Source organism: Drosophila subobscura, chromosome O (genome assembly GCF_008121235.1).
Source record: "Drosophila subobscura isolate 14011-0131.10 chromosome O, UCBerk_Dsub_1.0, whole genome shotgun sequence".
Taxonomy (NCBI): domain Eukaryota; kingdom Metazoa; phylum Arthropoda; class Insecta; order Diptera; family Drosophilidae; genus Drosophila; species Drosophila subobscura.
In genome coordinates this window covers 19,496,088-19,768,496 of record NC_048533.1, presented here as the reverse complement: position 1 = coordinate 19,768,496, position 272,409 = coordinate 19,496,088, and the positions used below count along the sequence as shown (strand labels likewise).

The 272,409-nt window shown below is 45.9% G+C and overlaps 41 protein-coding genes and 1 long non-coding RNA gene across 91 annotated transcripts in view; 16 read left to right on the top strand and 26 right to left on the bottom strand.

Annotated features, from left to right (window-relative positions):
* Positions 1-15,536, top strand: part of LOC117898809 (dopamine D2-like receptor) — a 56,661-nt gene extending 41,125 nt beyond the window's left edge. Inside the window, exons 3-7 of the mRNA XM_034808461.1 lie at positions 7,704-7,936; positions 8,134-8,362; positions 9,781-9,919; positions 9,983-10,360; positions 13,601-15,536. Coding sequence (XP_034664352.1) covers positions 7,704-7,936; positions 8,134-8,362; positions 9,781-9,919; positions 9,983-10,360; positions 13,601-14,969 — 2,348 coding nt within the window. The 3' untranslated portion in view covers positions 14,970-15,536. The remainder of the gene's footprint in view (positions 1-7,703; positions 7,937-8,133; positions 8,363-9,780; positions 9,920-9,982; positions 10,361-13,600) is intronic.
* Positions 15,537-23,479: 7,943 nt separating this feature from the next.
* On the bottom strand, positions 23,480-25,006 carry LOC117899164 (putative odorant receptor 85e). The gene is made up of 3 exons (XM_034809022.1): positions 24,209-25,006; positions 23,608-24,154; positions 23,480-23,554 (listed from the first exon to the last, which is right to left on the bottom strand). Exons 1-3 carry the CDS (start codon positions 24,994-24,996, stop codon positions 23,480-23,482), a joined length of 1,410 nt encoding a protein of 469 aa, XP_034664913.1. The 5' UTR covers positions 24,997-25,006.
* Positions 25,007-31,745: 6,739 nt separating this feature from the next.
* Positions 31,746-33,262, top strand: LOC117899156 (putative odorant receptor 85e). Its single transcript, XM_034809005.1, has 3 exons — positions 31,746-32,533; positions 32,588-33,134; positions 33,188-33,262. The coding sequence occupies exons 1-3, from the start codon at positions 31,746-31,748 to the stop codon at positions 33,260-33,262; spliced, it is 1,410 nt and encodes a 469-aa protein (XP_034664896.1).
* Positions 33,263-34,445: 1,183 nt separating this feature from the next.
* On the bottom strand, positions 34,446-36,685 carry LOC117896438 (probable cytochrome P450 313b1). The gene is given in 7 exon segments (XM_034804766.1): positions 34,446-35,165; positions 35,219-35,392; positions 35,452-35,502; positions 35,504-35,579; positions 35,887-35,956; positions 36,016-36,405; positions 36,462-36,685. Coding segments are annotated over 7 exon segments (1,509 nt in total). The 5' UTR covers positions 36,622-36,685; the 3' UTR covers positions 34,446-34,577.
* Positions 36,686-38,743: 2,058 nt separating this feature from the next.
* On the bottom strand, positions 38,744-41,961 carry LOC117897093 (dual specificity mitogen-activated protein kinase kinase 4). Its single transcript, XM_034805737.1, has 5 exons — positions 41,636-41,961; positions 40,539-41,410; positions 40,337-40,477; positions 40,187-40,272; positions 38,744-40,125 (listed from the first exon to the last, which is right to left on the bottom strand). The coding sequence occupies exons 1-5, from the start codon at positions 41,664-41,666 to the stop codon at positions 39,951-39,953; spliced, it is 1,305 nt and encodes a 434-aa protein (XP_034661628.1). The 5' UTR covers positions 41,667-41,961; the 3' UTR covers positions 38,744-39,950.
* Positions 41,962-42,011: 50 nt separating this feature from the next.
* On the top strand, positions 42,012-42,378 carry LOC117897097 (SRA stem-loop-interacting RNA-binding protein, mitochondrial). The gene has a single exon (XM_034805741.1). The coding sequence runs from the start codon at positions 42,079-42,081 to the stop codon at positions 42,346-42,348; it is 270 nt and encodes an 89-aa protein (XP_034661632.1). The 5' UTR covers positions 42,012-42,078; the 3' UTR covers positions 42,349-42,378.
* Positions 42,356-43,832, bottom strand: LOC117897094 (dihydroorotate dehydrogenase (quinone), mitochondrial). The gene is made up of 2 exons (XM_034805738.1): positions 43,676-43,832; positions 42,356-43,618 (listed from the first exon to the last, which is right to left on the bottom strand). The coding sequence occupies exons 1-2, from the start codon at positions 43,694-43,696 to the stop codon at positions 42,449-42,451; spliced, it is 1,191 nt and encodes a 396-aa protein (XP_034661629.1). The 5' UTR covers positions 43,697-43,832; the 3' UTR covers positions 42,356-42,448.
* A 119-nt stretch (positions 43,833-43,951) lies between these two features.
* Positions 43,952-44,789, top strand: LOC117897096 (protein SYS1 homolog). Its single transcript, XM_034805740.1, has 3 exons — positions 43,952-44,219; positions 44,290-44,411; positions 44,471-44,789. Exons 1-3 carry the CDS (start codon positions 44,055-44,057, stop codon positions 44,664-44,666), a joined length of 483 nt encoding a protein of 160 aa, XP_034661631.1. The 5' UTR covers positions 43,952-44,054; the 3' UTR covers positions 44,667-44,789.
* Positions 44,720-45,615, bottom strand: LOC117897099. The gene has a single exon (XM_034805742.1). It carries the CDS (start codon positions 45,038-45,040, stop codon positions 44,804-44,806), a length of 237 nt encoding a protein of 78 aa, XP_034661633.1. The 5' UTR covers positions 45,041-45,615; the 3' UTR covers positions 44,720-44,803.
* A 1,100-nt stretch (positions 45,616-46,715) lies between these two features.
* Positions 46,716-51,653, bottom strand: LOC117897090 (ATP-dependent RNA helicase bel). Of its 4 annotated transcripts, none has more exons than XM_034805732.1 (5): positions 51,422-51,653; positions 51,181-51,312; positions 47,657-49,958; positions 47,378-47,582; positions 46,716-47,347 (listed from the first exon to the last, which is right to left on the bottom strand). In XM_034805732.1, exons 2-4 carry the CDS (start codon positions 51,223-51,225, stop codon positions 47,446-47,448), a joined length of 2,484 nt encoding a protein of 827 aa, XP_034661623.1. In that variant the 5' UTR covers positions 51,226-51,312; positions 51,422-51,653; the 3' UTR covers positions 46,716-47,347; positions 47,378-47,445. The 4 variants fall into 4 exon arrangements, with proteins under 4 accessions (XP_034661623.1, XP_034661624.1, XP_034661621.1 ...); XM_034805733.1 differs by having other exon boundaries at positions 47,657-49,525; positions 49,595-49,958; positions 51,181-51,652; XM_034805730.1 differs by having other exon boundaries at positions 51,181-51,653.
* A 929-nt stretch (positions 51,654-52,582) lies between these two features.
* On the bottom strand, positions 52,583-55,788 carry LOC117897089 (Hermansky-Pudlak syndrome 5 protein homolog). Its single transcript, XM_034805728.1, has 3 exons — positions 55,489-55,788; positions 54,934-55,434; positions 52,583-54,866 (listed from the first exon to the last, which is right to left on the bottom strand). Exons 1-3 carry the CDS (start codon positions 55,615-55,617, stop codon positions 52,947-52,949), a joined length of 2,550 nt encoding a protein of 849 aa, XP_034661619.1. The 5' UTR covers positions 55,618-55,788; the 3' UTR covers positions 52,583-52,946.
* Positions 55,789-56,403: 615 nt separating this feature from the next.
* Positions 56,404-59,274, top strand: LOC117897092 (peroxisomal N(1)-acetyl-spermine/spermidine oxidase). The gene is made up of 5 exons (XM_034805736.1): positions 56,404-57,005; positions 57,483-57,888; positions 57,951-58,734; positions 58,796-58,916; positions 58,979-59,274. The coding sequence occupies exons 1-5, from the start codon at positions 56,724-56,726 to the stop codon at positions 59,159-59,161; spliced, it is 1,776 nt and encodes a 591-aa protein (XP_034661627.1). The 5' UTR covers positions 56,404-56,723; the 3' UTR covers positions 59,162-59,274.
* A 1,476-nt stretch (positions 59,275-60,750) lies between these two features.
* On the top strand, positions 60,751-64,346 carry LOC117897091 (transketolase-like protein 2). The gene is made up of 3 exons (XM_034805735.1): positions 60,751-60,982; positions 62,375-63,973; positions 64,037-64,346. Exons 1-3 carry the CDS (start codon positions 60,879-60,881, stop codon positions 64,212-64,214), a joined length of 1,881 nt encoding a protein of 626 aa, XP_034661626.1. The 5' UTR covers positions 60,751-60,878; the 3' UTR covers positions 64,215-64,346.
* A 49-nt stretch (positions 64,347-64,395) lies between these two features.
* LOC117897088 (transcription termination factor 2) lies at positions 64,396-67,754 on the bottom strand. Its single transcript, XM_034805727.1, has 4 exons — positions 67,458-67,754; positions 66,993-67,390; positions 65,612-66,931; positions 64,396-65,555 (listed from the first exon to the last, which is right to left on the bottom strand). Exons 1-4 carry the CDS (start codon positions 67,591-67,593, stop codon positions 64,710-64,712), a joined length of 2,700 nt encoding a protein of 899 aa, XP_034661618.1. The 5' UTR covers positions 67,594-67,754; the 3' UTR covers positions 64,396-64,709.
* An 11,724-nt stretch (positions 67,755-79,478) lies between these two features.
* On the top strand, positions 79,479-82,240 carry LOC117897095 (histidine-rich protein PFHRP-II). Its single transcript, XM_034805739.1, has 2 exons — positions 79,479-79,667; positions 80,554-82,240. The coding sequence occupies exons 1-2, from the start codon at positions 79,656-79,658 to the stop codon at positions 81,682-81,684; spliced, it is 1,143 nt and encodes a 380-aa protein (XP_034661630.1). The 5' UTR covers positions 79,479-79,655; the 3' UTR covers positions 81,685-82,240.
* A 4,236-nt stretch (positions 82,241-86,476) lies between these two features.
* On the bottom strand, positions 86,477-87,673 carry LOC117898142 (PE-PGRS family protein PE_PGRS26). Of its 2 annotated transcripts, none has more exons than XM_034807339.1 (3): positions 87,567-87,673; positions 86,710-87,500; positions 86,477-86,646 (listed from the first exon to the last, which is right to left on the bottom strand). In XM_034807339.1, exons 1-2 carry the CDS (start codon positions 87,579-87,581, stop codon positions 86,712-86,714), a joined length of 804 nt encoding a protein of 267 aa, XP_034663230.1. In that variant the 5' UTR covers positions 87,582-87,673; the 3' UTR covers positions 86,477-86,646; positions 86,710-86,711. The 2 variants fall into 2 exon arrangements, with proteins under 2 accessions (XP_034663230.1, XP_034663229.1); XM_034807338.1 differs by having other exon boundaries at positions 86,716-87,500.
* An 11,396-nt stretch (positions 87,674-99,069) lies between these two features.
* LOC117897253 (octopamine receptor Oamb) lies at positions 99,070-117,657 on the bottom strand. Of its 2 annotated transcripts, none has more exons than XM_034805975.1 (5): positions 117,525-117,657; positions 111,304-111,595; positions 111,001-111,237; positions 109,112-109,628; positions 99,070-100,186 (listed from the first exon to the last, which is right to left on the bottom strand). In XM_034805975.1, exons 2-5 carry the CDS (start codon positions 111,553-111,555, stop codon positions 99,264-99,266), a joined length of 1,929 nt encoding a protein of 642 aa, XP_034661866.1. In that variant the 5' UTR covers positions 111,556-111,595; positions 117,525-117,657; the 3' UTR covers positions 99,070-99,263. The 2 variants fall into 2 exon arrangements, with proteins under 2 accessions (XP_034661866.1, XP_034661867.1); XM_034805976.1 differs by lacking the exon at positions 99,070-100,186 and adding an exon at positions 101,232-102,828.
* Positions 117,658-117,829: 172 nt separating this feature from the next.
* On the bottom strand, positions 117,830-126,597 carry LOC117897254. Its single transcript, XR_004649080.1, has 3 exons — positions 126,488-126,597; positions 125,124-125,551; positions 117,830-118,003 (listed from the first exon to the last, which is right to left on the bottom strand). It is a non-coding gene; the product is annotated as an uncharacterized LOC117897254 (long non-coding RNA).
* A 15,060-nt stretch (positions 126,598-141,657) lies between these two features.
* Positions 141,658-143,370, top strand: LOC117899151 (luciferin 4-monooxygenase-like). Its single transcript, XM_034808959.1, has 3 exons — positions 141,658-141,795; positions 141,846-142,357; positions 142,416-143,370. Exons 1-3 carry the CDS (start codon positions 141,658-141,660, stop codon positions 143,368-143,370), a joined length of 1,605 nt encoding a protein of 534 aa, XP_034664850.1.
* A 1,207-nt stretch (positions 143,371-144,577) lies between these two features.
* On the top strand, positions 144,578-145,421 carry LOC117899150 (phenoloxidase-activating factor 3-like). Its single transcript, XM_034808958.1, has 2 exons — positions 144,578-144,594; positions 144,653-145,421. Exons 1-2 carry the CDS (start codon positions 144,578-144,580, stop codon positions 145,419-145,421), a joined length of 786 nt encoding a protein of 261 aa, XP_034664849.1.
* Positions 145,422-146,439: 1,018 nt separating this feature from the next.
* Positions 146,440-147,159, top strand: LOC117897211. The gene is made up of 2 exons (XM_034805915.1): positions 146,440-146,522; positions 146,578-147,159. Exons 1-2 carry the CDS (start codon positions 146,477-146,479, stop codon positions 147,054-147,056), a joined length of 525 nt encoding a protein of 174 aa, XP_034661806.1. The 5' UTR covers positions 146,440-146,476; the 3' UTR covers positions 147,057-147,159.
* Positions 147,160-147,460: 301 nt separating this feature from the next.
* Positions 147,461-148,353, top strand: LOC117899126 (CLIP domain-containing serine protease 14D-like). Its single transcript, XM_034808918.1, has 2 exons — positions 147,461-147,509; positions 147,578-148,353. The coding sequence occupies exons 1-2, from the start codon at positions 147,461-147,463 to the stop codon at positions 148,351-148,353; spliced, it is 825 nt and encodes a 274-aa protein (XP_034664809.1).
* Positions 148,354-149,425: 1,072 nt separating this feature from the next.
* Positions 149,426-151,226, top strand: LOC117896203 (cyclin-dependent kinase 2). 3 transcript variants are annotated; one of them, XR_004649011.1, is made up of 7 exons: positions 149,426-149,595; positions 149,957-150,152; positions 150,209-150,319; positions 150,377-150,538; positions 150,594-150,791; positions 150,857-151,060; positions 151,150-151,226. XR_004649011.1 is itself a non-coding variant. In XM_034804331.1 (7 exons), the coding sequence occupies exons 1-6, from the start codon at positions 149,468-149,470 to the stop codon at positions 151,004-151,006; spliced, it is 945 nt and encodes a 314-aa protein (XP_034660222.1). In that variant the 5' UTR covers positions 149,426-149,467; the 3' UTR covers positions 151,007-151,051; positions 151,150-151,226. The 3 variants fall into 3 exon arrangements, 2 of the variants coding, with proteins under 2 accessions (XP_034660222.1, XP_034660221.1); XM_034804331.1 differs by having other exon boundaries at positions 150,857-151,051; XM_034804330.1 differs by lacking the exon at positions 151,150-151,226 and having other exon boundaries at positions 150,857-151,117.
* A 37-nt stretch (positions 151,227-151,263) lies between these two features.
* Positions 151,264-152,547, bottom strand: LOC117899124. Its single transcript, XM_034808917.1, has 2 exons — positions 152,262-152,547; positions 151,264-152,200 (listed from the first exon to the last, which is right to left on the bottom strand). Exons 1-2 carry the CDS (start codon positions 152,393-152,395, stop codon positions 151,264-151,266), a joined length of 1,071 nt encoding a protein of 356 aa, XP_034664808.1. The 5' UTR covers positions 152,396-152,547.
* Positions 152,548-153,416: 869 nt separating this feature from the next.
* Positions 153,417-167,692, top strand: LOC117896201. Of its 4 annotated transcripts, none has more exons than XM_034804325.1 (11): positions 153,417-153,670; positions 159,157-159,757; positions 159,829-160,237; positions 160,308-160,486; positions 160,543-160,671; positions 160,740-160,929; positions 161,006-161,095; positions 161,249-161,378; positions 161,781-161,850; positions 163,439-163,468; positions 166,126-167,692. In XM_034804325.1, exons 2-11 carry the CDS (start codon positions 159,212-159,214, stop codon positions 166,597-166,599), a joined length of 2,247 nt encoding a protein of 748 aa, XP_034660216.1. In that variant the 5' UTR covers positions 153,417-153,670; positions 159,157-159,211; the 3' UTR covers positions 166,600-167,692. The 4 variants fall into 4 exon arrangements, with proteins under 4 accessions (XP_034660216.1, XP_034660217.1, XP_034660218.1 ...); XM_034804326.1 differs by having other exon boundaries at positions 153,417-153,674; XM_034804327.1 differs by lacking the exons at positions 153,417-153,670; positions 163,439-163,468 and having other exon boundaries at positions 159,183-159,757.
* On the bottom strand, positions 155,690-156,691 carry LOC117896205 (phenoloxidase-activating factor 3). Its single transcript, XM_034804332.1, has 2 exons — positions 156,485-156,691; positions 155,690-156,425 (listed from the first exon to the last, which is right to left on the bottom strand). The coding sequence occupies exons 1-2, from the start codon at positions 156,657-156,659 to the stop codon at positions 155,725-155,727; spliced, it is 876 nt and encodes a 291-aa protein (XP_034660223.1). The 5' UTR covers positions 156,660-156,691; the 3' UTR covers positions 155,690-155,724.
* On the bottom strand, positions 156,850-158,101 carry LOC117896206 (phenoloxidase-activating factor 1). Of its 2 annotated transcripts, none has more exons than XM_034804333.1 (3): positions 157,951-158,101; positions 157,767-157,887; positions 156,850-157,704 (listed from the first exon to the last, which is right to left on the bottom strand). In XM_034804333.1, the coding sequence occupies exons 1-3, from the start codon at positions 158,000-158,002 to the stop codon at positions 157,017-157,019; spliced, it is 861 nt and encodes a 286-aa protein (XP_034660224.1). In that variant the 5' UTR covers positions 158,003-158,101; the 3' UTR covers positions 156,850-157,016. The 2 variants fall into 2 exon arrangements, with proteins under 2 accessions (XP_034660224.1, XP_034660225.1); XM_034804334.1 differs by having other exon boundaries at positions 156,850-157,708; positions 157,771-157,887.
* Positions 167,693-168,119: 427 nt separating the features above from the next.
* Positions 168,120-224,015, top strand: LOC117896198 (heterogeneous nuclear ribonucleoprotein R). 29 transcript variants are annotated; one of them, XM_034804295.1, is made up of 15 exons: positions 168,120-168,305; positions 183,558-183,641; positions 204,569-204,687; positions 204,752-205,073; positions 205,143-205,384; positions 208,314-208,449; positions 210,782-210,915; positions 210,980-211,108; positions 211,174-211,314; positions 211,373-211,479; positions 211,870-211,994; positions 213,731-214,002; positions 216,222-216,483; positions 216,553-216,703; positions 218,665-219,553. In XM_034804295.1, exons 1-15 carry the CDS (start codon positions 168,293-168,295, stop codon positions 218,909-218,911), a joined length of 2,484 nt encoding a protein of 827 aa, XP_034660186.1. In that variant the 5' UTR covers positions 168,120-168,292; the 3' UTR covers positions 218,912-219,553. The 29 variants fall into 29 exon arrangements, 27 of the variants coding, with proteins under 27 accessions (XP_034660186.1, XP_034660189.1, XP_034660185.1 ...); XM_034804298.1 differs by having other exon boundaries at positions 168,121-168,305; positions 211,894-211,994; XM_034804294.1 differs by lacking the exon at positions 208,314-208,449 and adding an exon at positions 206,700-206,835 and having other exon boundaries at positions 168,122-168,305.
* On the bottom strand, positions 168,610-173,643 carry LOC117896200. Its single transcript, XM_034804324.1, has 7 exons — positions 172,574-173,643; positions 172,221-172,516; positions 171,984-172,164; positions 171,806-171,923; positions 170,654-171,183; positions 170,206-170,323; positions 168,610-170,152 (listed from the first exon to the last, which is right to left on the bottom strand). Exons 1-7 carry the CDS (start codon positions 173,485-173,487, stop codon positions 169,886-169,888), a joined length of 2,424 nt encoding a protein of 807 aa, XP_034660215.1. The 5' UTR covers positions 173,488-173,643; the 3' UTR covers positions 168,610-169,885.
* On the bottom strand, positions 181,565-183,409 carry LOC117896202 (putative mitogen-activated protein kinase kinase kinase 7-like). The gene is made up of 6 exons (XM_034804329.1): positions 183,314-183,409; positions 182,960-183,256; positions 182,725-182,904; positions 182,531-182,672; positions 182,260-182,471; positions 181,565-182,193 (listed from the first exon to the last, which is right to left on the bottom strand). The coding sequence occupies exons 1-6, from the start codon at positions 183,353-183,355 to the stop codon at positions 181,612-181,614; spliced, it is 1,455 nt and encodes a 484-aa protein (XP_034660220.1). The 5' UTR covers positions 183,356-183,409; the 3' UTR covers positions 181,565-181,611.
* A 1,359-nt stretch (positions 224,016-225,374) lies between the features above and the next one.
* Positions 225,375-230,718, bottom strand: LOC117896197 (Fanconi anemia group D2 protein homolog). Its single transcript, XM_034804293.1, has 14 exons — positions 230,581-230,718; positions 229,757-230,523; positions 229,556-229,697; positions 229,430-229,498; positions 229,179-229,369; positions 229,045-229,117; positions 228,811-228,980; positions 228,249-228,742; positions 227,982-228,177; positions 227,807-227,929; positions 226,729-227,753; positions 226,431-226,667; positions 226,155-226,374; positions 225,375-226,097 (listed from the first exon to the last, which is right to left on the bottom strand). The coding sequence occupies exons 1-14, from the start codon at positions 230,653-230,655 to the stop codon at positions 225,419-225,421; spliced, it is 4,461 nt and encodes a 1,486-aa protein (XP_034660184.1). The 5' UTR covers positions 230,656-230,718; the 3' UTR covers positions 225,375-225,418.
* Positions 230,719-232,152: 1,434 nt separating this feature from the next.
* LOC117897272 lies at positions 232,153-233,706 on the bottom strand. The gene is made up of 5 exons (XM_034805998.1): positions 233,533-233,706; positions 232,813-232,970; positions 232,667-232,757; positions 232,483-232,601; positions 232,153-232,419 (listed from the first exon to the last, which is right to left on the bottom strand). Coding segments are annotated over exons 1-5 (507 nt in total). The 5' UTR covers positions 233,535-233,706; the 3' UTR covers positions 232,153-232,282.
* A 110-nt stretch (positions 233,707-233,816) lies between these two features.
* On the bottom strand, positions 233,817-236,320 carry LOC117897271 (GATA zinc finger domain-containing protein 10). Of its 2 annotated transcripts, none has more exons than XM_034805997.1 (5): positions 236,070-236,320; positions 235,901-236,002; positions 235,620-235,840; positions 235,383-235,531; positions 233,817-234,156 (listed from the first exon to the last, which is right to left on the bottom strand). In XM_034805997.1, exons 1-5 carry the CDS (start codon positions 236,163-236,165, stop codon positions 233,963-233,965), a joined length of 762 nt encoding a protein of 253 aa, XP_034661888.1. In that variant the 5' UTR covers positions 236,166-236,320; the 3' UTR covers positions 233,817-233,962. The 2 variants fall into 2 exon arrangements, with proteins under 2 accessions (XP_034661888.1, XP_034661887.1); XM_034805996.1 differs by lacking the exon at positions 233,817-234,156 and adding an exon at positions 234,428-235,142.
* Positions 236,321-236,746: 426 nt separating this feature from the next.
* On the top strand, positions 236,747-240,536 carry LOC117896427 (DNA polymerase iota). 3 transcript variants are annotated; one of them, XM_034804746.1, is made up of 3 exons: positions 236,747-236,814; positions 237,392-238,362; positions 238,422-240,536. In XM_034804746.1, the coding sequence occupies exons 2-3, from the start codon at positions 237,406-237,408 to the stop codon at positions 239,715-239,717; spliced, it is 2,253 nt and encodes a 750-aa protein (XP_034660637.1). In that variant the 5' UTR covers positions 236,747-236,814; positions 237,392-237,405; the 3' UTR covers positions 239,718-240,536. The 3 variants fall into 3 exon arrangements, with proteins under 3 accessions (XP_034660637.1, XP_034660639.1, XP_034660638.1); XM_034804748.1 differs by lacking the exon at positions 236,747-236,814 and adding an exon at positions 236,862-237,092; XM_034804747.1 differs by lacking the exon at positions 236,747-236,814 and having other exon boundaries at positions 237,334-238,362.
* On the bottom strand, positions 240,407-243,020 carry LOC117896428 (transcriptional adapter 2B). 3 transcript variants are annotated; one of them, XM_034804749.1, is made up of 4 exons: positions 242,860-243,020; positions 241,723-242,598; positions 241,304-241,383; positions 240,407-241,237 (listed from the first exon to the last, which is right to left on the bottom strand). In XM_034804749.1, exons 1-4 carry the CDS (start codon positions 242,971-242,973, stop codon positions 240,577-240,579), a joined length of 1,731 nt encoding a protein of 576 aa, XP_034660640.1. In that variant the 5' UTR covers positions 242,974-243,020; the 3' UTR covers positions 240,407-240,576. The 3 variants fall into 3 exon arrangements, with proteins under 3 accessions (XP_034660640.1, XP_034660641.1, XP_034660642.1); XM_034804750.1 differs by having other exon boundaries at positions 241,304-241,371; XM_034804751.1 differs by having other exon boundaries at positions 241,077-241,237; positions 241,304-241,453.
* A 1,845-nt stretch (positions 243,021-244,865) lies between these two features.
* Positions 244,866-247,700, bottom strand: LOC117897375 (CUE domain-containing protein 2). Its single transcript, XM_034806174.1, has 4 exons — positions 247,117-247,700; positions 246,806-247,049; positions 246,573-246,739; positions 244,866-246,515 (listed from the first exon to the last, which is right to left on the bottom strand). Exons 1-4 carry the CDS (start codon positions 247,428-247,430, stop codon positions 246,329-246,331), a joined length of 912 nt encoding a protein of 303 aa, XP_034662065.1. The 5' UTR covers positions 247,431-247,700; the 3' UTR covers positions 244,866-246,328.
* A 588-nt stretch (positions 247,701-248,288) lies between these two features.
* LOC117899479 (pro-corazonin) lies at positions 248,289-249,280 on the bottom strand. The gene is made up of 3 exons (XM_034809510.1): positions 248,993-249,280; positions 248,714-248,932; positions 248,289-248,652 (listed from the first exon to the last, which is right to left on the bottom strand). Exons 2-3 carry the CDS (start codon positions 248,926-248,928, stop codon positions 248,382-248,384), a joined length of 486 nt encoding a protein of 161 aa, XP_034665401.1. The 5' UTR covers positions 248,929-248,932; positions 248,993-249,280; the 3' UTR covers positions 248,289-248,381.
* Positions 249,281-249,475: 195 nt separating this feature from the next.
* Positions 249,476-252,694, bottom strand: LOC117899476. The gene is made up of 7 exons (XM_034809506.1): positions 252,132-252,694; positions 251,128-251,241; positions 250,818-251,066; positions 250,147-250,754; positions 249,965-250,082; positions 249,753-249,909; positions 249,476-249,687 (listed from the first exon to the last, which is right to left on the bottom strand). The coding sequence occupies exons 1-7, from the start codon at positions 252,550-252,552 to the stop codon at positions 249,570-249,572; spliced, it is 1,785 nt and encodes a 594-aa protein (XP_034665397.1). The 5' UTR covers positions 252,553-252,694; the 3' UTR covers positions 249,476-249,569.
* A 390-nt stretch (positions 252,695-253,084) lies between these two features.
* LOC117899480 (DNA-directed RNA polymerase II subunit RPB9) lies at positions 253,085-253,743 on the bottom strand. Its single transcript, XM_034809511.1, has 2 exons — positions 253,608-253,743; positions 253,085-253,549 (listed from the first exon to the last, which is right to left on the bottom strand). The coding sequence occupies exons 1-2, from the start codon at positions 253,615-253,617 to the stop codon at positions 253,155-253,157; spliced, it is 405 nt and encodes a 134-aa protein (XP_034665402.1). The 5' UTR covers positions 253,618-253,743; the 3' UTR covers positions 253,085-253,154.
* LOC117899474 (protein suppressor of hairy wing) lies at positions 253,717-257,628 on the top strand. Of its 3 annotated transcripts, none has more exons than XM_034809501.1 (7): positions 253,717-253,851; positions 254,475-255,332; positions 255,394-255,821; positions 255,888-256,020; positions 256,083-256,273; positions 256,333-256,457; positions 256,521-257,628. In XM_034809501.1, exons 2-7 carry the CDS (start codon positions 254,502-254,504, stop codon positions 257,498-257,500), a joined length of 2,688 nt encoding a protein of 895 aa, XP_034665392.1. In that variant the 5' UTR covers positions 253,717-253,851; positions 254,475-254,501; the 3' UTR covers positions 257,501-257,628. The 3 variants fall into 3 exon arrangements, with proteins under 3 accessions (XP_034665392.1, XP_034665393.1, XP_034665394.1); XM_034809502.1 differs by having other exon boundaries at positions 253,754-253,874; XM_034809503.1 differs by lacking the exon at positions 253,717-253,851 and adding an exon at positions 253,916-254,134.
* On the bottom strand, positions 257,537-259,990 carry LOC117899475 (TRAF3-interacting protein 1). Of its 2 annotated transcripts, XM_034809505.1 has the most exons (4): positions 259,712-259,990; positions 259,535-259,652; positions 258,883-259,476; positions 257,537-258,801 (listed from the first exon to the last, which is right to left on the bottom strand). In XM_034809505.1, the coding sequence occupies exons 1-4, from the start codon at positions 259,847-259,849 to the stop codon at positions 257,801-257,803; spliced, it is 1,851 nt and encodes a 616-aa protein (XP_034665396.1). In that variant the 5' UTR covers positions 259,850-259,990; the 3' UTR covers positions 257,537-257,800. The 2 variants fall into 2 exon arrangements, with proteins under 2 accessions (XP_034665396.1, XP_034665395.1); XM_034809504.1 differs by having other exon boundaries at positions 257,537-259,476.
* A 217-nt stretch (positions 259,991-260,207) lies between these two features.
* Positions 260,208-271,426, bottom strand: LOC117899477. 3 transcript variants are annotated; one of them, XM_034809507.1, is made up of 5 exons: positions 271,208-271,426; positions 270,145-270,254; positions 262,598-262,795; positions 261,302-261,873; positions 260,208-261,237 (listed from the first exon to the last, which is right to left on the bottom strand). In XM_034809507.1, the coding sequence occupies exons 2-5, from the start codon at positions 270,190-270,192 to the stop codon at positions 260,988-260,990; spliced, it is 1,068 nt and encodes a 355-aa protein (XP_034665398.1). In that variant the 5' UTR covers positions 270,193-270,254; positions 271,208-271,426; the 3' UTR covers positions 260,208-260,987. The 3 variants fall into 3 exon arrangements, with proteins under 3 accessions (XP_034665398.1, XP_034665399.1, XP_034665400.1); XM_034809508.1 differs by having other exon boundaries at positions 270,145-270,244; positions 271,208-271,220; XM_034809509.1 differs by lacking the exons at positions 270,145-270,254; positions 271,208-271,426 and adding an exon at positions 262,956-263,271.
* Positions 271,427-272,409: the final 983 nt, after the last annotated feature.

Below are 272,409 nucleotides of genomic sequence, written 5' to 3'. Positions count from 1 at the left end.
GTGACCGGTTCGGTCGGTTATGCAGTGTCGCGTGCCATTCTGGAGCGCCCCTCGGTCTGGAGGACATAACAATTCAACGTCGTAATATATGTACATATGTACTTGTGATTGACCTTGTTTAGTGTTCATTCTAAGTATAAATGTATTTTAATGGAGGAATGGTTGCATTTTTGTAAACTACTTCACAAAGATTCTATGCAGAAGTCGCTTCAGTTTGAACGCTTTGCGGCAAATCCAATAAAAAAGTTAGCCTCAAATTCAGTTCATAAAGAGCATTACAAAACTCTCTCTCTGCTCTGCCTTCCTTTTGTGCAAGTTTTTGTTATTTCTCTCCCACTTCCTCTCCTTCTGTCTTTATTTCTCTTCTTTTTTCTGACTATGGTTCTCAAATTTGCTGAAGTGTGAAAATAAAGGGGGAACCTAAAGGAGACCTAGAGGGTCTGTTGGGAATTTGCTGTGTGCCGCCGGCAGTCGGACCGTCGGTCGGTTGGTCGGTCCCAACATGGCTTCGGTTCTCCCTTTGGGTCTGATCTGACGAGGAATGGCAACTGTTTGCCGATTTGTGGGGGGGCTGGGGAGGCCAAGGCAAAAAAATACATATTAAATATTCAATGCGGGGAATCTATTAAAATAAAAAATGTGTTTATATAAAACTTGTCGGAAATTTAATTGAATTTCGTGTCCGCTGCTCTATCTGCCGGAGCTTGCCAAAGTACCAGGCGATTTCTGCGCAAACAACAGTTTATACATATTTGCTTTGGGACTCACACCAGGACAAAGGACATAGAGGACACGTACACCGCTTACAATATGTGTCTGTACATATCTATGTATGAGAATTCGTTGCTATTTTTGTTACTTCCCTGTTGCTTCCCTGCCCTGCTAAGCCGACAGCTGTCACTGGCGCGGGCTCTGGGGCGAAGCTGAACAAAGTGCTGAAGGTTTGCTTAGTCAGAGCCGCTGCCGAGTTGCGAATAATCTTAGGCATATGGATATAGTGTGGGTGCATCTTGATATGGCAAACGGAACTAAGTTGCCGGTGGAGAATGTTTGGTTAGCAGTTGATATGGCCCCAAATGGGATAAGTTTTTTGAAAGTTTTCTGTGCATAAGCAAGTCCATGAAAGGTTTCGCACGTTAGTTTTCGAATTATTTAAATTTTCATAGACCGTGCAGTATTATTGTATATTCACTTGGAACCTACTTATGTATATACATACATATATATGTACTTATATGGGCGTTTATGTTTATTGTTTATAAGTAATGGTTAATAAGTGATTAAATATGGCATAACGGTACAAGAATTAGATTTCTGCGTCGTTCGTCGTCAGGTCTAGCACACAACCTTTTACGTCGGAGGTTAAATCGAAAACCCCCTCGGCCCTCACTCGCGGATCGGTTGCCCGCTCTCGCTCTCCTTCGTTTTCTCTTTGCGTTTGCTCTCACGGTTGGAATTCGCAGTGACGCGAATTCGCCCTTGCTTGTTTTGGTGTTTTGTCTAGGGATCGCAATTGGCAAAACCCAACCCACATATGTATATACTTATGTATGTATATAAATATTTTACCACAAAAATGTATGCTAAAGCCATGAACTCTGCCAAAGTCCTCAGCAAGTAATGTAAAGATTTTCCGTGTATTGTTATTAAATTGACATCCTATTGAGCAGACTTCGCTCTTGGCAGTTGTCTGTAATTTCCGTATTCACTTTCCATTTTCTTGGAAGCCCTTGGAAAAATGTGTAATTTAAATGGCAGCTACTCGACTGTTCGTCTTGAATGAAGAGAGATTTCTATCAATCTCTTTCAAGGCAGACTGCATAAATAGATTTGATGTCAATGGAAGGAAATATTTACGCACACACACTGGCTGGGAAACCTTTTTCAAATGCAAATGAGTCCAATAAATCTCTTTGGACTGAGACGAACCAAATATGCAATGCACTCGCTCCCTGCTGTTCTCATTCATTTGGTTTCCTATCCTTTGCTCGAGCTCTTGGTGCGTCCATGCTGATCTGACCGGCATCAAAAGAAAATCAGGGAAAATGTGTCTCGGTGAGACACTAAATATAGAAGTGTCGGCGACACTAAAAAAACTGCCACACAAAGGAAAAGTAAAGGCCAAAGCCATAGGCGAGCACAAGCACCTGGCCGAGAGTAAGGATGTGCTTGTGGGTCACACGGAAGCCAAAGCCATTTGCATTATTACCAGCGACAGCTGGCGCTGCTGCCCCTTCAGAGCCCAGCCCTGTGCGGATAGATCTCTGCTGAGAATACTGAGAACTTGAAACGGAATCAAAAGTCAGAGGGGGAGGGCAGAGCCAAAGTAAAAACTGAAAATGAAGATGCCTCCTGCCAAGGCAAATTGCTTAAGGAAAATGATTTCGAAGAGGACGATAAGAAAGCAACCAGCAACCACCCCTAATCGACCCGCCCGGCCATCCTGCCTCCCTCTCGTGGAACCTCCAACGACGACGAGCAGCTTTCGATTTCCGTTGCGAGTGGTGGGCGGTTGAGGCGAACGCGTTTATGGCACATCGATAGAAATCGAAAGCCCATTAAATAGTTTGCTTTATGCATGGCTGGCAGATCTGCGCCAGCCCTGCGGCTATTGACTCTAGTCAGTTTACTCATCATGGAGATGATGAACCCGTCAGCCGGATAGAGCAAGTTAACAAAAGCCACTCCCTGCCTCCCTCACTCTTGCTTTTTTCCTACTTTTTCGGTCTAGGCCACAACTATCACGTATGGCTGGAGTGTGCTGGCCTGCACGTAGTCGCCACATGTTCCTCTTTGAGTTCCTTGCACCGCACCAACTCCTCTTCCGGCTGCTCAGCAAGTTGTGCGGAAGTGTCCATCATATGCATGTTAATAACTTCCACCCCCACACCCCCACAGCCCCGCAAGTCCTTTGAAAGTCCTTACCTGGGGCCAGCATTTCCAGCCCATGAAAAAGCACTTAAAGGGCTTCCATTCAGTGTCTGCAGTAACGAGGAATAGATGGAAATCAGTTGCGACTTGTAACTTTGAATGAAATCACAACAAAAAGTGAACTTTAAGGTTTTATTTAATGGCACAAACATATTGTAAAAGCTTTTGATACACCAACGACTGGATAATTGCAATATTCATAAGTATCTCGAATCGAAGAGCACGTCCCATTGGTTCATGAAGGAATAATAAATAAATTAATTCATAAATCCCTTTCAGCTATTGTACGAACTCCATGCCACAATAATTCCCATGGCACAGATCGATGCGCAGCAGTACACGCAAGTAAAGTGTGAATCCCATAATACAGAATTCCCTTTTTTTATGCGTCCAACACAGCGTACAAAATTTTCATTAAAGAAGAAGTGCATCTGCAATCCCATGGGGGGATTTTCCCATGCCACTACTTTTTTTTCTGCATGCTGTCAGCGCAAATATTTGACCACAGTGGCAAACACAGCTAGCAGCATCCATCGGTTACAAACAGAAGCAGAAACAGAAGCAACAGCTGCATCAACATTCGGTTGGACATCCCCAACAATATTTTTTGGCAACACTTTTTTTCTACATAAAATCCTTCAACGATGGGTCGAACTTTTGGTGTGCCTTAACAACGAAATGGAAAGAATCAAAACACATGAAGTGAAAACCAGTGTTCTATTTATTGGTGCATATACTCAGAGAAATACATATAAATATTACTTAAAATCAATAGTCATGCCATACACTCTTTGCTACCCTGTTTCTCGACACCGCCATAAAGAAAACAACCCAAATAAGTACATCTCGCGAGGGTCACAGGTTCATACAAATGAACATATCTGCATACATATGTACATGTGCACATTCATATGAATAAACATCTGCAGGAACCATGTGAATACATGTGTCAGCGGGATGCGAGAAATGCAAATGAAAATGATATGTATTTACATACAGACGGGCTAAAAGTCAAAAACTGCTGTCAGCTGGCAACAAAAAAAAAGCAGGAAAAGCCCGAGCGGACTCACGTGCCCTCTGCACCCCATAAATTTGGATGACAGCGGAGGTGACAACGTGTCAACAAGCGCCGCGGGTTGCTCGTACACCCACGCAGTCAAATCCAAGCACACTCAAACACACGAACACATCGTCCTGGCAAAAACAGCAGGCACAAAAAAGTGCGGCCAATTAGATGAAAATTTAAAGATGTTCGAGAGCGAACGAAGCGCTTTAAATGATTGATTATTCGGCTTCGCAGATCGAAAATAATGTAATGTCCTCCTGTCATCTATGTATCTATATAACTTAAGAGGATTCCTTCAAGACATCAACTCCTCCCTGCTCTGGGCCAATGTTGTTATCGCTGTTGTAAGTGTAAGTGCCTGTGGCTGACATATGCCAGGAGCCAGGAGCCAGGAGCCTCCGCAACACACACATTTGTGCCCTTCTCATTTCTGAGTTTTGCCATGGAAATTGTTATTGTTGCTGGCTTGTGGAGCAATATCCTCGCCAAGCAGCGAATCGGTTTGGGTTGGCTTATTTTATAATCACAGCAATTTTCGAGTCTTTGCCCAATGATTTTTTATTTTCTCATATTTGCATTTTATTACCGCGCGCCCTTTTTATTGACACAAATCATTTGGATTGTGTTCGAGTTATTTCTGGGTGCGCATTTATGTGAGGTTGAATGTTCGAATGTTTGTGTGAGTTTTATTTGGTGACAGGTATTTGATATTTCACTTTTGATTGGTTTGGGATTTATGCCGATGTTTATTTTGTTTGCTTGTTTGCCAAATAATTTCAAATCATAAAACAAATTGAATTTAAAGCCATGGAAAAACGTAGAAGTCTCGCATCGCTTTTCCATGGAATGTCTGTTGCCAAATATTTGATTTGAAATTATTTTTAATTTTTCAAAGCCGCAGGATTATACACATGTTTATGTATTCACTGGTAGGTGTTGCATTCAATCAATATTGTATGATACGCCTACATTTATACTTACATATTTATTTCTTTATTTTTATGTGAGTAAAATTCTTTTCTTGAATCGTTAAATGTTACTCTTAGTTTTCTGTTCTTTATTTCGTTTGACTTTTTTCTAAAAGCAACTCTCTCTATTTTCATGTTATTGCATTGTATTTTCCTGCCATTTCGGTGGCTTTTTAGCTGCAGAAAAGTAATAAACATTGGAAGGGAAACTTCACTTTTGGAATAAGAATTGTGGAAGGGAGACTTCACTTTTGGAATACGAATTGTGATCCATCTGTCACTTTAGATCATAAATCAGAGCTATTATTAATTTAATAATTGTATTATTTATAAGGTTGATCCCATTCATAAAATCCCTTTTCATTCAATTTCCCCCTTTTTCGCATTGTACTCCCAAGAACGCTTTTGATGGGGAAAATCTACTCAGATCATTCAGATAACCACACAAAAGCCCCGAATCCTTTTTGGCCAGCCCTTTCCCTTCTTGTTGTGCTCATTTAGTGGGCAAACATTAAAGATACATAAATGTTGATGCTTCTAATTGATGACGGATGCTATGCTGTGCCTTGAGTTGCATGCGAGTAAAAGGCAGAGCCGGAGCCACAACCGAAATCGATGCCCTGCAACAACAATGGCATCCACAAAGGATTACATGACACACACACAAGCAGAAAAACACACACACACAGGGAAGGGATCGGCTGTCCATTCATAAATCATATGTTCCCTCGATTTTCCTCCATTTTCTGACCCGATTTGACCGCTTGCGGCGCTCTGCGATAACTGTTTGCTTTAGTTCACCAACGTGGAAAAATGCTCAAATATTTGGCATGGCCCCGGCTCATACAAAAGCTGATGTTGTCAGGGGGGAAGTGGTCAGACAATAGTTACACTCACACCGACCCACGAAGCTTTGGTTGGTGGACATTCGTTTGTCATTCACTTCATTTGGAATGCTGACGAATCATTAGCGTGGCAGAAGCAGCAGCAGAAGCGGAAACAGATGCGGAATCCCTCTCGCTATCCACTTAAACTTACAACAAATTAAATAAGTTTCAACTCATTTACCAAGTCATTTTCCCGCCAACTTTGCTCGTCATCAGCCTCCACGGCTATTTGTGTTTCAGTTTAGTTTTATGAGGACTCGTTTGCCTCCCACACACACCCACACACCCACCCACCCACAGAACACCCACCACCATCGGGCATGCAAAAATGAAATCCACACAAAAGAAATCAGCTACAAATTTATTTACCCTGACTCCAGCACGGGGAACAGCAAAGTTGTGCGCTTTTGTTTGAAATTTGTTTCGCATTTGTAAGTTGAAATGTTTTTAGGAAGAAAAGCGCCCGAAAAAACACAAAAAGAAAGGCAACAAAAACTCAAATAAAAGCTTTGTCCTCGGTCAGACCTCAGCTTGTCCGTTGAGTCGGTGCAAAAGGGGGAAGGGCGGCGCATCCGGAAGAGAGCGGGGGGACGGACCGACCCGAATCTCAGGTTCCTGCAGAAAATGTTCTTTAGTTTCCCTTTTTTGTTGCCCGGCCAAAGCCAGATTTCATTTAATTTAACTTGCTCCCCTATTTCTTTTTGGACCGAGCAGGCTTTCAGCTTAAACAAATTTGCTCAATGCCAATGTTGGGTTCCCTTTTAAAGGCCCAGCCGTATGGTCTGCTCTCCAAATTGATCTTATTGACACTTTGCTTACGACACAAATCGTCTGGGACCGTCCCATTTTCAGCCAGGCCCAATGGCCGTGTCATTTGCAACATTTTCTTTTCGGTCTTCGGCACAGGAATCATTACTGCAATTTAAGCGCCTATGGAATCCGATTGTGGGTGGGGGTGTGGCCTAGGGCATGTGGCAAACGTTGCCTGGCCATAAACAAAGCTTTATGGATGCTAGTGAGGGGTGGTGCTAGGGGGTGGCATGCAACAGATACTGGTGCCCCGAGGCTTACCATTCGCAGTGAGCTGGGAAAATGGAAATTGAGAGAAATGGGTAAGTCCTCGATTACATTATTAACTCAATTTGTCAAAGCCGGCTATTACAAATTTCGAAATTGGTTAAATGGGAAGGAAGAAACACTCATTTTTGACCGATGGACAAGCGGAGCCTCAGTCCCCCTTTTGCTTTGGACACTTTTATCGATCCAGCCATGGCCAAGAGCTGCCTTAAGCCCGATTTTGGAGACAAATCCCGCTCACAACAGGGCAAACATTGAGTATCACTCACTCGATTCAGCTCACTGGCCGCAGCCCGGAACAGTTGTATTTTTATGGGTGGCACTGGCATACATGGCGAGCTGAGTTCGCTGAGTTATGGCGTCCAACAGCTGCGCAAAACGATGTCCACAACGGCCTCAGAGCTGGCCAGAAGCAGCAGGACCTCGACTATCGTCTCGCATGGGCGGCACAAATATGTTGCATAAGCCCGCTGGGGCACCAGGGCAATATCATTTGGCAGCATCCAATTGAAGAGGCAGGGGAGTAGTGAACAAAATATGAGCTGAAAAAGAACGAAGAAATATTAAATAAAAATGGCCAGGCGACAGTTGGAGCTGGTACCCTGGAGCTGGACTGCATTGCTGGCTGGGTTTCATATCGTCCCGCACAATAGACTGGTATGCCCATGGCTTATATGTAGTTGGAAAATATTGTAGCCACTTTATGGTGTCATAAGTCAGGGGCAAGTCCACCCAAATATACATATATGGTAAAGCGAACCTCTTTTTCCACAGGATACTTTCCGTTGGGATCCGAGCACTGCTTGACCTGGATCTGCCTGGATGTGCTCTTCTGCACGGCCAGCATAATGCATCTGTGCACCATCTCCGTGGACCGTTATTTATCGCTGCGTTACCCCATGCGATTTGGTCGGAACAAAACGCGTCGAAGAGTCACTCTGAAGATTGTTTTCGTGTGGCTTTTGAGCATTGCCATGAGTCTGCCTTTGAGCTTGATGTACTCCAAGGTGAGTGATGAATTTCCAGCCTTTAAAGTAATTAAAGTTCGCCTTTGATCCATTAAGAATGTTTAGTTGAATATGTTCGCGCTTCTAATTACTCGCAAATCTTTTGTACATCTTGTACTTTTCATTATGCTCACTCCGCTTTTCTCTTGTGCTCTTCTCTCCTCTCTGCTCTTGTGCCTTCTTTCATTTGATTCCAGAATCATGCCTCAGTGCTGGTGAATGGGACTTGCCAGATACCGGATCCAGTGTACAAGCTCGTCGGGTCCATTGTTTGCTTCTACATTCCGCTGGGCGTGATGCTGCTGACATATTGTCTGACCGTGCGATTGCTGGCCCGCCAGCGACAGAACTTGGGCGGTGGCCAACAGACGGCCGCCGCCACACCCGGCTGGGCCAGCGGCTGGCTGGGCCAAGCACCAGCCTTGGGTAAGCTTCCACACCCTTTTTTCCTCCTTTTTTTTGCCTTGGGTGGCTACAAAGCAAGCGCCACGAAGCGCCCTGGCAGGGTTGTAGGGTTGGGGCTTAATATGATTTTCAGTTTGCCTAAAATTTGCATTTCGTTTTTTGGTTGCACTTTTTTTGCTTGTTGTTCTTTGTGCCAATGCCAAGAACTTTGCAGGGCACTCGAAAAAGGGCTGGCAGCAGAGAAGGTGTCGTAGACAAACAATGCACAGCCCTGTGAGGATACTTCCAGTATCCGTATCCCATGAATTCGAAAAGGCGGACTGGGGCGGTGTGACGCAAAGTGGGGCTAAGCCGCAGCAATGCACACAGAATCGACATTGAACCGGGCGGACAAGGGCCACACCCACACACCCCCACAAGCAACCCTCTCACACACACTCGTACAAGTGAAATCCAGCCTATGCATACTCGTGCTCGTATGTGTAGATAGCTAATTTCGAGGTGCCCCAAATGGAAAGCCACCATAGCAAATGGCTCGTGCGAGAGTGTTGCAGAGGTGCTTGACTTGTTTTCACTTCGAAGTTTCAAGCTGCAAACTTTTTGATGTGGGTCGCATGGGGGCTACTCCCGTATCATCCTGTTCAATTGGAAATATTTCCAAGGGCGCAAGGGTTTTCCATATTTATTGATGACTTTCATGAGCTTTTGCGGAAGGAGATCCTACCTGCAATCGAACTTCCCACCCACAAAAAGGCATTTTCTGTGAGTTCAAATGTTTAGCAATTTCTCCCAGCTCGAAGTTAAATCAACTTAAAGCACACAGCACATTGAATTTTGGACTTTCTGCGCTATTAAGTGCGTTCCTAAGGGAAGGGCTGTCCACGCTTTAAATGGCTTTACTTCAGCTCCATTTTGTATCCCATCAGTTAGCACCTAAAGGACAGTAAGCACCCAGCCCATGGCCAACCACGGGTATTTGGGGCTGGACTAGGGGGCTTCGAGTGCCAGCAGCCAATGCGCAATAGGAATATTAAATGTACTCTCGATGCGGCCTGCAGCTGCAGCTGCAGCTGGAATCACATGCATTGGCAGGGCACTCGTGTTGGGGCCAAAACGAGCGTTTAAGGGCACGGCACGGGCAGCCTTTCGCTTGAGTGGAGCCTCTGTGTGTGTGTGTGTGTGTGTGTGTGTACACACATACTCGTGCTGTGTGGGGTGTGCGGGGAGCTGGCTTTTGGGCAGTTATTTTAAGCTAAATCCCTGCAGCAAAGAGCGGCTGGCACGGGCACAGGCACGTAGCGAGATTTTGTAGATTGTTCTTGGGAGTCGGGTGGGGGGGGGAGTACGAGTGTGTTGGTTTGTGTACTCGTGCGAATTTATTAGCGCATTTTGTGACTTTTGTGCATTTTGTGCTCTTGCCTCTCCCCCTTCCCCCCCAGAACGACGCTGCACTTGGCGCCGCCTGCTAAAGCCGGGCCCAGGTCACGCTTCGTCCGTGCTGCACGCCCACTCGGCCAACTCAACGGATACGGATCTGAGCACTTTGGACAACCACGAGCTCTGGCTGCCCGACTCCAGGTGAGCACTACCACACCCCTGCCGGCAGTCTGAATATATAGCATTTGTTATGACCTCACGCAGCATCAAAGAGCCCACGCCGACCACAATGACAGCATTGCATCAGTTCGGAGCCGAGATGCTGAAGCTCTCGAGAGGCCTCGAGTCGGTGGGCTCCTCATCCACCACGGGATCGCCCACCAAGTCCGAATTTTCCATATCAAACCACCTGCAGTTCCCCAGCAGCCCCCAGCGCTATGCAACCCATCAGCAGTCGCCGCAGCCGCAGCATCTGCAGGGAGGCGGAGGCGGAGGCGGAGGCGCCTACCACCAGCAGACCTCGCCCAAGGGTCGGCATGGAACCACAATTCTGGGACTGTCAACCACAACCCTGGGAATAGAGCGAGAGAGCACCCGGAACTCGCTGGCCAGCAGCCGCCTGGGAGGAGACCAGAGCGACGGGTAAGTAGCAAGGGAAAGCCCATTGAATTTTTAATTGCCTGGAATGGGATCTAGCAAAAGGCGCGACAAATTAAAGCAATGAAAATAAACAAGAGGCCATAAGATTATCGTCGAATTTGGAATACCCTGTACAGCTTTTGAGTCAGTTCTTTAATCACATCAATCTTTAATTATAAAAATGTACCACAGTTTGGCCAGCGTATTTTTGGAAGTGCTTTGGAAAACATAAAGTTTCCGTTTCCTCGCCTGTCAAAAGGACAAACAGCTGCCACCAGCAAACCGTTTTGTTCGAGTGATCCTTTCTGGTCACTGGGTTGTCCCAGTCCCAGTCCCCGGCCCATCTCCGTTCCAGTCCGAGTCCGTGAGTGGTGACCAAAAGGCAGGGCTGGCGCTCACCTCAAGTCCTTCTCGTTTTCGTTGCTTTGTGACTCGTTTACTTTTCGCCTTTCTTCTCTTAGTTTTGTGTGCTCCTTTTTGCGGCGTTGCCTTTTATTGTCCTTCCGCTTTTGACTTGTGCAATTTTTCGTAATAATTAATTTTTTTTCGTTTTTTCGTTTTTGTTTTCTCTTTGTTGATGCTTAGGGGGCGGGCCTCCAGTTTTATTTGGCATTTGAGCTGCTCAAGTGATTTCCCAGCCCAGTCCCAGCAGCAACTCCAAGGCTGAGGCCTTTTGCTTAAATGTGTTTCTCATTAATTTTCTAATTTTAGTTGACTGGCTTATGTTGGGATAAGAGATGCGCCGAAGAAATTCAATTACAAAATTGGAATCGCAGAGAGCAAGCATTTGATGCTGTTCCGGGGAATATCCCAACGGATCGAACGAAAGGGCAGTGGGCAGTGAAGTGTAAATGAGAGCAGCAATCGCTTATCATGGAAAATTCCTTGAGGCAAATGCGTTGATCTAAGTTACGCAGAATAAAATTAATAGAACCTCAGAAAGTAACGCACAAGCAGAGTCTTTAAAGCTGATTTTTGAAGTCCCAGATAGACCTTTAAGAAACCTTTGAAAAAAGAATATTTCTAATTTAAATATTAGCCATATCCCGACTTGAATCGAGTGCCAATAAATTTCCATCTGAGCGCATTAAATTTGGGTAAAATGTAGCCCCCAATCTGCTTCTTCTCCTTATATTCTCCTCTCCCCCGTGCGAATACGAATCATTCTGACTGTGCGCTTTTCTGCGGCAGTGTTAGTGGTTCTGTGGTGTTGGGGGGTACTCGTATTGTGCCTTCATATTTGCCAGTTTGCTTGACAGTTGAACGAGTTTGCGCTATCAATAAAATGGATTTTATTTCTGCTTTGCTCTTTGTGCGCTCCAGAGGCCCAAAGTGGATTTGCACTGCATTGAACAAGGAGACCAGACCAGACCAGAACGAGGTCGATGGCGCAGTTGGGTGACGGATTGGGTTGGGGGATGGGCGGGACCTCTTAATTGTTTGAAAATTTGTCGCCTCATGCACTTCTGACAGCCGCAAAGAAGTTAACAAATGATGTTGGCTTTGGTTTCTGTGGCTGCTTCGGCTGCTCAAGCTGCCAGGATTCTAATTTCGGCACTTTTTTCGCACAATGACAACGCCGGAAGTGACTTTGGGGGCGGCCGGAGACGAGGTCTCGGGCTGAGTGTGTGTGTTAAAGTTGGCATCGGCAGCCTCCGTCGGGAGCCTGCAGCAACGTCTTGATGAGCTTGGCAGCTGTTTAATTCCTTTGTGGCTGAAACAATATCAAAACTTGGCGTCAGCCGGCTTTGTTTCACTTGCATAATGGGAAGTTGGACCGCTCCTTCCTCCATGTCTCCATCGCCATCGTCCTCGCTTAGCCTTGTCTCAACGCATCTCAATTTATGCGCACGTCTTGTGCAAACAAATCAAAAACGCGAAGGCTGCATAATGAGCTGACATCTTTATCCTCCTCCACCATCTTCTTGGGGCCTGCCGCTCCCTGCACTTGCCCCTGTCGTTCCCTGTGTCTGCCTAACGCCTTCATTAGCAGCCTTAGTCTCCATCTCAGTATCCGTCTCCTGTCTGCCCTGTCTCCACCATTGCCAAATAAAGTTTCAGCGCATTTGCTGGCAAAGCAACATGGCAGCAAGACAAAAACCGCAACGTGGAAATTTATGCGCTCTATTAAAATGAATGCAAAATGAGCTCAGGCCGCAGCGCCTGCCAGGAGAGGCGAAGGCACCCCCTTCAGAACAGGAATGTGGCAACAGCAACAACAGACTCTGCACAGCCCAGCGGGAAACCACAAAGAACAAACATGAAAAAATGTTGCTTCATCCTCCGGCGTGAAACAACGCCAGATCGGGGAATGCAGACCCCCGGTGACCACAAAGCGCGCGGTTGAGTACGGGTTGGCTTACGGGTTGGGCTACGGCTTCTGCGTACCATTCCGAAGGAGTTTAGCCAATTGGTTCTGGACACATTTTAATTAAAATGTTCAGGCAGAACAAGCCAGCAGAGTCTAGGTAAAGAAATATATTTTAAAGGACTTTTCCGGTTGGTAGATTCAATTTTCAAATCTATTTGTCTCCGATCATCATTTGCATCGGTCCAAATTGTTGAAGTAAGATTTTTATACTAAGAAAGAGGGTCAAATATTAACTAGAATTGTGGTTAACATTTATACGACTCAGTCCGAAGCAGCTGTGCCAACTCCTTTCGTATTTATACTTCTCTCTCAAGTATGCTTTTAGTTGTTTGTATTAGAAGCTCTTCCTGCTGTTCGTTCTCTGATATTAAGGCTTTAATGTAATGTGGCATAATGCAGGTATGGGATTATATTTTAAGGGAAGTGATTATAGATAGATTTTAGCCAAGGAATAATTCCATCTTTCCCGTTTTCTACCAATTTCGAGAATCCATCAACGGAGGCATATCATTTCTGCTTTAGAGTTGCACCCAATTTGATTCATTTACGTTTCCGTGGATCCGAATGGAAATCGCTGACAAGCTTTTAGCGATAATTTCGAGTCAAGACTCTGCCATACCTTAAGCTCTAATCGATTGCCCGTTCCAGCGCCTTAGCTCTAATTAGAGATTTTTCTCACAGCTAATCGGCTTGGCTTTCAATTTTTAAGCAGCTTCTGCGTTAAAAGTATTACCACACTGCTGGCAGCTGCACCGAATTGAAAGTGATTCTTAGAGACTGTCTCGGAGCCACTTGGCACAATAATTACACTTTATTCTTGCCCATTTTGCATACCCTATCTGACAGCTCTATAACTCTTTTTGCTCTTGCAGCACTCTCTCTCAGCTTTCGCAACGTCTGCGAGCCTACAAGAATCGTCGTCGGGCCTCGTCAGCGGTACCAGGACGGGAGCGCCGCGCAGGCGTCGACGATGCGGATGAGGATCCGGACACACCAACGGCGACATTGAGGCGCCACAAGCGGCACAACAGCTTGCCCAAGAATGCGCTCTACACGAGACACACGACGGTGCAGGAGAGCATCGACGATGACGATGCCGGAGAGGAGGACAGCACGGCGCACAGTGAGCAGCAGTCGAGATCGACGTCGAAGGGCAAGAGCTGTCACTCGGACACGGAGCTGGATCCACCGCAGGCGAAGCAGTGCCACGTTGGAGGCACAAGCCACCAGTCGGACTACCTGCAGCTGCCCTCCGTGTGCACGTGTCCCTACTTCGGCGATCGACCGCTGCAGAATTGCGTGAAGACGGCCGAGGTGAAGATCATTTCATCAGCCTTCCGGGTGACCACGACCACAACGGCGGTGAGTAGCTCCCCAAGCGAAATGGAGCTGCTCCTCTGCAGTAGCGGCAACAAAAAGGCGCTGACCTCCAGCGTGAGTGCGGGCATAGCCGGGCCAGGGGCAGCTGCTGCAGCAGGTGGAGGAGGAGTAGGAGTCCCGCCCTCTGGTGGCTCAACCCTGAGTCCGCACTCTGCCTCTGCGCAGAACCAGAGCAGCTCCCTGACGGTCCAGAGCGATGGCAGCGGCTACCTGGCCGCTCCGGGCACGCCCTGCCCCGGCAGGCGTAAGCTGAGCATCTCGAAGACTGCCTCGGTGGTCACTTGGGATGCCAGTCGCCATCGCAGGCGGGGCAGCAGCTTCGGCGGGGTGCGAACCTCACTGCTGCTGACGCCGACCAAGACGGCCACAGCCTCCACCACATCCACGCCGCTGCGGCGCTCGGCCACCCTGCGCAGCCACCAGAACATGAACTACCAGGCTGGCACGGACTGCGGTGGAAAGACTCGGGCGACCACATCCTCACCCTGCATGCTGCAGCGGCAGCAGACGGTGCGCTCTCACCACTCCCGGAACTCCAGTGTGATCTCGAGGAACTCGTCGCGGCACGGCAGGATAATACGGCTGGAGCAGAAGGCCACCAAGGTCCTGGGCGTGGTGTTCTTCACGTTCGTCATTCTGTGGTCGCCCTTCTTCGTGCTCAACCTGCTGCCCACGGTGTGCGGCGAGTGTGAGGAGCGGATCAGCCATTGGGTCTTCGATGTGGTCACCTGGCTGGGCTATGCCAGCTCCATGGTCAATCCCATATTCTACACCATCTTCAACAAGGTCTTCCGGCAGGCATTCAAGAAGGTCCTGCTGTGCCGCTATTCCAGCACGAGCGCCTGGCGACCGAGCAGATAGCAGACGCCTGTCAAGCCGGGCAAACTCAAGACGAAGCCTCAGCAATGCCCCAGCGTGGACTTTCAGGAGTCCATTGCATTGCAGCCGCCAGAAGGCGCAGGTCTCGCAGGTCAACGACGCGGCCAGCGGCCAGCCCCTGCGGGCGTCCTCAAGAGAAAGGGGACGGGGCCATTGGGCAGCAGCAGATAAGCCCGTGCTGCAGATCCAGGGAAAGGCTTCCCAGTACGTTATGTCTGCGGTCCACCGCACAACGTGTCGTATACACAATTTGTTGTTCGCTCTCACACCCATTCACACCCATTCTTCGCACATACTTGCACACATCGGAGTCTGTTCTGCTTGAGTGTGTGTGCGTGCGTGTGTGTGTGTGTGTGTGTTGTGTGTTGTGTGTTGTGTGTGACTTAATGTCCTCGAGGCTTAGGCGCTTATGTGGCTCTAATTAATTTCAAATTCAATTTGCATGCCATTGAAGACACATGTCCGGCCAGCGGTGTAAGGAGCGGGGAAGATAGTTTCATCAATTGCAAATTCCAAGAGACTTTGGCATCCCGCAAACATAACCCTATCCCATTGCGGGTAACATGAACATTAAGTTTGGGCTGAATAATACGAGTGATGGGAGCAGCAGTATTTTGGTAGCAAAGGATTGCTCTTCTCTCTGTTCGCTTTTCGGACAGAAGTTCCATTACTTCTTTCGGATAAATGTAGCTGAAATCTGTTGGCAAATCTTCCATCTATTTCCTACAAAGTTTTTTGGCAGGAGCACATTTTATTATGACCTTAAAGCTTGCCTTAAAACGGGGCAAAAGGAACACTCAGAACGCTTCGTCCGTCCGTCATGTTTGTTGCCTAATTCTGAGAAACTTTAAGTGAAACATAACACAGAATTGAGTTGATTAATTATTTGCAAGAGGAACGGAATGTACTCGAAGAGAGTGCGCAATGGAAAGGCGAATACCTCTCCCCCATGCATAGATATTCATAAGTGCATATCATGATACTGAGTTCCATTCCACCTGGATGTATAGTACATATTTGTATTGAATATTCTCTTCATCTGAAAACTCTCTCTGCGGTCGGTTGATATTCGATGGAAATAGGCAATTATGCCGTGAATTTATGTGAAATGTTCTATCCGCAAATGTGCATGAAAATTGTATACGAAGTCATTTAGGGAACCCGACACGTACACAAATCCAGGGGAATTTGTGACTTTTGTTGTTTGTGCGTTCGTGTGTTTGCGTGTTGTTTGTTGTTGGCCAGGCAGATTGCTATTTTTATTTGAAAAGTTCATTCATTTTGTTTTATTTCTGTGGGCAAATGAAAAATTTCAGCTGGTCACGTAAGAGCTTGACCGGACCCTTGAGGCTCCGTGAATGAGAATGAGGAGTGGTAGCCGTAGCCGTAGCCGTAGCCATAGCCAGATGCTTAAAAGACATCAAACAACAACAGGAGAACAACAGCAGCAACAACAGCAATAATAAAAGCCATTGGGATGAAAGTTTTCAGCTCTCAGTTTTCAGTTCCCCCAAGTTTAAAGCGCCATCAGATCGTCAGGCGGCTACAAAGTACCCAAAGAGGCGCTGGGGCAGAGCCGAACAGCGAAGAGGCAGCGCCCGGTGATGGGAAGATGACGGGTAATGACGCCATTAGTGGCAGCCACTCAAAGAGCCTGTCGCGATGACACCTCACAGCACCAAAAAATTTGTACATTTTTTTTGCTGACAAATTTTTAGCGCCTGAACTTTTACTTTTACTCCTGCCCGTGCCCGCACTCTTACCCGTGCTTGTACGGCAGTAGGAGGCGCTCCTGGCTTGCCGAGAACAGACATGAGGAAGCCCTGGCGGCACTTTGAAATTTATAGCAATTTTATCGCCAGCGGAAATATTTTTTCCACTTCATTGAATCATTGGTGGAGCAGGTCCCCGTTGGGCTGGCAGTCGTTGGGTCTGTGGGTCGCAAAGTGTCACTCAAGGAACTTCATTGAACTTTAATGGCAGGCCGCAGGGCAAACAACAAAGACAGTTCCACACTTCCTTTTCCGCTTTCAGCCACATATGCTCGTTATATACTGTACATACATTTACATACATACATATAAGAACCCGCTGAATACCCTACAAAAGCACTGTGCATGAAATTGTGACATGAAATTTCTTTGCAATAAATCGTAATGGAAAGCTGCACCCGCTCCCATTTGCACTCTCGAAATAGGCTCACGAATTTCCATATCGATGTTACCTGCCAGCAAGACCTTTGTGCATTCATTATTTTGTGTTATTAAAAAGTTGGCAGCAAGACAGAAATATATTTAATGATAAAATACAAATACTCAGACATTGCAGCAAGCTACTCGTAAGCATTATGCAGCGCAAATATTTCACAGTAATTTTAGGTAAATACGAATTTAAAGCAAGACAGCAAATGGAAGTTTAATTTTAAGTACATGCAAAATATCGTTGATTGAAGGAATTTATTTTTCAGTATTGTCTGTTGTAGCCAACCGATAAATGATACGCTTGATCGTTGATCTGTGTATGTGCAATGTATGGTAATATTATTTATAAGTCAGAAAGGGGAGCATTGTGACAAAACGCTTTTACCAGTAGTCCTAGATTTAACGAGCAGCAACCGCAGAGGAAACTCTACGAGTATCTGTGCCTGTAATTGTAAACTGAGCTATGAGACAAGTCAACTACTCTGTACATAACATACTTCACCTGACAACAACACCCTAGGGCATAAAAGTTGTGTTTAATTCGTGTATAGCTTAAGTTTAAGTGTTTCAAATCGAAGAGCCCATCCAGCCTTGTCCAGACTAGATTAGATTGTAGCGAAGATTGAATGAGGTGATATGTGATTAAATGGTTGATGGATGTATCGGATGGAGCGCGCGGATATCAATGTGTGTTTAAGTGTATTCCCCCAATATTATACTGTACACCAGCAGCAGAACCAGGAGTAATAAATGCGAGCATTTCTGTTAAGGTTTCCACATCCCTGGAGCAAGTCTTGCTGCGATATTTTCGAACTTGCAAAGAATTTTAACGATAAGAAGAATGGCTCAAATTGCTACTACTTTTCCATAGATAGCCATAGCCATAGAAGACGGAATAATCAAACACCCCGAAGCGACATATCCCCCTCGCTCTTATAAATGTGTATTTTATGATAGCCATAGCGGAATCCTTCCTAAACTAAGTCAAAGACACTGAAACGTAGATAAATAAATATGTGAAACATATTAGCTATAGCGTGCTATGATTTATATGAATGTATTCCGATTGTTTTTGATTTTTTATTAAATGTGCATTACACCAGAGTGCAACGGAGTTTCATTCCCCCACGCAGCGAACAATGTTCACAGCTGCAGCCACAAATTGACACTCCCACGGGATCTGGCAATCGAATGGGACTCTGATGAAGACGTCAACAGACTGCTGTGGGTCTCCCCTTTCAGCCCCAACCTCGGAGGCAATCAGACTGTCTCTCTGTCTGTCTGGATCCCACCCACGCATTGACTTCCCTGTGAAATTCCACTCAATTAAGCATTGAGCGGGCAACGATGTCAGCAACGATGTCCTTTTCGAACCACAGCGGATAAGTATATAACCAAAGACTTTGCGGATGCTAAGATACCCTGGGATAGGGTCAATTTACAGAGCAAAATGATGAGAGTGCAATCAAGCTTACTGCCATATGGCATCTGCCACAATCAGCACGAAGGACACAGACTTAGGTTTACACTAATTACACTGTATGACAAATAGGAACTTTCTGAGAGTACTTTTGCAAGAGACACAAATTAAGTTGTAAGCCTCGATGAGTAAATCACTTCCTCATAATTGGAATTTGCAATAAGCCCCCAAAATATTTGCTGTTTGCACTCTACATTTTCTTACACAGAATCTGCAGCGCGGATATCCACAAAACAAATTGAGTTTGAAAGAAAATTGTACCATCTATCAGAGGATTTTTGCTTCTTGGTGATAGAATGGATATCCTTGGGGATATGGCGACTCAAAGATGAGGTTTTCTACCAATTTTAATGTCGCGGCTACTTTGACTACATTTTTATGTCGAGAAATATTTTAAATAAGTTCAGTAGCTAATTAAAGACATACATTTTAATCTACTCAAAGCTAGCTATGGTACGTATTTGTCGACAAAGACAGAAGTAGAAACTGCTCTTATTATTTCATTCAACAAGGACCTTCTCTACCGTTCATTCCAAGTTCCATTCCTTTCAGTTCACTTTCAATAATTGCAGAGAAAGGACAAAAATAGATTTCTTCCAAGCTGAAAAGTGGGTAAATAAAACTGCAATTGAAATGTCACCGCCCGCGTCCATGTCGGCAGCCAAGACTACAACAAACTTTGTCGTCCACTTCCGCCCACGAACTGGTGCCTGCCCCTCCCCTGAGAGCGCCTTGCAGCGTGGGTGCCCCGCCCCGCGGGAGGCCAATCAAAGCGGATTCGGGCCTGGTGCATTAACGTCACAAGTTAAATGCTAATTATTTCAGGGTACTTACCGGACTAGTGGCCGCTAATGCCGCGTAAATTTGTCTTTCAAGAGGCCTCGAAAAACGAAATGCGCTTAGAGAGGGGAAAAAAAGGCCCCAACAAAGTCGCGAACCCCGTAAAAAATGTGATCAGAGCCCAAATAGCGACTACTCAGCGTCTCTTAATTTTATTTGCAGCTTTAAGAGCTCGTAAAGTAGCACGGAATCCCCTGCCCGGAGTAGATTGTGGAGGCCGTTTTAATGGATTCCCTTTGGCCCCAGACCCCAGCTCCACTCCAGATCCAACCCTGTCCCTGCCCGTGTCCCTGTGCCTGCCTCCACCACTCGCGGCCACTCCACTCGAGAAAAAGTTACTGTAATAAACGCTTTTTGTGCGAAGCGACAACGCCGCCAACTTGAATTTTTCGCCCCGACAACGCCCCCAGGGGCAGTCAACAGAAGTGGAAACATCCCAGCAGCTGTAGTGCACTTTCAGGCGCTTTTAATCTCCAAACGAGTATGTGTGTGTGTGTGCAGCAGTGCAGGCGGACAGGGAGTGGAGAGTATAATAGTTTTTTTTCGGTAAATATTTCAGCGGTTCGCCATATGCAAAGGCACATTGGGGGCACGGTTGGGGGGACAGAGCTGAAAGGCACTCAAAAGTGCAGCGGTCCTACCTGAAAAAAAGAACCCATTCACATTTGTTTGTTCATTGGTCGGACATATCAGCGAAATAACAAAGAAAATAACAGCCGCAGTTGGCGTTAAAATGCTTTTGATATCGGAATGAAGCACATCCTGCAAGGGTGAAAGCGACGATGAAATGCCCTGTAAAGACTTTAACCAAGTAATTGTTGTACAAAAAAAAACAATGGAATCGTAAGTGAAGTAAAGTTCAAAAGAGGTTTTGCTGGAACTAAAAAAAACTACGCACCAAAGGAGTGAGTCAAAGCGGAAAGTTGTTAAAGGAAAAGCCCCAGAGCGAAACGAATTCTCGGAGAGAGAAAAAAACTGTGACATGGAAGGAAAATGATTACCATTTAACGCCAAAGATTGATTCGTATGTGAAGAGGGACTGAAAAGAAAGAGAATGTACGAGAGAATTTACTTCAATGGTTGCCAGTTTTTCATGGATGAACTGAGCACAGACAGAACCACAAACGCTCCTTACATATACATAAATGTCTGTATATCTGTGCTGAGAAAGGGTATGGAAGCCACCAGCACACCCGGAACTGGCCTTGGCTTTCAGCAAAAGGGACACACAAATGCACGTATAAAATATTTCCATGGCTGTGCATACGGAGAAGGGGAATGGAAATCGCGTGCATTGATTGCATTGATTTATGTTCCAGATGCTGCTGCTGGATGCAGCTTGTTGCGCATTTTATGGCCATTTCGATTGGCTGGCTCTCTGGCTGCCGCAAGCCGTGCAATTCCGCAACATTTTAAAGCAGCTTTAACGCGAAACCAGCACACAGACAGAAGGCATTCTGCAGCGGCAGCAAATAGAGCGTTTGAAATCAAATAGCCAGCTTTGTACTCAGTATATAAGGAGCAAATCAAAGAGCAGCCCCTCCCCGGGCGATCTATTGAATGCGCTTGACAAATTGTCGAGCAGGTGAAAGCTGCCTTTAGCACACGCGCACACACCTGACCCAGCGACTGCCCAGGCACATACAGGACACAGGACACTGGACACATATCGCTTTGATGCTAAATTATATGTGGCACTGTTTGGTTCCTGTGTCAGTCCTTTGTTCTGCTGCCAGCAGCCAGAAGCCAGAAGCTAGTCGAGCTGCTTGCCATTCGTATGACAGTTTCAGCCACACATAAAGCCCTGTGGGAGATTCCGACTCCGACTCTGACTCCGTTGTGTGTCCGTAACAATGCGTACATGACAGAATGCACTATCCGAAGGCAATTAAATTCCAATTCCAAAACTCACAAACGTAACCAAATGCAAATTTAATATCAGGGCAACAATCGAATTTGCCGGCAGGTACTCGATGGCCATGGCGAAGCCCTTTGACAGCCTTATTAGATTAAAGCCTTGTCGACAGACAGTCCCTGCCGAGGGTAGAACATTTTCACAGGTGCCATGGCCATGGTTTGGGGTGTGAACCGAATCAGGGCCTCATTTCATCATGACTCCAACTCTGTATCGCAGTCGAATGTCGCTGCACAGAGCATCAGCTACTCATTTGATTTGCAGAATGTTGAAAGGGAAACCATACTCCAGTGCCAAAAACACTTTAAAGTTTTCAGCAGCTGTCTGCCGTGGCTCCTTGTGAAGGATTTTCCTATGTATATTGATTGCTTTCAATTAAAATGCCGCCAGCTGACTGCCGAAAAAGTTGACACGGCACACGGCCTTTGTGTTAATTTAATTTCACGAGACAACTTCAAAGTTCGCCAAAAGGTCGTGGAGAATGGGTGGACGGGCTAGAGCTGGGGGGCATTGACAGCCATGCCTGTGGCTAACTCCTGTCAATGGAATGCTGGCATTACATAGAAAGTATTTGTTGGCCCAAAGGCAGGGAACCAGGGCTCAACCCGCTCAACTTTCTAGGGGCTCGGACTCAGTCAACTGTTTCTCGGTTTAAAACATAAATTAGTTTTGTGAACAAAATGGTATTAGCTCTGCGGATATTCGGGTTAAAGTTCAGCGAACTAGGAGAAACCATTACAAATATAAATAAATATTTATTATGCATATTATTCGCACTTCCCGTTCTGTTCAATTTATTCGCGGATTATGTTCAGATTGTTGCACTTGCCGTGATTTATTCGCGTTGTGTTCCGATCATTGGACAAGCTTAAGCATCCATTTGCGAGCTTTGGCTGGCCAGCAAATGCAACTGCCCATCTTCCCCTTGGAGTGCATTATTTTTGCCGTTTCCCTTTGGTCCCGGGAGCCTTTAAGTCTTGGCCATCTAAAGTTTCATTATGGGCATCGAAGGCCGATAAGCTGCTTGAATGTGGCGCAGGCAGGGAAATATGGCCAGTCATTTATCAAGGGGAATGGCGGCTCAAGTGTGCATTGCGCTTATCAAATACCATCATCGTGTAATATAAATGTGCTGCTGTTGGCCCCCAGCAGACACGCATAAAGGTAGTTAGCGTGGAGCGGAAGTAGGAAAGTGAAAGGAATTTCCGCAGCGCAACAAAGCCAAACGCAGGCACAAAAAACGCACAATACATCGCACAAAGAACACAGGACCAAAAAGGTAATCATCTAAGCGCGATGCCAGCAAAAACTGAAACAAATGAGTCTCTATAAATACGCACACACAAAGAGGGCAACTTTTTGCCATGTGGGTGCGTGCTTGTGTCTGTGACACAATGAAAAATCCACAGCGCAAATGAGTTGAAAACTTTGCCATAAGTTTATATGCGTACGGCGTGCAATCGCAGAATTAAATTCAACTCTTAGGCGACTTCCGAAATCCCCAGAACTTGGCCCAACAACAGATACGAGCAGACAGTCAAAGTGTCCCAGTTCGAGTGGGTAAGCACAATATTTCGAGAGGTTTGTCACATAACATTTGAATAGACCTAATATTAATACATCGAACATGGAGAAATGGCTAATAAAAAGGAAAGAAAAAACACCATAAACTATTTCCTGAACCGTCTCTTTTGTATCTTTGTTTGAATTCCCCAATTGCGGGACTAAGTGGTTCCTGCCAGCTGATTCTCCCCACTTTGATCACATTGTTTTGATCTAAAGAGTATCTTTACATCGACTTGCTGGCTGTTCCTATACATTTGAGCTGGGTGCCTTTCGAATTTGCCAAGAAAAGGGCTGTTTATCAGTGACAAGCCAAAGGCAAAACAGATATACAGTCAGTGGAGAAGGAAGTGGCAGGGAAAGGGAATGGAGCACATCTGTCGCTGTTCCAAAATGTTAAGCAAACAATGAACGCAAATATTTTTTAGCTTTCGCTCGACAAGGTTTTAATGTGAAAAATAAATACCAAAAATGCAAAAGCAACGCTTCCCGCTTAGGGCTCCGTGATGGCCTTCTTGGCGGCCAACTTCTGGAGTAGAGTCAGGAAGCTGAAGGCCTGCGTAACAACCTGAAAGCAGAAGGCACTCAGAAGGTTGCGTGATGGTCGCTGTAGCTTCTTACTGATCTCAGGCGATTCACATCCATCACATAGAACTTTCCAGCTGTGACATACACCGCCCGACGGCTGTTAACGAGAAAGATGAGGACATCCTGGCGCAGGAAGTGGGCGTGCTTCCACCATCCGCCTCTCCAAAAAGCCTCCCCGGATCGCACGCTGTGCCGACTGAGCAGCTCGCCGCAATACGTGAACATCAGCAGCTCGAAGAGGGTCAGGGCCAGGTACTGAATCTGGTTGACGATGCGCAGGATCTCCTGGGTTCCGGACACTCCCACGAAAACCAGCAGACAAAGCTGGATAGTAATCTGCATGGACTTGACCAGGCAGTACGGGCTGAATAGGTTCTCCAGCTCCGCGCCGCAGTACAAAATGAATCGATGCAGACGCACACACTCCACGAGAGCACCGTGAAAAGCTTTCACCTGCCCCAGACGATGGGATCCTGCTCCCGTGGAGATCCTTAACAGATCTGTGGGATGCTCCTGCAGCACGGCATATTGATTCAGTTCTCGTGTGGAGGGGCTCTGTAGCAGGTCTCGTTGCAGAATGCTAAACAGGACTCACTGGAGTTAGTTATCTCTAGATGGTTAGAGGGCCACTCACCCTAGGCCTCTGATGGTCTCGCCAGAGAGCAGCTTGGCGTGGGCATCCAAGTTCTTCAGGCTGCAGTAGAGCACATCGAACTGGGCCAGCAGCAGCAGGCAGAGGGTGACAAACAGGGATCCGCCAAAGCCGAACGTGACACCACACGAAATCTGCCCGAAGAGCTGAGTGGCGTACACTGCCGTATAAGTGCCTGGGGCGAGGGCATCAAAGGGATACCAGCAGGTCAGGGGAAGGGTTCGTATGCCCAGCATCAGGGGGGACACGCCCCAGGTGATCACACCCACCAGGCAGGACAGGATCCAGGTGGACGTGAAGCTGCGGGACCACCTGTGGGCCGTGTGGCTGCTCACAAAGGTCACGCCAGCGAGCGAGTGATGTCGATACTCCCTATTGATGTGCTCCATGAAGGCCAACAGTCGCTCCGACCGCACGCACCAGTAGATGTTCGCGTAGCCCGTGAAGAAGTAAATGATGGTCATGGTCAATGCATCCGTGATGGGCTGCAGCTCGCCCGTTGGCAACACGTCCAGCGTGGTCTTGGTGAACAGCAGACCCAAGTGGAGCGACGTCAAGATCACCATCGAGCAGTAGGCCTTGGCCAGCAGCCCGCCCACAGGCCGCAGCCAAAGGGGCCACCATCTGGGCCATTTCGGAGCTGGGTTCATGCCCATCCCCAGCTGCACGAACATCAGCAAGCCGAACAATTCCGACTCCCGCGCAGGATCCAACGACGCATCGTACCTGGTGTCCGCATCAACGTTGCCGTGGAACTGAAGACTCGCCATATGTCCAGCCTTGGACTCGGTTTCGAAGTGCGTATCTAGAGCATATCGGCTGCCTATTTAAGGGACTCTAAATGTATGCATTAATGAGTTTTTAAAAGTTTCCCTTCGGTGTCAAAGGTGCCGGCAGAGGCGTGGCTTATAATTAACATTTTTCACGATGTTGTTCTTGCTAACTCAATGCTTAATTGTCTTTCCAAATTACCAGCGAAAGAGAACCTTTAAAGTTTGTAAATAAGTGGAAGAGGATAAAGAGGTAGATAAAGGTTTAACAATCATATGTAAAAAGAAAGCAAAACAGGCATGGAGTGAACTTTGTGAAAATTGGGAACATAAATGAGACTTCAATATTTCTATACATAAATGAGCAAAAAAGATACCATTGCCTCAGTGTTATATTACTGGAAATTCGACTGCTCTAGGACGCGCTGCCTTCTGCCCATATCCATCCGCATTCACTTTGAGTGCCGGGTATAAAAATTATGCATAAAATATATCTACAACATATGCCTTTCAAGTGCTCGCGAGATTCAGCCAACTGCAAACTGAATACTTTCCAACTTGACCCAAACAAAAATCTCTTTGACTCGCTCGATACTTTTATGCAGCTTTTTACATGCGGGATAGGAAAATTCAATGGACATGGGAAATTGAATTGAATACGCCAACCTTTGACCGTCGAATGAGGGCAATTAGCGGGGGAATATATTCTTAGAAATAATTGCACCAAAATTTGCATTTATTGAATAGCAAAATGTATGCCACAAAGCGAATGTGTATACACATTCAAGTGCCCTTCGATGGAACTAAGCCTGGGAAGTGGCTCATAGAAAATGCTAATTACCACGTGAACTTTGCACACCTCACAGGTGGCGAAATTCACCGTGCGGAACACACCAGGATGGTCTGGTGTTTGCGTGTCGTGATCATGTAAATTTCTTGTACGTTTGCTTCTAATTCCCGGCGAGGCATTTAATTAGACCTCAGCCACATGCAATTAATTTAACAAAATATTTAAAGAGCCATTGAGGTTGACAGGGGAGGGGGAATGGAATACCAACGAAGGGGTCTCTCAGACCGCACCGAATGCTTCAAATGCTCCTCGTGGTACTCGTGTGCAAAAATGTGTGCAAGTTTTGGGGGGCGAACATCAAATATAAATGCACACTAATTTAATTCCCTCTGGGCTGGCCCGGCCGAGACTCGGGACCCGGGATTCGGTTTATTTCAAGAAATTCTTACACACTGTTGCCATAATGGGCATGAACTTCAGATTGTTGCCAGCCTGTAAACGAGAAAACTTTACACCAAAACGCTGAGCTTGGGCCCGGTCCTGGAGTGTAGTCTGGCTCTGGCTCTGGCTCTGTGCAATACAAAGTCAGTAACATTAAGTATGTGCAGACACACTCGCACTCGTCCTCGTATCTTTAGTATGCTCTTTAGTCAGCTCTTTAGTGTGTGTCAGTCTGTGCTCACGCATGTCGAGTCTTGTTCCAACTGAAAATTTACCTGCTGTGATTTATTCAATCAACTTGTGCGTCGCCCCAAAACAGCGCCAGCTCCCTTTATTATTTAGACATCTTTGTTGCCGCTGCGCCTTATGGGAGTTTAATGTCACTTGCCTGGCTAAGCAAACTTTGCTGCCACATTTAATCTGCATAATTTTTATGAAAATTACCAAAGAGAAAAGAAAATACAAACAGCGCAGCTGCCGGAATCAGATACATTTTGAGCCATAGACGTACAATTTACTCTCATAGATGAAGCTTCATTGAATATTTTTAGCATCTGATTTAGCTGCTTTAATTGCCTGGAGTGCCGTCACACGTGGCGTACACTAATGAAAAATGAAAATCAAATTCAATATTATTAAATTTCTACCTTTAACATTTTTATGGCAAAGGAAAATGTCAGTCCATAAATTGATTGCATAGAATTATTCCTTGCGGCCAGATCGGACATTTTTATGGTTCCAGCTCTGCTCACTTTAATCTGTATTCATAGCTATTTGAGAATATATATTTTACGAGTGGCGCCGTACCATTTCATGGCTATTCATGACACATATCCGTAATCCAATGCTTTATGTTTTGCTTTCCCAGCCACCTGGCGTACGAGTATGCGCAAATTTTAATTAAATTCACTCGGAACAAAAAAAAAAAAACAATTTAGCGCATTTTTCGACAGCTGGAAAAATGTTTTTAGAGCTTTGTCTGACGACCATTTCGTTTTATCCCATCCCATCCCATCCCGTCGCATTCCATGCAAGGCCACTCCCGACAGGCAAACGCCTTCCCGTGCTGAGTTCAGTCCAATTGCATTTTGCAGGAAACTTTTTAATTAATTGCGCTTGCCAATTTTTCGGGGAGAGTCAGTGCTTTTATTTCGCCAGCAAAGGTCCGACTGGAGCGGGAAGGAGCGCACAGGGCGGAGAATGGACCACATGAACATCGCTAATTTGCTGCAGCCAGACAAGAGGCCCTCTCCTATGGTTGGCACCACCACCACCACCAGCTCTCACGGGCTGAAGCATAGTCAATCAGTAAGCCATTTGACGTAGCACGGTGCCAGGCAGGCTCCTCCGCCGCAGGTCCGACAGTCACGCGCTCCACCCGCCTCATGTTTGCTAATTTATGCGCCAGTGCAGCCGCAGGGCGAGTGGCAAAAAGTTTGGTCGCTAACGGGACGCGGTAACTGGAGTGGAAGGGGGAACGAGCTGTAGTTGTTTTCGCTGCTCTTGTTCGCGATTTAAAGTCTGCTCTTACTTCAGTTCCGATTCCGATTCGTTCCCCATCCCCCGTTCATTACACATTGATGGCACCGCGCCGTCCACGTCTCCATTCTCTTTCGTTCTCTTTCATATCCCCATCTCCAATCTCCAACAGTGCCAACTCGATCCGCTTCTTGTTTTCAGTTGAATGTTGCCTTTTACTTCCTCCGGCGGCTGCACAAAACAATTTGTCAAACAACAAAACTTTCTCCAGTCACATAAAAGTATGAGGGCCGCGGAGTTGAAACACATTTCCACTTTCCGCAGCAGGGCACAAGGCCATTCAAGATCGCAGGCCGCCTCCTCAGGGGCCGGTCGTATACTTACTTCAAACTTTCAGTTGTGTCCGGTATCTGATATGAGATGTAACAAGCACAAAATGCTGACTTGGGGTATTCCAACTACTCCGAAATTGTAACAACTCGCAGCGATAATTATTTGGGGAGCTACTTATTGGCAGCAAAATCATAAACAAATTTAATTGAATTTAAAATTTAAACGTGTGCTTAATGCTTTATTATTAGTTTGCTTTTTTTATTATTATTTTAAGTCATTTTCTATTGAGATATTCAATTACTTCTCCTACTGATTCACTGAACTTTCATTTGCAACAAAAAGTTGTTAACTTTGGTCAGCCGCACTCAGATCCACAGGTTGTCTTCCGGTTGTTAGTACATAAAACACTCACTTTATCATTTAGATTTCGTTAACGCTTCATCAACAAGTTAGTTTTACTTAAAGATAATTCATAAAAGCTTAAAAGTGCATGCCATAAAAGCTTAAAGTTCCAATGAAAATGTTTAATTGTGATTATTTTCACGGAAATTTAGAACTGAAAACGACTCTAAAATATTTAAGCGCCTAATTACAGATATAATAACGAGTTGGAAGTACAATTTGATCGAATAAAATGCATTTTATATAAACATATTTATGTACATCTATGCATGAGTATATGTACATAGTATGTCTGCCCCTTCAACTAATGCCTCATGCCTCAACAATGTCTAAAATTTATTTCATTTTGTGATTTTGGTCGCTTTGTACAGCAATTTCGCAGTGCATGGGAGAAAAGTTGTTAATGCAATTTTGTTAACTATTTTCACTGTGATTTAGTTGGGCGACCCGAAAATAGTGAGCATTGAGCCTACACTGATAAAAATAGCACGGCGCACTAGTCAGGCCGACTGAGCTGCAGCGAGTTTTATTTTGTCAGTGTGCAGGAAACTTTGCGAGCTGCCAAATTGAGTTTGGAAGTTGCAAACTGTCTCAACTGACGACCACATATGAGTCTAATTCAATTTGAGGTAAGCGGACAGGCACTTTCGACTCCTCCACACACCGCCACGCCCCGCACCGCCCAGAATTTTAACTACAATAACAATTAGCATTAACATTGATGGGGTCTGGGGATGGCACTGGGGCTGGGGCTGGGGCTGGGTCTGGCTTCTCCCTGCCTGCGGTCGGCTTCTCTCAGCGTCGGCACTGGCATCGGGGCTTTCCCATATTGTGGTTTGTTTGCCAGGTTTTCCAGCTAAGATTTGTGTTTGGGTTCCCGCGTGGCTCGTGTCTCGTCAAATGAGAGTAAACTTAATTACGCCCAGGATCTGTGTGCTGCAGCAGCTGCTTGTTAATGCGGTTTTCCTGCTCCCATCCTGCCATCCCGCCAACCTCCCATCTGCCATTCCGGGCTTTTAGGAATGTGATGTTTATTAGCCAGCCAGCTCCTTCCCTTGGCCACATATTGTACATGCAGACACACGCGCATTCATGAGAGTGTCTATGTTTATCCGGGCAGGCGGCTTGCTAAATGTTTCACTGTAATTAACGCCCAAAAGCCACAGTGCAAGTGTTACCTGCTTTGTGGCTTAGCGGGAAATCGAGACAAAATGGTCGTGAGTCGAAAGAAGAATCGTATGGAATTGTAACAAAAATTATAGTCTGATTGGAACGCAATGGAAAGCCACCGGTCTGCTCTGCAAGTGTCATAAGTCCGAGAGCAGTGCCCTTCGAAATATAAACCTTGACTGCATCGGTTAACAGCTGGACTCGGTACAGCTTAAAGCCATCCTCGTTGCTGCTCCTCGTATTCAGGTGGCTGCCACCTTGATATTCAATTAATCACATTATGCAGGCTGTCGGGTTCAGTTAGAGAGCCCGGCGAGAGTGGAGCGGAGCCCGGGAGCCAAGCCGAGCAACATAATCAGCCGTAACCGCCCTGAATGGATTCAACGTCTCGGCTTGTTATACAAATAGCTGGTTGCTAGTCAATTAATGGGACTGGCCAGGGAAATCCAACTAAATATTTTATTATGAGCCAACGTTTGTCTTGATTATGCTACAGTCGGGCGAGAGGGCGTGAGAGGGGCGTTGCCGGCGGGCCACGGTGGACGGGCGCATAACTAATTGAAAACTTGCAAAACTTTTCCTCATTAATAATAAGCCAGACCAGAAACCCAGAGACCCGGAGAGCCTTGGCGACTATTTGCTTAAGAGCTTGAGTAGAAGTCGGAGTCGAAAAGGAGTGGAGTGGCCTTTGCTCTCCTTTTTGACTGCGTCATCTTCCCATCCGTCAGTTTGATTTGCTGTAAATGATTTAATTACTTATTGTAAAGCGCTGCGAAAGCTATTGTTAAGTTGGCCGCCCCTAAACACGCGTATTAGATTAATGTTGTGATTACAGAGCCATTCCAGACCGAAACCATCTGCAACAACGGCTTTTCCCTGTATTTCGAAGCGTTAACGAGTCACAATCACTTTTTGCATAATTCTCGTGCGGCGTTTGTCTGAGGTCGAGTCCACTATGGCAAGGACTTGCCTGCTATTGAATTATGTATTTTTCTGTTGCAACTTGCAACCAAGGGACCCTCAAGTAAAATGGAAGCTTAAGGCGTGGCTGTCGAGATACCAATCTATTTCTTTGACGGACGTTGGAAAATCACACAAATACAAATTACGGTGGCCAGGCTCGAGGGAGAACAAATGCGACTATTATTATTACTATAATTATTATTTATTTACATACATTTTCATTTTAGTTCAGTTTAGCATACAGATTAACTTTAAAGGGAACCATATGTACCCCGAGTTTATCATTAAAAGTCGCGTCATTTGCATTGGGTCAAATGAGAAATGAGTCATGAGAACCAATAAATAAGTTGGCCCGGGCAAAACTGTATTACGTACGGCACTTTATTGGAAAGTGTCGATAGGAATTGGCTTTCATTCCATCCTCAAAAATTTTGAGTATTTTGCACTCCACTCTAACATATTTAATATTACATTTTTCCCACGTGCTTCTTTTACAGTAATGGTAATAAACTTACTAACGACGAAACCATTTCAAATAGAATTGGGGCATTAAAATTGTTGAATGAACCATGGTGTTTTTTTCTATTCCAAATTTTTATACCCGTTACTCAAAGAGTAAATAGGGTATATTGTATTTGTGCGAATAACGCACAGAAGGAAACGTTTCCGACCCCATTAAGTATATATATTCTTGATCAGCTCCAATAGCCGAGTCGATTGAGCCATGTCTGTCTGTCGGGGGGCGAGCAAAAGGAGCGTTTTGGCGTGTAAAGTGTTGTAGATGTAGATGACAGATTAAGAATGTGAAATTTGATAAAAACTGAGTGGCGGGTATAAAAGTTGTGACGCCTAAGAAGCGTCTCACACGTCCCTTCTCGTTTTTATATATGATTGTTATACCTTTCTTTATTCATCCTCTACCACTTATTAATAAAGTTTAAAGGTTGTCTTTCGCAGGTAATTTGAAAAGATAATTAAGCATTTAGTTAGCAACAACAGCAGCGAGGACAAAATCATGAAAAATGTTAATTATAAGCCACGCCTTTGCCGGCACCTTTGACACCGAGGGGAAACTTTTAAAAACTCATTGATGCATACATTTAGAGTCCCTTAAATAGGCAGCCGATATGCTCTAGATACGCACTTCGAAACCGAGTCCAAGGCTGGACATATGGCGAGTCTTCAGTTCCACGGCAACGTTGATGCGGACACCAGGTATGATGCGTCGTTGGATCCTGCGCGTGAGTTGGAATTGTTCGGCTTGCTGATGTTCGTGCAGCTGGGGATGGGCATGAACCCAGCTCCGAGATTGCCTAGATGGTGGCCCCTTTGGCTGCGGCCTGTAGGCGGGCTGCTGGCGAAGGCCTACTGCTTGATAGTGATCTTGACGTCGCTCCACTTGGGTCTGCTGTTCACCAAGACCACGCTAGACGTGCTGCCAACGGGCGAGGTACAGCCCATCGCGGATGCCCTGATCATGACCATCATATACTTCTTCACGGGCTACGCGAACATCTACTGGTGCTTGCGGTCGGAGCGACTGTTGGCCTTCATGGAGCACATCAATAGGGAGTATCGCCATCACTCGCTCGCTGGCGTGACCTTTGTGAGCAGCCACACGGCCCACAGGTGGTCCCGCAGGTTCACGTCCGCCTGGGTCCTGTCCTGCGTAATGGGTGTGCTCACCTGGGGTGTGTCCCCCCTGATTCTGGGCATTAGAACGCTTCCCCTGACCTGCTGGTATCCCTTTGATGCCCTCGCCCCAGGCACTTATACGGCAGTGTACGCCACTCAGCTCATCGGGCAGATTTCGGTTGGTGTCACGTTCGGCTTTGGCGGATCCCTGTTTGTCACCCTCTGCCTGCTGCTGCTGGCCCAGTTCGATGTGCTCTACTGCAGCCTGAAGAACTTGGATGCCCACGCCAAGCTGCTCTCTGGCGAGACAATCAGACGCCTAGGGTGAGTGGCCCTCTAACCATCTAGAGATAACTAACTCCAGTGGTTCCTGTTTAGCATTCTGCAACGAGACCTACTACAGAGCCCCGCCACACGAGAACTGAATCAATATGCCGTGCTGCAGGAGCATCCCACAGATCTGCTAAGGCTCTCCGCAGAAGCGGGATCTCATCGTCTGGGGCAGGTGAAAGCTTTTCACAGTGCTCTCGTGGAGTGTGTGCGACTGCATCGCTTCATCCTGTACTGCGGCGCGGAGCTGGAGAACCTATTCAGCCCGTACTGCCTGGTCAAGTCCATGCAGATAACGATGCAGCTTTGCCTGCTGGCGTTCGTGGGTGTGTCCGGCACCGAGGAGTTCCTGCGCATCGTCAACCAGATTCAGTACCTTGTGCTGACCTTCTTCGAGCTGCTGATGTTTACCTATTGCGGCGAGCTGCTCAGTCGGCACAGCGTGCGATCCGGAGAGGCTTTTTGGAGAGGCGGATGGTGGAAGCACGCCCACTTCCTGCGCCAGGATGTTCTCATCTTTCTCGTTAATAGCCGCCGGGCCGTGTATGTCACAGCCGGAAAATTCTATGTGATGGATGTGAATCGCCTGAGATCAGTAAGAAGTTACAGCGACCATCACGTAACCTTCTGAGTGCCTTCTGCTTTCAGGTTGTTACGCAGGCCTTCAGCTTCCTGACTCTGCTCCAGAAGTTAGCCGCCAAGAAGGCCAACACGGAGTCCTAAGCGGGAAACGTAGCTTTTGCATTTTTATACCCGGCACTCGAAGAGTAAATGTATTGAATATTGTATTTGTGCACAAAGTGAATGTATGTAACGCACAGAAGGAAACGTTTCCGACCCCATAAAGTATATACATTCTTGATCAGCATCAAAAGCCGAGTCGATTGAGCCATGTCTGTCTGTCCGTCCGTCCGTCCGTCTTGTTGAGCGCCTGGATCTCAGAGACTATAAAAGCTAGAGCCACCAAATTGAGCCCCGCCCCCATCCGCCCCGAAAAGGGCGAAAACCTCCCAAATCTACAATTTTGAAGATAACAGAAAACTAAACGCCATTCTGTAGGGAATGACCATATCTATCAGATCACCAAATTGGGATCAGATTGGACCATTATTATAGCCAGAATGAATAAATAATTTGCAGTGGCTAAACCCACCCCGTCCCGCAGCTTATATTTGTTTTTTTCACATTCTCTCATTCACACTCTGCTTCTGCAGTGTGCGGCCTCTGCCTCTGCCGCGTCTCTGCCTCTGCCGTGACTCTGCAGTGTGAGGCTCTAGGGAAGGGTGGCCAGCTAAAAGAGTGTGTTGGCGTAAGAAGTGTTGTAGATGTACATAGATGACAGATGATGAACAAATTTGACAAGAAACCGCTAAGGTACAGATGTAGTACTGAGTGCCGGGTATACAAGTTGTGACGAAGAAGCGTCTTACACGTCCCTTCTCGTTTTGTTTTAGTTTACCGTCTGGGAAATATTAAGCTTTCAACTGCAGCAATGATCAGATCTTCGGATCATGTTACAAAAGATTAAAGAAAATATTTCTAATTAGTTTTCACCTTCCTTCCTATAGTTTCTCATGAGTAAAGTTTTACTTGAAGAAAGTCTAGTTCACCTGATAGCCATCGCTGTAAAGTTGAACACTGCAAAGTGCGCCAAAACGCCCAACAAAGTTACGCATATTTCTGGCCACTTTAGGGTAGAATGCTGACCCCCCGCTATCGGAGGCATTCCCATCAAGGAATTCAATCAATTATGTTGTGTGTACGCAACGTACACCGGGGACCTAGTGGCAGCAGAAGAGGTAACTGGAATCCATTAAAGCCATTTGCAAGCATGCAATTTACGCTGGAAGCGAAGCGTCAGCTAACGAACCCCCAGCAAAAGTGAAACAAATTCAATTTACAGCATGGAAAATGCAAAAAAAAATTGCATTTTTAATTGGAAAATTACAGCAACGAGACACTCGAGCTGAGGTGCAACGAGGGCAGGACAAGAGCTGGAGACATTGATGGAAGATGGAAGATGGAGCGTGGACCTTCGTTATCTTCGCTTCACCCGGCACAGGGGATAATTCCTCAATTTGAGAGATATATTGCCCTTGACCTGCAGCTGATCCAGCCGGGCCTCTGTGCTGATGCGATAGCTGCGAAATATCTTGGCCAGCAGCAGCTTCATCAGCATCTGGGCATACCGATAGCCGATGCACATGCGCAGACCCTTTGTAAATGGCACAAAAGCAAAGGCATGACGCGCAGGCGCCTCCCGTCCGAAGTGCGCCTCGGGATTGTATGTCCGAGCCAATGGCCCCCACACCCGCTCGTCCCGCTGCATATTGTAGATGTCGATGCCAATCTGTGTGCCGCTTGGGATCTGAAACTCGCTGTCATCGCGTCGGAGTTGGAAATCCTGCGCTGCAGAGCGAATGACCATGGGAACGGGTGCGAAGAGCCGCATGGCCTCGTTTATGGCCATTTCTGTGTAGGTGAGGCGCTCCAGCTGCTCCAGGGATATGTCCCCGTAGGGCGGCAGCTCCGCCATTAACTCCTCGTGAAGCTTCTCCTGGTAGGTCGGATGCATGGCCAGGCAGAGAATGGTGAAGTACAAAGCCGTCGAAGTGGTCTCGAAGGTCTGAAAGCAAATTCCACTTTAAGCTTGATCTAGAATCTCTTTGCCTTACTTACCGCTGCAATGGTGACATTGGCCTCATCTCTGACATCCTGCCAACTCAGTTGGCCTCGCTCAACATGCTCCCTCACCTGTTCGATGAAAATGGACTTGGATTTACTTCTCGGCTCCTGTTGCAAAGGCTCCTTGGGGGGCACAATATCCACAACCGAGACAATCGGCGCTAGCAGCTGTTCGAGGTCATAGATCATAAGTTATACGAATGGCGCGGCATGAGGCAACAATTTACCTGCTCCACAAATCCAAGAAGAATGCCAACAACCTTCTTCTGCTGGCCAAAAAAGCGCCGAGCGTCGATAAATGAACTCCGGATAGAGCCAAGGCGACAGCATACGCTTCACACACACCTGCGTCAATCTTTAAAGGGAAAAATTGTAAAAGCAAAAAATTTTAGACTGTGCAACGAGCTGGTTATCGATGCTGTGTCAAGGGAGCAAAGGGTAGACCTTGTCGCAATGCAAAGAAAAAGCCTTTCCGCCCGAGATGCAGCAAAGATTGTAATTAGCTAACAGCCAAGAAAAAAACTGGTAGGACATAGAGCATGACATGAGAGTGGAAAGTTTATTCAAACAAAGACAAAGAGTCTCCAAAGCGAAGATTAAACAGAAGGAGAACTACCATTAAAATGACAAAATAAATAATAAATTCTATTGCAATGACTCACCCATTGTAAGCTTCGAATATGACAGCGGAACCGTCGTGCTGGAAATTCATTTTTCTGCCCATAGTTGTCTCTGCATCAAAACAATTTTCCTTGAAAATGATAAGCAACAGAAATTTGCGTGCTACTCACGACATGCCGCTTCCAGGACAATCTTCTTCAAGATCTGATATATCTCCAATTCCTTGCCCTGCTGTACACCCTCCAGGTCAAGCTTCTGCAGCAAGACCTCCGCCTCGGCATTGAAAATGGGCAAAAAGTTGCACAGGATCTGACGCCCAAAGGCTGGGTTGATGAGGCGACGATGCTTGTGCCAGCGGGGAGCACTGGAGGTGAACAATCCGTCGCCTATTGCCGAACTCAGGAAGCGATAGAAGTGTCCCTTGTTTGTGCAGTGATTCGAGTTGAAGATTTGCTCCACGGTGTGTGGGTCGTTGACATAGAGGAAGCAGCTGGTGCCCATCCAGGAGACGAACGGGGCCTTGAAGTTGTGCGACAGTCCGTCCAAGTACTGCAGAAAGGCTGCAAAAGACAGTTAGCCCCAGCCTGGACTGACTTCCCTTCGTCTTCTCTCTTACTCTCGGGATTCATCATTTGCAGCCCCATGCCGATGAGGGGCCAGCCGATGGGTCCCCTCAGCTGCCAGGCGGCCTTGTAGTACCGTCGACGGGTCCACAAGAAGTACGTCCACACCAGCAGCAACCAGATGGCCAGAATGAGGCAGGTGCCCAGCAGCATGTCGTTGAACTTGAGGCTCCCGCTCCCCAAATCCGCGTCAGAAATTAATTGTTTATCGCGCAACGTTCGGGGCAACACTGAGTCTAGGCTGCCCCAGAGCAGGCATCCATTGAGGTTTCTATATGTACGAGCACAGGGATTACGCATTTGTGGCTCTAATGCGGAACTTTCCATGCCCGCCACGTTTCGGCCAGCCATTCGCATGCGAGTCGCGTGCCGCTCAAAATGATGCCAGTCAATACGCAAATATGCATTGGGCCACAAAAAGCTGTTGGGCCAGTTTGAGTTTACTCTTTTAATCTACAAAATATGCACCGTAGATTGGTTTTTTTGCCCTATTTTTCTTATTTATTGTGATAAAATTGATACACAAATTGATGCGAGTTCAAGCGGAATTCAAGCTTGATTTTTCCATTCTTCACTCGAGCGACAAGAACATTCAAAAAATCAATATACCCCACAGCGGCTGTACACCCAACTAGGCTCGACATATTGTTGGATGTTCTTGAACTTTGTTTTGATTTAGTAATTGGTTAATTATTGGGCCAACGTTGGATACGTCATTTAGGTGGGCGTGTCCAACCCTCCTCCATCAAGACTCATTAGACATTCATTTGGTTTTTTAATTATGCTTTTTATTCGCTATTAATATTTTTACAAATTGTTTTAGTTGTGGTTTTGTTTATTTCAATTTTGAATTCAGTTTTGTTCAACAATTTAATTTCTTTCTTTCTTTAATAATCCTCCTGCGGTGATTCCGGTTTCCATGTATTATTTTAGTTCTGTTGAGATAGAGAGACACAAGCGGGCATGGTACATACATTTTACATACATTTGTACATACATATGTACTGTATGTATGTACATTGATAGGCTACTTAGTAAAACTTAGTGCACTATGTGTTGAGTGAAGAATTTCCATGTCTGCTCATCAGGTGTTCCAATGGGTTCTACATTTTTAGGATCAGGATCCCATAGTTGGATCCCCTTACAAATTCGACACTCTCTCTTCTTCTTAAGTGTAAGCTAGGTTTAAAAAGTTTTGCGATATTTATTTTTTTGTGGACGTTGCGTTTCCAGTTTTGTCATTGGTAAGTTTTATAGTTTAGAGTTGTAAGTTGTGGTTTGCATCTGCATTATCCTAAGGGACCAGTGGAAGCCAATTGTTGGGGTTTGGTGTTACAATTTGTTGCAATGTGGTTTCTTTCGGAATTGATAGCTACTGCCTCGATTGCAGTTATTACATAGTTTTAGTATATAAATATATGCCAGTCATATTTCTTTAGTAGGTCTAGGTCTACCTTATATACACTTCCCTAGCCCTATGCCTAGCCGTATCTCCTCGAGGGGCCCTAGGGCTGCCCTGCTTTCTAAATAAATTATACACCTTTTTATTGTCAACAATATTGACGACTCGCGACGACTCCGATTGTGGGGGTTTTCCTGGCATTACAATTATTACTTCTACTTGTTGTTATTTATGGCAAGAACGTTATGCCCGTGCACATAGGTAATTGTTTTAAACTATACCGAGTTGTTAACTAGGCTCGACTCAATCTAATGGCACGTTAATGCGTGCTGTCTTTGCCACCTTGCACCTGGTTATCTTTAGAAACTTTTCGCACTTCGCAGATAAGATATCTACGCCCTGCCAACTGGAACAAGTATTTCAGAGATAGAAAACTGAACTAAATGTATCCATTTACACCATTTGCATCATTGACTCCAATAGCTAATGGCATCGGCTGTTCGAGCATTTTCCTTCTTGTACAAATTTATTGACTTATTATAAATATATTATATTTATATACTAATCTGTTGAACTCCTTTTGCTGCGTGTTGTAGGTGTTGTTTGCTTTGTTTTGCACATGAATTTCAAACACAAGAGAAAATCCTGCAGGCTCTGTTGATCTTATTCTATGTATAGGCAACTCATGCAAATATATAATGCATTGCGTGTACACATACACATGCACATACATATACGTATATATTTATACAAAATAAACTTTGCTTTCACATTGGCGCTTGCATAAAAATATTAATCAAAAAACACTGGCATGGTTCGTTTTGTGACTGTTTTTGAGACGGGGGCATAGACGGTGCGGTGCAGTTGCTCTTTTTGTTATTTTTTGGGTGGAGATGGGCTTGGAGGGGGGCTGAAGCTAGGCTAAGGAACCCAATGCGGTTCCAGATACTGATTAGTTATTTCGTGGCTTATGGCCTTTAATGGAATTTATGTGGTATTTCTCTGGTTAAATGTTCATCATATCAATCCTCTATACTTAGGCACAATACATTTAATTTGTTTTATTTTCATATTCACTTGACTTCCTCCTTGAAGCCGTAACTTTTTGCTAAATATTTTGCTTCGCTTAAAACTAAATACTACGCGTAAAAGCGTTTGTGTGTGTGTGTGTATGTGTGTGTGAGCGGTGTGGGGGATGTGTGTGTGTGTGTTTGTTGGTGTTCTGGCTAATTATTTCATATATTAAGCGATTATTTTTTGCATATTCCTGCAATTATTTCTACTAAAATTTAAACATTTAAGCCGCTGGCCAATCATTTAAAGCTTTTCACAATCATGTTCATATGCAAAATAAAAAATAAAAAAAAGTATATGTATAATAGGATTACAAAATCGACTCAATAAATAATGCATCATTTAATTGTATGGTTGAACTATTTCTATTGCACGCATTGGGTCGCGTGTTGGTGTTTCCATTATCTTATACTCGTATAGGTAGTGAACCATCATCGATTTTTGTTTATTTTATCCTTTTGTTCCTACCAAACCGTTCTCATTGCTTAGGTTTCTCTTCTTGTTCTTGTTTTGTTTTTGTTTTTTTCGTTTAATAACGCAGAATGTATCACTTATAGCGGATGTGCCATCGAGAATGATAAACGAATAGTTCGAATTTAAATAAAATGCTCGCTGGCTGAACGTAAAGGGACTCTACTCTGGGGGGATGTGTGTTGCCAGCTTTCGCTTCTACTTTCTGACAGTTTTCTAAACAATTACAATTTGGGAATTTATTTTTTCACACATTTTCAACGCACGAATACAAAAATTATTGCCGTACAATAGTTTCTTTCTCTTGCGGATTGGATTCACACATCTATTCTATGTACTTTCAGCTTACACACTTTTCCATTAGCTTAGTTTTGTTTTTGTCTTCAAAACAATATACGATACGCGCTACGTTTACTATGAATGCTACAGAGTAGACAACAACTTATGTTTTTATGTTTCTACTTCCGTGATTAGTTTGCATTTTGTTTGTTGTGTGTTTTTGTTGCTGGATCTTAGTTAATTTGCATCGAGGTGATTAACTCTCCGCCTGCTGGTTGGCCGTGAACTGTGTTATGCCATCGTTTTCCATTGACTCGAGGATATCTGCCACGTACACAGCCACATCGGTGTGGCTCGTCTCGCCGCGACGTATGAAGGGCATCTCCAGCAGTCGGCTGTACTTCGGCCTGTCACTCTCCTTTTTAATGAGGCTGCAACAAATGGCACAATGAAGAGCGACTAAATATGCAATTGGAATTTGTTTGTGCTTACCAAGTGTTGACGAATTCTACAAACTCTTTGGAGAACTCCATGCCATTGTATGAGGTCATTAGTCGCGGCGGTTCGCCTTGCACAACCTAAGGAACGGAACAACATAAGAAACATCGCTCAACGTGCTTACTTTCAAAGCATTCAGCTCACCTGGCACAGCTGCTCAAACACCGAGTCCCATTTGCGATATGGGAAATTACCTGTCGCCACCTCCATCAAAGTTATACCCAAGGACCAGACATCGCTTCGCACATCATAGCCCTTGGCACGCTCTGGATCGATGCGTTCCGGCTACAGACAAATAAGAACTATCAAAAATCAATGTAGTTTAGATATTTTTTCGTTTCGTTACCGCCATGTAGGGTCTGCAGCCCGCATCCTTGGTCTTGGCTATTGAATCCACAAGCTGTCCCGATATTCCAAAATCACACAGCTTGATGTCGCCTCTGCGGTGCAGTAAGATGTTGCTGGGCTTCACATCCCGGTGTATTATCTTGAGCTCCTCCTTCAAGTAGTTCAACGCGTTCACCGTGGCAACCGTGATTTTGGCGAGAATAGACTCTGGCAAGTGACGCTGCTGTTTCTCGAATATGTACTTGTAGAATTTGTCCAGCGACGTGTCCATCAGTTCCATGCATATCCAGCAATCGCCCTCCTTGAAGAGCGCTCCATAGAACTGCACAATGTAGATGCATTCATTGGACTTCATGACCACCTCGAGATCCATGAGCAATTGCTTTTGTTCCTTTTCGTCGACAGTGGAGCGAATGCGCTTCACTGCCATAACCTTGTCCAGCTTCTTGAATATCATCTTGTTGACGGCACCAAAGGCTCCGCGCCCTATCTCGCCCTCATCCTCGAGATCGTCTGATGTAAACTGATGTGCGTTGGCAGCACCCTCGCCAAACTGTAGCTTGCCACAGGCCTGCTGGCGTATGCGCTCCCGATGCCGGTCTGTAGCCGTGCTGCTGCTGCTGCTTGAAGCCGGCGCAGTGCCGCCTCCGCCGCAGGCACCGGCACCGGCAACTGCGCCACTGACACTGCTGGTGGCTATCGGGGGCTGTGCACTGAAACGCAGCGCCACATTGTTATGTTGAGATGAGGAACTTGAGCCCGACGATGTAGACCCGGACGAAGTCGACGAGGTTGACGAGGGCGGATGGCGAATGCTGAGGTTGTTCAGACTGAGCTGGTCGGGAGGGTTGCGCGAGCGACTGGGTCCAGCTGTAATTTGTAAATGTGTTTTTGCTTTCTTTATTAGTTTATCAACTTATCAACTTTGCAGTGCACCCCTCTTCCGACAAATATGCGACAGTAGTGGCGGCACTGATACGAGTGCGTATGTACATACGTGCATATTTATATGTATATGTGCACATATATCTGATTGTGGTGCTTGTATGTATGTCGAGTGCGTGGGCAGAGCCAGGAAAAACAAGCAATACTCACTTGCAAACAAATTTTTCGGTCGCTCGGCCATTGTGACTGACGGCTGCTTCGGGATACTGGCAGAACAAAAAGTATTGATATTGCTTTGTTGCCAAAGGACGTCTGTCGCTGGTCTTTTCAGAGGGCGCCGCGCCCCGAATACAACACGTCGCCTGAGACTTTGAAAGGGCCGAAGATTGCGTTATATTCTTCAGTCGCTTGGTTTTTCTGTGGGTCCAACTCAACACTTTTCTCTTCTACGGTTAAAGTGCACATTTATGCACTTTTTAAGTAATTTACATAAATACCCAACCAAAAGAGCTAGAGATGAAACATTGATTTATTCCGCGGTATCGATAGTAAGCACACCATCCGCCGATATGCGCCGATAGCTAACACGAAACCGTCCAAATATGGTCACACAGCTGTAACCAAAAAATTAAATAAACAAACATCGCATAATCATGTCCAGCGGATTCGCACGTAGCTCATACAAGTTGTTCGTGGGCAATCTCCCGTGGACCATCAGCAGCAAGGAGCTGAAAACCTACTTCTCCCGCTACGGGCACGTGGCCAATGCTGAAGTGGTGTTCGACAAGCAGCAGGGACTGTCAAAGTACTACGGATTCGTGGTCTTTAGCCAGCGGGATGCCTACAACAGCGCCAGCAACCAGAACACCCACTTCCTCGAGGGCAGAGTACTCAACGTGCAGCGTGCCAACGAAAGTCAATAAATTAATTTGAGGAATAGATTTCTTAGAGTTTTAATTGCATGTAGAAGAACCAAACGAATATTGCGATTGCTTCCTTCTTAGTTCCTAAAATTGTGCTTTTTTACTTGGGTAGGTAGGACTTTGACTTTGTCCCAACGACTGCCTGTACATTGGAATGTCCCCCTTCGGTGATTAGTTTCGAGAGCTCGTCCTTGATCTGCTCAACGAGATATGGTCCTTCGTAGACCAGAGCAGTGTAGATTTGGACGTACGAAGCGCCTGCCTCAATCTTCTGATAAGCGTCATGCCCGGATGAGATGCCGCCAACGCCAATTATGGGAACTTTTCCGTTGGTGAGCTGGTACATCTGGGCAATCATCTCTGTGGAGCGGGCTTTGAGTGGTTCTCCGCTCAGTCCGCCCGCCTCAGCGGTCCACTTTGCGTCATGCAAATTGTCACGCGTCACTGTCGTATTGGAGACAATGAGACCATCCACGCGACTCTTGTTTCGCTTAATGACGGCCACAATGTCGTTCAGGTCTGAGACCTCAAGGTCCGGCGACAGCTTGAGCAAGATCGGGACACTACGATTCTTTTCTAGACCCGACCGCGCCTCGTTCACTTGTTCGAGCAGCTCGGCCAGCTTCGCCTTACTCTGCATATCCCTAAGTCCTTTCGTGTTGGGGCTGCTCACATTGATTACTAGGTAATCAGCCACGGGGCCAAAGACCTTGACTCCCTGCACGTAGTCAGAGACTGGGGTCATGGTGTCTCGATTGCGTCCCAAATTTACGCCCACTACGGCATTAAAATCCTCCTGTTTTCGCGTCTCAGTTAGCCGCTGGAGAACAGCTTGGTGGCCATCACTGTTGAACCCATAACGATTTATAATGGCTTTGTCTTCAGACAGGCGGAACACTCGAGGCTTCGGATTTCCCTCCTGGGCGTTGGGCGTGACAGTTCCTACCTCAACAAAACCAAAGCCAAGATCTTTAAGGCCGGCAATGGCATCGGCATTTTTGTCAAATCCAGCGGCGATGCCAATTGGATTGCTCAGCAGACGACCAAAGAACTGGGTATTCAAATTGATGTCATCTTGGTAGTCGGAGACTGGATAAACGCGATATTTGCACGCCAACACAGCCAAGTTGTGGCTGGCCTCTGCCGGCAGCAGACGCACGGCCGGCATAACAAACGTGCGAAAGAACCGGTCCTTGTTGTTGTACGCCGTAATTCCCATCAGCACGGCGCTGGCCCCTGCCGTGACTATTCCCAGCGAGCGCATGCGACTCTAGATGGACATACATAAAACCTCATTATCTTTTAATCCATAATATAACAAACTTACAAATTTCTTAGCATTCTCCATCGCCCACAGTTTAATCGATCGTGACCAATCGAATTGTTAAAAGCTTAATAATCGATTCTGAACAGCGTGTGCACTTGTGTTAATATTGTTAATAAATCGGGCAGCGGAAAGGTCAAATGGACGTATTACTAAGAAAATATGTTAAATTTCAGTTTCGTTTGTGCACATTTTCTTTGAAGGGATATAATTACAAACATACTCTTTGAATGTATCGATAAACAGACTTTAAACGGCATACTGCCCATCTCTATGCTGAGTCAGATGTTTGTTATTGTTTTTGGACAGCTGAAACGGAATTTTATTAAATAAATAAATGTATGTCGCATGAACAGCCGCGAATTTGTCAACTTTCAAAATCATGAAAGGCGGAACTTTTCGCAACACGCAATGGGATCCGACGCTGCTAACCTCCCAAATAATATCGATGCAGTTCTGCGTGTACTTCACACTTGGCCTGCTTGTGTTTGTGGCCAACAAGTTGTCTGGCGACAACTACACTCTGGACCATTTATTCGAATATCGTGTATGCATTTTAAACACTATTCACTGTTAACCTTACCTTCATGGATTCTGTTTTCCCCCCAACCGTCTAGGAAATACACATATACGACCTGGGCGGCAGGCTGGTCATTTGCGCCTTTGTCGTAAATGCGTTTGTGGCTTCGCTGGCTTTGTGGTGTATAGTGAGACGGGCGAAGCTGTGTCTGGACTTCAGGTGATTATTTGCCGCACATGCACTTGCCATTGTTTTAATATGTCTCTTTTTCCGTGCAGCTGTACCTTCCATGTTCTGCATTTGCTGATCTGCTGGTGGTACAATCGTTCATTCCCCGCGAATGCCTCCTGGTGGCTGCTAAACGTCATAACAGGAACCATCATGTGCATAGGTGGGGAATTTCTCTGTCTTCAAACCGAAATGAAAGAGATTCCAGTGGGCTACGCTGCGCTCAACCAAAAGTCAGACGTTTGATGGTCGCCAATGGCATCCCACACCACTTGTGATGCTTGTTAGCTTTCCCCAAGCCACCCAATTCTCTAACGTACATGTAATTTATTGTTAAACTAGAATACGATTACATAGCATATACCCTGTTGTGTGTGTTTGGACTAATGTAATATCTGGTAAACGAAGGGTGGCCCGTGCTTCAGCTTGAGTCCCGCTGGCACCATGCCCGGTAGCATTCCCTTTTGTCCTGGCCCGCTGTAATTATGCGAAATCAGCGACCAGAAGTTCACCTCCCGTGGAACAAACATCCAGTAACTGAAGGCCAGCGTGAAGGTGAGGATCAGGGAGCCCAGCACAAGCAGCATCCAGCAGAGACCGCGTTGTTGTGCCTTCTGCATGTTGTCTCTCAAGCGAATTGACACACGAAAATGTACACAGCTGATCCGCAAAAAAACTCGGCAAATAAATGCACCAAAATAAGCGCGTAATTGAACAACTCCCGAGTCGATCGCGCGGGTGTGGTCGTGCGGCAGGTAGCTTCCACTTGGGTCACGCCTACTTCCTTTTTATCTATAATTTAGCCACAACGCAAAGCAAGTACGTTTCTCCGCAAGCTTCGAGCTTTACTCTCTACACAAATTTATCTGAGAAGACAAACAAAGAATCGACAGCACGAGCTCGCTCCCCTTCCCTAACCCGTCCATTCCCCCCACAATGCGACAGCGCACTAATCAGGTTTGTCTAATCTAATCTAATTAGTGTATGGGACCACGATCGTTGCTTCCGTCGTCGGGCAGAGCTGACTTCGCTGTACGAGTAATCAAATTTACTCTCGCCGCTGAATGCTATGCGCGCTTGGCCTTTCGAAACCTTTCCGGATCGCACGCTTTAAATTGCACTTTCAATTTGCTAAGCCGACTGTGGATCATCCATGCAGTGTGCATTCTAGTTAAAGCTTCGGATACACGTTGGGGGCCAAAGCTCTTGCCTAAAGCTCCAAAGGGTCACCAACCTCACAGCCATGAAATTCGTTTTAAATTTATGCACACCAGAGCATGAATGTAAACGGGCCAAGCCGCGAACAAGAGTAGATCTGTAACAAAAAGCCGGATTTTTGCCACAAACATTACTACTTACATTTACAAACACATGCACACACATACATATGTATGTGGGCTGCTGTAACAGTCAAAGCTGAAGGCTTTAAAATGCGTATGTAGTCCATTCATAGCCGTCAGTCTTTAGTTCCATAGCAATAAGCTTGGACACCATTCAGGACACAGTTCCATAGCACTCACCATGTAATATTTTAATTGATTCAAGCTCGAAAAAAAATCAAAATACACTTAAAATAAGTATATGTGTAAGTACATAACAAAAACTAATAGGTGTACGTATATACATACGTCTATGGAATATGTCCTATGCGTATATCCCTCCCATGCTGTGAGTACCGGTTGTAAATTTCAAAGCTCCAGTTTAAATTTATCAACTGCCTACCCCACCCATCGGTAGCCCTTCAAAAGGATTGGTGTACAATTTTCAGGCTGTAGATCCCTTCATTCAGTATGGATGCGTTGACGTATATTAAGTATTTGTACACTTACTGAGCTGATTAACTCTTCCAGTTACTGTTATGAAAACTTTACCAAATGGGTTCCAAGCCAAACCCCTATTTTTCGCACTTGTATAGAATGTAAATAGATTAAACACGTTTCCCCAAAAATAATGCTAAATAGTCTGTGGGATAAGATATCCATGAATGTATTCTATTGGGAACAGAGTACGAAGTATAATCTTTAAAATCAAATCAAAATCAGACATGTTTTTTTTCATTTGCTAAATTATTAAATTTATGTTTAGCAAACTTTGTTTTTTAATATTTTCTTTGTGTTGATTTCTCGTTTCATATAGTACAGTATATCTCGATTTATATATGTTAATATATACTATATATATTTCATTACTATTTATCGTTTCATGTTTAAAATCATCAATTGAAGTTCAAGTTTTGCGCATTCATTCATCATCTTGATCCGCTATCGACAGTATACATACATATACACTCGTCTGTGTGTATGTATATATATATATTGATTCATATATATTTGTATTTGAAAATTCCAAGAGAAATGATGTGTGAGAAGTATAACTTATGGACAAAAATTCAAAATTGTATCAGTTGCTTAAATATTTCTTATATTGTGGTGTTTATCATATTTGTAATATGTGTGTGTGTGTGTGTAAATCCTTCCTTCTTCGCTTCAATGAATTAGAAATTGTTGTTGGGGCATGGATGGGCCTGAGTGTACGCTCTCTCTCTCTCTCTCTCGTTACATGAATAACATACTTTATTTTTATTTGATTTGTTTACTATTTATTATTTTTGCTTCTATTGGGTATGGGTTTGGGTTTGGGTTATTGGTGTGATTGTGGTTGGACATGCTGGGATAGCTGATAAATGATATATGAGGATGGTCTAGATCTTATTTCTGTGTGTCCGTGTGTTTATGTGTGTGTTTTGCTGTTTTTCGTGTGTGTTGCGCTGCGCACAGACAGATCCTCTTCACATTTGCTGTTCCTATATAATATATGTATGTGTGTGTACATAATATATAGCTGCTATCGACTGACGACCAACTGATCTCTTCTCTTTAGTTCTCTTTAGTTAATTGCGAAAGTTGCTATGATGCGAGTGCGACTGCGACTGCTGTTGCTGCTGCGACTGCTGCTGCTGCTGCTGCTCCCTCGGCGTGGCGTACACAGCCCGTTGGTACCCCTGGCCCTGCGGATGAGGCCTTTCTCATTGAGCCCCCCACCAATCCGGACCGTTGCCTGAGTGCGAGGCAGCGGCGCCTCCTCCTCCGCTGTACGAGCCGCCATAGGATCCGCCACCACCGCCGCTGCTGCCGTAGTATCCGCCACCACCAGAGTTGCCTCCTACAATCGAAATAAGATAAATGTGAGCAAACGTCTAGGAACCGGAACCCACTGGTTCCACTCCCCAAACTTACCATACGAGTTTCCATTGCTGCGGAAGCTTCCGCCGCCGCCGGCACCTCCTGCGCCACTGCTGCGGGGAGGGGGGCCACTGCCGCCTCGACTGCCACCGCCGCCGCCAGAGCCCTGGCGGTAATCGCGAGAGCCAAAGCCAGAGCCGCCGTAGCGTGCGCCCGGACCTCCACGACGCTTAGCTCCGCCGTGTCCACGATCCGAACTCATCAGATCCTCCAGGAAGTTGGGAATCTCCTGCTTCGTCTCGATCAGCAGCTCCAGCAGATCCGAGCAAATGTTGCGATTCTTTTCGTTGAAGAAGGACGTGGCCACGCCGAGGTTGCCCATACGGCCGGTACGACCAATGCGATGGACATACTCCTCCACATCCGAGGGCAGATCAAAGTTGATGACATGCTTAACATGTGGAATGTCCAGACCACGAGCAGCCACAGCTGTGGCCACCAGAATCGGGCAATCGCCGGAGCGGAAGCAGCGCAAGGCCTCCTCGCGCTCCTTCTGGGTGCGGTCGCCATGGATGCTGGTCACCGGATGGCTGCACTGATAGAGGAACTCCTCCAGCGAGTCCGCTCCCTTCTTTGTCTCCACGAAAATGAGCGTCAGGTGTTCCTTGCTGTATTCGGGTCCATCGCGAATGGACGAGAGTAGATCGAGCAGATACGAGCGCTTGTCCTGCTCGTAGACCCAGAGAATGGTCTGAGTAATATTCTCGGACGTGGAGCCCACGCGGCCCACGGCGAGGAAAATGTAGTTGCTGAGAAAATCGCTCGCCAGTTCCTGAATCTGCTTTGGGAATGTGGCCGAGAACATAAGCGTCTGACGCTGGCCAGTGGGTGGCATATTTAGCTGCTCCACGATGCGACGAATCTGCGGCTCGAAGCCCATGTCCAACATGCGATCGGCCTCGTCCAGCACCAGGAAGCGAATGTTTTCCAGACCCACCTTGCCGCGCGTAATCATGTCCTCCAATCGGCCCGGAGTGGCCACAATCAAATGGCATCCCCGGTCCAGCTCGCGCATCTGCTCGCTGGTGTTGTTTCCGCCATAGAGTACGGCCGGACGCATACGAGAACGGTAGGCGAACTTCTTGGCCTCCTCAAAGATCTGGGTAGCCAGCTCGCGGGTCGGTGCCAGCACCAGACCCAACGGATACTGCTTGCGCCGGCTATACTGTCGATTGTTCTGCGGCGGCGCCGACATACCGTGCTCGTACATCTGGTTAAGGATGGGCACGAGGAAGGCGGCCGTCTTGCCGGACCCGGTCTGGGCACAGGCCATCAGATCACGTCCACTGATGATGATCGGTATGGCGTGCTTCTGCACCGGTGTCGGTTTGTCATAACGCGCAAGGCTCACGTTGTTGCGAATGATCTCCGTCAGCTGCACATCATCGAACGTTGTGATATTGGGTGGAACATTCTGGCCCGTCGCCTCCACGGGTATATCCTCGTATTTGTCAAAATTGATGCCCGTGTTGCCAACGCCGAACAGCTCCTGCTCCAAGCGCTCGTCCCTGGCTCCCAGTTTTGTGTAGTCGGTGTTGCCGCCTCCGCCTTCCTTCCAGCGACTGTTGTAGCCAGAGCCGCCTCCGCGTTCGCCGCGATTGTTAAACGATCTGTTTCCGCCGCCTCCCGGAGCTCCGCCTTCGACAGCGCCCTCGAAGCCACTTGGGCGCTCTGGCTCCTGCCAGCGGTCATTGCGTGGCTGCTGCGGCTGCTGTTGGCCCTCATCGGGCTGTTCGTCAAGGGCGGTACCACTGCCGCCTCCACCACCGCGATACGAGGGACCTCGCCGATCCCCACCGAAGCTTCGTCCGCCGCCGCCACCACTGCGATTCCAGTCGCCTCCACGGCGCGAATCGAAATCACCTGGGAGCAAAAGGGTGGGATCAAATGAGATGAGAAGCTGTTGCTGGAAGATTCGAGCTGCAGACTTACCGTTGTAGTTGTCCTCAAAGCGACCACCACTACCTCCTCCACGACGTCCTCCGCCGCCGCTGCCAAAACTTCCGTACTCGCCGCTCTGGCGATTGTAGCCACGACCACCGCCGCCGCCGCCTCTGCGATACTCACCGCTGCGATTCTGCTGCGGTTCCCTGCTGTCGGCGCGCGGATTAGCGGCTCTCGAATCGAAGCCCTGGCCTTGGCCCTGGCTGTCTACCTCCGCTGCGTTGTTGTTGCCACCACCACCACGAAGATGCGGGGGCACATAAACACCACCGGTGACCGAGTTAGTGGAAGTCTTGCTTGTTATGGGGCCGCTGTAGTCAGCTGAGCCGCCATTCAAGTCCAGACCAGCAACCTGAAACGAGAATCAATTCGTGCGTGACACGACCAAAACCGTGAGTGTTTGTTTATTTGTATGTGTAGATAGAATGGACGTCGAGTGTGCAAGCTCCTCAAGTTCAATGAATTGCAACCCAATCCGATGGCATAACAAGTTTTTTTCCTATGTATAACTCCATCCCATTTCTCTTTATTCTCTTCACCCGCCTGGCAACATGTGCGATTTATTTCTACTTTCCCACACACCGAACCGTCGTGCACACGGTGAAGCGTCCCGCACGTATACAGAGAAGCGCAACTAGTTTGAAGCCTCGATTTTCGGTCTTTGCCATTACACAGAGAGGGCGTCCGCCTAGCAACACAACAACAACAGGGCCACCCACAAACACACACATACACAAATCTCAGCCAAGCTTCATGGTGTTGGTTTGGTATGGGGTTTCATAGCGGCGAATAATAAGCCCAGATGTGGATCGAGAATCAGTGGCAAGTGTGGAACGCGTGTTGTAAAAACAAATAAAAAACAGGGTGTCCGTTCATTTCTAACTTGATAAAGTACATTTAACAAAAACTGAAAAATTGGTATAGCGCAAAGCCATCTCTTTAAAAAAAATAAATGGAGTATTTGTGAGCTGTTATATTTTACATAATTGATAATCACCCTATAAATTTTCCGTTCGCAAACTAAGTGCCCCTGACAACCCTATTTACAACACTCAGCTTCCACATGTGCGCGCAAGCGAGAGAAAAAGAGAAGAACACTGAAACTCGCACACACACAGCAACGCACTGGTTTAGAATTGCGGCGCTGCTCACACACCAACACTAAGGCACCAAAAGACGGGCACTTTCACACACACACATGTCATATTGGAGGCAACGAGCAAAAATTATACAAAAGAAATTACAAATGTGAATAACGAAGAAGAACTTGGACACATATACACACAAGACCAGTGCACGTACACAATTCACCGTTGTAAAAGCGCGATACGCTTGACAGCCAAAGACATTTGTGTGTTATGAAATCAATAAATTTTTAGCCGAACATTGTCCAATAACCGCATGAGCCTCGTCATACACACTCTCGCACACACACACACTCGCACAGTTAACACACAATATACACATATATGTACCACATACATATAATACTTTTTCCCTAGAATATATATTTCACCCAGGATTCCCCCACCACTCGACCAACCAACAGACGACATTTCATATGCTTTACTTACTTGCTGCTCTAGACCTGTGCCATTTTGGTTAATAGCATTACTCATATTATCCTCCAATCAGTTGCTTGTTTTTTCTTGCTTTCCGTTTAGGAAAATTTCGCAGTTGTTACGCTTTGTTCGGGTGCACACTTGCTATTTGCGACAAAAAAAGATATGGGAAAACTGTTTCTCTCTTTCTTTAGTATTTGTGTTGCACTTTGTGTCTATACGTTTTTCATTAGTTTTTCCGACAACTTCTTACGTTCCACAAGCTACTACGTTCTTATGTGAAATTTCAAATGAGGTCTGTACTTCTCACAGAGTTTCTTTGTTTAAGTTTTAAATCGATTCACTTCGAACTTATATGGCCTGCTTGTGCCACGACAATTACAAGCGGTTTGTAATTGTGCTACGCTTGAAAATTAACTTTTCGCGTTTTTTATGCTCAGACGCGTGTCTAAATCACACAATGGCGAAAATTAGAGAATTAGTGCGTTGCAAAACCATCGATGACCCTATCGATAATATCGATGGTTCTAGAATTGTGCCAACCAGACATTGCTTATGGAGCTATGACATTAGGCATTGCTAGCTGACTAGTTTAAAATATGGAGATACCTTTAAAATGCATGCAATAGCAGAAATGTATTTTGGAAAAGATAAGTTTATCTCAAGTGGTGCCTCAGTTGTTTGACTAAGCGCCAGTAGGCTCAGGTAGAGTCTAGTGTCATAGCACCATCAGAATGAACGATGTTTTTTCTTCCATCGATATATCGATTAAAAAAAAATAAAATTCTTACAAATTGCATCAATAATAACAACTACAATTACGAAAAGGATCGCAGAATACAAGTTCGCTTCACCGGCGGTGAAGCGCAAAAACATAAAGTTTATTTAATTTTCGATGGGTATTCGACATATCGATGGTTGTGCAGGTGGTGGTAAACTTGCCGATTACGCGCAGCTTGAGACAGCAATGGTTTTGTTATGGTGATTCCGGACTGCGCGAGTATCGAAGACGATAGTTGGACTATTTTAGAACGGAATGTTGTGTAGCAGACTTAATTTTGTATAACTTTTGCCTAAAATTGTTGTGTTGGAATTTGTTTTGAAGCGTACGACGCCTTCTTATTTATGAGATTTGACACAAAACGCACATGCGGAAAAACAATTTTATCTCAAAACTAGATTGAAAATATTTAAAATGATTTGGGGGTGCTGTTAAGACTTGTAATATTCTTTGGACTTTATTAAACGTTCATCCAGCTTTCCAAATGGTCGTCGCACAGATCAAGGGTTCTCTCCTCTTAATTTGACAGAAATCATTCGAGGAACCTTTTTTAGATTTCGAGACAGACAAGAGTGTTGGACTAGTCCCCGGGTTTATGGCGGGTTCCAAGTCATTATATTTTCCCATACAAAATTGCACTAACCAACAAAATGACAATTTGTTTTTATATTGGGCCAATGGTTTACCAGCCAGCCCTATTTATGTATTATATATAGATGTATGGATGTATGTATGGATGTGTACATGTTTATATAGAATAAATGCTTTTGGTATTGGCTATAGCTTCTGTTCTAGCTTGAGATTACATAGTGGAAACATTTGAACATTAAATACGGCCATATAATGCTATATATGTAGAATGTATGTAGTTAGCTGTGTGTAAATATATGCTACATATGCGAATGTATGTTTATATGTAAATAACAACTAAACCCTGTGCAGTATATCTCGTATGCAGGTCGCATCGTCGCTCCACTTGGACTAGAACTTGGATTAGCTAGCCCTTGAGCAGGCATCTGGAATAGAACTCTCTGTCAATGGCATCGTTCGGAATGTACGAGCTCCACTTGAAGATGAGGGCCAACGTGTCGCTGGCCGTCAGGTGGTCGAGCGCGATGTTCAGGAAGCAGTTCCAAGTGTAAAAGAAATGTCGCGTCAGCTGATCCTGCTCCACGCTCGACACGCACTCACAGTTGACGCAGACCAGGCGTCCACGCTGCAGCTCCGCAAACTGCTCGAAGCAGCGGGCCCAGGCAGCCACGTTGAGCTGTCGGCCCACGTCCAAGAGCAACTCCGGCTGCCCATAGTTGAGTACAATGGGCAGCACCTTGTCGAGATTCTGCTCGGCCAAATAGAACTTGGCCAGCACATCGAGCAGCGCGGGAACGGCTTGAACCACATCGAAGCACTTGAGCTGCTCGTTGCGGGACCAGAAGTAGCGCAGCAAAACGGCGCCCAGTTCGTGGTACTGGCAGGCGTTGTCGAATCGCAGTGGGAACTGGCAGTGGTCGCATCTGACTATCTCCATGCACTGCGGCGCATTGAGCAGCACAAATCCACTGGCAATGTAGTCCCGTGTGCCGTCATCCACCTCCCAGATGAGCTCGGGATTCAAATAGTTGAAGTACATCTCGTAGCAGTTGCGCTCCGCTTGCTCCTGCCCATCGCCGTGCTCCACCATCAGTTGGGCCAACTTGCCCAGCAGCGCCACCAGCTCTCCGGCTGCGTACTCATCGAAGACGGCCCGATAGCGCTCCACGCAGTGTGTGCGACTGAACTTGGCGCTCTTGCAGATCAGATAGAGATTGTAGATGGTCTTCTCCTCGGGGCTGATGTGCGGCGCTTGTGGTGTGGGTCGCTTGCAGCGGCTCACGATCTCCTCCTCGCCGCCCGAGCCCGAGCCCGACTCGTAGCGGGCCTTGATGTCCTTGAATGGCAGAGACCGCTCACTGGCTGGTATCAGCTCCCGCACCAGCTGCTGCTGCTGCTCTTCCGCGAATATGTTGAACTTGTATTTGATGATGTTCTTCCCAAACTTGCCGGTGACGGTTAGCAGGGCATCCTTGAAGTGTCCGGACTTCGGCTGTTGCTTGAGGTTATCGCAGAAGGCATTCTCCAGGACATACACGCCCTTCGGCGGGCCCTTGGGGGCGCCTGCTCCGCCACCGCTCATGCTGCCGCTGCGCTCGGTGGCGGCTGAACTGCCGCCAGAGCTTTGGGTGTCCAGCGCACTGCCTGTGCACTGGGCTATGGCATCGAAGATCACCGAAATGTCGTTCAGCAGCTCGTACTCCTGTCTCTCGATCAGCAGCTGCTTCAGCTGATTGAGCAGCTTCAGCTCGTAGTTCTCCCTGGCCTTGTCCGCAAAGTACTTCACATGCTGCCGCAGCAGATTCGCGCACTGCAGCAGCTTCGACTGTTGCACCAGCGAGATGGAATACCCCTGGAGCGTCTGCAGCTGCACGCTGTACAGTGAGCCCGTCTGCGTGAACACGAAGATCTCCATGCCGCACACACGGCAATCCACAATCCGCTCGAACTGGTTGCACCACAGGACGACGGACGAGTTGCGCACGTCGAAGATGTAGAGCCCCAGCTCGGTGAAGGCCAACAGAAAGTCCTGGCTAAGCCGCTGCACCCTGGCGAACTGCAACTGCTGCGGCTGGTAGTCCAGCAACTCATCGTTGGAGTCCAGCTCGTCCGCGTTGTTGTCCCCGCTGCTGGTTTTCTGTATCTTGGCGGGCGCCATGGCCAGGGCAGCCTTGAACTGATGCGTCTGGATGACCTCGCCCTCAAAGTCCACCTCCCAGATTCGGGTGCCGGGACGCGCGCAGTAAATGCGCGACGGCTGCACGGACTCGTGTGGCGAGATGAAAAAGCAGGCGCCATAGGCCCCATCCCGAGGACGGTTGCCGATCTACAAAGGATACAAATTAAGAGCTTTACAGCGGAACTTGGACGGACTGCGATCAAGCATTAGTCACCTGCTTGTACTCCTCGTACTCGGTATTGCACAAAATGCATTTGGTGCAGTTGGACACCAAGAGCAGGGACTCAAAGTCATCGATCTGGACAATGGGCGAGTCGAGATAGAGCAGCGGGTGCACAGTCATGTTGAGCAGCAGATTGTGGCCAATGAAGGAAGAGAGCAGCACAAGGTTGACCTGGCCCCGAGAGTCGCCATAGTAGAACTGCTTCTCGTCCTGCGTCCAGTGGATGCAGCTGACCTGAACGGACTGATCCAGATGCGTGACAATCACCTGCGGCGTGGCCTGGGCGGACAGGTTCACAGCGTACACGCAGATCAGGGAGCGCTGAGTGGAGAAGGCGACATACTTGTTGTTCGCCGAAATGCTCAGGTAGGTGATGGCTCCATGTTTGTTCGGGATGAGATGCAGAAATTTTCCGTTGCGATTGAACAGATAGAGGGAGCCGGAGGATGCCCCAAAGATAATGTAGCTGTCGGAGATGTCGAAGCATGTGTACTGCGTAAATAGAAGAGGTTTAGCAACAGCGATTGGAGATTGCAGATGAGTTACCTTGATTCGATTGTGCTTCAGTGGCAACGACAAAGACAGCGAAAAATCAATAAAGTTTGTCAGGCAATACTCATCCGCCATCGTGCAACTTTGGATTTCTAACAACTGATCCTTGTTAGCATAGCGCATCGGGTTAATAGATTATCATTTAGTGAGTGTATTCCCAACAATTAAGCAAAATTTTACTTAATTATTTTGTTATTTTATTGGACGAGGCTCGCAGTTTGCGTTACTTGGAGCGAAATTAGACACTTAGTCACTAGCTTTTCACCAACTGCGATATGGCGGTATTCCCCCAATGTCCGACACACACACAATGATGTTTTACTGTAATTTATTTATTATTTTTATAAACTAAAATTAATAGCTGCTCGTCGCCAGTGTGACCGCGGTTCTATCGATAAAATGTACCACACGTCCCTCAATAATATACTTTGTCATTTTAAAAATATACCGTTAATCTTAGATCATTTACATATTTTTGAGATTCTATTTAAAATCACCAGTTAGTTGGCACTCTCAGCTAGAATTCTATAATTTTATCCGATTGATGAATAAATTTTGCACAAAAGTGGCTAGTTTTTGCGACATCTTTTTATTGGAATGATTCAAAACTAGGTTTAAAAGTTAAAAGTACAAATTTTCGAAATGTCACGTTTTGCTCTCAAACATTAATTATCTAGATTGACATGCTTTGTCCTTTTCATATGTGTTCTATGGTAAAAGATATCGTGGTGATTTATTTGTTTATGTAAAGAATAAATATATGGACTATAAAGAAAAAATGAAAAAAAAACCGAAATTCGCGCTGTTTAACCATTTAAATAGAGGGGCCTAGGTGGGTTAACTTTTTTTTTTTCCTTGTTATATTTACGGTATATTTTTATTTATATCATTATAGCCGGGGTCACACTGTGCAACAGCTGTTTTCTGAATTTTCCTGAAATAAAAACGAAACTTTTGAAATTCTCTCTTACAAAAGTTATAAAGCAAATGTCATTTCGTTTCTAAATAATACACCAAACCGAATGAATGCCGATTCGCCCGACCAGCTGTTCCCTACCCATATCGAAATCGGACGCTGTCAAAGAAACGTCAAAACAGTCTCGGGTCGGACGACAAGTGCAGAAAAAATAAAATGTGCATAAATAATCGAAAAATACATTAAATCAAGCGCCCAACAACTAAACAAGTGACCCGCATATATGCACAACGGATGATCAGATCTAGGAGCAATGGTCGATAAAGCAGAGCCGACCACCCCCGCACCCTCCCCAACGGAGGAAGGACTAGCCGACCTCGCGGCATCTGTCGGCCCTGGAGCACCCGGCAACAACAACAGCAGCAGCTCCGCAGTCAGCACAAATGCAAAGATCCTGATCATTGGTGCAGGAATGGCTGGCCTCTCGGCGGCCAATCATCTACTGCAAAACGGCTGTGACGATTTCCTCATAGTTGAGGCGCGTGGCCGGGTGGGTGGGCGCATTGTGTCCATACCGCTCAGCAATAATCAAAAGGTAGAGTTATGTAACGAGTCCAAGAAAGCCCAAGAATGGAGTACAAATGTGGAATACACCTTTACAATATGAAAGCGATAATGCTGTAACGCCGCTCGTCGCTGAACTGCTGCCCGTTGTGCTCATGGATTATGGATTTTTCCAAGCAGTGCGCAGTCCGTCCGCCATATACGCATCTCATTGTTGCTATTTATATCGACTGTTACTTCGTCCTGGTCGCACTATTTCTGGCTTTAGTTATAGAAGAATTTTTAATTGTTGCCCATCCCTCAGCATTTTTCGAGCACATTGGTGGGCGTGCTTAGAACTAGAGTTTATTAATGCAGAAGTTATACAACTGGCCAAAAAGTGTGTTAGATTAGATATGAGCAAGAATCAAGCTAACGATGACATTCCAGGCTAGAGCACCCGGTGTTAACTCTTCAGCACACCCCCACATTTCACTAACCCTCTCGTTTTTCTCTCATTTTCTCACAGATTGAGCTGGGCGCCAACTGGATACACGGCGTTCTGGGTAATCCCATATTTGAATTGGCAATGCAGCATGGTCTAGTCAGCGTGGTTAATGTACCAAAGCCCCACAAAGTGGTGGCCACCACCGAAGATGGGCATCAAGTTCCTTTCAGCATACTGCAGGAGATCTACGAGGCTTACGTGTGCTTTCTACGGCGTTGTGACGAGTATTTCCTGTGCCAGTACAGCCCCCCGCCGGACATACACAGCGTGGGCGAGCACATCAACTACGAGATCGAGATCTTTCTGAGTTCGGTGCAGGACCCGAAGGAGAAGCGTCTCAAGCAATCCATATTCAACTGCCTGCTGAAGCGAGAGACCTGCATCACGGGCTGCAACAACATGAACGAGGTGGATCTCCTCGAGCTGGGTGGGTTATCAAATCGAGTTTGTTGCTTGCCACAAAGTTTGACGCGTAATTTACCCTTGCAGGCAGCTACACTGAGCTACAGGGCGGCAACATAGTTCTGCCCTCTGGCTACAGCTCCATACTACAGCCGCTGAGTGGACAGATACCGCAGAAGTCCATTTTGACCAAGTGCCCGGTGAAGAGGATTCACTGGAAGCGAAAAAAGACATTTACAGGCCTGGAAACCGTCGACGAACACTCGGAGAACGAGGAATCGGATGACTCGGAGAAGACCGTGACAGAAATACCCACGGCTGGCGGTGCACTGCGAGGAGCCTCCGTCGAGTCGAACTCCAGCAGCAATTGTGATTATGCCGAGGGCAATGTGCGCGTGGACTGCGAGGACGGGCGCGTCTTTCATGCCGCCCATGTGATATGCACCATACCGCTGGGCGTGCTCAAGCACACGCACAAGACCCTGTTCGATCCGGAGCTGCCGCAGTTCAAGCAGGAGTCGATTGAGAATCTCATGTTTGGGACTGTGGACAAGATCTACTTGGAGTATGAGCGGCCGTTCCTCAGTGCGGACATATCGGAGGTGATGCTGCTGTGGGACGATGACAAGCGGGACATGCACACCACCACAGAGGAGGAGCTGGCCAGCGAGGCGTATCTCAGCAAGAATTGGTTCAAGAAAATCTACTCCTTTGCCAAGATGACCGACACGCTGCTGCTGGGTTGGGTCTCTGGGCGCGAGGCCGAGTATATGGAGACGCTCTCGCACGAGGCTGTGGCGGAGAAGTGCACTGAGATCCTGAGAAGCTTCCTGCAAGATCCGTATGTCCCGAAGCCCAAGCGTTGCGTGTGGTAAGCTCAAAAAAGGTTCCTTTGTTGATTTTCCGTTGCTGAATTTGCTTGCAATTTCTAGTACTAGCTGGAAATCGCAGGACTTTACTGGTGGGGCTTATACCTCCATACCAGTGGGCGCCACACAGGAGGACATTGAGAACCTGGCCCAACCGCTGTATGCAACGCCACAGGCCATGAAGGTACAGCGTAGTACATGCATCCTGTTTAACCCCAATCTGACTCTATTTGTGACTCTACTTAGCCCGCCATTGTGTTTGCTGGAGAGCACACGCATTCCAGCTTCTACTCCACCGTGCACGGCGCCTACTTGAGTGGGCGTACAGCGGCGCAGGTTCTGCTGGCGAACGATGAGCCCGATGAGATTATTATGGAGTCTGACGGCAGCGACCTCAGCGCCTGGATTCAAGGCATCGCTTTGGACTGAGCACATCATCAGACAACAAATCGATGTTGTATTATTATAATTTATATATTTATTTATTTATGTTACCGAGTAGCTTTTACAATTATTGAATGCTTTTAGCTAGTGATATTCCATTTTCCCGTTCCCCCCGGATATTTTCGATACGAAAGCCGCTAACGCCAAACGGCTGCCTACGTTTGTCCAATGATTCCTCCTGTATGTAGTTTTTCATCGCCTCGAGTACCAAGTTATTCGGATTGCCTAGTGAATCATAGTAGAAGATGGTCTGGTTCTGGTCATGCACCAATGCATGCCATTGAAGTGTACCGGCACCACGATGATGTCCCTGCTTCATATCAAATCAAGCACTAAACCCGCCCTTGAGCAGACGTGAGAGAAAGAAGGGCACACGCCTGAGCCCCGGAGACCATCTTCTACTACGATTCACTAGGCAATCCGAATAACTAGATCCTCTAGGCGTTGAAAAACTACATACAGGAGGAGTCAATGGACAAACGTAGGCAGCCTTTTGACGTTGGCGGATTTCGTATTTTTTCTGTGTGCAATTTTTGTTTGCACTTTAGTGTTTTTTGCGTATTTTTGTACGTCCTCATTGAACGCATTTGTTATATAATTGTTTTACAATGCAATTTTGTTTATAATTTATATGGAAAGACCCGCTTGTACAATACTATAAATAAATGTTATGATAAAGCTGAGCTGATCAATGTGCTGCCAACGCCAACGTGCACTCCAAGCAGCCTTCAATGTACTTGAACGAAGCCCGAATGCAACAAATGTGTGTGCACAAACATAAAGTTATTTAGAATAAATTACCGAACTATGCATAAGTAGAACTTCTTACATACATAAATACACATGCCTATTTTTGTAAGCTCTTATTAAGGTATCAAAGATTCGCTTTAAGTTAGATTTGGCTCCAGGAACATCGATGGCCACAAGTGTGTAAATTGATTGTAACTATTGTTAATGTTAACTACTTTGCTAAACTCATTTGTGCAATGGTTTAAACTTTAAAGGCATACATAAACGTATTTGGACAGTTGATATCCGAAAATCCGAAAGTTTGCAACTTTAAATGTTCGCGTAAAGTGAATAAAGAACACGCTAAATATAAAATATTATAGAAAAACTTATCTGTGAACCTTTGCTTGGTTTTTTATATCAAAATTAGTTTTACTTTTTACTTTTTAGAACAACAGCCTCTACAAAATTCCAGTTTGTTCTTCAAAAAGTTATTCATGAACTTCGTAAATTGTATATCAAAAAGTGGTAAGGCGCTCACAATTAATACACTTTTAACTGCATTTGTTTAAAGTTTAAACAAAAATGTGTGTAGTTGCCGTGAAGTTTGCTACATAGAAACTACACAGGCATGTAATCACCAGAGCCAACTGTTGTTTCTACATGCACTTTTCAAAGAGTGCCAACAGTTATTTTTAAATAATATTAATTCACACTCGTTCCAGCGCAAACTACAAGCCTCTTCAAAGCTCAGCGAGTCTCGGCCAAATTGAGCTTTTGGAAGCGTAGAAAAAGTTGCGGCAGCGGCAGCGAGAGCACTTCGTTTCCACACGCCGGCTGCTACGATTCAGTTTTGACTCCACCGCCGCCGCCTCGACTCTGTTCTTTTTGCCTGTTTGCCAGAAGTCTCTGCGTTTGTTTAACAAATAAAACATATTCGAGTTTTCGTTCGACCACAAAAAACATCCGCAACATGTCGTACCACAAGCCAGAAGCTAAGACCGTTCAGGATTTGAAAGACTTGGCCCAGAAGCTGCGAATTCATTCCATCACCTCCACTCAGGCCTCCAAATCTGGGTAAGTGCACGCCTAGTCGAAACATTCACAAGCATTATGTGTGTACTTAACCATATTAACATGGAATCCAAAAGTTGTGCACCTTGCACTTGTTGCGCGACCGGCAAAGGTGACCCTGCCAGGCTTGAGCTTGCAAGCCACGTGTTTTCGTCACGGAACGCCGTTCCCTTCCCCATACAATATCTCGAATATGTGAATTTTTTGCACTGCTTTGCAGAGTGTGTGTGTGTACTTGCTGATAAGCCCCATTTGTGCTAATTGCTAATTTTTATAACTGACCTTTTTCGACCTTGAAAGTTACTGCCTTTCTCTTACTGCTTTTCGGTAATTTTGTTATTGTTCGCTTTTTTCGTTTTCTGCTTTAAAGCGTCGCCCCAACACACACTTTCGCATGCATATATGTACACACTTACACGTGTATGTATGTTCATTTGAAAGCAGCGGTTCCAATCTAGTGTTCGAAAACTCCCATTCTCCATTGTAGTGAAAAGAGACAAGGGGATGAAATCCAAATAAACCTAACAGAAACAGATAAATGAAGATTGTTCTAGCCGTACAGATTAGAAAACTTTAATTGCTTCTCATACTCCACTTTGGTGGCTTCTGCGAGATAAGATGTGCTCTATATATGACCTTTGCCGGCAAGATAACCCGAGTTTTGTTGGTTCGTCACTTCATGACTTACGATATGACCGATTAGACCGACCCTCTTAGAGGTGACCAGCCCATGCCCTGCCCGGTGTGTTTAGCGCATGCTGATCGAAAGACAGTGAAAACTGCTGATAAAAGAGCCAAACCAAGTGACGCGACATTCAGGATCACCTTCATTAGTACTTGGAGTTTGCTGGAGAGGCGGAGAGGACGGACGACATGCAAACGCAGCGTGTAATTTGAGAGTTTTGTTTTTTGAGATTGGTTTATGCTAATGGCAGACCAGATCGATGCCAATGGAGTTCAAGGTCCGAGAAACCGGTGTGGTAGAGATGTGTACATTCACTCGAATATCACCCTTGGTTGTTTGTATTGGCGATAAGATTTATTTAGACGTATTTATATATGTATGTATGTATTTATATGTACATATGTATGTATGTACATATGTAAGTAAATGGCGGGTAAGACGAGCCCCCCTTTGCAGTGTTGCGTATTTTTGTGGTTGGAGTTTTGCCAACTCGCAGCACATTTTGTAGACAATTCACCGTTCTCTTTATCTGTGTATGTGCCATATGTACATATGTGTGTATGCATGTGTAGAATTATATTTGTGTTTGTTCAAGGCTTTATCTGAAAGCTTTTTTGTCTTTCCTTACTGAAGAACAATTCTCAGTCCTTTTCTGTGCTATAAATATAATATAAAAATAATTTTAATTGTTATCTTTTCCCTTCCAACAGACATCCCACATCATGCGCCTCGCTGGCCGAGATCATGTCCGTGCTGTTCTTCCAACAGCTGCGCTTGAACATTAAGCATCCCCGGGATCCATCCAGCGATCGTTTCATCTTGTCCAAGGGACATGCTGCACCCATTCTATACGCTGCCTGGGCCGAGGCTGGTCTGTTCTCCGTGGATGAGCTGAAGAACCTGCGCAAGATCGACAGCGATCTGGAGGGTCATCCCACACCTCGTCTCAACTTCATTGATGTGGGTACCGGATCTCTGGGTCAGGGCGTTGCCGTAGGCGCCGGCATGGCCTATGTGGGCAAGAACCTCGACAAGGCCGACTATCGCACCTACGTTGTTGTGGGCGACGGCGAGTCCGCTGAGGGATCTGTGTGGGAGTCGCTGCACTTTGCCGGACACTATAATCTGGACAACCTGTGCGTGATCTTCGATGTCAACAGGCTGGGACAGTCGGAGGCCACCTCGCTGCAGCACAAGATGGATGTGTACAGAGACAGGCTCGAGGCCTTCGGCTTCAATGCGCTGGTTGTGGATGGCCACGACATCGACGAGCTGTGCAAGGCCTTCCACTGTGCCGCCAACACCAAGAGCAAGCCAACGGCAATCATTGCCAAGACCTTCAAGGGCAAGGACTTCCCCAACATTGAGAACCTCGACAACTGGCACGGCAAGCCTCTGGGCGACCAGGCCGACAAGGTGATCAAGCACTTGCAGGGCCTGATGGTCAATCCCGACGTCAAGCTCTCGCCCAAGAAGGTGGGCAAGACCGGCCTGGCACCCGAGGTGGACATCACCAACGTAAAGCTCTGCACTCCACCCAACTACAAGCTGGGAGACTCGGTGGCCACTCGTCTAGCCTACGGCACAGCTTTGGCCAAGATCGGAGCTGACAACGATCGTGTGATTGCCCTGGATGGCGACACAAAGAACTCGACCTTCTCCGACAAGCTGAAGAACGTCTTCCCGGAGCGTTACATCGAGTGCTTTATTGCCGAACAGAATCTGGTGGGTGTGGCCGTCGGTGCCGCCTGCCGTCGTCGCACCGTGGCCTTTGTTTCGACCTTCGCCACGTTCTTCACACGCGCCTTTGACCAGATCCGCATGGGCGCCATCTCGCAGACAAATGTGAACTTTGTGGGCTCCCACTGTGGCTGCAGCATCGGCGAGGATGGCCCCTCCCAGATGGGACTCGAGGACATCGCCATGTTCCGTACGATTCCCGGCAGCACGATCTTCTATCCCTCCGACGCTGTCAGCACCGAGCGGGCCGTCGAGCTGGCTGCCAACACCAAGGGCGTCTGCTTTATCCGCACCTCGCGTCCCAACACTGCTGTGATCTACAACAACGACGAGCCCTTCACCATTGGACGCGGCAAGGTGGTGCGCCAGAAGCCCTCCGACGAGGTGCTCCTCATCGGAGCTGGCATCACTTTATACGAGTGCCTGGCCGCCGCCGATCAGCTGGAAAAGGAGTGCATCACAGTCCGTGTCATTGATCCGTTCACCGTGAAACCTCTAGATGTGGATCTAATTGTGGAGCATGGCAAGCAGTGCGGTGGCCGTGTGGTTGTCGTCGAGGATCACTACCAGTAAGTAGACGCGACATCCCCTTCCTTCTTCTCTTGCTAATACGAATACGAATTCGCTTGCAGGCAAGGAGGCTTGGGAGAGGCTGTGCTCAGTGCCCTGGCCGAGCACCGGAACTTTGTGGTGAAGCATCTGTATGTGCCCACTGTACCACGCTCGGGTCCTCCAGCAGTTCTCATCGATATGTTTGGCATTTCGGCACGCAACGTTGTCCTCGCCGTCAATGCCATCTTGAAGAAGTGAGGAACAGGCGGCTAATGCCTAAGAGCCTTCAGCTGAATTTCCATTCCACATACACCATTTCCCCCACCTCCTCCCCTTTCACACCTGCTTACTAATTCGAATTGTAATAACAGAAATAAATTCGTTTTGATACAAATTATTCCACAAATTACGGTAATCGATTTTTGGATATCGCACTTCGATGCTCCAGTTTATTCGATAGTTATTAATATGTTTCGCTAAAAATTATTGCTATCGATTTTTGGTTATCGGACTTCAATGGTTATGAATATGATTTGCAAAAAATTAAAGATTTTTGGATATTTGTAGATCAAATTCGCGTTCGAAGCGATACACATCAGATGGTGTACCTACCAAGTCGTTTCTTAGAAATATAACATTGCATGTTAAAGGAAAACTCAAAACGAAACTTCTTAAAAAGAATAAACAAAAAACAAATAAACAAAAAAGTTACTCGGATTTTCAACCCGAGATTTGCTGGGCCTAGGCCTAGGCTCAGTTTAAGAACAACTTCTTCAAGTCCTCCAAGCTCAGACGTCCACCGGCTGATGATAATGCGCTTTGGTCTGGCTGAAGCACGACATTGGCAATCTCCAATTTGTAGTCCTGCAGCGCCTTGATACGCTGCTCCATGGTGTCCTGGCACATGAAGCGATAAATGAAGGTCTGCTTCTGCTGGCCGTAGCGGTAGATGCGATCCTGCGCCTGCCGCTGCAGCTGCGGATTCCAGTGCAGGTCCACCAGCAGCAAGTGGTTGGCCACATTCAGATTGAGACCAACACCGCCAGCGGTGAGGGAGAGCAGCAGCACCCGCTTGTCGTTGAGAACCATGTTGAACTCTCTGAGCACCTCTTCGCGTTCCTTGGCGTTCAGCTTGCCATTAAAATCAAGCGTCTGCCAGTCCTGCTCATGCAGATAGTCACGAATAATGGTTAAAAAAGAGGTCCATGTGGCCACGACAATGACCTTGTCATTCGTCTCTTCGAGTATTGACTGCAGTCTCTGAATAACGACTTTCAGTTTTGCCGACGGCTGACTGGGATTGAAAATGGGATTGTTAATATTTAGAAGTTCCATGGCTCCGGCCAAGTCACTGAGAACATTTTCCTCCTTTGGTTTCACTTCCTCTTTGTTGGTTTCCATTTTTGCTTGGGTACCGAAATCTCCCTCCTCTGACTGCATTGGCTCTTCCGTTTTAGTTTCAACTTTTTGTGCTTCGTCGTCACGTGCTGCGTAATTCTCCAGCTCCTTCAGTGCATCCAGCTGCAACGAGCCGCCAATGTGCTTCAGATCTGACTTCAGATCACTGTGCGGCATGGCCGCGTCCATGGACAAAAACATCTAGACAAAGAAGAACGTTAAATTCAACAGCCTCTGGCCTCAAATGCTCTACTCACATTAACCATAAGACTGGGATGACAGCAAAATTGACGCAGACGCAGAAGCAGCACCAGGATAACGATTCCCTTTACCTTTTCCTTGGGATTGTATCCCAGCGATCGAAGGAATCGCTCGTATATTTTTTTATACTTTTCCTCAACATGATTTGTGATGAATTGTGGCTGCTGCTGTCCGTGCAAAGAATAGTAATTCAAGTCGCTGTTTCCTCGCTCGCGCTGCATCAGGAACTGGGTGAATATTCTTTGAGAGATCGACGACAAGATCTGATAGACGGCCATTTCAGGCTCCGAGAGCTGTACGTGTACCACCTCGACAATCAGTTCGGGCAGTGCTGGCATATCCCCGGAGGCCTGCAGCTGCTGCTTGGTGCGCCGCAGCATCAGCGGCTTGATGATGAAGCTGAGGCGAAAGTGCGCTTGCATGCCGTGGTTGAGCATCTGCTTCCACGTATTCAGGTGATTGAAGTGCGGCACGTTCAGGAAGCGCAGCAGCGCAAACACATCGATGGCCCGGTTCTGCACGGGTGTGCCAGTCAGTGCCCAACGACAATGTGCACGCAGCAGGTAGACCGAATTGAAGCACTTGGTCTTAGTGTTTCGTATTATGTGAGCTTCGTCCAGGACTAGACGCTGCCACTGGACGGCCAGCAGAAGGGAACTGTTGCCGAGTTTGCCGACCTCAGAGGCGACGGTGTGGTACGATGTTATGACCAAGTCGTGGCGTCTGAACTGCTCCAAGGTGATGTTTTGCCGATTGGCACCGTGAAAGATCAAGACATGAATGGTATTTGGGGCCACTTTAGTGGACACTTCCTGTGCCCATTGGAACATCACGCTCATGGGGCAGACCACTAAAGTGCCCGTGTGCGGATAGGGACCACAGTCATCTTCCTCGTCTTCCTCTTCAGATTCGGCTAACTCTTCTGCCTGGGATAACTCGGGGCACAGACGCTTTGGAGGCGTAGGTTCCTCATCTTCTTCCTCAGAGAATTCGTCTTCAAAAATGTTAAACTTGTGCAACTTTTGAACCGGCATCCGTTGGAAGATTTGACTCCATTTCGCCGCTTGTGCCTTTTGCTTTCTCTCCATTTTCAGATTATTTTTTTCCAGGGAGGCCAAGATCAGTGAGATCATGCTCAGAGTCTTGCCCAGGCCCATGTCGTCGGCCAGAATGCCACCGCAAATTTCCTGCCGTTCCCGGAACTGCATCCATCGCAGGCCACACTTCTGATGCTTCATCAGGCCCACCAGCAGGAGCGAGGATTGCTCAGCAAACTGATCGCCACTGGGCGTGGGCTCTTTTGGCTCGTAGATTGTCTGTGAAGTGCGAAAAAATAATAAAACTTGCGAAGAAATCATTCAATTGATTGCGTCTCACCTTTAGGCTGGAAATAATGTTCGCCTTGTGCTGATAAAACTCAGCCGTAGTGGAGGCAGCTTTGTCCCGATGGCGGTTCAGACCCGAAAACAGTTTGGACCATTCTGGCTTCGCGCTCTCTTGGGTCTCGGCACTCCCGCGCTGCTCCTCGTCTACACGCAGAGTGTCTAGCAGCTCGCCTTTGGCAATCATACGATCATTTTCCTTTTGCAATGTTCCTCGAATGATCTCCAAATCCTCACTATGAAGAGCTCCCGCTCTAGGCGCCACCTCATCAAGTTCCCGCTTGCGCTGCTCCAAAGCGAGGACCTTCTTCACATGATGGTCAAACTCCGCTCTCCTTGCTTCATATTCCGCACTGCTGACCAATATGAGGGCATCCGATTCACTTGCATACTCTGTAGGGTTTACAATGGATTAAATTGCACTGCGTGGTGAAATATTTGTGTGTAATTAATAACTTACCGCTACTGAAATCAAACTTAGTATCCTCCAATTCATCGTACGACAATACTGGCGAGTCTTCTTCCTCTCCGATGCTTTCTTCTTCATCGGAGAAGTCTTCTTCACACTTAAATACGTTTAGCGTTTGGTTTTCCATGTCTTTGAGCGTGGAAATTTGGCGATGATCTATGGATTGCCTGCGAGTCGCTTGGTGGAACTTCTACAGCTTAAGTTTAATTAAGAAGCCATACATTTAGTTTACTTTTCACACGCTTTGCTGGCGTTGCAGCATGACAGGTCCGTTTTGAACCTGCAGAATTGTTTTTGTTTTGCTTTTTTGTATTTAATCGCGCGCGAAATCGGTGTACGATGAATCTGCATTCGGTGACGGAGGTGTCCATATATTGTTGAGGGTATTTTCGGTGTTGCTATCGATGTTTGTTGATGAGGGCATGCTAGGTGTTGTATTGGAGGGGTGTACTTGTAATTAAACAATATGATGTTCAACAAATTATATAATGTAATAGGATTTAATATCTTGGAATGATGTGTTGGTTTAAGATGATGATATCTCGGAAGAATTCCGATATCTTTACCTAAATTAGTGCAGTGTGGTTCGATTACGATCGCTTTTCCCATAGTTTTTCAAATATTAACCCTTCTGCATAGCAAAAATTACTTTTCGCCGAATATATATACTATAAAACAAAAGCAGGGACTACTTGCAGCTGTAAATTATTAAAAACTAAATGGTTTGAGTTTTTGCGTCTTATTAAATCGTTTTTTTTAAACCGGCCGCGACCCTCAGAAATATACCGAAATATACTTTCACCTATTTAAAATATACCAAATCGGAAAAGATTTTCCTCGAGTTTGATATTCTGTTTAATATTACCAGCTAGGTAGAGCACTCAGCACTGAAAATATAATTTCCTCCGATTCAGCAATGAATTCTCCACAAGACTTGCAAGTTTGCATGACTTATTCTTCTTGGGTTACCTACAAAATATGGTCAACAAAAACAAACCAATGAAGCGTCTTGTTCATTCCTTATTTGAAGCACGCGGTGGTCAGTGTTGGTAAGTTGCTAAAAGTCAGAAGTTCGAATTAACCCACCATCCAGACCCTTCCGAGCATTGCAGAATGCCAAATCTAAATAATTTATTCCTAATATCACATCAGTGAATAGATCGGCACGCACACATTCGCATGATTTTCAGGGCGTTTGTGTGCGTAGACATGTCTGCTGGGAGTGTCCGACTGGGTAGGCTCCATCACACAGCTACACGCGCGCTCTCTCTCTCTCTCTCTCTCTCAGATACACCTTCGTGTGAAGTGTTCATGAAGCTCAAATTCAGGCAGAACGTGAACAAAAGCCATCTCTTGTGCTGACCAACCGACCAAGCTTTCCCCTCCAGCCATCAGCATGACAAGGCAAGGCAAGGCAATCCATATGCAAAGCGTGAAGGAGCCATAAGGCAGGGGGACGGGACAGGAAGAAGGTGCGTATGTATGGGTCTGTAGGCACATGAGATGGCATCGCATGCCGCCAATTACCCGCATAATCTTGTAATACTAACCTCAACCAAATGCCCGTGCCTCTCCGCACAATAGAGGGCCAATTTTGGTTTCAGTTACGCCCCGCGAATTCCCTTTAACTCCCTTTAAACACTGCATTAAATTGTAGAGATTGTTGCCCTTCCACTATACGCGATTCGTGTGAGTGGTGCAAAAATTGTAATAACCATAACACTAGAGTTATTAAAATGAATTACAAAATTATAAACAGCTGTGAGCCTCGTTGAGAGAAAACACTTACAAACACTGGCAACCCTTTGATTAATTCTTGACTCGCAGGGGTAAGTTCCAAGTGGCCGAGCCAACGATATATTTATAATTATGCTTGTAACTAAGAGCCACACAGCTCCCGATTCGCGGCAGTGCTCAGTTCTCAGTCAACAGTCCATAACTTTTCCAGTAATAAATTAGAAGCTGTTTTAGCAACCGATTTGTATATGCTTACATTTGCATGTATGTACATATGTATGCATGTATGTATGTATGTAATGTACGTGTGTGAGATGGCCTGCAGCAGCTTCATGTGTTATCCAATACCATTAGCCAATTAGCCAATGCTTCGATAGACTCCTATTTCAATTGCCTCTTGTGTTCACTTGATCTGCGGTTCAAGAACAAATCATCGTCAGGTGACCCAGTAACCGATCATATTAGCTGTGATGTTTTTTTGTATGTATGTATGTGTGTACATACACACTCGTGCATACATACATTCAATTGCAGCATCAGGTTTTGCGAAAGGTAAACGAACGAAACGTGAATCAATCAATTGATCAATCAATAAATCAACTCAACAAAGCGAATTCGAAACGAGAGAGTACAAATCAGTTGCAATTGCGGTTGGAGTATGAACTGAAGAGAAGCTCCAAAAAAGAGACTCCAAAATGTAATGGACCGTCCTGAAAGTGAAAAATCCACCACTCAGCTGTCTGCTTTCGTTTAGATGTTTCCGCATTTCCGCATCCCAAGGTTGAGCTAATGTGGCAGAAACACGTTTTCCTTTCCGCATTGAATGCAACTCATCGTGATGCACTTTAAGTGTTTTTTTTTGCTTTTCCAATTGGCCGAACCGGTTGGACGCGCACTTCGACAGAGTGAGAGACAGGCCAGAGGTTTAAGCCACAGCCAGCTTGAACTTGACTTTGGCAAACGCCGAAAGAAGGAAGGAAAGAAGGAGAGAAAGAAAGAAAAGTATTTGGCTACACACTGGCACACACAGTCACGCTGGCTCTCACGCTGGAAGAAGGGAGTGCTCGAACGGGACTCAAAGCTCCCGTCGCTCTAGGGTCCGACTTCACCTGCGAAGCGATTGGAGCATCTGCTTTATTATGGAGGAGTCTGAATCTGACAATCTGTCTGTGACTCGCACGAGAACTACTCGATTCGCCAGATGTAATTCCATTTCATCGATCAAATGTCATTCAAGTATTGCCAATATAATATATTGAGCACAAAAGTGATATTGACAACTCCATGTGGCGCTCGAGCACTGTTATTAATTTAATCCCCCCCCTTAAAGAGATCATAAATCAATGGAGTTGGCTTTTGTCCACGCTCATGTTGGCCAACACCAGCGCCGAGTATCGTGTGTGTTCCATTCACCGGCTGACAGGAACATTTCAATTACATTTTATTGGCGGGGACCACACCTGAATATGCTCCACTCCATTGTCAATCATGTTTATTCAGCTCTGGCTTTTGATTACCTTTCCCTCCCCAGTAGCCAGCGGCTGTTTGTCTAACAAATTGAATAAATTCTCTCTATGCGAGTGCCTTTTATTGGTTGGTTTTAATAATTTAGCACTCTGATGCTTCCCGTGTCAATGTTTAATTAATTAGGGAGCGACAGCAGTGCGCGTCATGTGCAAATATTTACCCCATTTGGGGGCCAGTTCTGTGCACTTAACACATATTTAAATCAATATTTTCACTGCTCTCAATGAATATTCATTCATTCATGAACTGTATGCCAAATGTTTTTTGTCTTTAATTGCATTAATTTCCCGGTAAATCAATTAATCTGCATACAGATTTTCCGCGTTTCCATTTTTCCACTAATGCACTTCCACCAGCTTTGCGGCCTCATTTATTAGCCTAATTATTTTTTGCGACCACCATTTTGAGTGAAACCGAAAGCCAGAAAATACCGAACCCGAATCCTGAACGGCGGAGTCCAGTGGGACCGCGAGAGGAAGAGGCAAAGGAGCGGGAAAACCGCTGTGGCGGCCATAAATTTCGTACTATCGATCATTGTCAGGCTGTGAGATAATTTGCAATAAATCTGTGCGGCATTTTAGAATCGATCCAAGTAGATGCTGGGGGACTGTGGCAGATAGTCGGGGCGGGCAGTCACCGAGTCGCTCTGAGACTGCATTAAAGCGAACGCCACACAACATAAATTAGGATAATTACAATTGCACCCACAAGTGCCATTCGAGCTCTGTCTCTGCCTCTGTCTCTGCCTCTGTCTCTTGCTGTTGTTTGCCGCGGGGACGCCAAGAATTTTGATTGCATAAACAGCTGAAAAAAACAACAAACCAACAACCACAAAAGCGGCAGCAACGCTAATACTCGGAGTATTGCAAATTGTCCGCAACCGGGCGCACCATTGGAAGTGAAAATGAAAACACAGATCCAATATCCAAACGGTTTGAAAATTAGCCAAAAAAAAGGAATCACAAACGACCAACAACGAACCTTTTGATACCCTGGCATAAGGCATAGCATAAGCCTGACTTCAGTCTAAAATTTGGACTCTAAATTGTGCGCAAAATTCAAAGATTTATCTAAGTAATATTTCTGGGAAAGGTATTGGGCAAACCCCATCAGTAGCTAGCTGGCCAAGCGGAATTCTCGGAGCTGCACAATTAGGAGACTCTTAAAATGGCCGCACACAAAATATTTGGCAACTCCTTTGGCCTGCCCGGCCACCAGACATGGCCAGCTTCATGTTTGGCCGAAATTAGTTGGCCAAGCGCTGATTTCGTGTGGCCAGCGGGGGCGGGCAGCGGTGCGTATTATGAGCACCGTTCCTGCAGCAAAACCTGCAGCAAAAATCAATTAAAACGAATCGCTGAAGCAAAGTTCCAGCCGCCTGCGAGTGGCTCATTCATCCGTGACTTTGCACTTTTGCCGGCGTCGGAATCGGCGCCAGCATTGCACTGCCTCAGCCGCTGGCTTACTGTGGTTTCGTTGGCTGCTGGCTGACTGGCTGACTGGCTGACCGGCCACCCGCCTGCCTCATTGTCGGACACAGACTTGGCGGCGTTGCGCATGCGCAGAGGTGTTGCTGCTGCTGCTGCTGCTGCTGTCTGGCATTTGATATGCTTCATATTGTTTTGCATGCCGACTCCAAGCAGCGACTGTCTGGCTGTCCCTCTGTCGCTGGTTTAATTGCAACAGGCCTGGCTTAGGAAATTGATATGGAAATGGATCGGTTAACTAATTTGGAGCTTACGAGAAATGTTTAGCTAAGGACTTGCGGCCAATTAAAGTTAGTTATTGCGCGGCTAGCGCATTCCCAGATAGCAGTTATTTATTTGGAAATTACAGTTAGTGAAACGAGTGGCAATGCCCACAGTCTGGGGGGTCAAAGACTCGCTCTGAACTCGCAGATTTCCATTCCAAAGTTGGTCGAGTTCGAGGCTGTCCATTCCCAAGTCCACGCATGCTCGAAACTCACGCAACTCGACATTGAATGGGGAGCCCTGGCATTGACTTTCCACTGCCAACGTACACACATTCCCGTTTATCGACAAAACTGCATGGCTGCAACTGGTTTTCTTTGGTCTGTCCCTGAGATTGCGTACACGCAACGTGTGCCCGACCGACCACGCAGGCGCCCGTCGAGCCGGGTAATTGATGTGTGGCTGCCTGCAATTTGCCACACTTGTCACTAGAGTGGCCAACACATGTTGCAACGCGATTGATCAATTGAAAATGTAATTCCATTTGATTTGCTTTGTTTGCACTTTTGTAGTACAATTTTTCTGACAGACTTTCACACTCTGCTCGTACGTAGTACGTGCCGACTGCCGACTTTTATATTGTTGCTGCAGATTATGCAAATGCAAATCGACTACGGCAATTAGTTGGCCGCCACTTGAGCAAACTTTGAATGGGATGAGCGGGATGGCGGCAATTATACGAGCAAAGGATGTGCCAGAATGGCCATGAAGTGGTGCAACTTGCTGCGAGGAAGCTCAATTAGCAGCTGCCTCAAGCGATAAGCTGAAAGAGAGGACGCTCCTTTCCCACTGCCAGCTGTTATCTCGGGCGAACTCATGGAATTCTGCGGTTTCCCTCTTGTTTGCTGACACGCTTTGTGGCTCTGCCTTGGCCTGGACCTGTGCTCGACTTGCACTCCGCTTCACGCGCTCGCCTAATTAGTTTTTAATCCCTTTCAGTGGCACTTAACCGGCTTCAGGTTGTCTCTAACTCCTGCACGGAGCAGGAGCCAGCCAATTTGGTGCAACGCGTGGAAATGTCAGGCCTTTGCCGGATCAGAATTTTCCCCCAGCTCAGCTTTTTCCTATCTAATTAACCTTGAAAGCGACCCGATCAATCAATTGAAAAGTTTCTTTCTTCTAACACCAAATGTGACCTTTGTTACTTTGCTGCTTGTTCGGTTGACAGGCACAGGCACAGCCACACCCCACACCCCACACCACCCCCAATTCCTGCGTGGATTTGAAAGTGAGAAGGTTTCTGTGGCTGTCAAACGTGCGACTTGACAGATGGCTTAGAGTTTGGGGGATTGGCACAGATACAGAGAGAGAGAGGGAGGCCTGACACATTTGTGCCCCATTCCGAAATCGAAATCCAAATCGAGATAATGCCAAGGGTCAGTCAGCTATCAGCCATCAGCCATCAGCCATTTGACTATCATTTCTTGTGGGCGGCTCTGGCGTGACCTTCATAAGTGGTTCATGAATAATGGAGACGCCCACTACAAAATGCATGACACTGATGGACCGACTTAGGGCCTGGCAAATGGATACGTGAGCCTCGGCTGAAATATGACGATTAAAGCTTAATCTTTTGGCAGGCGCATCCTTGATCCCTGCCTGCCTGAAGCTCTAATCCTGCTGTGATGAAATTGTTATGCACACGACAAAAGGAGTCGTAAATTATTGTCGCGTCTCACAACTCGCCGCTGGCTTTAAGTGATTGCATTTTGGGCTTTAAGTTACATTCGTTTGTCAAAGAAGAGCTCCGCTTGATGACTTTTCACGAGAGCGAAGCGAGTATCTAAGGATGTGGCATTGCTGGAGGATATCTTTCGACTCAGGGATGCCATTTGAGAATAATTCTCTGCAATTATTTTGTGGGAAATTGTAAATGCGAGTGGGAAGACTTTCACGCACTGAAGATGGAACTCCGCATGGAACTTTGCTTGCCCATAAATCCCATATACCCCAAAATTCACAGTTTACTGGGAAGAAAAAACAGTAACGTATTCTCTAAGGTTTTATGGTGTTCACATTTAATGCCACGTTACGCTCCAGCATCCTCCAGCGGCGCTGGCCGCGGTGGCCAGCAGTTGTTTACTTTGTTGGCCAACTTTATTTGCTCTCGGCTGACACCGCACGTAGTGCTCCGTCGGACTGGGTCTGGGCCGAAATGGGGCAGTTGTCTACGTGAAGTCGTATTGGTACTCGATGCCTGTTTGGGTGGTCAGTTGTGGAGTTTTAAGGCCTTTTTTTATGCATGTGGCTTTAGGTTTAGATTTTCATGTTGCGCTTTATTTCTTTGTCGGTTTTCGTTTTTGTGAGTTTTAATATTGGGGCAGAATGGCGAACCTGTGGCGACTGCTCCTGTAATTTTCCTCCATTCGCTTGTGCGCACTTTATGGCCTGGGGCTTGGAGGGGGCTCCAGGCTCCAGGTTCCTGGTTCCTGGAATGCGGCTGCGGTGTGGCAGGTTTTTGGTTGTTAGCAAATGAAAATATCGAGTTGGTAAGACCCCAACTTTGGCGTGGCGTGTCCACTTCCTCTGTGTGATGCGTGTTTGTGTGACATTCTGTGGCAGGACACGGAGGAGGTGTGTGCGTTGCGTGGGTGCGCTGGCTGGCCCCTGTGGCAGCTGGTGAACCGGCAACAACTTGCTGCTGGCCCAGATGTTGCAAGTGAGCACAAAACTCGTTTATTTTGACCAGTTTTTAGCTAGCCCAAGTGCCGATGGTGTTACAGATTTCGCTGAGAACCAGCTCCCACGCCGAACATCTTGGAATGGGCGCTGGGGGAGCGGCGGCATCCCAGGCCTGGCCGATTGCCATCGATTCGTATTCGTATTTGTATTCGATTTCGAATTCGGCCAGCCCGTGGCCAATCAATCATTTTCCATTTGCGCAGCGATCTTGGAAATTTGCAATTGAATTTTGTGCTGGCAACGCCCGCAGCTCTGCAGAGCTCTCTGGCTGTGGTTATGATGGGTTAACCCTAGCAGCATTCTGCCAATTAGCTGCGGTGGGCAAAAGTGACAAATGCCAGGCCACATGCACACAGACAGGCACAGAAAGACCCACCCTCGGTGGACCCCTTGGCCTCGTTCATTCGCCAGCTACACCCTAATGATATGGTGGCAAGCTGCTGGCCCCTCGCGTCTCGGCCATAATTTTCGTAATTTCACGTTAGGGCGGCCCCTGTTGATTGAATTCAATTGTTGGCCACTCAAAGCGAGAGAGAGAGAGAGGCAGGCAGGAGCTGTGTCCCGGGCCAAACAAAAGCATAAACTGCACCGCGATCGTGTAGCAGTAACTGCTTGATTATGGTTAGTGATTCAATCAGACTCGAACCGATACTTGCCTGCTGCTGCTGCTTGCTTTACATTTTATCTGTGGCAATAATTGAAGGCAATTAAATTCATAAATTTTAATGATTTATTTTAGCTCTGGCGCGCTTAGCAGACTGAATTAATTCTTGGATAACGCCCAGACAGGGTGTTCCAGCAGCAGCTGAAATTGAGTAACAAGACGAAACTTTAGCAGCCCAGACCAGATCACCCAGTAAACATGAAGTACTTGCACCTCGCACCACAAACTCATTTGTCTAATGGCCAGCCACTGGCCGAGCAATTAAAATTGCTTCTATTTACCACAAATATTCGAAGCAACACTTTTGTGCAAGAACAAAAAGAAGAATAATAATATTTGCAATTGCGATTGCCTGCCACCGGGGGAAGGGGAAGTGGCACCCTCTCGAGCGCTGATTGCATCCGCCTGGCCAAAAGTCAGTCGCCGCTTCACTGCACCGCTGGGCAAAGCAGGGCACGCCGCCCGAATGGACAGCAGCAAGTGTCTGAAGAATTTCAATGCCATCGCAGTACAATGGCATGAAGTGACGGAACGGCGGATACAATTTTTAATGGAATTTTTAAGCAGTCAAAAATGATTTACAATAATTAGAAAAAAACACAAATTAAGCAAAAGAAATACAATTTGAAAATAATGTTTATGTCTCATATTCGTGGAATGTTTGTTTAGTTGTTTACCTTACAAGTGCAAGACCACCCACTGTGCGCTGGTTCGGTGATGCGTGGCCAGGCCAGAAGGCTGCAGCCGCGACTCGACGATGGTGTTGCCATGCTAATTCCGATTCCGATTCCGATTCCGATTGCAGCTGCGATTGGCCAAGAGGCGAGTGGCTGCTCTGGCTGCTGGCTCATTGCGTCATGTGGTGGTGGTGCAGGATTTTATTTTATTGTCTTGCTGCAGAAATGTTAAAACAAATTACGTTTAATTGCGATCGCTAAGAGCAGACCACGCTGCATTTGCCTAATGGTAGCCAGGTCTCACCCCCTCTTAATTATGTTGTTTAACAGCGGGGGCAATTAATTGAACATGATTTACCCGTGTAAGTATCAATGTGCAAGCGGAAGGAAAAGAAAACAGAAATTATTCCGCACTTGACACCTGCCCACATGCAGAATGCAATTCTTGGCAGATGCAAATGGGCCCCACCAGTCCGAGTTTGCAAATAACTGTAATTAAGCAAGGCACTGAAACCGAGCAGGCATTCATCGAATGTACGATATTTATTCGCTTTGTCATCTCAATTTGCATATGCTCCGGCACAGCTCGTACAGCAAACCAAACAAGCCAACAAAGGCCAAACAAATTCTGGGCCAGGCCTACGCCCACTCCAGAGACAGAGTTCCCTTACGACATTTGCACATAAACTCGTACAGACATGCATTCCGGAAAGGCTCTTGTGTGCTGCCACAAAAACGAAGAGGCAAATTTTTCTGCACACTTTTATTATTTATTTCAGCTGAAAGACATTTTGGCACTGGCTCGGAACGTGCTAAAAAAACAATGAGTCGGGCCAAAGTGCTGAGCTTTGTTTGCTTTTTCCGCTTGTTGTCTAAGCCAACATTTCCCATGCGTTAAATGCGTTTCAAAGTTCCAAGCAAAAAGTCCCTGAATAATGCAATAAATAAACACAAATAGTTCGTAGAGATTTCAGAGTGATTTTCTGTACGAATTTAATGGAAATTTAAATCCTGCGCTAAACTAAATGAATCCTAATCAAATTTGAAATGCATTTAGATAAATTGATTCTGATTGCATAATGCACGTTATTATAATGTAATTAGTTAATTTTCGCACAGATTCGGATCTGTGTGCCTGCGACTCGCAGCGGAGAGTGTGGCGCAGGCAGGGAGAACCGTAATTACGGCCCGCAAATGGAGCTGGAGAGGTGGGATATGGGGCACGGCACTGCACTGCAGCACAAATGTGTGGATTGCACTTGAGCCAGCCCACTGCTGTCGTCGGCTGCCGAGATGTATGGGAAAAAGCGAATAAAACAAAACACAGAAAACTGGCACCGACCGGGAATATAATTTATAATGTTGCGCATGCCGTAAAAATGTCAAACACGCCCCAAAATGATCGCCTGCCTCTACACACATCGTGGTACATACATATATGTATGTAAATATGTACATATGTATATGTACATACACTCGCCCTCGAGGGGGAGAGTTCAAAAGAGCAGTTTGCATTTGGTTTATTCAAATTAAATTGGCATCGGGCGAAGCAAAACAAATTAAGTTGCCGATATGAATACGAGCACTGTGTGGTGAAGTGTGCCACAGTGCCGCATGCAACACACACACACACACACACACACACACACACACCCACACGCTGATGGCTGATTCGCTTATCGAATGCAAATAATCGAACCCAGTTGGAGTGCGCACTCATTACGGCTCCGTGTCTCTGCCTATGTCTCTGTCTATGTCTGTGCAAAGCCATAAATGATTGTCTGTGTGAGTGCAACATCAAGATTGGAGAACTGCAAAGAAATGCTGCAACATGTGGCAACAGAAACAGCAACAGCTAGCAGCAGACATCGGCCAATACCATTTTCCTCGTCTTTTGTTTTCCGCTGGCTTCTCTGGGCCGTGCTCTTGTTTTTATTTTTAATTTGCAAACTTTTCGTTTCGTTTTCCGATGCAGTTCAATGATTAAAGAGGCAAGCAAACGCCCAGAAATTGTCTGGCCATTTTTGGATATTTTTCCGATATTTTCTGCTCACTTTTTTGCAGCTCACATTTCGTTATGGCCCCCGTTGGCATGTTGTAAGCTGGTCATAAGAATTTTTTAATTTGATCACTCGGGCAGGTCTTGGGCGGGGCGCGACTCTGCTCTGCTCTGCGCTCTGCGCTCTGCTCTGCTCTGCTGGGCAGTTTTTGTTTTGGAAAGGCAATCCGCGATAAGATCGTGCTGCCAGCCGTCTCCCAGGTCCAAATCCCGTGCCCAAATAATGATTGCTAATTGCTCAGTGCGCGGAAGTTCCAGCCACAACTCACTCTCAATTGGAATGTCTAAGCCAGGCCGAAGCTGGCAATTAAAAATTGGTAACTGAACAGGCACACGCACACGCACACACAGACGCATGTACCCATGAAAATCGAAGCCAATTTTGGTCGAAAGCAAGGTCACGGCAGGCATTCTGCAGTGACAAACGCAACCAAGGAAACGCAGCCACCGATCGAAGGTTTCTCTCTCTCTCTCTCTCTCTCTCTGTTTGAAAATGTTGCCCATGCACAATGGTGGCAACATGTTGCTGCTCGATTGATACACATTCTGCGGCTGCGGTAGCGACAACGACTGCAGCAGCGACTGCAGCTGCGGCTTCGGCTTTGGACCAGACTTCGGGCTTTGGCCAAAACCCGCTTTAAGCTTCGATTAACGTTGTAATTCGATTACTCTTTTGCCACATTGTTCTGCTCGGCTCTCAATGTGTGTCTTTGTGTTGCTTTTGTTACAGTTGCGCCGCTGCTGCTGCTGCTGCTGCTGCTGCGCATTCGCATTCGAATTCGCCGGCGACTCAGCCCGGCCCCCCGATCCCTGTTCCTTTCTCCCTGTTACTTGTCGCCGTCTCGGCCACAGTGTTCGTTTCGGCTGCAGTCTCTGGCGGTATATATTAGAGCCGCCAGCCAGCAGTCAGCACAGTTCGTTAACAGTCCTAGTCGTGGTTCTAGGAGGTTCAACCAGCGTCCATCGACCCAGTGCTTAGTGTCGTGTCGTGTGTAGTTCTCCTGCAGTAGTTCACCCCAAGTGTATCCTGTCCCTCTGCCAAACTCCTTTTTTCGAAGCTCAATCTTGTGATTAACTCTCTGTGAAACGAAAATGAAGCCATTTGTAAGTACCCGATGTAAACGCCAAGCCATGAAAAGGATAAATTCGTGCCAAGGATAAGCGAGTGGTTCAGTGGCTGCTGAAACAGAAGGAACAGAGAAGATTTTCGTATAGTTAGGCACCTAATTGGCAGGATAATAGATCTTTTCACTGTTAATACAAATCAACAACAAACAGAAATCCAATCGTGGTAGATTTTTGAATAACTTCATTCACTTTCAATCATTGCTTTAAGCTCTGAATTCTACATTCAATCAAATGCCACCTGGGCTCCAGCCGGTGTTTATCCTTCAACCCATTCGAGAGTCAATTACCTCGGCCATGTCAGGCACACAGCAAACCGCACGGCAATCCATCAGTTGCCACCCAAATGCTGCACAAAATCCCGCTGATAAGCCGTTGACATGTTGCATGTCGGACAGTTTAGCCACCCTCCGCCCGCCATCTGCCCCCCACCGAGCTAAACCGTTGCAAATCGAGCCGCTCACCTGCTCACCCGACACATAATACATAATCGACCCGCATGCAGCATGTGGTAACATCTACGAGTACGAATTGCCTGAGCCAGTATCTCGGAATCAAATCAAACGGTTGCGCTTGAGAGCTCCCAGAAGGCGAGGCGAGAGCTGGGCGTGTGTGGGGCTGGGATGGGCTGCCAAGAGGTTGGCCACAGAAAGCGAAAGTGGAAAAAGTAAACCATGTAATTAGGTTAGCAGAGCAACAGCTGCAAAAGAGAGCACTCTCTCTGTGTGTGTCACTTGAGCGGTGGGAACGGGAACGAGGGCGGGGATCTGGAGTAATTATTGTCGCGCCAGGTGGCGATAGTTACGTCTTAGCCTGAGATCAATCATGAGTCATGACATAACACTTCTCTCACCTCTCTCGACAGTTGATTGCCGCCGCTTTGCTCGTCTCGACGGTGTCCGCCTCGTGGCATGGAGCCGTGTCCACACAGTACCAGCACCTGGACCCCCATAGCCATACCTACTCCTACGGCTATGCCGATCCCAACTCACAGAAGCACGAGACGCGCGCCCACGACGGCACCACCCGCGGCTCATACTCCTACGTGGACGGACACGGGCACGTGCAGTCGGTCTCCTACACCGCCGATCCGCATCACGGCTTCAATGCTGTAGGCACCAACCTGCCCCAGGCTCCTCATGCCGCTCCCGTCTACGCTGCCGCCCACGCCCACTCCGCCTATGCGCCCTATGCTCATGGCATCCACATCCCCGTGCTGACTCACGGCGGCGTTCCCGTCGACACTCCCGAGGTGCAGCACGCCAAGGCCGCTCATGCCGCCGCTCACGCTGCCGCCGCCCACAATTCCGGAGGCCATCACCTGTACAAGCGCTCGATCTACGGTGGAGGATGGTCCTACGGAGCACCCGCCCATGTCCCACTCACCCACGGCGGAGTGCCCGTCGACACGCCCGATGTACAGGCCGCCAAGGCTGAGCACTATGCCGCCCATGCCAAGGCTCTGGGTCAAGTGGCGCATGCCCATGGCGCTCCCGTCGAGACTCCTGAGGTGCAGCACGCCAAGGCCGCACACTTCGCCGCCCACGCCGCCGCCCGCTCCGGCCATGTCGGTGCTCCCATTGCCCACGGCAACTACCATGTGCCAGTGATCCACAATGGAGTTCCCGTCGACACACCCGAGGTGCAGCATGCCAAGGCTGCCCACTTCGCCGCCCTCTCGCAGGCCTCCGCCCACGGCAGCAGTGGACACAGCTCCTGGGATGACGGACGCTACGACGGTCGCTGGGAGTCCAGCCAGAGCAGCCACGGTGGCTATGCCGGCGGCTACGCGCATAACGGTCCCATCCACATTCCGGTGATCCACAACGGTGTGCCCGTGGAGCCCGCAGAGGTGCAGCATGCCCGCGCCGCCCACCTGAACGCCGTTGCCGCTGCCAGTCATGGCGGAGCCGGTGCCCATGGTGGCTACTACGGTGGAGCTGCTGGAGGCCACGAGGACGATGGCCAGTACCACAGCCACTACGATCACTACTAAACGGGAGACCGGAGTTTCCGGTGTATTCGTGCCAACGACATTGACGATGACGAGACGAGCATATCTCTAAACACTCTGCCTGACACCCTTCGTTTCACTCTAACCGACTACCGAAGCCAGCTAGCTTATACAAATGTAACTGTCACTAACCTCTAGCAGCATTCCAATCTACTCTTTGCCTCTTTCTGTTTCCACTATACGCACACACACACAGACGCAAAAACGGGAGATTGAAGTCACACCTGCCAGTGGCTTCCTTGCCCGTTAAGCAACGATCGAGCCTGACTTGAGTCCCAGCTAAACTGTATCCAACCTTCTTCTTACAAGTCTATCAATCTACTCTTCCTTCTATCTCCTGTTCTCCTCTTCTATTTGTCTTTACCTGTGTAAACTGTTTTCTATATATTTCCTTCCTTACAATTTCGTTTGAGAAACGCTGTATGAGTATGTTGTAAATAACTGTTGTAATCTTTATGTATCTGAACAGATATGAATCTATATATTATACGAAACTGCAAACAGACAAATAAACTGCAAAAATGTATTTGATCACAAATTGCCACTATTGATTTTTGAAATGATTGAGTTTGTGTGAAACAAATACCGTTCTTCTCACTGCAAATTATCGCCGAGATTACATTACTCCAAAAAGTAAATCGCTTTACAGTTAGGTGCAGGGCCGAAGCGCCGAATTGCCCGTGCCCTATGCAGAACAACTTAGGCGAGAGCGAGAGAGGGCGATTGTAGGAGAGCGCTGGAGCAGCTCGGGGTTGCTGCTAAGCCCAGGCGAAAGAAAGAGAGAGCGCGAGAGAAGTGCATGAACGAAGAAGGCGGCATGGGTAGACGAAAGAACGGCCGCTGACGCGCGTAAGCATATGCTAGATATAGATGGGGCTGCTGATACATACGTAGAGGTGAAAGAAAGAACGAGCGCGAGAAAAGTGCAGAAACGAATAAAGTGGGATGGAGAGACGAAAGAACGGGCGCTGGCGAGCGCAAGCATATGCTAGATCTAAGCGCACCTTGAGGCTGCTGCTACGTCTAGGCGAAAGAAAGAAAGAGCGCGAGAGAAGTGCAGAAACGAAGAAGGCGGGATAGATAGACGAAAGAACGGCCGCCGCCGCGCGGAAGCTTAAGCCAGAACCATGTACAGTGAGTTGTGTAAATAGCGAACAATGGTCATAGCTTAGTTGAGGCTGTAATTGAAGCATTTTCGTATTCGGATTTATTTAAGCTTGTGGTGCATATTCGTCGTGGTAAATACCAGCATGTGCTGGTTAAATTTGCTTACAATGTGATTTATTTGGCTGTTCATCTTTAAGAAATTCCACTTCTCCCCCTGCTGTGGGAGTTTTAAGCTCTGGCACACATCTCCATCTCTGACGACTTTGCTCGCGCACCCCACAATGACTGCGTTGACTGCAATGACAGGGGGGAGGATGGAAGTTTGAAAGGAACATAAATATTTGCAATGCAACGATTGAAGTTTGCATACACTCACACAGGCGGGGGCATATGTATATGTACATATTTGTGTGAGTGGTGGGGGAATGCCTGAAGCGTGGTGGCACACGGGGCATGTGGCCTGACACAGAGAGTGAACAAACAATCAATCAATGCGGTATGAGTCTTGTTTTTTTGCCGCCTGCAATTTGTGTGTCTTATGCGGAGAATGTGTCACTCGACTTGGGGGGGAACGGAGCTGCCATCGGGTGAAGCTGGGCAACAAGTTTTTCCCTTTTTTTTGTAACAAATAGATTGCCCGGCATTTGTCAAGGCTGTCGTGGATTCCCCTCCATTTGGGAAATGGCATCTGTGGGAAATGGGAGGTCGAGTCGAAATTAAATGCCTGCCTGTGGGCCATAAATTCAAGTGCAACCTTTGGCCCAATCAATAACCTTGGCAGTGGGTAGGAAGGCTTTCTGGCCTGGCCTGGCCTGGCCTGGCTACCGGCAACTAATTAAACATTTACAACAACCCACGGCTCACACGCAAAGGTCACATTCACTGCCAACGGAAAGTGAAAATGTGGCCGGCGATTTTCAATTTTCCACGCATAAACCACCGAGCACCCCTGTCTGATGGGCCGACAAGGCAAAGGAGACGATATACGATGTACCGGGTAGTACCCCCCGTGCGAAGGCTTGGCCCCGGCCATCGTAAATTTTGGATGGTGGTCTGGAGGGACATGGGCTCGGTCGCTCAGTGCCTGCCATTCAATTAAGCATGCATTGGCATTTGAATTTACGGCAGACTGAAACACTAAGTGGAATCAGTTTTGAAAATACTTGAAAATACATTTGGAGGAGTGTGCGAGAGTGACCTTCGGGGGAGCAGGTGGGGATGCCAAGACGGCGGTTACTGACCCGGCTGTTAATTTAATTATGGGCATGCCACCGTCTGGTGGTAGTCGAAATTGTTTAAATTGCGATTGTGTGGCTCAGAATGTTAGCCAGCAAACGGTAGCCGGTGGACCAATCGACCAATCGACCGCCCTGCTCGCTACAAGTGTCTGGGCGTGTCCGAATCCAGTCAAAAGTGAATGTGCAGCGGCATTGCTGTTGTAGCTCTTTTTGCCAAATAATATTATTGCAATTTCTGCCGTTGATTTGCACAACCCGCTACCCGCTGGCACACCACTTCTCCCCACTTGGGGCCCCACTCCGCGATTTGATTCGAATTGAAGAATTTCATTTGCATGCCAAGCAATTGGCCAAACTGAATCCATTATGGCTGTGGGGGCCAGAACCGTGGCCATTGTGCCATTTGGCCCTCCAGTCAGGGCACCAAACCCCGAACCCGAACCCGAACCCAATCTGGCAGCCAGCAAAACGCCTTTTAGCCAACAATCTTTAAAATAACAAAATTGGTAAACGATTTCCTGCCCTGCCATTCTGTTGCCGTTGTCTTTATTTTTTTAGAGTTTTTGGTTTTTGTTTTTATTTTTGTAGCTTTTATGTGGTGGGCGTTCTTTTTGCGGTGCATTTTGCATATTTTTGGTCAAATGGCTTTTATGTTTTGCATCAATTTAATTTATGGTTGAGGCGTTAATTTATGGCCTAATTGATCGGATTTGAATACGTGTTGCAATCCACAGAGTCTCTGGCAATTTGTGCTAGACAATGCACAGATAGAGATATGCTTAAGTGCGGACAGTAGAATTACTTTGTTTCTGCCAAAGTAAAGCTCAGACTTTGGGGTAACTTCATTTTCTTACTTTGTCACAGCTGCGATACGGCATCGAGCACTTAACAAATGCATTTCTCGCGCCACCTTTGACGCTCGTTGCACACCCGAGACAATTTTTGATAGCAACAATGTTGCAAGGCAGATAATGCAACCGGGACAATTCGATTCTCAGCATATTTCGCGCCATTTGTGGCACAAAGTAAGCCAAAGCGGAAGCGGAAAATCGAAATACAAAGAGCACTCACTCACGTCCTCACGATGGGTTAGATTTATGACATGGATGGCAAAATAGAGGACGCGTTGGGAAATGTGAACGGAAGCTGTCCTCCTTTGACCTTTCTCCTCTCCGCGAGTTCCCCCGTGGGAGATTGATGTTCAAGTTTACTTTCCTCTGCTGCTACAATGTAAATACTCGAAGCTTTTATTTATGTTTATTCATGCTAAAATGTTATATTTTGTCGCTGGCTTTCACCGTTCAAAATTTACAGAATCTCATCTGATTGACGTGCATAATTAGCATTTTGGAATCCCCAGTGTATGGGCATGCCACAGCCATGTGTTAATTGCATTTGCCCACTTTGCTGTCAAAGCTTTTACAGAACAAAACATTTAATTGGCCTTGATGTCGATGTCGTTGTCGATGTCCGTGTAAACCTTAAATTCCCCCTCAACACACATTTTTCGTTGCATACCCACCTGTGTGCGGTTTTGGCCATGCTTGTGGGTAATTTTTCATTAGAAACAATTTATTTTATTTTATATTGACAGCCAAAATAAAGGCTTTGTCTGAGGTTGTCTGCAGGATTGTTTGGCCGACTGTTGACTGGCGATTAGAAATTATTGTCAGCAAAATCCCTTTAGATTCTCGTATTTTTATTGGAAAATGTAAAGCTTTAGCTTGAGGTAAACAGTTTGTTCAGCCAAAAGGTGTGCATCACTTTTGGTGTGTCGACTGCATGTAGAAGCCATGTAGAATTGATTGCTTGGAGCCTGGTTCTACAAGTTCTGACACGTTTGAACGCTTCAAGCAACGTTCCTTCTCCCCACAGTCTTCAGGCGCAGTCGAACTGCCACAACAATCGGCCAATACGAACGTGTTAAAATACTTTTCCACAAACTGTTCACACATGACAATGACAAAACACGTGCGCAGCAGCACAAGCATCCAAATTGAAGCAAATTTAAGCAATTGAAGCAGCAAAAGAAAACGTAGATAAAACCGGACTTGGACTATCCTTGCAAAGTTGGTTCTGGGACCGAACCGCATCCCGATCGCTTGTTTCCCGCTTCCATTAGAATGCATAACGAAGGCTTTGAATAAGCAGATACTTCTTTCTGGCATCGGTTCCATAAAGTCTTATAAACAACTTTAACTGGGGCTGAGCACCCTAGCCGAGAAATGGGTCGAAATTTTCGTGGCATTGTTATGCATTTTTATAAGCAAATTTGTTGGTATTTTAACCATCCCGCCGCCTGCACGGGATGGGCGCCGTCTGTGGCAGATGGACATGAAAAGTGTCACAACATTTGACCTTTTCCTGCTTTTGTTTACAAATATTGAAACATAAACTTGTGGGCAAAACGAAATGAAAAGCTTGCAAGCCTCTACACTGTGTAATCGAATTTTAATATTCGTTTGCTCTCAGCTTAAGGTACTTAAATGTGAGTTCCAAAAACACTGACTAGACCTAAGACTAATTGGATGCTTAATCGGCTATCAAAAAGGTAGCTGGGAAATGGCGGAGGGGTCGGGATTGCAGCTAGATAACGTGGCTGTGAAAGGAGTAGAGAATTTATGAATTATGACACTTGCTCCTGCCTTCCAGAGGTTCTCACACTTACATCAAATTCAGCTCCGGATCGGGCCAGACGGGGGCTGGGACGAGAACGGCGTGAGCTATCGGCAGTGGTTCGGGTTGGGCTGCGGCGCCTCCTGCGCCGGCACCTCCGCCAGCGCCATTGCGTGCTCCCTTTCCACCTTTGCCGCCTTTGCCACCTTTGGAACCATCAGGACCATCTGCTCCGTCGGCTCCATCGGCGCCGTCCTCGCCGTCAGGCTGTGGTCCAGACGGACTGGGCGCACCGGGCTGTCCAGTCTCTCCGCTCTGGCCGGATGTGAGAGTTCCTCCTCCACCGCCGCCGCCCCCAGCACCACCGCCTCCTGCGCTGCCATCGCCCCCAGATCCGCCAGCCCCTCCAGCGCCACCAAGAATACCGCCAGCCTGTCCGGCCTGTCCTGCTCCGCCAGCTCCTCCTCCAGCGGCAGCTGCAGCATCACCAGCGGCCGCAGCCTCGGCTGCAGCTGATCCAGAGCCGTCCGAGCTCAGGGAACCTCCATCCTCCGAGCTGGCGCTTCCATCTTGACTCTGGCTGAGCTCTGGCTCTGGCTGTGGATCGGGCTCTGGCTCACCCTCCAACCCAGGCTGTGGCTTCCACGAGCCATCTTCTGCGGGTCCGGGAGGCTTGTAGGAGCCATCATCCTCTGGTGGTGGCGGTGGAGGAGGTTGGACTAGCAACAGCACTGGTCCTGCCTGAGAGATGAGATAGGTGCCAGCCAGGGGCACTACATGGGCTGCTCCTTCATCGACTAATTGGATGGCCAAAAGGCCCAGCAGCGGCAGCAGCAACTGAAGGAGGGGAAACCCATTCAATGAATGCTTCTGTTCCCCCTGGATAATCAATAGCACGCTTACCGCTGTCGTTCGCATCTTATCCAGAGTGTAGAGAACAGATTGTGGCAAATCCCTTTGCGTCCGTGCTTGACGGTTTCTATGGTGGGACTGACTCAATTTTCCAGGCCCTGCAGCAGCTTTTATACGATGACAATGGCTGCTCGGAGCTTGCGAGCGGAGACATTGTCTATACATGGAGGCAGCTCCACTTTGCATGGCTGGCAGCTGGCATAAATCAAGTGCTACCAACGCTAATTGCAGCAACAACAATTACGAGTGAGAATGATCTTGTTAATGTGTGTAATGTGCACCAGAAGCCAGCGGCAAACAGCGGCAAACCAGCAGCAAGTACGAGCTGGAAAGACGATCAAAAGACGCAGTTGGAATTACGCCTGAACTTGGCCTCACATGCTGTTCGATTGACAGTCATTGAGGGATTGAGTTGGTCTGCAGCGCTGGGGGGTTGTCCTACTACAAGCACAAGATGGATCAGGCTGCAACATATCAGATTTGATTCATTGATTCATGCTTGGGTACTGTGAAAGCTAGATTTCACTTCCTTTATGTCTTCTTTTTATTTGGGCACTGCCTCTTAATGCTTTCCTGTTCGTATCTCCATAAGCTTCCAGCTGGCAGCGCATTCTTCTGGTCATCTAGACCGAACCTGCAGCATTGAGACCAGACCAGATTCTTGAAATTGCTCAGTGTTTAATCTGCTAATAAATAATTGAAATGGGTTTTTAAACACATCGGGCCGTGGTGCGCTGTTTTGCCGTGGATTAGATAAAATGCCATTCATGGCGATGAGGCGTCAGTTGGCAATCCGAGCTCCCAAGGGAGGCTGACTACACCGTTGGCTTGTTGGCTTGTTGGCCCGTTGGCGGTGCAGACCAAGTTGACTCAATAGCTGGACTGGATTGCATGCGACGCGGCAGCCACAGACATGGATGCGATGCTGTTCAACCGGTTTTGCCCTGTTAGCGCGTGGCAATGTGTAACACAGTGCTGGCGAAAATTAAATGCCTCAGCAAATGAACTGACAGCGTGACAGAGGGAGATGGAGCGAGGGAGAGAGTGAACGACAGCTCCTTGAGGCTCCCCGGATACCTTATAGATGATGTGAAACTATTAAACTCTGCGCAGCTTCAACTAAATCAATTAAGCCAACAGGCAACACGCAGAGGGGGCAACTTAACAAAGTAATGGCAACGAGGCCATTATCATCATCGTCTTGTGACGCTTTCCGGGGCGCAGTCTGCCCCAACCCTTGACTCCCCATCCTAGCGCCCCATCGTTAGCATTTAGCAACACAAGCAACAACATTATTCACAGCAGGAGCAGAAGGAGGAGCAGCAGGAGCAGGCCTAGCAGGCTGTGGCGTGGAATGGCGTCCCGGAAAGGAGTCGTCTGGGTGCCAGTTTTATTTGGCTAGCCGTGCGTCGCTCCTTGCGAAGATTTCGCATGTGTACGCGTTCCTACGAAAGTTTCTGCCAATTAGGAGAGCGTCAACTTGGGAGCGCGTGAGGCACGTGGAATTATGCCCAGCAGTTCGTTCGCTGTGATTCATTTTGCTGGCACTGCAGATATGCGAGCGTCGTGTTCGCTGGCACATCGATTAATCAACGCGAAGACGCACCGCAGATGCAAACAATGCGCTCGAATATGTTGCCCATAAATGGCTGGTCCGGCCACGCAGTGGATGGACAAACGCCGGAGCCAACCATCCATTCAGGCTCCATCCATGGCACACACATCGATGCTAGCCTGGGGCCGCATATAAATAGTTTCTCTGCTGCCGCTTTGGGGAGCTCCTCCATTTGTTAGCTGCCTGACAGACAGGCCAAGTCAAGTCTCTGTCGCTCCGTTGCCCCTGACGGCCATGTGAAAAGCTCCGGGACAACGACTTGTGTTTGTGTGTGTGTGTGTGTGTGGGCAATACACAAAAAGGTTTCCCTCCCCCTACGTGGCCTGAATGATGGCTGGGATGTGGCATGATGACCGCACGAGGCGGAGATCGAAAACAGTTTACAGAAATGATTACCACTGGGCGAATGCGTAATGGGCAATGGGGCGTATGTGTGATGTGCGAAGTTCTACGAGTGCAGGCCGTGAAGTGTGAAAAGCATGGCCAAGAACGGAACTGAATTAAACTGCCACCACACTATGCCGCATGATATTTAATACGTGGATTACACCCACGGACGCTGGCCCATCGTGGCGGTCGATTCAATTAAAGAAATGAATTGGAATTGCTTGTTCATTAAATATTTGTTGCAATTGGATGAGGGTTTTAAAATAAATGTGAATGGCATGGAAACGGACAGACGCTCTGGCTGTGTGGCTATGATTTATGGATGGGCCAACGAATTGCTCACTGAAATGGGATTCATCAAGGTGTTCCTTGAATGCCTTTGCACCTGTCGCAGCAGCAGCAAGCGGCATCATCAATAATAATACTCCACACAGAACACAGAACAAGACATCCCGTACAAAACCCCGCATTAAAGTCACAATAAATCCAGGGAGCTGTTATTAAAGTTATCCTCTTTTGTGGCAGTGGTGCGGAGTGTGGGCGTGGCTGTTGGTCTTCAAACCGCAAATACATTGACCAACACTCACGGCTCCGATAATAACTCATAAAAGCAAAGCAAAAAACCCCCCACTGACCGCGAGGGAAAGACAAACAAGTGACTAAAGAGCTTACACACAATGTGGCCAAAAATGGTTGGCTTTAATAAAAGTTGCAATATTTTTATTGCGTTTATTGAGCGCCACAAATTGGCCCATTGTGGAGGCAGCCTGGCCGGCGTTTATGGCCATATCATAAAGGCATTTGTTTTTGTTTTGTAGTTTTTGATTTCATTGCAATTTTCGCCGGGCAGTGGCCTCCGCCACTGTTTGGTTTTTCCTCGTTTTTCCCTCGATTTTTTCTTTATTTCTATGCGCCCGACGCGTTTATTGGTTTTCACGCCATGGGCTAATGACCAAAACATTTACGAGCACAGTTGGCGCCGCCACGGGCCACGGGCCACGGGCCATCCAGCTAACCAGAAACCAATGGACCAAACACTCGAAAAACGTAACTCGACACTCGTAATGGTGGAGTCGAGCCTGGTTTTGCTTTAAGATTCTGCTATTGCCATAACCAAAGTGAGGCAATTTCAGCGACGTCAAGTGTTAAGCCTGATATTTCGATTGAAATCCCTCGAATATCCCTGCCATAAATACTTGTACTGCAGCCCAAGATTAAGGGACTTATGGGCCTGCTGCCGCCAGTTGGTCTGAGCCCAATTTTCTCAAGTCCTGTATCCCCTTATCGGGCAGATATTTCGCCTCTTTGGCGTGCAATTTACGCACAGACCATTGACGCCAAGGGAGCAGCCAGGGAGCCAGGCAAGGGTGTGGCAGGAAGTGGCATAAAGGGGGAAACGAAGTTTTCATAAGTTGAACTGAAAATCGGGGTGGGGGGAAAGCCCCACAGGCACGCCTGGACAACATTTCTGGGAATGGAAGCTTACGCGACACTTTCTTAGCCTTCTGCGCTTTTGCAGCGCTTTTGTCGCGGCATTGTCCGGTGCTGCTGCTGCTGCGAGCACTTGTTCCAGCTTCATCTTGTCAGGTTATGTAATTGGTGTTAACAGCCACAGAATCCACAATCTCAGCAGCACTCGCAATCGGGAGAGGCATCGCAATCGCAGTCCCAGCTTCGCCCCGGAACAAAAGTCATTTATGTAAACGGCTGCTGTCTGTGACAGGCAAAAGGAAAAAACTAAAAGTACAGACGAGCTGTCGCGGCTGCTGCTGCTGCTTCTATTTCTTGTCTTGGCGCAGTCCTTGATAATTGAATGTACTGTCCTTCGAGCTTTCTGTGTGTTTTTGTGCTATTCATAGAGCGAAAGATGCTCCGGCTCGTCGCCCATTTGCATAAACGTCTGCCGCGACAGGGGGCAGACAACGAAGGAGAGACAAGAGACCCAGACCGTGACCGGGACCCACCCAGAGTCTGTAGACTATTTTATCTATTTGCTCTATTCATAGGGTTTCGCCATTTATGAGCATTGCAGATTATTATTGGGGCTCCTCTCCCATTACGGTTCCAGCTTTCCCGCTCTCTCTCCACTGATGACTCAAATGCCAAAAGAAACTCGATTTCGTCATCGAAAAAGGACAGGGAGTGGGACTGGGACAGGAACAGAACCGAAACCCAACCTGTTGATATGGCGACAACTTGAGTTTCCCAGTTGCTTCAGCAATAATTTCGATGAGTCATCGGGCAAAAAGTTGAAGCAGCCACAAAAACTAACTTCAATGGGAATCTTTTTTTATATTGAGAAACTTCTACGCATCAGAAAATGACATTTTGGTCTATATTAATATTTCATTGGTGGCCAAATTGTGCCTTGGCATATATGTACATACATAGTTATCTATGTATAAATTTACTGGTTCCCATTCCTTTTGGCTTCATGTAACAAATTATATTTTTTCTTTGGTTGTTTTTTCTCTTTTTTGAGTTGAAAGCTTCCCCGGAACGGCTTGTTGTTCCTTCAAATCATGCCTTTATTTACATACATATATTTATGTGCATGCATGTACATACGTATGTATGTATGTACATACATATGTAAAAAGTCTGGCTTCAGTAAACAGACGCGGACCACCCCGAGAGAGCAGAGAGCAGAACAAAGAGGAGATCGCGAGAACAAGAGCGAAGAAGCGCCTGTCAGAGAGCACTCTCATATTTGCGTAAATTTTTTGAGTATTTTCAACGAGTTTGAACGTTTTAGAAGAAAGAATTAAATGGCACAACCACTAAACAATCCTTCTCACATTTATGTTTTAACAGCATTGTATTAATAGCATTCGGCTGGCATTTGATTCCCTTTAAGGCCATACTCGTAACAAAGTCAACTAAAGCCCACAAGTGACATGCATAAATGGGAGGCCAGGGGCAGAACGATGACGATGGCAACTCAAGATCCACTTTTGGCTTCCTGGTTATTTATTGCCGCATTTGCCTCGCTCATTCACACAAAATGGCTCAATTTCGTTTCGGTTTCATTTCTGGCCTGTTATGCCTGTATGCCGGAGCCGAAGCCGTAGCCGCAGCCCAAACACCAATCATCGAGACCACAAGCAAGGGGCACTCAAAGCCAATTTGCATGCAGCACAGTAAGCCACAAAATGTATCTGTGAGCAAACATCTGGAGAGGCCCCAAGCCGAGGCCACACCTGGGCGATTCGTGCGGGGGTGGTGGCCATGCTGCTTGGCTTTTCTATGTCAGTTGTTGACTTTTCACACTGCTTGGCATATTGTTAACAGGGAGCCACACAAACAACACAAAAAACAAAAAAACAAATCATCTTTTATTGTAACGCATTAATCATGCCCAAATGCTGTGCTCCCCCAGGTATTGGCTGTCCCTCCCCGGGCGGAAGTGCAAAGTTCCAGTCCGGACCCAGACAGCAGGCGCCCAACAACAGAATGTACACATAATTTTTCAAATTTCCCCACCGCTAACATAATGGTTTTCTTTTCGGTTTTTCCTTTCGGTGAGCTTTTAATTTTTGCGCTGCCTACATTTTTGTGCGCGCCCATAAATTATATCCAGGTGCGAGAGAGCTCTAATTGCGTGATAAGTTTACCAATTCGCCTTTGCCTTGGGGGGTTTGCTTTTGTGGTTTCATCCCACGACAGGCTGGGCGCCATGGGAGACCAAGAGATTTTTCAATCAGTACTTCAGAACAAAGGAAAATATACAGGGGAGCACCCTGCACAAATAATTGGCAGTACTTCCAGCAAATTGTTTTGAAAGTTTCCCCGTGCACAATGCCCATTGAAAGCATTCAAATTATGCTGTAAAACAAAGAGTTGACCAAAGAATTGCAACTACATAATACTCTCGAAAGCTGATGGTAAAAACTATCGCTACAACTGGGACAGAGGAGAGCTTTGATAAACTATCCAGTAATTACGAACTTTTGTGGAGCAGCCAATTGATTTATGAGTGAAACTTATTAACAGTCATTTCACGTGACTGCCAAATAAGTAATCCCACTCTTGGCAAACAACTTCATTCTCATTTTCCGTGCACAACTTTCGACCCTCTTGAATTTGCAAGCCCCCGGGCACACAACTGTTTGTGTCGAGGGGCACAAAAAAACCAGTGGCATAGTTTCAGACTTGTCATGCTGCCGTCGAAAAGCAGAAAAAGCCGCAACTGCCAACTTTGGATTTGGAGATTGCCACAGTTTTTGCTGTTCTGCTACAGCGCCAACAATTGTCAGAGCTCTGCTTAACTGCATACCGAACCCGGGGCCCATTGCAATTCTCGTTTTTAGGGGGAGGCGGGGAGAAGAAAAAACTCTCGAAAAACGAAAACGATACGGCCGCGCTGAGTGGCATTCAACTGTTTAATGCCAGCCCCAGCAGCCATCGGTGGTCCCAAGCCAGCAGCAGCAGCAGCAGCAGCAGCAGCTTACCCGAGCGACAGGGAGTCTGTTTATCTTGCCACAGTCAGTGGCAATGGGACCCATCCTCACAGCTTAGGGCTGTGCTGACATTTAGGCAGAACCGCGGAGCACACTGTACGCCGCCATTCAGTCATTTCGCATTCAAAAACCATTCGAGTGACTGGCTCGCACCATGGGAGGGCGAACGAATGCCGTCAGCTTAAGGATGTGGGAGTTTCCACAGCCCAGACAATTGACCGAATTCTCAAAAGGCACACACTGCCTGACTTGAGCTCCATATTTGAATACCCGTCAGCCCCGTCAGCCCGTTCGGTAAATAAATTTGATTTTCAGCCAGAATTTATTGTATTCATACAATTTTTGGTTTTCACATTAATCTGCGTGAAAGGCAAAGAATTTCTAAGCATTTCAGAGGAGCCAAAGTATTTGTATGCCCGGGCAGTAAATTGTAGAAGTGAAATCCTAGAGCTCAAGCTATTAATAACTCGAATCTCAGCACTAAACTCTTTCGCTTACACAAAATCAATAAAGCGCTGCCCCTTGCATTTCGCTTTTCCCAGATGAAAGATAAATGCAAGAGTGAAGGAAACAATTTCCAGTGCATAATGTTTTGGATAGCCATCGAAATTATTTTACTGTTGCGTGTTGAATTTCAATTAAAGTTAAGTGCGGACATTTTATAGCAGTTGGAATGTGGAATGTTCCTTTCTGCTGGCACGAGTATGATACTGAATGAATAAATGAGAGCGCTAATGTGGGTGAAATTGTGGTAATTTCAGGAGCTTTTAGGTTCGTGGCAGTGAATGCATTCCAATAGAAATATTTGTATACTATCCATAATGCCATAATCTATCACTATCCATTGGTAATATTTTGTAAATTTAAGGTTTGTGCGGAATTAATTTAAATTAATTTCAGCGGATTGCCATTGGACACACGTGCAGGATTTAAATATCCCTCAGAGATTGCTGTCATAAAAGCACAGAAGGTGCTGCCCAGGTGAGCTGGAGCCCATCTGTGTCCAACTTTCCAATTTATGTGCATCGGCAACTCGCGATCCAACAATAGACAAGGACCAGGGGCCAGCTGGAAATTGAGTTCTTTGTGCATTTTCTGGCCATAAACTTTCAAATAATGGCCACCAAATCAATTTCGACAGTGTGTTGTCTGCATCTGTTGCCATTCGGGACTGAGAGGCCACAAAATGTTGCATTAATTTCAATTTTATTTATGCTCCTACCCTCTTTCATTCACTTTTTCAATGAACTTGGAACGAAACATTGCAAAATGTTGCCTAAAAGTATGTTATTTACTTGAATCAATATTTTATTTGCGACTCTTAAAGTTGGTTTCCACTTGTGCCGTTTAATTGCGACTATCTTTAGTTATTTTGTGGCTGAAATTAACTTTTATGTACTTCATTTAACTCAGAGTTCATTCATGCGAAATAAATCAACTCAGGCTAAGTGATCTTATCGTTCAAATGAAATTGCGGACCGGGGTCAGCCAGTGTCGGCGATGATAAGGTCAACTGGACTCGGATCATAATTGAATCGGACAAAATAAGTTATTGAATTGAGCAGAGCGTATGCTTCCGTCAACAAATTATCAGCAACAATAACGAAACAACTTATCAAGTGACACAAATCCAGGCCAGCACAGAGCAGAAAAAAAGGAGAACAGGGGAAAAAGTAAGGCGGAAATCGACTGTGAGTCGTGGCCCCTTTGGGGGCCTGCATGGCGACAGGATGGGGTCGAAATGGCCTGCCTCAAGTATATCCACGCTTTGGCATGGCTTTCTTCGCTTTTTGTTTTGCCATAAAAGCAAATTGTTTGCCATTTTTGTGGATTGGCTGCTCGGGCAGCAAACTCTAACTTCAAATACTTTTGGTGGCAATTTCTTTTCGTCGGTTTTTTGGGCCACATTCCATGGCCACTGACGGTAGAGAGGAAATGGGTTATTGAACTGCAAAATGGCCCAGGCAGGTGGCTGACAGCAGGGAGACCGCACCGCACCGCACCGCAGCGCACCGCAGAGCGAGGACCCGTCAAGGGTCCTGTAAATGGCATGGCAGCCACGTTGCCGGCTCGTTGGTTCGTTCGTTTGTTCGTTTGTTCGTTAAACGTGTCACACTGCTGGACATTTGCCCCAAGGGGGTGTCGGCTGTCTGCGTGTGTGTTGCAAAATTTTTTTTTTTTTGCTCCATTGTTGGGCAAAACACTTGCGAGTCCTGGGACAGTCCCTTGATTGCACTTCGGGCGGTCATAACAATTAGGCGTAAATTAATGGAATTAACGCACTGCGCAAATTGTCACCGTGCGTCTGTGGTTGTGGCAGCCACACTCGTTAGGGACCCTCAATTGGGCGCGTATGCGTGGGTTGCTCCCCTGTGTGGGGGCGATTCGGGGCCAATAACCGTCAATGGCTATGGCTGATCGAAAGGAATTCGCTTCAAAGTTATCCTAAACTGTTAAATAACCACTTGGCCAACTGAAGCACTCGACAAGGCCAGCTGGAAGCCTCAAGTGAGCCTTGAACCATTCCCTTTAGATAACATTTCGATACATTGCACGACCTGGTCCAAACTGTTCGAATGGAAAACTTTGCCCATCGTTACATCGGGCGAAAAGTGTGCAAACAGTTCGCTGAGTTTGCAGCTCTCTAAGCTGTCTTCACTTTTCTTTTTTCTTGTTCATTGTTTGTTGGCCGCTTGCTCGTACACCTACTCCCAGGGTGGTGTTGCTGCTGCTGAGATCTCGGAAATGCTTTTATTTTTATTTCCGCTCCATTTGTCAATCAGCTTTATAGTTCAGCAAGCTGATTTATTTGTTGCTTCTGCTGGTTGTTCTGCAAAACTGAAACAAAACTTCGAGCGGCTTTAACTGAAATGGTTCTTGGGGCAGGCCTTGACATCTGTTGATATTTGTACTGCCCTCCACTGTGATGTTAAAGTTCAGTTAACACAATCAAATCGATTACAGAGCCAAGTCCCAGTGCCTCTGTGCCCGGCCTCTGTGTGCTCCATCGATTGTCACAAAGCAGTGGATATTTGCATGCCTTTGGCACCATCCGCCTCTGTATCGGCCTCGTCTATCCACCACCTTCGAGTGCAAACAAAGATACCAAGCTGGCCAGATGGGAGAGCAGCAGGACGGAGCCGAGTCGGAACTTGCCTCATTTGTGTTTGGCCATCTTTGCTCGACCATTCGGATGTGAACTTTGCACTTAAATGCCTCTAACGACTAACAGGAGCTGGTAGGACCTGCTAGGACCAGCTAGGACCTGCTAGGACCTGCTAGCACCAGGAGGTGCCTTGGTTGTTTGTCTTGTGTTTATGTGTGGCTGGCATAATGAAATCAGAAACTTTTGTAATTTATGCCATCTACCCAGTTTGTACTTCCATTTGCTAGCCCAATTATCGGCTGACTTCCTGCCTCTGGCCCAAACTTTTTGCCACACTTATGCAAATCTGCCAGGTATATGCATACACATTCGTGTGAAGTCCATGGCAAAATCTGCCGAATGCCGAGCTACCCGTTTAAATTGTTTCTCCATGGAGCCCTTACCTCTGGGGCCCACTTTTGAAACAACTCGAACTCTTATCGAAAAGCAAATTCAATTTGATTAATTAAATCCGAAAAGAGAGTCTTGGCTGCAGCACTTCAGGCAACTTGTTCGGGGTTAATAGCGAGACTCCGCACTGGGCCACACCCAACACCCGTCCAGCACCCGAAGCCCATTCAATGCCAAGTGGTAACAATCGACAATATCTGGCAGATACACATATATTTCCTCTGTCTACCAGTTTTATGGACGTTGTTGGGGGCGGGGAATGTGATGCGAAACTTTAGCTTCCAGTTAATGCGTTTTATCAATTGATTTCCATCAAATAAAACACTTTCTTGTAGCGAAAAGTGAGGCAAATAAATTGGATTTCTTGCGGAATTGTTGGAGCAGGAGGAGGAGGCCCTGGGGGGAGAACCATCAACGTTGGTTAGTTAGTATCAGTCCCTGGCCCGGGCATAAATTAGTTTCCTGAATCATTCCGTGTAGTCTGCTTTATGTGGGGGGCAGCGAAAAGAATTTTCTGTGCCGCATTGTCCAGGCTCCGTTCCATTCTTTCTCTCTGTCTTGCTGTCTTCCTGCCCTAATTCAGTTAGCGAAAGTGCCTCAGGCATTTTAGCTTTTAATTTGGCCTTTGTTACGCGCAGCTTAGCAATTTCTTTATGCTGCAACTCTTTTATCGCACTCACCTCTTGCCTTCAGGGCAGTACTTCCGCTTAATTAAAACGATGCCAAGAAAATGCCCCCAATCGGTAGAAGGAGAGACAGAGACACTCGCCCTTTAAGTTTGCCGAATAAATTCAACTTTCTTCATTTATTTGTAGCACACAAAACTTGTTTAACTGGAGAATCGTATATTGTTAATATGCATATTGATATCTAGGACATTTATGTATTTTATTTTGGTATGCAAGGATTTGCTTATTGCATTCAACACACAGATATTTATCGGAATAAGCTCTTCGAGCTGAGAGTACAACATTAACGCTTGACTATTTATGATTTAGTTTAGGTTCTTGTTTGGAGTGCATCTTAGTGGATACGTCTTTAGCACGGTAATGTTTTACTTGCCAGTAGCAACAATTTGGTTTCTTCGCTTGCGAGTATTTTACATACGGAAGTTTGAAGGTACAACTCTCAAAGGACAGCGACATCCTAGCTAAACTATTTACACAACATATCGCCGCTTTTGGCCAGACTTAGGCTAACGTGGAGTCCGCAAGGGGGATTCACAGGGATGTCTATGTACAGTGGTGGCTCGGACTACAGCTCCTCCGAAGTCAAACCTAATCCTAATCCAAATTCATGTCAAAGGAAGGTTGTGTGTGTTCATGGAGCATACCTAGTGGGATGAAAAAGATCTATTCCTATGCTATTCCTGGCTCTCAGACCCTCGCATCGCTGTACTCGATGCGAACCATGCGCCTTGGTCGCTGCCCTGGCCGTGGAGCCGCACCAGCTCCCAGGCCACGCAGCGCCAGCATCTCTCGTGGCTACAACTGGGTGCGCTTGGACCCGTTCCCCGCAGAGGTGGAGGCATCCCCAGAGGTCTCCACGTAGGAGTAGCAGGCCGTTTCCATGACCAGCGGATGGCAAATCTCGTAGACGGGCACCTTGAGGCTCGTCTTCCGTAACCCACCCAAGCTGCTCTGCGAGCTTGAGCTGGGCCCGAACGAACGTCACCTGGGATCGTTGCTCATCTCGGAGTGATGCAGCTCGCTCTCGTCCCCGAAGCTGTGGGCCGCTGCGCTGGGCGTGATGCTGGGTGTGCGTGCCCGGATGCGGATGGCGGACATGTCGGAGCCGCGACGGGAGCTCTTCAGGGATACGCTCTGCCGCGAGCAGAAGCAGCGACAGATGATGCGCTTGAAGGCGAAACGAAAGTCCTTGGAGAACAGGGCGTAGATCATGGGATTCACCGCCGAATTGCAGTAGCCCAGCCAGAAGAGCACCGAGAAGAGCAGCGGATCGACGCAGTCCTGGCAGAAGGGCCGAATGATGTACATCGTGAAGAACGGGCACCAGCAGAAGATGAACATGCCCACGATGATGGCCAGCGTCTTGGCCGCCTTGGTCTCCATGCGGAAACGCTTCACCTGGGCCTTGATGTTCCGTCGACCCATTTTCTTGTTGGCGGGGCGGGAGTGTCCCGATCCGCCGCCTGATTCGCTGGTGTTGCTCTGCCGCCTGCCCAGCTCCGGCAGGGCTTTGCCCACCTGCAGGTAGCAGGAGCTGCCACCTCCATGCTGCTGCCTGTACAGCTGCGACTCCGTGGACTCGCGGCCACTCGCTCCATTGTAGTGCACGGCGAAGAGCGCGTTGCCCGAGGGCCGCCTGTCCCGCCCGGAGTCGCCGTGCGTCAGCTCGTGGATGTTCTCGGTGGATGGATAGGACACGGAGATCTTTATTTTGTCGTGGTGGTGGTGCAGGCGACGCGTGGCATATTTGGACAGCCGCTCCGGCGAGGGTGTGCCCAGGGTGGTGGTGGTGCTCTGTGTGCTGCCGTTGCTGTGCAAGGAGTCGTGCTGGTTGGAGCCCCTGCCCCGATGAATGCGCAGTGTCAGGCGCTGCTCCTCGAAGCGTGAGCCGATGCCCTTCGAGCCTGTTTGGGAATAGACAAGGAGACACTTAAGTATGCATGAATATAACATAAGGTGTGTTGCGTTTCTTGTGCGTTCCGCCTCACATATTGAATATCGCTCATACGCCCCCATACGTGACACGTCCTGCACGCACTTCGAGTCGAGCGTCGAGTGGCAGGCCTGGCGCTCTGCCAAAAGGGGCAGCCAGTCAGCCATCGAGCCATCCAGCCTGCACTTTAGCAAATTAAACGCGTAATTATGCAAATGTTTTCCCATAAACGCGACAAGCAAGCACTCAACGACGTTGTGCCGTGTCCTGGCCGTGTAGTTGTAGTCGCCTTTAAGCTGCCTTCAAAGCGAACTTTATTTCATTAACACACACACAGTCACAAACACACACATACACATTTGCATAATCAACGCTCTCTCACTTGCACCCTCCTGGTGCACCATCCAGGCCGTGCCATATGCCTGAGCCATCGCTTGCTCTGCATTTATTACTCATACGCACGTTTAACTGCTGAATACATTTTCATTACAAGTACTCGACCCGCGACAAGTAATGAATAATCGGGGGATACTCTCCGCTCTTGCCCTGCCCTCAGTTGACTCTTAAACAATTACAAGCCGATTTATTGTCAAGCGATGGCTTTAAAGCCCACTGCTTGCCTCTGGCCCTTGGCCCATCTGCCGCGAAGCACTCTTCGAGCAATTTAATAACGCTCTCTTGAACCTCTGCTGTTGCCTCTGCTGTCCCGTGCAAAAGATGGAGAGCATCATTGAAGTCCAAGAGCAGCAGACCATATGGGGTCAAAGGGAAGCCACTCACTCATACTTGCAGAAGGATAGCAAGTCCCTTAACAGCTGACAAACTGGACTCCCCACTGAAGGGGCATTTAATCGTTGGCTTCACTTTTATTCTTTAACTATTGGGAGTGACTCTGGTCGTGGGTCTTGGGCCTGAGGGCACTTCCAACAGCTGTCGCTACCTTTGATTGAACCGTTATTTGGTATTTGGCAATTTCTGGTCATTTCGTTTTGTCGGCACCTGTTTTTGGCTTTTTGTATTCTTTATTTGTATTTTATTTCGTTTTGTTTTTTGTCTGCTCTTTTTTATTTGAAACTGCAGCTGACTTACACAGCTGCTACACACACACACAAACACACACATACACATATATCTATCTATATCTGTGTGTAACTAACTTGATGAGAGTTTTGTCCTTGCGCCTATCAAATGTACACAACAGAACTGAAAACAATAATGGGTCTGGGCTTACGGCTAGTCGACTCGAATGTGTCTCATATTCGAATTGAATTATTTTACGAGTAGTTTATGTGGTTGTGTATCTGTATCTGGATCTGTATCTGTATCTGTATCTGTATCTGTACGAGTAGGTTTAACATTAAGTAGATAGGTTTAACATAGCCTTAGGTCTAGGTAAATACATGAAAATTATTGCCATACAGTTACAACGTCGTTCGAATGCGAATACTGACAATTTGTATAGTGGGATGCTGGCGGGTATCGGGACACATTCAATCCGACGCTTCCTGGTGTCGTAAAGTATCAAAAATCGAAATGCATTGCCCCTTCAGAGAACTCGTCCCTTGCAGAAGCCGCCGCGACGTGTCCGCCGCGTGCTGCCAGAACCCTCGTCGCCCAGCGCTGCATCGCTGGAGTCCTGGGGCAGCGAGGATGTGCGCTGCAGCGGACTCGGACTCGTCTCGTAGCTGCCGATTAGTCAGCTAAAGTCCACGGCATCGCCATCGTCCGAGCAGCCGGAAATGGTCTTGTGGAATGTCGCTGGAGCCATCAGCGCCCGTGCGGCGATCATCTGGAAGTTCTCCGATGCCCTGAAGCCGCTCCTCGTGCACACGCAGCGGCAGACGATGCGCTTGAAGGCGATGCGGAATTCGTGGGAGAAGAGCGCATAGATCACGGGATTGATGGCCGAGTTGCAGTAGCCCAGCCAGAAGAGCACCGAGAAGACCGTCGGCTGGATGCAGCTCTCGCAGAACGCTCGTATCAGATACATCGTGAAGAAGGGCAGCCAGCAGACGATGAAGCCGCCCACGATGATGGCGAGTGTCTTGGCCGCTTTGGTCTCCATGCGGAAACGCTTCACCTGGAACTTTGCACTGCGCTTGCCCGCCCGCTTCTTGGCTGCCGTCGATGCAGCCGCGTTACCGCTCTCCAGGTCCGTGGCCGCCTGGGCCGAGCTGTCCAGATTGAAGGTGGTTTCCCCTATGTCGAAGAGGCTGGTCTTGAAGGAGGCCCGCCGGCCGTTGGAGCTGCTGATGACCGTGAAGTGGGGTGAGTGTGGTGGCTGCTGCTGGCCCGACGCTCGCTGTGACTCCAGAACGTTCTCGGACGAGGGGAAGGACACCTTGATGGCCACCTTCTCGGGCCGCTGGCGACTGACACGCATCGAGGTGGCCCGCTTGGGCGTGCTCAGCTGCGAGGCAGACTGATGATGATCCTCGCCAACTCCATCCCCACCTCCACCGCCTCCTCCGTTGCTGTTCACACTCAGAGTCGAGGACATGGAGTGCACGGAGAACGGAGTGCGTTGCGGAGTGCTGCAAGGACGTCCCCGGTGTATGCGCAATATCAGCTGCGACTCATCGACGCGATTGTTCCCCGACTCACGGGGACTGCCTGCAATTAGTGAGTGGAGGAGGAGTTTTTCGGGAGTCGAAACGAACCACACGTGAGGGAGAAGGGGTGTTGGGTGTGAGTAGAACACGGAGTAAAAACATTCAGTTTGTATGGTACATGGACAGGTGGTAGTACGAGTAGATATTAAATACGAATTGAATGAACAAACTGTTGCTGTTGTTTTGTGGTTGTGAGTTGAGTTAGAGACATTCGCATAAATATTTTAGATGCAAGAAACACTCCTTCTGCTTGAACAAACGGCTGGAGACTGGCACTGCACAGAGAGCGGATAACTAACTACAAAACTGTTACATTGAAATAGAGTTAAGGTGGAGTAACGTAACTTAATTGGAGTAGTAAGTACGAGTATGTTTAATATGTAGTAAGGTTTGTTCTACGTTCATCAATACAGATATATTTATAGCGAAAAGGACGGGTCTCATTCCATTATACAAAAATCTATGTGTATGTGAGAGTAAAAAGTTGATACAAATATTCGCAATTCATTAAATGTATTTGGGTTCTCTTTTGTGTTCTTCCACAGTAATTAATTGCTATTAAAAAACTTTGTTAATTTGTTTTGGGTTTATTTATATTGTTCCGTTGTATAATGGGGATTTGTTATTTGTACTTTGGTACGTGTCGGCATCGAGGGTACACAGTTGTTGAACCCGAGGGCAGGGCTTGATTGGTCTAATTTTATTTATTAGTCGTGGGTCATCGAGCAGGAAGGGCTCTACAAATAATACAGAGATGCGAAATGATATGGATAATGAATGCCAAACAGAGAAGCTTCTGCTCTAATTTAGTATTAAATTTACTGATAGTTCCCGGACTGATTGCCAGCTTTAAATTCGGGCTCTGTATTTGTCCGTGTTTAAACAGCAAAGTTCCTTCTGTGTATTATCTTCATTTAAAGCGGAACGTGCAACATTTCAATTTGCATAAACCCCATTAAACTTATTGAAACAAAATTGTGTTTGCCCATGAATATAAGCAAACGAAGCAACCGAGTGGCTGAGGCTCAGGCTCAGGCGGAGGATAGCAAACAAGAGTCCAGCATATGTGGAGCGACTGTACATAAAAAGGATACACTATTGATTCCATATGCATGTACATTGTACATATATGCCCCCAAAAAATGAAAGTTAAACAAACAGTTTGTGTACACATAAGGAAAATATAACGAGAAGGGACGTGTGAGACGCTTCTTACGCGTCACAACTTTTATACCCGGCACTCAGTACTACATCTGCAACTTAGCGGTTATTTGTCAAATTTTACATTTTTTCTTCATCTGTCATCTACATCAACAACACTACTCACGCCAACACGCTCCTTTAGCTCGCCACCCTCCCCTATAGACACACACTGCAGAGTCAGCGGCAGAGTCAGCGGCAGAGGCAGCGGCAGAGGCAGCGGCAGAGGCAGCGGCAGAGGCAGCGGCAGAGGCAGTGACGTGTCAGGGGCCAGGCCATAAACAGCGCGAAGCAGAGTGTGAATGCTGCGGGACGGGGTGGTTTTGGCTACTGCAAATTAATTTCTTCATTGTGGCTATAATAATGATCCAATTGTATCCCAATTTGGTGATCTGATAGATATGGTAATTCCCTACGGAATGGCGTTTTTAGTTTTCTGCTATCTTCAAAATTGTAGATTTGGGAGGTTTTCGCCCTTTTGCGGGGGCGGAAGGGGCGTGGCTCATTTTTGAAATACACTTGTAACAGTGTGAGCACACAGAAGTATGGATGCAAAATTTGGTGGCTCTAGCTTTTATGGCCTCTGAGATCCAGGCGCTCAACAAGACGGACGGACAGACGGACAGACGGACAGACGGACAGACGGACAGACGGACAGACAGACAGACAGACATAGACTCGGCTATTGATGCTGATCAAGAATATATATACTTTATGGGGTCGGAAACGTTTCCTTCTGTGCGTTACATACAACCGTTATGTGCACAAATACAATATACCCTATTTACTCTTCGAGTACCGGGTATAAAAAAGGGAAATAAAGCTATCGCCTAATGTATGTAAATACAGTCAGATATGAAAGCGCAATCCGAGCAAAACGGTCTACAGTCCTGTGCGCGTGTGTGTGGGCACGGACTGTGTCCATGGCTTGTGGATGTGCCACATCCTGGGGCGTTGTTGATTTAAATAAATGTATATTACTTTTGTTTTCTACTTAGGTTTATCCCTGCACCACCTACACAGGGGATTATTACGAGAACGAGTGTTGTGCCTGGGCGTACTCGCCCACATGGTCATACCTGGGAGTCTCAATTTCCCTTTGATTGCCCTCAGGCATTCATTTGACATTTATAATTCAGTCAACAAACATTCAGGTGATGTGGGAGCGCATTACGATTATTCGTAATTTATTTAAAGGTCATTTAATGAATAGTTTCATATTTTTAATGAACGGAACGTGGAGTAATTAGTGGGTAACAGTTACGAGATTCCGTGCAAACCTCTTGTGGATCTGCACCAGAGTGTGTGGGTCTGATTGTCATAAGCTTTTGACCTTTGAACGATGACTCGCCGCGACTGCAAGTCAAGGCAAGCCGAGCTACAGCTACAGCTACAGCTACTGCCACGGGCAGCTCTCACGAAAGTTCCTCTTGTTCCGTTCTGCTCTTGACACAGGGCCAGGGCCACACTGTGTACTACAATTTCTAAACCCTAACAATAACAGAACCCAATCGACCCCTCCCGCCCGGCTCTGGCATCGGGAAGCACATTGTAGTGGTCGACAGTCGACACCATGAACCTCGCGCAAGTTTTTGAACTTGAAACTTGATTACCTTCAAAAGCCACCAAAAAGGCGTGTGGGAGGTGGAGGTGGGACACCTCAGAACACAACAAAAAACATAAACGCTGAGCAAAAAAACAGCAGCAACACCCGCATTGTGTCACGAAAGGTTTTTAGACTTTTTCCGTTGCGTTCTGCCGGGAACGGGAACGGGAGCGGGAGCGGGAATGTTGCGGCAAAGATACGCACGGACAAGTGGCACACCCACACACAGAGAGAACTTTAGCAAGCTTTCTCCCCTGTGAGTGTGTGTGTGTGTGTGTTGGCTTGCAGCTGTATGTGTGAGACTGAGTGTAGACAAAGCATATTTCAAGGCTGCCTGCCACACGCTGATTTTTTGACTGTGCCAGTAAGTGGAGGTGCGGCTGTGTGGGTGTGAGTGTGAGTGTGAGTTGTGGGTGTGTGTGTATGACCATGCTGTTGTTGGCAAAATCTATGTGAGCTCTGTGCTCAAAACGGCGCCAACTAACGACACGACAGTTGCAAAACAAAAACAGCTCAGAGCCACTAGCCACCAGCCAGCAGCCAGCAGCAGGCATGTTGGCATCAGCCAGGAAGCTGGCCCCGAAATGCATTTGTATACCCTTGAAGTGGGTATTTATATTTTGCACGTATTCGTACTCAGTCTTCTTTAGTATTTGGTCGGAAACGGCCAGAACGAATGGTCAGAAAATACACAGGAAACACATAGCGCCAGTGCCTTGTAGTCCAACATCGAGTGGCATGTATAGAAAATTCGGTGTGCTTTGCTCCCTCCTCTTATTTTTGACGTTAGACAGAGGATCAACTTGGTCTCAATATGGCGTCAGTCACTGCCCCAACGTGAGACATCACTTTTGAAGGGCTGACTCTGCTCAAGAAATCACCCTTGAAAATGTATCCTAAAGCTGCAATTACACTTTCTTTAAGTTGCAGCAAACAGAAGGTTTGACACAATGAGGGAAGTAACATATTAAAGTATCAAAAAAAATATAAGAAACATTTTTCAATCTCTGTTTTGAACTGATAAGAACCTAGGAATTTTTTTCCCGTGTGACAGACGTTTAACTTAAACTTGAACTAAAAAGTATGAACAAATTTTTCATAAAGCTATAGCCATTATATAGAGACATCAATGGACAGCATTTATCAGAAAATCGCATTAATATATATTTAATCACTTTTCTCTAAATTAAGAGTTTAAATTGGTCGCCGCAAAAACGTGCCCAAAATCGACTTAAGCATCAGCTATAGAGGTCGTCATAATCCTCCTTATTGTGACCTTTGTGCCGCTTTCCTATTCGACTTCAGAGAAATGCCCATACTAGTATGCTGAGTAAAAGGCGAATTTTCAGGCTAACATTTGCTTAAAGGACCTGCATTTTGTGATTTTGCAGACCTCACAGTAACACAGATCAGCCTCAAAAAACTAAAGCCAACCTTATGAGAATTCTGAAAGGCGCAAACTCTGGATTTTGGTTCGGTAACAGGAACACAGGCGTCCTTCCGGTAGAACCAATCAATTAACAAGAACATTGACTTCCAGGAAAAACTTGCACGAAGGTCGGCTATTGATTTTGATGATGAAGTCAGCGGCTCAGCGGGTGGGGCTGGCTAGTTAGTCTGGCTGGCTGGCTGGCTGTTTCGGGAACTGCAGATTATCGTCAAATGCGTGCGCTTGGCTTGACAGCGTTTTATGGAGGGGAGCTAGAGGGGGGGAAATAAACTAGAGTTGTGCCCAATGAGCTGATCAGGCGGAAGAAAGTGCGCTGCAGCCCCAGTGCCCGACCCGGCCATGGCCCAGTAATGTGCAAGAAATGCGCAATATACTCGTATTAAAATAATCATTTAATGACAGTTTAACAGCAGCAGCAGCCTCAACTTCAAACGGAATATGTTTGCCTGGGATTATGTCGATGAGGAAGTCAGAAGAACAACGAAGCCCAAAATGACAAAAACCCCAAGAAAACGGCAACAGAGAACAGGCTCTTGTCTACCAATTCGAGTTTCTTTTATGTCTGCCATCTACCATCTACATATACGTGTTCCAAGAAGCCCTGGCCCCGCTCTAATGGCTGAGTTTCCTTCATTTAATCCAGAGGCAGCCTCTAAGCCGATTTGTTTGATGTGTTCGCTCTGTCAGCACCCATCGATTTTTTGTTTGGTTTTTACTCATCGCTGGAAATAATGCTAATTATAATGCGTGACTTCTCCTTTGAGCAGCTGATTGATATAATGCTGGGATTACTTTAAAGTTTGCCCATAAGGAAACGGAAAAGGAAACTTTAATGAGTGCATATCCTGACAGTGGATGTTGGGTGTAAGTAATGGCAGTTTGATGACTTCAAGTGGGGCTTTGTGGTGGATATTGAAGGGCTCTTAAGTGGGAGATTATTCACAGATTTAAGTTGGGTTTCGTGGTTACTTACATGGGTAGAGACTAAACTAATATTATTACTTTATGAGGTACTTTGGCGTTTGCCCCAATGTTAATTTTCGATTGACATTCACTTGATTTCAGGGCGGGGGATTGTCAGTTACAGGAGCTCTAAAGTTAATCCAATTTATACAGACTTCAAAATTGTTGCTGGGGTTCTTTTTTATGAGGGGGGATTTTATTCGCTTGTCGCGCGCTTACATACATATCTACATATATATTTAAATCAGATATTGACAATCGGCTCTAAGGGTTGATTTTTTGCTGGCCTGCTTCGGGGGTCTATGGCTATGTCTATATGCATATGTGTATTTATTTATATATTTACTTATTTCCATGTTATTTATCATGTTTATTTATGCTGTGAACACAAAAACAAAATGCCGACAATAAATGCACGTACGTATGTGTGTGTGTGTGTATCTGTGTGTGTCGTGCGACGGTGTGTGAGTAGTTATTTATACGGGTATGTAGATGTATGTACGTATCGTATGTAGATGTGTCCATGTAAATTTAGTTGTATACTTTTTGCTTTGTCAATTTATACAGTTCCTCATAAAAGTATTTGTTAGCACACACACACGTACACGTACTCCTCTGACAATTTATGATTTTTGGAGGTTACTCCTTCGTACTGTAACCGGCAGGGACAACGACGATGGTGTCTGTGATTGTGTCTGTTATGTTCAGTGTGAATTTGTACACTTTTTGTTTTTGTTTTGTTTTGTTTTTGTTTGGGTAACCAACATAAAATATGGGGACAAACGGGACGTCACACTATTGTCTACACGTTGAGAGATTTTGGAAACTGTTTTTTGTAGCAATCGATATTAAGCTGAATAAAATGAACTAGCTACGTGATTACGTTACTTATTTGATAGAATATCGAACATACGGGTACGAGTACGAGTACGAGTAAATGGATTGAAATGAGTGGCTAAGCTACGCACAAGTTAGGACAAATCGTGGATGACAATTCAAACAAACTGTGTCCAAAATGAGAGCTGTTAGCTACAGGTGATTGCTTTCGTAACGAATTCAACTTACCCTTCGTGGTCTTGAAGCCCTGATTGATGGCCCGCGTGGTGCGCACGGCGGCCCGGTAGATGCGCCAGTAGAAGAACAGCATCACGAACATCGGTATGTAGAAGGAGCCCAGAGCTGAGTACAGCACGTAGCCGCGATCGTTCGTCAGCTCACACTTCCAGGGGCAGCTGCCGGGCGTTGTCTGGGCTCTGTTCTGTGGCGGTGCGTTCAGCAGATCGTATTCCATTTCGGTGCTGGACTGACTAGGGGATGATGTGGTGCTGGTGGTGCTGCTGCTGCTGCTGCTGCTGCTCGTGGCCATTGCGGCAATCCGTATCTCGGCGGAGCCATCGATGGGCGCAAAGTCGGGATCGTAGGGATTATAGGCATTGCCTTTGCTAATGTGGGCGGAGCTCTCCGGCTCTCCGCCCTGTTCCTTAATGCTATCTAACTCTAGTTGACCATCCTCTGTGCTGGACATCGTGGTGGCATAGAAAAGCGTATAGTTTCCCCGCGAATACGTCGGCTGTTCAACGGCCTGCAGAGAGAGAGAGAGAAAAGGGTCGCCCAGTTATGACACTTGATATTTAGAGGGTTTCCACATTAAAATTCTGTTCACCCTGTTCGCACACTGTGCTAAGGAGCCAATCAAAATGCAACTTAAAGCGCTGATGTGGGCTCTACATATTGCGAAATATACTCGGGGACGTGTTGTGCATAAATATTACACGAAAGGTAGCATACATCTCGGCGTTGTAACAAAGCCAACCGGCAACCTGCCCCTGGCCGAGCCGAACTGAATGCCGCTGGCAATGTGGGAAGGGACTTACTCGTATGTGATAGCATGTTGCCCCATGTTGTGCCCCTCCTTCTTGCCGCCTGCTGCAGCTGAATCGAAATTGAATTGGGCGAATGGAGAGGGAGGGAAGCGCGTGTGTGGCAGTGCAATAATAATAATCGATGGCTCCAAAAGGTCCATGCAGCAAAAGCAAACAGAATGCCATTCATTCAAACGGAACACATTCAACTGCATTCAATGGCATTCAGCTGCGGCTGCAGCCCCGTGAATTGAGTCGCACGAATACTCGGATCCCTCAACAGATACATTTCCATGTGTGTGTGACTAAAGCATCCATCCGAGGTCCAGTGAGAGAGTCTGGCAGCACGAACACCTCAAGATTGATATGTCTGCCCTGGCCAGGCCGTATATCATGCATCAGCTTCCAGCTGAGTGTCTTCGTTAGGCTTTAACCTAAGACAATGTAGGCCAAAAAATAAACGAAGCCAAAAGGCAGGGCCATAAACTGGCGCTGGCTATCTGCGCTGATCTGATTACCCACTGACAGGATGCTCATAAATTGTGCTCCTCCTCCTCCTCCGACTCTGACCCTGCCACACTCTGCTGCTGCTGTTACATATGAGAAACACATCATTATCATTGCGTTGCCGTTGCGTAAGCGAGAATGTGTGGCAGGCATGTGTGCCAAAAATGTTGTCAGAAATTAGAAGGAAGCCCAACAAAAGGGACAAGCTCGTGTCTTGTTTTACGGTAATTTTGGCACAAATGAGCCAGATTGCAGCCAGTCTTTAGCACGGGGTTCTCGTTGCCATTGTCGTTGTCGTTGTCGTTGCGGTTTTGGCAACAACTTCCAACCGTAATGGTGTCAATGACAGTCCCACCCACCAGACTGTTTGGGGCCCCCGAAAAACTTCTAGCTGCGGTCTTTGCTTTGTTCTTTATGAGGATTGGGCGTGCTGAAAACAGTTTGCGAACTTTCAATTTTGTTGTTTTGCTTTGCCCCGACTCTCTTTTTTGGCAGAGACAAACCGCGTTCCACTCGTTAATTTATCGGATTGGGTCAGCTGTGGGTCAGTTGTGGGCGGGCCTTGGGTCTACGGTCTACACTCACCTTTTGATCCTTCCAGCCAACAAGGGGCGGAAAGCAAATAACAAATGAGAGTACCCAAATGCCGGCGATTAAGGACTTGGCCTTCTTCGTTGACATGATGCTTGGGTAGGTGACGGGTCGCGTGACCGCCACATAACGATCCAGCGATATGGCACAAAGATTCAGAATCGAGGCGGTGCACATCCAGACATCGACAGCCAGCCAAATGCGACACCAAACATCGCCGAATATCCAGACCTGCAAACCGAAATGAAAATGCAAACCATTGACAAATATTTTGTTATCCTTGGATATTATATTCACCTTGAACACCTCCCACGTGGCGGAAAAGGGCAGCACCGCCAGGCCCACCAGTAGATCGGCCACAGCCAAATTAACGATGAAGAAATTGGTGACGCTGCGCAGTTTGTTTGAACAGAAGACGGCGGCAATCACAAGGCAGTTGCCACCAATGACCAGAACGTTGATGAACTCGAGTATGGCCAGGGAGATCAGATTGGCTGGTTCCGTCCATTTCACAGATTTAATGAGATCCTCGCACTCTGTCTCATTCATGGCGGTACTTTTGTGATCGGTGTATATCCGTGTTCACCACCTGCAATCCACAGACCAAGGAAGGTTACCAACGATAAAGATACTCGACTGATGGCAGCCGCAACCTGTCAGGGGCAGCCCTCGGCCCACGGCCCTCGCGTGCCTAATTAATTTATTAAAGAACTCAGCTGGCCTATAAATACCACAACAAAGAAAAAACGAAGGACCCCCCCAAGGAAAGAAATGTGCGTGGGCTCTAAATTACCTACAGACAAACGGCTTTTCGCCCCAAAACACACACACAAAGACTGTCCCTATTTTTAGAGCAGTAAAATTAGCTGGGGATACAAATTGGTGAACAATCACTTGGGATCCTTAAGCAATTACGTACTGCACAAAGTGTGGTAGGACTCGCACTTGTAGCAGAACTTCTAATTAGCCGGAAAGCAAACCGGATTCCAGTGGCTCGCTGTTCTGTTATTTTCAACTTTTGTGGGGGCCAGCGCCGGCAGGCAAGTCAACTTTTTCCACAGAAGGCAAAATCGGAAAATCTCCATCACCCAAAATGGGAAAAAAGAAAAATATGTAAAATTACAGAGGAAAGAGATTACAGAGGAGAGGGAGGCGTAATGCCTGCTGGCGTATTTGCTTAATTGTTTTGTAAGACGGCATAAGCCATCTCTGGGTGTTATCCAGCGGCTGACCTGTGCAAATAATTGAAAATTAAATGCGGCCGGAAACATGAGTAAAGCTGACCAGGGATAACTCAGGCAGAGAGCTTTTCCACCCCACCACAACCCAACCCAACCGAACCGAACCCACTTGATATTCAGACGGCAGACGCGCATTGCAATTTAATTGCCATAATTAATTGCGGCCGTTCACTGTACTCGGTGTATCGAATGTGTTCACGTCGAGTCAATTTATGAATGAATTGGCATGCGAATCGGCATCATCGTCAGCGGCTGCATTTCAATTGTTATGCCCCACGATGCCTCTCCATTGAGAGTGAGAGTGAGAGGCAGCCATCGAACATGCGATATTACTCGATAAACTACAAATCCAGCTAAACAAGCAATCAACTGCCATAAAGCCAACTCGCTGCGCCATTCACCCAATGCCTGCGCCCACACATTTGGCTACTAATCAATATTTGAAATTATTTTTGACTTTAATGGCTCTGCCGACTGCCAGGCACGCACACAGCCCTGCCCATCCCCTGGGTTCGATTTTTGGGGTAATATTCAGAACACGCAACAAATCGATTAAAGTATACATTTCCTTAAGCTCGATCTAAGTACAATCTATGGCTGTTGATTGTGCGAGCATTTTGGCACGTTGCACGTTTTCCTGTGCCTCTGCTAATGAACACCTGTTCGGGCAGGGTAATCTTGTTGTGTATAGATCTGTTGTGCAGATTGGTGGGAGAGAACGTAAGTGGCGAGCGACCACAACAAAGTGGACGGACAACCATGGGAACGAACGTACCAATCCACACAAAAGTCAAAGACAGCAAACAGTCTGTGTGGTGGAGTCGCATCGGCATCGATTTATAAATTACTCATAGACCTGGAAAAGGCATTGATTACAGTTTAAGTTCAAGGCAACATCCACACGATACGAGTAATTTTATCCTGGCGAAGGACGGGCCTGGCCTGGCCTGGCCTGGCCTGCTGTTGCTTTTCCTCTGACATTCAAAGAGAAATTTCACAGAGTTGCCTGAACGGAATATTACCAACACTTGGAAGGGCCTGGTAGCTGCCAACTGGTAGCCAATCAGGGACAGGGAATGCGTGTGCTGAACTCGCATAAATTACTCACATGACAAACAATATGCATGGGTCGAGCCGAGGCCGAGCAGGGCCAAAATGCTGTTCCACGGTTACAAAGTTTAAAAGGCATTCACGCTCCATGCTCACAGCTCCATGGCGGAGAAAGGCACTCGGCACTCGGCACTCCCTCCCGTCAGTCTCCCCTAGTTCATGGCATTCTGTTCTCATACAAAATTTGCATGCCGAAAATTCGCTTTGTGGCAGCTAATAATGGGAAATGCCCAAATTGAGTTGCAGGCTGAATTTTGCCCGCATTAAGTTGCCGACTGTAATAAATAATTGAAATTTAAAGCGAGTTGTGAAAGCTTTTTACACACAACCCACGCGTGGCTTTTGCACGCTTCCTTTCACTTGAGTTGATACTCTTTAAAAAATGAATGAGGAGTTCAAAAGAGCAATCTGCAATAATTTAAATTCCATAAGTATTCAGAGAGGAGCGCACAAAATTAACTCTCTTCGGTTACCCTCCCACAACAAAAACAATAACAAACGAGAAGGGACGTGTGAGACGCTTCTTACGCGTCACAACTTTTATACCCGGCACTCAGTACTACATCTGCAACTTAGCGGTTATTTGTCAAATTTTACATTTTTTCTTCATCTGTCATCTACATCAACAACACTGCTCACGCCAACACGCTCCTTTAGCTCGCCACCCTCCCCTATAGACACACACTGCAGAGTCGCTGCAGAGGCAGAGGCAGCGGCAGAGGCAGAGACGTGTCAGGGGGAGAGGCCATAAACAGCGCTTAAGCAGGACGGGGTGGGTTTGGCCACTGATAAATTATTATCATTGCGGCTATAATAATGATCCAATCGGATCCCAATTTGGTGATCTGATAGATATGGTCATTCCCTAAGGAATGGCGTTTTTAGTTTTCTGCTATCTTCAAAATTGTAGATTTGGGAGGTTTTCGCCCTTTGCGGAGGCGGAAGGGGGCGTGGCTCATTTTTGAAATACACTTGTAACAGTGTGAGCATACAGAAGTCTGGATGCAAAATTTGGTGGCTCTAGCTCTTATGGTCTCTGAGATCCAGGCGCTCATAAGGACGGACGGACGGACGGACGGACGGACGGACGGACAGACAGACATGGCTCAATCGACTCGGCTATTGATGCTGATCAAGAATATGTATACTTTATGGGGTCGGAAACGTTTCCTTCTGTGCGTTACATACAACCGTTATCCGCACAAATACAATATACCCTATTTACTCTTCGAGTACCGGGTATAAAAAATATATATAAACATGCGTAATTGGATCTCTAAGACCATTTGGTATGCGGAATCCTGGTAAGGGTATTGCCGTGCCAACGGATCCCAGACTGTGGCGGCAAGCCTTCGTCTCTGTTCCATTACGCATACGCCTAGTTGACGATGACATTAAAAAAACGCCGCGCATTTAATGTATGCGAAGCGAGAGGTGGTGCAGCTTTGAAGCAAATTAAATTTAATTACCACAGCATTAAAAAGTTAACAGAGTTCCTTAGATGAAAATTAATTGTCAAACGGCGTTAAAAAAAGTCTGAATAACATTTTCAGTAATCATATTTATGGCGGCATCAATTTCAAATGACTTTTAAAGACTGCGCTCCTTGCATTATGCTTTGTTAAGTTTGAAGCAATTTGGGACCTTCCTTAAAGATAAAACATTTCGTTGCACTCAATCGAAACTTTCCAATTGAGGTTTATGTGTGGCAACGTTTGTTTTAGTGCAAGTTGATTGGGAAATTTCTACGTTTTTGTGCCACAAAACCGAACAGGAGTGGAAAGAAAGGCATGGTGGATGGTATTGACACAACTAATGGACACTTAGCACGTAAAGTCGACAGAGTGAGAGAGAGAGTGCGAGAGAGAGAGTGGCAACCACTCAACGAAGACAGGGCTCGAAGAATAATTAAGGTTTTCCATTAGAGTGCAGCGTGAATGCACCAGTGATGCGCCATTGGCCCGCAAATTTACTCTCCTTTATGTCCTAATTGCAGTGTCAGCAAGATCGCCCGTATTTATTTAGTAGAAAGGCAAAGCACAGGCAAAGCGTTGTGCATACAAATGAAGCACCAAAATTCCATTGTTGCACAAAAATGTACTTGAGGGGCCAAGAACAGAGAGGGGTACAGTAGCATAACTTCATTTAATTTTCTGCTCCAAGGAGGAGAGACTGAATTTGATTTGTTGCACACGAGCAGAGCGGAAATGGAATGGAGAGAACGGAAAAGCGCCCAAGGAATTGCTGAAAATTTAATTTCAAGGGAAATTACACAAGGCAAAGAAGAAAGGAGAACAGGAAGACCAAAGGATTGACAAGTGCCAGCTAGTCGTACATCCATCATCAGTTTTCAGTGAGTGTTAATAATGGGTACATAAAGTCGTAAACTTCAAATCAATTCTTATCCACAAAATGCTGCCCACAAATTGAGTGATTAACTTAAATCTGTCGCTATTGAAACCAGTAAAACTGCATTTTAATTAATTATCTGGAATTAAATCTATTTTGTGGCAAAGTGCAGTCAAAAAAAGGAATTCAATAACTGCATCAAAAAGGGAACATTTCCGTTCCGTTACGCTCTGACCAACTGTGCCACAACATTTGTGGCATAAAATCCAGTTTCCAGCAATTAGCCGGGCCAGGCCAGGCCCGTAGTTTTCGGCGCCGAATGAGTTGGAAGAGAATTAAAACGCCAAATACGCAACATTTTCCGCCGGCGACCAAAGAGACGGGGAGGAAGTGGACCATTATACACAGACCCCACGCAGATAAAACAATTTTGCGGCTTGCTGATTTCTGCCCAACTGCAATTCGCCTGTCGACAGTTGCCCGCAAAAACTTTTAATTTCATTCTGATAATTGGGAGCAAATGGCGCCCGAAAATTGTAGCGTAGACAGCGCCCAGAGAAATGCCCAATTACAAAAGCCAAAATGGTTTACCCACAGTTGAACTTTAACATTTGAAAACTATCCTCGCCTGGGCACAAGGAGTTTCACAGCAAAACCTTCCCTGCCATTGTCATTTGCCATCTACGAACACAATTATGGACTACAACACGAGTTCGAATTGCTGGAAACTCAAATGCAAATGACAGGCCCAAGCCTCTCGATGTGTTGTGCAGGCCTTGTCTTTAGATTAGGAATTCAAGAACTGTTGAAGTGATAACTGAGAAGTCGCCTTCTAGGACATCATCCAGGCCCTTGCTGGGCTCAATTGAATTACTGATTTATGATGTAAATTGCTTAAAGTAATTAAAATTGAATTAATGGCTTAGCTGGCTGCCATTGCTAAGTAGTTGGGCCATTAACAGCTCCCATTCTACCCACTCGCATTTATGTGACGCTTCCTCACAGCCATTCGCTGATTTTGTGTGTGTTTACGAGACGCAGTTCAAAGCACGATGTGTGTGCCATGTTTACGAGCATCTTTGCAGCGTAACATTAAAGTGACAGAGTCGTCTGTTGATGCGTTGACTGTGCCGCAAGTGCCATGTAGATTTATTCTGTGGATTTATTGCCGCACATTTGCCCAACGGTAACGCCAGTAAACCTCCGATGCTGCTGCTGCTGCTGTACAGCAAACAGCCTGACAGACAGGACATCTACAAGATAATCAATGTCCTGCACACACACAAGCGGCAACATGTCAAAGTTGATTGCAACATTCACACAGACACACAGAAAGTAGCACGGGGGACAAATTTTCCATTGGCCAAATGTGCAACCGTCAACCGTGGACCAGTAGCAGGCAAACAGACAGACAGGCATAGAACGTGCCTACTGCCCCCCGCTGTCAGCGCAACTTTGGCCGCCCCTGCCCCTGCCAAGATGCTTGGGCACAGTTTAGTTGTACGTCCCTCTGGCGTCCAGGACGTGCGTGCCACAGTGGCACAACGGAAACGCGCAGCGGAAGTAATAACAGGAAATGTTGCCAACTAAATTTTTAACACACAGCACAACTTGAGCCTCAGGCTTGACTAATTGTCCGCGACATGCTTGCCATGCCCGACGACTCCTTGGGGCAAATAGAGTCGCATTCGAAATTGTTTTTGATTGATTGCAGTTGGTCCACAAGGTTCAAAGCAGAAAAGGAACACAAAGGAGCAGCCAGATCGAATCTTGAGCTGAAACTCTTGTTAGCGCCTCAATCCCTGCTGAATCACTCACCAATAGCAGCAGTTTGTTGGTTTGTTGTAACCATGAATTACAGTTTGTTCGCTGCTGTTCCCCTATGGCCATGTTGTTGTCCTGGCTGCTGTGGTTGACGGTGGGCCTGTGCCTGGCAAACCACTGGCCAGGGCCAAATCCAAAGCCAAAGCCGATGGCGAGGCTGGTCTCGCTGCCGCTGCTCCAGCTGATCCGTTCTCGTCTCGTGGGCCACGGCATCCGCACACTGTCTCCATCCAGAACAGCGATTTTGTGTGGCACACCGTACCGGTTCCGGTTCCGATGGGTGTGGGGGGTGTGGGGGGTCAATGTCAATATGCACGCCCCCAAATAGTCAAGTCAAACGGAGCGCAGCCACCCAATATCGTCGGCTTGTGGAATGTTTACTCTATTGTTTACACGATTCGCGGTTTACATATCAAATATGTGCGAGATCGAGTATTTGGGCTCTGGAATTCTGATGGAATTTTCCAAACAAGCTGCAAATAGACAGAGTGCAAGAGAGAGAGGGTGTGGAGTGGAGCTAAGGGCTGACAAATATAGATTCTAAATAGATTGTAAAGCTGTCAAATTGTTACCAGCATTACCTGGCGTATACGCAATTTTTCATTCATTTCCCAACACGAAAGAGAGAGAGAGAGAGATTGTGTGTCAATTGCTTTGCTGTCAGCTGCTTATATCGAGAGAAATTTCAAGCTGGCACTTGGGTTTTTATACAGCGAAGATGTCACGTTGAGGAAACTTACTTGGCACCAGAAACCCATAGAAAATAATATACAGAATTGTCAGCATCGTGTCAAGGGAGCGCAGATACTTTGTCAACTCTTGGATGACAATCAATAAATCCAATTGTTTTTCCACTCAATTTTTGCAGTTGTAAGATGACAAAAGCCCATCAGAATTTACTAATTGCCTGACGGCAAAGTTTCTACAGGTAGATTGTGCAGGTAGGTCCGTAGGTAGCCCCAAAGTTTTGCATTCAATGGAAAAGTTACGCTGAAAATAAATAAACAAGTTCCGGGGGGGAAAAACTGACAAATAATTCGATTTTGATTGAGTATGGCAGCAGCAGCAGCAGTTTGTCTTTGGCATTGCAAATGCATTTAAAAGTTTTGGCAAACCTTAAGGAATTTCCCATTCTGATGAAAGGCTCAGTGCAGCATGGACGCCCTTGTGCTTCCAATTTATTCCCCTTTTTATTTGCCCTTCGCTCATTGCACGGCCTGTCACTCCTCCAGGCAGCTTGACATCGGCTTTGCCAGCTGCTGGCAGGGCACAGGAACCGAAAATGAAATGTCAAACTGCGTGGCAGCAACTGCGGAGAGATGAGAAATTGCATTTTCACACGAAATTTGCATTTGCTGGCACCTTTTACTTTTCCATTTCCATTTCAAGTCGCAGCCCACCCAAATAGACGCAGAAAATGGCTGAATCGATAGGTAATCAATGTTTAATAACTTGAGCGTGTCCCTTGACCGTGGCTTGAAGCGGGGACAGCCAGACTGCCTGTCAACACGGTAAACATTGAATAAGTCATGGGCGCGACGACCCAGGTCCCAACGCTTTCACGCATTTATAATGGGAAATGCGTATTGTAATGAGGCCACGTGCCACGAAATATATCCAAAATCATCCTGGCCAGCGACTATGAATATAGAGATCCCGCACAGTCCACAGTCCGAATGCGTCATTTAAATTTTCGGCGCGCGTTCTGTGCCCCAAGAAGGTCAAATCATTGTCAGGGCTTGCCTGCCCCTAGCCCCCAAACATCTGCTAATAACCATAATTTCTATTTAATGACATACAGAATTCGTTGCCTTTGGGCCCTTAGGCTAATTCTTATTCATTTAGAAAGCCATCAGCCAACAGCCACGCCCAGGACAATCTAGACTGGACACCTATTAATAAATGTATGCATATACTTTCGTTGCCTTATGGCTGCCCAGCACGAGAGCATTGATTCATTCTGTCCATGTCCTGAAGCCACTAAATTAAATAGCCAAAATATACACGAGTAATATGGGTAGACATTTGCATAATAATGTTATTGCTTGCTACGCATTAACGGACACTTGTATCTGCCATTGTGACATAATGCACTCTGGCAAGAGAACATGCACAGATGCCATTTGTATATGCTAAATTAAATTAACTCAAAGGCTCCAGCTCCAGCGAGTGTGGCTGCGAAAACTGCACAGGGGACGACATGTCATGTGCAGGCATTTTGCTCCTTAGTCGGAAATGAGTGACTTCCAGCAAATTAGAAGGGGGGAGACGTACATGCATTGCATACACAATTCTGCTGCCCGGGAAAGTGATGGTGGCTCCACCTAATTAGATGTTGGAAAAGTTTCTCATTTCTTTGCTGCCACAAGCCACATGGCAAACAGACATGTCGGCTTTAATTCATGAGTGCTTCTGCCAGTCGAAAGGATTCAACGGCTTAGATACATAATGAGGGATTGTGCGTAGAGGAAACAATGCAATTAATTTGAATTGTATTAAAGAAACTTCCAGCAATAAAAAATATGAATTTTTATCCACAAGAAAGACGAACAAAAAGATAAAAAGTTAACAATAGAATCCAGGGATACATTTAGGGTTTTTTGTTCCAAAAATAAATCACTTGAAGGGCCATTAAATATGAATTTAATATTACTCGACCCCAAAATATTAGCATAAGCAAAAGTTCTATAAATTATTTAGCCCCTGAATGGCTGTAAAGAAATTCCCGGAACGACAGTTGCCGCAGCAACAAAAACTATACGTAAGTATACCTCTACGAGGTGGCCAAGTGCGTTGTGTGTTGTGTTGTTAACAAGGCGAAATCACTCGACTGCAAAGAGAATCGGGATTGAGATTCAGGGCCACTTAAGTGTCATTACATTTGCCTCCGCTGTAGTTGCCTTGCCCGCCTTTCTCGCTTTTCATTCACTCATTTGTGTACTTGTTTGTGTTTGTGTTTGCATTTGTTTTTCCTCCTTTCTTCATTTCATTTCCATTGTGTTGCCTGCACAGGCAGGAAAGAACACCTGTACCCTGCCCTGTTGTTTACAGTAAGAAAAGTGTATGTTGGCTAAATATTTTTATTGTTAATCTAGATGTACAAATGTACTCGCACATAGAACCCAATTAATGGCAGCCTAAGTGGGATAATTGACTTAAGATTTAATATATTTAAGGGGATTTTTTTGGAGAGGTTTTCAGCCATGGAATTTCCTCATGATTGGGCATCCTTCTTCATTCATTTTGGTATAATCTCAGTAACCAGTTCTTTCGGGCTGTGTGTCAGTCGTACGATCGCATGGGGACCTACACTTTAAGGGTTCATTCAGCCTAGAACTACTTTAAGTCTGTGTGTGTCTGTCTTTAATGGCTTTTATGCTTATTCCTGTCCTTAATGTACACAAACACACATGCATAAACACACCCAGCGAAAGGCAGAGAGGGAGGGAGCTTGCTTATGGCCTTCTCCCCAGAACTAACAAAAGAATTTATGTGCCATGCTCAACAAAATATAAAAATTTACACTAAAACACCCAGCTATGGCCATAGCCAACCCGTTCGCTGTGCACACACATGGCAGGCGTTGTCTTGTCTTTGGCTTTACATAGAAAATTGACTGTGAAAACGCTTTGGGCACTTTTCCCCCAACTGTTTGCACACACACCCACACACACCCACTTTTCCTTTCATGCTACTCTGCCTCTGTTGGATTCGTTATGTCTGTCTCTGTCTGTGTCGTATTATGTTTTGTTTCCATGTTTTTTTTTTAGTTTTTAGAATTTGTGTATATTTTTTTTGCTGGTTTTTTATGTGCGAAATAATTTGTGCTTGGATTTTGTGCTGTGAAAATGTTTTCCATTTTTAAATTTCGGCTAAAAAGTGGTTGAATAAATGAATGAAAAAATGTATGAAAGGTTTCGCATTTCACCACGGCTGATCAATTAACAAATGAATGTCACTATAATGAATGCATGAATAGCCACAGGCCAACATTCATTCACATTCGCATTCAGCCACAGCTCGACTGCTGCAGAGATCTGCTCTGGCTGTGGCTCTGAGTTTGGTGTTGGCCACACGCACGTATCGGGCCGCAAGCCCAGATGTTTCCCAGAAAGGCAAGCTGCAAATCAGATTAATTACAGTCGCACACGCACACACACACACACATGCTGACACACACCCAGAAAATCCAGGAAACAGAAACGAAACAGAAAAGAATTCGATTTTCAATTCATTCGATTCCCATTGTCAACACGGGGTTAGAGGGGGCGAAAGTTCATTGATGATGAATTTAACATCCCAATGCCATAGGACAGACATTTGACTTCGAAAACAGACTAAGCGCAACACAAAACATTGGCAAAGCTGCCAAATGGATGAGTTGTGCTGCCAATTCAGGCTGCCAATCAAAATGACAAAACAATTGAAATCAAATCCATAAATTGCTTTTCTTTTACACATCCATCGGATAGCTGTGCAAATATATTTGTGTTTTTATTTTGCATTCGATGCAAATGCAATTTTATTATCGTCTGATAGAATGCAATTTCAACGTCTGCCTGGGCGTGTCCATGGAGGGAGACACGAATGGGGATGGGGACGGGGTGCAGGCACATCCCAAACATGGCTCGTGTCTGGCAATCCGCTTGAATATATCGGATGACTCTCGCTCTCTGTTGGCCTGGAAGAGGCAATAAAAATGGCAAAAAAAAACACCCAGCAAACGGGCAAATGAAATGGAATTACTTGTGTAGGTGAGCAATTAATTCAAAAGTGTCTGGCAAAGAAAGTTTCAGTCATTAATTAGCATTTCCACTCTGGCATACACACACACTCGCAGGAGACACTTGAGCCAGCCAAATGGTAGAATGTTGGAAGTACTTCACGGCGAGTTCATGGCTCCAGTTCATTGGGCACGTTTCGGGCCAGCAGGAAGCCAGGGCAGGGACAGGAGCCAGAGTAAAGCTCATTTCCGTTTTATATTTAAACACTTGGGGGCTAAAATGTTTGCTCTACTACTGCCACGCACTGCAAAATCATCATAAAAGGCAAGAAGTGAAAAAAAAAATATATATCGCCAGCCTAGAAGCCACTCCCCAGTCACCAGTACTCAGTATTCAGTCCCCAGAGTGACCCAAGAGTGGCCTCCCCCCCTGGTCGATGGACCGTGGAGGTGGGAAACGCTTAGCAAGTGGATTTTTAAATTAGTTTGTCGACTCCTCGCCGCCTCGTTTGGTATCCGACTTCTGCAGATAAAAGCCAAGGCGACCGACTGCAGACTTCTCGAGACGGCAACGTCCTTTTTGGCAAATGGAGTCCGTTCACTTTGCCCGTGGCTCTGACATTCTGGTGCTTATTTAAATGAATTAGGTGATTTTTCAAGAGCTAAGCTCGCCACGAGCAGTGGAACTCATTTCCGTTCCAGTTGCCATTGGCCATTGGCCATTGGACGATGGCTGATGGTCGAATGGTGGCTGGTCGTTGTCTCCTCATGCTTCATTTGGCATCCACTTTGTGGCTGCATCGGAATGAGCTGTTAATTTGCAGGCCACTGCGTGTCAATCAAAACTTTTACGAGATCTTTCTACGAAAATGTCGGATTCCCTCTTCCCCCCACGAAAGCATCCAAAGGTGCGCAAAAATAAAATAAAAATCTGGCGTATACATTGGGCAGACATCGCACCCTGGCAGACCGAACTCTTTGCGCAACTTTCGGTGGCAACTTTTCTGCCCTCGCGTCGTATACGTAATGAAGTTTTCGCTGCTTTGTTTCCGGGCGCCCTTTGTCTGTTTTGCGACATGAGAACACTTGCGCGTATGACGCTCGTGGAGTGGGCGTCGTGAGGTGACAACTTTGAAAGCGGCAAAGTGGCACGAAATCGAGGCGAAAGGAGCCCAGAGAAGGGTTGAGCTACTCCTCCAGGCACACATTGAAAAGAAAAAGCGAGAAGCGAAAGTGAAAGGGTTGCTCCTGTTCTGTGAGCATTCCCCCTGCCCCCACCGACCCGTTTTATTGCTGGGTTATTGTTATTTAATGCCAAGTTTAATGCCAACACACTCCGAGCAGCCAAACACCTAAAACAATTTCATTCCCGCCCCATTAATGTATTTCAACTGGTTTGTTGCGTTGCGTTTCGTTGCGATGTATGTACGTGTGTGGGTTTGCTTGCCTCCCCACTCTCTCCCCCCCTCTGCAGTGGCAAGCCCGCTTTGGGTGTTCTGCGTTGGGTGTTGCACAATTCCTATGCTGACGCTCTTTTGTGGGTCGAAAGAATCTCAGGTTTCGGTGGCTTATGCACGTAGGCAGAGCCTCGCCTTTGTTGTTACTCTTTGAACTGCTTTCTTTTGGACTAGGAAGCAATTTGAATGCCTTCACAGAGTGCTGCACACAACACAAAATCATGTTCGAATTACGCTAGACGCTGCGCTTGCAGGGAAATTAAATGGAACTGGGGGGGTAAACAAAGGTTCCAAGGGTACACTTTAAGTTTCCACTTAGACCGAGAAAACTCATCTTTATTGCTGGTTAATTAATGTCGGAAAATCGTGACTTTAGTCGCATTTGGGTGCGAGTGCTGTGGAATGTCTCCAAATTAAAGCTCTCCCCTTGCATCTTTACTAATTTAAATTTCAATAAATTAGAAAAAAAAACAAATTTAGCTCTCTCGCTCGAAGGGCAGAATGAAATTTAATGCTGTTCAACGGCCAACAACCCATCTGTCCGTGTTATTGGATATTTCTTTAGGTCCGGCCTTTGTGTGGCCTGTCAAAACAACTTCGCCTTCATTGTTTGCCCCCATTTCACCTGTCAGCGGCTCATTGTGTCTGCTAAGCTTCACACTCGGCACAACAAAAGGAGGAAGGACGATTCTCTGGCCGGAATGAGTGGCGGCGGGACAGCGGCAGCCGGTCACACTTTGGTTTCCATTGTCAACAGGGCAGCCAATTTAGTTAATTAGGCCACTGAAAGTGTGTAAACAAAGTCTCCAACCAAAATGGACGGGCACGTGCTGTGGCTCTGCCTCTAGACAGCAAAAAAAACCGCACAAATGCACAAAAAACACTTGACGATTGTATTTTGTATTTTTCGTTTGCAATTTGTGTGCCACACGACTCACCCACTCCCACACCGCACTCCAACCACTCTCCCCTGCCCTAGACGGCTAATTACATTGCGCTGTTGATATGGGGTTTGCAATTAACTGAGTCTGTGTATGGCCCGCACTCGAACTGATTTCCAATAGTCTCGCTTGCCACATCCACAACTCCAGCCACAATCCCATTCACATCCGATTCCACGCATTTACATAGCAAAACGGCGCCAGCGGCAACCATAAACTTTAGCAAGAAAAAGAGTTTTTGTACGATGCTGTACAAGATTCTCTGAATATGGAATACTCTGAAATCCATTAAATGGGTTTACTCTAAGCTGCTTTAACTCTTAGACTTAAAAAAACATTCACTTACAGGGAAAAACAGCTGGGAAAGGTTTTGGAAAACTCTTCCCTTTGCCTGGGGCAAACTTCTGCATAATATTTGCAAGAGCCCTCGCACTCTTGCTACCCCGTAATTACATAGCTTGGAGAGACTCACCTGCATAAATCATCGCGATTTCGATGGCGATTGTGAACGGAGCTCTCTGGGCGAGATTAGCGACACGGCCGTCGCCGAATTGATTGAAAAATCGGTCAAGTTTTTGTGGCTGCTGCCACTGCCACTGCCACTGCCTGCCACTGCCGCTCTGTTTGCTGTTTGTTGATGCACTTGGGAGGCGCTAACCGGCTCGACGGTTGCGCCTAACTTGTTGCCTCGAGCTCTGTGTACTCGCTCCGGCTCTCCCGTTCTCACTGCTGGCTGGCTGGCTGCCTGCCTGGCGCACTCTTTAGCCAATTAATTGGTTGTCAGGCGTTGAATAATTGCACGCATTTTGACTAAATTCGCCATGTTCTATTCCACATTCGGTTGAAATATTCCATTAAGCGTAGCAAAGCTGGGCTCACAAAATGAATAGTTTATTTACGCTAGAATTTGATGGAAATATGTTTTATGTGCTGAGCAAGATTGTGGCCAACAGAACAATTATTTGCTGTCACAGTCACAGTCACAGTCACAACTCGACAGCAGCCGAAAGAGTTTGATCTCGCGGGCTCGGCCTGGTCTGACATCATGTTTTGGGTGCATCTATAAACAGATATGTTTGGTGGGGCCACTCTGACAGCGGGACAATTATGAAAATTGCAGTTTGTCAATGCTGTTTGTTCTGTGACAGCAAATGAAATTGTTTGCTAATGAGCGAAATTACGAAACTAAATGAGACGAGGGGAAAACAATTTGCAAACAAGGAACCGAACCGAACCGAACCGAACAGAACAGAACACAACTAACGGCACGGCGCATTGCACTGAAGAAAACACAATAAAATCACATAAAAGGCATTCACACTCGTTTCACACTCGCGAGTGCATAATGAATGCACTCACACTCACACACACAGTTGTCTCGCTTTTTGCGAATATTATAATAGCATTTAATTGTTGTTGTTGTTGGCTTTTTGGGTTGTTGTTTTATTCTCTTTACTTTCTGTTGAAAGCACGTAGCTGCATTGAGCGCCAGTTTCAAATGTCAGCCGCAGCAGCGGCAGCAGCAACTGTCGCTTATCACCCACATCACGACAAATATGCGGAATGTTCTTCAATAAATATTTATTGTTTAGGGATAATCCGTTTGCTTTAAGCTAAGAGTCGAAAGTCAACCGGAACTGAAGCTGCAGATGGAAACTTCTTCAGTTGCTGCTGCTGCTGCTGCTGTTGCTGCTGATGTTGCTGCTTCTGTCTGCGATCACGACGAACATTTATGACGAGCGAACCACGAGCACAACGCACTTTACTTCGGCAACACAAACACACACGCAAGCACACCCACATGGACGCCCACAGTCACGTAGGATTGAAAGGTACCGTTAGGGCTCATCCGACGCCGTCGGCAAATGTCGGCCTGGAAAGGTACGGTACGCTTCGGTACGGTACGGTACTGTGTTCGTGCGCCTTGGCACAACCGACGCGGCAGAATTTTCACAACTGAATGCCAGAATGCGAGACAGCGCCAACAGTTGGCCCCCACGTTGGCCTGCCTGTGCCTGTGTACGTGAGGAATGGAACATTGTGGAAACGGAACAAAGAACACGAAAATATAGCGCACGATAGAACACGATTCTACCATAGGCCAAAGCAGCAACGCAACAGCAACAGACAGACACTCACTCGACTGCTTGATGAGTTTTGTTTTGCGTAATTCGAGGACAGAAATCGCATGCGATAAACTCGTGCTCGCACTCGCACTTCAGTCGTGTTTCCTGGTAGAAACACTGATTAATTATAAGCTTTTGATTCCCCTAATCTGCATTCGCTTGCAGCCAGAGGCGACTCGAGTCAGAACAGAGTATTTCCTTTGATTTGTGTCGTTTTTGGCTTGTTAACCTTTCGCTCCAGCGAGGCGGCGGAGAGAGACACAGACCAGAATAAAAGAAACCACGCATAATAAATTGGCAAATTCAAAGTCAAAAGACGGGACGGCATAAAAAGGACACACTCAGACAGGCAGACACACAGCCAGATGGACAGACAGACAGATGGACGGCGAGAGAGCTTCAGCCTGCCCCTTTTTGATGGCCCATCAGGCGGATGGCGGCTGGCGGATGGCCCGTCCTTATTCTGATTATCCCATTCGTTGATTTTTCTTGCAATTTCATTTTATGACAAAGTTGCTCGAGTTCAATTTGGCGAATTTTCCCTTCGATTCTTCGAGTCCCACTTCAGCCAATTTTCCATTAGTCGGCCAATGCGTTGATTGCTTTTACCCAGTTTTGTCTTCTTTTTTTTTTAAGTTTTTGGCTTGCAGCAGCGGAAAAAGGATAAGCCAATATTCGATTGCCAAGTCATTATGAACATCTATAGGAATTGGTGCTCTGCTGGTGCTCGGCTGGTGCGCTGATTAAGAGAATTTGCCATGCAGGAGCCGTTCCGGCTATTACTCACTTGATTTCGGCACATTTTGGCCCTCTTTCATCTCGCGCTCTCTGCTGACCCGAAGGTTTGTTTGTTGCCAGAATTCTAATAATGATAAATGAAAAGAAAATGCCTCGGGCCACACCCACAACCACACCCCCTACATATGTAGCCGCTGCACGAGGCGTTCATCTCTAATTAGGATAAACAGATGTTGCCGAAAATTAATTACACATCACGAGCACATGAAAAGTTCCTCCAAGCTCAACCCACGGGTTGGCTTCCCTTTCCCCCTTCCCCTCATTAGCTGTCAGCGGCAAACCGTTACGGCTTCTAATCAGAATGACCACCAGAGCAGCTGACGTCCATGACGGGGAATGGCAATGGCAATGGTGTTCCTCTTTTTTGGTTACCCTCTGCATTTACATTTATGTAAGTACAAGCCATCGCCATCCCCCGGGCGGCAATAAATCTCAGACGCTCGGCAAAAGATACTTTGGCTTCCCATTGTCTTGCAGCAAAGTTTCACGCAGATTTGCATACCTAACCGGGGTAAATCCGGGGAGCTGATTGTCTCCTAGCTGTCACCTGTCGAGGTCCTGCTTCTGCCAAGGTGCCTTGAAAAGTGTAAAAGTGTAAAAGTGCAATTCTGCATATTTTCCCCTGCACTGTGAAGTGGCTGCGCGGTCCTTGCTCTGCCTTAAATTCCACCTTGCCACAGGTCTAGGCTACACTTTCTTGTTAAATGTGAGTGAAACCCTGCGGTTGTGTGGCGGCAGATTTTCCTGGAATTTCTGTTTGGGTTTGCGAACCCAAATCGGATTTAAAGAATTTTCCCTGGGCTGACCGAGCGAACAGAGAATACGATTTGATGATGCCAAATCAATTTGCGGCCACAATCGAACAAAAGCATCTGCTTGCGATGTGCTTCAATCTTAAAGTTGAGTTCTCATTCGGGTGCCCAGAACTAAGCCCTCCCTCTCCGCACGCTCTCACGGCTCCCTGGCTGCCTGGCTGCCTGGCTCCCTGCTGTCAGTCAAAGGCAAACACCTGTAATAAATATTCGTTTGTCGTCTTTCGTTTCGTTTCGTTTCGTTTCGTTTTGGGGCTCCGCTTGGTTATCCAGGATTTCTTGCTGCCGCTGTCACAGATACATTTTGTCTGCTTTTCCGTGTGAGCGCACAAGACAGCAGCAGGAAGACGCAGCCGCCAGGAAGGAAAAGAATGCCTAGCTGGCACAATTTTATACATTTCAGTGAAGCTTTGTTGCCGCTTTTTCAGCCCCCCTGTTCATGCCCGGGCAGTGAGCAGGACCATAAAGAAAAGCACTTTGAGAGATGCAAACAGGCGGAGAGAAGTGCAGGCGCAGGAGCGCCGCGTACTTGATTTCTGCACCACCCAGTGGGACGGGTTCAGTGGCCACTTTTGAAGCCCCTGCCCTGAAAACCCGCTCCAGTGGCCATTCATTCAGCCATTTATGACTGCACAAGTTGCGTTTCCAAGCGGCTATAAATTTACGGCACGCAGCTTCAGCTTCAGCGACTTCCCGAGCAGATGCTGCTGTTGCTGCTGCTGCTGCTGCTGCTGCATTCGGCTGGGGCTCTTAATTTAGCACGGATGCACCTGGCTGTTCTGTTGGAGTACACTCCGCACCAAGTGTTACATTTTGCGCCCAGCTGGGCGCTCAGCGAGTGTTATTAATTGCGTAATATGTGTGTATTAATAAACAGAAGGGGAAGTACAGGTGGAGGTGCCAACTGTACGGTCCAAGGATGCTTGGCTCAGCCGCAGCCCATTGAAGCCAGCTCCCAGCTTGTGTTTCCCCATTGCTTATTCAGGCAATCAGAAGATGTTTGCCCTGCTCGCCCAGGCCAATGTAATCAAATTAAATCTCAACTGCATCAACATAGCCGGCAACTGTTTGACTTACAATTGAAGTGGCAAATCCCACACTCCTCACTCCACTCCAGGCCCTGCCAGACCGAGGCATAAATCAGTTTTTATATGTCAGTCGCTGCTTCGCTCGCTCGCTCGCTCGCTCGTCCTTGCTGCTGTAATTGCACACGAAGAAAAATCGAATGGGCAACACGAGCAGGCTTCCACTTACTCAGACTGTGTGAGGGAGCGCGGTTTCAAGCAATTCAATTATAATTACCAGCGCCTTATTAGCACCATTAAAGCGAAGCCACAACCTCAACCAGTGTTCCCGCCACGTGCACGTCTGGCTTCTGGGCTTTATTTTCATGCCAGGCGGTTCATTGCACGTTGCCAGACACGCTGTCACGCTGCCAGAGACACTTGCAGGCACTCGATTGACAGGGCAAAGAAATGAAAGAATCAATCAAGTAATAATGGAGATCGAAAGAGATTATTGCTCTTCTTTCTAGCAGCAATCAAAAATAATAAATTACGCTTCTTGCATACCGCTAGAGGTAATCAAAGTCATTGCTTAAATTGAATGCATAAACAGGTGAGCAGCAGCCAAATAAAAGCAAGTCCCAATGAAGCTATCCAATATTGCGCATACGCCACGTGCAGTTCGAAGCTCCGACTCCGAGCTGCCTGCGTGATTCAAAGCAGAATGGAACACAGCAGAGTATGAGCAGGGAACCTGCTCTGCACCACCGATGGCAGATCAATGATTACAATGCTAAGTTGAGCTGCAAGCAGGCAGCATCCTCCTCCCACGTACAGACCCGCACCCGGAGCAGTCAAGTGCAGGTAGCAACACTCACTTAGCACACCCACACACACACCCACTCTGTGCCATTGGGTGCAGCAGCCCTCTCATCAGATGCAGCAGCAGCTGCCAGTTGCTGGAAACAACAGCAGGACCAACAAGAGGAGCCAAGAAAAATGAAGCTAATGCACAAAGTGTGGGTGGGCGGAGTATGCCACTGTTGGACACCCTGTGGCGTCCTATCGGTCGAATGCTGCCTTGTGCTAGTCGTATATACCCATGGCTGACCCATCACTGTGCCAACAAACACGTCGAGTGCATTAGATGAATATTAAAAGCACTCGCCCGCTGCCTGCCTCGTTCATGGACCTGCACTGGGCCATCATCAGCAATCCGGCAGTCCGGCAGTCTGGCAGTCTGTTGCGTTGCATAATTTACGGTTATGCAATCAATCGCACAAACATAGTTGAGTACGCAACAAATATGAGCAGAACAGACCACGTCCCGACTGAGTGGCTCTGATAAACTCCAACGAATGGGGCAATAAATTATGTTTGTTTGCATGTAATCAAATTACATTTACCTACGACCATTTGCACACCGCACACCGCACGCGGCACGCATTCGTGGTCTCGGTCCGAGCTGCAGGATTAGACTTGAACCAAAATGTCAGACCATTGCCTAATTTCTGCTGCGTAATTTTCCAGCACAGCCACAGCCACAGCAGCTGTTTGTCGCCTAAACAATGCCGCATCAAGTGGCAATGTCATTGCCAGAGTCAGCGAAAATGGCTGACAGCACGGACAGCCTCTCCTGGCCACTCCTGTCACCGCCGAACAGAGCCACAGCAACCAGGACTGACTCCTCTCTCAAGTGCAGCATTATGGCATGGAGATTTCAGCCAGCATCTGGTCATGATTACCTGTTTATACTCGCAGCTACATGAACACAGACAAACAGGTGTGTGAATAAATTTATCGCATGCTAGACGCTGGCTGCTGGCTGCTCAGAGATGTCATGCCTCTCTCTCAGTCTGTTTACACTTTTACAGAGTTTTCCTGAGAGTTTTATTTTGTTTTGTGAGCCACCTGTTGGCGCTGCTTCCGTTCCACTGTTGGGTCCCTGGGCCAATCAGGGTAGAAAACAATTTATTAAGGACCAAGGAGACATTCAGACAAAGGCCCGAGCAGACGACAGACCGACCCTAATCCATTCTCTTGACTCGTTGCGACTTCCGGTTGTCCCTAATGGCGGAAGGATGAAATTAATCCGGTTAAGATCGAATTAGAAATGTCAACTGTTAGCGAAGAAACGTGCCAGCAATGGTGCTTAGTCTGTGTTCGCATCTTTAATTGCTCCACGGAGCAACATGTGTGCCGTTCGTCATCCGTGGCAGAGAGATTCGCAGACATATGCTTTGAATAATTGCACACAAGCTGCATCCACTCGGAGCACAACATTACACAGCACGACAATGAGCTACCCAGCCAAGGACCTTCGTTACACGCATTTACTCAAACACAATCTACCCAGCCCCACTTTATGATTACCGGGTATGGAAAATACAGCTCTAGATGGAAGCCGGGCGGAGTTAAAAGTCGTAACAACAAATGTGAAAAGTCAAAATGTTAGACAAATAAATTCAACACTTTTCGCATATTTTCGTAAACTCCCAGACGAGCAAGAGCAAAAGTGTGTGTCAGATTTTATGTGTTGGAATCCAGCATGGCCATGGACATGGAGGAAGGGACTGAGGCGAGTGTGTTTTAATCCAACCACAAGACAAACACCAACTGAAGTGTGGCCCAGACCCCCCAGGCAGTGCACGGACACTTAAAGCAAACTAACAGGATGAGGCGGGGATTGAGGGGGATGTGGATGTGCCTAGTAAGTCAAGGCTCCTCAAATTCCTTGGCTTATCAACGAGCAGAGACGCCGGAAGCTGTGGGGAAGCAGTCATACATACATTTACATGCATCGGCGGTCTGTGCTGGGGCATTGTGTGTTGTGTCTGCCGCTCATCAAATTACATATTCAACAGCAACGACAGGAAGACAGGAAGGACAACATACACATGAGGTGCGGAGGGGGGGCGCAGAAATACAAGCAAAAACAGACAAGTAATACACATTCCCACATTCCATCTGTTGGCTGGTGGCTGGTGGCTTCGCTTCGACTGCGTAAATGTCAAAATTTGTCAATTTGGCAAAAGAATGTTCTGCCAGTTCCTCGGGGAACTTGCTCCCCTGGGTGTGGAGGTGCCTGCCAATTGATTGTCAATGTAAATTCAATTGCTACGGAAAATGTCCATTAAAATTCGCAATTAAAACGCTTAATAATTTAATGCAATTGGCCGCCATTTCTCGAGTCGCCTTGCGCCAGGCATTCCCGTTCTCAATTGAGCGCAAAAATCGATCATAATTCGATAAACGCCCAACGCAAAAAGTTTTCGCTTTTCACTTTTCACTTTGGTTTCAGAGTTCTGAGCGTCGAGTCTCCTCCTTCGACTTGGCACTGGTCCTTGTACCGAGGATGTAGCATGCAGAGTGTGTCCAAGCCCGTACTTGAAGTTTCACTTTGGAATTTTCAACTGAAATGACTAAATAGAGTGCGAGAGGAGATACTCGACTGAGGACTGAGTTTTCCAGGAAAACGAAAGCACTTTTTGCGTACAACCCTTTCCGGTTTGTTGGGGGAATGCTGGAAATACTGCTCCATCAGCAATGCGAGTAAATTGCAAATTGCCAAATGAGATTCGAGGAAAACTGCCATAATGGGCACATCAGTTGCCAGCTGTCTCTCGCTCTCTCGCTGTCTCTATCTGTCGCAAAACCAAATCACGCTCGAGATGCTCCCGCTACAATGGCAGACATCTATCAAGCAAATTGAACACGCCCATGTCACATACATTATGGCCAGAAAGAGACTCAGAGACCCAACTCTTTACCCTTTTATCAGCAGGACAAAGCAATTGCAAATCCCACCAGCCACCAGCCACGAGCATAGACTGACAGCACGCACTGTACGCCTCTAATATCGCTCCATAAATAAAGTCAAACAATAAGTGCGTCAACCTGGCATCCGTGGGATGCTGGATGCTGTACGAGTATCAGTCATGGTGACAGCTCCAACGGAGCATGGGACGAAAAGTGATGATGGGACCAGCCGCTGCCTGCTGCTCTCGCCGCTGACACGCGTTGAAACGTCAGTTAGGCAAATAAGGGTAGACAGGCGGGATGCCACACAGAAGTCGTGGGACGACTGGATGACACCGTCAAACTAAGCCACAGACGAGGAGTCATTAGCTGAATGCGTGCGGGGCAGAAGGCTTTCCTCCCTCCAATAATAAATGCTTACCATTTACCGAACAATTGTGCCCCGCAAATCTGAACTTAAAGACTCAGATTAATCAGTATTTGTCTGCGTATTATCCAGAGGCAGCAGGCAGCAGGTCCCGGAGCAGGCTTAGATTTTGTGTTGGATTTAACGACCCATCAGCATCCGGCGTCCGCCCACCCGGTCACCTTGATCCGACGACCACAATGCCAAACGACAAACCGAGCGCTGACAAAAAAGGATGGATGGATGGAAATCCAATACTCGCATGGACTAGGCGGGTGGTGGAGGTGGGTGCAAGGATGAAGAATAAATGCAAAATAATAAAAATCGATTTGAAACAGGCTCCAATTGAAATTGAATAGACTCGAGCTCGAGCTCGAGCAGCGCCAAGCATCCTTTGGCCGGAGGACTCCTGCCGGCAGGATGTGGCAGTGCTGAGCACTTTGCACGTTGTCATTTGATAACCCATTGTGGCAGACGCAAATTGAAAAAAAAAAGTTCCCCGCCTGTAAAGAGCAAGTGAGAGCGAGTGGGCGGGAAACGGGAACAAAGCTTCAACTTGACAGCGGACTATGGATGCAAAAACGGAGGACATTCGACATCTGTCGGATATGTGTGAAAGTAAAGTCCAACGGGGCCAGCCAGCTGCGCCCTCTCTCTCTCAGAATTTGTCCAAAAAAAGTGTTCTAACCCGAGAGGTTTCTCCTTCTCCATTCTGCCTACGAACTTTGAACTTTCGTGGCACGGGCATCACAAAAACCGCAACAACCAAGCAATTAACATGGAATGACACTTTGATCGAAGTGTCTTATGTGTGTGGGGTGGAGTGGGGTGGTCGGTCGGTCAATCAACTGACTCTGACTGCCGGTCAAATGAGTTCGGAATCGTGCCACAGCGTCAACGGGGGTCGATGAAACAAAGCAAACCTCTAAATACATTCATTTGGGGGGCAAGTCAACACCATTCGGCACCAAATGCAATTTACATCCAGGAGCAGTCAGGCGAATAGATAAGACGAGTCCAACTTTCTTCTGGCCCTGTCCAAATCCAACTTTGCGTAGCCCGCACATTTGCTGGCCCCTGGGCAGCACTGATACGTGGCCAGAGCAAAATGCTTATCAACTCAGCGGACAGAGTGCATCTCCATCCAAGGCAAGAGCTATCAGAGGAGAGACCTTAAAGCTGTTTAAGCCAAGAGCCCACGGGACACGTGTTAAACATTTTATGGCTCTCGTAAATGAAGAGAGACGGAAAGCAGACCGTGATGGCTCTCTTCCCCTAATCAAACGACTATCTAAAGCACTCCTAGGCCCAGTCCCCGTTCAACCAGCATCCCCCAAGTGCGAGTACTTGGCGGTGGCTGCCCTGCCGGATGCCAAATCTCGGCGATTAAACTTCAAGTGTAATTCGAGTCGGAGGCTCTGCTTCTAGCTCTGCTTTGATTCCGCAATCTACACAATATTTAAGATTTAATTTAAATATATATATAGCTATGTAGGAGGAAATTCTAGGGAGAAACCAAAGCACGCTCTCCGTCTGTCGGGCTCTCGGGCTCACAAATAAACAGAAAAGCAGAAAACCCTTTGCCCGACTTGGGCCGAGTTGAGGACTTTTGTTTGTGCATAAAATTAAAGGAAGTCGGCTGTGGGGCAACTTTTATGATTGGGTTGGTTATCCGAATGGCTCCGCCACAGCATCGCGCGCCCGCCGTGTGCCGTCTGTTTGGGTTAATAAAATATGCAAAAATGCGGCACGAAAATTAAGTTTCCTTTCCGAGACCTTTCGCATCCGCAGCCGAACTTTTGCCTGCTCTCGCTCTGGTGTCGAGTTGAAAGTGAAAAGCGACATATGTAGCAGCGTTACACATACGCACTGTTGCCATCGCCCGCCAGCTCGCCAGCCTGTCTGCCTCTTGTCGTTAACTACTAATCAAATTATTAATATAACTAAAACTTTTCAGGGCCTGTCACGTTTGCTGCTCCCATGCCTTCGTAATGGGTAAACTGTGTTGCCAGCCCACACACACACACACACACACACACACACACATTCCCACCTACTGTCTGTTGTCGTTATAATTATCATGTTATTGAGTTAATTATACATTTAGAGTGTTTGTGTGTGTTGGTGGAGAGTGTATTTAACAGCAGAGAGCAGATTTTTAGTCGGGCTTAAGCCCCTTACACAATGGCAAGCAAAGCCTCGGGGCGGTGGAAATTTGTAACTTCGCAACATCATTAGCTGCAAACCGCAATTTGGGGGCCCACTCTTGAGCTGCCATTGAATTGGTGAAATTCATTTAACACACAAATAAAGCAATTCTATAACACAAATCGAATTGGAAGCCTTTTAAACTAATGCACAGAGCCAAAAAACCGCAGGAACGAACACACACAGAATAAGTCCAGGCGGAAAGTCAAATGCCTTTTCAATTGTGGCACACACAACCACCCACAAACGGGCATTAATATTCCCCCAATATCAATGCCAATTCCTATACGTATTGCCTTATATATTATTTACGAGTGTGCGTGTGTGTGTGTGCGTCTTTTAACTAAACAGAAATTCAATTGTTGTTTTTTGGGGCTGTTTGTTTGCCGCCTACCGCCTACCGCCCGCCTGCCTGCACGTTGACTTTTCCCCCACAGGAGTCAACCATTTGTGTGCCCATATTCCCCATTTTTATTTATAGGTGAGTAAAATAAAAGTCGAACGTGTTTATGGGACAAATGAGATACTTTAGATTCAATTATGCATTCGTCAACAGAGCTCATAATGGAAGCCCAAATTGTGCGTTTGTGTGGGAGCCTTTGTTTGCGCTGCCTTAATGTTGCCCACTGAAAAGCTGCTTTAAGCCAGAGTCAGAGTCTTCTGTCTCAGACAAGGCCATAAATCAGATTTGTGGTTTATGCGACTCGCACTGGTCACCGGTCAAGTGGTGGCCGAGGAGGCAAAAGGCCAGCCGCAGTCTGCCAAAAGGATTTGTAACTGCCGAGTGGCGTGTAAACCGCTGACCTTTGTTTGCACTTGACAAAATCAAAGCAACTGTCAGTAAGTAGCTCTGCCTGCCAGCAGTGTGTTTATTAATGGACAGTAACTTATTCATTTTATCATTCTAAATCAATACTCCGGCAATCCATTCAACCCGCTTACAAGTGTAATCACTCCATGAAAAGTTGACCGGCCAAGAGGCGCCTGGATATGCCTGCCATGCAATGACCTGGCCAATCCCACTTGACAACTTCCTAATCGAGAGGCACATGCCACAACAAAGAACAACCAAGTGAAGCCGAAATCCTTTGAGAAATTAATCTGCTAGTCCAAGAAGACTTTTCCCACTTCATCCCTGGCCAGGGACTTTCCGTGATTTAATGAGTTGTCCATTATAAAGCCTTAAAGCAAGAGTCGGGAATGCGTCAGAGATTTTTCCGTGGAAGTCAATCGGGAATGACGTCAGAGCTGCTGGCTAGCATTCGGGATGCTTTTGTGGGGCTTTGTTCTGCTTGCCAGCTGCGGCTTGGACTGAAGTCAAGTTCCAGCCTTTTTGGCAGCCTCTCTCCGCAAATGTCATTAGCCGGAGAGTGCTGTGTGGTTTTGCTGCATTTTGCTTTGGCTGTCGGCCATTTGCTGCTGCTGCACTTGCTGTCCGAATGAAAGCAGTCAAAGAGCAGCAGGGAGGCATCAAGTTAACAAGCAAACGCAATTACAAGCGACTAAATAGACTAAAGTTGCATTCTTAATTCCATTCAGTGTCGGCACCGAAGAGCTCTGCAATTGAATGCAGGAAATTAGCGAGAGCCTCGCCCTGGCCCAGACCCAGTCGCAGACACTGACGAGTTTGTGCCCCATGCACAATCAGGCCAATTCCAAGCAGCCTCAAGCAGCTGACTCAATTAGAGACGAACTGGCAAGGGCACGGACTCGCACACACACAAATGAAATCAAATCAGATCAAGATCAGATCAAAAGGCACTGCGCCTGCTTGGCCCTTTATTAAGCCATTAAATTATTAAAGACTTATGGGAACCCAAACTACGGGAAAATTGCTGAAAAGTCAACACCTGTTGGGGCCTTTCATTTTGTGACGCAGTCCCCAGACCCTAGACCTTGTCGTTTGGCATCCCTAATTCAATTATCGGCAAGAGGAGCACGCCCCACAGTCGGTCTGTCTCCCATCTGCCGTGTAAACATTTGCTTAAACTTTACAATGAAATTATCTGAGCGTGCCACGGCAGTGCAGGTACGAGGACGAGTACGAGTAATCGTGCACCCCGGGACATCCGCTCTGGCCCAGCATCTCTTGTGGTAGGAGGGTAAATTGGCATCGTAATTGGAGTGTGTTGTGGCCAACACTGAGCCATGGCGTAATGAAAGGGAAGCCAAGGAGTGTAACTCCCTGGGGAGCAACGTAGTCCAGTAATCAGGCAGCCCTGAACTGTAACTTTGATTTAAAATTGCTCAAACTGCTGACTAAATCTTGACAAAGTTTGTGTCAATATTTGGCCCTGCCAATCGCAGTTCGAGTGCGAGTATTTGCGATACAAAATTTGCAGTCTGAATGGAAAGCTGATGAGATGAAGATGAGGGAAATTGTGAGCTTGATTGCGAGCAGAGTCTTGGCTCCGCGAGTGGCTTAGCTGCGAGTCTCAATTCCCTGCACTCCCTCAACGATTGTCTCCTCGGGCACTCGGCGAGAGATTCTGTCGCATTTAATTAAAGTCTTGCGCATAATACTCCAAGCTAAAATGTCACGGCAGTCAAGTGGTCTTGCTGGTCCTTTAAACAATTTAAAAAGTGAGCCACAATCTTAAATATTTCATAGGTACGAGCATGCTGGCTGGTGTACTGGCTGCTGTATGTAGGTTCTGGCTCTGGGGCTCTGGCTGGTGCTGGTTGTGTGGCGCATTGTCACTGGTTTCCCTCTGTGCTCGCACCGTACATAATTTAATTTGCTGCCATAATACGCTGAGCATTAACAAAGTAATTACGGGCATTATGGCAACCGCATCGACGGAGCTGCCTCAATATGCAGCAGTCCCGCTGCGATTGCCACGGTTGCCATGAGGAACGACCATTGTGGCTGCCACACACACACAGCTGACAGATTTCCGCGCTTCCTAATTAACGAAACACTTTCAGCTGCTGCCCGGCATCAGCCAGTGGAAAATAATTCAGCATTTTTTAGACAAGTACAAAAAGTCAGAGCGCCCATCAATCAGCATGAAAATGGGCAATTAACTCAATGGAGAGAAAGAAGAATAAATAAAGATAAAGGTAACAAAAAACTAGTCCCGCAGCAGTAAAAATAAAGAATCTTCTGGGGAAATTTATAATTTTTGGATGCTTCCATTTAATTGAATTAATTCTTACAGAGTGAACCCCTGGAGGGCGAGACAGTCAACAGTCCTTTAAGCCACTGTCGCTGATTTAATTAGCCTCCATCAAGTTGACATTTGTCGCGGGTTGAGTCTTACGTAAATTCCGCGCTGTATTTGTACTTCTCCGTCGCTTATCTCCTGGCAAATGTAAATAAATAAAACAAAAGGGTCGCCACAATATCGCTCAATGCTAAGCGACGTCGCCGAAGAAAATGCAACCTTAAATACGAAGCCAGCAAATGAATTTCCCAAAAAAGAAAATGTCAGGCGAAAATGAGCGGATCGTCCATGAAGTAAAATGAATTAAAATGAGCAAAAAATACGTGTACACGCAGGGCCCTCCACTGGCGGCATTTCTGCCCGTTGTCAGTGGCGACTTTTGATTGTTGCCAACAGAGTTTCTCGTTGGCATTTTCGCTGCCGTGCAGACGGGAATAATCAAATGCACGCAGCTGCCACGGCTTCAAGTAAAGTGAAAGTTAAATAAATTCCCGACTGCCTTTCGGCAATGCGCGCACACACACACACACACAAACGGGAGCAACATTATGGCACACACGGACACACTCGTATGCTCCATGGAGTGAACCGCGACAAAGAGTGCATTTTCCAGCCATTATTAATATGAACTTGAGTTTGTTTCTGTTCTCTGTTGAACACACAGAATTAATGCTAAGAAAAATACGCATAATTTCTCATGTGGGGCGTTAAGCTGGCACTCGACATGGAGTGGGCGTGGTTCATGCGAAGTTGCCATTTGGCAACTGGCGAAAATCCAAAGTCAACGCCAGTGGCAAGACGGAACGGCACGATGATGGATTCCAGGAATGTGGTGGCCTCAGGCACAGTGGAATGGAACACAACAGCGCTACAACAATAGAGGCAGCCGCCTAAATTCCGATCCCATTCCGCTTGCATAATGCGCCAAATCTCGTTGTTTACTCGTATCCGTTGCTGAACTTTAGAAATGGAGATTTATGGGCAAAGTTAAAGTTAAGGGAACCAGGCAGGACGGCACTAACTCTAAGGATCTTCGGCCAAAGCTAGTCTCTGAGCCATTAATTGGCAAAGTCGCCTGTCAACGTCCGGGGCCAGGGCCAGGGCCAGGGCCGCCTGGCAGCAGTCACCTGTTGATTCCGGCTGGCGTCTGAGGGCTGCGCCTTAATTAAAGCCCTCCAGTCGGGCCAACTTTTCTTATCTGTTGCCAGAAAGTTCGACTTGTCTGTGGCTCTAATGAGTGGACAGCAATGGGTACAGAATAAAACAAATTAATCCACTTTGCTGAAATTTGTCAAAGTCAACTAACACGCGTGGGATGCCAGAGAGAGGTGGGATCCAACTGCAAGTAAACTTGTTTGATTCAATGTGACGGGCACGAAACTTTGGCAATAAAAGATGACTGAAGTCAAAGCAAAAGTATCCAAAAACTATTGATGGACATTTATTGAAAATATCTAAGCAAAATCAAAGAAGGGAGAATAGAATTACATAGAAAGGCCAATCCAATCTATCAGGGCCATGCAGTTGGATTAAACCGGTCCATTTTTGTATTAAATTATGCACGAGACAACACAATAAGGCAAATCAACGACTGATAAACAACAAGTGATAGGCATAAAAGGCAAAGCGGACCAGTACTCAACAGCGTACACACGAGTATGACATTTCTCGAATTTGTACACGGAAAACCTTTTACTTTTCCCCATGTTACTTTTTTTCTGTTGCTAGCTAGTAGTTGTATGAATTATTGTTGTTCGGTCACTCACTGGCAATGCAAAGCGCGGGGGAGCAAAGCTGGCGGCAAAAACAAGTTTACAGGACAGGGATTATTACAAGGCTTTAGCGAGGACGCGCTAAGATTCTGCCGATGCTGACGGCATGCCCATTGTTGCCGCTAATGACACTTTTATAACTTTTTATAGATTTTCCACACACACACGCTTAGTGTGAACTGTGAGGCCATTTATCGTGGCAGCAGCGACAACAATCCTTTTTGTACACACACACACGGCGACGTTTATTTCGCTTCCCTTTTCAAAAACTTATTTACGAGAATGTGCGGAAGATGCTGTCGGATTTGTAGAGCCACCCCGCAACACATCTATTTATCTACTCGTTGGTGTGTATCTGTGTGTGTATCTAGTTGTTGTTGCTATAGCATTTTTCTGTTGTGTGTGAGAAGGCCTGCCTGGGGGGGCGCATGGCGCGTATACGCAACGTGACGCATACGAAGCAGGGGGCGAAACAAACAAGCCGCAATATAATTTCGCAACAAAATTTCAAATGCTAGGCATGAACAACTTTTAAACTTGCCCCCGAAACACCACCCAACCCTAGTGTGTATTCCCTGGGAAACGCTGATGCGTGGCAAGTTGAGTTTGGAGTTGGATAAATTTAGCTGCGGACTGGGGACTAGGGCATCTGGGTATGGGTAAATAGGCAAAATCAAAAGTAATCATCTTCAGCACACACACACAAGTTTACTTGGGGTATGATTTAGTTTGATTTGATGAGACTCAAAACGCTTATCACTCGAAGCTGCTAATCTAAGAAATATAATAAACAGAATAAAATGCAAACGCACATCAATTGGCAACGTCATGGTACCTTGGGTGTACAATACTTCTGTGTGAGATAAGCACAAGCACAAGACTCTCATGTGTCTATAAATTGGACTGTCAGCGGCAGACAGTCGAGAGTTAAGAGCGAGCAAGAGGCGAATCAACATGGCAACTACCAGCGGCTACGATCCAGTGACAAAAATCTGGAGCTGTGAGGAGCAGAGATCACAGTTTGGGGAGGACCTGTCCATGGGTGAATTAATATTCCAAGAGATGAAACGTCATCCCAAGGATATAGCGCAAGTAATTAAATTCACAGAAATTCCAAGATAAGATCTAAAACTTCTCTGCAGATTTCAGACTCTGAGAAAACGATCCTCCTGCGGGAAGAGCTTCTAATGAACGCGATGCGCATTGCCAGCTACTTGCGCAACCTTGGACTAGAGCAGAGCGACGTTGTGGGCATTATAGCGCGGAACACGACACATATCTCGGCTGTGGCATACGCCTGCTTCTTCAATGGCATCGCTCCCCACTCCCTGAACATTGCCTATCTGCCGGAAATCATCGAAAAGCTCTACAACATCACCAAGCCACGCATTGTCTTCTGCGACGGCGATGAGTACGAGAAAGTGCGTGAGGCCACCGCCAAGTTGGATGTGAAGATTGTGACAATGCGCAACCATCCGACGAACTCCATAAGAATTCAGGATGTGCTGCAGACACCGGTGGAGGAAGGCTTCCAGCCAGCTCGTCTCAAGTTAGGGAATAGCCAGCAAATGTTTATACTTAGCTCATCGGGAACCACGGGCACGCCCAAGGCAATCACAATGTCCAACTGTCACAAGCTTCTCAATGGCTTGAAGTAAGTATAGCCCAAAAGGCAAACGAATGCCAGCTAACAGATTTGTTTATACCCGCAGCATGCTGACCACTGCCGATGTTCAGTATGCAGCCAGCACTCTGGACTGGGCATCGGGCATAGCAGCTGCAATCAGCGCGGGAGTCTTCAGCACGAAACGCATCATTTCCGAGAGAGCCTTCGATCCTGCCGACACTCTGCGCATCATCGAGGAGTACAAAGTCACCTGGATGATGCAAGCACCATCGCATGTGGCGGCAATTGTGGGGTGTCCGGCCATTGAGGTGGCAGATCTGCAGAGCCTGAGGTACTTCATGTACACGGGTGGCCGCTGCACGCTGGAAACACAGCTGGCACTTCGGCGTCGCCTGGGCAGGGATTGCCTGAACTTTGGCTATGGATTCTCAGAGTTGGGCTGCTTCTGCGCTGTCAATTGGAAGTTCGATGAGAAGCCCAATTCCGTGGGTCGCTTGACATCGGGCTTGAAGGTGAAGATACTCAACGAAAGTGGTGACACCGTGGGACCCAATGAGGTGGGTGAGGTTTGCGTTAACACGGGAGCCCACTGGCCCGGCTACTACGGCAGCCCGGAGGCGACGAAGCAGGTCTACGACGAAGACAACTGGATACACAGCGGTGACCTGGGCTGTATGGATGACGATGGTTTCTTGTACATTGTGGATCGAAAGAAGGATCTGCTGAAGTACCAGAGCAACAAGTATTACCCTCACGAGCTCGAAGAACTCATCTCCCAAATGCCAGCCGTGGCTGATGTTTGCGCCTTTGGCATCTGGACTGAGACAAATGGGGACGAAGCTGCTGCCGCTGTTGTCAAGAAGCCGAGTGAGCAATTGACAGAGCAGGATGTGGTGGAGCATGTGGCACGGCATGCGAAGACCGGGTTCCTGAGACTGCATGCCGGCGCGCTGATCGTTGAGCAGTTGCAGCGAAGTGCCAATGGTAAAACCAATCGAATGGCCACCAAGCAACACTTTCTACAGGCCAAGGGGATTTAATAAGTTCGCAATTCATTAAAGAGACATTTCATGGACTTCATCGCAGTACAGAGTACAAGCTTGTGTCGAGTCACGACTGACTTGCACTATTTCTGTTTTACCATAAACAAAACAAGATAAGTTTAGGAAAAAGATAACAAAGTCTTTCCCCATTTTATTAGTCAGTGTGGATTTATCTCTTACTAGATAACATAAATTTGTACTTTGGGCCAAGCGGAGATAGAACTAGATGCCCTACAAACATTGTTCGCTGGAATTCAATTGGAATTAAACTGCATCCCCCACCTAGACTGGACTGGCAGGGCGTCTCTCTAGTGTAGATTGCCTTACATTTGTGAGGAAATCAAGGAAATGGGTCAGAAAGAAGGGAACACACATTTATCTCTATGATGTTACACTTGCAGTCGTTGCTCCGTGGCTGTCCACGTGTTGACCACAGTGGGGTCTGCCTCGTACTCTCATATACCATAGAAGGACACAGCGAGCATTCATCTACGAGTTCTCGTGTAAGCGGCATTTGTAGCTGGTTTGCTTTTGTTCAAATGACAAGTTGCATTTTTTGCCCCGCCATTTGGTCTTGCTGTTGACAATGGCAGGACCTGCGACCAGCACATTGGTATGGTTGTTGCTGTTGCTGTTGCTGTAGCTCTTGCTTTTGCTTTTGCAGCTGTGTCAATATCCTGGCAGCATTGTTATTATTGCAGATGGAACATGCGCCTGCTCGTTAGCTGAAAAAACCTCAGTGTTCGGGCGATGTCCTAGTTTTCGTCACCAACTTTGACATTTGATCAACACCATTAAAGGCAGAAAGAGTGGGTGGGTGAGTGGGAAAGAGTTTAAGCTGTTAGCTAGCAATTGGCCTCATTTAATTCCATTCTGTGTGTCAGCTGTCTGCAACTTTCACCACTTTTCACATTTCCATTAGCGAATCGCTGTGAACGGGGGAAAATTCTGTCACTTTGGCCACTTTAAATTGACCGCAAATCGTTTGCTAACAACGCGCAAATTAATTAATTTCATTTACACTCAATTAGGTAATGTCGATTTCGCGCTGCACCGACTCTGAATGCTCATAAATAAATGCATCTCCATGTGCAGCGGCGGCAAATTAATCTTTTATTCATATTTGTGCGAGTTCATTCAATTGAAATGCGCTTGTTTTTTGTCATTTATTATTAATAACATACCCACATTGTATGTATTAATTATGAGTGGTCAAGCTTTGTGAATAACCCCCTCAAAAACTGGATTAACTAACTGTCTGTATGGCAGCTACTTAAAGACAAAGGGAGACTCGGAGAACCTCAGTGAAACTCAACGAAACGCAGTTGAGCAATGGAAAACTAATCGCAGAACTGAACGAACACCCTTGGATCGCACGCATTGAGTTCACTGACTCGCTGGGAGATCAACAATATTTGTGTCTTGGGGCACTCATAGCTCCCCGTCATGTTGGCACCGCTGCTCATTGTCTAAGCTATGACGATACAAAGCTCTCGGCAGTGGTCATCGGCGACTGGGATTCGAGCAACAACATCACCGAACAGGACTGCAGTGCCCAGGGCTTGTGTGCACCGCTCCCTCAGCGCATTGAACACCAGACAGTGGCCATACATCCAGAGTACGCCGTCCACAAAATCGACAATGACATAGCTGTGATCGAGTTGGCGAGGAATGTGGAAATCTTCGACTATGTACAGCCCATATGCCTAGCCACAGCCGAAGAAGTTTCAGCAGCGCTCCACGTGTCGGGCTTCCTGAGACCCAAGAGTCAGCGAACAATGCAGAGAATTAAGATGCCATTTAAGAAACTCCCCACCGAGGAGTGCCAGAAAAAGGTTCGACACAATACGATGGCAACTTCGAACATTTGCGGCATCACCGACTTCAATCCCATGTCCGGGGCTGCTCTCATCGAGGCACACGGAGAGCCACGCAGGTTCCAGCTGGTGGGCATTGCCGCCGCAGGATTTAACTCTGAGCCGAGTTTGCATTTACACACGAATATTCGCTTGCATTTGGATTGGATTCAGCAGAACTCTAAAGTGTGAACCACTTTGCGACAGTTTGATTTATGAATAAAAACAAATTTCAAACTCCATATTAAGGCTGACTTCGTTCCCTTTCCTTTCCGTTAATAGAATGAAAATGCTCTCCTCAGGTTATTTACACAAAGTTTCCCCAAACTCAAACCCAAGTGCATAAATCAAACGGAAACCCAAAACACAGTTGGTGCTCGCACCTTTGGACTGTCGCCTGTCCCGAAATTGGATACTTTATGCCACCCAGCCAGCACCCAGCCAGCACCCAGCACCAGGCACCCCCATTGCTTTCTGCGCTCCTTTCTGCTTTCTGTTTTTGGGTAAATGCAGTTTTTCGGCACTTGCTTGGCGCCCAAGGACCGCACGTAAGTACATATCAGCATTGGAATAAATTATATTTTCGAGGCAACTCCTTATCGAGTGCAAGCAACCGGAGCAGCGAGTCGCAGGAATATGGAAATGTGCTAACAGCTGCAGCCATAAATTCTGCTATGTGCAGTCGGCACGGGGTGGCACTGGAACAAGTGAAGCAAAAGATTTAGTTTGCCATTGAATCACAGCTAATTGCCAACACACCCCCTGCTCCGCAGCTGAAGGGCTCCCATGAAGTCATCACGAAGGGTGCTGTCAAACAGCGTGATTACGCACAAACGAGTCGGCCAACACCAACATGGCATGAAATGATTAATGAGCCATAAACTGTGAACTTGGGTTGGCGCACCAAAGACATTCGCAGCTCTTCACAGAACACGCAAAAACTCTCGCCCTCCCTCTCTCTCTCTCACACGCAAAACACTTGCTCCGCAGATCAAAAAATGAACAGGAGCTGGGCCAACATTTTAATGGCATTTTTATTGCACGTAAAACACAAATTGAGACAGGATGAAGTGCAGAGCGCCACACATGCCAATTGTGTGTGTGGCAATTACATTTTTTGAAATGTCTTTTTAAACGATTGCAACATTTCATTTAGAGTCGATATCGAAATAAGTGTATTCCAGCGACTTCCACTTCAGTTGTTATTCAGCCGCAGCAGAGAACGGATCGCAGCAGACACAGGCAATATGCTCCCATCTATTTTTCTCTTATTATCTGGCATAACGCTGGGAAGTAAGTTTTGGTTGAGTCATTTGTGGACTGTTTCATTTTCAGTTCCTATTTCTAGATGCATTGGCCAGCGAATCAATCGATTGCGTGACTGCGAACAGTGATCAGGAATCACTATTTTGGCTTGGAACAATTCGTTATTTCAGCCCGCTTACCGGCCGATTGTATCCCTGCTCTGGCGTTGCCATCACCTCTCGCCACGTACTGGCGCCGGCGCACTGTGTGATCTGGCAGCACGAAAAAAAGACTACAGCTTCAGGACTGGAGGTGAAACCCATCACATCAGGCGGATTTTCATTCATCCAAAATACACTTTGGAACGCTCTGATAACGATATCGCTGTACTACTGCTGGGGAACGATTCTGTGGTGTCTTCCTGCCTGCCTCTGGCGGAGGAGGTGCAGGCTGTTGCCCTCACTGCCTGGCGCTTCGATGTGGCGACCACCGCACTGGGTCCAAAGGGGAAAAACAGTCTTCGAACGAGTAAAATTACGAGCCAAGCCTACTGCCAGCGGAATTTCGAAGGTCTGGCCATAACGGAGCATGAGGTGTGCGCACACATACCGACCGACAGCCCAATATTGATGGGTTCGGCATTGCTGGACAGGGGCATGGAGAACGGCACTGAGACATGGCAGCTTTTGGGTATCTCCACGCATGGACCACCCCCTAGCAAACGTCATATGCCGACCCTGTTCACACTTGTTTCAGCGCACAGGAAGTGGATTACCGAGATAATTAATTTATAATCCCACCAAGTGAAAGTTTACAAGAAAATAAATGCAAACGAGATAGCAATATGCAGAATTATGTATAAATACTTATGCAAAGCCCTCCGGCTGATGAATTATAATCAGCAAAGTCAGAGACGACTGCCAATGAGTTGTGCGAATTAATGCAGTCTTTGTTGAGTCGACGACCTACTCGCAGCTCACAACGAGATGCTGGAACAGAGTTTACATTTATTTGTATTTGTTATATTCGTGCTGCGTGAGTTTTCCTTGCAAGGTTCGTGCGGGAGGCGACCTCAATTCAATTCTTTCCTCCTGAACACACAGTTTTTGCGGCAGTGTGCGAAGAGCGAGCCTGCGGACGACTGGATGAGAGGCAGCTCTACAACGACAACGCGTACGCCGAGCAGGATGAGCATCCATGGCTGGGTCGTCTTGTCTACAGGAACGAAAATGAATCATTCATATTTCATTGCGTTGCCGTACTGCTCGATGCCCGTCATGTTCTGGCTCCCGCGAGCTGTTTCAAAGGCAGCAAAGTCAACGAATTCACACCCCACGCGGTGATGTTCGACACCTCCTCGGACTGCGCACAGGCCAGCGTACACAGCAGAATGTTCAAGATTGAAAAGATTATTGTGCATCCCGACTACAAGAACAACACCCTTGGGGATGATCTAGCTGTTGTCAGACTAGATCGCGATGTGCCATTCTCCGCCTTTGTTCAGCCCATTTGCATGCCGCACTCCTGGGAAGGACCAGCGAACTTTGTTGCAGCTAACGTGGATCTGATTGGCTATGAGATGGGAAACAATACGCGCGGCCGCCTCATCAAGGCTTATGCGCACATCAGCGATCCGCAGTCTTGTTTGCTTCGATACCCGGAAATGAGCCAACGTCAGATGTGCGGCTACATCAAAGGAGCGGAACTGCAGCCTGGATCGCCATTGATAGGCGTTCGTGTGGACAAAGGTTTGCCAGCAAATTATTATCTCATTGGCAATTTAGTGGGCGGCTACGATCCATCCCTATCAGCGCCATACTTGTTCATTTTCATTGCCCCATACAGGAATTGGATTTTGGATAATATTCATGCCAATTGATCGCAATATTTCATTATTTATTTTATTAACTCCGTATATAAAAACAATTTATTTAAATTTATTTTTTTCTCTCCTTGTTCTTGGTTTTGTTGAAGATATTTAAATACATAATTAATCCCGCAAATCCTGACCCGGTACTTCAGTTTATGTTGGCGGAATATACAAAAAAAAAAATATGTTTCTGAAAATTTTGAACTCAAAAAAGAGTTGTTTGCCGAACGGACACCAAAAATAGAATGCACAACCTTTTTAAATCATCCTTGAAATGCATTGCGCTGCCACATCGCTACAAAAAGGTAGCATCGGTAACGATAGTAACGATAGTACTATCGTTTTTAAACATCTAGAAGGTCATCTCTATTGTGGGCTCATGGTATGTTTTAGGGTATTCAGCGTGTAATACACTAATGGAATTTCGATTGTAAAGACATACATTGTTTGTACGTAGAAGTTTATATCCGTTTATATCCTTAATTCCTAATGAATTTAAAAAATATATAAGCATAAAAAGAAAACAGAAAATATATATGTTCTGATATTGCGGGGCAAACTCTATTTTAAATGCTGACATATCTGCCAAAAAAAAACTGAGCCAACAAATATATGCTGACAATTATTTTTTGTGTGTAGAAGGTGGAGGTAGAGGAAAAAAGTGCGCTCAAAAGCGTAAAAGAGAGTCGAAATAGATTTTTGGGGTCAAAAAAATACGTCTCCCATGGCTTTATTCAAAATTAAATAATTTTACTGAAACTAATAAATGAGTTATTTATTATTTGTGCTCTTTTGGCAATAATGGACGTTTGGCAAACCATATGCATTATTGGCAAATGCCAAAAGCATTCTCAATTCAACTACCAGCTCTTTATGTTACTTTTGTATTTTCAGTTTGAATTTCAAACTGCCACTGCTGTACACATGTTTACATGCCAGGGTACGCATTTCGCAAACAGCAACGGCGGCGTCACACATCTATGTATATACTGTATTGTCAGTGGCGCATCTTCAACTTCTTCAACTATTCGGTATTTTTGTGAGCTATGGTAACACTGCCTAAGTTCCCTCCATTTTTTTACATCAAGGCGTCAATCTAGTCTGCGAATACTAGATTAAACTGATGACAACCGTTCTAGATAACTTCCTACGAGCTGAGAAGATCGGCGAAGGCACATACGGCATTGTGTACAAGGCGCGCAGCAACCTAACTGGACAGGATGTGGCGCTCAAGAAAATCCGGCTGGAGGGGTGTGTAAATCAACAATCAAGTGCAGGAACAGGCATCCAGCGTCCTTTCTAGAGTCGAGGCATTGTGGCAACCATCAGTTGGCAAACGGCGTGCAATGCAGCTACATTTATATACGTGTATGGCGACAGCGAGCATCCTGGCTGCTTACGCCATGTCCTTGACGAATGTCAAACAACTCGCAGGCGCCTGCTGCACAACACAGCCAGGATGATGTGCGTGCTGCGCTGTTATTTCAAAATGCGTAGCACCACATGATTCGGCTGCGTGGTCCAGCCACACCTTCAGCATCAAAGTTGCAAGCGTTCCTCATACATTTCATACATTCCGTGACTTTTACTGACTTTTCCCGCCTTTTTGCAGAGAGGCGGAAGGTGTGCCTTCCACGGCCATCCGTGAGATATCCCTGCTAAAGAACCTGAGGCATCAGAACGTGGTGCAGCTGTTCGACGTGGTCATTTCTGGCAACAATCTGTATATGATATTCGAGTACCTCAACATGGATCTGAAGAAGCTAATGGACAAGAAGAAGGATGTCTTCACACCGCAGTTGATTAAAGTAAGCCGCTCAGCTGCGTTGTCTCACATTTAAGCTAAAGCATTCATCCTTTTCAGAGCTATATGTACCAGATACTCGACGCACTCTGCTTTTGTCACACCAATCGGATACTGCATCGCGATCTCAAGCCCCAGAATCTACTCGTAGACACGGCGGGCAAAATAAAGGTAAGGCAGCATGCAAGGCTTACAGTCTGTGGATTCCGTGCTAATTCCTCGCTGTAGTTGGCAGATTTCGGACTGGCACGCGCCTTCAATGTACCCATGCGTCCTTACACCCACGAGGTGGTCACGCTGTGGTACCGCGCACCGGAGATATTGCTGGGCACCAAGTTCTACTCGACTGGAGTGGACATCTGGAGCCTGGGCTGCATCTTCGCCGAGATGGTAAGTAGTTCGTATAACTCCATAAATTCAGTAAGTCATCAATACGCTGTCTTAGATTATGCGACGCTCATTGTTTCCCGGAGACAGCGAGATCGATCAGCTGTATCGAATCTTTCGCACTTTGAGCACGCCCGACGAAACCACTTGGCCGGGTGTGACACAGCTGCCGGACTTCAAAGCCAACTTCCCCAAATGGGAGGCCAGCAATGTGCCTGCACCCATCCGCGAGCACGAAGCCAACGATCTTATAATGGTGAGCATCAGCAGCCAATCAGCATACAGCATCTATTTATAATTTTATTTTATTCTTCTGCACAGTCGATGCTGGCATATAACCCAAACATACGCATCTCCGCCAAGGATGCGCTTCAGCATGCCTACTTGCAGAATGTGGAGCACGTGGAGCATGTTGCGCTGCCGCTGGACCCCAATGCGGGCAGTGCTTCTCGCCTCACGAAGCTCGTCTGAGTGTCGCCCAACCCCGGATCAACCCTAGCTAATTTCTTGTGATCTGTTAGTATAGTAAGTCCAACGACTACCTCACTACCACTTATCCACCTAATATATAACTAGAGAAATTACATTCTGACTGTTGTCTTCCTTCCTTACAGCGGTGGCAACTTCATATCATCCATTCCTAACGCACACACAACAAATTCTTTAAATACACGTTCATGCCCATCAAGTACTAACTGAGTTTATTCAAGATACTTTTGTATATCGGTTCAGTGCACCAGGCGCGCAGTGAGAAAGTAGCGTTTCCGATGCCTAGGCGAAACCTTGGCACCTGCCTCCGAGACTGTAGTGACGCCACCGTTGCGCTCCGACTGACGTTGCCGCTGGCGACTGCGTTGATCGTCGCGCATGTACGTGCCCAGAGCATTGCGCATGCTCTCGGAGAGCGGTGTGGGTCTCGGGGCGTCATTATCGCCTTCGCCAATGCCGTGAGACGTTGCATCGGCCAGTGGTGTACTATTGCTCGAGTTATTACCATCGATCACGTCTTCGCTTTGATTGGCCGAGTCGCTGGCGTCGACTGTGCTTACTGGGGACTGGACTTTTGGCGATGAGAGCGGCAGCGGCCGCAGAAGAGTGATCCTTTTGGTGTTGATTCTACCCAGACTCGGCTGCTCCTGTGGCTCCCTCTCCGGTGAAGGATCGAAGCCATTGTAGTAGTTTGCCTGAAAATCTTGCGGACTGAATCGCTGCACGCCGTAGTAACTGCCGGAGTTGGTGTCGTAGAAGAACATGGGCTGAGCTGGAGGCAACGGAGGTGCATAATAATCGTACGGATCATCATACTCCTGAGAGTCGTAGGAGGGCCTTCGTTTTAGCTGCTTGCGACGCTTTCGTTTGCGTTTCTTGGAGCTCTGCACCTCTGGAATCGGTTCCTCTGGCTTTGGCTCCTGTTCCTCATCCACAGCCTGAAGGAACACCGGCGTTGTCTCAATGATATTGGTGCTGCCATCGTTGAAGAAGTTAGCCAACGGATTGGTCAAGTTTCGCAAACTAAACGAGGGCTGAACACTTCGAATGAAACTATTCCATACCCGGACCAGCGGACGCTCTGTGGTAGTCGTTGATCCCGCCTTGCCTTGGCCAGTTAGCTGACGCCTCCTGTAGCCACCGCGGGTACTAGGCAGCAGGACATACTGGTAGTTACTGGAGGAAGAGTACAGAATTAGTACATAAGTAAATCTTATATTAAGCTGATGTTTCCTACTCTTTTTTGGCTGGATGATGTGCCTGTGGCAAGCTCTGCTGCAGCTCCAAAGACGGCGTCCTGGCTGATTCAATCTGTGTGGGATAACTCCATGCTACAAAGAGCAACAAAGCTGTGACCAATGGCCAATGCATGGCTGTTTACTGTTGCTGCAATATCCTTAGGTGAAGGCCAAGCTCTGGCTGCGTCTGTTGCCCTTCCTGGTTTCGAGCACACTGCGACGAATCGGAGACGCAAACCTAGTGGTCATGACCATTGTTTTGTCTTCGACGGCATCTCATTAGAATATTTGATGGTGGTCCACTGAACTGTTGGCGAAACTCTCAATATTCAATATCCATTTCGGTATGAAAATGGCATTGTTCCAGGCCGCAGACAGGCGGCTGTGTTGGCGACATTAACATTAGCTAACCCAATTCGGAGGGTGTCGAAAAGAAGAACATTCTTACCCCGCGGCTTCGTGGCAGCTGCCAATCTCGCCTTCTCCATACATATGCTAATAGATTTTTATAGATTACACAATTAATATGCCATTCAAGGCATCGTCTGTGATTAAGAAACTCGTTTGCTCTGCCTCGCGCTGATCTGGGAATGTTGTCAGTCGTCGAAGATTTCGAAAATGATGCCAAGTCGTTTCGCGAAATGCTTTCTCCTGATGAATTTCTGTTTGTGGGACCAACTCCTTATCGCGAATATATGATGATCTGTCTAAATATGAGTAGGTGCGTATTTATGGGTGCATTTTCTTTGCCAATTCCACTTCTTTATGGCATGCCAATTCTGAGTTTATGCAAACTTAAAATGGTATTTATCATGGGTTGCCTCCATTAAGGCAAGTTTTATAGCCTCGATATGTAGAACAATTTAGAAATTTCATTTAAATTAAGAAATTTATTCATGGAATAGTCGAAAGGGACGGACAGGTCTTAATGAGAAGTCTCATGACGAAGGGAAGGCTGGCCTGAACAAGCCAAAGCGTGCAAAAGCAAAGCAAAAACAAATGGAAAATCAAAGTAAATTCCTAACAAGTGTTTTTCTTTGCATTGCGGCGAGAGAAGGTAAACGAGAGAGAGTGCGAGAGAGCTGTCGGCCGAGGAGAGGGCTTTCGGCTGGAAAAGCTTTGGCTCTGGCTTTTTGGCCAGGAAACGGTTCAGTCTACTTTGAGATTCCTGGCCAGCAACGACGCGACATACGACAGTGGCCGCGGCGCGTGCTCCAAAAAAGAAAAGAGGAAGGCTGGGAAAACGCCAGCAGCAAGGAGCTGTGGCTGTGGCTGTGTCTGTGGCTGTAACAGTTTCCACCAAAGTCTAGGAAAACAAGCCCAGAAGGAGGCGCATTTAAGTGGCAGTTGCTTTTTTGGGCTAAGCTAAGCAAGCGATTCCGTGTGATTTCTATTCATGTATTTGTATGTACGTGTCTCTTGCCTGTGTGCGTGCGCGAGACCCAGTGTGTGTGTGTGTGTTTGTGTGCCTTTTGTGTATCCGTGGAGCATTCTGTTTTTGTGCTGCTGCTCCAAATTTATACAGAGCATATTTTGTGTCCATTTAATTGAATTAAGTAAAGGGCTCCGCCACCGAGCCGAGTGTCGCCATTCCGTTCCATCTTTACATAAGAGCAAGCGTGAGGATACAGATACAGAGAAAGACAGAGCAGAGCAGAGCAGAGAATGTCAAGAATTGCGTAAAGTTTGTGTGGATTGGCCCGTGTGTGCCGTGGCCCGTTTGTGCCGTGGCTCGTGTGTGCCGTGGGAAAATGACATTAAGTGCTTAAGTAAATTATATAAAATCATTAAACGCCCCGCCGACGAGCATCCATAACACGGCAAATGTGAAACGACAGCTGCAGCCTAGCCTGGAAACACACACAGTTTCCATCGCTACAAGATAAACCGATTCGCCCAAGCCATTTTCCTTGCCTTTTGGCCAAATGAAAAATTCAAAGCCGTCACAACGGGCCTGTAGCTGGGTGGTGCGGGGGTGGCGAACTAGATTTTCGACATAGGCGGGCTACTGTCAAGGTGTGCGCTACCTCAAGGCCTAGTGGCTAACCCTAAACCCAACCACAGGCACGCACACAACCACACACCCACACACGTGTCCACACACACACAGCCGTACACTCTCCCAATGGAAACATCTTGGCGGGCGTTTTGTTTTCCATTTTCAAGTGCGCTTTTTGGGGGGTGCCGCAGAGCGAAGGAGAGCACCCGCACCCGCACCCGCAACCCGCAACCGCAACCGACCCACCAGGTGTCTGACTGAAACAGTTTTTGGCGTCACTTTCGTTTTCGTCGTTGTGCCCTCGCTCAAGTGCTGTGCTTGACCATAACCACTAAAAGTGTCACAATGCGTACACACCGCGTGTTGTCCTCGAGCGCGTGCTGTGTATTTGTTTTCGTGTGGCGGCCGTGTCCCACGAGCTTACGCTCGTAAGCTCGTTTACTTTTGAGCGACGCCGCCACCCACGCCTGCACGGAGAGCCAGCCAGAGTTGCTCTCTTGCTCCTCCTCTCTTCGCGATTCCATGCCGCTCTCTTGCTGCGGCACATTCTCTCTGCTAATCAGCTGTTTGTGTTGTTTTGAATCGCATTCCTCCATTCCGTTATTCCTCCATCCGAAAACAACAAAGCAAAAAGTACCGTACATCCGTGGCTGCCTGTCTGTCTGTCGGTCATCTGGTCACGTTTTACCCATCCCCCCCAGCCACCACGCTTGGCAATTTAAATTTTATTGTGATTTTTACTCTTTGTGCGAGCGTCTTTGCTCGCTCTCTCTCTCTCTCTCCTTCTCCTGCTTATAGAGCAATTTAGCGACTAAAAGTATGCTCCGACAAGCCATCAAAATGATGGCTCTACATTAGCCTGACAAGGCTTCGGGGATGGCCAAATGAATGGCATTGGGTGGTACATACACTGGTGGACTGGCCTGGGAAAATGACATCGAAGCCACCTGTCGAGTGGCTAAATATTTAATACGTACCTCAGATTTATGGAACACCAGTGCTTTGTGTATCCCAAAAGACCCCAAAACTTTACCCGAACAACTCGGCCAAGCCATATATCACAGTGCATGGCTTAGTCCACCAGCAGCTGGAATACTTGTTTCTTGTTTTGGCCAATGCCTTGGCATGCGGCCAAGTTCCCCTTTTGGGTTTCCGTTTCCGTTTTGCTTGGAAATTGCAAAACTTTTGGCTGTCTGCCTGGCAGGAGCAGCATTGTCACAGTGATTCGGGGTCCGCTCGGAAAAGCGATGAAATTTCCATATTTCTCGCATTAGCCAACAGTCACAGTGGCGGTGGCGGTGGCGGTGCCAGGGGCGTTGCTGAGTGACTGCTCATTAAAATGCTATAAGTGTACGAACAATTGGCATGTTGCACGAGCAGCGGGTGGTGCCGCCGAGCTGCGAGCTGAATAATTAACACCCCAGCCAATACCATACCTGTGGCTTCTGCCGTTTATTGGGTGCTCAGGAGCGTACAATTAGCGAATTGGCATTTTGGTAGATAAAATCAAGGTAGTGCCGTATGGCCAGGAAGCTGGAGAGGATGCGATTGTTCTCCCAGCGCCAGTCGATCATCAGACCCACCAGATAGAAGTTCTGTGTGTTGTCGCCCTTCACCTGCATCCCCACCAGCGGAGCTCCAATAAAGTAGTCATCGGGCTTGGCCTGATAGCCGCAGACTGTGGTGCTGCTGGTGACAATGGAGCTGACCTTCGACTGGCAGAAGCCACGACTCAGGGTGTTCAGCCAGGTCTTCATCTTGAGATCCTCCTTGACTCGCAGGCCGGCCACAATGAATGTCTGACCCACCAGCGTCTCATTCACCAGATGGGGTGGCGGCATGCAGGCGGGCATCACATTCGGGTTCAGCTTGGCATCCCGCTGCAGGGTGAGCACGGCCAGGCTGTTCTTCAGCGTCAGCGGATCGTACTCGGGATGAATGGCGATCTCCGCCAGCTTTATCTCCTGCGCGGGCACCACACAGAATCCATCCCGGTCGCATGTCGGCTGGCTGATAACGGAGCTCTTGTTCCACACTCCCAGGTGCACGGAGAACGCCTCCGCCTCGCCATTGTACTGCACGAAGCAATGGGCGGGTGCCAGCACGTTGCGCTTGGAAATCAATACACCGAGGCAACCATCGTTCCGGATCTTTCCCTCAAAGCCTGAAGGTCACATTTGTATCTAGGGTAACTCATTCCTCTCTTCTCTGACAGAAACTCACCTTTGCCGAAGACAATGCGTGCCAGCCACTGGTGCTCCGTGGGTGTGGCAAAGGATCCCTGCTTGAGAAACTGATCCTCATTGAAGTAGCCACACTCGGTGTCCTCCAATTTGGCAGAGCGGACGCCCGTGCAAGTAGCCAGCAGCAGCGTGATCACAGCGATTCCCCAATGCATTGCAAAGCGCGACTCAAAGTCAACTGAAATCAACTCGGAAATCCGAGCTCTAACGTTGAGCCCTCTTGTTGATGCAATCTTGGTGGGTTTCCCCAGAAGTCTACTGCGATTTGTATTGAATGGCTTTCAAATCAACAATTTGTTCTGCTCAATGCAATTGACTAATGTTAATGAATGTTCTCTGAGTTGATTGCATTAGAAACCTGTTCCCAGATACGAGTCTCTGGGCAGTTCCCAGCACGATGCAACACATTGTATCCCCTTCGTATGAGTTCCGGGATTATTTATTGAAAACATATAAAAACAGGTTACAGAACCTCCAACCCATAGCAAGTACAGTCTGGGTGGAGGTGGATCCTACTTGGTAGCTGTATTCTCCATTATCCACGGGCGAGCACGACGTAGATCCTGATAGATATGAGTGGTGGATGCACCCACGCTCATCACCCTGGCCAGCAGAGCAACCACATAGAAACTGTGCGGCACATTTCGCTCCACGCTGATGTCCATCAGGGCCGTGCCCTCGTAGAACTTTGTGCGCTTGACGGGGAAGCCGCAGAGCTGGTTCTCGGGGGGCAGGGTCGAGGCGGAGGTCAGCTGCTTGCACTTCTGACGGGACACCGTCATGGCCAGACCCTTGCCCTTGATGTTGTCCGTGTGGGTGAAGCCCGTGAAGTGCAGGTTGCGATTGATCAGCGACTCTGGCTCCGCGTTGCCCTCCATGCAAATGGGTTGAATGTAGTTGGTCCACTCGAGAGGCTCCACCAGGCGCAGGATGGCCATGTCATTGTCGCCCGTGTCCTTATCCGCATCCGGATGCACCTTGATCTCCGCCACATTGTACAGCTTGGGCCCCGGCACACAGAAGCCCTTGCTGTTGCAGGCGAACTCCTCGTCCGGTGAGTGGCTCTCGTCCCACACGCCCACCATCACGACGGCGCTTACATTGCCCGTGCGGTTCTTGAAACGCTTCACACACGTGGCGGTGGTCAGGACATGCAGCTGGTTCACTATGACCACGGTGCATTTTGTGTTTGCGTAGCCACTGCCTGATGGATGACACTTGGAGTCAGTGAGAGCTGAGAGCTCAGGCAGCGAGTGCTGCACTTACCCGTACTCTGCAGCAGAACTCCTATCCAGGGATACTCCGAGGGCTCTGTCCTTTCGTCTGTGGTATAGAGCAGTCGCTCCTCCAGGCGGCCGCACTGGGACTCACCCGCTGTCAGGGCTACGGGGAACAATTAGAAGTTACCTAAAGCTATAGGGAATAGAGATTTGTGTTTGCACTCACCACCCAGCCAAGTCACAACTAAAAGTTGAACAAGTTTTCCAGCCACAACCATTTCGATCTCCGCTTGTCTCTCTCGTCTGTCCAAGTGCTCGGATCAAACTGAGCAAACCGCAACGCCAACTACACAGCTTTGTCTCAAGTTTACTGCGTATAAAGCGCTCCATGAATCACGCGAAATCTCTCGATAAGATTGAATGCAATTAACTGCCTGGCAGTAGATATTTCTCTATACGTAAATGCCACCAAAGATAATCATTCTGGAAATTGAAAGAATTATCCAAGAAGCTCCCGAAATGCCGATTAAGTGCTCCACTTTTCCACCCAGTGTATGCCAGTATTGCTAAGGACAAGACCAGTCAATTACCAGAGAAAAGGACACTCATTATATACCGATTAGATTGTTGGAGTCCTTCGACCCGCTGTCTGCCATTGGGTGCTCCCTCCTCGGAGGGATGCATGTGCACAGGCCCGCCCACGCCTGCGTCTGGCTCTGAATAATTAATGTTTCAATTAGAATGCTATTATCGAGGGCAAACACAAGCTGCTCAGCAGCCACTGAAGGTGAAGGACACCGAAGGACACTGTAATGGATCGCGGCAGCGGGGGGGCCTCGACTGGATTTAACACTCGGCACTAAATATGCTTACAAATTGCCCCGGCCAGATCCGGCTGGCAGCTTATTGTCCACTCCGACAGCGCTCTTGCAGCTTGACCTGCTAGAGGCGAGGAGGGGCGGGGCATTGTTATGAATCCCCCACACCCACACCCCAAATACATCATGCCCATTCCCTGCCCCTTTCCGGCCTAGTGTGTACCGAAGCGGACTTTAATGAACAAGCCGCTCGTTGGTCATTCAGCAATAAAACTTGGCTTTGGCTCTGGCTCTGGCCTTGGTTTTTGGCCTAGGCCAGCGAGTACCCCGGAGGGAGCACCAAGAACACAAAGAGAGAGAGAGAGAGAGTGGGGTTTGGGTATGCAAATTGCTTGGGCCTGCGTGGGCTTTGGGTGCGCCTTTTGCTTGTAAAAAGGGTCGAGAAATGAGCTCCCTCCTCCGTCGGACACTTGCGTGTCCCTCAATCTTTAATCGCTGCCGGCACGTGAGCAAGTTGCCTCTCCGAGAATGGCTAATGGCGGTGGCTGGAATCGAACTGAATCATTGATTGCAAAACTTCAACTTAAGACTTGGAATTTCTCTTATCCTTAAAGCTGGCTCGGACCACTATGAACACAACCATGAGCGAGGTCTGGCAATGATGTTAGGATGACGCGTGACGGCGAAATTCCAGCAATTTTCAATCCGAAACGGGTCCGCACACCTGCCGTCGTTGTCACCGGGGACTCATCGACAAATGTTCCCTACAGCAGCAACAATAACAACAACAACAGCAACAGCAGTGGGACTGGGACGGGGACAGGGCCGGGAGCCAGCAGCAGCTCGGCAGGAACAGCAGCAGCAGGAGGAGGTGGAGGTGGAGCTGGAGCAGGAGCTGGCACAGGAGGAGCGACAGGCGGCTGCGGCTTTAGCAATGTCCTCACATCGAGCAATCCGCAAATAACCCACCAAGACTCGATCTCGTCGAGCCAGCAGGATCCCAATGAGGTAATCATTATACCAGCGGACACCCCCACGGGGGGTCCCGGCGGCCACAATGCACAACACCACTTCGGAGGCGACTCGAGTGACACGCAAACCGGACTCGACTCGCAGCAGCAGCAGCAGCCGAATGGCCATGGGGAGGAGCCCGAGTTGCGCTTCAGGAAACTGCAAGCCTGCAAGCAGTCCTGCTGCTCGGAGCTGGCCCGCAAGGTGAGTCCACACGCCACAACCCTTTCCACTTGCCACATGCCACATGCCACTACTCCCATTGCTTGTTGCAGATGTACTTTGGGGTGTGCGTGACCATCCTGATGACTGCCTCGTGGGTGGGCGCCACGCACTGCATCAAGTACATGTACAAGTACCGGGCGCCCTACGATGACGTGCTGAACGATGACCAGGACACGTCGTCGAGCCGGGCCGAGCTGAGCGCCGAGCTGGAGGAAATCATGGCCATCAGCGACTCGTCGCTGCATCACGTCGAGGACGCCACCGAGATGTTCAATATACCACCGCGGCAGCCTGTCTACTTCAGTGCCCCGTTTTTTGCAGCCTGGTTCTTTACCAACTTCTCGCTGCTCTTCTTCCCCATCTACATCCTGGGCCTCGTGTCCACGCGCAAGTGCGACAAGCTGAGCGAGGTCCTGGGCGATGTGCTGCGCGGATTCCGGGAGCGCGGCTTCACCGTGGGTGAGTCTTTCCCTCTAGCCACTCGGCTCCATTCAATGCAGATACAGTTATGAGCTGTACCTTCCCGCAGGTCGCTTCCTGAATCGCTGCCTCTCCTTTTGCATTTTGTGGCTGGTCACCACCTACCTGTATACGCTCTCCCTGAACGTGCTCTATGCCACGGATGCCCTGGCCCTGTTCGCCACCAATGTGGCCTGCGTCTATCTGCTCTCTTGGGTGATCCTGCACGAGCAGTTCGTGGGCGTCCGAGTAAGCAGCTACCAAGTGCATTGTACGCTGCATAATTATCCAATTGTTCCACCCAGATTGTTGCCATCATTCTCTGCGACACGGGCATCGCGCTGCTCGCCTACATGGACGGCATCACGGAGAGTCGTACGCTGAGCGGCGTTGTTCTGGCCACACTTGCCGGCGCTGGCTATGCCGTGTTCAGGGTAAGTCACACGATGATTGTGTGTCGTGCCTTGGGCTCATGTCGCCCTGTCGCCTGTCGCTTTTGTAGGTTATGTTCCGCAAGGTGATGGGCGATCCGCCTGTGGGCCAAATCGCGTTCATTTTCACCGCCCTGGGCTTCCTGAATGCCCTTCTGCTGTGGCCAGTGGTGCTGGCGCTCTACCTGACTGGCACGGAAAGCCTGACATCGGAGAGCATACCCTGGAACCTCCTGTTCGCCGCAAGCCTCCTGCTCTTGGGTATGCCAACCTGCCCCTGCCTCTCCCTTCTGCCACAGTTTGAAACTTTTATCGTTGCAATTAATTCCGCTTGCAGTTTTCCACGTTCTGATGCAGTTCAGCGCCGCCGTAACGTACAACATGTTTGTGACATTGGGTCTGATTACCGCTGTGCCCGTTTCTGGTGGTATGTACCATGAGTGGGTCTCGGGTCTTGGGTTTGCTGAAGGAGATTCCGTGACTGCAAATTGTTTTAAATTGTTATATAAAAAGCTAAATAAGATCTAAAGAGGGGAAACCTTTGACCCATCGAACTTATTGAACTTCCCACCTATCATAGCCCTCGATGTCATACTGTACAGTGCCAACTTTGCGGGCATGAAGCTGGCCGGGGTCATACTCATTGGCATTGGGTTCTTCCTCGTAATGTTCCCCGAGAACTGGCCCGACTACATAACGCGACTGCTGCGGTAAGTGCAGAATGTGAATTCACTAATGAACCATAATATTGCTACAAATTACAATTGTTATGCAATTAATACGCTAATTTTCTTTGTCAGAGTACAGAATCGTGCGTGTTTCGTTCAAATATATTTTACAACTTATTTGTTGTGTGTTTATTTCCTTTAATTTCCTTTCCCTACGTTGTTGGTTTCAATTTAGTGTTCTTTGTTTTATGTTTATTGCTAAAAGAGTTCGTAACATTAACGACTAAAAGTACAACAATTAAATCATCATCGCATTAATTGAAGTTTCTACTCATGTAATAATTTATGATTTGTGATTAAAACAAAACCAAAAACCATGTTGACTTACCAGTGTACTCACATAAACTCTATATATTTAATTTTATGTAAACAAACATCTTGCAGCAAGAGCGTTCGGGCCATACTCCGTTACCAATGTTGTTGTGAATTAGCCGAAATTCGCTATGCTCATTCGGTAGGCCAAAAACACAAGCTAAGCCAAACCCCCAAGCACCCAAACCACCCACCCCGAAAACCAAATACCAAACAATTAGTTATATAAAATAAACTAGAACCGTAGGCAATCCTAAGATCTGTTTTTTTTCCTTGTACCATTAAAGAACCTTCCATCTCTAGCGATATTGTTAAGTAACAGATACTTGGCAGATTTTTTACTGAACACCACTTCTATGCTATAGCTACATATACTAGGTACAAGTTACAATAATCCTCACATACGTATACATGACAAACAATACCCAAAACAAACACTTTGGCTTCCAACTTTTGCGCTCACCCTTGTTGAATTGAAAGATATGTTTCCTAGACATGTGTATCTCTAATTGTAACTCTATTTATATGTACACACGAACTACATACATATACATATATTATATGCCTTGTAATACATACTATACATACCAAAAACATGCATATATCATGTATGTATCTATATCTATATCGTTATCGTTATAATCCGTTAAACCGACACTTCTTCGGCTGTTGTGCAATTGGTTGACAATCCCGTCTCATTGTTGTTCTAAACGTTACTTTGGCGGAGTTGTTACTCTTTATACACCACCATACATACTCGTACATAAATATATATTAATTGTCGTTGATCTATTTGATAGTTAAGCTTTATTTCGGCAGCCCCATCCATGCCATCCCTCAGTTTACCAGAGACCCAACCATTCTTTTGTTTTTTCTTTGTGTAAAATATCCTTCTGGTTGTTGGTTGCTGATGCTGAGGATCGGTTAATCCATATCGTAGTAGTTCGTACACCCAAACACAGTCTAACACACCTCACTGACACACCCACCCACACACACACACAACTCTCTACGTAGATTGCCTTTCCATCTGATATCTGCCGAAACTTTCCAGAGGAGTTGGCTGCTGGTGGTGATGTTTGGCTGATTGTTGTGTGATCTCATCTGAAACGCTTACTTTTGACTTGGCCCAATATATCTACATACTATTGTATGGATCTGTAAATAAATTCCGATTATTGTTTCGTTCTTTTGGTACTGAAATTGTCTGCACCGTTTAGTGAGGCGAGCGCAAGTAACCATAGATGTTATCCAGATGTTACCAGCATGAAGGAATGTACTCGAGATGCCCTCTCGGTCCACCCCTTATCCTTTCTCGTTAGACCAATTCGAGTGCAAGTTTTCCAATCTCCCATGCCCTAGCCCTAAGAATGTCGTCCCTCAGGTTGTTACTGCAAGAAGGAAACAAACAAAAACCCCTTTAAAAATCGAACGGAATCCTAAATAGAGATATACATAAAAATGCATTCGAAAATGTTACTGATTGGCATGTTTAAATTATGAAACCCAGCTCTTCGTTTTCTCATCGTTTCGTATCGGATTGGAGGCTTTTTCGTTTATTCCAAATTCCACTTCTCTTGAGTTTCTCTTTTCATTTTTCTGTGTTCTGTCTGTCTACAAGCCGAACGAATTCTACTCTATGCTACTACTATAACTCTACCTACCTATGTACCTGCCTACTTCTTATATATATAAACAAACGTGTCGATATTTCAATTGTATTTTTGCAGAAGCATCATAATGCTGGGTCACAACGCGAGGTGAGTTTCGTGCGTAGGCTCTGAGAGGAGAAATGAGTTTGTTTTCTTTTTTTTTGTTTTGTTCTACAACAACACGGTGACCAAATCGAATAGGAAATAGCATACCCTAATAAAAAAAACCCGAACTAATACTAAATAATACTTGTACAATATTTATCCAAGATCCAACTGTAAGCGAAGTTTGTTTTCAATTCGATTTCGATTTCGTTTCTTATCCCATAGTCAACTAATCTTGCCTAGAACTTTTGGTATTTCGGGTTTCATTTGGCTTGTGGAGGGTTGGTTTATCGATTCTTCTTACTCCTTACTTAACTCTCTTACTCGCATCCCAGTATGATTTCAATATCCTCTCCATAAGCTATAGCATATTCCATATTCAGAGTAAAGTAAAAAGCTATCAGATACTGTAGAGCCAGTCCCAGCTGAATTCCATTTGCTAATTCCTTCAAAACTTTTTGATTCGAAAAGTACTCCCACTCGTGCCAAGGTAAGTCGAGGCGTGACCCTCTGCCAGCAACTATTTTGAAGCAACTTCACTCTCACCCCTCATCCAACGTTTGTCATTCCCGAGTTGTATGACAGACACACTCCCACACACCCGAAGTACTGTACGTAGATGTAAACGAATGGAATCATGAATCAGTTTCTCGTATAATTATTTTGGTGACTGAAATCCACTGAAATTCCTATACCAGCAGCTCTCTAGTAGAATGACATTTCTGATTTCTGATTTCTAATTTCTGATTTCTGATTTGTATATAGAAAACACCGCTAATCTGTACTATTGCTTCTTTTTTCTTCTTGTTTTTCTACTTCACCTCTGCCACAAACCTGCCTATCTCTCTCTCTCTCTCTCTCTCTCTCTTTCTCTCTCTCTCTCTCTCTCTTATTACTCGACTATTCTATTCTCTTCGAACTGTTCTCTCTCTCTCTCTCCCCTAACTCTTCAAACACTGAACACCTCAACATGTAAACGAATCCGACCCGATCATTGCAAAAATCTACACTGCCAAAAAAAACATACACTCGTGGATGTATGACTGTACATGCCCATTCATGAATACACACGAACAACACATGTAGCGGTAGGCCAGCGCTTTGTAAACGAGATGCTATAGTCCCCGGACCGTCCACGAGATATGCGCAGCGGCACATCACGCGCACGCACCACATAAGCTAAGAGTCGGACAAGTCACAGAAAATGTACAGAACAAAAAGCAAACCGCAACCAGAACATATAAACAAATCTATCTATATTTTGTAAAAAGATTTTCAAACCAAATTAAACAAAAGCCAAAGAAAGTCCTGTACTCAATTGCACCACTTGCCAGCCTTTGGGGTAAGTACCAACAATCTTCATTCCGTTTGTATGAAAGTTACGACAAGTGCAAGGTACAGTTGCCCACCCGTAGAGTTAGTCGCCCGGCGACTGGGCCGGGCGGGAGTCGCGAATGGATCATCGTGAATGCCTTTTTTTCGTTGTACTGTTATGTTTTCGTCCTTTTGCTGTAACTTTTCCTTTAATATCCTCTTCAAATTATGCGTTCTTTTTCTCTCTCTCCTCTCTTTCTCTATGGTCTCCACAGATCGCAGCATATTTATGCATCCCATTATAAACATAAGCGAAAGTATTATGCGGTCAACACAAACCCATATGTTGTTTGAGCCAATCGCATGAATGCATCGCAGATCTCGTGGCGGTCGATCGTGGTGGGCACTGGGCCGTGGGCATATTTGCTTAGACCCCACGGCCGCGGCCCCGCCTCGAGCCAACAATGTTTTTTGATAACCGTTGTCTGACTGTTGAGAACAATTTTTGTACCAATTACCATTTAGTAGAGTAAAATAGTTTCCCCATAGAGGAAATTCAAATGAAACGAACAACGGTGAGAGCTCCAGATTTGTTTTTCTTAAATCATTTTTCTATTATTAATTTCCTAAACTCTGTAGCCTCACTACTTAGCAACCCGATCACGCACAGTCCACCAAGTCACCTCTCGTCACTTATCACTGCATAAAATATTGAATTATTTATGGTAAACATTTGCTAACTTCTCAGTTAAATTCTTCTATTGCTTTGTGAGTGTTTGCACTTTGCCTATGTTGTTGTTGGACAGTACCTAAATAAATCGTTTATGTGGAAGAGCACAGCTTTACCTACCTCTAAACAAAATGTATATTTGTGGCACTCGTAAATCGAACCACCCCGCTTAAACCCACACAGACATACACTCCACACACTCCCACACCTACACCAACACACAATATACAGGAATTTGTGTAAATAACTTAAACCGAAACATCAGTAAAAAATCAGTAAAAAGTCTTAGATCTCTCAGGCATTTGTGCGAGAGTGTCAGTGCACTGCAGACAGCAGCCACAAGATCCACAGATGGAAAGCCCGTCGATTATTGTCTGAGCTGCAGTGCACATACGATGCTCAATTCGAAATTAAATAGTCTTGCAAATGATTAATTTATGTAAATGTGAGTGTATGTAGCGCATTAGAATTGAACACGAAAAGAAATGCCTAGAAACTAAATCAAACTAATGCCAAACAAAAGAACTTGCCTCCAAAGAACTCCACAGCCCGAGCCAATACTAACATGTACAATTTTTTCTAACAAACAAAAAACATCAACAAAACGATGGTTTAGATGGGGTCGCGGCCCTCGGAGCGGTACTTCAATAGGTCAGCATCCCACCATTATCGACTATCGGACGGGATACATAAGGTCCCATCTTCGTTCACCCTCTGGCCGTGTGAGATGACTGATCTATCGCCAACAACCAGCGGATTTCTGCATGGCAGCGTCAACGCACAGCATCACCAGCAACTTTTACAGCAGCAGCAGCAGCAACAACAGTCCCATCAGCAGCACCACCGACAGCACCACCAGCAGCACCTGCAGCGCCAACACTCGCACACCTCGCTCACCAAGATCCACCGCCAGAGCAGCAGTCACAGTGTCCATGGCGCTGGTCGGTCGGTGGCTGCCGGCACCACGGGTCGACTGTTCTCCTACTTTGGCAACGAGCACGAGCATGAGCGAAAGAAGTCCGAGACGTCCTTCTTCAACCTGGGCTTCCGTCGAAAGTCCACGGTGGTCTACTATGCCCCAACCGATTAGGGAGACTCTCAGCTCATGCATATCAAGGCGGAAGCACACGACGAGAAAATACAATCATTCAGTGTTTAAGGACTTAATAGATGTTTGCACCTTTAGGCGATACAATTATGTCGATGTCATATTATTGTCGTTGTTGTTGATGTAAAAGTTTAATCGGAACACATGCAGTTTACAATTTTGCTCAAATATAACACAATTAAATGCAACAGTTGCAGCTACAGCTACAGATACAGATACAAGATACAGTCAATCCAGAATCCACACCACACCACGCCCAGCCTTCATGAATCGAGCACCCGAAAAGAGCTCAAAAGTGCCCCCAAATGTTAACTATAATCGCGAATGATTATTATTTAATACTCATAATTATTACGAAATTGTGTAAGGAATCGAAGCCAATTGTTTTTAGCAATTATATACATACAAGCATACGTTAATTATAACTGAAATTGCATAGTCAAATGTTTTAAAGTGGATCCACGCAATGGCAACCCTTTTGAAGGAAGCGCGACGAACGCTAGATCGAAGACGAGAAACCCAGATACTTAAGGCAATTAGTTTATAGACTTCAGCAACAACAAATTGGGATTCACTTGGCTAAGCAAAACCATTAAATTGTAAGCTCATCTAGCCACTAGATCCAAGAGGTTCTTCATTTCAGACTCAACTGTGCATTTTGGATTGGATTTTTGTTGAGGTTGAACTGATTGCGAGTCGAGTCAAAAAACAAATTAAAGTATTAGTATTTTTTAAACGTTTATGTGTTGTTCGTAATTAGAAATTCGAAGTGTTGTAGAGTCGAAATGAATCAACGAGGAAACAGTTGTATGTATTAACGTGGCCGGCGATCGTGTGGCCCACTCTCTACCCCTTTGTTGGGGCCTGCAGATCCGAGCTGCGTATATATTGTATTGTACTTTGTTGTGTAGCCACATCCAATAATTGATTTGTGATAGTTTTTAAAAATGTTTGATAACCAACTGCATACACATACCCCTACTTTTACCCACCCGCCCACACACAGAGAGGCAATGGGTGTAGCTGGGATGTACTTAGAACACACAAAACTGAACACGAAATAAATAGTTGAAAGAAAACAAAACGGAGTACTTGATTGAATTATTTTAGGGACTTCGACAACGTCCCTTAGTTGGCTATGAGTTTATTGGGCGATGACAAGCCGTGTGGCAACTGGGAAATTCATCAGTAATACAACATCAACCATTCAAATTACATCTCCCCTTCCAAAAATTATTTTAAAATTCTAAAAGGATCGAAAAATTAATATCAAAGTCCAAATTGGAAATTGTTTTCTTTATATTTCGTGGACAAGATATACCGATTTTGGCCGGATATAGTGCGCGATTCAATAACCAATCGAGGCAGTGCCGTCGGGTGATCACGAACTTAAAAAAGATAACGAAATCGGAAGAGAACTTGCGACGCTCGTGCGTAAAAGAATTATTTTGGTGTTCCAACTACTTTTGTTATTTGTTTGTCTTTTGTTTTGTGATAAACCAATTCGTGTTGAAAATTACATCAACTATTTTTTGGAAATTCAATTTGTGCACTTTGACCGTAAAGTCGCTCAAATTTTAATGCGTGACGTTTAGGTCAATCCGCAAAGACTTGAAAAACAGAATTCCGAGCCGCTGAAGCGGTGTTATTCGACAAACGGAAGCGAGCCTTGAAAATGAATACATTTGGTAAGTGAAAAGTGATGTTCAATCTCTAATATTTTACTACAAAATCATATATTTAAACATTGTGTATATGGATGGATTCATTCCTTTTTGAGTTACAAGACACACTTAAGATTCTATGCATTAAACTATGGAAAAATGATGAGATACTTTTGTAAAAGTTCTCTGCTTTCTGCTCTCAAGGCACTTAATGTTAAGGTACATAAAACAAAAACAGACTTTGTTCTTGGACGGACATTCGATATAGTCTCTGGTATTACAAGTATTCGAGCTTAAACAGATACAGATTCTTGTCTTTTTCTTTTTGTTTTGTAAGGCACAATTTACACTTTGTATTGTTATACAAATTGATGGGAGGGAATGGGAAAATTCGAGGGACAGTAATAAGACACCCAGAAACAAAACCAAAAGCGGACATTGCCAGCCGCCACTCGTCTCGGAGGCAGCCTCCAGTCGCTGTGGCACATTTGGAAATGGAGGAGTTGCCCAAATGCTGCGACAGTCACTGCCCACCGATCAGAGCTGCTGCCGCTGCTCCTGCTGCTGCCGCTACTCCTGCTGCCCTGAAATGACTATGAAAAATGTGTGAAAAATATTTTTTGTGCCCATGCCCATGCCCATGTCCAGCGCTACCTATGGCTATAAAGTTTTTAATGAAAAAAGCTGGAGATTTCTTTTTTGCCCTGGCAGGAGACCAAGTGGCTGATAAACTGGTTCCTTGCGGCGCATAGAAAAAGTTCTCAGGGTACAGATAATAAAATTCAAGCGCATATGATAATCAAGGCGCAAAAAACAAAAAACGCTGCGGCAGCGGCATATATTTAATTCAGGCAAAGAGAGAAAAAAAACGGCCAGCAGACCATCGGACGCAATGTCGACGATTTAATATAAGAAAAACACGACGGCAGGCGTTGGATATTTTGTGTGCCATCCGTTGGACCAGGCAGAGCCAAGGAAAAAAGGTGTGCGTGCGGCACAAACAACCCTCAGGCTGGACCTGGACCTCCCCGATGGGGTGTAGGTACGGGGCCTAACTGGGTTTGGATGTTAACAGGTTTGCGATCGGCGCTCTGAGCGAGCGCACACACGCATACAGCTGGGCGACTTCACGGACATTAGCGAAGAGGCCACAGAGGAGCAGAAATGGCAAAGGCAGCAGCAGCAGCAGCAGCGACGACGACAACGACAAACCCGGAGGACGACGCTTCCGTAATCTGAGCGCAGTAGGCGCGGCTGTTTGCGCTTTTCTGCTGCTGCTTTTGCTGTTGCTGCCTCTGCTACCGCCGCTGCTGCTGCTGCCGCTTTTGATAGAAATGACAAATAACCAGATTCATTGTAATAGATTATGTCTACAACTTAATCGCCTTGCAGATAAATGATGACAATGTTCAAAAGGAGCAGAAGAGCAAACGGATTGCGGAGAACTGGGCTGGCAGCTCGTTTTGTTTTTGGGTGTCAATTTTGTGTCTTTGAGATTGCTGTTTGCATTGTAGTTTGTGTCTTTTGTGGAGAGATTTGATGTGAGAGATTCTTTTCGCTTGGACGAAAGTTGGCTGAAAGTTAGTTATTTGGCGTGCGGATCCCTATCTAAATCTATAAAGCATGGTGAGCGTTAGGCCAATGAGCGCAATGACCAGCCCCAGGGCCGACTGCAGGCCCGAGGCGCCAGCCAATCTACACTTGAACATATCGTAGCGCGTCTCCTTGTCAGCCACAATATTCTGATACTCGGCCTCCACCAGCTGTCCGTCGTAGTAGGTGATCAGATCCTCAAACGGATACTCGTAGCCCTGCAGGCACTCGCACTTGTAGCCGCCTGTCTCATAGCCACGACCCATTATCGGAACGCACTGGAAATAAGAGCCATTAGTGGGGGTTTTAGAATGTCAGGAATTGCTCTCACATATGAGGACTTCTCGTCGCACTTGTGCGTGCCCTTGTAGGCATTGGGCTCATAGTACCAGTCCGGGCACTGATTGATGTCCAGCTGCAGCATGTCCATGGACACGGCCACCACACCCCTGCGAAGAGCAAACAAATTAGTCAGTTTAATTGCCAAACATTTGCATCACAATGCCCCGTGCTCCTGGGAGTCACAAGTCAAAAGTTAGGCCATGTCAACACTCGAAAATTAGACAATCAAATCATAGAAACTACAACAAAGCATTTGCATGAGAATAGGATTCCGAATACGAATGGGACTGAGCCCTAAAAGGGCTTACGGCCCGCGACAGCGGCACGCAAGCGGACCGGCCCAACAAGTACGAATAACAACCCCCCAACCCAAGCCAGCCCAAGCCAGCCCAAGCCAGCCCAACCCAAATGGGTTCCCTTTTTGCGGCGGTACTCACTTGAATTCCAGTTTCACTTTGAGGCTATCCCAGCCAAAGAAGGGCACCGCATAGGTCACCAGCCACTTCTTCACGTAGCCGTTGCAGTCGAACTGAGGCTGGGTCCAGTAGCCATGCTTGATGCTGGCCGCCCTGTACGAGTTGGGGTAGTGCTCGTACTTCTGCTGGTATTCACCTGTCTCGTTGTGCCGCAACTTGATCTTCATGTAGAAGGTTTCGAGATCGTCAAAGTTGGTGTTCCAGCGCTGCTTGAGGAACTTGAAGTACTTCCTCTCGGTGTACAGATCGTGCGTTTTGTTGATGCGCGCCAGATCCTCCACCTTGAACTTGCGTGTGTTCAGCTCCGTTTTGTAGGCATAGGGTGCAAAGTAGGTGCGATTGGTGAACTTATTGCGCTCCCAGAGCGTTGATGCCGACCAGACCTTGCTGTCGCCCATCATAATGGCCAGAGTCTCGCCGATCATTTGATCCTCGGTCAGCGGCTTGTCCGCCACACGCTTGCCCGAGTAGACCTCATTGGGATCCGATACCTGCCGAAGAGAAAGCGAATGGCCAATGTGCATGGTAAGTAAGCGTTTGGGGAGCACAGTCGCAGAGGTCTTTGGGAAATCTTTTCCCCCACAACCGAGGAGGATTTTTGCATTTGAATGCTAAGAACTTGTGCAAATATAGACACAGGGAGAGAGAGATACAGAGATACAGGGAAACTCTGCCTCTTTCTTGTCCTTTGCGGCTGCTGTGTGCTTGCTGCTAGCTGCTGGACCTTTAATGAAGACGACGCCTTGTGGCGAACCCGTTTTTCGTGTCCTTTGCGCTCAAACTAATGAATTTAGCATTTGGTAATGGTTTGACACTGAATATTTAATTCACGCCGCGCGGCTGGCAACTCCACACATGGACACACATGGAGAATTTCGAGGCTGAAACTTTGAGGCTGAAACTGGCATTGCAGGAAAGCAGGAAATTCGAGGAAGTTGAATTACGCGTGGAAAATTATAATTTACACTTGAGAAGTTTTCAAGAGCCGTCGTCGAAGGCTCTTAATAGGTGTCGGGTTATCAATTATTGCTCTTCATTTAGCGTGAAGGCGAAATGATGCTGGGAAGAATCTGTATCAAGGCTCTAGAAGCTCTCTGCTGCTCTGCTGCTTACCTGCAGGAAGGCGCTTATAAAGTTGGCCAGTCGCACGGCCATCTTGGCTTCGTTCTCGAACTGCTCCTTGGCGCCAAAGCTGACATCGCCACGCAGTATGAGATCCTGCGGATGGAAGCTGCCAAGAAAGAGAAAGTCTTCAGTAAGGGTGCACCCCTCCCACACGGCTTTCACTCACTTTTTGCACGTGCGATAGTTGACGCCATGAATGAACTTCAACACTTGATCGATGTTTATGTGCTCCGAGTGCAGAGCCCTGGAGCCTGTCGTGTAGTTGCGGTACTCGGAGTGCATGTCCAAATACTTTTGTCGCACATGGTAGGGCGCCTTCTCCCACTGAATTGGCAGCTTTTGTATCCCTGCAAGAGAACGATTATCAATAGGGAATCTTGACTGAGGCATGGGAGTCACCTACAGCCAATGCTGAGACAGTCGTACTCGTTGTAGTATTGTTCTGCCGAGGCCCGCTCCACAATCTCTCCGAGGTAGGGGCGGCGCACGACGTTGGGCAGCCGATAGCCCGGCTTGCAGCGACATTGGTAGCCGCCCCGCCTAAAGCCCCAGCCATGCAAGGGCTCACACTCTGTCGTCTCCTTTTTACACCTCGCTGTGTCCGCAAAGTGATTCGGCCCCTTGTTGCCTTCGCCAAGCGGACACTGATTTATGTCTATGCGTTCAAAGTCCATTTCCAGCACGGACACTGCAGTGTATCTGTGGAAGAACAGACAGATTAGGTCGAACCTCAGCTAGCTTATTGGGATTACTCACTTGGGATATTCGATGTGCCTGAACTGGGTGTGTCGGGGGTAGATATCTGCAATGGGCACAACGGCTGCCACCAGCCACTTGTTCGAGCGGCCACAGTCGAAGTAGGGCCGCGTGAACTTAATCGGTCCGGGATTCTCCTCGGAGCCAGGCGGGCCGTGGAAGGTGAACGTTTCGTTTGTGTTGTTGGCATAGCGAATCTCCACCTGGTAGGTGATCTTTGTGTCATGCCGTCCTTCGACATTGTCCGGCAGCCAGGCGCGGTACCATTCGTTTATCTTGTAGAGGTCGTGGCTGTAGTCCTTCGATATGGAGTCCGGATGATGGGCGCCCAAGTCCTGCACGTCGAATGTGTTCCACGTGGAAATCTTTTGTAGGTGAATGGGATCATTGAAGTCATCCAGGCGGAAGGTTCGCGGTCCAAAGCGGGGAAATGTCTTGTTGAAGAAGCCGCGATACGATGACGAATACGAGCTGTTTGGCGAAAAGTACACGGCCGAGGCGTTGATCGAGGGATTGGCCGAGACGTCAGCCACCGTGGAGAGGAAGTAGTACATCATGCCCGGATCGTAGGTGTCGTTGATGGCGGGGCGAATGAATCGCGACTGCAGAATGTAGCTCCAGAAGAAGCTGCGACTCAGCGCCATGTTCTGCAGATGCAGCAGCGCCGTCCGATTGGGGAACACGGGATTCACATTCACCTCCTTGATGTCCGGCTGATGGGACACGGCATCGATGGGCATGAACAGGTCCGAGTGGTGCTGGATGGGACAATTGTCGGCATTGACTTTGTCAAACTGGATCTTGATCTCATCGAAGGAGTCACGGGCCTGCCACTCGTGCTGGGCGAACACGCCCACGGCGAGTACCAGCATAAAAAGCAGGTAGCTACGCCCCAAAATCGTCGAGGGAAACATTCTAGTTATGTTTTCTGTCCACGCGTGCTGCCACGCCCTGCTATCTGTTTCTAGTGCTAACTAAAAGCACTTTTGATTGATACAAACACAAAAAGCAACTTAAACAAACAATAATTAAGAGATTCTTGGGGCGCGGCACGCAAGTAAATTAGTAATAGTGTGTAAGCATTTAATACCATACAAATATACCAAAAGATTCCAGCTTACTTTTAAGATATACCAAAATATACCGATGAAAGTCATATTCATTAATTTTGATATTCGATTTAATATTTCATGCAAGTTTGAACTCTCAGCACGAAAAATATAATTTTATCCGATTGATTAATCAATTCTCTACAACATCTGCAAGTATGCCACAAACTGCATTGAAAACCATGCATTTAAAATAAAATTGTGTCAAAAAGGGGGTGTCGACAACAGGTGCGACGGAAAATGCACCTCGAATTGAAACACGCCATGATATTTCTTGGGACATATCGATAGGTAGCAGACAGTGCTGCAAGTGTTGTAAGCTGTAAGCCGATGTGAGCGAACCAGCGGTGTAAGTGAACTAGTTCTAGTGTCCCGCCTACAATTTAATAATTTTAATTCAAATTGTTGTCCGTTGTGCACCCCGTTGGTTTTTCTGCTTACAACCTTTCACAATATTCAATCTTATGTGTGTGCCACATATGACAGCAACATCCACTTGGAACTTTGCCAATTCTGGGATGTATCCCACAGTGGAATCTCTTCCAGCAGTTCATTAGAGGGAACCAATTGCTGAAATTTAATCTATTATCACGGACCCACATCTCCACTGTTACCTGCGCTGTCCCCCAAAGCGAGTTGTCACTGTATTTACATGCCCATCCAGTTGCAGTTTTCCGCCCCACTCCATTGACCATTTCTTTGGTGACCCTCCTCGCATCTGCATCATTGAAGAGTCCATTTTGGCAGCGCTCTCGCCACAGGACACTGAGATGGGGGGATTAATTTAATACAGAATCGGGTCAGCACCCAAAGCACCTATTTGGGCAAACTGTGCGGCTGTGGTTACGGCTGGCTCCTGCCCGAGGGGCCATGATGCTGTTTGCCAGAGCCATTTCCTGGCGCTATCGCCCAGTGTCAATCTGCTGCTCTGTGCCTCTTCCTCTGTCGCCACCTGCGCTAAATGACACGAATTAGTGGACGAGCCGCCGTATCCCCCTCCGAGCACCGCTCTCCATTACACTTACACTGCAGCAGTTCTGCAGTTTGCAGTTTCGCAGTCCGCAGTCCGCAGTCTGCAGTCCACTTTTACGTTTACGTCCTGGACTGGCCATTTCGCTTGGGTTATTTATTACACCTGTCGTTTTATGCTTTACCTTTTGTTTTCTTTTTTTCTCTCTCTGTTGTCCATTGTCGTTCCAATCGGGGGTCGAGTGTGTTGTTTTTGCCAGTTGGATTACAGCGGGAGGGTGGGGGGATATGGTTTTTGGGATCCTCCTTCTGGCCGACAAACTAAAATTTGGCACAAACATAATTTCCAGTTTGTCGACTGACATTTCCGTACGTGTGTGTGTGTGTGTGTGTGTCTGGTTATCCTTTGGCAACGGCAGCCGTAATGCAGATAAATCTACGCGCCTCCCGCACACTGTTTTATTTTGCACGTGGGAATTACGGAGTTACTACTGCCACTGCCACTGGCACTGCCTGCAACAACTTGCAACACATTTTGCAGTTATTTCGGTCGCCGTGTTGCTTTGTTTTAGTTTTTTGGGCATTCGCTTTTTGTTCTTGTTGCGCCGGCTACCGTAATTGATTGTTGCATAAATTCCGCTCTTGTTGTTGTCCTCCCTCGTCCCTCGTCCCCCGTCCGCCAAATGGTCATGGCAATTGCTTTCTGGCTCGCTCTGTGCCAGAGAGAGTTTTACGTGGGATTACTGGATGTTGCCCTAAAATACACACACACACACACAGCAGGGAGTGTGTGTTTTGGACAGAATTTGGCAGCCTTGCATGGCAGATAACATTTTCATATGAGAATGTGCCGCCAGGGCATTAAAAGTTTTACAATTCGCGATGGCATCGGATGAGTGTGCAAATGAAGTTTTTTTTGGAATAGATGGAACGTAGCTGAATTTGTGTGTTGAGCTTTAATAACCGTTAAAGGCAAAAGCTCTTTGAAATATTCGGTAATGAATCCCACATTGGACGGGGCACATTTGTGGCTGTTAATTCCATTAAATTGTTGTATGCTTGCACTCAAGGCAATTATTAATAGCCGCTCTGACTTATTTCTGATAATTTTTATCAGTGCGCCAGAGAACCATTCGGGCGAATTGCCTTCTAAATAAACGCAAAAGTTCAAAAACACCAAAGAGCGCAGCAGCGCACATCACAGCCGAAAATGAACCACAACGAAAAGCGCAACGAGATAAAAAGAGTCTTAGAATGCCAGACAGCGGCGAAGAGGAGGGGAGGGAGGGTCAGGGCAACAATTTAAGCAAAATCAAACAGAAATTGTTGGGCAAATATAATAAAACAAAAGCGTGTGCGTAGACAATGCCGGACAATGACAAGAGCAGCAAACAGACAGGCGGCTGGACAGCAGCAGGACACAGACATGGACACAGGCATGGACACGGACATGGACACAGACACGGCCACGTGTATGTATGCAAATCAGCTCTGTCTGCTCTGTGCTGCTCTTCCTCTGATCTTTGGATTGCATTTTGGCATGGCTCCCAAAAAGAAAAGATGAGAAAAATACAACAAAAATAAAGTGAAATAAGGAAAAATAAAAGTCCAAATGTGGATGCCTGTACGTGCGGCAATGGTAGAATCCAGACGGGAATGGAGTGCAGAGCAGAGCCGAGCAGAGACGTGGAGGAAGCGGCTGCGGAGCGGGATGAAAGCACAGCAACAAAGCAAATAACAGCAACAGCAACACACAAAAGCGGCCTAACACACAGCGCAAAACATTTTTTTTTGTCAAGGGTGAATGACCCAGAATCAAAATCCACAAAGTCGTCGACGTCGTCGTCGTCGTCACTGCCTGCCGCTGCCGCTGTTGCTGCCTTTGCCTCTGCCGTTCCCTTTGCCAGCCAGCCACCTCCTCATCTTCTCATCCTCATGCAGCGAATCAAGGCATATGCATATATTGAAGAGAAGGTGAGGCAATCCGAAAGAGCGGGCATGCACTGGCTATTTGCATGCACCCCGTTCCCATGTGCAGTTTAAGGTGAATTTGCTTGCAAGGTGAAATCGTCCGCTGATTCACCACGCGCTCAGAGACAAGCGCTAGAAAGGGATAGAAAGAGACTTGCCTGTGGGGAAGACTTCACCTTGTAAGTAAACTCTTCTTAGTCCGCAACCTGGAGCCTTCACAGCCTTACCCTCTATTTAATGCACCTTGGATGGAATCTTCGTGCGTTTCGGCTCGTTTCAGTTTTCGTCATCCTCACCAGCAGCCGCACCCCACTCCACACACACCACACAGTTTCTGCATCATTTTGTGCGGTTCGGGCTTTGCTCCTCCTCGGGCTGTTATGATTGCCACAGCCAGACGATAACCCAAACCACCAGCAACAGCATCAGCCACCAGAAAGCGGAGAAACAACAAAAAAAGATAAAGAAGAGTATTTGAACATTTTTGCAGCATTGCACACGCGACTCTCGCGCGCCGCCCAGTCAGACAGTCTGCGGTCCACTCACAGATACAGTTACACAGCCATTGCTCTCTCTCTTCGCTCTTCGCTCTTCTCTCCGAATTCTCAATGGGCCACGAGTGTTATCGGGCAAACCGAGAAGCGCTAATTGCATCCCATTGTGCGCTTGCCAGAGATACAGTTGCAAATACTCTTGCTGGTGATGGTTCTTTTGGTTCTGCTGGCTGGCTGGCTGGCCGTCAAATCAATCTTCATTTGCCACAAAGCGAAACTTTATTTTGTGCAGCAGCAAAAACCTCTGACAGGCCAACAACTTCCTCGACAACACACAGAGAGACACATCCACAAAGCAGCAATTAAAGTTTGACCCAAGGAGCAGCTTGTGTCCGCTCTCCGCGTCCTGTCACCTAATTTCCGTTCTAGAAAACATGTCCTCTCTCTGCCCCAGCCAAGTGGCACTTGAGCTTCAGCCCCTGCCACTGTCCCTGTCCCTGTCCCTGTCCCTGCCACAGACCCAGCAATGTCCTGTGTCGTCGAGACACAACTAGTTCTTCAAGTCAGCAAAGGACGTGAACGTGGACGTGGACAACAACAATGAGGACGACGACGACAGCAGCAGCAAATAATTTTGTAATTCAATTGTTGTCCTTCTTCGCATATGGCGTGTCCTACGGCAGGTTTCAGCGGCAAGTGGCCGCCTAGCCCGAGCAGGCCAGAGCAGGCCAGAGCAGACCCGACCAGACGGCCGACTCGTCTGACTTGTGCTCCCTGGCATCGAGGACCTACGACAATAGCAAAAGTTGCCAAGCCCAAGCCCAGACCGGAAGCGGAATGGCCGGCAAGCGAGGACCTCAGTACGTGTTCGTGGCAGAAGTTCTGCAAATTGCAGTCTATTTCCCCTCTCTTTTGCTTCCCTACCTTCAGCTGTGGCAATGTGGCAACATTTCAGGCCCCAACTTTTGCATAATGTGAAAGGGAACAAGTTGGAAAATGTTTTGGATTTGTGTGCCGAGAGTTTTAATTAGGCTCTGGCTCATCCTGAACACCAACTTTGGGTGTCAGTTGGCCATGTCTGCCATCGGAAGTTCATTCTGCTGCTCCAATGGCAATTAAATAAATTGTTTGGCAATGCATAAATTGTTTTGTTTGTGCGACATTTACATGGAATAATAATTAAATTAAATTGATTTTAGTTAGGCCATTTATCAGCCAGCAATTGTGGATCATTGGAGAGGTAGAAACTCGCTCTGCATTCATGGCAAAAATGTTTTCCCATGGTCGTCGCATCTTCGCTTTATCTGGCATGTAATTTATGCGTATTAATTTCATCTTTGGCCTATCCTGCTTCCTGTCTGTCAGTCAGTCGGATTGCACAATGGAAATGTGCTCCTTGCTCGGTTCGTTATGCGTTTTGAATTGAAAGTTGTTCGATGCGCGGTCCGTCGGTCGCCGCTTTGGTTCGGTCATTGCATCGCATCTCTCTCTCTCTTTATTTTCAATGGCACAAAAGATGTGCATGGATTAAAAAAGGATTCATTCTGCGTGCATCTCGCTCTCGCTCGCTCTTGCTCTGTGCACAAAAGAGGAATGCAGATGCAGGGGACAAGGCAAGCGATTGCAGTGCAGGAGCCGCTCGATCCCTCTTCGCCATTATTCGCATTATAATGCCATTTTGATATGTAAATACTCGTAAACAACAGCAGCAAAAAATGGAACGAACCCTGCCCATCGGCGTTCTAATTGCCGGCAAGGACCTGCCTGGCATCGACTGGCATCCCGGCATCCTGCTAGGCTGGACATGCAATTGCATTGCATTCGCGCTGGCATTGTTCCAGCATCGAGCATCGAGCATCCCCAGTCCCCAGAGACTTCTCGCTTCTCCTCTCGTGGTCTTAAGGGTTGAGTTTCAAGTTCTCTGCAGTCGCGTCGGGGTTATCGGACGATTACAAAAGATTTCCTACTCTCTGGTCAGCAGAGTACAGAAATCCAAAAAGCAGGAGCTTGCAGCGGAAGTTGAGCGTACATTTCATCAGCTGCCTGCCTGTACCCCGGACTCTGGACTCTGGACTCCTGCTGCAGGAGCAGAAATTAACTTTTATCTAGGAGATACATTGGCAGCAGCTGCCGTGCATCTGTGGGGGGGATATTAATCACTTGCAGTTGCTTCTCCTCTCGCTTCCCGCTTCCCGCTTCAAACTTTGTCGGCGAGTGTGTTCAGCGTGCGAAATCGAAGTCGTATATCAGCGATATCCTGCCAAAGTCCTTATCCTAGGCAACCCTAGTACTCCCGTTCTCGGTGCGTTCGTTTGACCTTCTGCGCTGTCATTGACCTCGGCCAGCAGGCAACTGCATCGCAACGGTCATGGTGTGGCATGGGCATGGGCAATGCATATTGTGGATAGCAAAAGCGAAAGGGTCTGAGGTTAGTTGAGGGGTAGGTAAGGTACATGCATGCGGCACTCGTGCACAGATGTGTTGTATGTGGCAGCAGCCAGTCGCGCTCCCGTTTTGCTTTTGTTTTAACTCACAAAATTATTACAACATGAAACACACACTTGAGAGCTTAGAATGCATTCACTCTCGCACTCACCGGGGGGGAGCGGGGCGGGGCCAAGCACTCACCCAAACACTCACTCACTCGGCCGTACTGACCTATTCCTCTGAATGCGCTGGTTGGCCTCTCGTCCGCCTCTGTCTGGCAACTGGAAAATTCCAAATGGCTCAAGCAGAGTAGCACGAACACACACACAAAGCGCGCCTCTTGAGGCCAAGCCGAGCGTACAAATTTAAAGTTCTCATTTGATGTTTAAGGATTGCATGTGGGCGCTTTTGCAGCCAGCAGATGCTAATTTACGCAATAAATTGTAGAGTTTGTAGCCAGAGTTTGGCTTTTAGTTAACTCTTATTTAAGTGGGGAAATAATCGTTCCTCCCTCAACAAGCTAAAGGATCTTGCCATCGATCTACGACTTCTTTCGCCTCTCCGACATAGCTATTGATATTACCGCGATCGCTGCTCATATTTCATCAATTTTTAACGATCCTAACTATTAAATATGAGTACCAATTGGAGCAGAAATCAATCCATTAGAGCCCACAAATGTGCATTAAAAATATGCAATAAATTCCTTTATGAATTCCTTGCATTTGACAACGATTTCAAGTGGATGTTTGCAGAGTTCTAGCACCATGCAGCTATGCAACTTCTTTTAGAACATTTGTAGCTTGCCTCTTGCCACATTGCCCTGCACTGAGCTGCAGCTTGAATCTGCATGCAAAATATGATCCTGCCGATCGCGATTAGTGACACTTGAATGCATTTCAGGCTGAGTATCGCCGCAATCTTGGCTTTTACAAAATGTTTTAACACCTCGTTGGCCTTTACAAGGGGCTGGCGATTGGTAAGAGCCGAAGAGCCCAAGAGCCAGAGCCAAAGCTGACTGAAAATCGATATTTGGGCAGAAGGTTAAAGCTGGAGTGGAGCGAGGAGCAAATGGCAGCGGCAACTGCCTGCCAACACCTTTGCCAGACGGACGGACAACCGTGGCCGGGGGTATTGAATGTAATTAAAAGGAGTTGGATTACACGTGTCGGCTCCAAGGCGACAGCAGGGACAGCAGGAGGACGCGACACAAAAGGAGCTGGCTTGGATGGCATGCAGAAATAACAACAAGAGGGGGAGCAGCGGGAGCAGCAAGGGAAACGACAACAACGAGGAGGAGCATAAAAACAAAACGACAAACCAAAGCCAGAGAGAGAGGCGACTGGGGTTAGGCAGGGCCAAAGACGTGACAGAGAGGGGGCGGGAGCGGGGTAAAGTTCTTTCCTTCACTTGGGACACAAGTGAAGCTCGTTCCGTGCCCGTTTCGTTTTCTCCACTGAGAGAGACTCCGACTCCGACTGCGACTCCTCTCCAAAATGCACTTTAAATGGCAGTTTCCGGTCACACACACACACACCAACACACACACACACACACACACACATGCATAGAAACGTATGAGAAAAGGAAACACAATGCAAAGGAGTCGCGCTGTGCCAGGAGCCGCAATGCACCGCACACCGCTTGGTACAGGCTGTACTCCTCCCCACTCCGACCCTACTGCTGGCACTCCTCGCTCTCTCGCTGTCATGTCCGCCGTCATCCTTCTTGTTGTTCACTCAAATCCTGCCCGGCCCTGCCCTGCCCTGCCTTTCGATTCCTTTGCTTTCCTTTCGTTTCGCTTCCTTCGTGCTGAATGCAGTCTAAGCTTTTTCATAGGCCTACCCCTGCAGCTTGCATCTGCATCTGATTCTGCATCTGCATTGGTGCGACGAGCGTGAGACAGCGTCGCTGCGGGAAAGGATTCGGCGGACAAGGAGGGGGGAGAGAGATCAAACAGGACCCTCGCTCTCTCTCTCTCTCTCCGCATGCAGCCAGCATTATTAATCATTTTCCACACATTAGCATAACGAATTTTTAATCAGTACGAGCATAAGGGGCGGGGGCATTAGAATTTGCGAAACTTCTTCAGGACCTTCTTGCCTCTGTCGGCCAGCCGCTTGGCCTCCGCGGCAATTTTCTCCTTGGCCTGTCTAGCCTCACGCTCGGCATTCTCCTTCACTCTGCGGGCCTCCTGCGCGGCCTTCTCGAGTGCTAGTTTCGCCTCCCGCTCGGCATTCTCCTTTAGTCTACGGGCCTCCCGCTCGGCATTCTCCTTCAGTCTGCGCGCCTCCCGCTCGGCATCTTCCTTCAGTCTGCGCGCCTCGCGTTCCGCATCCTCCTTCAGTCTCCGAGTCTCCCGCTCGGCATCCCTTTCGGCCCGTCTTGTCTCCCGCTCGGCATCGTGCGCCGCTCTGGCGATCTCGTGGCCAGCGTCCTCGGCAGCTCTCGCTGTCTCCCTGCCCGTGTCCTGTGCAGCTCGAACCGTCTCCCGGCTGACATTCCGAGCCGCCCTGATGGTCTCCCGTTCCGTTTGCCTCGCCACTCGCTCTGCCTCCCGCTCGGCAATGGGCAAGCTCAGCCTTGCGCTCGCAAAGCGCTTACGCCAGAAGGAAATGTGAACGACACGACGCCTGCTCGAGCCGTGTCCCTGCAAGAGTTGGAGGGAAAGATTAGCCTCTAGTTCCACACATCAATTATGCCTTTTGGGGGCTACCTCTTGGCGTACGGTGACCACGGCCACTGTGTCCTGATCGAGGATATACACAAAGTCCTTGTAGTCAGAAGAGACGCCCATGTCGTTGAGGAACTTGACAACTTGTTGCATGGAGCATCGTTCCAGGGGTTCCTTGCTCCAGCAGCGTCTGATCAACTGCTTGATGGCCTCGGGACAGTCGGCTCTCACAGCATCCATGTCGGGACGATCGCCTGTGGATCGAAGCAGGAGATCGAAAGAGGAGTGGCAGCTGGATGATGCTCGAACCTACCCAATCCCGCGGCCAGCATCACTGCCACTTGGTTGGGATTCTCCATGTGACTGAAGGGCGGCCGGCGGGACATCAGCTCCCAGAGCATGACGCCCCAGCTGTAGACATCGCATTTGTCCGTGTACTTTCTGCCCATGATCACCTGCAAAGGGAAACGGTAATTCTATGTCCTTGCTTATGCTGGGACTACGCACTTCTGGTGCCATGTAGGCCGGTGTGCCGCGGGCATTCGACATGGAGCTGTGCATGTCCGTCACAGTGCCAAAGTCGCAGATCTTCAGGCGTCCCGGAATGCCCGTCAGCAGCATGTTGTGGGGCTTGATATCCCGATGCAGCATTGGCCTTGGGGTCATGGCATGGAGATACGCCACAGCCTAAGGGGAGGAGAACATTTAATGGTACTCCGAGTACTCCTTGAGCCATGCAAACCTCTGCGCACTGAAGCGCCCAATTGGTGGCCTCCTGCACGGTGTATTCCCTGCGCACCGCCCCGTAGAGGAAGTCGTGCAGGGAGCCACCCTCGACGTACTCCATCAGCAGGTAGGTCTCATCCTTAAAGGTGGCCATGCCGAACAGCTTGACAATGTTCTCGTGTGCCACTCGCGCCAGTTGTGTGATTTCCCGTTCTATGCTCTCCTCAATCCGCTCGTAAAACTTTTTCACGGCGATCTTTTGGCTCCGCCAGCGACCCCTGTACACCGCACCAAAGCCACCACAGCCGAGCCGCTGTGCATTTATTATAGTTAGTTTTAGTTGTTAAACAAAGGCAGTTGATGTGCCCACCTGGCTGATTTGCAGTTCTGAGAAATCGAATTTCGTGGCCATCTCTCCAGTCTTTACGCTTTGGGAGTGAGTCAAGAACTGCGGCGGTTCTTCTCGTATTTGTTTATGGCTCGTAATCGTGATAAGCCCCCTTATCTGGTGTTTGGTGTGACCCCCCACTGTAGCTGCCAAAATCACAAACTTCTATTATCGATTACCCACAACAGCAATTATTAATTCGATTCTCTTTTTTGTATCTTTTCAGCTGGCAAAAACTTGGGCCGCGGCTCATATCGGCCCTGTAACCAGGACATGTTCAGCCCTCTGTCCAGACCACATGACTTTGCCGGTGAGTGAGATTATTATACCCGGTACTCGAAGAGTAAATAGGGTATATTGTATTTGTGCACATAACGGTTGTATGTAACGCACAGAAGGAAACGTTTCCGACCCCATAAAGTATATATATTCTTGATCAGCATCAATAGCCGAGTCGATTGAGCCATGTCTGTCTGTCCGTCTGTCCGTCTGTCCGTCTGTCCGTCCGTCCGTCTGTCCGTCTTGTTTGTCGGCTAGTTCTAAGAGACTATAAGAGCTAGAGCCACCAAATTTTGGCACCAGACTGCTGTATGCTCACACTGAAACCAGTGTATTTCAAAAATGAGCCCCGCCCCCTTCCGCCCCCGCAAAAAGGCAAAAACCTCCCAAATCTACAATTTTGAAGATAACAGAAAACTAAAAACGCCATTCCGTAGGGAATGACCTTATTTATCAGATCACCAAATTGGAATCCGATTGGATCATTATTATAGCCACAATGAAGAAATTAATTTGCAGTAGCCAAACCCACCCCGTCCCGCAGCATTCACACTCTGCTTCGCGCTGTTTATGGCCTGGCCCCTGACACGTCACTGCTTCTGCCTCTGCCGCTGCCTCTGCCCTGACTCTGCAGTGTGTGTTTCTAGGGGAGGGTGGCGAGCTAAAGGAGCGTGTTGGCGTGAGTAGTGTTGTTGATGTAGATGACAGATGAAGAAAAAATGTAAAATTGGACAAATAACCGCTAAAGTGCAGATGTAGTACTGAGTGCCGGGTATAAAAGTTGTGACGCGTAAGAAGCGTCTCACACGTCCCTTCTCGTTTTCATTAGTTTATTGCAAGTATTTTGTATATCTTTGGTGAAGGAAAGACATCAGTAGATGATCCCATTTATTGTTAGCTTGGGATGCTGCCTTACACCATTTAAGTGCTGTTTATATTGGCCGTCCTGCCCCATTCTGTGGCTCGCATTACACCCCGATGACGCTGCACTCCACTCGTGTGCTCTTCGAGGTCTTCTGCTTGGATTGCACAAATGTCTATCGTTACATAAAGCTACTGACAGCAGTGGCTCTTCATTAAGTTATGCCATCGTACCCCGTACCCATCCCATGCCGAGTTCTTTGCACTCCTTTCATTTTCAGCCTCGCTGCTGCTGCTGCTGCTGCTGCTGTTGTTGGTGTAGGTCCAGTCCTGGCTTATGTAAACCACATTCCAACCTCACTTTGGCTGGCTGCCCCGACTGGCTGCGTTTACATAATGCAAATGCAAATGCAAGTACATGGCACTGGAGCACATGCTCTTCGCGCCACGTTTCACATATTTGCCGGCTGCATGTGGTTCCTGCCTCGCCTGGCCAGCCCTTTGCCGTGTCAGCACCTCGCTTCATATTTTTCATTTTCGACTGCAGAATTAATGGGCTAAGTAAATGGCCATGTAATATGTTGCAGTGCCCCGAGCTGCACCGAGGAGAGCCTGGCTTATGGCAAAAAGTGCCACAGAGCTCAATCGAATTACTCTGCCGATTGAAAGGTTTTACAGAGTTCTAGAGAGAGAAAAAAAGGGAAATTACGATCATCTTTGTGGCTGAAATAATGCAAAGTTGAGTAAACAATTCTCTCTTTGTGGTCTCTTAGTGTTTTCTTTATTTTCTTTTCCTTTATTATCTTTTTGTTCCACCCTACACCATCCCAAAAAGATAGTTTGCTATGTGTATAGCTGCCCCTTGCCCCGAAATATGGCTGAAATTTCCCGCATTTCTTACCGCACTTTAACCATCTACACAACAACAAAAAAAGCAAACAAATATCCGTACAAATAAATGGCCAAACTAAAAGTGTGGCTGCCATCGTCGCCATTTGTGCGCAGATTGCATTTCAATGGGCTCTCCAGCTCCAGCTCCAGCTCTCCCTGCCCCAACACCAACCCCAACCCCAACCCCAGCGCTAGTCCTGGCCTGCATCTTTCCCAGGCTGCAGTCAGGCACTTCTTGTGCAGCTAACGGCTGTTGCCACTCTGCCTCGACGCTGGCAAGGGTCCGCGCTTGCCGTTGTGCTTTTGTTTTAGGAGCAGACGAGAAGCGAGAAGCGAGAACCCCTCGCCCCATGTGGATGTGAATGTGAATGTGGATATGGATGGCAGCGGAAAGTAGGCCAAGTTAAAATTGATTTAATGCGTTGATTGCGTGGATGTCGGGCAGCGGTGCCGCAGCCGCAGCTGCAATTGCTGTTGCTGTTGCAACTGCTCAGATTTATGCGTTGCTCCCTGCACTTCTACCCTTTTCGCGCACATGTCAGCTGTGGCTTGTTTTACTTTCAATGGATCTTAATCTGCACCACGATCCGGCTGCCTGAGAACGCTTTGACCCACAGAGAGACAGGAGCGGGGCTCGGGGCGTATGCGCGATATTCCCGCCGCTTGGCAATTGTCGCACATTGACCCAGGACCAGCCTCTTGGGGCGAAGTTCGTTCAAAATAATTGCCAGCCCTTTGCCGAATGGTGTGGCACCTCACACTGCGCGACACCCACAAATCCCCCGCCCCAGCCATCGCTTTAGTTTGTTGATTTTCCCCCTGCATCCCCACCCCCGTGGAATGTGGAACGTCAAGTGGCTGCTTTTTTTGTTGACAGCTAATTGGAAAACTGTTGGGAAAACTCGCGCGCTTTCCCCGCCCTCTGTTTGTTTGTCAGCTCAACTTTGGAGCGGTTCAGGCGTTGCCCCGGCAATCGCTGCCCAATCGAACCCCCCAAGATGCGGCACAAGGGCGCTTCATATTTTAACACCTTCATCCAATTGCCGGCGCTTTGTTGTTCTACTTCCTCGCATCGATCGCCTGGCTCGCCTGTCAGTTGTGTGTCCCCCGTCCCCTGTCCCCTCCTGATCCTGCCCCGGGGCTTAATTTATGGACTGGCGCATCGCTCTTTTTTTTTGCTGCTTCCTTTTTTCAGTCCAAAAGTGACGACAAAACATTCCACAATATGACACAAAAAATAAATACAGAGAAAAAAGCCCAAAGAAAGATAAATCCTTTTTGCAAAAGAATCAAATTCAAAAAAAAAAGCGAACGCCATCGACAATTTAGATAAATTTTCCCACCAGCCATGGCCATAAGACAAAGACCACGACCCAAGACGATCAGGGCGAGGGCTGCTGCTCTTTCTCCCTCTCTCTTGGGAGAGATCTTTTGGGTGTGCGAGGGGTGCACAGGCTGTCCAGGCCACGGGTGCGGTCATCGGGCTCATCCTCAGCCTCAGCCCTTACCCATTTTATTTCATCCACAATATAATCACGCTGTGCTCGATATCAAATGATAAACTCCAAGCCAGCCAGCTTCGAATGATGACCGTGATGCTGCTGGTGGTGCAGCCGTCTCCTCCCCTGTGTGTGTGTGTTCGTGTGTGTGCTCAATGGCTCAGCGCATCCTTCAGGTACAACTTACTCATATATCACAAAAGGATACTGCTTGCTGCTTCTGCTCTGTGTGCTTTTCTGCTTAGCTTTTTGTGTGTGCCGTGCCGTGCCGCGCCTTGTGTCTTGTCTGCGTGGTCAGGCTCTGGGCTCTGGCAGCTCGAAGGTGACACCGCGGCACAGACAATGGCCAGAGCAAGGAGCAGGAGATGGTCAAGCGACCGCCTTTCTTTTGCCAAAAAACCATACAAAAAAGCACCGAGCAAAAAAAGGAACCATCGGCGAGGAAAAAAAATTAGACGCTACGAACCAGTCCGACAAAAAAATGAAATAAAAAGATCGAGAAAAAGAAGTACGCAAATCAAAATCAACTCGCAAAAAAGCAGCGTTCCATGTACGTGTGGGTATGCATTAAAAATGCAAATGTCGCATTGAGTTTCCTTGCTTCGTGGCTCATTTTTTTTGGCCACTTCCTGTGGCCGAGCCAGTCGCTGTCCCTGCGTTGGCTTGCTAAGATTTTGGGAAAACAACTTCCAGCAGGACCAAGCACCTAGGGAAAAGCTGTGCTTGATGCAGCACTAAAATGGGTTAGGAAAGAGTTATGAAAGACTTATCTAAAAATATGTAGAACCCATTGAAGCTCACTCATTCAACGCAGATTTATCTCTAGGCAGAGATTCAGCCTCGAAAGCTTACACCCATGAAGCAATTATCTAAGGAGGTGCCGTCGGGTGGCGTTCGGGTGTGTTTGGTCTCTAAATGTTCAGTGCGCGCCCGACGGCACCTCCTTAAATAATGCTTCATGGTCGCACCCACGCGGCTTATACCCCCCCTAAATGTTTTCTAAACTCACTCGCAATATCAAAGATCTCCACAAGCAAAAGTTGGTACAGCAACAGGAGCCGTAAGTAGAACGCCGAGCAACCACCGGCAATAAAAAGCTGAGACAGCGAAAGAGTGGACAGGGCGGAAGGGGGAGTGCAGAGAGCGGGGTAACAAAAGCAAAGGAAACAAGAAGAACTGAAAATATCAGCGGAGCTCAATAAGTTTCGGCCCCTGGACATTGTCCATCCTCCGCTCGAGAGTCGGAGAGTCGTGAGTCGGGGAGAGGTTCAGGTACATTCGAGGACGAGGATGGGGATGAGTACTTGGACTCGTAGCTCCTACCTCGTACCTTGTACCTCTACCTACATTCATTTCAATGCAGACAAGTCCTTGCGTCGCCGTCAGTGGTGATCTTCCTTTGTGTGGCAGCCAAGTGCTGCTGTCTGCGTCGCTGCTGTTGCTGCTGTTGTTGTTGGTTCTCCTGGCATCTCGAAGGAAATGAAAAGCATGCAGAAAAAGTTTTATTATGCGAGCCAAAAAAATGGGAATATTTTTTTATATAAAAATATTTGGAACGGACTGCTGCTGGCAGCAGCAGCAGCGGCGGCGGTGGCGACAGCAGCTTGGCAGGGGGTTGCAAGGGGAACAGCAGCAGCAGCAGCAGCACATATGGGGGTAAGGCTAGGGGAGGGCCAGGCCAGGCCATTGCCGAGCGACGAGCTGCTGTGTGCCCCTTGCCTGTGCGTTGGTACTGCCTCGGATTCAGCCTCAGCCTCAGCCTCAGCACAGAAGTGTTGGATGTCATCTTATTATTTTGAGACCAAGGCAGCGGCGCGGGCAGAGCGATCGCCTTGATGATGACCATGCGCCCGTGATTGCCCCTGCCACCGCTGCTGCCACATCGGGGCTGCGGTGCTGCGGGGCCGCCACGTCCCCCGTCAGATGTAAGCCTCGCAAAACTGTGGGAATAAAAACAGGATTCAACATCAAAATTGCGTTATCGCCACAGATACGGACATTGTTGTTGGCTGCCGCTGCTGCTGCTGCTCGGACCATCGTTTTTGATGATGCCACCGATTCCTTGATGATGCTCCTGATGCTGATGGTCATCGGCAGCCAGCGGTTTCCTCTCTTTCAGCCTCTCCTTCCCAGCATTCACTTCGTTTTGGCTTTCGTTTTCTGCCCTACAAATGAAGGAAAGTAAAGCCTTTCGATCCTTTTGAAGTTTCTCTTGACCTCAGCAAAATGCCAAGAATGAACTCAGATTTTAGTGCAGTTTTTGAAACGCCTAAGGAATGCTTTTTATCATTAACAAGCTCAGCTTTTGGGAGTTCCTAAATGCCATCTTCCTCTCTAGTAAATTGCATCTTCCCATTTATAGATCTCTACACATTTCCTACCCTAATCAAATCTGTGCCCAAATATATGCAAAATGTTATCTCCCGTTGACGGTCATCGCACCTGCTGGCTGGCTGGCTGGGCTGGCTGGCCCACAAATTGAGTTGGCAAAATGCGATTCTACGAGAGAGAGAGCGAACAGAATAGATCTTATCGGCGGCATCTAGATACGCTTTACTTGTCGCTCGGCATTGTCCGTGACTCCCGAGTTAATTAAACTTGGACGGCAATGGCAGGGGGCAAGAGGCAATCAGAGTCGAGTGAAGCGAGTGGATCATAAAAACGGATTGGCCGTTGCCCGGCGGTATGCTATGGGAGCAGAAGAATCGCACTTAATTGAAATGTTCCTCAAACATGCCTCACACACACAAACACACACACACAACACATGCAATGAGCGCGATAGAGAGAGAGAGGAGAGCCCCGGAGAGTGAGAGGGCGACAAAACGCATCGGCGGTCGCGACTTTGTTGGGCATCTTGTGGCATCCATACAGCCCGGCTCTGGAGGGGTCAATCGGAATGACAAAAAATGTGTAAAAATCCAAGAGAGACAGTGGAATCCACAGAGAGAGAGAGAGAGAGAGAGCGAGAGAGCGAGAAGCCGGCAAAGAAATTCATGGCAGCGGCGGCAGACGGCTGAGTAAATCGCAAAAGGCAACTAAGGCTGTGGCTGCGACTGTGGCTGGGTGGTTGCTGGGGCGAAGAACTACAAAAAGCACAGACTCTCCCATGCACACGCTGGCCAGGGAGGCAGTCCCTGCTGTATGTGTGTGTGTGTGGATGCGAGAGAAGTTGCAATACAAATGCAATTGCCTACCGCTGCGAATGCGAAAAACAAAACAAAAAGGAAGGCTCTTCGCTCTTCGCTCTTGCTCTCTGTCTCGCCTCTCTCCGTGTGTGTGTTGTGCGCTCTCTCTCTCTCTCCGTGCTGGAGAGTAATTTGCATTTGTGTGCGTGTAGCTGCAAGCTTTTTTGTGGCTGTGGCTGTAGCTGTAGCCAGGCGACGACGGAGACGGTGACTGAGAACGGAGAACAAACTGAGACTGAGACTGAGACAGAGACTGCGACTGCGACCTAGGCTGAGTGACTACCCAGCCGTGTATCTGTATCTGTATCTCAACGCCACTCCACTCGCAAGTATCGCGGACGCGCAAACGACCATGCGAAAATATTGCAATTACAAATCTGGAACTTTTTACACCAACGGTTAAAGCAACCGGCCATCAGCAGTAGTTCAGAGCAAAATTCAACCGAAATTCAACTCAAATTCAGTTCAAATTTTTGGAAAATTATTTACTTTTGGCAAAACAACGAAAACGAATTAAAACACGGAGTCCGCGCATACAACGTCTTCACACACTTTTGGATTAACATCAGCAATAGAGCCGGCAACCATCAATCTTCAACCTTCAACCTTCAACCATCATCAACATCAGCGACCAACCCCATCAAAAATCCAGCAATCGAAATCTAACAATAGAAAATTCCAAATATTACAGTCTCTACCACAAAACTTCTTGTTATAAGTGTTTAAAGATTTAAGCAAACATTTGCCAGTTTTTGTTTAAGTTTTTTCTTTATTTGCTGCATTGAATAATAACGGTAATAGCGGTAAATCTTTCCCAATAATCTAATATTCTAATATGATTAAGTGCACCAGTGAGAGCAGAAGAAGGATCACAAGCAAACGACGCTTCTAATTACGATAATCCCTGATAAATAATAAAATAATAAATAAATACCAATACGCAGTCATAGGCTAAAATAAAACTTGATTATAGTAATAATCAACTGACGGATAAAGTACGAGTGTGTCTATGGGCGAGCGTGTCAAACTGTAAAATCACGCGAAAATGCAGCGACATGTCTGGAAATGCATTAAAATTAAATACAAAACCTATCAATTTCTAACAAGTGAACAAGCAAACACAACCTGAACACAAAGAAAGCATCGACATCGAAATCGAATTCGACATCGAAATCGAATGAAGACAACGAAATTCAACCTAAAAGTGCATATTGAATACTATTCCGTGCCAAGTGGAAACTATGATCATCAAGTGAAGAAGCTAACGAAATAAACAACAAAAAACAATCAAAGTTATATAATTAAATATTTAACCAGTGAGAGCAAACGACTTTTGCTACCAACACACAAGTACACACACACACACAAGTGGAGACTGCGTTTACACACACACACACTTACATTCGAGAAACTGCATTTGCAAATCAACTTTCGGATTGGATTGTACCAGGGATTGGATCAGTGCCAGTCTTCAGTCAACCACCCCAAAACGCAGTCAGCAGCCAAAAGCAGCAAAGCAAATTGAAACTACATTAAATTTCAATCAAAATTAAGCCCCAAAGCAAAACGTAACGAAACAATTCGATTGCAATTGAAACTGCAATTTAATGTCAATGTGATGTGCCTACACCCTCTCCTCCATATCATACAAAAGCTTTAAACAAAACTCCTGAACCCGCTTTACGTAACGCGCGAACGCGATCGAGTGCCAGCGAAAGTGCAGCTCGAAAGCTTTTGAAACGACTCGGCACGGCTCTGGACCAACTGCAACGTTCGCTCAAGCCCCCCCACAAGCTCAAGCTCCCGTCGCACACAAGCGGGGTACACGCCCCAGTAAAGCAAAAAGCAAAAAGCAAAAAAAGAGGGAGAGCAACGCACTGCAAATCTCAGAGCAGTAGAGTGGAGAGAGAGCAACTGCAGCCGATTGCAGAACGGGAAACGATCGCGAGTGCAGAGAGCTCGTAACTTGTTCTCCGGCCGACGACGAAGCTTCGTCGTGCACTTCCTGCGCCGAGCTGCAGCGGACAGAAGACAGCGATCGTCGATCTGTGGACTGAGAGCAGCAACAGCAGCCGCAGCCCCCAGCAACAAGGCCACAAGAGAGTCGCGTCGGCGATCAGTTTGGCGGCGAATGCAACGCTGATTGCAATTACTGCAGGCAGGCAGGCAGACAGGCGAAAAGGAACGACTGCATTCTTTAGCAAAAAGTGAAAGAGAGAGAGAGAGCGTGGAACGGAGAACGGCGAGTGAGTGCGGTGACTGATCATTGTCGTCATAATCATCATCATCAGTCTTGTCGTCGTACTGGCGCTCTACTGTACACAGAACAGCAGCAGCACCTTAGCACTGCACTCTGCATCACTCTCACTCTCCCGGCGATCACAGATCGCGCAACGTGTCGGCGGCATAGCGCGAAAGTTGTGTTGTGAAAATATCTTTTAGCGCGCACACGTCAAAACCGAACCGAACCGCACCGAAACACGTTCTAGATATTGTAGTTATAAGTGCACCAAAGTGAATCCAGTGAAGTTCTTTGCATAGTGCAAAAAGAAACAGAAACAGCACACACAAACACACACTAACTAAATAAATATAGAAATTCCCATAAATATAGCTTAGCACATTTTCGGATTAAATATCTAACACACACACCTACAGCGCCAATTGGATACTCTACACATTTGGATACACCAAGCCAGAGATACCTCGACACTCGACTGGAAGCTACATCACAAATTCCTTTGAGTAAGTGTTAACAATTCAATTGAAAGAGATAAACGATTCCAGACAGCCCTCTGGCTGACACACCTTTTCGGTAAATAGACAGATATAGATCTTTATTCCACGTTTATTGTGCAAAGAGTCCAAAAAGTAGTTCCACATACACATAATGATAGTCATTTGGTGGTCGTAAAGATATGAGATCTAGAATATCTGCCAATTCTTTTCAAATCAAGGCTGGTTGAGAATTTTAATATAGTTTATTTCCCTCTAATATTCGTTCTGTCAGTCTATTACGAAATGCAACCTGGCTTGAAGGTATTGAAATTGCTTTTTTTTATCGATTGTTTCTACCGGAACTTTTAAAAACTTATTTAAAATCACCAATCGGGTTTCTTAGAAGAGCTGGCTAAGCTGTGCTTTTCAAGCCTGGCTAGCGGTTCATATTTTCCTGGAATAATCGGTAAATTGGCACACAAATTCCCTCGATACTTCTAAGGTTACTCAGCTGTTTTACTGTTAGCACCCACTGTGTCTGTTTCTTCTCAGGGTTTCCATTTCCATACTCGTACCGGCTCTTCTGTGTAACCTGAGAGCTCCTCTAACTTTTTCCGCAAAGTAAATAAATTCTGCATATTTTCGCCACACAATTTCGATTGAAAGGCAAATGCTGCTACTCAGCAGAGTGCTGAAGAGAATTGCTCTTATTTAGTTTTTATTTGTTTGTTAACTATAGCAGAGGGAGAACTGAATGAAAAAGCATTTGAGATGTTCACGTGCAAGCCCTGCACTGTGCTTACCTTGGTGCTTGACGTGTGATGTGGGAAGCGGGAGGCGTTGTGGATTTAGTGTGTGTGGGGGGCTTGGTGGAGAGTAAGCCCACAAGTTCATGACCAAAAAGCCGGATAACGATGGCCATAACGACGACGACAAAAACAGCAACATTGGGCGAGCCCACTAGTCGGCTCCGGCCGCAGAGATACGCCGCGTGGGCGCTGGTTTCGGCCCTGGCTCTGTCCTTAACCCCTACCCACTCCCCACTATCGCTCAACTGTCTGAGCCCCTCACTCTCTCGCTCTCGTCCCTGTCCCACTGTCCAGTTCGGTCAATCTCTCTGCAGTTTTGTCCGTGTGTCCGCTGTGTCCGTGTATCTGTATCGGCATCTGTGTATACCCCGTGTATCTGTGTGTGCGGCCCTGCTGCTGCAACTGTATGCGTTTATTTTAGTTACCGATTCGACGGTTTGCCTTGTACAAAAATTTACAGACAGCATCTACATTTTACACACAGCCCTTGGGCATGGCATGGCATGGCATGGCATTCATGCCTTTGCTGTTTTTCGCTCATTTTAACCCCTTTGAAGGAATGTTCGGCCAAAGTTTGTGTTGTATTTTTTTCCTCGCTTTTGTCTGCCTCTCTGGTTCTGTGTTCCTAATGTGTTTGTGTGTGTGTGTGTGAGTGTGGATGGCATTGTGGAACGTCGCCGGAGTATCTTTCAGTTACTTTGTGGGCCAAAACTGTGCATTCTTTAGCCTATTTCTTAGCAATTTAACCTTTTGTGTGGCTTAGTCTCAGGTCCAGCTTTTACTTTTTTTTCGTGGCAAAAGATTCAAGATTGTAACGCGTTCCACATGGCAGAAAAAAAAACCGCATAAAGAACACAATTATACTTGGCTTCCACACGCGACAAAACTTGCTCGTGGTTTTTTTCTTTGCATTTTATGCCTACACACCAGAGAGACGACGGCGATCTTCCGCAGGGAGAGAGAGAGCAAGCTTGCATGCCTGTGCGTGCTTGTGTGTGAGAGAGAACAGCATGTTTTTTCGCCATTCGCTTTGTTGTGCAAATTCTGCTGCCACTCGCGCTGCTTATCTCTCTCCTCTCCCGCTCTCGCGCTCTCTTGGTTGCTTTGCCTGAAGCTTGCGCTCTCTCTCAATTCCTGCTTTTTTTTTGCGAAACTTTTTGCCCGTCCGTTGGGCTGTTTGTGTGCGCGTCTGTGTGCGAGAGAGAGTGTCAGTGTGCACTGTGGGCTCTCTTTCTGCCTCTGTGTGTGCATTTTTGTCGCCGCCACCGTCGTCTCTGCTGCAGCTTTCGTTACGACTTGCGGCTGCTGCTGCTGTTGCGACTGCGACTCCACAAAGTTGTTTGTGGGCTTTGTTGTGCGACGGACGGGGCAAGTGACGACGGAAGACCAGCAGCAGCAGCGCACAGAGCAGCAGCGAGCGTCAGACGAAGAACCGAACCGAGGAGAACCGGTGACGTAGCCGTCCGCCGCCATTATTACAACGCGGCTGCCACACGCAGGAATTATTGGCCAAATCCAAGTCCAAGACCCCAAAAACACAAACAAAAATATCTAAAATCAAACACTCGGAATCGGTTAGTGCAGTGGCTGCAGCAGCAATCGGAAACAGAATCAGAATCGGAATCGGAATTCAAGTGCTTGCCAAAATATCCAAAAGAATAGAAATTCCCATATAGCGCCGAGCGCACCGCGAGATTTATTAATATGTTGGCGGTAAGCGCGCGCGGCATGCGAAACGAAACGTAACGGAACGGCAACGGCAACACGGCCAATTGTGATCTCATAAAAGTACATAGATACATTTGTATCTAGCTCGTAAATAGAAATATTTTATGTAGAAAATGCAAGAAATCTAGCAACAAATTGTGCAACGCAAATATTACAACAATAACCCAACAAAATCCAATTCAATCCAATCCAACACATACAAATAGTAGTTCAACTCTGAGCGAAACCCAAATCAACGAAGGGAATTAATATTGTGAATATTTTAGTGCAACCCCACACAAAAAAAGGTAATTTCGGTCTGTGCATCTTTGAGATACACTTGGCAAAAAGAAACTGCAGTTTGCGATTAGTGCGAATATACTATATGTACATACCCCATGTATGCACATACAGACATGCGACAGCAATAGCAATCCCATCAAGTGCCAGTATCTGTATGAGTGACTGTGTTCGTTTGCGTGAGTGTGAGTGTGAGTGCGAGTGAGTGTTTAGTACGTTCCGATGTGTGGTGGGGAACTAAAAGCGACGGCATTTTATATACTTTTTTTTCCTCTTTGCGCTGCTGATTCTCTTGAATGCAGCCAGGCCCCAACATACAATATATGTATGTTTGTATGTCTGTATGTTTGTACATATGCATGCCGCCTCTCTCGTTCTGTATATTTGTGTGAGTGCAAAAATTAGAAATTGCGCCCAGTATATATTCTACATTTAAATATGTATTGTATATTGAATTCCAAAGGCAAGAAACAGCTGACGCATGCCATGAAATAAACGAAATTCATTTTATGTGCGTTCAGGTGTTTTCTGATATTTCTGATGCTGATATTTTATAAAAACAGACGACAACAACGCCCACGGTATCGGCTGGCAGCGTTGTTCAACACTGCAGCACGCACACACACTTACAGTGGGCCCCCTCTTTCAATACACTGAAGTTAGAGCCCCACACACAGATGCAGCAATGAGGTTTTTTTGCTTGTTCCTCTTTGTGAGTGCCGCGTGCGTGTGTGTGTGTGGCAATGCATTTAACGTCGTCACAATCGCATTAAACGCTGCTGCTAGCGTCGTCGTCGAAGTCTACCTCTTAGTGGTCTCCGCCCGCCCCTCCGCTCTTTGGCAACCAGCCCCACTGCTGGCACCCGCCAGCCGCCTCCTTTGGTCCTCATGCTGCCATGCCTGTCCACCATTTTGATTTTTGCCTTTTGCATCGTGTTCGTTCTCCCTTCAGCCTCTCTCTTGCTCCAACGCCGACGCCGCTGACTGACGCCGACGCCGCTGCTTAAATCATTAAAAAGTGAACTTAAAATAAAGAAAAGTCCAGACAAAGTCGGAACCGAACCGCTTCTCCCCTCTCTCTACTCTACTCTGTGCATGTGCGAGAGTATTGGTGCCTGCGAGTATATGTTTGTGCGAGAGTGGTAAACCGGTTTGTTCTGCCTCTGGAACTGTGCGAATTTCGGTTCGTGCGCTTATTCTGTTGTTGTTTGTTTGTTGCCTTGCTTGGGCATTTGTGGGATTCGCATTCGCGTTCGCTTCTTCCTCAGCTTCATATTCTTGTGGCTCTTCCTTTGATTTGTTTTAGCACTGCATTCGGTATGGAAGGGAAAGCTTGCTCCTCTTCCTGGGCTCCATTTCGGCCACGTGTCAACCAAATGGCGTCCACACACAAACATACACACACAAACATTTGCACATGCCAACTAAAACTCGCACACATTTACAGCTTTGAAAACCGGCCGGCGAGCATTGCAGGCATGGGGGCCGCAAAAGCTTTGCTGCTGCTGCTGCAGCAAGCGCCAAAAGCTCTCGAGTGCAATGCGCTCTCTTTTTTGGTGAGGTGAGAGGCAGAGTAAAAAAGAGAGAGGAATAAGGAAAATCAGTAGAAAAGCAGAGAGAGAGAAAGAGCGAGTGAGCCACACTCTCACACAACTACAAACACACACACACAGCACACACGTTGCTGCAATTATTTGCAGTTCTTGTCTTGCTTCCGTTTCTTCTTCTGTTGTCTGTCTTCTCCTCCTACTTCTCTGCTCCTCCTCGTCCTCCCACTCCCCAGCAACCCCGCCTGCTGGTGCATGTGCGCATAATTTGGCGCTTCGCCATGTTTTCTCCGCCGCCTGCCTGCCTTTGTATTTTCATGTTGTCGCGCTATGCGGCTGCTTCTGCTGCTGTTGCCCCCAAAAGCCGCATGGAGTCGTCGACTCTCATTTCGTTTGGGTGTTGCATGATGCATGACTCTTGCTCAGCAAGAACACGCTCGCACTGCCAGGGGCAAGAGGAGGCAAGAAGCCAGCAGGCAAGCAGGTTGGGTCTTTTGGCCTGAGGGGCGACTTGACAGTTGCCGGCAAACACGTTTTGGCTTTTGCATTCGACTTGGGCGCTGTGTTAAGTAATTTCAATTTAGATTTTTCTTCACATTTTGCTAGTCAAAAGCAAAAGAAGATCGCACATAAATTTAGAATAAAGTTGGAAAATCTTTAGTTATTTTTAGTAATTATTTGTTTAATTTTCTACTCGTCCCCAAGCACTACCCTTTGAATATTTTCCTTTCTTGCATATTTTTTTATATTTTGTATTCCTTTTTCTCCTTACCTTTTCCATCTTTCTTCCCATCTTGGCAATTAGTTTTTAGCGCTGCACACAATTTATGCAACATTCAGGCCACAGCCAGCGGGTGCTGCGCCACTGGCAAAGGCATTTCCAAGCGCTAGGATATTCTTCCATTTAGTAGTCCTGGGTGTCGTCTCCCCTGCCCCACCCAAACCCACTGGGTTGACAGTCGCACCACAGCGGGAGGCCACTGGGAGCAGCCTATTTTTGAAAATAATAAAATATGCTAAAATACAACTAAAAGATGCAAACGTATTATGCACCGAGTATAACCAGAGACTCGTTTAGTGCCCTGCTGGCTTGCAATTGAGAGGCGCCTGCAGCCGGCACTTTTCTAATTCGGGAAAACTATGGGGAACCTGCCACTTTGGGGCATGGCACAGCCCGACTCGGTTCTGCTCGGCTTGTGTTGGATTTGGATTTGGTTGGGGGCTGGGTTCGAGTCCGGGCGGCACGTTGCGCACAAAAAAGCGCAGTTTAGTTTCCGGAGGATCGTGTGGAATGTGCGGCAAGCACCCTGCTGCCTGGCCCCTGCCTTTTTGGCCAACTCTCCAAATGCCACTCTTTTTTTGGTGTTCCTTGCAGCACTGTTTGTAGTTTGCTTGCCACTGCAACGGCATTGGCTCCTGGGGGGCATCTTTGACAGCCATAAAAAAGCACGCCATTTTCTTCTTTTGGAAAACTTTTGTGTAATTTTCATTTTGCGCTTGTCGCGTGTGTCTTCCCCTGCCCGCCGCTTCTCTGTCTCGCCTTTATTTGCTGTTGCAGGCAACGAACAACGTTGTTTTTCCCCCTCCTTCAGATATTTTGGCAAGTGGAACAGCACATAAATATGTACACACACAGAGAAGAGACGGACACAATACTACTCGTACTTCAGACAATGTTTGCACATACAACTGTCCGTCCGTCCGTCCGTCCGTCCGTCCGGATGTTCCCTTGCCGCAATGCAGTGAATCCGGTAGGGCTCTGCAGCTCCCCTTACCCCCTTTGGACAAACACGTGACTGACCCTCCAGTGGCCGGAAGAGACCAGACCCAATCGGAGCCGCCATTTTCATTTGTTGATGCGGTCGAACGGCATCCGTGCAGTGCACTTTTGCGGCCACAAAATGTGAGCATCAAATATTGAAAACATTTTCTTTTGCCACCGCCACCCCGATTTTATGGCGGCGCCTGGTGCGCCCCTGGTGACGTGGCCAACAAAATAGCGTCTGATTGGTTTCTTGGCAACAAAACCCCACACCAAACTGCAGCGCATGCCACGTTGTTTATTCAACCCAACTCGACTTGCAACTTATTGCAACGATAGCTTTGATTTTGGCAACAGACAACGGCAATTGGGGGCAACTGTGTCCCTCGGACTGTGACTCGGATTACCTTGCAGGACCAAGTGACTGAGTGTCTGCTCTGTTTTTCGTGATACTTAAACCATAAAACCCATAGATTTACTAGTCGCTTTGGCAACATTTAACGATAATGTAAGGAGCAATAGCCATAGCAATCTTTAAATTCCTATAAAGTCTATGTAGAGGTTGTGGCGCCCACTTTAATTTTTACCATAAATTATATTGAATTTCTTCCCTTTTAATATTCTCCTTGGGTCTTCCCCATCTGCGCCTGCCCGCCGCCTGGTCGCCTCAATCTAATTTGCTTAGTTTTCCTGCACTTTTGCCGGCAGAGTTTGTTCGTTGTCGCAGTGCCATAAATTCTGCAACTTATGCGGCCAACTGGCCGTCCCAGAACCCACTCCCCCCACTCCGTCTAAGGGCTATAAATTACAAGAAGCATTTGCCACACTTCCGTTCGGTACCTGCTCCGGCTCCTGCTCCTGGCTTGCATTGGTCCGGTGTGGTCTGCACTTCCAGTTACTCTTCGAGATACACATTTGTGTGCCTTAAATCGGCTTAACTGAAGGAGTTACTAGCCGTGTCGGTTCATCTGCCCCCTCAAAATCAATAGCTACACAAAGCCATGCTGTACATTTCCCCCCACACAACTGTTCCGGTTCTCTGGTCTGTCTCCTCCTCTCCCCATTGTTGTCGCCGTTCGCCATGGCAATAGCATTTAAATAGCCACGAAAGCCCACTCCCCCCACTCATTGGGGGAAAGTTGGTGTGCCCTTGTGCAGCTTCTTGAAACTCACCTTTCAAAAAGCCTGAAACTTTAACACTTCAAACTGCACTCGATGGCATGGCTAACAACCCCAGACTTGGGCCCCAACTCCGCCAACTCCAGACAGCGCCCATGTAGTTTCTGTCGTCTGGCTTCGGTCTTTGGTACGTGGAAAGTGGTGGAAGGGCAGAGGTAGAGTCGTAGACTCGCACTGGAATGGGAATTGTAATTCTAGCCCAGACATCCACTGGCGACGCTTTGTCTGTCAGACGACGAGCCGCCCGGTCGCACAGAGCGAATGTGGCAAAAACGATTTATTTGGCTTTATCAGCAATTTTTGATTTTCTTTTGTCTCCTATTCAAAGAGAGTCAGAATTCCAGTCGCATTAAATCGGTCTTCCTCTTTTCGATCGGTTTTTTTCTGGCTGCGGCTGCCGCGGCGGCGATTTGTCATATCGCTGATTTACTAACCTTACACCAGGCATTATCTCTTGGCAAAGGAGCCATGAGTGCCCCAATGCTGGAATTCCACCCCTGCAAAGTGAGCAAAGAACCGGAAAAAAACCCCGACTAGCGGAGGGTGGTTTGCTCGTTCTCCAGAGTGTGCTGAGGGTGTAACTAACCGGCACAAGTGCAGGGCAGGATATGTACATTTGTATGCGTGTCTCTTCCATGTGTTTGTGTGTTTGCGCATATCGCCGGCATCAACATAAAATTTATTGAGGTAGTTACCAAGCCAAGCGAGCGGGTCCCTTACTTTACTGCCTGCAAACAGCAAACACAACGAACAAAAAATACCCCCTTTACCCCCACACACACACACACAAAATGAAAGAGTTCTTCAACATGCAAATTCTGGTTTTTTGCATGTGCAGCGAGTACAGAGTTGCCACAGTCGAGCAAACAGTGGCAGCGGCAACCCTGTTGCCACAACAAACATGCATAAAAAATGACGACAGAGCAGAGCAGAGGCGCAGAGTAAACAAAAAAATAAAACAAACAAACAAACAACAAAAAAAGTGTTGCAAATTGAAAGCGGTTTTAGGACAGACCAGCATGGGTCCAGGTCAGGTCCGTCGAGAGCCACTCACCTGAATAGCTTCTATGGGAATGCTCTGGGAATGAATAGGAGGAAGTCTCCAATATTCTTTTTTGGAATTTATAATGATATTGGTGGAGCAGCGGTGCGGGTCATGGCTTTGTCTGTCAATCTCCTGTAGCCAGGGAAACCCTGCGAATCGATATGTATCCAATATGTATCGATATATTCCAATGGAATTTCCATTCTACATATTCTGGCTTCCCCCATGGCTGTATCGTTTGAGGGTTACAAACCTCCTCTCAGACTCCCAGACGACACATCACCAAGGGAACTCCACGTACGTGAAGCCATTCTGCAAATATCGAAATGTTCTAGAGCCTCCTCCACTCCACTAATGGAATTTCACGTATTCGGGCTACGCTTGACAGTATCACCCCACAACTATACCCCCCAACACACTGCCCGTGTTTATTATTCATTTCCTTGGCAGTGGCTCGATAAAAACGCTTTTCCTGCACATTTTCAGTGCACACCGCCTGCTGAGAGGCGCACAATGCAGGCCGACAGGCAGGCAGGATGAGCCCTCAGCCCTCGCGGCTTTCCATCGCACGCCTGCGGTTGTCGCCAACACTTTCCACTTACGGCACACACAGAGTTTTACGCTCATAGTTTGGCAAGGGAAGAAGGAGGCTTGGGGCAGAAGAACCCTGAGAATGGGTTATGAACAGCGATAGCTGTTTGTTATTGCTTTAACTGGTCGACTGGTTCCGGTTATTGTTATATACATAGCTTCCATTGCATTTTGATGCACTTTCCCCCCCTCAGCCAGTGGGCACTGCAGTTGTCATAAATATGTGTGGCGTTCTGCATTTACCCACACTGTAAACCTTTTGTATACTTCAGTTCTGGGTTGGAAAACTTCCGTTGCATTTGCAAACTCTGTAAACTGCAGCGTCGGGTTGCCAACACAGTTTTTGTCTTTCGACTTTTCCCTAAAATTCATTTGAACATTTACCTTATTTTTATTCAAAATCCAATAACTGAAAATTATAATTTTCGGGTTTAAACCCCTTTTACTAAGTCATACATATATCGCCTGGGATTATAGCATCCTGATTTCAAATCGAGTTGGCAGCCCAGCCTCTGCCCTAACTGTCAAACGTCACCTGGAATGATTCGGCATTGCTCAGGTCGGGCTCAGAAAATTGTATTCCTGTTTCTGTTCAGTTGTGAAAATTAAATCCGTCCTACGAAACGTTTCGGAAAAAAAAATATTTTCATTGAAGTGTGTTCTCAACAAAGTTTTTAGTGCCAAATTAAAGAAATTAATTTACCAAATTGATTGAAAGCGAAATTTCAAGTCACCACCGAACAAAAAAAAAAAGGAAATTTAAAATTGTTGGTTAACTTTTGCATTGGTTGCCGCTCATATCAAGATGAGGGCCGCCACCGCCTCCCACGCCCGGAGGCCATCAGCTGGCACTCCTGAGAAACGTGTTGTAGGAGTTGCGTCCCGACTTCGTTTCGTCAGTGAGTAACTCATACACACACACGAACACTTATGCACACAAAGCAGATTCGTATCAATTGGAAAAAAAAAGTATTTCAATGTCAGCGGAGAAAGAACGGAATAGAGGGAATAGAAAAATTAGCGAAAGGCAAAAAAGAGCGAGAGGAGAGGCCCGTCGCGCAGGCAGCAACAAACAAAAAATTCGAGCACAAAAAATGCGCGATTTACTTTGCCTCATAATTTCTGATCAACCGCGCACTCTCTTGGCTGTCAGCTAGCTAGCTCTCCCTCTCTCTCGCTCTTGCTATTTCTTGGCCGCTCTCTCTCACTGTTTGCTGATTTTTTGTTCTTGCTCAAAGTTACGCAATTATCGCTCTCGGTCATAGATTCGCATTTCTTTCGTTTCGTTTTGTGGTTGTTGGTTTTCGCTGCAGCTTTTGCTTCGTTTTTTGTTTGAGAAACGTCACGCACACATGTCTATTAATACATACATATATAGGCATGCATGTGTGGGTTTGAGTGTTCTGCTGATAATATTTTCGCCTGCTTTGATAGATTTCCCCCCCGCGCGCGTCACTGTCTTTTGGCACTTGACAACTGCGAAAAATATGCATTTTCATTATGAGACCGAACCGAAAGTCCCGAGTCCGCTGCGCATCATAAATATTCATTTATAATAAATTACCCAAGGCAGCTGCATGCAGTCAGTCCCCAAAGAAGTTTTCCTTATGTTTCCACTCATTTGTAAGTAGCGAAACACATTGCGAATGTAGAAACAAGCAAATGCTACATACACACATACATACATACATATGTACAAATGTATGCATGAACGTATGTACATGCATAAATATTTTGGATGCGACGACTTGCCTACTCTTCGTTTCCAAGGCAGCTGCAGATGTGAATAAGTTCCGAATTACTTAAATATAATCAAGTGGCATGTTAGAAATTGTGCATTGCTTTTATGGTTTTTATCATAGTTAATGTTAATATGTTGATAGTGATTTATCGGTTGGCAAATCAGCTTTGCAAGCGTGTGAGCCGAAGCGTATAACCTGCTGTAAGGGTATCGTTGCTGACAGGTTTGTGCCTGAGGTGTTTGCAGATAAGCAGAGTGAAAAATGTCTAAATTTAATTGAACCTCAATCCAATCCAAAAACCAGAAGCACCGCTGCCAAGAGTTTAACCAGTTTAGACACACTAACACAGATTTATCCCCCACCCACCCCAAGTGAATGTAAATGTGAATTCGGGTTGCCATGGCGACTGGCGGCGGCTGCTACTACTTCTACGTCACGTTTATCGCTATCTCGTGTCAAATCTATGGTTAGCATCGCGTTTACGCACTATTCGCGACGCCGCCTCTCTCTCTGCTTCTCGATTGTTTACATTTGGCCTATTCTCGCACGCTGTTCTCTCTCTCTCTCTCTCTCTTTACCACTCACGCACTTTTTCTGTGCGTCGCGTCCCACTGCCAGATCGCGTCGTTTTGTTTGGAGTCAACGAACTTTTTGGCAAACGTGCTGACCCACACACGCACTTTTCTCTCACTCTCTCTTTCACTTATTCCGGGTTTCTCTCTGTCTTTTTCTGTCTCTTTGTACACGCCGTGTGCGTGCGACGATGCGTAAGCTGCGAAATTTCTGTTTCGCGAATTCTCGCGACCCATTTCCAAAACAGAAACAACAATTCGTAGCTGTACATATTTCACTTTTCTACGGTCTCATGTCGCGTTCGTTCACCTCTTCAAGGTGGTAAATGTGCGCCAACTTGGGAGCAGGTCGGGCTACAATAAGTGCTTCTTCACTCTGCACTCAGAGAAAAAGAGTTACACAAAGTGGTGAAATAAGAAAAATTCAGAAAAACGTCTGATATCACACTTGAAAATCTAATTTGGAGACTATTTACATATCTTATTTTATTTATTTTATGAATTTTACTAATTTTATAACCTTTTCTATATATGTATTTTCTTGCAGAAATGGCGGAGGGTAATGGCGAGCTGTTAGATGACATTAATCAGAAAGCCGATGACCGTGGCGATGGCGAACGTACAGAGGACTATCCCAAGCTGTTGGAATACGGGCTGGACAAGAAGGTAAGTAACCCAGCATGATTCCCACTCTACTGTAAACCATAATGGCATATTGTGTTTTGCGTAGGTCGCTGGCAAACTGGATGAAATTTACAAAACCGGAAAACTTGCTCACGCCGAGCTGGATGAGCGCGCCCTGGACGCGCTCAAGGAGTTTCCCGTTGATGGTGCCTTGAATGTTCTGGGTCAGTTCCTCGAATCGAACCTGGAGCATGTGTCAAATAAGTCCGCCTACCTGTGTGGCGTGATGAAGACATACCGCCAAAAGAGTCGGGCTAGCCAACAGGGCGTGCCCGCGCCCGCCACTGCCGTACAGGTGAAAGGTCCCGACGAGGACAAGATCAAGAAGATCCTCGAGCGCACCGGCTACACATTAGATGTGACGACAGGTGGGTCTCATGACTGACTATTTTCCCTTGGTCTGTGTTTACTTATCGGGGTCTAAACATAATCTTAAGGTCAACGAAAATACGGCGGACCGCCACCAGACTGGGAGGGCAACGTGCCCGGCAACGGATGTGAGGTGTTCTGCGGCAAGATACCCAAGGATATGTACGAGGATGAGCTCATACCGCTCTTCGAGAACTGTGGCACAATCTGGGACCTCCGCCTTATGATGGACCCGATGACAGGCACAAATCGTGGTTATGCATTTGTCACATTCACAAACCGCGATGCGGCCGTCAATGCAGTGCGCCAGGTATTTATGCCAACCATTGAATCGCCCCACCACAAACCCACCAGCCCCAGCCCCAGCCCCAGCCCACCCAAACAGCAAAACCAAACCTAACGCCCGTCCACTACCCTGAATCAGTGCTTTAATGTTTTTTATACGTATTGTTAACGATTACCGATATATACCTACATATCCTCCTATATATATACTCTATACTACATCTATAACGTATTGTATCCACATATTTACTCTCGTGTTACGAAATCGAAACAAGTAGGAACAGCTATGCGGCCCACAAAAAAAAAAAAACGAAAAACAACACAAAATTCGACCAAAAAGAAAGAGCAACATTTGCGGAAATCAGAGAAATGAAACCCAACGATTCGGCGCTTTTAGATCCGACGAGAAAATTGTTGTGCAATTTTATTTAGTTTTTACCTACCGTATGCTAACTTTACAGTTACTTTCTGCTGTTACTCTGTACTTCTGCCAATGCCTAGTCTTGCCTACAATCTACATACAAAACAAACATTTATACAAATTTGAACCATAGGCAACGCTATCTGTCTCACTATCTGCTGTCACTTACTCACTCTCCTGCTCTCTCTCTCTCTCTCTACTTGATCTTTCTGTAACTTGTAATGCATGTCCCACATATGAGTTGTAATATTTAGTTGATCCGAAAGAATCTCTTCCCCTCAGCGCATTGAAATCGTTCAAATTTCAGATTTGAAAAGAGTTCTCTCTATAAAGAACAAGAAAAAAGAAACAATCTGGCCACCCTCTACACACACACACACACAACCCACACACTCCCAGCCCCCCTGTCTATTATGTATTATTTGATAAATTATTTTCTTTTTAGTTGAATTCTATTTAATCTTAAGTCGAGCTATGTAGCCAACTATCAACTTTTGTAGCCATCTAAGCAGCGTGCGTGTTCGATTACTGTCTGGTTTTATTTAGACGAGCATGTCCCCAAAATTCAGATCGTGATATACATTAAAATGATATGTATATCCAGTATGCCATGTACCTCTTTAACCACTTTAATCACTAACCAATGAAACAACGTTTTCCTTTAACATTTTCCAACAACAAAAAAACATTCTATGCGGCCCGGCCCCGCCTCGATATGAAATTGGTAATGCAATGAAAATAAACAACTTTTCAAACTCTTTTTTTAGTTAACCATCCCCCAAAAAAAACCCCCCAATTTAAACTGATTTATTTCCAAATTGATAATTAGTTTTTATGATTTTTAAATATTATTATTTATTATTAACAGTGAATTGGTATTAAAAAGAAAACTCGTTTTACCTTCCCTTCCACCATTTAGCTCGATAATCACGAAATAAAACCCGGCAAGTGTCTGAAAATAAATATAAGCGTACCGAATCTGCGCCTTTTCGTAGGCAATATACCCAAGTCAAAGGGCAAAGATGAAATTTTAGAGGAATTTGGTAAACTTACAGGTAAATTGTCAAACAAAATTAACAACAACAAAAACGTATTTTAAATTATCATCAATTGGAGTGGAGCTGGGATAGCTGCTCCATACTCCAAAATCGGCTTTAAATTACAAAACAAAAATCCAATTGGCTATTGCAAAAAAAAATACATGAATTGGCTAATTGCGTGGGGACTTCTGTTAGGGTTATGTTAGGAAAGGGACGTTAGTGTTTTTGAATTAAGTTTCAGTATAGATTAATTTATATTTATTTTTGTTTCACAACTCATTCTTACTATTCACCCCCACACTTCAACAACCATCCATATATCCATCCAACCATCCGCCATTGCCATCTCCACATTTGAGAAAATTTAATGTTGAAAGGGCGTTCGTTCCCCCTTACCCCATTGAACCCATGCTGCCTGAGACACTCTTTTCAAATGTGCGCGCCCTGTCAAGCGATAGAAACCACCTCACCCAAAACCACATAATCATCATCGGATGCATTCCTAAGTTTTATCTTTTAGGTTGCCTCATAGCACAACCATACACACACACACACACACACACACACACACGCACACAATCACACACATAGAACAATGACACGCCCATTTCTGTCATTGCCATTCGTTATAAGCTTGAATTGTCGTACAAGAATATTTCTTTTCAACTTATTTACATAATATCTCCAGTCATTAACTTTGCCTACGAAAATGAACCAAGAAAAAAACCAAACTGAAAATGAAAGAAATTTTTTAAATTATTTACCAAATTAATATGCATTCCAAAAACTTTCGTTTTCCATTATGTTCTATAACTACTACTATTCCACATTGTAAGAAAGCAGGCTACTAAGTACTACTCCTACTACTATCAATTATTACGTATACGCAGAGTTGAGTGTTCAAGCTAGAAAGTCATTCGATCTGAAACGAAATTAGCAAAAGCACAAAAGGTAAGATCTGGTCGGTAAGGAGTGACTTTCTGGCTGTATATACAACAATATAGAACATGCCTGCAGAAAATGCCCTTTTGTTTTTGTGTTTTTTGTTTTTCTTTCTTTCGTACCTATAATTCTGCATAGTAAGTACTAGACCAGTAGTGACAACAATTAATCAACATCAACTCAACTGGAAACAACTACTAGCTGAAACAGTCCAACCAAATAGCTAAAGAATCTCAACCCTTTTTTGAGTAAATTCCATTTTTATTTGGCACGCATACAAAGTATAAAAAGAAAACCTACTAAAGTCTAGATTCTAGAGTTTCACACTTTCTCCCACATATGAGAATCACCCATACTCCCCCCCGTACACACATACGGACACACCAGCCACATTATTCACCCACCCTAAACCAAACCAAACCAAACCACAAAAACAAAAAACCAACTACCCAAAACAATCCAAAATCAAATCGCAGTACCAATGGAATACAAATTTTTCATAGCAAATCAAAATTTTCTTTTGTTTTGTGTGAACTTTTAAACAATTGCAGCTAAATGATTTTGAAATTCGGAAAGGCAAAAAGATTGGTGTTACGATATCATTTAACAATCACCGGCTATTTGTCGGCAATATACCTAAGAATAGAGATCGCGACGAATTAATTGAGGAATTTTCTAAACATGCACGTAAGTGATCCAAAAACCAAACAGCAACAACAACCAACCACAAAAACAAAGCAAAAGACCCTAAAAAAAAAAAAAAATATATCATAATAATAATACCTAGACCCTAGCCCCCACCAGACCCTAGACCCTAGACCCTAGACCAGTCCAGCACATCCCCCAATTGGCTCCCGTAATTGGCCGAAATGAATATTTGTTCATATATACAATATATAAATAATCTAATCAATGTTTTTAGGGGCGATACTTGCAGAATGTGAAAAGAGCATGGAAGCCTGTTTATGCCAAGTATCAATTGGATTTTTGTTTTGCAATTTTCGCTTTTAAACGCTTTAACAACTCAAATTGATAACAAAATTATTATACACTCCAAATAATCCCACCAAAAAAAACTCGAACAGCATCCTAACCGGAGAGACCAGGAATAAGGCAGGGCCTCCTTCCATTGATTCAAAAAGAAGATGAGGCCCTGCCTTTGGGTCAATTGATTTTAACATATTTCTTCTGTCATTCTCTATTCTCTCTCACTCATTCTCTCTAACTTTAAGCGCTGTTAGTAAATACAACAAAAAATTAATTGTCTTATCATTTTTAGCTTCATTTGTATCCCAATTATTAAATGTGCCCAATTTGTTGACGTTGAAAACCTGTAGCTAAACAATTCGCCAAAAACCAAACCAAAACCCAAAAAAAGATGAAAAACATTTTGAATATTTTTGAAAAACGAAAAGCAAACAAAAAAGGGACAAACTTAGTTTTTGTTTTAGTGCAGACTTATACATACAATATACGATTAATTATCATATACAATATATAGATAACAAACGGTGCACACCAAACAAACTGAAACCAAAAACCGAATCAAACGATCCCGCCCTGAAACCAAAACCAAAACCAAAATAAGAAAAAGCAATTCGTGTACTCAAATCGATATGTTCTGGCCTATTCACGTTGAATATATATATAATATATAATACTACTTAATGACTGGAGACAACAAGCCTTAAAAAAGAAAACTCATTTTACTCTATCTCTATGTGTAGCTATCTCTATCTCTCACATAAGCGCCACTATATCCCCAGAGCAATTGAACTGAACCAAAATAAAATCGAATCGACATATGAAAACAACTCGAAAAAGCCAAAATTCAAAATCTCTGCCCATATTTTGTTGTTTCGTTCGTTACTGTTCTCTCTCTCTCTCTCTATCGAACTCTTTTTGTATCTCAGTGTACACACACTCTCTCTCTCTCTCTCTCTATATATATATATATATCTCTATCTCTCTCTCTTCCTTACACTGTCTAACTCTGGCTATGTTTGTGTATAGTTTATACCCGTTATTGTTTCCATTAATACTACTCGAATCGAAAAGAATTTACCCCCAGCTCAGCCCCAGCCCCAGCTCAATGTGTGCTCTACTCGTACTCGTACTTCGTGTTGTGTTTTTGGTTCTACATCGATTGTTCGTTCTCGTATTCCTTTTTTTGTTGGTTACTTTTGTTCGTTTTACTGCCACATGTACTATATACATAATATACAATCAAAACAACAACCAAATAGCAATACCAGAGGTTTTTTTAAGTGTTTTTCTAAGTGTGTGTTTCGTTTTAAAATACTCTCTCTAAACGTACTCTACATATCCTCCTATCCGTTACTCAATGTTATACCAACCCCCCGCTCTCTCTCTCTCTCTCAGTAAAACTTTGTCTCCAAAATCTCGATCCTTGCATACCCCACCCCGCCAAACTACTACCCACACAAAATACCGAATATGTTACTAGCTTAGCCGCAATTCAATTATTCAAAAATATTTCAAAAAGTTTTGAGCAAAAGCAAACTAAAGCAATTGTTGGCATTGGTTTTCAAAATCAAAATACAATATACATAAATACATACATATACATACATACATATTTGTACATATATTTTGTGCAAAAACAAATGCGGATATCGGAAAGATTCATTATTTTACATAACAAATGTTGTGCATTTCTGTTCACATATTCCATATATGTATACCTTATACATAAGTATGTATGTGTGTATGTATTTATGTATGTGTTAAGTGTCTTATCACATCTACTCTGTCTCTCTCTTACACATACACTTTGATACGCACACACTTGCCAGTACCAGTACCAATACCAATACCAGACACAAATACTTTTTTGTTGTATTTCTTTCGTTGTATTTCTATTTTTACATATGCAACCAACTAATCATACAAATAAATTGCATTCGAATTGATAACGCGAATTTCTATTCCATCGTACTTAAATGACATTTTTTTCGTATATTTATAAATAAATCTGAACCCGAATCTGAACCTATAGCTGGCCTTTACGAGGTAATCATATACAGTTCACCAGATGATAAGAAAAAGAATCGCGGCTTCTGCTTTCTCGAATACGAGTCCCACAAGGCGGCGTCTTTGGCCAAACGAAGACTTGGCACTGGTAGAATTAAGGTGAGCAATTCCCACTCCCCCAACATAAAGCTATCTATAACTAACGAATGTGTTCCTTTCGCAGGTATGGGGATGTGATATAATAGTCGACTGGGCCGATCCACAGGAAGAGCCGGACGAGCAAACTATGTCTAAGGTTAAAGTTCTGTATGTACGAAATCTAACCCAAGATGTCACAGAGGAAAAATTAAAGGCAAGTTTAGAAAAGCTTTCATTAGATGAATTAATTAATTAATTATAAATCGTATCCATCAATAGGAACAATTTGAGCAATATGGCAAAGTAGAACGCGTTAAGAAAATTAAAGACTATGCCTTTATACACTTTGAGGATCGTGATAGCGCCGTCGAAGCTATGCGTGGCCTTAATGGCAAGGAGATCGGCGCCTCGAATATTGAGGTAGGTGCAACCATTACCCAAATCGCAAACCTCTTTCTCACTCCCCACAACTCTTTAGGTCTCACTCGCCAAACCGCCTTCAGACAAAAAGAAAAAGGAGGAAATTCTGCGCGCACGTGAACGTCGCATGATGCAAATGATGCAGGCCCGCCCCGGCCTTGTGGGGTATGTACTTCCAGCACCATTCCACTCCAGTCCTTGTCTAGCACAACAACAGTTTACAAATCACACACTGGCGCAAAATTCCAAATCACAAAAAGAAAAAAAAGAAACAATGCAAAAATGTTTGCATTCCATTGGGCATAAATTAATTTCGATAAATCCCAAATTGTTTGACCAGAAATATCTGAGTGTCTGTTTGCTTTTCAAGTCGCCTGCCACTAGCTTATCCTGAGATCGAATTAATTTATATATTACTTTATATTTTTTCTTTCTTTTATTCTTTCTTTGTCCTGCGTGAACACGCACACACACACGCAATCCACTCCAAAACAAAACAAATCCAAAATTTATACTCAATCCCATTTTGTTGCATTTGGGGTAATCCTTGTAAAGATTTGAAACATTGTCTCCATACAGAAATCTGTCGCCTACACATCCCAGCATGATGTCCTTGACGCCAATGCGCCTGCCAGGTGCGCGCATGCCGCCGCTCCGTACGCCGATACCTCGCGAATACGGTAAGTTTGGCAAATTGGCCAAGTGAATCCCATCCAGATACATTCTAGATGTCTGTATGTATATGCATATATACATATGTATATATACTCGAGCCATCTCTGCCAGAAGATGGCGTAGAGGCAGATGATGATAATGATGATGATGGTGCAGAGAGAGTGAAGGCCGCAAGCGCCTTCCTTTTGGGACTCAACACGATTGAGCAAACATAAAAATACTTTATAAATTTTGTTAATTTGGTTTAGTTATCGTAGTCAGTTAGCCAAGTTGCTAGGCACACTCACACTCACACACACAACACACATATACTAACACCAAAACATATTGAAACACATATTTACATGAGCTACCCCACACGGTACTTACTTGATAGGTTTGTGTTCTAGTTCTAGTTGAAAGTCTAACCAAAGTAAGCAACTTTCGGAGCGCTGCAAGGGTGCTGCAAAGTTTAAACTTAGCCTAAAACACTAATCCGGTCTGCAGTTTAAGTCTTAAGTTATACGAATATCATGTCCACCATTGAACGCAACGTTTTGTTCTTATTTTGGTTCATCTTCTTGATTATTGTTTCTGTTACTGTCTCGCCTCATCATTTTAGTTAGTTCTTTAAGGCGCGCTCTACCCACTAACAATGTACGCTCGTCCCCCCCCTAGACCTCTCTTACCACCTATCACACACACACACATACACACACACACACAGTTACCTAGAGCCCTTTAAAGTCACGCTTAGCACTGCCCTCGAGCCCCAGAGACCCCGTCGTGTACTCTTTTGAAAAAAGAATCCAGCTAGATTGATATTACTAATCCTCCACTAACTCTTAACTCGCATCTGAAACGATGGGAACGGAACATTGGAAACCAATTGAAACATAACCTCACTTAAACCTGAACATAACCTCACTTCTCACTTGTTTTATTGTTTTCCGTTTCGTTGTTTCATTGTACTAATCGTAAATGTTGTTCGTTTTTCATTTTCAATATTCGCATTTGCAAGTTATGTGTCAATATCGCTCTCTCTCTCTCTATAAACTCTTGTTCTATTTATTCGTTGTTTTTTTTATTTGCATGTCCGTTTTAAGTTTCTTTTTCGATGTTGTCGATTTTGTTTCTGTTTGTTCAACTCTCTCCTTCCGTCCCGAATCCTACTCCGAACTCTCTCTTTGTCGCAGCCAAGTGCCAACAACTACAACTACAACATTGCCTACTCTCATAACCAAATCATCCAAAGCCAAGCCAAAACCAAAACCAAAACCAAATACCCACCCACCCCATAGAACATTAGCCATTAAACCTTAAACGTTGTTCATAGTTGTTTATGATAATTAAATGTTGCAATTGTGTTCTCTGTGTAGCGAATGTTAAGCACCCTGTATACTGTTTGATGTTATATCACCGGTAAGTAATCCTCAAGTCTCATCTACTTAAAACCCATACGACCACATGTGCCCCAGCCCCAGTCTCAGACCCAGCCACAGATCCAACATCCCAAACATAAACCCATCGACACATCCACACCTCCTTGTGAACATCCTCCGATTGCGTTACAGTACGCGCCCAATTCGTGCAACATTGGCAAAAGTGAAACAATTGGCAGCATCTCGACAGAGCAGAGCGACGAGGAGCTTAGCATAGGACTAGGCCTCCGCACTAATCCAGACTGGGCCAGACCACATCACTAATCCAACCTAACCTATCCGCCTTCCCCCTCCACCATGTCCGGCATAACATTATTTAGAGGTCGACTATGACTATTTTGGGTACCAGGAATACCGTCCTGGCTATGCCGCCACCGAATCCTATTATGACGATCTCTACCGCACCTACGAAGGTGATTACAATTACTATGACTATCCGACTGCCCCAAATGCCGGCTGCAGCATTGGCACCAGCCTCGGAGGCGGCATCGGACCCGGAATCGCTGGGCCCTCAGCAAGTGGAGCCACGCAGCGCTCCTCGAGACCACGGGCAAGTGCCTCAAGCCACTCGAACAATTCGTCGGCCGTTATGGTGCGTTATAAATAGATTATTTTGGCCACTCCCGAATCGGACAACAATCAGAAAAGAAAACCAGATCACACGCACACAGAAACACACGAGAATTGTAGAACATTTCCGTTACTATATTTTTGTATTTGTTTTATTTGTTTGATCCTTCAGTTACACAAAGAGTTGTCTCTTCCTTTAACCAAAAGTAGTGTTGAAATTTGTATATTTTGAGTATTATTTTGTGTATATATTTGTTGGTTTTCTAATGCTTTTTGTTGAATTGTTTCTTTTTTTGTTGGCTTAACGGATGCTTTAATTTCCCAAAACAATATTTTCTTCGTTTCGTTTACAAAGTCAAAATTTGCACGTTACCTGATGCTGAAAATTCTACCACACCGACACGCTCACCCATATGCACCCAAAAAAAATACAGCACACCATGCCACGCCCACACTCACACACCCACACACCTACAAACATGTGCACGCCCATTGACGGGGAAAACGAAGGAGTATTCGCTGCTTGTATCGCTTTATTTCGCTTTTGTTGTGGGACAAACGAGAGACTCGCAACGCCACGCCATTGACAATTGAACAATTTGTGCTTTAATCTTATGCTTTGCTTGTACATACATAAATATCGCTACATAATTTACACCCTTAATTGCACAACCCCGTTGCCATTGCCATTGCCCTGTCAGGCTTAATTAACCATTAATTATAAATTTATGAGCTGAACACAGCGTGCTCTCGATTTAATTTTAATTCCATTTTATTTAGCAATTAAGTGAAGCGCTTTTAGTTTTAAATATTATTGCATTCCTCGATGCGTCGCCCTATAATGTTATTATTGTTAAAATTAAATTTAAAATTTAGTTCTATATTTGTGCCAGTGCTTTAATAAACCATTAACCGCATACGCTTATTGTAAATCCTAATTTTTAATCAAATTTACAAACTTGGTAAAGTTATTTTTTTCAAATATTGTGTCAATCGCAAGAGGAAATAACTTTTGTTGCTTGGACATGCCACCAAACCAATACATAGACGTGTCAAGCGACCCAGATCGATCCGTTGTTATAAGTATCTGTTATAATATCCGATTGAAGCAAGACAAGACTTTACTTAACTAGTCAAATGTTCACTCAGCTCACATGATACAGAGAAACAGACAAAATATATATTTGATTGCAGTATATTTGAATATTTTGAACATCAGACGTATCTCTATATCAATATATACATATATCTTATATGCATACATTACATCGTGTATGTACAATCAATCAAAAAACAGTTTACACCAAGAATCTAACGCGTTTATTTCGATTTTTTCTTTTCTTTTCTTTCTTTTTATGTGTTCTTGTTATATACTTATCTATATACAAACAATTCATTTGTTTTTCGGTACAATATGACAAAACAAAAACAAACAAAAATCTTGAAAAATTATATATATGTTCGTCAAAAACCAAAACCAAAACCAAAAACCAAAAACCAAAAAATGCCCACACTAAAATTATGAATTCTATATATCTCTGCCATTTACCTAAATCGATATCGAAATCAACCAACCAAAATGACCAAAAAAAAAATCAAAATCAAAAACAAAACCATACAAAAATCCATCGATTACCATTCTCTTTCGAAACCCGTTTTTCTGACCACCCAACTTCCCCACCATCCTTTCTGAAACTGAAATTCAAACACCAAATTCGAAATTCTCATCGATTCGACTGCCAAAAATCCAAATTTCCAATCCAAATCCAATACCCCGACAACTCCAAAATGTATTTTCATCTTGCTTACTTTCATTTGATTTGAAATGACCAAAATTTGACAATTATCTTGGCGATCCATATATATACAAACACAATTTCAAATATTTATATAATGCAAACTATCAAATTGTAAAATGCAAAAACGATTCGAACCAAACTCAAAACTCGAAAAACCAAAAACGCAAAAACGAAAATGAAATTCGAAAAATCAAACCAACAACCGACAACGAATGATGTGGATAATGATGGATAATGGAACCGAATCTGGAATCACAATATGAATCCATCTACACACACACACTCAACCCACACACATACACACACACCACACTTATACCCTCACAAAACGCCACGCTCATGCATGATATGGTGATGATGATGATGATGACGGTGACGATTATGATGATGATGCCATGTGTGGATTGTGCTGATGATGATGACGGTGATGGCCATATAATAGGGGGCTGGTCGTGGGCATGGAACCACAGCGCAGCGTGGCAGAGCCGTTGGCCAGCGTGGCAGCATCAGTCGTCAGGGGGCCCTAACAGTGCCACAGGCGGCGGGAGCGGCAGCGGCGGCGGCGGGACAGGCGGCGGCGGTAGCTCAGCGGGGGGCCACCGGTCAGGGGGCGCTGGCAGCAACCGGGGGGGTCCGTGGGGTGGCACAAACGCGTCACAGCGCTCGTGGCACCCGGCACGTCAAGCCGCTACAAAATTTACCAGGTGAGCTCAACAAAAAACCAAACCAAAAAGTACCAAAACCAAATATAACAGCAATCAAAAAAACTACAGAGATAAAACACAACCACAACAATCAATCAACCAACTACAAACCAAACGAAACTATCAAACCGAATGAACTCAAAGCTAAAACTCCCAACAACCTACGTCAAAAGAAAACTGCAAAGACAATCCAACTACAGCAACTGCAACCCAGCAAGAAGTAAATTGCAAATGTCAAATTCATATAAATTAATGAGTAAAGCCAAGTAAAATGTAAACAAACCCACACACCCACCTGTCCACCACCCACACCACACCACACACTCACACACACACAAGTACACTCCCTTTCGCTGATCCACAACGCGCACAAGAACCGAAATGAACCCATCGAGAGATGGCAGCCATTGCTATCGTGTGAATCCAAACAACCAACTCCTTCCGACAACTAAGAACGTCCCCTCAATGTCGTGTGTCTCGCATTTGTAAAGTTCTAAATGTTGTAAAAGTTCCACCCAGCTCCCGCCCCCCACTTTACCCACGATGTTGTGTTCTTTTTCTATATATTTCTATAATCACGAATTATACAGTTTCCTTTCTTTTTTTTTTTACAATTGTGTTCACTGTAGTTGTGCTTTTGCTGCTTACGATTTTTTGGTGTGTGCTGTCTGTCGTCTCATTTGGGGAACTTTAACAGATTTCAGTATAATTTCATTTCTTTGTGTCGGCGCTGAAATGTATGCTACACTTTTTTGATGCATGCCCTCTCGTGATTGCCTATCTCTTATTCTTTCTTTTCTTAACTGTAAGCAGCAATACACACACACACATAAACACACCTAAATTTTCAAACAAGAGCCCACGCCCACACACACACACACACACCCTCAACACATATAAATGGGAAGCCATAATAACAAATTATTTGATTGTTTAATTGCATATTGATACGGATGTGATGTGTGTCTAATTGTATTATGATCAGTGTCTGCTGTGTAAACGTTGATGAATCGATTAGTATGCCTACATGCATACACAAACACACACAAACACACCAATATCCATTCGCACAAGATTTTTGTCACTTACTAATTAAAAGTTAAGCAAGTATCTACATGGAAGAGTGTCCCATTTTTGTCTCTAATCGCCCCACCCTTCATAGAAAAAATAGAGGAATGAAAGTAAACGAGAGAGAGTCCATACCCTGAGAGGAATCATCCAAAATTTTGACGTACGTGTATATAATTTTTGTTGTTTTTTTTTGTGTCCCGCGTTAATGTGTTGGTTATTGTTGGTTACCAGGCCATAAATAATAAATATACGGAAACGCGCGTCAAGATTGACTTATTGTTCGATTGCGATTGCACAAATCTATAAATATTACATAATTTATACACTAGCCCATTAAATTAACAACCATATGCATATACAAACATATATCATTTTTATGTGCATTTCTGTATATCGAGTCGAGAGTCTTGTTAATAATTGTTAATAAATTACCCACCTTGCTTTGCTAACCCTGATTTGATTTAGCAAAAAAAAAACACAAAGCCAAAGGAAGTGAATAAAAATCAAATAATAATAGTATTAGTAACCTACATAAACAAATACCAACCAAATGTGGTATGACCCTATATGTATAAATAATAATAATCACCCTATAATCATTGCCATAAATATCATAAATTCGCCCACAGGGTGCCCCGAGTTGCAATCAACTAAAATAGTTTTGTTTGATTTGTACCATACCCTAAAACCAGATACTAATCGATTCGACACACACACACCACAAACTTTCTTATAATTTGTTATCAATGGAGCTTTCTGTGTAGCGGAGAACAAATCCCCCACCACCCGGATTCCTGTCACGCTTCTGAACGTAGATCATCTGCAGCAAAGCGTGGCAAGCTCCCCAACAAGTATTCCCACACGCGCCTACACCTCATACACCTGCTTCCAATTCCCTTAAACGCTTTACACTTTGTGGCTGTATTTGTAGATACAGATCGTTTGATTTATCTTTAGAATGCTTCACAAAAACACACACACACACACACACACACACATACATGCGCTTTGTTTCCGACACACATCGTAAACGTATGATTGACATCAGCAAAATGCAATACCATAAAAGAAAAAGAAAAAAACAAAAACAAAAACTAAATCTGTTTCTAGCTGGAGCCGCTCGCAAGACGTACATGGAGGGCAACTAAGCGTAGCACCTCGTCCAGCTCCTCGACCAGCGGCGAAAGTCGCCCGCTCGTCAAGAAGCCCAAAAAAGATAGTTCCTCCAGTAGCAAACACAAGCATTCACACAAGCATTCCAAAAAGCATAGCTCCAAACACAAGTCATCTCGGTCCGAAAAAAAATCAAGACGGACGTCCCCATAAATACCTGAAACGAAATCTCGTTGCAAAATAATGTTTCAAGCAACCAACCCATCAAGATTTCAATTCCAAAGACACTTAACACACTTGCAACCATTATTCAATTGAAAACGATACTACCAGGCGAGTAATTGGTTATCGTTTTCAAGAATCCAGCAACTAGGACCAAAACACATCTCCAACAATTCAAGATAGGAATCAGACAGATCCAAAAAGATCAGTTCAGATCAGCTCAGATCAAGATTAACACAATACAAGAGGAGCAGCAACATTGCAAAATTCCAAATTATCCCAACGGACAAGTGAAGAAGAATCAAGCACACACCCCAGACACTTTCAAGAAGCATTAATCGATCGAGTGAACGACCGATCGATTGCAAATATGGTACCCCATGTCCATGTCCCCATGTTAGAACAACATCATGTACAATGTTTCACACACACACACTGAGAAAACCAATTCGGAAAATTGTAATTCACACCAGCACACACAACACATGATAACACACTTACAACCCCCACAACCATTTCATTTTGTGTAAGATCCACGTTAAATGTATCATGCCCCAATCACAGGTCCCTAACGTTATGTCGAATTAACACCAATTCATGATTTTTGATGTGTAAAGAGAACCCCTTTTCATACAAATGGGAAATATTAAATGAGCAATGAATATAAACCCGTTTGTGTTTAACCTTTTTTGAACTGCCACCGAAACCAAATCTCCCCTACTACAGCTATTATTTGCAAGGCAAAGAAAAACAAAAAGACTGGAAAAATGCATCAAATTGTGCGACAAAAAGAATGAAAAAATGAAATACAACATCAAGAAAACCTCATCTAAACCATAGCCCAGCTAAAACTTGAACTTTATCAACTACAAAATCAAAAAATAATAGAGACCACCTTGAACCATTTTTGTATTAACAATATTTTTAACTCTCTTTCTCTTTTTTTTCTTTCGAAAAACACCTTCAACCACACCCACACACACACACGCACACACACAAAACCAACAACAACCAAAAATGCCAACAACCAACCAACCAACCTATGAATGATCCTATCAAATCTACTGCAGTAGTCGGTAAACGTAAGTTCGATGGAGGTCACCAAAATCCGGCAGATGTTAAGCGACGTTACCCGAGCGGTTTAATAGGAAATGGCGGCAGTTGGGGCAGTTTACCGCTACCACAGCAACCTTTAGGCACAAATGGTGAACAGTGGTACATGGATACGTTTTCGGCATGGAGTTAGAACAATACAACATCAACAACAACATCAACATCAACAACAACAGCAACAGCAACCCTATATATGATATCAGTTAAAAGCAGCCACACAACATGGAAGTTACAGCCCCAGCAACATCCAATAATAATTTTCACTCGTCGATGTCCTGGAGCAGATCCAAGTAACAAACTCTTAAAAGCAATAAATTCCCTTTAAATAAATTGTATAAACCATAAGAACTACGTATACAACTAGCAAAAATTCTGAGAGATCATTTTGCTTTCATTTCGGAACCAAACGGATTTCGGTTCTTTTGATTCATTGAAACACAAGCCAACAAAAATGCAGAATCAAAACCAGTATCAGAAGCGGAAGGCAGCAATAAATCGGTCGATTAGAGTATATATATATATTTGTATGTATGTAATCAGTTATATAGCCTTCGCAGCAGCAGAATTTTAAACGAAATTTGTTCATTTAGTGAAAGACATTTAACCGATTTCCCCCAGAACCATTTTAAAAATCAGCAAAGAGAAAACTCGTATAAACTCGTAGATAAAAGAAAGTCGAATCGTTTTAAAAGTTCACAAAAGTATAATGAAAACAACAAAAAAAAAAACAACAAATTATGTCTCATAGCGTTTTTAACTTGAAATCGAAACAATAATTGAGCGTATATAGCAAAACAAAAACAAAAGCAAAAGCAAAAACAAAACCGATATATAAATTAAAAAACATATATAAATATATTTATCTATAACTATATAGAGAGAGCAGTCTAAGCCCAGTACGGATTGATTTTAAATCTTAAGCAGCATGTAGCACCTTTTTATACATTGAAATTGAATTGCGTAAAAACCGAATTCGGAATCGATTCGACTATATACAGAACCTTTTACATCATGTACATGGAGATCAATCAGCATGAAGAGCCTTAAGCAAATTAAACAAAAACCCCAAGCAAATAGTGCACAAGCGATTTCCCTTAATTGTATATAACCGCAGCAATGAGGAGCCAGCAAGACATATAGGAAACAACCAGTACATATATACGAGAGAGTTCAGGCTCAGATTCAGATTCTGCTTCTGATTCGGATGAATTGATGTGAACTAAAAAATGTTTAATATTGTAGGAACTTCGAGAGACAACAACAAGAATTCAAAGTGAAAAGCAAAGCTTAATGAAGTAACATTGACTGACAAAAAACAAAAACAAAAAGTAAGAAAAATTATAAATTAGATTGATTGAATTGATATGAGAAGGATAAGAAAAAAACATACATACAACAAATTTAAATGCACCCAGCATTATTATATAATGACTGGCAGTGGCAACTGGCAAAGACTTTCTGCATAAATTGAAAAACAAAAACAAAACAAAACAAAAACTATTTTTTAACGAACCTAAGTCTTAGGCAACTTCAAATCAATTAACTGGCAGATGAAAAAGTATATATGTAGGGTTAAACAATTGCACATACACACACAACACAAATGCAGATGGTTCCGGAAGCCAGAAATCGGTTAAGCAAATCTCGGAATAATATCTGCCAATTGATGCAACGAATTAGAAAGACAAACACAACACACACATACACACATCACAAGCAGTAAATTAAAAGAAAAAGTAAAAGTAAAAATTAAAACTAAAACTAATAATAACGATGAATATTATGAATTTTAATAACACAATAATGAATACTTAATATTTACACATATAAACATACAAATTGTGCTTAACTTTCAAAAAACGATGAAGATAATGAAAAGATAAACGAAGATAAATAAAAAGTTATGAGAAATCAATTAGCCGACGCTCGATTGCGTTTTAGCAGACAAACCTAAACAATTCATAAAACCTAGAAATTCTCCTTAAAAGCCTCTCTCAACTAATTAACAATTCAGACTCAACTCTCTCTCCCAATTTTATTGACGAACTCATCTAAGCAGATCTGCTACGCACATATGATATGATATGAACGAAGTAACTAAAGCCCTAAAGCAAACACCACAACTACATACATATATAGCGATCCTTACGATCTGACGATTGTAACAACCTAACTGTAACTCCATGCCTATAAACACCAACAACAACAAACAGCACACACACAGACACACGTGTCAAAATACTTTTATATAGGAAAATCAATTATACAAGAACTTGCCTTGCCTTTCATTTGTTTAGATTACTTTGCAAAATTCGAAACCAAGAATCCTTTTTTGTTGAAATTTATCTGTCCTTTATGTCTACGTTTCCGCTATTGCTAGATCTCAAGTAAAGCAACAAGTTAATTAATATATACATATATAAAAAAAGAAAAAAAATATATAAATTAGTTTTAAACTAACGAAAGAATACTTCCAATTTTGAACTCAAGTATAAAGCAAATACAAAACTGTTGGCCGTTGATGAGAGACAAGGGCGCGTGTGTTTTAAAACGTATCTATGAACATTGTTCAGCATAAGCCTAAAAACACCAGTTTTTTTAAATTAAAAGTACACACAGTCAAACACACAGACACACACACACACCAAACAGTTGCCTAAAGTAAAAAAAACAAAAAAATAAAAATAAACGATGAAAACTTGCGCAAAATTTGCAAACCAGCAAAGAACTTTAAATACATAATATTAGCCACAAACAATAAGAGGAACATATACAACAAATTCTAAATGACCATAGTTAAGATTACATTTAGTAACACTCACACACACACACACACTCAGCCACATACACCAATACATATACACACATAATGATTAAAGAAAGTAAAGTAAACTGTCTTTGTAGGAGAAGAAAGAGAAGTGTGCGCCATTTTCTAACTACAATAACAAGCAAAACAAAAAATCACTTAAATATTTAACCACTTTTTTAAAATAATTTTTGATAAGTTTCCTTAGGAATTCTTCTTAAACGATCTATCTTTTCCGGATTGAGAGCAGAGTGTTGCCCTCGAAAAAGAAAGGGGAGAAATCATTTAAAACTTTTATTACGTTTTTTTTCTCTTTAAACACACACAAACACAACAAATGAGATAATTTTTTAAGAATGTTATTAACAAAAAATTCTTCAACGCCGCGTATTTTTATTATGCAAAATTTTCGATTTTTCGCCTGTGAAATTTCCACATATTTGGTGACTTTGAACCCTTGAACCCACTTCAAATTGCAAATATATAAATATAACTAATTTTAAATATTTGTTTAATTCGATAAATGTACTGATTTTATATTGTTTTAAATTTGTAATTTAATTTGTAAGTTTTTATTGTTAATGTGTTTTTCTATTGTAAACTAAAAACTAAACTAAATCTGTAAACCAATTGGCAAATTGTTACACACTCCGTTAAAGTTTTCCAATTTCGTTGAACTTGATGCAAATTATGATTAATGAAATTATCACCAAAATTATGTGCCGTTATTTGGAAACCATTTCTTTGGAAGCCTGAAATTGTCCCACACCCCACACCCCTTAACTCTTGAACCCATCGCCCCACCCAAAAATCCCTAATTGTGTTAAATATTGTAATTTGTAATTTTTGTTTTAATTTTTTTCGGGAAAGCAAAAACGTTTGGCAAAATTAGTTTTTAATTTGAATATTTAGTTTTGTTTGTGCGCTTAAGTTTTCAATAGTATGTTATATATATATATTAAACTATATGAATATTAATTTTTAGCAAAATATTTTTACGACCTAACACATAACACTCTAATGTTAAATACATAACGTACTAGTTTGTTTAGCTTTTTAATTGGTTTTACATTTTTGTGTATTTGTGAAGAGGACGCGCAAGCAAAATTAATCTTTGGCCCACTAACAACAGCAGCAACAACCCATAACTGTATACGTGTGTAAATTTTCAACTTTCAACAACAATAACAAAAATATTACAAAGAAACAAAAAACAAAAAAAAACCACATACACTTTTAAAAGAAATCCAAATAAAACATAAGTGAAAGCAAGGTGGACAACAAAATTTGCAAACTGCGCATGGAAACTGAGCGAAAAAAATGAAAAACTTTACATGAATTGTGATGATGCAAAGGCAAGATTTAATCATAATTACTAAATCTATATATACATAAATATATATGTGTATATAAAAAATATATACAATAAATATATATATATATATCTTTCTCTATAAATATATATATATATGGGTATATAATGTATATGTAGGCGTAGGAGTGTATAATCTAACTTAACTTTTAAACAGACTGCGTACGTATTAAAAATTTTTAAAATTAATTTGTGTAAAATGTTTTAAGTTTTGAAAAATTGGCAAATAAAGAAAACAATAAAAATTAATAAATCAAAACACGACGATCGCATTGCAACATTGAAATATACACAAAGACGACTCGATCTATTCCAAATTTACTCTCCAAACCTTTTCAGCAATCAAAATCAATCCGATTCGGTCATGTTAATTTTCAAGAATTGGCCTAAGAGCAAGCGCAACTGTTTATAAGGAAAGAGCCAGGACAGAGTGGCACAGGATGCAAGATGCAAGGATCTGCAAGGTCTGGGCAGTTTCCAAAAGTTTTTTCGTTATGTCTTTTGTATACTCGTAAGAACACGATTTGTACACGAGGGCCACATCTATTTCGGACACACTCGTACACACAAGTTAGGTTTAGCTTTGCCACATATTTACCATTTTGTATCGAACTTTTTATTTAAAACTATTTTTGTTGTACCCTACATTTTTAGTTTGTGTGTGTTTACTATGCTTTCAAATTAAATATATATTGAATCTATCGAATCATTTGATAACTGATTGATTTTACGACTAATTGATAAACATCACAGCACATTTACATACATGAGTACATGCCACATATATGAGAGGGATTCATAAACCGTGAACGTAACGTCGCCAATTATTACGATATAAAATCAAGAGATGATAATTAAATAATAATACAAAACACAATAAACAATCAGAATTCATTGTAGGAGAAAGCAGAAGGCAGAAAGAGCGAGGGAAGAGAAACAGGAGCAAAACTTTTACGTCTTAATAAACAATTATTGTTAACGAAGAAATTAAAAGTGAGAGAAGCATATTGTACTAAAATATTTGATATACATACATTTGTTATTATTTGTAATATGAAAATTAAATAAAATTGCATCCAGATAATAAAAAATGAAATAAATAAAGAATGCAAAGATCGTGTCTAATGTTCAATCCAATGAAATCCCAGCACCCAAACGAAATCTCTTCACACTTTGAGCACAAATTATGATTTTTGTCAATTATGATTTTATTTCTGAAAGTTAAAGTTGTACAATATTTAGAAACATTTACTGCGCGACGAGGACTTGCTCCGGGATCCATTGGTACTCGGTCTGGTGCTGGAACTAATGTTGCCGATGCCTGTGGGCCCATCCAGCACTGTCTCATCCACGCTGGTATCGTCTGCGGGTAGCTCTTCGTCGCTGTTTTCCTCGCTGATGAAGGAGCCCACTGGCGTTATGATGGAATCCCCATGGAGATCTCTGTTGATCATGTTGCCCATGTGGAAGGCAGAGTGACAGTTGTTGGCTGCCAGAAGCGCCTTGACCCGAAATACCAGTGTTTCTATGGTTTCCCGCAGACTGGGAATGTAGCTTATGATGGCCGTATTTTTGATGGACTTTGAATGACAGCATAACTGGTGCAGGAACCTGGTCACCTTCTGCAGCTCTTGCAGAAACTTTGTTATCCTCTCTGGATCGTCACGCACTATGGTCTCGAGCACGGACATGCCACGCAGCAGCAAAAGCTTCAGGAAGTGCTGCGAATGTTTGAGGAATAGTCCGAAATTGCGTGGCTGCTCCACAAGCTGCACGATTTTTAGCAATCCATTCAACATGTTCACTGTAGACTCCCACACCCTCAGGCGATCTCCTTCCTTTTCCGCTGTCACTTGAGCATTCAACGAGTGTATTAGCACCTCACACAGTCCACGAAACAGCAACGGAAAGTTGGCTCTGAAAATGATTCTGTGTTAATAATCGTTCGAGTAACAGCTTATGGTTATCGCTTGCTTCTTGAAGTTTGGAAAGGAATTCAGGGCCTTGTCCTTTGTATTTAGAATTGTGCACTCCTTGATCAGCTCATTGAGAAGTTCCTTCTGTCGCGCAAAAGTCGAGTGTTTGAGGAAGCCCTTAACCAGTTCATCCAGGTATATATTGCACTGAGCTCCTTTGTGCAAGCTGCTTGAGAAGTGGAACCACTTGCGGCGCAGCAACTTATCACAGAGTACGCCTGAAAATCATCAAATCAAACAAATATTTTCACTCAATATGTACGCTGGTACGTACGTGTGTCTTCGGCTAGCCTTAATCCCGTCTGGTTGGCATCATCCCCAGCAGCTGCCAGCTTTCGCAAACTGCACAGCAGTCGGTGTAGTTGAACAGCCGTGCTCAGATTCAGTACCGACTTTTCGTACTTTACAAAGTAGTCAAAGTTCCAGGTGGCCAGTTTCGGAATAGTTTGCTTTTTGGATGTGGGAACCTCTTGAGCAGGAAGATGTGACGCCTTCAATATGCTCAGGGAATCTGAAATGAACGTAAATGGCATGAGAATTGGTAAAACAGTAATATAAAAGCCCTGCCTCACCGTGCAGCTCTTTGGCATTCGATTCATCACTCCAGCCGCTCCAGGAGAAGTACAATGCAAAATACTGAATGGCTAGGCCAAAGCAAGTTTTGATATAGTTAAATCGTTCCTTGAACAGATCCAAATTGCTGTACACATAGTTGACCTTAACCAACTCCTCATCAATGGCTGCGGCTAGAACTTTCAGATGATTATTTAAATCAGGCATCGATTTACTTATATCATGTATAAAGCTCTCTGGACTGACACGGTGCGGATGGAGGAAAACTGAATCTAGGGAGTCCTGCTGGTCATGGACTGTAGCTTTTAGTTTCTGGACCACATCTTCAAGCAGGAAACGTAGCTCCAACAAGCCTAAAGCGTTGCCCTTTTCCTTATCATCCAGTGGATAGTTCAAGGATAGTTCTTGCTTCTCCAGTAACACCAAGATGCGCACATCCATTGGTCTGTACCTCTCCAGTGGTCCGTACAACTCCTCAAAGTCAATTTTGGTTTTGTTGGTCGTCTTGCAGGGAGCCACCTTGAGTGTAAAATCCCCCAGTGTCGTTTGATTACAAATGTCGTCTTCGGTTAGTGGGGTTTCATGTGCCTTGGCCATGCCGCCTTGCCGTTTGTGCAGCGTAACTTTCTGCTTTGAATGGTCGAGGAACTGATATGGAGGAGCTACAAAGTCATCAGGCGCATGGGTCAAGAGCGCCTTGATCCTTTGCTCGATGCTTATTAATTCACCCAAACGTAGCAACACACGTTCGCGAGTGCCACGGTGAATCTGAGCTGCAAACGCACTGATTGTTACCCTTATCCAGTTGATGGTATGGAAATAAATGCTAAGAATATGTTTCTGCTGCTCCTCGTCATAATTGTCGAAAATGGCGACGTAGCTATCGTCCTCGAAGAACGCTGGCAGTACGATTGCGCAGCCAAGCAAGGCATTGATCAGCTCCAGGCTGCCATGGTAGCTATTTTGGTGTAGCATTCTCACAAGATAAAACAGAGGCGTCATCACGTATATAGACTCAGAGGCTCTGTAAATGCAACAAAATTAGCAAAGTTCTTATGAAGAGGCAATTGTTCTCACTCGTTTTTGGGCATTAGGACAAGCTTGGATATATTTATGCCAATGCTGAGTACCTCCGCTTCCGAATTGATATTCGATTCGTCCAGTTCATTGATGTTCTTTTGATATTCCAGATAGATACCCCTTTAAAATGTTTAGCGTTTAGTTTAGTTTGGTTTCAATCGAAGATACTCACTTGATTGGCTTTGGACTGTCTTCGGTAACGAAGCTTTGCTGAAAGCGAAAGGTCATCAGCTCACAGAGCCACATGGTAAAGTATTTATCGTTCCAATATGACGATATGGGACATCTTTGAGATATAACGGTGGCCAACTCTTCATAAAACAGCGCCAGAGACTCAGCACTGTTGATGATGGATGATTCGGTGAGAACTGTGTGTGGTAGAAATAAGGAATTACAAGACCTTCTTCAGACCTTCTCCAGACCTTCATCAATTACTCACTTATCAAGTTGGCTGCCACTTTGGGGCGACCGTCGGGCAAGCCATCTATGGAGTCCACGACGGGCGAAAAGTCCTGGCTTCCGTCGTCTAAACTGTGTTCCTCAGTGCACGCAATGGCATTAATTAGCTGCACGCTGCCAATGATGCCTTGCTTCTTCACATAATCGGTTCGATTGATCAGCTGCTTCTTCACCACCATTTCCACTTGCTCCTGAAGCTGCAGCGATTCGGGTAGCTTTGGCTCCGGAAAAGCCAAGTTGCAAAGCACTTCCATGGCCAGGCGAGTTTGCGGCAGTGTTAGATCACTTAACCGATCCAGCATTGGCAAGAAGAGAGGCGCACAGTTCTGCACATCCTTGAAGCTCTTACGCAGCAGCTCGCGCAGCAAGTGCAAGGCCATTGTGGTAAGGTGTTGCGATGATTTGTCACAGGCCAGTTCAAGTAGCTTCCTCAGAATATTCTTCTGAATTGATGTAAAAATCGTAAAGAGTACGCTGCGGTAAACGAAACATTAGCTCGAGCCAAAGATCCCCACCGGTGGGCACATGCACGTCCTATTCACCTATACGAGGACTTTGCAAACTCTGCCACGGCTGCATTCTTTTCGCACATGAAGTCGTGCAGGATGTGCATCAGCGTGCTAATATTTTGTTCCAAAATGTGCGGATAGTGCAGCTTAACGTCCTCGAGAATGTTTACTGTGATGTGGTTTTGCTTTATGCGACGACGAAGCTGTCGAGACCGTTGGGTTGTTAGTTTCAAATGAACATTGTAAAAGTGTGGAATATTTTCTTACAATGTTCTCAATGTACAGGGAGTTGTCTTCATTCACATGGATCAGCAACAAAATCATTATTAAGTCAAGGGCGCTGCAACGAAAAGGTGCAGCTTTAGAATCAAACATTAAATAATTGTTTTCCCCGAACTAACGTGAATCCGTCTGCAGGCAAAGTTGCTATTAGTCTCTGCCACATTTGATAAAATCGCTTGGAGCGTATCAGGCCCAGTTCCAGAAAGCCAAAAAGGTCCAGTTGTGACTTCTTGTCGTTGGCTGTCGGTGCACCGCTTTCGTTAAGAGCTCTGTGACGGCAGTTAAATATTTCGCGCAGTGTGGAAACCAGCTGATAAAATATAAATTCATTACAGGTACTTCCTTGAAGGATTCGATGAATGGATCTTACCTCTCGCACACTGTCATCTGTGTCCAGTTTAAGACTGTTCAACAAAAGTCTTATAAGGTGAGGCAATGTCTACAGAAAGAGGCGGTTAGAACTTAAAATAGATTATAACTTTCAGATATTGTGTACCGTGTCTGGACAGGCGCCACTTGTAGTGAACTCTAGAATACGCAGGCGCAGCATGTCTTGGGTCTTGGCTGAGAGCGAAAGGTTACTCAATGTGTGCACGGTGGTCATATTGAAGAGCTCTTCGCTGCAGGAATAGTTTATACTGCCAAAAGAAAAGAGTAAGTTTGCAGTACATAATTATGTATGTTGACGTTAGCTTACAAGAGCAACTCGACAAATGCATCGTGCATGCTGGCATCCAGCACAAACTCTGCATTGTTTATAATATCCAATTTAGACGAGTCGGTTGCCCTGTTGAAGATACCCTCAATACGCCTATAGATCTGCTCCTTGTGGGAAAGGGTCAGGTAGCGCATCTGTGCCAGCATCAGTGGCAGCAATGGCATTGCAATAGCACCCTGGCCCGTAATAACTTGGTCCGATGTGGCCACCTCTTCCATTCTGTCTAGAAGCACCTCCAGGCACGGATCCCGCATAAAATCGATCATTAGGAAGTTCATGAACATGCTGTTCTGCGACTGATAGATTTGCTCCTCACCAGCTGCATCCACAGTGCAGCCAGTGAGGAGTTTCTGAGACAACTTGGACTTTGGCGCCATGGCAGTGTTGAGGCCAGACTTGAAGGTTTCCAGCTTGTCGGCATAGGACGGGGCACTCATGAACATATCTCGCAGCTTTGACACTATCGAGACATGGTCGCAGGACAGCACAAGGGTGTCGCCCTGATCCAATTGCACCCCGGCTCGTATCAGGACGAGCTCGAAAAAGTTGTTTGGCTGCCGCGACAGGCTCAACAGGTTTCGGCTGGAGGACTGTGTGCGCCCCAGAGTTGCCGCCAGGATGGCACTATGCTGTGAAAGAAAGCGCTGCGTGTGCTCCTGGGAGGCCGGAATATTCTCCTCGCTGCCACTTGCAGTCGACGCCACAGATACATCCGCTATGTCGCCAGCTTCTTTGTCCGCAGGACGCTGCAAAAAAAACATACTTGTGTTCACGAAAATTGTAACAATTCCCATTGCACTTACTGGTATCTTGATTGACTTATCTTCATCGATGCTAATCAGTGGCTTCTGGCCACGTTTCTTGTATTTGCGATACATAACTAATAACAAATCTCGAAGTTTAAGCCTGATAAACAATAAACAAAGTATAAATCGTAAAAGGCGCGGAGTTCATGACCTTCAAAAATATACCAAGTACATACCTTCTCCTTTTAGAATTATACCATAAATATACCGAATCCCAAATAATTGTCCTAGATTTTGAACAAAGAATTGGTAACTTATTTCGTTAAATATTATTTTCTTAAAAGTCTTATAGACGAGAGACCTTCTCTCAGAGATAACAAATTATATGGAAGGCTGATTTATCAGTTGGATATAATTTCTTGTTGGCCAGCAATCCGAAGATGCATTTTATAGTGCACCAATGAATTCTTTGCATACTAAACTTTTATGCATTGGCCCAGTTTATTTAAACCTTATTTCCTTCCAAATCCAATAAAAGAGAGTGCTTAGAAGTAAACGCCACTCTAGAAAATTGATTGATCTATTCGATAAAATTATATTTTAGTCCTAAGAGTTCTGGCTAGCCAGTAATATTAAACAGAATCTCAAGATAACATGTATAAGTGTGGTCAAGACACACAGCTGGCAGTGGTGACGTTTCGCTTGTATGAACTGACACATCTACATAAAGTATGTTAAAATAAGACAGCCCAGAAGCTATAATTAAATGAAATTGGCAAAGCCACAGGATTGGCTAGTTTTCCTATAAGACTTCCCATTATTGTATTGCTTACAAAACAAAATTCAAACTAAGTGGTCAATGAGAATGTAATGTAAAGATAGTAGTTAAAATACCCCGTAAAATGGGTGTCTCACACAGTACCCCTCCTAAAAAAAGAGCTAGAATTGTCGGAAAAAAGCTGGTTTGGCAACACTGCCACCCACGAGAATAATTAATGCTTGCCAACACAGAACAGCCGTTAAGGCCTGGTGTAAATTCAAATATTTATTCAAAACATTCGCTACATGATATAAATAAAAGATTTATTGTTTTTAGATGTATATAGGTGTTCTTCATATGTGATAAGTATGTATCAAATGTTGTAACCATGTGTTCGCTTAATTGTAGGAGCCGGAAGCATGTTCCAAAAATTGCTAATCGTTTCTAGAAGCACATTAGTGCCTGCCTAATGGAAAAGTCCAACGTAGTTATAATAATTACTTGTTCATAAACTTATTTATAATTTTAAAGCCTTCAATTTGAATTTTTAAACTGTGTGCTAACTTTGATAATTTTGAATATAATTCCTAGGTTAGATGCATTCTCAACGTTTAAAAGTGCAAAAAACTCTATTGTGTCATGCATATGTATATCTGTATATAGATTATGGTACACATACACACATGTAATATGTATATATGGTTTATAAAAAGGAAGGACAACATGTCTTGTCTTGAAGTGATTATGTCAGAAATTGACTTATGCCGAGATGATCGTATCTCTTTCGTACCTAATTCATAGAAAATCACTAATTTGGCGTTGTTTTCAGTATTGCTATTCAATTTAATCTCTCCTTGATGTCATTTTTCTATCACACCAATGCAGTCCAATGCGGATAATATGCGATTCTCTCTCCGCGACCTCCACAATACTGTTCTCATGGGAACCCCAATTGGGTTGGTTTCCTTCGTGTAATTATAGTCCATGTTAAACATGAAATTATTGCTTTTTCGTACGCCTTCGCTTGAAGCCCGTCATCTGCTTTAGCAACTGTGAGTTTTCATCATCCAGATCCATATTGGGCTCCCATAGGCGCAGTCGTCTGGGTATGTAAATCAGTCCCAAGAGTGTAATAGCTAGACAACAACAAAAAATGTAATTACTAAACTTGAAGGAGAGTTGAATTCAATTATAATTACAATTCAGTACGCAGGGGAAGATCACGTAGAAGTTGAGTGTGCTTGAGCGAAAGTAGAGAGCCTCAGTGGCATAGAAGACCATGGTGAGGGCCAAGGAACAGCCGCCCATGCTTACGACCCTGTTTTACAAAAATAGAACATAATTATTTCCCCAGCCCCAACTTCAATTAATTATGCTACTCACGGTCTGTAGTGTATGTAGAGGGTGCAGTGGACCAGTGCAATCGCCTTGAGCAGGCAGTACATGCCAATGATACGGGATATGGTGTAGTCCCCTGCAAATAGATCATACACATTGCAATGCGATTCCTTGCGGCGGGGGTTACTCACCTTCGATGAACTGCGTGTCGCTGTGATCGCCCAGGAAGCTCCGCCGCTCGATATAACTACGAAATGCCGTGCCCAGGTCCATGAAGGCCACAAAGGCTATCCATCCACGGAAGGCATAGAGCAGACGCTCGCGTGGTCGTCCGCTGGCCATGGCAGCCCTAAAAATCATTATTGCACTTTTTAATATACAAATAATACGCCGACAAACACGAGAGAGGTAGCCCCTAACTATAATGCCATGGCATTAGTCAGCCACGCCGGCTTATCTGCCACTAAAAATCACTTGCGGCAAGTTACGGAAGTCCTCAACTCAACCATCCACCACATCCGACCAGCAAAGCGTACCCCACCCCCCGCCCACTCTTGGCTGGTGCTGGCTGGCAAAATCGATATCACACCCAACGCGTGGCACGTTTATCATTTATGCAACGGCAAATATTTATACATAGCGTAATTCCGGGCTGCACGCGAGCACGTGGACCCCGAGTTCTGACCGGAACGGAACACACAGAGGGGGCCACAATCAGGTTATTTATTTTCAACCAACAAAGAGGCCGCTGCCGGCAGGGTATCCCGAGCAACGCGATTAAGGGCCTCCCCGGACCGGGCCGGCATTCATAATTATAGGCCATCAGCCCCAAGAGTTCTTTTGCATTTTGCCCAAGACTATGTCTATGTTGGTATGTGTTCTGTTTATTTTTGTGACAAATTTTTGCTTACATCTTGCACGGGTTTCCAAACTAGCACACTCGAAACACTGGGCTCCGCACTCACGACGGATTACAGACGTAATACTAAAATACACAAGTCTTTAATTATGTTTTGATAAATCCTTTATGCGCGTTGCAGCATTTGCTCTTTTATTGCTTCCATTCATTCACTTTTTGCCCTACTGTCGGCTGCAAGGCCTCACCGTTCATTGAGAATGAGTCCGAAAGTTCCGTTCGTTGGTTGCCAGAAAGCTTCTTGGTTTGAGCTTTTACCAATCGGCGGCAGCGCCGTTATTTGTTGGGCATTTTCAAAAACGATTTATTTAGCAAAAAGTACAAAAGGAATTAACAATTTGGAAGGATGGATACGGGTACATAGTAACGCAGGGCTTGTCAAGTTCTATGGCTCTCTAGGGAATCATCGTTAGGGATATACATTTTTATTCCTTGCCAATGTTACCCTCAGTCTTTCGGTACTCGGCCCAGTCCACAAATCCATCGTTGTTCAGATCCATGGACTTTAGAACATAGTCGATGGTGTCCTCCAGTGCCTTGTCCGTGTACACGCTGCCAGTTTTGTGCTCATCGGGAGTCTCGCTCGCGTCCTCGGGGGGTTTCTTGCTACCATCTTCGACTGCAATGACAATGAATGTTAGGTTAAACATTGAAACTAGATGGACGGGGGAAAGCGCTCACCGGAAACCGTTTCTAGCTATGGATTTAGAAAGCTACTGCGACTGAGGTTTAGATGTGGGGGTGGGATTGTGATTTGTATTTGAATTTTATTTACTAGATCTGCTTTTACTTACAAAGAATTGCATGCGTCTATATTTTAGGTCTCAAATTGAAAAAAAGAGTTTTCCATTTAGTTATAGTTTTAATTCGATTTTTTTTTGCGTGTTTTCTCTCTTTTTTGTACAAAACAAACGTTCCACACAATCAGTCTGTTTTCTTGTTGCTGCTCTCAAGTTGCGCTTAAAAATTAGTTCATATCGAAATTAACTAAAATTATGACGTAGGGAAAACACAATAAAACAAAGCAGTTAAAAAATTGCACAAACCACTTCAGAGATTGGTGTGGGCTATTCGAAAATAGGGAATTTTTGTGGAAATTTCTTGGAAGGATTACAATTAGTTTCAATTTGTTCAATGAAGTTTTCCGTGTGGAATGGAATGCTTGCAGCATGGTAAGTAGAATTTGCTTTGAGAAAGTGTCTAAAACTCTGCGCTAAAAACCGTTGACAATGTCGACGTAATTTCATGATGTTTTGGGCGAAAAAACAGGAGTATGTGTTGCACGTCACAGGACTTAAGACGAAGACAAAGTCAAGCTTGATTGGTGATTGCTAACTGAACGGAGCGAACGGTGGACTATCTACTAATGAACCGGCTGCTGTTGTTGTTGTTGCTGCTGCTGCTGTTGTTGTTGTTGTTGTTGTTGCTGTTTTTCGGAGGCCTTCTGTTGAGCCTTGATGAACTCCGGATAGTCTATGTAACCGTCACGCGATGTATCGTCCATTTGCAGGATGGGATCAATGAGGGCCACCAGCTCCTCATCAGAGAAAACTTTCTCCTCGACGTGCGGCTTCTCACCGTTGGGCTGCTCCTTGCTGCCTTGCTCTGGAGTTCAGCGTTTAGGCAATGAGTGTTGTTATGTCGTATGCAAGATGGATTAGGATGATGTTTGAGCATGACCACAACCAAGAACCAGAACACACCGGGGAAACAGCCGAATTAAGTTATTTTGTACGTGACGCATATGCAAAAAGAGGTAAAACAAAACAAATGATATAGAACCGCAGACGCATATCAAAACACACAAAAAACCAGCATCCTCAAAGAAGAATCTTGTGATCTTACCGTGCCAGTGGATCAGAGACTTGATCAGCTCACAGCCATCCAGCTTGTTGTTGTTGTCCGAGTCGTGCATCTTGAAGTAGTGGAACTGAAGCTCCGCCTCGGACATTTTGCTCGTATCAATGGGCACCTGCATGTGCTCCTGGATGTGACTAGATTGTGGAGAATAAACAGATAAACAACGTTATGACAATAATCGAGATAAGATACCAGGGAGGTCGGAGGCCCTAGCTGACTTACGCTCGCTCCTGCTGAATGTTGCCCGTGTTCAACACCTGCTGTGGCTGGCCGTGATGATGTCCACCCGCCTGCTGCTGGTGATGCACTTGTTGCTGTTGCTGCTGCTGCTGCTGTTGGTGCTGCACGGGCTGCTGCATTTGTGGCTGCTGGTGGATGGGTTGTTGCTGCACAGGAACCTGCTGGTATTGCACAGGCTGCTGCGGCTGCACGGGCTCGTATTGCTGTGGAAGGGTTAACAGTCGGTCAGTGTCCTTGGGGCCCTAGACTTGCTTGCTACTCACATACTGTTGCGGCGGCACTCCAGGAGCGCCGTGACCTTGCTGCTGGTATTGCGGGGGCGGTGGCGGCTGGTATTGTTGCGGCACCTGCTGGGGCACTTGTTGCTACAAATACCAGAGAATCGGTTAATTAAACAACTGGCAGCTGCTTGCACAATATCAGCCAACTCACATAATGCTGGGGGTTTACGCCGGGCGCCACACGCTGAGCGCTCGCCAGGCCGAGCACGGCGAGCAGCAGGACTGCTCTGAAATCTGGGAAATGCATCTGGTTGGAAGTGCTCGATTCCAGCTAGGATTAGGATCAATTTCAGTCGGATTCCGTGGTTGCTAATCACCACGTCGCAAAGTCAAAACACACACGTACACAAAATCACCGCTTCTTCACCTTTTGCCATTCGCATCTGGGACAGCTGTTAACACCTTTAGCCATTCACAATGCACAAGTTATAATAAATGTTTGTGCAAATTTACCTTTTCCCGATGTTGTATTTTCTTATTTATTTATTATTATTTGAAGTTTTAGTTCAAATTTATTCAAATCAAGTGTCCAAATCAAGTCTGCGATTTGTTTATTTTGAGAAAAAGGAACATGTTTACAACGCTTGGTCACACCAGCCAACTTATTATGAAAAACTTGTCGCACAGAACTATCGATGATATAGTGCTGGAATATATGATACAACGACCTGAATCAACAAAGAAAGAGTACTTAAGTGGTCCGTTTTTCCCTAGTTAACATCACATGCATATAAATGTCGTCCGTTCAGTTCGGAATTAGATATATCTTTTCGGTATATCTTCAACGATAAGTAGGTATATTTCGGTATATTTTTTAGGTATCTTCTATGGTTAAATCCGCGGTCACACTGGTTGCCTGTTTTGTTGTTTGATGGCTGCAGTTTTTAGATTTTATGGTAAAAATTATAATTAATATTGAATTTGATACATGTGTGCTGCTTGGGTGTTTACACGACTACGCAGTCGACAAATAGTAGCATGCCATTTAAGTACCACTGTGCTGTATCCGTGTGAGACACATCCGCGTCCGGAGAAATTCTGGTGTTTTCTCGACTATTAACTAATGCGTCATCGCAGCAACAACATAAAAATGTGCAATATTGTTGTTTAAATACACTTTTAGCCGGCACACGCTTCAGAGCCGTGTCTACGTCAATCGTTTTCCATGTTTCGGGTTTCTTGTTTGATTAGAAAGTCGGCTTCAGCCACTGCTAATGAATGAGCGCGGGGAGCGAGGGGCGCACGCAACAGTGGAAGATTTCACGTCAAGGCGAAACGCACCGCACCCCACCCCCGGCAGCAGCAGCAGCAGCTGTTGTACGTGAGTCCGACTGCTGCTGCTCTCTCTCTCTCTCTCTCTCTTTTGGTTTGCTTTGTTTTGACGCCAAAACATTTACAATGGAAAATCCTCAACTTGCATCAACATTCATTCACTATTTCACCATAAATTTACTTGGATTCCTCCCATTGCAGCCGCGCTTTGAATCATGGATTTCACCAGCGTGCTGGCAAAGAGCGAAGCGCATCAGCGCACCATTGTACACCTCGACATGGACTACTTTTACGCTCAGGTGGAGGAGATACGGAACCCCACGCTGCGCACGAAAGCCTTGGGCATACAGCAGAAGAGTATTGTGGTCACCTGCAACTATGTGGCGAGGGCTCGAGGCGTGCACAAGCTCATGCTCGTCGAGGATGCCCTGCAACTGTGCCCGGATCTGGTCTTGGTCAATGGCGAAGACCTGACGCCATACCGTCTCATGTCGCAGAAGATCTTCGATTTGCTCCTCAACTACACTCCCATGGTGGAAAAACTCGGATTCGATGAGAACTTTATGGATGTGTCAGCCCTGGTGGAACTACGGCAAGCCCATGCCGCCGAGGCGCAACAAAAGCCGCCCGTTGGACACACTTATCCGGACGATGGCACACCGTTGACCACCTGCTCCTGCGGCTGTGCCCAGCGCCTGGCCATTGGCACCCGCATTGCTCAGGAAATACGGGAGGAGCTGAAGCTGCGGCTGGGCATAACCTGTTGCGCCGGAATCTCCTACAACAAGCTATTGGCCAAACTGGTGGGCAGCAGCCACAAGCCCAACCAGCAGACCGTCCTGGTGTCCACATATGCGGAGCAGTTCATGCGGGAGCTGTTTGATCTGAAGCGTGTGACGGGTATTGGCCAGAAAACACAATGCCTGCTCCTCGAGGCGGGTATGTCTACGATTGAGCAGCTGCAGCAGTGTGACATGGACGTTATGCGCAAGAAGTTTGGCTTCGAGACAGCCACCAAGCTGAGGGACTTGGCATTTGGTCGCGACTCGAGTACGGTACGTCCCACCGGCAAGCCGAAAACCATTGGCATGGAGGACGCCTGCAAGCCCATATCAGTGTGCACAGATGTGGAGGAGCGTTTCCGCATGCTACTCATCAGGCTAATCGAACAGGTATGTTGATTAAGTATAAACAACTATGAGATACATTTACTGATGTACACTTTCCTCAGGTGGCAGAAGATGGACGCATACCGATTGCCATTAAAGTTGTGCTGAGGAAATATGATTCGCAGAAGAAAAGCAGTCACCGTGAGACAAAGCAGGCAAACATTTTGCCATCCCTGTTTAAGACCTCCATGTGCGCGGGCGAGATGGGAGTGTGCAAAGTGCAGATGGCGGATGGGGCACAGGATAAGCTGCTTAAGATCGTAATGCGACTGTTTGAGCGCATTGTGGATCTAAATAAGCCATTCAATATCACCCTAATTGGATTGGCCTTCTCCAAGTTCCAAGAGCGCAAAGTGGGCTCCTCGTCCATAGCCAATTTCCTCATCAAGAAGGCAGATCTAGAGGTGCAGGCAATAACGTCACTGACCAACACGAGTCTCACAAGTCCAACGGCAGAGAGTCCGACCTCCGATGAGACGGCATTCCGCTCCTCGCCGACCACCTTCAAGCCAAGTGATCAATTCTATAGGCGACGCGCCACCACAGCCTCGCCCATCCCCATGCTGCTGGATAATGGCTCCGAGTCGGCGGCAACCAATTCGGACGTTTCGGACTTCTCGGAAACCGAAGTGGAGCCATCGCCAAAGAAGAGCCGCATCGGCCGCATGCTGGTCTCGAAGCGCAGTCGCTTGGCGGTGGATGTGATGGACACCGCTGCCGATGTGGCGTCTCCCAGCAAGCTGCGTGTCTGTGATCTGCGTCTCAACTCTCGTGACAGCGAAAAGGATTTTCCTATGAGTCCCATTGCCAGCAGCACCACTCCATCCACATCGGCAGGCGGATGCTCCGCGGTTGCTCCTCGATTCCGGACAATTCAGCCGCCCAACACGCTACTAAATCGGATTGATGGTAGCCTTCGCTTCATGGCCACGCGCACAGCCCGTCGGATTAGCTCGAACGCCAGCTCGACAGCCTCGTCGCCACTGCCCTCACCCATGGATGATTCCATGAGCGCTCCCTGCACGCCGACCACGACAGCACCCGATTCGCTGCCAGGTCCAAACAATAATAGCTGCACAGTCAGCGAGGCCAATGATGTTCTAACGGAGATCGCCTGCCCGGCTGGTGTCGATGCTGAAGTTTTCAAGGAGCTGCCTGTTGAGCTGCAAAACGAATTGATTGCTTCCTGGCGCAGTTCTCTGGTGGCTGCAGTGGAGCAGACAGCTGCGGCGGCGGCTACCACAACAGCGAATAGTGTGGCCACAGCCAGAGCGGGTGCACCAGCAACGGCCAGCGCTGGTGCACGGAATCGACCCGAGAAGAACACGCTGTATCGCTATTTTTTGAGAAATAAGTGATGCAGTGCATCTCCACGCATCACACATAGTTTCTAGTTGTAAGAAAATCAATTGAAAAATCCGTTTATATATTATATATTATATTTTTGTAGGTATACGGTTACATACATATAATTATTGTTATTTAATAGGGTGCTAAAATTGGACGAGCTTATGCTAGGATATATCCATCATCGTCATCAATCAGTAAGATAAAAACATGGAGTACTCAGCGTACAAACTTGTTGCTCGAGACTTACACTAACACAATTTGGGCCGACTAAATAGACATAAGCAAAGACACAACACATCCATGAAGAGATTATCAACATCTCATGAATATGAATATACGATGTATCCTAGCATGGGGCAGTCCGTGGCAGCTGAGAGCTTAGCGATTATACATACAAATTCATTGTTGCACATTTGCAATAGATTTATTACTTCATTTACAATTTCATTAACCTTATACATTATTCAATTGGTTGGGGTGTGTGTGTTTGTGTGTGTGGCCTACTTACGCATAGATAATACAAAAGATCTGAACCTTGATCGGGCGCTAACATCTCTCCTCACGCGAAGGAACAATATTTTTAGCTAATTGAATGAAGGGGTAGGCGGGGGAGTGGGACACAAAAGTGTCTGAACGTCTGAGCCTGACTTGATACAAGTGAGATCTAAATACATAATGGATTTAGTTATTGTTTGTATGTGTTGGTTTTTTGTAGTTTCACCTCCAAATGATGGCAACAAAAGTTGAACAGTCGAAAATTGTTGTCTTTTTATAATTTATACATACTAAACGACGCTTTCCAAAATAAAAGTGAAGTCCCTAAGTCAGTTTAAATGTGTTTTGCCTGGGGCGGCAGATGGGACACTCTCAATGGCTCAGCCAGCCGCATTTGATAAAAAACTTCCGCAGTGAGATTTCCATGGGGCTGCCCAACGACGGCGCACCACTCAGACAGACCGTTTTAAGGGAGAGGTAGGTGGTGGGTGTTATATTGAGTTTCTTGCACAAATCCTGCTCGTTGTGGGTCAGCAGATTGCTGCCCAGCGGCTGTGGCAGATGCTTAAGCTCCTCAAGTTGTGTGCGCAGTTTAAAGCTCATGCTGGGCACCGCCGGCTCCTCGGATGCGTTATGGCTTCCGCTGCTGCCTACGACCTCGCTTTGATGCAGTTGCTGGCTGTTTTTGGGCAGTGATAGATGCTGCAGCTGCTGCTGCTGCTGCTGAAGTTGTGGGCTTCCCTTCGCTGATGTCGTTGGCAGATTCGCCTGCGCTGCCATCGTCGTAGCCGTGGAAATCGCTCCCGTCGTCGCTCCCGTTGTGACCGAGTCCAATGTCGTCCCCGATCCCGTCACCATCTCCGTCCCCGTTGTTGTTGTCGGCAGCATCATCGTAGCTGCCGACGATACCCGACAGTTATCCAAGTAGTTTCTGCTGGGCAATAATGCGCCGGAGCAGGTCGGGTCGACGGTGTGGTGCGTGTTTCTTGGTGCGATTGAACTTGAGCTTGCCTCGGCGCCGCTTGACATTTCGCTAATGAAGAACCAAAAAGCGTTATAGATGGTGAAAATGCACTTCGCAATGCGTGGAAATACTTACGCCTTTCTGAGATTCGGTTGTGGGGAGAGCAAGGAAGAGCTTGGCGGCCGAAGATTTCCATTGGAGGGCTGCGTGAGGTCCTGTGGTTAAACATTGTCTTATACAACCATTCAAACGCTCGCTGTTTGGTGCGTTGATAATACAGAGGAGCTGAATATCGTGAGAACAAGACAGGAAAGCGATTGTAAGTTTTGGTACAGGATTGATACAAAGCAGCACACACGATATTCAACTCGTCATGCATTTTCATTAGACGAGCGCACACAACCAGGGAATTAAATTGTAACAATAGCAGCCTGCATTCAATATCTACGCTTAAGCTATGTGTAACAAGTGTGTACATACAGAAATGTGGCTGCAACTGATTTCAATTGCATTCCCTGACAAGTTGTATGCCCACTTAGCGGGCTCGCACTTACAGTCTTGCCATGACCATAGGGTCCTGTTGATCGGTGTGATGCCATTGCCGCATGCTGCTCGAAGTGAACACATTCATCGATTTTGGTGAGACCATTGTAGCGATAGCGATACAGCTCCGACTGCCGGATCCGCAGCTCCTTCTCGCGCTCCAGGGAGGCCAGCAGACGCTCGTACTCGTTGCAAGTGTAGAACTGTGCGTAGACACGAAACCGATCCCGAAACTCCTTCTGCTCCTTGGTGAGGCCTTGGTGCAAGGCATAGTTGCGGTTGCGGAAGAAATTTGAGACCAGCTGATAGTCGCGCACCATTCGCTTGCGGCGGGCACGTTCGCGAAGGCGTCGCGTGTAAATGTCCACATGAGCCAGCTTCAGCATTACGTCCACCTCGGTGTCCTCCGAACTGAGCGTAATGTTGGAGATCAGCTGCTCGGCTGTGGGATCGTACTCGCGCTCAAAGCTGTCCCTATTGGGCATGTAGCCCAGCTGCATCGCCTCATCGGAGTTGATTTCTAGAGGTGGCAGACTGGCCATGGCGCTGGAGCCCAACGGACCACCGTCATCATCGCCTGTGTGGTCGATGAGACGCGGACGCTGCGACTGGGCCGGCGTCCAAGTAGCTCGGCCAATTGTGCCATTGACGAATTTGTTTACATACTCCTCTTTGGCATCTTCCGCCGACTTGGTCTCAATGTGTTTGCTGATGTCCTCCCAGTTGCCGAAGCCGTACTGCTCGATGGCATCCAGCAGACGAATCTCCTCGCGGGCCGTCCAGGCTCCCTTGCCACGGAACACACTCAGTATGGAGGTGCCAGTGTCCATGAACTGATAGGCATGATTGTTCTGATGTGCTCCGATCTCTGCACCAGACGCGAAGCACTACAACAAAATTGAAACGTAAATACCTGCTGCGCATTCAGTAAACAGCTGTTATTCGCAAATAACATTGCGAAATCGCCGGCCCGTCTATATGTGCACATATGTATGTATGAGTGTACTATGAACTTTAGCATGAGTCAGTGTTAACAGTTCCAGAGCGTTCAAGTTAACAGAGGCATCACTATAGTACGTGTATCGATGTGGGCCTGTACATTTACTGTACACTGTATGCATGTATGCATATGGGTGTGTTTTACTTACTTGCAGGCACAAATCGAAATTTTCACACTCTGCACAATGCACCCGGATACCCTGGATGTCGTCCTGGCAATTTGTGCAATTATATTTAGTAAATAAATCCGCAATTGTGGTCATTATGGATTGAAAAGTCCACTTTTCCACAAAAACTAGGGTTGTCACATATAAATCAAATATTAATATATCGATAGTTTTTCAAAATAAAAATATATATATATCGTGATATTTTTTTTGCCAAAATATCAATATGTTGATATTTCCTTGCGATATTTTATGTTTGGTAACTAAAGCGGGCCATATATTAGTCAACCCATAAACTGTGTGACTGCGGAATTATCGATAAAATAGACCGTCAGATCCTCAAAAATATACCCTTCATTTGCAAAATATACTTTAAATATACCGTAAATCTAAAATCATTTTCCTCGATTTTGATGTTATATTTAATATGAGTTTCCGGTCAAAAAACTCAAATCAGATTTCTCAATCACTTCTCCACAAAATTTGCTAGTGTTCACGACTTTTTGTTTTTGAATTGTTTCCAAATTAAGTTTAAAATTAAAAAGGCCCTTATTTATTCTCTTTTATTCACTTCGGCAGGCAATTCGTATTCTTGAATGGGAGCAACGATCATAAGATGTTCCGGCTCGACATTGCGCATCATAAACTTCATCCACTCTTCCTCTAGGGTGGCCAAAGCTATCTCAAAAGTGCAGTCGTCTGTGTATTCCCCATTGAACACATAAGTGGCATGGGAGCGGAGGCCTACATATGTCAAGAAAATAATCGGTAGCATCCGAACGCTTCGACTGGATGGCATTCTGTTGCTTCTTCAATATGGCAGACTCCTTGTCAGGGCTGCCAAGATTCTTGCACTTCACATCGCCAGCAGGCTTACGTTTCGAAATGTCTGCAACTATCACGGCAGCTGGGTCAACTGGGTCAACGACAGCAGTATCGAGGAATATGTTCTGTTCAATCGTGTCCTCTTTGGGTTGCTCACAGCAGAGTGAGAATGGCAAGTAGCCTTGCAGCATGCTCAAAACTGAGCACACGCCGTCAATATTAAGCGCCGACATTTTCTTTTTTTATGCTGGCCTATGCCTGGGAGAGGTGTTCATCTCGGATGTAGAAAACATTCCTACTTTCTGAGGCAACGTTCTGTTGCCTTACACCTACATTTTACTACTATATATTTTGTTAAACTCTTACACACGACGACACTTTAAACTAAGCATCATGTTGTTTAAATTATACGAGAAAAAAGTAACAAACTTGGATTTATTAATCAATTTCAGACTGGCTATAATTAAGACTTTCCTTTCATGCTTGAAAAATAAGGATTAACAAACAGCTTAACTTCATTCCATACGTGGAACCCACCACGAAAAACAGAACAAAACTCGAAACAACTTGTGGTTCATATGAACGAGCTATTGCTTCAAACGTTTTATAATAATAATATATACCATTATTAATTTTGGATCACTATGTTCACCATTTCAGCAGCCATTGGCCGGCCATTTCAAAACTCTCCCAGAAACTTCGATGTGGTGCCAGTTGTTTCAATTAAAAAACGTTTCTTTTACAGCATCAAGTGGTGTATGCTTTAAATATTGATAGTTGTTTATTAATTAATTTCAAAAGTTTAATTCGAGTGTTTTTTTGCCTTTTCTTTAAGTTGATTTTTTACGCTAATATCACAAAAATAATATATAAAACTAAAATATATATGAGAAATCGTTAATATCAAACCGAAACCAGTGAAATAATAAATACATTTGCGATGCATGTATATAGATAGATATAAATATGTTAAACACCGATCGTGTAGGACTTATAGATCAAATAAGATTCAAAACGCGAAAAGTGCTTCAAATGCAAATCGTTACATAAACATAAAACGGTGGTCAAGGATCATGGAACTTAGGCTACAATTTAAGAACATAATTAATTCTTTTGTGTCAAACAAAATGTTGGAAAACTCATTGAATCGTTTAAACAATATCTTGATGCTTACATCTACACATGAATTGCATTTGGCGTGGGATTAGTACAAGCCTGGACATGATTACCGAGATATTGTAGTGGGGATTACAATGTTTGGTGGCGAGGAAAGGGGGTTTGGGAGAGGCTAAAGGCTACGCTATATAAATAGTTGATTAATCGATTATTTTATAATTATGTATTGTATGCTTGAATATGCTTCGATTATGGTTAAATATTGCTGTCTTATTCCGAGCAGTAGCCGATTTCTTATGGGAGGAGAGAGGACTGGACACTGGACTGTACTGGACTAGTTTGTGGCTTTGGTATGTTGCTAATGTTGCTAGTTTGCTTGGACCAATGGAAAAACAAAACAAGTTACACAATAAAAAAACAATAAACAAATCTTAAAAAGATATGGCAAGGTTTTTGTGCAGCTGCGTTTTTGAAACACGCACACGGCCAACAAAACTCAATTATTCAATTCGAGTACCTACAAATCTCTAAATAAGTCTATTTGAGCTCCAAATTCGGGTTGGGTGTCGCACCTGCTTCAGTGTGTGTGTGTGTGTGTTTGGGTGTGGGTAAAGAGAGGACAATACTGTTTAAGAACATTCAAGGTTCGAGATTCGCGATTCGCTAGCGGGCGGCGGTAGACTGCACCTCACAATTTTCACAGATAAGTTTTCAATTCGAATTTGCTTGCATAAGGAACTAAGGAGCACAACCCTTCACATCGCAGGCGCGACACTAGTCGTCATAAGCGATCGCGTTCACAAGCGGTAACGCGATCACAGCGACCGGCAACTGGCCATCTTTTTGGGCCGCCTGCTCGTCAGCTGTCGCTGGCCAGTAATGAAACTCATAAGCAAGCGACCACGGCCGGGCTCTGAAAATATACGTTGGGGTGTCCTAAAGCATAACTATTAACTAATTTGGTATGTAAAGTCTTTCTGTCTTTGTCTACAACTTGATGAAGTGGAGAGATGTGATTCTGTGGCGTCCACTGGCCAACACCAACTAGCAACAAAACCATCATCAAAATACCAGCCGAAAACTCAAACTCAGCAGTTCCGTACTCACATGAATGACGGGAGCGGGAGCGGGGGCGGGACTGGGACTCGGTGGCTTTACGTTTGCTCAGTTGTTCGTCTTTATCATACTCTCGATCCTCCTCTTGTTGTGCTGCGAGGGATAAGGAAGCATCTAAACGTTGGCTAAGTTGGGCAGATGATGCTGGGGTAGAAGCCTGGACTAATCGGCCAGACTTGGCATTGGCATTGGCGTTGGCATTAGCAAGGGCATAGGAATGGGCGTTCGTTCGGGTTATTCCAATATGCAGCTGAGTGCATTTACTGTGTTCAGAATCGGAATCGGTGTCGCTGTTGTGTTTAAAGAGCAGTGTCGTGGGTGCGGGTAAATTACTTGGATGTGGATTAATTTGCTTCTTGATAAAATACTTGAAGAGAGTTTTGTTCATCTTTAGTTACGGTTGAATCTGCTTCTTGGGTTTTTTTAACTCAGCATCTTCGTCACGCTTGATCTCGGTGTAGCGTTCGCCCTTCAACGAGACAATCTTGTTGTCCCGATAGCGAACCAACTTGCGCGGCTCCATCTTGGGCACCACCGGCTTGTACTCCCGCTGAGTGGCGTTCTTGTCCACATACGAGTACCTGAACAAACACACTCGTATAAACTGGCTCCGAATTATCTGTCTGAGAGTAACTCACCTGGCAATGATGCGATTCTTCAGCTCGTTATCATCCACGACAACGTTCTTCTTGATAATCATGGTGTGCGACTTATCGGTCAGGCTCTGATTGGTCTCCTGGCGATGCAATAGGATCTGAGTGGCACTGTCTATGTCGCCCTTGGATATGGCAATGCAATGCTTGATCTAAACACAAATTCGGGTTTGTTATGGCCTCACTCAGAACAGTATTAGTGACGTGACCCAACTGACCTCAACATAGGCTGCGTCGGGAAACATTTCCTGCAGAGCTTCGGCCTCATCGAAAAAGTAGTCGCAATTGGAGCTGGAGCTATCAGTGGAGCCACCATCGCTTGTCTCGGACAAGTGCTGAGAGCGCTTGCCGTGGCTGCCGCCGCTGCTGCTGTTGTTCGAGGAGAGCTCATCCTTCTCCGAAATGGATGAGTTGCGAGCCCGCAGCCTGGACTCTGGTATAATATTCGATAGGCTCAATAAGCTGCAGAGTATTCAAAACAGTAATAATATAAATAAAAGCTAACAAACTGGCCGATTAGAGTACTCACTTGAGCGACAAGTCAACAGCGTCATGGTTGCCTTGGTTCTTCTCCATCTCTGTCAACTCGTTGGCCAGCTTGTAGATCCAATCGCAAATGACGCCTTGGTCAATGGTCGGGAACTCCTCGAAATAGGCGCCCATCATCTCGACAAAGCCCTCCACATCGAAGCAAGGATCCTGCGAGGCCTCCTCCAATATTGAGATTATGTAGGAGAGCACAATCTCATCAACAACTCGGAAGTCGGCGCCAGGTATATGGCCACTGATGAACTCCACCAGGCTGTGCTTCACCATCTCGTGTTGCTTCTCCAGATTGGTCATCCTTGTGCGTTTCTAGAAAAATCTGTGTATCGGCGAATTTGTTCGTTTCGGTTGTCGGTCGGGTGTTCGCAGGAACGAACAAGAATACGACAAGAAGCTTGCACGAAAATTCCAAACTCAAAGCAATTGGAGTCCGTCAATAGTTAGGGAATGTCCACTTATGCTCCGAACACGAAATTTTACCACAGCTATGAAGGAAAATTGGATTTAAATAAATGGTTTCGTTTCGATTTTGCTGCGCCTTTCTTTCTGCTTCTTCCCAATCAATAATACATAGAGATGGTAAAAGTATATCGATATATATTTGGATGAATATATATTTGTAGGTGATACTATTTTGGACTGGCGACAATATTGAAATAGATAGGATCTCTATATTATTTTTCCTAGTTTTTTGCAAAAACTGCACTATTATCTGGTGTTTCAAGCCCTGATATATGAAATATTTGACCATACGTATGGTCGTATGACACTACACCTACAAAAACCTAACAAAACATTAATATGCTGCATTTGCCATCATATGTCTGATAGAACAATTTAAGGATGAAATTAAAACTGCACATTCTGCAGCACATACTTATGTCGCTCGCATGGCATGCTTTTCCCGTAAGCTATTGCATCTCTCTCCTTCAAATAAAGTCGTTAGTAGTGTCATACGACCATTATAGATGCACTGGGTAGTTGGCGCAACAATATCGGTACTATTGTGCGATAAAAGAAAGTTGAGTTCGGCGGTAACACGCATTTAGTTTGAAGACGACAACCAATTATACCGACATCCAATTATATGAAGATATATAAGTAATTCTGTGTAATTATTTATTTAATGTGTTGTTTTATTGACCATGTGCCAAAAAATATAACATGTTCCTTTTTTTTACATTTTTGTAGCATTTTCTTGCTAGTTCCACAAAAGATTTAAAATACAATAACAATTCGAAGTCTGAGCTAATGTTTTCCAAACACGCTCGGCTCGCCGGAGCCCGCACCCGCCGTTCCGGTTCCGGCCACCGCAGCAGTGATTTCCTCAAGAAGTTCATTCGACGAGTGGTGCCGATTTTGAATGGGATTTGGGTATAAAACATTTTCGTTGTTGTTATTTCCTCTGTTGCGGGAGCTGCCACTGTCGCTGGTTTCCAGTTCGGCACGATTCGCGTTGAAGTCTGTGCCGGAGCCATAGACCCGACTCAGCAGCGATCGCTGCAGCTGCGCCAGGCAGCTGAAAATATTCCCAGGAACCAGAACCTTAGCAGAACCTCACGAAGTGAAAGAATACTCACCGTTCCAGTCTGCGTTCACTGCTCCAGTCCTGGACGTCATAGAGATCTGAGAAAGCCAATTCGTTGCCACGATGGAAGTGTCCATTGCCCAGAAGAGAGGACGGAGTTAGGGCCCGCTTGCCGTTGGTCCAGCCGCGGGAGTACTGAAACGTCTGGCCCATGCAGGCCATGGAGAGGGTGAAAAGGAACAGGGGCAGCAGCAGGAGACGCATCATGTTTCTGGAAAATTGTTGCTTCATATTAAACCATTTATTTGAATGGTAAGTGAAGTATTCTTACCAGTTCAAACCACACAGGACGAGGTCTGAGCACCGTCTGAGTAAGTGAGGGTCCTGCCAGGTCTTTTATATTGATGCCATCAAAGAGCAGAGCAGAGCAGAGCAGAGTACTTCCAAGGATGTGGCGTGCCAGTAATTCGTGCACCACTGCCTTCCAGGCATATTCACACGCTCTCACTTATGCAGATTAACTGGGATTATTAGCACCCAATTGTTTTAAGGCAGTGGTTAACACCCACATAAAGTGCGGCGCCAGGGCCCCAACCCACGCCCACGCCCACTATGCCACTACCCTCCAGATGGCTGCCCAAGCTGAATGCATTTGCTGATTGGAAAACTACCACACCACTTGTTGAAAGGCTCCTATGCCGTGCCGTGTGGCAGAAAATAAACTAAAATTGCTACCCAAAAAAGCAATTTGTGGCCACTGCCGCAGGGGGTTGGTTGGAAGCTGTGACTTGGGGGAAAACCTTAAGCCAGTCTGTTATCAGTGATTTACGAAAATAAACATCTTTATAAATATACAAAAATAGACAAAAATATACACATGCAACACGGTGGCTGGGGTTTTAATTGATTCAAAGACTAGTAATCTCGCTGTCGGGTGCATGGCCACCATTTGCGCCATTTCTCTCCAGCTCCACGGCATCCTTTGCCTGGTTGGCCTTTCGACGTCGCAGGATGAAGTAGCACAAGCTAAAGGTTAAGGAAATAATAAATTAAATAATATATATGTATTTAGAGTACAGCTAAGCACTTACACAAAGACCAACACATTGGGAATGTAGAAGATTTCGCCAAATAGAAAAATTGCACCTGGGAAGGAGTCGACGGTTCTCTTGTAAATCTCACTGAAGATGGGCGGAAAGATGAACTGTGCAATGGGTTCGCTGATGCCAAAGATGGAATACATTTTGCCTATTCAAAAAGAAAGAGTTAATATTAAATTCGGTAGCGATTTTCATCCACTTACTTAGCTCGTCGCCATCCACGATGCTGGAGCCAATTGTCTTGATGGCAATCACTCGCAGACTGACGAACATGTCCACCACTCCAGCCACGTAAAAGGAGGAAGTAGTGCTGGCAAAGGCCTGGACAAATCACATATAAATCATTGGAGGTTTATCAACAGTTTTGACCACAATAAATACTCACAAATAGCACACGGGAACACACAATGGAGAGGGCGGAGAGCATGCCAATCATGGAGTCCGATACTTTGAGCAATTTGCTGAGAATTGCTGTGCCAATGAAAGTGCCCACCAGGGCGGCTCCACTCGAGAGAGTCAGGTAAATGCTGAAATCGTTGCCATTCCAGGAGAGTTTTTTCAGCGTGAACCGATACCAGTAGTCGTTCTCGCCCGAGGTGGGTCCCACCGTCAAGAAGTAGGCCCACAGCAGGAGTACGAGCAGCAGGCGCCCATTGTTGGGCCGCTTAATCAGCGGAAACTTGAGGCAGTCCATCACCAGCGTGGGATCAAAGAGTTCCTTCAGGAAGGAGCGCCTGGGTGGCACCACCTCCACCTTTGGCTCCATTTGTGGTGTTAGCTGGAAGTTGACATTCTTGTTCACTTGATGATGAAGCTCTTCCAGGTTGGTCGTCTCATAGGCCATGTTTTCCGCACCCTGCTTGGGTGGCAGCGTCGTCGGCAAGGGTGGTGGCTCATTCGGGGCTGCTTTCGGTGTGGTTTTTATTTCCTTTATAAAGAAGATGATGTAAAGGATGGCAATTATCTGAAACGCAATGGCCGATGCAAAGGAAACTGAAATCAGGGATCGTTAATCATTAATTGATTTAGTATTTTGTTTCTTTGTGCTGCACTCACGTGTATAGCCCAAGGTCTGAAAGAGTAGACCACTAATGGGTTGACCTATAAACGGCACACCCGTGACAAACATGGCAAAGATGCCGAACCTGAAGACACGATCCTCTTCGGGTGTGGCTATGGTGATGTAGCTGTAGATTGCCATCAAACAGAAGGTCAGTCCACCAAACAATGCCGGCACAATGGCCTCACAGTATGCCCCAAATTCCATGGGCAGCGAGTCAAAGAATATCGCAGAGATGAACTGACCTACAGAGCAACAAAGTTGAGGTTGGTATTTCATATGCTTGGATTTAGTTTGGATACTTACAGCCAAAGGACAAGGCCTCGCCAATGATGGGCAATATCATGCATGGTTTACGTTTGTTGTACCGATCCGCCCAACCTCCAGCGAAGAGCAGAACAATCAGTGGGAAAATAGCAGCTAATCGGATACAAAAATATAATCATAAAAGTGCTCAAGTTTACATACGAATTTAAATAAATTAGCACATTTTGTAGCCTCAACTTAATCATGTTTCAAGATAACAACAATCTCAACCCCCATTCCAGATGTCAAGTGATGGCTGCGGGACATTTGTTTGAACATGAGATGAGATAAAGCTGAGTAATATGCTCAAAAATGCTTCCATGTAATGCCAGTGAAATCTCAATTAGTATTTCAAGAACGTTTCTACTAGCCCCTCCCCTTCCCCTCCCCACCGGTGCTGATGCAATGCATTCTAATGGTATTGATGGGTCTTTAATTTAGATACAATAAATGCTTCCCTCCCGCCTCGCAGAAAAACCGGAATACCGCGAGAAGCTCTATGTAAATGACATATTTGGTTGCGCCTGTATATAGAAATAATTCGAATATAAAATGTTTGTAGGCAGCGCAGATGAAATGCCATCCATGGCAATGGCAGTGGCAGTGAACCCACGAAAGTTGTAAAGAACAGGTTTCAAAATTTCGTACGATAGTCGCTGGCTTTAAATTAATCACCCAATGATATAATGGGGGAGAAAAACGCACGAGGGAATCAATTAAAGGCGGTAATTAGATGTTTGGTTAACCGCTAATTTCCGACGATATCCATCAAAGTGTAGAAGCAAAGATTCTGTACATAAAAGAGTCGACCTTTGCATGTGAATCCCAAAGGGGTAGTTGGGTGATATTTAATATGCAGAGGCGAAGAATTTCGTGTATTTCTGGAAACTGGAAACTTGAAATTTCAGCATTGCTAATGGCAAACGCCAGAACGTGTATATGGTGGAATGAACGAATCGTGTTATGAGAAATTTCTGATTGGTTTATAAATACAAAAATCGCACCTATCGGGGCACGTTTGCCCGAGACATCGGCGGCTAGGATTTGCGCCTCAAGTTCCGCCTTGCAAACGGTATAGTTAAAGCCCGGTGCACCGATGACCAGTCCCAGCAGATCGGCTGTAGCCCCCGTGGTGGTGTTTTCAAAGCTAAAGTCATCACACTCGATGCCCAGCTCCGATTTGTCCAGCATGGTGTCGCAGACGATTTTGTTGTAGCCAAGATTGACGCGGCAGGCCTTATCGAGGGGGAAATTCTGCATGGCCACGGAATTGAAGACGGATGCCATGAAGTAGAAGAAAAAGAACGGCTCAATGACCAGGTATTTGCGATACGCCCAAAGCTTCTGGAAGTAGTTCAGCTTGGGCTCCTCCACAGCAGGAGAAGACGCCGCCGTCGAGTCCCCGGATGGCCTTGGTTTAGCCATTTTAAAGCACGCCGAATAATGTATTCCCAATTCGAGTTATTTTCGTTGGTGTATTCTTAGCACATTTCTGCGATTTAATCAACACGTCGCGCCAAGTTCTAAACACAAACTAAAGTTAACGACGGGTCCGGGGACTGGGCCAGGCCAGGTCCGAGCAGCAGCAGCAGCCGCTTGATACGCACAAGAAACTTGTTCAATCATTTCTTCTTTTGTGTTTTGTGTTTGTCAGCTTCGATTAGAGCAGAACAATGATAAATATGAAGAATTGTCATTTCGAACGAAGAGCTGCGGAATTTGCATGCTCTCCCTCTCTCTCTCAACGTAAGCAAGCCAAAAGAGCAGCAGCAATTAATTTGTGTTTTTTTCACTTCTGTTGCTGTTGTTGCTGGTGCTGATATTGTTGTTGCAATGACCAGCAATCAAGTATTGAGCGCCTGCCTGAGACATTATTGCGGCGGCTTGGAGAACTCAATGTGAATGCTGGCGCGCGTCTAGACCGGCCCAACGTTTACTGTATACTATAGGTATGATATATAGAAAAGTGTTATTTATATTTGAAAGTATTTGCCATTAACTACAATGATAGGTCGCATCAGCTGTGTCTACTCTGTCCAGCGGTGAGTGCAGTTTTGATTGGTGCACACATAGTACAGTCGCATCTCCTCCTCGGCACGCCGTGTCTGGGCCTGGAAGAAGACCGCCTCCCGATGCGAACACTTTGGGCATGCATGGTCTTCGGTGCGCGGCAGTGTGGGATCTGAGATGACGTCGGGCACAATGTGGGTCAGTTCATCGATTTCGTGCATAATTTTGTTTACGTATATGCAATTGGAGTCGGCCTCCTGCTTGTAGTCACAATTTCGGCACGCATAGAGCAGAATTTTGTTCTCCTTGTCCTCCTTGGGGTACAACATGTTGTTGCACTCCTGGCAGAACCGAATGCCCACGAAACCGGGGCCCTCGGTGTGCGATGCGTCGAACGCAGTGGTCATTAGGTCTACGTGAGTAGAACACTTTATTATTTGCATTTTTAAACATTATTTTCTGATATTTACCTGATTTCATGAAAATGCTGGTTCTCGTAAAAACGACTGTCTGACGCTGCCCAACACCACCCTCGATAGTCGACGGTGCTGCCAGACCAGTGGGAAGTGACGTGCAACCCTGATTCTACACGCAAAAAGTAAACAGTCTGTAGATTTCGTCAGAACGGCAGCACCGATTGTGATCACCGATAGACGATAGATGTAACCTATACAACACGGCTTGTCGTGCTGGAATTTTGAAGCACAGAGTTAGGTAAATTTTGATTATATTGTCGTGTAAGTGATACAAATCCAGCGAATTCAATCTTGCAATTAAGTCGTTCCGGTTTTTCTCGTGAAGTGGCGCAGTTTAGGCGCACTGAAGTGGCATAGCATTGCATTGTGACATTGTGAACGCGATCGCTCTCGCCCCTACTTTCTTTCGTCGGGGACAGAACAGATACAGTTAGTTTGAGACACCGCCGGGACGGAAGGAGTTTTCGGCCCGCATCAGATCCCTCGGTGCCGCCCGGCAGAGTAGAAAACAATATTGAAAAGTATGCAACAAATTTCAATATCTATTAGAATTGTTTTCAACCCCTTAAATATATATTTTTTCGTACAAAGACGCGTAAAAGAGCGAGGAGCGAGACTTGTTGCGTCTGCTGCTGTGCGTCAGCACTAGTGTGCTCTCGCTCGCTCTCCCCCAGCCACATCGCTCTCCAGCGATCAAATGAGGGGCCGCCATTTTTCTTCGTGAGCTGCTTATAGGCGTTGCTGACGCTGGCAAAAAAAAACAAATTAAATTAAATCACGGGCCCAAAAGTAGGCTTGTCATGGATCAGCGGGTCCTTGATATATTTTTCAACACTCTTAAAATAGATCCTCTTTCCATAGATCCACCTAGCGAGGAGGCCAGCCAGCATGAGTGCCGCCGCCAAGGAGGGAAGAAAGACAGATGGCTCCTCCGAAAGGGGCAGCAGGTCTAGCACAACTGTAGTGAAAATAATTGGCGTGGACAAGCTATGCTTGCCCAGAGTCAAGGGCCCGACGACGCGCATGAAGCTGCTGAACGATGTCGCCGCTTCAGTCAAGCCGGAGAAACGTGGGAGCCTTGGCGGCGCTCGCATCAAAATTCTCAACGAGGATGCGTTGTTGACCCCGAAAGCGGACAAACGCAGCCCTCAAAAGACAGTCAGTCCCTCGGGCTCTGTTAAGATATTAAACGAGAAGCGCCTGGCTCCATCGACGGCTACGGCTGTGGAGACGACAAAGATCAAGACGTCCCCCACCAAACAGAAGAAGAAGATGGATCATTATGTGCTGCAGGCCGTCAAGGCCGAGAACAGCAAGGCAGACACCACATCCAGTGTATCAGAGGAGGACGAGAGCATTGCCTTTATCCTAGCCGATGAGGATGAGACAGAACCTGTGGCGGGTCGACCCAATGGCGAAGAGATTGTGGTTTCAAGTCCAGAAGACGACAATGGTGAGGACGATGCCGCTGTTGAGCGCACCGGTGGCAGCCAAGGAGCTATAAAGGAAATGGTTGAACATGTTTGCGGCAAGTGCTACAAGACATTCCGCCGTGTGAAGAGCCTTAAGAAGCATTTGGAATTCTGTCGCTATGACAGTGGCTATCATTTGCGCAAGGCGGACATGCTCAAGAACTTGGAGAAGATTGAAAAGGATGCTGTGGTGATGGAGAAAAAGGACATTTGCTTCTGCTGCAGCGAGAGCTACGACACCTTTCATGTGAGTATACAGACGATCCAATGGGGATTTAATATATAAATTGTCTATCTTCCTCCTGCAGTTGGGCCACATCAATTGCCCCGATTGTCCAAAGTCTTTCAAAACGCAGACAAGCTATGAGCGTCACATCTTCATCTCGCACTCGGAATTTAATACTTATCCCTGTTCCATTTGCAATGCCAATTTGCGCAGCGCCGCATTGCTGACGCTTCACGAGGAGCAGCACAAGTCACGTGGCAAGCCATATGCCTGTAAGATTTGCGGGAAGGACTTTACACGCTCCTATCACTTGAAGCGCCACCAGAAGTATTCCTCTTGCTCTGCCAATGAGAACGATACCATGAGCTGTAAGGTGTGCGATCGTGTCTTCTATCGCCTCGACAATCTGCGCTCGCATCTGAAGCAACATTTGGGCACACAAGTAGTGAAGAAGCCAGAGTACATGTGCCACACCTGCAAGAACTGCTTCTACAGCCTGTCAACGCTGAAGTGAGTGGATTGCTAGCCATATTGGATTTCTTTATTCCTTTAATGGTTTTGTCTTTGTTCTGGCAGCATACACATACGCACTCACACTGGGGAGAAGCCATTCGATTGCGATCTGTGTGACAAGAAGTTCTCGGCCTTGGTGGCTCTCAAGAAGCACCGACGCTACCACACCGGCGAGAAGCCCTACAGCTGCACAGTGGTAAGTGCCGGAAGATCCTGCATATCCTTCAACATTATTTCCAATTCCAATTGGTCTTTTAGTGCAATCAATCCTTTGCTGTGAAGGAGGTGCTCAATCGCCACATGAAGCGACACACCGGAGAGCGTCCGCACAAGTGCAACGAGTGCGGCAAGAGCTTCATCCAGGCCACCCAGTTGCGCACCCATTCCAAAACCCACATACGTCCCTATGCCTGCGATTTGTGTGATGAAAAATTCAAGACAGAAAGGCAGTAAGTAATCCCTGTAATCGGACTAAAAGATCTCTATTAATTATGACTCTGTAAACCAGACACGAGCGCCACGTTAAGGAGCACACGCGGCAGAAGCGCGCCTCATTCGCTTGCACTGACTGCAAGCGTACCTTCCGCACCACAGCTCTGCTCAAGGAGCACATGGATGCCGGCGATCATTCGCGTAAGCTATTAAACAGCTCCTGTAAAATTACTTGCCCATCTAATCTCTCCACTGCCTTTACAGCCAAACCACAACGAGCCAAGCGGTCAATCACCAAGGTTATCGAGCGCACAGACTGCGCTATTTGTGACAAGAACTTCGACAGCACCGAGACCTTGCGCAAGCACATTCGCTGCGTCCACGAATGCGATCCGGATGACATCTTTGGCGTCGAGCCGCCACCAGCAAAGATCAGCAAGTCCAAAAAGTCTGCCGAAGCAGAGGAGGATACTGAAATCGTTGATCTTCATGCATCGGCGGGCTCGCTGATTTCCAGCCAAACCGATGGCAATGGAGTTGTGGTCAGGGAGTTTCTGGTGGACGATGGCAGTGCCCAGACCATCATCCTGGAGAACGAGACATACACAATTCTGCCCCTGGATGATGGGGGCACCAGCAGCGACCAACAGGTGCCCGCTAAAGGGGCGGACAGTGTCAAGCCGGAGGCTAACAGAAGTGAGTCGAAGAAAGCGGCTTCTTCCCCGGTGGTTAAGAAGGAGCAGCGAAAATCACTTGCTGCCAGCTTGGCCGCAGCTATTGCCGACAACATGGAGGAGCCGACAAGTGAGGATGATTTCAGCGGCGATGTGCTCACCGAATGCGACCTGAAGCTCAAGGAGAATGTCGCCAAATTGATTGACATGCTGGTCGATCCACACGTCCTCAAGAAGTACGGCTGGCCCAACATCTCCGAGGAGACAATGCTCTGCAAGGTGATCGAGAACTGTGGCCACGATCTCAGCAAGGATGAGGAGAACTACGCTGAGTTGGAATACGGCGATCGCATGCGCGAATATTGCAAGCTTCTCTTCACTGTGGTCATACACAATGAGTCCATACGGTCCCTGCTCAACAATTTCCCCATCGACGATGTCATCGAGTATGTGCTAGGAGACGAGGACCAAGACGACGATGAGGAGGAGGATGGCAAGAAGAAAGACAATGATGCTGCAGCAGACAACAAGTCGGAGACCGCAGAGACCCCAGCAGACGATAAGGCTTAGGGATAGGCTTAGACGATAAAGTTACACTTTGGGTTTCGGTTTCGGTTCAAACACCAAGTGACCTTAGAAATGAATGCATCCGGACCTGTCTGTTAATTTGTTAGTGCGCACCCAAAACGATTTATACACGAAGCACCTTTGCTGACACAAATGTTGAAGATATTTTGATATTATATTTACAAAAATTTCACACGTTACGAAATTATACACATGTATATTCATGTGGTGTAGTTTATCCATCTATTTTTTATAGAAACAAATATTAAAACACAATAATCCAAAATGTACTCTTCACATTGTTCATTGTTCCATCAGCATCTTCAGAATGCGCGCATTGTTCTGGAGTATCTTGTGGCGACTCTCGTCGATTAGCTCCTCGTACTCCGCAATGCTGGCATCGATCTGCTGCAGTTGATGCTTCATCGGCTCTGTGGCGGATGCCGTGAGACTCCGCTCACGCTTCAGCTCTGTGGCTGCCTGTGTGTAGGTGTCGCGCCACATTGTCAGCTCCAGCTGCATGGCATCAATGTCCTCGGGTATGAAATCCATCAGCTTACCCAGAGGATTCACCGCTTTGGTCAGGCTCTGGATGAGATCGCGTAGATCGTTCACTTGCCGTGCAGAACTCTGACGGGCAGCCTGATTGGTTTGAGTGGCCGGCTGCTCCGTCTCGGCACTCTGGTGCACCAACTCCTTTTGGGTCTCCAGAATTTGCTGCACCAGTCGGCCCTGAGCATCTAGCTGACCCTCCAGCAGCGGCTCCTCTGCAGCGCCCTTCTCAATGTCGTGGGAGTTGGCATCTTCGATGATCACCAGATTCTCGCCGTCATCGTCCAGGTCCCCAAATGTCTCCAGCTTCACATTGATGCCAGACATCTTAATCTGATCATTTGGCTGCAGCACAATCTCCACATTGCGACGTCGTGGGGCACCGGGACGAGCGGAGGCTGGCCGAGCACTTGGCGGCCGCAATGAAGTGCGTGGCCGCTGATTGGTTTCCTTGGAGTTTTCTCGTGTGAGGGAAGCAGCCACTTGCCTGGCCTCCTCCTGGTTGTTGTTGGAGTCTGCCTGTGCACTTGGTTCTGGCTGCTGCTGCTGAATCTTGGAGGAGGATGCAGGCTGTTCTGGTTCTGCTTGGGCTGCTGCCAACTGCCTCTGACTGCCACTGGAGCGTCGGCTTTTGCTAGACGATTTGCGACTCTCCGACTCAGTGGGGGGCGCTGTCAGATTGGTTTCTTGGGCTGGCTCAGCTGCCGCTTCCTTGGAAACTTTGGGGGATGAGGATGGAGATGGTTTCTTGGTAACTGCCTCAGGAGACGCTTTCTTTGGTACAGCCTCAGGTGATGATCTCTTGGCTACAGCTTCAGATGATGCATTTTTGGGTACAGCCTCAGGTGATGCTTTCTTGGGTACAGCCTCAGGTGATGATCTTTTGGGTGCAGCTTCAGGTGATGGTTGCTTGGCGGCCGCTGCCGGCACGGGTGACATGGACATGGCCACCGAATCGCTCTCGGTTGAAGCCTGCCCCTTGGTCTTTGCCTTCTGCTTCACTGGCGATGGGCTCTTCTGCTTGGAGCCCTGCCGACTGAGCTTTGCCTCACCAGCAGTCGCTTTGGTCTTCTTCTGAGTAAGTTTTTCCTTTTCCGTTGGCGTAACGCGGGAGGCCAGCGCGGTGGCCTTACGCAATTTCTGCTCCTGGGGCGACACGCGCTTCTCCTTGGCTCGCTTTGCCTCCTCTTCCTTGCCAGATGGCGAGGTTTGCTTGCTGGGTGGTTTGTTCTCCTTTTTGGGCTTTTCTTTGGCTGGTTTTAGGGGGGCAGTGGCAGCCACCGCCACCTGATCAACGGCCGTTTGCCAGTCCAAGTTCTGCTCAGCCACACTGGCCATGGCCTGGAGAAGCTCGTTGGTTAGCTCGGGCTCTTGCCCAGCCACTATCTTGGAGGTGCGCACTTTGAGGTCCCTTTTCGTTGTTAGTTCTGTGGATGAGACATGAATCAGTTGATCGGATTTGCACTCCTTTTAGCCGTAACTCACTGATTGCATCGATCATTTTTTGCAGGAATCGTATCTTGGCATCGCGGTCTCCTATGTTCTCGAACTGCTGCTCCTCGAACGTGTACAGTCCCTCAAAGGTGCCCGTCTGCTTGATGAACTACACGCAGAATATGTCTTAGAAGCTGAAGGGTACGTGCAGAGGTGCCTTCTACTCACCGAATTGAACACATCCATCAGAAAGCGAAAGGGCGGCTTCTTCAGCAGCTTCTCCGTGAGTGGCGGCTTTTTAATGTACTTACCCAAGGCCTGTTGGGTGGCCTTGATAATGGCATCCAATTCTTGATCGGACGACATGTTTTCTATGTTTAGTTTTTTTCTCTTGTTAAAATATGCTTTTATTTTTCCCCGACTATTGTTTGTTTGGGTCCCCGGTTGTCCTGACAACCCATGAGCCGAGGAAGCAAGCGCATGCTCCCTTGCTGGGAAATTCCTTTGGTTTGTGGAAATTTTAAAGGTTTGGAGGGTTGCCCTTGCTCATATGGATTAAATTTTTCCAAATATAAAGATAATAGAAATTGTTTTATAATTTAAATTGAAAATAGGAGATTTCTTTTAATAAAACTGTAATTGAAAATAAATAAAATTTCATCCGGTTTCATCCTAGAAGACTTTTATCGACTTGGATTTTTTCTGATTACAACTTTTTGATTTTGTTCCAACACAATTCTCACTTTATTTGTTATAAAAGGTTCTCTCTCTCTCGCTCTCGCTCTCATAGACACAACATGACTTGGCTCAGATATGAATGGGTTACGCAGAGGTTTTTGGTTTCTTGAGTTGGATTGCACACACATTTGGGGTTTAGATTTTCAGTTGCGGTTTCTTTTAATACTCTTTCGAAAGCTAACAAATAAATTACAGTTACACAGTAGTTTTTTAGGTGGTTATAGCGTGGTGGCCAATTTCTCGAACAGCGTTGCCGAAGCGTAGGAGCAGACAGACTATATACAATTAACATTAATAATTCTCATAACTAAAATTATACACAGTGCGAAATTAAAGCTAGTCATACACGAAACAAATCATAAACATAATTGGGTAGGAAGAGACATAAGGGGGCAGGTCAGACCTTGCAAGCAAATTGGCGGCAATTACAAGGGGGCTGGCTGACACAATATTTGTATAAGATCAAATAAAAACATGGACAACAAACATGGCCTTGTCATCGTACTACAGGTTTGAATAGCGCAGCGCTTACGATTAGTTCTAGCTATGATTTATCGTAGTAGATATTAGGTATAAGGTATAGAGTAGGGGATAGGTAAGGTATAAGGTGTACTACGTGTCGATACATATAACATTTATAATAGTACGTATATATTACATTTAGAGTACGCTGCATTCCGTGCGCGGCAATTAAAAACAATTTGTTAAAATTAACTCTCAGTTGAATTTAGGCCAGTCTCAATCCCAGCGACGACTGCTGCTGCTGCTACAACTCAAAGAAGTCATCCTGCTGCTTCTCGAGACGCTTCAGCGAGTTTTGCACGCGACGCGTTTGCGTTGTGTTCAACAGCTGCGCCGTGTCCGAGTTCCCGCTGCCCGTCGAACTGTGTCGCTGATACTGAGGCGGACGTTCATTGTTGTTCTTGTAGGAGTTGTTCAGCGGATTGCGGCGTTGTGGAAACACATCGGCACTGGCGCTGATGCAAATATCGGCATCACTCTGACTGCTGACCAGACTGAAAAGGGAATCAATTAATTGTAGCTGAAAGATATTAAAGATATTTCATCTTCCGGGCTTACTCCTTGGAACGTTCCACATATTTGCGCGACTCGGAAATGGTGTTGTCGATTTTATTGAGGAAGTCATGCATGCACTTGCGATTCTCCTCCTCGGGCGTCATGGCCGCCACCGAGTCCAGGGACTTGCTCTGCTTGCTGCCGCACGCATTGTGATTGTGCGTCATGGCCGGATCCTCATCGCTGGCCTGCACCAGCAGCTCGCCAGCAATCGAGTATGGACGCTGTGGCTGTTGCTGTGTGTTGGAGCGCACGCTCGAGGCAGAGCCACTTGTGTTGCAGCTGCTGCTGCTGCCTCCATTGCTGCTACTGCCGCTGCTGCCGCTGCTACTGCTGCTGCTGTTCATGTAGTTGTTCGTCTGAACCATGCTGTTGGCATTCTGCTGCGCCTCGCGCTGCACATTCACATCGGGTGTGCCCGGAGGTGTGGCCAGGACATCGAAGGCAGCGATTGAATCACCGCCACCCACCTGCGGATAGTAGGGAGAGTTCTTTTCCACGGGCACCAGCAGGAATTGACGCAAGAACAGGCTGTCCGAGGCAAAGAGCCGGTTGGCGCGGCGTATTTGTTCCGTCTGAAATGCGATAGATATGCGAACATATTAGTATCACTCAATCCACTCAATTATTTGCAATTGCATCAGTGACAGCTGATTGATTGATCGATCGATCGACCGACGGCTTGACGGATGGCTACTGGCTACCGCCGTCTTGTCTGTCCGCCTGCATATACGGACAATGGTGTCAAGTGTAGCCAAATCTACTGATTTTTTGGGTCTGTACAACAATTATTACGATTGCTTTAATCATTAGAGATGCTCTGGGTTTTAGTTCTAGCCAAATATTGTCTCAGTTGCCATTGTGGACATAAATCATATGCAGCAATCTGTCAAGTCGGGAGTATCCAAAACATTTGGCTGCAGTATAGCCAGCGATAACGCGTCTGATAAATATCTAGACACCTGCCAGTCCCTTTCCTCGTGTCTATCTGTCGTCTGTCTGTTTGCCCAAGTCGCTAGACGACTTATCACATCTGCCCACATGTGCTCCTACAGGTGTGCAGGTGTGTGGGGGTGTTTGCTCGTAAATTACGGACGGACCGAACGATGGCACTGAGTGGAAGATGGAAGACATTGGAGTGGGTTGGCTGGGCACGTGTGGAGTTGCTGGGGGCAATAGTTGCGATTGTTAAATCAATAAAATTCAAATTCCATGGAGTTGACATTTAAAACTTGAAGTCTTGCGTGTCCATAATTGCATGTGGGTCATCCCTTGGCTTGGATCGATCTGGGTACTTACCGAGCAGCCATATTTCAGAGCAATTCCCTGCAGCGTGTCCGTCTTGTCAACGATGTGCCGTATTAGGGTCTCGTTATTCCTCAAGCTGTTGCAGCAGGTGCTGCCGTAGCGCTTGAGGGTGCGCGCGGAGTCGCGTATTGATTGCTTCTCGTTGAACATGAATTCCGTGTCATCCATATCAGGTACGATCTCTTGAAACTGCAAAGAATAGACATTACCAAAGGGGGTTTAGAAAGTTGCATGCGTTTTCGATTTGCTTTGATGTGATGTCATGGCCACAACGTAACACCCCCCCTCCCAGACACCACACCGATTTGGAGTGCCACCGATTTCCGCCTTAATTAATTTGTGAACTCACCCGAGGGCGCTCCTAGGCGCCTATGCAACACCCCGGACGGTGTCAAGCGGTAACTGTTACTCCAGCACACACTGCGGAACCCACACAGATGCAGGCCCAGGCCCCCCCCTTCCAGAGCCCTCGTCCGGAGCAACTTTTCAAATACAATCCCCAGAAGCCAAGTAGCGCCTTTTACTTTTCTCTCTCTGCTGGCAGCACTTTCAATTTTGTTGTTTCGCGACGTTATTTGCCAAGCTAAATACATACGTATGACGAAACACGTATGTTGTCTCTTTGTGCGTCCCGTACGTCACAAATATAGTAATTTTTACATAAAGTTTCGTCTGTGATTTTCGTGTTTACAATTAATATCAGTGTGTAGAGGTGGAGAACTATCGATGGCACCATCGGTACTATCGATGGTTGGACACTAACGACCTAGCTCACTATCGATGGTTTAAAGGCCTTATGGTGGTCGATAATATCACGATGATTCTAATTCTAGTGTTCGTTCGGCAAACAACTCTTTTTTGAGTTCAAAATTTTCAGTAACTTTTTATAGTATTCAACACAAAACTGAAGTACCTGGTCAATGCGGACTCATATCTGCGACCAACCAATTTCGCTGTAGCGATTAAATATCAAAAAAAAAAAATCACGATAGTTTCAAAAATTAGTTCAAATTAATTATTTCCCTCGATTTGTATGTTTTATTTGATATTACCAGCTAATTAGGATTCTCGGCGCTAAAGCCATAATTTTAACCCGATTGATGAATCAGTTCTGCATAAGATTTAGTGGTTTTCATGCCTTTCCTTGTTTACAAACAAAGAGTCAACCAAAAAAACGAGCAAAACAACTTTATAACAACAAGGAAGGTACAGTGCTGTCTAACGCCTATAGCTATGTGTTTGATGCTAACAGCGTTGCCACACGCCTGCAATGATGGCGCGCTTTTGAATTGGCAGCTTATACAATGCAAGAGGCGCGTGGTTTTGGTTGCCTTTTGTCTCAAAAACAGACTTTACTTTGTTGCTAATTTACTTTGGTTGTGGTTGTTGTGTATACACTTTTCACGTGATCCGCCGCCGTCTACGTAAACGTCTTTTAATGTATTGTATATATTTAGTCAGGTTCGAACCTGTTTGAACAAAGCAAGTCGGCCAGCTGCTGCTGCTTGTGGCGTGGCCTGCTGCAGCAGCAGCAAATATTGAAATTAGTGGTCGACGTGCCGGTGATTGTTAATTACCATGTGACTTTAGTATCCAACTGATATCTGAGCCCAAGTGTATGTGCAATATTATTGCACTATTGCAGCTGCCATGCCATGGCATGGGCCCGGCTGTGGGCAATTACTTCCTTAGCCAACTATTTGCATTAATATTAGCCAGCGGTAGCCGGAGCCTGGTAGCTTAAGGTCAACAACAACAACAACCAGTTGTACTTAGCTCTCTGTGCAAATGTTTCTTGTCTGCAGCTCTTTGTTTGTGCTCATACTATCTGTATTGGACGCCATTTATTTATGTTTGGCAAATATTTTGTTGATAAGCATCACTGATAATGCACGCATACACCCACAGACCGCCCCCTATGTACGATCTAATATAAAGTAGGGGAGAAATGAAATGTGGATAGACAACGGTCATTGACATGTTTGTGACATGCAGTCCAGTCACGAGCTGCTTGCTATGCCACTCGTTCTAACGGCCCCAGGGGACTCCCCACAAGCCGTAAGCCTGACCCGGTGAAAGCTCTCTGCAAATTATCAATTCCCGGCACAATAAACCATACACACCTGAGTAATGATCACAACACGAGCACACGTCTGCCTCTGCCAGTGTCTCTGTGCCGTTTTTTATTTTTGCGTTTATTGATGCACAAATTAATGTTAAATGGCACTTTTTTTTGGCACTTTGGCTCTAAAAGAAGCTGCCCGTAAATCTTCGCTCAGACACCGCTAAAATTGAAACATCAGACATGCTTCGCTGCCACCGAGGTGCGTCTGCGCTTTGGTGAGTCACTAATTTGCAGCGTCGTGGGAGGCACAAACCATTGTCCGGTTGCTGTGCCAAAAGAATAACTTCACAGCGAGGTGAAGGTCTGAAGTGAACTTCAGAACTGCCAGATCGAAGCCATAAATTAGCCAGCCAGAGAATGTGTCAGAGCAACTAAATTGTGTGCTCATAAATTTAATGATATCGTTTCTAATCTATTTCAATTTGTTGCTTTTCTATGTGCCAGCGCAGCTGGTCTCAAATTTATGGAATTGTGCAAGGCGCACAAAAATTATAAGCGAAGGTTAGACTTAAGTAACCGACAGACGGACAGAGAGACAGACAGACGGACTGGCACTATCTTTAGTATTAATTAAAATTACCAAAATAGGAAATTGCAAATTGATAAACACGGCAACGACAACACAGAAACAAATCAGAGACAGCCACGAAAACAAATTGTACAACTCCGTACGTGACTGAGAAATAAGAAGCTACCGAAAAATATATCTATGTAGTCAGATATTTCGTGTATCTGGAGACATTTGTGGCTATCTGGAGCATTGGATAATTGCGGAAAATACTGCCTGAATGTGCAAACAACGAGTATTGCAGAGACTCGTGATTTCTTGCGGGTTTTGTGTGGTTTACTTGGTCACTTGATAATAAATATTGACCTTAAGATAGATATGACTTTTTGCAGCTGATTCAGACATTGCTAACTGGGATCGTGACTGTTCTGCAGATAGTAGTAATTTCCTATCAACGTGTAAACATCATCATTCTTGTGCTTGTTTGTGGCTGCCAATCCTTGACACAAATATCGCGAAAAAAAAGGCACATCCTTTCATGTCACCACTCCCAGCACTCTGTCATACGCATTTGCTTATCAGGGGAATTAGCTGGAAAGTCCCTAAAGAATTTGACTTGTAATACCCCTGGCGTATGGGGGTCTTAAAGTGTCTGAAAATGTGCTTGTATAACCCCCGTGTGCACTCATGTACACATGTACGGAGAGCCCCGCGTCAAGTGTTCCGAGTCTTAAGTGGTCTTTTCATTGAAGTTTATTTATATTTCTTGATCAATTTAATGGATGGGGTGGGCTCTTCTTCAGTCGTTTGCCCGAACGTGGTAAATGCCTCAAGTCGTTGCTTGATTTGATGGCTAGTTAAGGTGACTAGACACCTGTTGTCTCTCTCTCTCTCTCTCTCTCTCTCTATCACCATGCCCAAGGCCAAGTGCTGTGAATACAGTTTGTCATTTAGTTACAACAATTATTGATTGCATTTTGCTAATTTCTAAGATTTTTTGTTGTCTGTCCTACGTGCACTTTAGATATATGTAAATAATGTACAATGTCTACACATCTATGTACATATTTATCAACGTGACATTTTATGATATTCCAAAAAATAACTGTCATTAGTGAGGGGCATTCGAAAACGACTAAGAATGCTGCACATGAGAATGATCAGTGGGGGATTGGTACCCTGCAATCAGTTGGAACCTTAACTTTGATTTTTTATGGCTCGGACCCTAATTTATGATCACGAAACTACCTTTCTACATAATTGAATAATAGGTATCCATAAACGAAAAATGCACACGTGTACTTGTCTCTCCGTTGTCATTATTCAATTGTCCGAAAAGAAACCTTTTCTGTTCTCCACATAGTCAGAAAGAGGGCAAATGTCGACAGAAAAGTGCTATACAAATTAGATGTATAAAGATTATTTCCCTAAGTATAAATAATTATGCGATCTTTGCCTTCCTTTTCAAAATGATCGCATTAAGTTTCTTAATGACATCAGTGGGAACTTCCGCAGAGGCAGTAGTGAGGTTTCTTTTCCGGCAGCTTTCAAAGATTGCACCAGAAACAACCTCAGTGTGTTATGAACTCTTTCTTTCTCTCTAGATGCTTGTTAGTCAGGGGTTTCCTACAGTTTCCGTGATTTTTTTGCTGACTCTTTGTGGTTTTTGCGGTAGGTTTGTCATAAGAAATATTCCACTGAGATAGTAACTAGTACGAGTACAAATGGCAATTGGGTACAAGAACCTTTGATGTACATGCAAACGAAGGTGTTCTCTGTTGTCTCTATGAGAACTTTAGCATTTTTAAGTTGTTATACCTTAACGACGCTCTGCACTTGAGCGAATGATTGATTGCTTCGCTTGGTTTCATAATAGTACGTATGCGATTGTCATTAAAACAGCTGGGAAGCCATCAAGTGACTATCAATATGATTTATTCAGCCATTAATTATATATATATATTTGAGTTCTTTATGTTCTTGTTTTTGCGCTTGTATTTGCTTTTATTAAATGAAAGACTGCCAGTTTGGTTTGGGTTTGTTTCGTTTTATTTTTCCGAGTGACAAGTGATCGGTAGATAAGATTGTAGCTTTTGTTCAAAGTATCGCCGAACAATTGGAGAGTACAACGGGTGCAGCCTTCCCTTCGTTTTATGATCAATTTATGGCATAATACAAGATATATGTGGTGGAAAAAAATAATCTACAAACAAAGGCTTTTTTCTGGGAGTAAACAAAAGACGTAAAGCTTCAGCTTATATACCATCGATAAAGCCTTTGGTTAGTGCCTCAGAGTCAAGGTTAATTCCGATCGATGCCTCGATCGATAGCTCTACAAAATGTCCCAAATATCGTCTGATTCTTTTCATTCCCACACAAAATGCTGACTTATCATTTGTTACCCCCATTTTGTTTTTCCTAAGAATGCTGATTATTTTTGTATTTTTCTCTATCACGATCAAAACAATTCGGGGCATATCGGCCATAGATTTCTTAGAGCTCAATACGAACCGGTTGTGTGGACAAAAGATAAACCTTAAATATAGAAAATCCGCAATCAGAAATAACCCCAAGGAAAAATAGAATAAAATACCCAAAAAAATTAAGAAAGAAAGAATAAAACCAAAAACCAGTCTTTGAGTTGCGAACAGTGCAATGGGAGGTAAAAACTTGATGATAATTATCCAAAAACTGATGCTCGAAGATCAGCTGATGACTCACAGTTTGGCATTCCCCAAGATGCGCCACTTGATCTGCTTAACGGTCTACGAGTATTACGGGGGCTTTCACGCGTCTCAAAGTAGGTTTTTCTCAATCCCTGGTTTTCTCACATCGGAAGTTGGTCATTAAAAAGTTTATTTCTTCTTTTCGTTGTTTGGATATGTTTGGATATGTTTGGATATGTGCAGTTTTGAGAAAAGATTAAGTATATTAATCATTATTGAATATTGAATATTATGGAACTGAATCCGCGATGCTAAATCGAATTTAAATTAAATGCCAGTCAACTAATTAATCCCATAATCACATAGAGTAAGGTCGCCAGCTCGGATTTCTATGTGCAATTGAAACAATTATGGCATGGAAATACGAGTAAATACTCGTAAGAATATGTGATTATAGATAGATGAAGATATTCCCTAATACCAAGGTTTCTGTGACCCAAATTGAAGCAATTTATAATTATACTTCACGTGAAGAGCCACTTTTTTTTAGTGCCCACCCGCATGGGCCACAAATCAGAGGGTGGGAGGTACGACTTTCAGTTGTGGGTGAAACAGTTAACTGATTAGTGAAGGCCAGATCACACACATGTACGGGTATGGAGCCACACAAACTTATTCAAATGCAAGTGTGTCAGTCGAGGCGCTATCGCTGGATTAACCGAAGGACAGACCTGGTCTGGATTGTGCGGATGGGTGCACACCACACTGCAGTGTGTGTTCAGTGTGACCCCAAAATCCAAAGCTATAAAAACGAAAAAAGAACATGCAAGACGGCGTCGTTGTGGTATGGTGGCCAGAACCGGACACCAGGGAGGGACATTGAACCCCAAGGTAGAAGGAGACCCAAAAGAGAGCTGGAGCACCGATCAGCCAAGGTTAAGGATATTTTTAGACAGCAAAACAAGGAATGCAGCACAGAGGAGAGCAACATAAGTGCAAGAATTAAGTTTATATCCCCACAATGTACAATGTGCACTGGCACAATTAGAGGCGACTGCAGTCCAGCGTGTAAAATGCATTTTGTGTTCGCTTTAATGCAGCTGCTTTTGCTTTTGCTTTTGCTTTTGTTTTTGATGCTATTTCTTCATTCCACGCCGCGCCAGTCATTTGCAATTCAGTCGGGGAGCCGCCGCATAAGTTGATTGCGGCTGCGACTGAGACTGCTGCTGCCTGCTGCTTTTTGCCTTTTTGCCTGACGACTGTTGGGGCTTACTCATCGCATTGGTTCGTTGGCCACGATCTTAGCCCACTTTGGTGGCATTCGCACTCGCTCCAGAGACAGCAATAAAATGCGAGTAACAAGAAAGAGATGCTAGAGATGCTCTTGAAGAATTTAACATAATTTAATCAAATCTCGCAGGACTTTAAAGTCTATGCCTTGCCGTGCAGTGTACACAAAAGTAACGTTCATTCCAAGCTTGGTTTTTTTCTTGGGTCATGCGAGAGCATTTCGACATGATCGTATTTCACAGAATAATTTATTATTTTGTGTTTGGCTATTGCCGTGTGGCTTTTGGCTTGGTCTTTCTTAAATGCGGCTAAGCACTTTGGCTTCTCCGTCTGCGTCTGCACGGAGAGGGAGAGACAGAGACAGAGAGAGCGAGACCGAACCCAACCACTGCCTCCTACCCCGCCTCCTCTTTGATTCTGTCTGCTGATCTTGGTGTTGCTTTTGTACAAGTATTCTGCGTGTGTGCATTCACATATCGACTTTGGCTCCACTCCAAGAGCTAACGACCGCTTATAGCCTTTCATATTCCACCTCCCATGACCGTCTCTTGCCCGCAGAAATGTTGCAAAAAAGAAATATTAATGAAAAGAAAAAGGCAAACAGAGGAAACAGAAATCGATTTCAGTTTTGTTCAAGAAAGCCACAAAGATAGAGAAAAGAAGCCAGTTAGGCGTTCTCTGAATTTGAGTATCTGTTACTTTGAGTGGAACAATGAAACTGTATCCGATAGATACAACTGGTGCAGTTCGCTGCAGACTGTACTTCGTGCAAGAACTAACCTTTCCCAAACTTTAGTAGATATTTTAATTTCATTTTATTGGTGTAAAATTTAAGAGGCTATCGAAAAATCTTTCTTGTTGTTGACATCAATTTGCAAACTGAGAGAAAACCCTAACCTTACACACTCATTCATCCAAAACTCTCTCCCCGCATACATTTGTGACTCACCTGCGAATGCAGCTTCCAATCTTTGTAGGCCTTTACAATGTAATCCATTTCCTCGAATCTTTTATGCGGTTTATTGATCTCTTTAATTCCCCTTCTTTATCTTTTTTCAACTGAAGAAGAACATAAAAAAATACTTAGTATTTGGGGACACCTCACTCACGCTTTATTATTATTTTTCTTATATATAAAATATATGTACTTCGCATGTGTTCGCTTCTTTATCAATTCTATTGTTCATTTACATATTTTTCTTCCACAATTATGAAATTATTTCTTGTTTCTTTTTTTTGCGTGTGTGTTTGCTGCAATCAAATTTCCGTTGTGCAATTTAAGAGCAATTGTTTTATCTGACTTTACTTTAGTTGCGGGTTTTACTTTGTTAGTTTTGTTGTTTTTTGCTTTAGTCAAGGCTGCTTTGGTCTTTCGTTTCGTTTTGGTTTTGGTTTTTGTGTCTTTTACACTTGTGCAAATCTCCAGAGTAGCTTTTGATACACCTCCAGACTCGTGGGCGGTTCGTGTGGGTGAGTCTGTGTGTGTGTGTGTGTGTGTGTGTCGGAGAGTGTATTCCGTCTGCGACAAACGACTGCGACACGGTCGGGCATTCGGCAAGAGCATTTGTGTACCGCGTTTCGTGATCTTTTACCAGTTCTGACTCTGTACTTTTTTTTATCTACGAAAAAATTCATTTATTTTACAGATTTTTCTTGCCATGATTAATATTTGTAGATATTTGTAGCTGTTGCTGTAGCTGATTGGGCAAACAACGCCACCTTTTTGTTTGTCACAGTCACAATGCAAATGAATACAGAAAATGTAAGTATATAAATATACAATTAAAGCATTATATTGTTGTCTGGCAATCCGGGAACGGAACGGAACCGAGCCGAACCGAACCGAACCGCACCGATGCCGGGCCACGCTTGGCAACAACAGTTAACAGTTAAGTTAACAGTAACTCAAACTCGAGCGGGTTTTTTAGCCCCGTTTTCTAATGTTTAGTTGCGTTTATTTCACTTAATTTTTTTATTATTTAGTTATTTTTGTTACTCTTTCTGACACTCACACAAACTTAGAACGACGACGGCGGCAGCGACAACGCGAGCGAGTGCTTGTAGCAGCTCAGTTTTTCGCAGCGCACACGATTAGCTTAGCCTAAGCAGACAAACTAACTAGAAAACACAGCCTTGAGGGGGAAGGCACTGCTGCTAATGCTGCTGCTGCTACTAGGGGCAAATATGCCAAATGCCAACCAACTTCAAACAGCTCTGAAAAACAACTGATTGGAGGCAAGCGCCAACCCGGTGGAGACCGACGTCGACACCGACAGTCGACAGTCGACCGTTGGAGCAGCTCTCTCTCTCTCTCTTTCTCTCTCGACGTGCGATCGTCAAAGCTTGCAGTTGCTCTCTCTCTCGCAGTGGATATCTTGATCTCTCTCTCGCTCTCTCTTGTGCAAATGAATGCTCTCTCTCAGCTAGAGGTGGTTCCATCGCTAAGCTTAAGTTTCATTCAAGAAGTGAATAAGAGGTGTGTGGTGGTAGAGTGATATTAAGCACTGCTTAAATCCACTTAGTCAGCTGGTTACCTCTTAATATATAATTGAAAAGTGTTGTTATAATTTTCTGATTAAACGATTAAACGATTTTATTGTATACGACTACACAAAACCAAATGGAATTGTAGATAAGATAATTTATCTGCTGTTTGATTAATCATTTGATTTGCAATCTCTCGTTTAGCCAGTACTTAGCCAAAGCCGTCACAGCAACCAGTGAGGGACTCTCTCTCGCCGCAACTCGCTCTCTTCCTGCAGTACTACGTCTTTGGGGTGGGTAGTTGCATTGGGAGATTAAAGAAGTACAAAAGTACACCAGATGTAAGTGAGGATATGGCCAGATGGTATATGATATTAATGCAAGTGTGTGTACCAGCTGCTCGCACCCATATCCCGCCTGATTGTGCCTAATTCAAGTGATAATAGTGACAGCAAATACACTGGAACTAGGCAGCAGTGGGGTGATATAGGGAGAGAAAGACAACATGGAAATGGTCTCTACAAACATGTGCTAATCACTTTAGCAGCTCTAGCCGCTCTCTTCCTTCACTCTCTTTTGTTGGCTCTCCACGATTATTAAATGATAACTGAGGGGATTGTTGAAACTGGGAGTTTTGTCTTACTATTTGTTGGGGACAATGGCGCATTTGTTCGTCATAGAACAGAGGCCTAATTAGCATTCAAGATAAACGTACAATTTTGAAAAGGAA

Coding starts and splice junctions, on each gene's coding strand:
- LOC117899126 (XM_034808918.1), top strand. CDS start 147,461: ATGCTGGAACAGAGTTTACATTTATTTGTATTTGTTATATTCGTGCTG. Junction 147,510..147,577: donor ATTTGTTATATTCGTGCTGC/GTGAGTTTTCCT, acceptor CTGAACACACAG/TTTTTGCGGCAGTGTGCGAA.
- LOC117897211 (XM_034805915.1), top strand. CDS start 146,477: ATGCTCCCATCTATTTTTCTCTTATTATCTGGCATAACGCTGGGAA. Junction 146,523..146,577: donor ATCTGGCATAACGCTGGGAA/GTAAGTTTTGGT, acceptor TCCTATTTCTAG/ATGCATTGGCCAGCGAATCA.
- LOC117899474 (XM_034809501.1), top strand. CDS start 254,502: ATGAGTGCCGCCGCCAAGGAGGGAAGAAAGACAGATGGCTCCTCCGAA. Junction 255,333..255,393: donor AGAGCTACGACACCTTTCAT/GTGAGTATACAG, acceptor TTCCTCCTGCAG/TTGGGCCACATCAATTGCCC. Junction 256,021..256,082: donor AGCCCTACAGCTGCACAGTG/GTAAGTGCCGGA, acceptor TTGGTCTTTTAG/TGCAATCAATCCTTTGCTGT.
- LOC117896203 (XM_034804331.1), top strand. CDS start 149,468: ATGACAACCGTTCTAGATAACTTCCTACGAGCTGAGAAGATCGGCGAA. Junction 150,153..150,208: donor TCACACCGCAGTTGATTAAA/GTAAGCCGCTCA, acceptor CATCCTTTTCAG/AGCTATATGTACCAGATACT. Junction 150,792..150,856: donor AAGCCAACGATCTTATAATG/GTGAGCATCAGC, acceptor TCTTCTGCACAG/TCGATGCTGGCATATAACCC.
- LOC117896428 (XM_034804749.1), bottom strand. CDS start 242,973: ATGACCACAATTGCGGATTTATTTACTAAATATAATTGCACAAATTGC. Junction 242,599..242,859: donor ATTTCGATTTGTGCCTGCAA/GTAAGTAAAACA, acceptor ATTTTGTTGTAG/TGCTTCGCGTCTGGTGCAGA. Junction 241,384..241,722: donor CCTATGGTCATGGCAAGACT/GTAAGTGCGAGC, acceptor GTTTAACCACAG/GACCTCACGCAGCCCTCCAA.
- LOC117897375 (XM_034806174.1), bottom strand. CDS start 247,430: ATGACCAATCTGGAGAAGCAACACGAGATGGTGAAGCACAGCCTGGTG. Junction 247,050..247,116: donor GCTGTTGACTTGTCGCTCAA/GTGAGTACTCTA, acceptor AATACTCTGCAG/CTTATTGAGCCTATCGAATA. Junction 246,516..246,572: donor AAGAATCGCATCATTGCCAG/GTGAGTTACTCT, acceptor GTGTTTGTTCAG/GTACTCGTATGTGGACAAGA.
- LOC117896202 (XM_034804329.1), bottom strand. CDS start 183,355: ATGGCCACGAAATTCGATTTCTCAGAACTGCAAATCAGCCAG. Junction 182,673..182,724: donor CGGCCTACATGGCACCAGAA/GTGCGTAGTCCC, acceptor TTCCCTTTGCAG/GTGATCATGGGCAGAAAGTA. Junction 182,194..182,259: donor TGGTCACCGTACGCCAAGAG/GTAGCCCCCAAA, acceptor CAACTCTTGCAG/GGACACGGCTCGAGCAGGCG.
- LOC117899475 (XM_034809504.1), bottom strand. CDS start 259,849: ATGTCGTCCGATCAAGAATTGGATGCCATTATCAAGGCCACCCAACAG. Junction 259,653..259,711: donor TGATGGATGTGTTCAATTCG/GTGAGTAGAAGG, acceptor TTCTGCGTGTAG/TTCATCAAGCAGACGGGCAC. Junction 259,477..259,534: donor AAAAATGATCGATGCAATCA/GTGAGTTACGGC, acceptor TCTCATCCACAG/AACTAACAACGAAAAGGGAC.
- LOC117897090 (XM_034805731.1), bottom strand. CDS start 51,225: ATGAGTAATGCTATTAACCAAAATGGCACAGGTCTAGAGCAGCAA. Junction 49,959..51,180: donor GCACAGGTCTAGAGCAGCAA/GTAAGTAAAGCA, acceptor TTCTCGTTTCAG/GTTGCTGGTCTGGACTTGAA. Junction 47,583..47,656: donor CAGCAATGGAAACTCGTATG/GTAAGTTTGGGG, acceptor TTTCGATTGTAG/GAGGCAACTCTGGTGGTGGC.
- LOC117899156 (XM_034809005.1), top strand. CDS start 31,746: ATGGCGAGTCTTCAGTTCCACGGCAACGTTGATGCGGACACCAGGTAT. Junction 32,534..32,587: donor GAGACAATCAGACGCCTAGG/GTGAGTGGCCCT, acceptor GTTCCTGTTTAG/CATTCTGCAACGAGACCTAC. Junction 33,135..33,187: donor ATGTGAATCGCCTGAGATCA/GTAAGAAGTTAC, acceptor TTCTGCTTTCAG/GTTGTTACGCAGGCCTTCAG.
- LOC117896198 (XM_034804295.1), top strand. Junction 205,074..205,142: donor CACATTAGATGTGACGACAG/GTGGGTCTCATG, acceptor CATAATCTTAAG/GTCAACGAAAATACGGCGGA. Junction 210,916..210,979: donor TTGGCACTGGTAGAATTAAG/GTGAGCAATTCC, acceptor TTCCTTTCGCAG/GTATGGGGATGTGATATAAT.
- LOC117897097 (XM_034805741.1), top strand. CDS start 42,079: ATGTCCAGCGGATTCGCACGTAGCTCATACAAGTTGTTCGTGGGCAAT.
- LOC117896206 (XM_034804333.1), bottom strand. CDS start 158,002: ATGGTTGTGGCTGGAAAACTTGTTCAACTTTTAGTTGTGACTTGGCTG. Junction 157,888..157,950: donor AGTTGTGACTTGGCTGGGTG/GTGAGTGCAAAC, acceptor TGTTCCCCGTAG/CCCTGACAGCGGGTGAGTCC. Junction 157,705..157,766: donor CTGCTGCAGAGTACGGGTAA/GTGCAGCACTCG, acceptor TCCATCAGGCAG/TGGCTACGCAAACACAAAAT.
- LOC117897094 (XM_034805738.1), bottom strand. CDS start 43,696: ATGGAGAATGCTAAGAAATTT. Junction 43,619..43,675: donor TGGAGAATGCTAAGAAATTT/GTAAGTTTGTTA, acceptor ATGTCCATCTAG/AGTCGCATGCGCTCGCTGGG.
- LOC117896205 (XM_034804332.1), bottom strand. CDS start 156,659: ATGCATTGGGGAATCGCTGTGATCACGCTGCTGCTGGCTACTTGCACG. Junction 156,426..156,484: donor ACGCATTGTCTTCGGCAAAG/GTGAGTTTCTGT, acceptor TGTGACCTTCAG/GCTTTGAGGGAAAGATCCGG.
- LOC117897271 (XM_034805996.1), bottom strand. CDS start 236,165: ATGCATTTCCCAGATTTCAGAGCAGTCCTGCTGCTCGCCGTGCTCGGC. Junction 235,532..235,619: donor AACATTCAGCAGGAGCGAGC/GTAAGTCAGCTA, acceptor TCCACAATCTAG/TCACATCCAGGAGCACATGC. Junction 235,143..235,382: donor GTCTCTGATCCACTGGCACG/GTAAGATCACAA, acceptor GCTGAACTCCAG/AGCAAGGCAGCAAGGAGCAG.
- LOC117897099 (XM_034805742.1), bottom strand. CDS start 45,040: ATGCAGAAGGCACAACAACGCGGTCTCTGCTGGATGCTGCTTGTGCTG.
- LOC117897089 (XM_034805728.1), bottom strand. CDS start 55,617: ATGCGCTATGCTAACAAGGATCAGTTGTTAGAAATCCAAAGTTGCACG. Junction 55,435..55,488: donor TGAAGCACAATCGAATCAAG/GTAACTCATCTG, acceptor CTATTTACGCAG/TACACATGCTTCGACATCTC. Junction 54,867..54,933: donor AGTACGAGGAGTACAAGCAG/GTGACTAATGCT, acceptor TATCCTTTGTAG/ATCGGCAACCGTCCTCGGGA.
- LOC117896200 (XM_034804324.1), bottom strand. CDS start 173,487: ATGTTTCCCTCGACGATTTTGGGGCGTAGCTACCTGCTTTTTATGCTG. Junction 171,184..171,805: donor TTATAAGCGCCTTCCTGCAG/GTAAGCAGCAGA, acceptor TCTCTTCGGCAG/GTATCGGATCCCAATGAGGT. Junction 170,153..170,205: donor GCGACGAGAAGTCCTCATAT/GTGAGAGCAATT, acceptor TCTTATTTCCAG/TGCGTTCCGATAATGGGTCG.
- LOC117896427 (XM_034804746.1), top strand. CDS start 237,406: ATGGATTTCACCAGCGTGCTGGCAAAGAGCGAAGCGCATCAGCGCACC. Junction 238,363..238,421: donor TCATCAGGCTAATCGAACAG/GTATGTTGATTA, acceptor CACTTTCCTCAG/GTGGCAGAAGATGGACGCAT.
- LOC117899479 (XM_034809510.1), bottom strand. CDS start 248,928: ATGATGCGTCTCCTGCTGCTGCCCCTGTTCCTTTTCACCCTCTCCATG. Junction 248,653..248,713: donor AGTGAACGCAGACTGGAACG/GTGAGTATTCTT, acceptor GAATATTTTCAG/CTGCCTGGCGCAGCTGCAGC.
- LOC117896201 (XM_034804325.1), top strand. CDS start 159,212: ATGACGCGTGACGGCGAAATTCCAGCAATTTTCAATCCGAAACGGGTC. Junction 160,487..160,542: donor AGCAGTTCGTGGGCGTCCGA/GTAAGCAGCTAC, acceptor TGTTCCACCCAG/ATTGTTGCCATCATTCTCTG. Junction 160,672..160,739: donor CTGGCTATGCCGTGTTCAGG/GTAAGTCACACG, acceptor TCGCTTTTGTAG/GTTATGTTCCGCAAGGTGAT.
- LOC117897088 (XM_034805727.1), bottom strand. CDS start 67,593: ATGGAAAACCAAACGCTAAACGTATTTAAGTGTGAAGAAGACTTCTCC. Junction 67,391..67,457: donor TAAGTTTGATTTCAGTAGCG/GTAAGTTATTAA, acceptor TAAACCCTACAG/AGTATGCAAGTGAATCGGAT. Junction 66,932..66,992: donor ACATTATTTCCAGCCTAAAG/GTGAGACGCAAT, acceptor CGCACTTCACAG/ACAATCTACGAGCCAAAAGA.
- LOC117897091 (XM_034805735.1), top strand. CDS start 60,879: ATGTCGTACCACAAGCCAGAAGCTAAGACCGTTCAGGATTTGAAAGAC. Junction 60,983..62,374: donor ACTCAGGCCTCCAAATCTGG/GTAAGTGCACGC, acceptor CCCTTCCAACAG/ACATCCCACATCATGCGCCT. Junction 63,974..64,036: donor GTCGTCGAGGATCACTACCA/GTAAGTAGACGC, acceptor ATTCGCTTGCAG/GCAAGGAGGCTTGGGAGAGG.
- LOC117899476 (XM_034809506.1), bottom strand. CDS start 252,552: ATGGCTAAACCAAGGCCATCCGGGGACTCGACGGCGGCGTCTTCTCCT. Junction 251,242..252,131: donor GGGCAAACGTGCCCCGATAG/GTGCGATTTTTG, acceptor GTATCCGATTAG/CTGCTATTTTCCCACTGATT. Junction 249,688..249,752: donor CCCAATGTGTTGGTCTTTGT/GTAAGTGCTTAG, acceptor CTTAACCTTTAG/CTTGTGCTACTTCATCCTGC.
- LOC117897096 (XM_034805740.1), top strand. CDS start 44,055: ATGAAAGGCGGAACTTTTCGCAACACGCAATGGGATCCGACGCTGCTA. Junction 44,220..44,289: donor ACCATTTATTCGAATATCGT/GTATGCATTTTA, acceptor CCAACCGTCTAG/GAAATACACATATACGACCT. Junction 44,412..44,470: donor AAGCTGTGTCTGGACTTCAG/GTGATTATTTGC, acceptor TTTTCCGTGCAG/CTGTACCTTCCATGTTCTGC.
- LOC117897093 (XM_034805737.1), bottom strand. CDS start 41,666: ATGGCCGAGCGACCGAAAAATTTGTTTGCAA. Junction 40,478..40,538: donor GCTGCAGACCCTACATGGCG/GTAACGAAACGA, acceptor ATTTGTCTGTAG/CCGGAACGCATCGATCCAGA. Junction 40,273..40,336: donor TGTTTGAGCAGCTGTGCCAG/GTGAGCTGAATG, acceptor TCCGTTCCTTAG/GTTGTGCAAGGCGAACCGCC.
- LOC117899477 (XM_034809507.1), bottom strand. CDS start 270,192: ATGGATTACATTGTAAAGGCCTACAAAGATTGGAAGCTGCATTCGCAG. Junction 261,874..262,597: donor CTCTGAAATATGGCTGCTCG/GTAAGTACCCAG, acceptor ATCGCATTTCAG/ACGGAACAAATACGCCGCGC. Junction 261,238..261,301: donor TATGTGGAACGTTCCAAGGA/GTAAGCCCGGAA, acceptor TTCCCTTTTCAG/TCTGGTCAGCAGTCAGAGTG.
- LOC117899164 (XM_034809022.1), bottom strand. CDS start 24,996: ATGGCGAGTCTTCAGTTCCACGGCAACGTTGATGCGGACACCAGGTAC. Junction 24,155..24,208: donor GAGACCATCAGAGGCCTAGG/GTGAGTGGCCCT, acceptor AGTCCTGTTTAG/CATTCTGCAACGAGACCTGC. Junction 23,555..23,607: donor ATGTGAATCGCCTGAGATCA/GTAAGAAGCTAC, acceptor TTCTGCTTTCAG/GTTGTTACGCAGGCCTTCAG.
- LOC117896197 (XM_034804293.1), bottom strand. CDS start 230,655: ATGTATCGCAAATACAAGAAACGTGGCCAGAAGCCACTGATTAGCATC. Junction 229,499..229,555: donor GTGGCGCCTGTCCAGACACG/GTACACAATATC, acceptor CTCTTTCTGTAG/ACATTGCCTCACCTTATAAG. Junction 226,668..226,728: donor GAATGCCAAAGAGCTGCACG/GTGAGGCAGGGC, acceptor CGTTCATTTCAG/ATTCCCTGAGCATATTGAAG.
- LOC117897092 (XM_034805736.1), top strand. CDS start 56,724: ATGGTCGATAAAGCAGAGCCGACCACCCCCGCACCCTCCCCAACGGAG. Junction 57,889..57,950: donor GGTGGATCTCCTCGAGCTGG/GTGGGTTATCAA, acceptor TTACCCTTGCAG/GCAGCTACACTGAGCTACAG. Junction 58,735..58,795: donor AAGCCCAAGCGTTGCGTGTG/GTAAGCTCAAAA, acceptor TGCAATTTCTAG/TACTAGCTGGAAATCGCAGG.
- LOC117897272 (XM_034805998.1), bottom strand. Junction 232,758..232,812: donor CGACACGCAGTTCATCGAAG/GTGAGTAACCCC, acceptor ATCTATTTGCAG/GGGACTACACCATATCCCGT. Junction 232,420..232,482: donor CTTCCCCTGCGTACTGAATT/GTAATTATAATT, acceptor GTTGTTGTCTAG/CTATTACACTCTTGGGACTG.
- LOC117899151 (XM_034808959.1), top strand. CDS start 141,658: ATGGCAACTACCAGCGGCTACGATCCAGTGACAAAAATCTGGAGCTGT. Junction 141,796..141,845: donor ATCCCAAGGATATAGCGCAA/GTAATTAAATTC, acceptor ACTTCTCTGCAG/ATTTCAGACTCTGAGAAAAC. Junction 142,358..142,415: donor AAGCTTCTCAATGGCTTGAA/GTAAGTATAGCC, acceptor TTATACCCGCAG/CATGCTGACCACTGCCGATG.
- LOC117899124 (XM_034808917.1), bottom strand. CDS start 152,395: ATGCATTGGCCATTGGTCACAGCTTTGTTGCTCTTTGTAGCATGGAGT. Junction 152,201..152,261: donor CATCATCCAGCCAAAAAAGA/GTAGGAAACATC, acceptor CTCTTCCTCCAG/TAACTACCAGTATGTCCTGC.
- LOC117897253 (XM_034805975.1), bottom strand. CDS start 111,555: ATGAATGAGACAGAGTGCGAGGATCTCATTAAATCTGTGAAATGGACG. Junction 109,629..111,000: donor TTGGCTGGAAGGATCAAAAG/GTGAGTGTAGAC, acceptor CTCTCTCTGCAG/GCCGTTGAACAGCCGACGTA. Junction 100,187..109,111: donor GGGCTTCAAGACCACGAAGG/GTAAGTTGAATT, acceptor ATTCCCAAACAG/GCTCGAAGGGCATCGGCTCA.